At 42.2% G+C, this 280,600-nt stretch overlaps 2 protein-coding genes and 1 long non-coding RNA gene across 3 annotated transcripts; 1 reads left to right on the top strand and 2 right to left on the bottom strand.

The window, feature by feature from the left end:
- Positions 1–94,510: 94,510 nt before the first annotated feature.
- On the bottom strand, positions 94,511–109,355 carry LOC109889345 (synemin-like). The gene is made up of 4 exons (XM_020480707.2): positions 108,398–109,355; positions 105,876–106,000; positions 103,182–103,237; positions 94,511–102,040 (listed from the first exon to the last, which is right to left on the bottom strand). The coding sequence occupies exons 1-4, from the start codon at positions 109,187–109,189 to the stop codon at positions 99,921–99,923; spliced, it is 3,093 nt and encodes a 1,030-aa protein (XP_020336296.1). The 5' UTR covers positions 109,190–109,355; the 3' UTR covers positions 94,511–99,920.
- On the top strand, positions 108,575–116,394 carry LOC109889346 (uncharacterized). Its single transcript, XR_004209698.1, has 3 exons — positions 108,575–108,688; positions 110,323–110,549; positions 110,628–116,394. It is a non-coding gene; the product is annotated as an uncharacterized LOC109889346 (long non-coding RNA).
- Positions 116,395–118,193: 1,799 nt separating this feature from the next.
- Positions 118,194–266,384, bottom strand: LOC109889344 (insulin-like growth factor 1 receptor). Its single transcript, XM_020480706.2, has 21 exons — positions 265,308–266,384; positions 247,215–247,778; positions 156,138–156,444; positions 152,696–152,838; positions 152,057–152,201; positions 147,912–148,120; positions 145,885–146,011; positions 145,295–145,530; positions 143,436–143,603; positions 142,583–142,790; positions 137,348–137,619; positions 137,044–137,186; positions 136,755–136,920; positions 136,513–136,615; positions 136,217–136,287; positions 135,876–136,105; positions 135,115–135,219; positions 134,718–134,877; positions 134,337–134,466; positions 126,102–126,236; positions 118,194–119,184 (listed from the first exon to the last, which is right to left on the bottom strand). The coding sequence occupies exons 1-21, from the start codon at positions 265,399–265,401 to the stop codon at positions 118,650–118,652; spliced, it is 4,251 nt and encodes a 1,416-aa protein (XP_020336295.1). The 5' UTR covers positions 265,402–266,384; the 3' UTR covers positions 118,194–118,649.
- Positions 266,385–280,600: the final 14,216 nt, after the last annotated feature.

The following is a 280,600-nucleotide window of genomic DNA, read 5'->3' as shown; positions in this document are numbered from 1 at the left end:
ACCTTACTGGAGTGGGTTTTGGAGGCATCAAGAAAACAAGTAAATGATCTGGCACCATATTTCCATCAATGTGCACACTAAGCATGGGAAGGTTCATATAGTTGTGTTTTCATATTCATTTTTATTTATATTCATTTTATTTGAAATTCAGTTTAGTTTCAGTTAGTTTTCATACCTGATTTGTTTGTGTTTATTTAGTTTAGTTGTTTAAAAATATAGTTTTCAGTTTTAGTGTTGCGTGGGAGGCTAGGAGCCATTTGTGTTGTATAGTTTTTAAAATTATAATACATAAGGTGATGGGTCAGGTCAAAGGTTAGATTTACATTATAATGTCAATCTCAATATGACTTGGATTTAAAAGGAATCATGCGAGACTGGTGCAAAAAAATATATGTTAAAAGGAAACTCCCTCGCCAATGTTTACACCAATGAAATGCTTTTTAACTGTAGTGCATGTAAGAATTAAGCTAGATATTAGAGCTGGGAATTGCCAGGGACCTCACGATACGATATTATCACAATACTTAGGTCTCGAGGTGATATGTATTGCGATTTTCACAATTCTATATGTATTGCCATTTGATACTGCAATTTTATTCCAATTTGATGTTCCAGACATATTACTCACTATATATCTGCTGCAGAGACAAGAGAGAGCATGAGAACATTAGTTTTGATCAGTCATGGAAATATAAGTACTGAAAACATGTTGGCTCACTATTTAAGAAGAAGATGGAGAACAAGCTATAGAATGAAAAATTCCAGAGTTTTGGCGCAGGTACAGCCGACTAGCACTAGTTAATGCTACCTACAAATCCATACTTGGGATTCAAAGTATCAATATAATATAGTCCAAAATAATCTTGCAATATTTAACTGTATACATTTTTCCCCTCATCACTATTAGCTATAGCCACATTTTTCAAGTATGGGTAACTGTTAGCCAGACTAGATTCCAACCTTACGGTCATTTTTATATATTTTTAGTTTCTTTAACTAGGCAAGTAAGTTAAGAACCAATTATTATTTACAATGATGGCCTAGGAACAGTGGGTTAACTGCCTTGTTCAGGGGCAGAACAATCTTTCGGTTACTGGCCCAAAGCTCTATCCACTAGGCTACCTGCCGCCCCAATTGTTCTAAGTACATCTTACCCTATAAGGTAGTACATGGCTTCTGTTTTGATTAGGACACAGTAGAGCTGGTGCCAGTCATAAAACGTACCTCAATCCAGGAATACTACAAATGTACCCATTATCCAAAAAGCTACATTTTGGATTGTATGTTGCATTGAACAACAAAGAATAGTGAGCCAATCAGGCCCCTTGTTATTCAATGCAACATGCATTCCAAAATGGCTGCTGTGGCTGCTGCTACCTAGCATGAGGATGGCAAAGGCAGTTTAATTAAACAAATAGCAGTATTTCAATCTCCTCAATGTAGTTTTTGGGGATTATGGGAAACTTTGGACTACAGTGCTATTCCTGTATTAAAGTATGTTTCTGAGCCATATCTCATGTTGGCTCTGTCTTGTCCTAATCAAAACATCATGTTTTTATTTTATTTTAGTTCATTTTGGAGTCAAAGTTAATAGTTCCAGAATAGTTTTAGTTTTTCAAAAGGGTTGTTAATTATTGTATTTCAATTTACTAAATCGTTTTTTGATGATTAGTTTTCATTTTAGTTTCAGTTTTAGTTTACTATAATAACTTTGGTGCACTGTCTACACACTCTGTTATGACCTGGGTAACACTTTATCATAACTTTCATAAAGCATTATCAAGGATGAAATGTTCATATATGTGTATAAATGCATTATTTGTTATACATGCTTACAAATAATGAAATACTTATTCATTAACAGTTTATACATAATTTATTAATGATTACTCAGGAAAGTTAAAGTTTTTCCCTAGGGGTATCACATTCTAGCTATTGTATACGTTTATTCTATACCCCCATTAAAGATCAGGGAATAAGGTATACATTGCCCTTTTCATACTAATGTACATGGCATTTGTGTCAGAGCTTGTGTATGTTAGAGTAGAAAGGACCAGCACCTGTGGATGGAAATAGGGTGTATACAGACACAGAGTTACATCCCAGATCTCCAAACCACATTAGGTGTCTGAATAATGAATTCCTCAAATGAAGCTCTGTACTGTTAAAATCCCTCATTGGATTGTTCCTACGGTTCGACTATCATTGATTTTAGTGGGTTTATTTATCCCTCTCGTAGCTAGACTTCAGTCCTAGCAAAACCCAGACCGTCTACAAAAATAGTCCTGCCAGGGTGAGGCAGATTCTGTAGATCCATTCCACAAACACTTGTAAGCTCTGGAACCCTGTAACCTCAGCCTAATATACCCCTGAAACCCTTTCTGTATACCCCTGAAAAACCTCCCCATATACCACTGAAGACCTCAGCATATACCCAGTCACCTGTGATACGATTGATACGATTAGGAAAGTTATATTCCTATACATCACCACCTTGATAATAATGCATAATACTTTGACATCTCAGTAGAATGAGCCGTTGCTCACCACATGAATGCTCCTTGCCTGGGTAACACTCCTTCATATACAACCCTCCTCTTCCATGTGTCAAGATGGAGACGCTACTCATGACACCCCCACACATTGTGTAACACCAAGCCTATGTTGCTGTGTGTCTCACCTGTCTGAGTTTTTGCACAAATACCTTAACAGAACCAAAAAGGGTCTTCAGGTTTTTTCCTGCAAGGATTCTCTTTCTGTATCTCTTGTTTCCTCTCTTTATCTGACTCTCTCTCTTCTTTGTATCACGGCTTCTCTCTTGTTCTTCAAAGCCAGACCAGCTGGCTTTGGATGCTTTCCTTCTTGCCCCTGACAGGCCTGACTTCACACCCTCTGCCTCCTCTTGTCCCTTGGTCTTTCTGCCGGGAGGGAGTGGGGCGACAGCAGTTGGAAGGGTAGTACCCCAGATGGACGTAGACATGCTGGGCATGCGTTGTGTGACAGGGCTCTGGGGCTCTCTGGACGAGCCACAGCTGTCAGTCATGGGCACAGAAGGTGTTAGGTTTTTTCTCCTTGTGTTATTGTGATTAATATAAATGTGAAGATGGAGTGCAAACATCATGACTTATCAAGTTAAAAATGACTTTCCAGATAAATTGTTGTAGTGTATTTATGAGCGTATGCTTAAACTGACCCATAAACAAGATTTACTTTTAACGTTCGGTTCAGAAAGTCAGATCCTTCATCTTTACAACATGGCATTAGAAGCATGGTGCAATGCCTTCCAAGTATGAAAAATGTTTGTAAACAAAGTTACATTTGTATTAAAAACGACATATGCATTTTTTATGTATATTTTATTAGGGAGTCATACTGAGACCAATGTCTCTTTTACAGATGAGCCCTGAATGACATAAATTACAGAAAATACTCACTTCAAATATAAATGCGAGAAGAAAGAAAAACAAAAACATTCTTCAATAATAAGGTCCTCAATCAGCTTTCTGAATTGCCCAAGAGGCACCAGAGTACAGATGTAAGAACATTTTGAAGATTGTTCCACAAAAAACAAAAAGCTGGTTTACTTAACTCAATAGAGACCAAAGGAATTTCCAGAGTTAGCCATCCCTGAGACCAGTTGTGGTAACTCGTGTCTAAATGTTTAGTAAAGATGTTAGGTACAGTGGGACTTTTTGTAAAAGGGATTTGTAAAAGATAACATAGTAATGCATCAAGCTACGTGACAGCAAAGAGGGCCAACCAACTTTCTGGTAGAGAATGCAGTGATGAGTACTTCAAATGTCACCCATAATAAAGAGCTGTGCGCTATGATAAACTGCATCTAGTAGCTTTAATGAAGTGGCAGCTGCGTTCATATGGGTGATGTTGCCGTAGTCTAGGAGCGATAGGAACGTCTGTCCTATCAATATGCTTTTTAAAAGACAGCTTTCCATCTATCCAGATGCCCAGATATTTGTAAACAGGGACACGATCGATTTGATCACAATCCAAAGTACAGTGCATTCGGAAAGTATTCAGACCCCGTGACTCTTCCAACATTTTGTTACGTTACAGCTTTATTCTAAAATGTATGAAATATATTTTTCCTCATTAATCTACACATAATACCCCATAATGACAAAGCAAAAACTGTTTTTAGACATTTTTGCAAATGTATTAAAAAAAATACAGAAATACCGTATTTACGTACGTATTCAGACCCTTTGCTATGAGACTTGAAATTGAAAGATCCTAGCTGAGAATTAATCAATGATTCTAATGTTTTAGCTAGGCAAGAAGGTTTAGAAATTGGCCAATAATTATTTAGGTCACAAGGGTCACCACATTTGGGAATTATGTATCAATAACAAATAATATTTTACATGAATATTAAGTTGGACAAATACAAACGATAACAACCGGTTCCATCAGAGTACCAACTTTGCACCAGACTACAAAAAGCTCCAGAGACACTTTCCCTCCAATAAAAAAATATATTGAAGAAAATACTGGTATATGATATTGAAGAAAGAGATGGATGTTTACTTAGTAAATTAGGACTCTGCAAACAATTCCCTGTGTCTCACAGTTTTCCAAGACGTAGTCTGGCCATGCAGCTCTGAAATAACACTTATATATGGCTCATTAGAACAGCCCCTCTAAAAAGCCTTCAGTGCCCCTTTCCAATCTGTGACTGTCCAATCTCTGCTTCTCGATGGGGGTACTCTCTGAATACTTTTCAAACCCAGTCATGGGGCAGACAGTCAACAAACCACATACAATGCATTTGAAAAGTATTCAGACCCCTTGACTTTTTCCATATTTTGTTACGTTACAGCCTTATTCTAAAATGGATTAAATCGTTTTCCCCCCTCATCAATCTACACACAATAACCCCAAATTACAAAGCAAAAACAGGCTTTTAGAAATGTTTGCAAATGTATTTATTTTTTTATTCTGAAACATCACATTTACATAACTCCAAGCGGGCTGTTATGTGCCTTTTACTGAGGAGTGGCTTCTGTCTGGCCACTCTATTATAAAGGCCTGATTTTTTTAGGGCCCCTGTGTGGCGCAGGGGTCTAAGGCACTGCATATCAATGCAAGAGGTGTCACTACAATCCCTGGATCAAATTCAAGCTGCATCACATCTGGCTGTGATTGGGAGTCACATAGGGCGGTGCACAATTGGCCCAGTGTCATCTGGGTTTGACTGGGGTAGGCTGTCATTGTAAATAAGAATTTGTTCTTAACTGACTTGCCTAGTTAAATAAAGGTTAAATAAAACAAAACAAAATAAAAATTGTTGGAGTGCTGCAGAGATGGTTGTCCTTCTGGAAGGTTCTCCCATCTCCACAGAGGAACTCTGGAGCTCAGTCAGACTGACCATCAGGTTCTTGGTCACCTCCCTGACCAAGGCCCTTCTCTCCTGATTGTTCAGTTTGACTGGGCGGCCAGAAACATCTCAAGAACGATCAATGGAAACAGGATGCACCTGAGCTCACTTTGGAGTCTCATAGCAAAGGGTCTGAATACTTTAGTGAATAAGGTTTTTCAGTTTTTTAATTTTTATAAATTAGTAAACATTTCCCCCAAAAAATTATTAGGTATTGTGTGTAAATTGATGAGAAAAAATAAATAATTTAATACATTTTAGAATAAGGCTGTACCGTAACAAATGTGGAAAAAGTCAAGGGGTCTGAATATTTTCCAAATGTCTTGATTTGAATTTTTCAACAAACTATTATATATATTTGAACATAAAGCAACTTTAAGAACTTGTATATACAGTAATGTCTGAATGTAACAATACACAAATATGTTTTATTAAAGCCTCTATAAAAGACGGTGAAATCATCACTAACACTATTACATATCTACAGCATGTTATTTGCCGCAAAAATATTATTCAACAAAACACAGGTAGTAAGTCTTCAGGTGAAAGCACTGTTTATTTCTAATGGAATAAAGCAGTAAGTAAGTTGAATAAAGAAATATTACGTTGTCTCTGTGCAGACTCCAGCTATGTGTTAGATAACTCTGTGAAAGATCTAAAAATAACCAATGTCTCAGCCTGGATCAGTTCTCTCATTACCAACTGTAATTAACACTAACCAAGCCCAGCCAACTCAGAGTAGTGTAGAGCAGCACACAACTGTTATGTGGAGGTATGACATGCGTAATGAGAATGACTGATTACAATATGTCATCTTAGTTCCCTGAGGGAGAGGAACGAGACGTAGCACATAGACAGGGGAATACAAAACCATGACTCACGAGTCAGGCTGATCAAGATCATGTGGGTAGGCCAAGATACATGTCACTCATGAATGCAAAAGTCCTGCCTTCCAAATACCCAGTCCAAAATAAACTCCTATCCTCTGGTCAGTTGTACAACCGAATGCATTCAACTGAAATTTGTCTTCCGCATTTAACCCAACTCCTCTGAATCAGAGAGGTGCGGGGGTTGCCTTAAATCGACATCCATGTCTTTGGTGTCCAGGGAACATTGGGTTAACTGCCTTTCTCAGGGGCAGAACAACAGATTTTTACCTTGTTAGCTCAGGGATTTGATCCAGCAACCCGACCTAACGCTCTAACCACTAGACTACCTGCAGGCTAGACAGATTCCACCATGTTGCTTACACCCATCCAATCCTTTCAGATCCATGAAAACTGTTTAGGAGTGAGAGTTAGGGTCATGTACTATAGTTGAGGAGTCATAAGCCCTCACTACCTCTTTGGTGAATATCCTGGGTGCAGGGGAGAACCAAAAGGGAGCACAATGCATTTGTACGATCCACCTTTGGAGACAAAGCACAGGTATTTGTGTGCCTCTGTTGATTTATGTACAGGAGTGTATCATGTATGTTTTTTCTAGTGAAATAACTTTAACAGCGTACATAAAGGTTATTGTAATTAGTACCTGCATCTGTGCTTATCTCAGGAGTGACTGAGGTGGCATGTAAAGCATGTTGTTTTAATGATTAGATGATCTCCCCTGGGGATATCTAAACCCCTTGGGCTGTGGTTTTCGAGCCCATGCTGCTCTGTTCTTTACACTGCTCAATGTTTACGAGCTCCGAAGGGGTGAGGAGCCCGAAACAACTTACTGTCTGTTTGTTTTGGCCAGACCCTTTCTCTGATAGAAGTAAATAGTTCCTGGCAACAATATGAGCTCCTTAATTATCTCAAATTTTCAGACTTGTCTTCATTTACAAAATGTGCCAGCCATAGTACTGAGCTCATTAAAAATTGAACAAGGTTAGAAATGAAACCCTTCTTCCCATTATTCATTTTGGCCTTAATTTCAAGTATCATTTCATTTATCACTTAAAATGACTACCAAATAATTCACTCTGACATTTTGTGGTCAGGTAACATTAGCAGTATCTATGCAATAAGCACAGATTGAAAAGTCTGAATAGTGTGATGTTGTACTCTGAGCAAACAAGAGGTACTACCCATTATTGGGATTTTTTATAATATCTTTCTGAAGATAAATAAATACAACTAATTTAAAGTGCTAAAAATGTCTATGCTAAAATATAAAATCCTTTTTAATTTAGGAGCCTGCTCAGATAAGGTATTGGTGATCTCCTGTATCTCTCCGTTTGACAGTTTGGGATGACGACTTTGTTTGAGTTTCTTGTATGACTACCTGTGAGCTCCTCCCAGAGGGTGGAGGGTGGAGGGGGGGGGGGGGGGGGGGTAACCAGGCTCTGAAGTCGGTCTTTATCAGCTTTCTGGCAAAGTCAAGGCACAGTTTAGTGCATCTGTCAGATAGGGTGCACAAGCTGAGGGCAGAGACTGCCACAGTGTGCCCTGTACTGGAATGCGCAGTGTTCATTAAATAAATATGGACACATACCACGATGCACCTTGGTCCTCTCCTTCCAACAGCCGTTATAGAACTAACGACCACAACCGGACCAAGCAGCGACCAAGCAGAGGCTTCTGGACTCCTGGACATGGGAGAAGATTTTGGACGGTAGGGGACCCTGGGCACAGGCTGGGGAATATCGCCGCCCCAGGGAGGAGCTGGAGGCAGCTAAAGCCGACCGGTGGCGATATGAGGAGTTAGCACGGTAGCGCAACAGGGACGAGAGGCAGCCCCAAAAAATTATTGGGGGGGACACACGTGGGGGACACACGGGGAGTGTGGCTAAGTCAGCTCCTCGTATCGGCCGGGCTAGAGTGGGCATCGAGCCAGGAATAATGAAGCCGGCTCAGCGCATCTGGTCTCCAGTGCGTCTCATGGTGGCCCCAGTGCGGTCTGTTCCACCCCGCCGCACTTGCCGGGCTACAGGGAGTATCCAGCCAGGACAGGTTGTGCAGGCTCGGTGCTAGTGACCTCCAGTGCACCTGCACGCCTCCTGTGGCAGCCCCACGCAGCAGGCTGTCTCTCCGTCTCCCTCCAGGTGCTCCCTCCTGTCCAGCGCTTCCAGAGTATCGCTCCTGTCCAGCGCTTCCAGAGTATCGCTCCTGTCCAGCGCTTCCGGAGTCTCGCTCCTGTCCAGCGCTTCCGGAGTCTCGCTCCTGTCCAGCGCTCCGTGGCTGCCGGAGTCACCTGTCGGAGTCGTAGTTGTTTTTTGTTGTGTGTCTGTACCAGCCAGAACTGTTTCGGTCGTTCTCTTTGTTATTTTTGTGTTCATTAAATAAATATGGACACATACCATGCTGCACCTTGGTCCTCTCCTTCCAACAGCCGTTACAAACACAGTCTCTGATTGACAGTGCAACACCTCCACCACGGCAAGTGGTTCGCCATTTGGGAAAAAGGGTGTAGCCATCAGTGCCAAGTAACTCTTCAGGTATGTGGAGGGAAAACCAAGTCTCTGAGATTGCAGCAACATCTACGTGTTTTTTGTCACAATGGCTTGAAACTAATCAATCTTACTTACAAGAGATCTGGGGTTCGACATCGGGAAAGTTGATAACATAGCATGGTTGGATGGCCTGTTGTTCACGAGTTTGATTGTGATTTGTTATCAGACCTTCTAGATGAAGGTTGGGGTCTAGTAAGATCAAATCTTCTGCCAACGACAGTCCTATTCTTGCCCAAGATGTTCTTGCGCATCCCCTTTTTCTGATGAATTTCCATCAAAGCCATTGCTCCCCATCTTTGCTTCGGATCTTTCTCAGCTAAGGAGTGGATATACGAGCAGATTGTTTGAAACTCTTGAGGAATTCAATAGAGTACTTGAGGACAGGAGCCATTTCTGAATCATACACCCAACCTATTCCCATAATGCATTTTAAGAGAAGAGAAAGGCAGGATAGATGATTAAATAAAAAGTGACTTTATATTTAGTGTTACCTTATTAAAGATGTCGCTAGCTAGGTTTCCATCCAATTGGCGACAGATTTTAATGTGAATATTCTCAAATCTGCATAAATAAAAGATGCTCTTTTTCCCACCCAAAATGTTATTCCATCAAATTGACTGTTGTGAATAAAAGTCTGTGCGTGATGACATAGTGCACATAAAAATTACTTTTGTGGTTAAATTCCCATGTACCGAATTAAAAATACAAGTTAAATGGGTTTTCCATCGTATTTTCAACTCTACTGGTGGTTTTGTTACAAAACATGTGTTATATAGCAAATATGTCCGCTCTGGTATTGGCATGTACCCCAGCCATGCATCAATAATCATGTGACCAGAATAAGACCCTCAATATTTATTGGAAAGGAGCATCAACCGTGTCACCTTCCACTTTCACCACCTTGTGAAGTTCATTATAATTTATTTCATCTGCAGCCAAAAAACTGCATGCTTTACCAAGTTGTAGTGGGAGAACCAAACAGCATGTCATCGTGTGACTCCAATATAGACATTTTAGTAATTTAGCAGACACCCTTATCCATAGTTAAGTGCCTTGCTCAAAGACACATTGATTTTTCAGTCAGTGTCACACCCTGATCTGTTTCCTTTGTCTTGTGCTTGTCTCCACCCCCATCCAGGTGTCGCCCATTTTCCCCATTATCTGTTGCCAGTTTGCCTTGTCTCGTCAAGCCTACCAGCGTTTTTTCCCCTACTCCTGTTTCTCGTTAGTTCCTGTTTTCTAGTTTTTGACCATTCTGCCTGCCCTGACCCTGGACCTGCCTGCTGTTCTGTACCTTACGACTATGCCCTGGATTACTGACCTCTGCTTGCCCTTGACCAGTCGCTTGCCTGCCCCTGTTTTGTAAATAAACTTTTGTTATTTTGAACTGTCTGCATCTGGTTCTTATCCTGAGATCTGATAGTCAGCTTGGGGATTCAAACCAGCAACCATGCAGTTACTGGCCCAACGCTCTAACCGCTAGGCTACCTGCCGATGGTTATTACAGCAATATTTCTTGCATAATTCGTTTTACAGACACAAAAAGATCCCACCTTGTATAAAGTATTTTGTTTTGTCAACATTTGAAAAGTTTACCGACAAATCGTGACATTTTTTTATCCGACATGTACTTTACGCACATAAAAAGGTTGGATGAAAATCTAGTTGGTGAAAGAGTGTTCATTTGCAGACTCACCTTGGTATTGTTTACTAAATTTCACAGTCATTTCAAATACAAGGAATAAGTTGCGAGTTACATTTAATCAAAGTTTGTTTTTAGTTTTTTTCTGCATGAATTTAGTCATTAATAATGAAAGTGTCATGACATGTTTGAGAGTGGGATGCATCTCAGTTTATATCATACCAGACAAAATGTTTGACTCTTTGCATTGTGCTGACTGGACCTAAAAAGCCAATTTGGAAGCAGTTGCTTGTCATTTCCAGTGTCTCTGTGTCTGCCATTGCTTTAACGAATCAGCAGTTGCCATCACTTCACTTTCCCACCACCTTTAATGTAAGGACATGTTGACAAGAAGCAGGATCAATTATCTGCCTAATAGTATGTGAGCGAGACTTTTTTATTTTATTTGTTCGTTTCAGACCTCATCTTCTCCAGATGTTGGGGCTTCTAAAGCATATCCCTGTACTAATACTGCCACACTGACCAGGGAAATGCATCTGAGATGCTACATAAAAGAGCTGATATAGTATTGATTTGATAAAGAGTAAGTTTAACGTCTAAACTTATAATTATGCACATACAAGATATCTGCTCAACAGAAAAACATCTACTTCATCTTATTTAATCTGATGTGTTCATAAAATACAGGCATTGCTGTCTACACATCTAATAGTGTTGCTTTTGTTGTGAGTCATTTAAAAAAATGAATCTGTTCCCATCCTTTCACATCTAACATCTAAGATCAATTTACACTTGAATTCTCTAACACAATCTGTTCACCTCCCACTGATTGGGTGGCACCCAGATTAAACAACCTGTTTCCTCACATATTTAATGGAATAGATTCATAATAGAATAGAAAATTGTCCACAAAAAAGGTATTGTGGAAAATAACTGTAGGAAAATAACTGTAATATTCTAACAAATGCAGTACGTTACTACATTTCTATTTAATACATTGCATTCGTTCAATTTGAATAATGACTAGAATATCACATAGACCTGTGTTCATAGTATACACTAGATCAGTGGTTCCCAAACTTTTTATAGTCCTGTACCCCTTCAAACATTCAACCAGCTGCGTACCTCTAGCACCAGGGTCAGCACACTCTCAAATGTTGTTTTTTGCAATCATTGTAAGCCTGCCACACACACACTATACGATATATTTATTAAACATAAGAATGAGTGGTAGCAAGTTTTAAGTTCCTCGGCATACACATCACAGACAAACTGAATTGGTCCACTCACACAGACAGCATCGTGAAGAAGGCGCAGCAGCGCCTCTTCAACCTCAGGAGGCTGAAGAAATTCGGCTTGTCACCAAAAGCACTCACAAACTTCTACAGATGCACAATCGAGAGCATCCTGGCGGGCTGTATCACCGCCTGGTATGGCAACTGCACCGCCCTCAACCGTAAGGCTCTCCAGAGGGTAGTGAGGTCTGCACAACGCATCACCGGGGGCAAACTACCTGCCCTCCAGGACACCTACACCACCCGATGCTACAGGAAGGCCATAAAGATCATCAAGGACATCAACCACCCGAGCCACTGCCTGTTCACCCCGCTGTCATCCAGAAGGCGAGGTCAGTACAGGTGCATCAAAGCTGGGACCGAGAGACTGAAAAACAGCTTCTATCTCAAGGCCATCAGACTGTTAAACAGCCACCACTAACATTGAGTGGCTACTGCCAACACACTGTCAATGCCACTGACTCTACTCCAGCCACTTTAATCATGGGAATTGATGGGAAATGATGTAAATATATCACTAGCCACTTTAAACAATGCTACCTTATATAATGTTACTTACCCTACATTATTCATCTCATATGCATACGTAGATACTGTACTCTATATCATCGACTGCATCCTTATGTAATACATGTATCACTAGCCACTTTAACTATGCCACTTGGTTTACATACTCATCTCATATGTATATACTGTACTCGATATCATCTACTGTATCTTGCCTATGCTGCTCTGTACCATCACTCATTCATATATCCTTATGTACATATTCTTTATCCCCTTACACTGTGTATAAGACAGTAGTTTTTTTTGGAATTGTTAGTTAGATTACTTGTTCGTTATTACTGCATTGTCGGAACTAGAAGCACAAGCATTTCGCTACACTCGCATTAACATCTGCTAACCATGTGTATGTGACAAATACATTTGATTTGATTTGATTTGATTTTGATTTGAGTGTGAGCTTTTGTCACAACCTGGCTCATGGGAAGTGACAAAGAGCTCTTATGGGACCAGGGCACAAATAATAATATAATAATAATCAATAATTTTGCTCTGTATTTAACCATCTTACATCTTACATACCTTATTTGTTAATTGAAAATTGTGAATAACTCACCACAGGTTAAGGAGAAGAGTGTGCTTGAAAGGATGCACATAACTTGGGTTGTATTGGAGAGAGTCTTAGTCATAGATCATTTTCCGCACACAGTCTGTGACTGTATTTCATTTTCATGCTAGTGAGGGCCAAAAATCCACTCTCACATAGGTACGTGGTTGCAAAGGGCATCAGTGTCTAAACAGCGTGATTTGCCAAGGCAGGATACTCTGTGCGCAGCCCAATCCAGAAATCTAGCAGTGGCTTGTGATTAAATTCAATTTACACAGAACCGCTTGTTGCAATTTCGATGAGGCTCTCTTGTTCAGATATCGGTAAGTGGACTGGAGATGGGAAAGTACCTACGTAATTGCCACCCAACTCACTCAGGTGCTTCACTATATCACATTTGACATTGTCTGTAAGCTTGAGTTCAATTGCACACAAAAAAATATACAATGATGGAAAGACCTGTGTGTTATCCTTGTTGATGCAGACAGAGAAGAGTTCCAACTTCTTAATCATAGCCTCAGCTTTGTCCCGCACATTGAATATAGTTGTGGAGAGTCTCTGTAATCCTAGATTCAGATCATTCAGGCGAGAAAAATCATCACCCAGATAGGCCAGTCGTATGAGAAACTCATCATCATGCAAGTGGTCAAACAAGTGAAATTATGTTCAGTAAAGAACTTTAAGCTTGTGTTAATAACCTTGATAACCAGCGCACTATGGTTGCTGCCCATATCATTGCATAGTGCAGAAAATACACGAGAGTTCAGGGGCCTTGCTTTAACAAAGTTAACCATTTTCACTGTAGTGTCCAAAATGTCTTTAAAGCTGTCAGGCATTCCCTTGGCAGCAAGAGCCTCTCGGTGGATTCTGCAGTGTACCCAAGTGGCATCAGGAGCAACTGCTTTCACGCATGTTACCACTTCGCTATTTCTCCCTGTCATGGCTTTTGCGCCATGAGTACAGATACCAACACATCTTGACCACCAAAGTCCATTTGGTGTCACAAAGCTGTCCAGTACTTTAAAAATATCCTCTCCTGTTGTCCTGGTTTCCAGTGGTTTGTAGAAGAAGATGTCTTCCTTAATTGACCCCACATAAACGTAACGGACATATACCAGGAGCTGTGCCAGGCCTGCCACATCTGTTGACTCATCCAGCTGTAACACATAGAATTCACTGGCTTGTATGCAAAGCAGTAATTGTTTCAAAACATCTCCTGCCATGTCACTGCTGCGTCGAGAAACAGTGTTGTTTGATTTCTGGCTCTCACAGACCTGTAACTTCTTCTTTAAGAGGCTCCTCTGTCCTCCACTCGTTACCTGTATTAATGGCACCTGTTTGAACTTGTTATCAGTATAAAAGACACCTGTCCACAACCTCAAACAGTCACACTCCAAACTCCACTATGGCCAAGACCAAAGAGCTGTCAAAGGACACCAGAAACAAAATTGTAGACCTGCACCAGGCTGGGAAGACTGAATCTACAATAGGTAAGCAGCTTGGTTTGAAGAAATCAACTGTGGGAGCAATTATTAGGAAATGGAAGACATACAAGACCACTGATAATCTCCCTCGATCTGGGGCTCCACACAAGATCTCACCCCGTGGGGTCAAAATGATCACAAGAATGGTGAGCAAAATCCCAGAACCACACGGGGGGACCTAGTGAATGACCTGCAGAGAGCTGGGACCAAAGTAACAAAGCCTACCATCAGTAACACACTACGCCGCCAGGGACTCAAATCCTGCAGTGCCAGACGTGTCCCCCTGCTTAAGCCAGTACATGTCCAGGCCCGTCTGAAGTTTGCTAGAGAGCATTTGGATGATCCAGAAGAAGATTGGGAGAATGTCATATGGTCAGATGAAACCAAAATATAACTCTTTGGTAAAAACTCAACTCATCATGTTTGGAGGACAAAGAATGCTGAGTTGCATCCAAAGAACACCATACCTACTGTGAAGCATGGGGGTGAAAACATCATGCTTTGGTTTTTCTGCAAAGGCACCAGGACGACTGATCCGTGTAAAGGAAAGAATGAATGGGGCCATGTATCATGAGATTTGGAGTGAAAACCTCCTTCCATCAGCAAGGGCATTGAAGATGAAACGTGGCTGGGATCTCTCAGCATGACAATGATCCCAAACACACCGGCAACGAAGGAGTGGCTTCGTAAGAAGCATATCAAGGTCCTGGAGTGGGCTAGCCAGTCTCCAGATCTCAACCCCATAGAAAATCTTTGGAGGGAGTTGAAAGTCCGTGTTGCCCAGCAATAGCCCCAAAACATCACTGCTCTAGAGGAGATCTGCATGGAGGAATGGGCCAAAATACCAGCAACAGTGTGTGAAAACCTTGTGAAGACTTACAGAAAACGTTTGACCTCTGTCATTGCCAACAAAGGGTATATAACAAAGTATTGAGATAAACTTTTGTTATTGAGCAAATACTGATTTTCCACCATAATTTATTTTTGCAAATACTACATTCATTAAAAATCCTACAATGTGATTTTCTGGATTTTTTTTCTCATTTTGTCTGTCATAGTTGAAGTGTACCTATGATGAATATTACAGGCCTCTCTCATGTTTTTAAGTCGGAAACTTGCACAATTGGTGGCTGACTAAATACTTTTTTGCCCCACTGTAACACAATAGATCTGGTTTAGATAATACAATGAAAAAAAACATACGTTTTTTCTTTTTATTGTTGTATCATCATCTTTAAAATGAACAAGACAAAACAAACATTCAGGTAGGATGATGTGGACAATTTCAGTGAAAAACATAAGAGGGCAACAGTACTTGTGCAAAGTTTCAGAATGATAACTTCCAAAATCAGTGTGCTACATGACATATATCATGAAGTGACCCAAGTGGCCAAATTGGTGAAGTTATACATTTTGAATAGAATAACTATATACAAAATACCAAAATGGTATTCTGACACCCCCCCCCCCCCAAAGAAAATGGAGAAAAAACATGAAGAAAAAATATATACATTTACAAAATAACACTTTCAATATTTGGAAGACCCTCAGTCCTCTACACACAATATTATGCTGCTGATGCCAGGTACCATAGCACATCCATGCCCGCAGAAATACATTTGGGCAGATGAACACCACTTGTGGCAGGAGCTGGATGAACCAGCTTCAGTAGGGGATGGACACCTTGGCACTGGGGGCTCCCATTCGGAGTCAGTGTCACTGTGAAAGAAAATGTTCAGTTAGAATAGTTTCACATATGAGCCCTGTATCAACAGGTGTAATAAACATATATATATATGTATATATAGAATACAGGGAACATAAGGTTGAATATATTATTATAGACCTGCTAGATCTACTGTCTCATTTATATTATGACATTTCAGCTAGATCTACTGTCTCTATATTATGACAGACCAGCTAGATCTACTGTCTTTATTATATTACAACAGACCAGCTGTATCTACTGTCTCCATTTCACTTTGGCCATTGTTGTGGGCCTGCCCTCCCCTCAACAGCCTCAAATAGGCTATTTCATTTCATAAATAATATTTTATATTATTAATTTCAAACAACGGCATTAGCATGAGAAGAACTTACCAGTCCAAAACGATGTCCTCTCCGTTCAAAAAATATTCCTCCATTTGGGAATCGCTAAATGAATCGTTCCTCGATCAATTTCTTCTAAAATTGTGTGTACATCTGTATATCTAGACTTTCCCTGACTTAGTCGTCATACTGATTGATATATAAACAGCTGAATATATGCTTTACCAAAACAACGCTGTGCGCAACATGCGTTGCTCCTTCCGGTATGAAACTTCATTGGCGAATGACCTTCTTTATGGAGGAGTTTACTACATGGGTTGGTCTTCCAACACATAAACATTACATATTGCCGTTTACTTCAGCCCATTGGCTATCTACCCAGCTAGATTTCAAGACGATCAGTGGTCATTGGGTTAAAATACAGTCAATCAACGAAACAGCGGGCAAATCATTGGTGCACAATGATGTCATTACTTGTTTTCTTCAAATCGGTTTCTTTCAGTCAATATGTCCCGCGAAATGACCCATCAGGTTTGGTTGTGTTACACACAAACCAATTGATTGTAATGAAACCAAACATGACTGGAAAAGTCACGTTCTGTGTGTGTATTTACCTCAAGTGTGTCGTCGAAAATGGAATGAGACGGAATTCACGACACAAGCGGTTCACAAAATGTTTCGCGTTAGGCTATAAAAATGTATTTTATCAAACAATAGACCATTCATTGTGTAACAATGAGCATTGGGATTGCAACCAGAGGAAGATCGTCAAAGGTACACAATTTATTTTATTGCAGTTTGTGATTTTGTTCCGCCTGTGCTGGTTGAAATAGTTGTTTTTTATGGGGCTCTATCCTCAGATAATCGCATCGTATTCTTTCGCAGTAAATCCTTTTTTAAATCAGACAACACAGTTGGATTAGAATGATTCTAGGCTTTCGATACATGTGAGACACTTGTATTTTCATGAATGTTTAATATGACTATTTATGTAGCGATCACCGTATGTTGTCGAATTTCATCCCGCTACCGAGAGGTTAATGGTATCTGTTTCTTTTATACATGTCTTACTACTCGAAAGTTGTCTTAATTCTCGCTCAAAAAACTCCTGTGGCTTATTTTTCAAATTGCCATGTTTTGTTTCTAAATGTATGCGCAAGATTGATGGTTTCATCGAGTTGTGAGATAATACTTTTACACATATAACAAACTGGCTGAGGAAAGGCACTACTCCCAATATACGTGAACCCCAAATCAATGTAGTTCTCATCATATTTGTGCCTGTTCGGTAGTCCAATATCCCTGTCTGTTGTTCGGTGCTTTCCCGGGTAAGAGGGCAGTAGGTCTTCGGCTGCATCAGATTCACAACTGTCAGTTTCCATGCAAGCTGGGCTAACAACAAATGTAGAATTCCTGATGCTAGCATTGGATGTGCTCCTGGAAACAGAACAACTTGTGTCGTCGACAGGCTCAGGTGTAGTACCTAAAAGTTTTGAGAATGACACAAATATTAATTTCCACAAAGTTTGCTGCCTCAGTGTCTTTAGATATTTTTGTCAGATGTTTCTATGGAATACTGAAGTATAATTACAAGTGTCAAAGGCTTTTATTGACAATTACATGAAGTTGATGCAAAGAGTTAATATTTGCAGTATTGACCTGTCTTTTTCAAGATCTCTGCAATCTGCCCTTGCATGCTGTCAATTAACTTCAGGGCCACATTCTGACTGATGGCAACCTATTCTTGCATAATCAATGCTTGGAGTTTGTCAGAATTTGTGGGGTTTTGTTTGTCCACTCGTTCTCAATGGGATTAAGGTCTGGGGAGGTCTGGGGAGTTTCCTGGCCATGGACCCAAAATAATGTTTTGTTCCCCGAGCCAATTACTTTTGCCTTACTTTTGCGTTATGGCAATGTGCTCCATCATGCTGGAAAAGGCATTGTTCGTCACCAAACTGTTCCTGGATGGTTGGGAGAAGTTGCTCTCGGAGGATGTGTTGGTACCATTCTTTATTCATGGCTGTGTTCTTAGGCACAATTGTGAGTGAGCCCACTCTCTTGGCTGAGAAGCAACCCCACACATGAATGTTCTCAGGATGCTTTATTGTTGGCATGACACAGGACTGATGGTAGCGCTCACCTTGTCTTCTCCGGAAAAGCTTTTTTCCGTATGCCCCAAACAATCGGAAAGGGGATTCATCAGAGAAAATGTCTTTACCCCAGTCCTCAGCTGACCAATCCCTGTACCTTTTGCAGAATATCAGTCTGTCCCTGATGTTTTTCCTGGAGAGAAGTGACTTCTTTGCTGCCCTTCTTGACACCAGGCCGTCCTCCAAAAGTCTTCACCTCACTGTGCGTGCAGATGCACTCACATCTGCCTGCTGCCATTCCTGAGCAAGCTCTGTACTGGTGGTGCCTCGATCCCGCAGCTGAGTCAACTTTAGGAAACGTCCTATCGCTTGCTGGACTTTCTTGGGCACCCTGAAGCCTTCTTCACAACAATTGAATCGCTCTCCTTGAAGTTCTTGATGATCCGATAAATGGTTGATTTAGGCACAATCTTACTGGCAGCAATATCCTTGCCTGTGAAGCCCTTTTTGTGCAAAGCAATGATGACGGCGCGTGTTTCCTGGCAGGTAACCATGGTTGACAGAGGAAGAACAATGATTCCAAGCACCACCCTCCTTTTGAAGCTTCCAGTCTGTTATTCGAACTCAATCAGCATGACAGAGTGATCTCCAGGCTTGTCCTCGTCAACACTCACACCTGTGTTAAAACCTTTTGTGACTAGGGGGCAGTATTTTCATTTTTGGAAAAATATAGTAAACGGGATATTTTGTCAGGTCAATATGCTAGAATATGCATATAATTGACAGCTTAGGATAGAAAACACTCTAAAGTTTCCAAAACTGTAAAAAATATTGTCTGTGAGTATAACATAACTGATGTTGCAGGTGAAAGCCTTAGAAAAATCCAATCAGGAAGGGACTCTTATTTAGAAAGCTCTGCGTTCCTATGCGTCCCTATTGAGCAGTGAATGAGATATCAACCAGATTCCTTTTTCTATGGCTTCCCTAATGTGTCACAATACATAGTTTCAGGCTTTTATTTTGAAAAATGAGCCTGAACGTCAACATTGCGTCAGTGGTCGGCTGAAGTCTCTCAGAATGTTTGGTGCGTAAAGGACAAATGCGGCCATTGTTTCTCTCTATCCTACTAAGAAGCCACCAGTCCCGGTTGATATATTATCAAATAGATATTTGAAAAACACCTCGATTGATTATAAACACATTTGCCATGTTTCTGTCGACATTATGGAGCTAATTTTGAATATTTTTCAGCGTTTTCGTGACTGCAATTTCCGGGCAATTTCTCAGCCAAACGTGAAGAACAAACGGAGCTATTTCGCCAACAAAAATAATATTTTTGGAAAAAAGGAACATTGACTATCTAACTGGGAGTCTCGTGAGTGAAAACATCCGAAGCTCATCAAAGGTAAACGATTTAATTTGATTGCTTTTCTGATTTCCGTGACCAAGTTACCTGCTGCTAGCTGGACAAAATGCTATGCTAGGCTATCAATAAACTTACACAAAGGCTTGTCTAGCTTTGGCTGTAAAGCATATTTTGAAAATCTGAGATGACAGGGTGATTAACAAAAGGCTAAGCTGTGTCTCAATATATTTCACTTGTGATTTTCATGAATAGGAATATTTTCTAGGAATATTTATGTCCGTTGCGTTATGCTAATTAGGGTCAGTCGATGATTATGCTCCCTCATGCGGGATGGGGAGTCACTAGAGGTTTTAACAAGAGAATCACTGACATGATGTCAGCTGGTCCTTTTGTGGCTGAAATGCAGTGGAAATGTTCTTTTGCGGATTCAGTTAATTTGCATGGCAAAGAGGGACTTTTGCAATTCATTTGATCACTCTTCATAACATTCTGGAGTATATGCAAATTGCCACCATACAAACTGAGGCAGCAGACTTTGTGAAAATTAATATTTGTGTCATTCTCAAAACTTTTGGCCAAAACTTTAGAGTTAATATGTGTCTCTATGGATGCAGGCCTTACTTTTTTTTAACCATTTATCAATTTTCGAGCAAACGGAATGAGCAGCAGCTACATACAGACCGTTAGTGGAATTCCCGCGAGAGAGTAACAGTTCATGTGATTGGATGTTCATTATTTGACTAGGCTACATGTATTTGACATTATGTTGTTATTTCGCTGAACGCTAGATGGTATCGTTTTATTTTTGGCAGTGAAACGAGGCTACTCAGACAAGGAAAAAAACTCACCCAAATGTATAGCCTCCTTGGAAAATATAAATGCACTGTTTGAAAGTAAATGTTAAAAAATACAAAAGATATATGTTGTTATTATTTGGCGTACCCCCGATGGCATTGCGTGCACATACCCCAGTTTGGAAATACCTGCACTAGATAACATTTGTTCCATTCGCCGACTCTAAAGGTTGCCATAAAATTGAAGGTACACAATTTCAACAAAGTGTTATGACTCATAGCAAGCATAGACGATCCAACTCTTATCCATGAAAGATAATTTGGTATTCATGTCTTACAAATGCATGAGTAAAATCCTTAGCTAAATCTCCTTGGCAAGAGCAATCGAACAAATCGCAAGCATGTCCTCCGCCATAAAATGCCAGTGAAATGATCCAGCAATGCCAGGCTGTGTCTCTGGAATTCTACAGAAAAACACTGCCATCATATAAGCTTTCCTGTGTTTTGTTTCATGGTTTTTAGTTTTTCACTTTATTTGACTATTTTCTCATAGGTAAACAGGAGACAGACACAGGGGACTCATGCACTTTTCCTACAACAGGTAATGAATGTGCGTGTCAGGCCTGTGCATCACAGATTAAACATGCTTTGTTTAGGAATGATTTATAGCTTTGATGCCTGGGTGCACTTGGCTGTGAGGAGCTGAGGGTTTGATGGCGGTGAGGTTGGAGGGGGGGTTAGAGGGGGGGGGGCAGTGTCAGATTTGTCTTACAGGAAGACTGATCTGTACCTGCTCTGAGGATACCCACTACAACACACACCTCGGCCATTAATCACACGAAGCCTCAGAGTGCTGTGTGCTTTGTCTTCTCCTCCTCTCTTCGGTGCTGCATGCTGCCAGGAGACTGGGGTCTCACCAAGCCCTTCACAGCAGCTCCAGGGCATCAAAATACTTAGGCACAGAGGCCTCTGGGACTTACACAGTGCATAGTACTGTGTTCCCGGTGTAAAAGCAGGCAGATTTTAGGGGGCTGGGGTTTATTTAACCCAAAAAAGGAGAGCCCCTAACTCTTTGTACCCCCTCTATTCCAGCTCTCAGACCTTCTGTATAACTATGGCATGGAAATCTGCCAATGTTTGTCATGCTATGGAAAAAAGAATGAGAGCAAATGATCCCTGAGAAGTTACTCATCCTTAATTCAATCCAATCAATGCTGGACCTTATAGCCATATTTTGTTTTAATGTCTGGTACAGAGGGGCTTCCTCACTGTTTTGCTGTGACAAAGCATGGAGTCTCTCTGCCTCATATCCATCCTCCTTCAGAAAAGGTCTCCTAGATACACAAGATTAACATAATTCACTATCCTTGCAAAGAAAGAGCTGAGTCAGCTGGATGCACAGCTACTGTAAAAGCGTCTCGAATTATAAACCAAATACGGTTGGCCGCCGATACTCTTTTAGAAATTTGCAGGCATTCTGGTCCCGGTATCCAGAACTGCCTTTACAGTGTTGTATCCTGGGAGAACTCACAGGGTTAAACTGCCCCCAGATCTCTTCAGTTTTATCTGTGGTTGGAAGGGTGTCCTTGAAGCTGACATTCTACATAAAGGAGGCAGCCAGTGTTTGACTTTGATAGGCTTAGGGTTGTTTTTACATGATAGGCAGCTCTGTTTAATAACCACTTCCCAGCCAAGTTCAGGGGACCATTGTAATCCAGATACCTGCAGTAGTGATACTGCATTTGTGCAATCGGGTGACTCTTTTTCAAGTAGTGGCACTCAAGCAGTGTTTGTTTAAAAGCAAGTTGATATGTATGTCAGATAAAATGTCCAGGCATGTTGAGTGGAGGTGGGCTGGTCATAGTTTACATAGCTATACAACTTGTTATAGCTTCCTCCCCACAATCTGAGATACACTATACAAAGGTATGTGTACACCTCTTCAAATTAGTGGATTTGGATATTTCAGCCACACCCGTTGCTGACAGGTGTATAAAATCGAGCACACAGCCATGCAATCTCCATAGACAAACATTGGCAATAGAATGGCCTTACTGAAGAGCTCAGTGACATTCAATGTGGCACCGTCATAGGATGCCACCTTTCCAACAAATCAGTTTGTCAAATTTCTGCCCTGCTAGAGCTACTCCGGTCAACTTTAAGTGTTGTTATTGTGAAGTGGAAAGGTCTAGGAGCAACAGCGGCTCAGCCGCAAAGCGGTAGGCCACACAAGCTCACAGAACGTGAGTGCTGAGTGCTGAATCACAAAACGCTTAAAAATAGTCTGTCCTCGGTTGCAACAATCACTACAAAGTTCTAAACTGCCTCTGGAAGCAACGTCAGCACAATAACTGTTCGTCAGGAGCTTCATGAAATGGGTTTCCATGGCCAAGCAGCCGCAAACAAGCCTAAGATCACCAGGTGCAATGACAAGCATCGGCTGGAGTGGTGGACAACTTGCTGCCATTGGACTCTGGAGCAGTGGAAACACATTCTCTGGAGGGAGGAATCATGCGTCACCATCTGGCAGTCCGACAGACTAATCTTGGTGTGGCGGATGCCAGGAGAACGATACCTGCCCGAATGCATAGTACCAACTGTAAAATTTGGTGGAGGAGGTATATTGATCTGGGGCTGTTTTTCATGGTTCGGGCTAGGCCCCTTAGTTCCAGTGAAGATTAAATATTAATGCTACAGCGTACAATGACATTCTAGACTATTCTGTGATTACAACTTTGTGGCAACAGTTTGGGGAAGGTCCTTTCCTGTTTCAGCATTACAATACCCCCATGCACAAAGCGAGGTCCATACAGAAATGGTTTGTCGAGATCGGTGTGGAAGAACTTGACTGGCCTGCACAGAGCCCTGACCTCAACCCCATCAAACACCTTTGGGATGAATTGGAAGGCCAACTGAGAGCCAGGCCTAATCTCCCAACATCAGTGCCCGACCTCACTAATGCTATTGTGGCTGAATGGAAGCAAGTCCCCGCAGCAATGTTCCAACATATAGTGGAAAGCCTTCCCAGAAGAGTGGAGGCTGTTATAGCAGCAAAGGGTGGACCAACTCCATATTAATGCCCATGATTTTGGAATGCGATATTCGTTGAGCAGGTGTCCATATACTTTTGGTCATGTAGTGTATATTTTGAGATTATAGTTATATGTAACAATATCATTGTATAGTTTTAAAAGGAAAGAATGGTAATAATACTGGCAAAAATAGATTGCGAGGGTTACCCAAGGACTAGATCTATTGTACCCAGGAGCCTTCGTTCATCACATCCTGATTGTCCAGTCACGTTCGGAAAGGGCTATTGTTCCTGTTCCCAGCTCCAGAACAGTGACGGCAGACATAGACTTGAGGCAGCATGGAAAGGCTCCAAAAAAGGAGAACTGTGGAAAGCAGGATCGATGAAGAGGAAGAAAGAAATGAGTGTGCAGGAAGGAAGGCTCAGACAATGACAGGAAGCTCATAGAGCTAGCAGGTAACAGATAGCCTAGATACTGTAATAGCATTAGCTTTAAATTCTATATGAAACAGATCTAGGCTTTTAGTGTGTATTCAAAATTCAGCCTTCAAGTTGAAATACTACTTGATCAGTCACCATAAAATTCCATGATATCGTCAACATTTTAATATCAAAATATGTTTTCCTGGCAAATATTTAGAATTTTATTCATCATGCACCATGAGTGTTTATTGACAGCTAATAAATAGTTCATCTTTGGATGTAATAGTAGTAGCTCAGGAAGAGGAATAACGATATTTCAAAATGAATCTTAAGCACAGAAAGACATGCTTTCAGTGTGTAGGGCCAGATATGTTAAGTCTAATTCCATGCACTGTTTAACATTTACTTCATTCAGTCCAACATTGCGGTTTGTTTATCGAAACCTCCAGAGCAAACCATTTTAATGTGTGCCTAAGCAAATATTTGCAGCCCTATATAAAATGAAATTTAAAAAAGGGTTATCAGGGAGGCCAAATGGGGTTGTGTGAGAAATAACAACGTTGTTAGACCCTGTGTTAACCCGAAAAGAGATGGGCCTATCACAGGAACAGCTCAAGTGTTAACCCAAAGAGAGATGTGCCGCTTCCATGCTCATAGATCACACTGTGCCTTCCTTATTAAGATCTTTAATAATGTCTGGATTTCACTAACACTCCCCCTTATTCACTGATAGGGTCTGCACTGCAGGCATGCAAGCAGAGTGTCCATTTTTACACTACTCTGCCTTAATTCCCACTAGTATCCCTAAACAGATTGGAAGAGTACATTTTATGTTATAGATTTTTATTTATTTGATTTATTTCACCTTTATTTAACCAGGTAGGCTAGTTGAGAACAAGTTCTCATTTACAACTGCGACCTGGCCAAGATAAAGCATAGCAGTGTGAACAGACAACAACACAGAGTTACATATGGAGTAAACAATAAACAAGTCAATAACACAGTAGAACATTTTTAAAAAGAGTCTATATACATTGTGTGCAAAAGGCATGAGGAGGTAGGCAAATAATTACAAATGCAGATTAACACTGGAGTGATAAATGATATGATGGTCATGTGCAGGTAGAGATACTGGTGTGCAAAAGAGCAGAAAAGTAAATAAATAAAAACAGTATATGATTGAGGTAGGTAAATTGGGTGGGCTATTTACCGATGGACTATGTACAGCTGCAGCCATCGGTTAGCTGCTCAGATAGCAGATGTTTAAAGTTGGTGAGGAAGATAAGTCTCCAACTTCAGCTAATTTTGCAATTCGTTCCAGTCACAGGCAGCAGAGAACTGGAAGGAAAGGCAGCCAAATGAGGTGTTGGCTTTAGGGATGATCAGTGAGATACACCTGCTGGAGCGCGTGCTACGGGTGGGTGTTGCCATCGTGACCAGTGAACTGAGATAAGGCGGAGCTTTACCTAGCATGGACTTGTAGATGACCTGGAGCCAGTGGGTCTGGCGACGAATATGTAGCGAGGGCCAGCCGACTAGAGCATACAGGTCGCAGTGGTGGGTGGTATAAGGTGCTTTAGTAACAAAACGGATGGCACTGTGATAAGCTGCATCCAGTTTGCTGAGTAGAGTATCGGAAGCTATTTTGTAGATGACATCGCCGAAGTCGAGGGTCGGTAGGATAGTCAGTTTTACTAGGGTATGTTTGGCGGCGTGAGTGAAGGAGGCTTTGTTGCGGAATAGAAAGCCGATTCTAGATTTGATTTTAGATTGGAGATGTTTGATATGAGTCTGGAAGGAGAGTTTACAGTCTATCCAGACACCTAGGTACTTATAGATGTCCACATATTCTAGGTCGGAACCATCCAGGGTGGTGATGCTAGTCGGGCGTGCGGGTGCAGGCAGCGAACGGTTGAAAAGCATGCATTTGGTTTTACTAGCGTTTAAGAGCAATTGGAGGCCACGGAAGGAGTGTTGTATGGCATTAAAGCTCGTTTGGAGGTTAGATATCACAGTGTCCAAGGAAGGGCCAGAAGTATACAGAATGGTGTCGTCTGCATAAAGGTGGATCAGGGAATCATCAGGGTGCATCAGGTGCATCAGGGAATCGCCCGCAGGAAGAGCAACATCATTGATATATACAGAGAAAAGAGTTGGTCCGAGAATTGAACCCTGTGGCACCCCCATAGAGACTGCCAGAGGACCGGAAAACATGCCCTCCGATTTCACACACTGAACTCTGTCTGCAAAGTAGTTGGTGAACCAGGCAAGGCAGTCATTAGACAAACCGAGGCTACTGAGTCTGCCGATAAGAATATGGTGATTGACAGAGTCGAAAGCCTTGGCCAGGTCTATGAAGACGGCTGCACAGTACACTTTTATCGATGGCGGTTATGATAGCAGAGGTGCACCCGTGACCGGCTCGGAAACCAGATTGCACAGCGGAGAAGGTACGGTGGGATTCGAGATGGTCAGTGATCTGTTTGTTGACTTTCGAAGACCTTAGATAGGCAGGGCAGGATGGATATAGGCCTGTAACAGTTTGGGTCCAGGGTGTCTCCCCCTTTGAAGAGGGGGATGACTGCGGCAGCTTTCCAATCCTTGGGGATCTCAGACGATATGAAAGAGAGGTTGAACAGGCTGGTAATAGGGGTTGCGACAATGGCGGTGGATAGTTTCAGAAATAGAGGGTCCAGATTGTCAAGCCCAGCTGATTTGTACGGGTCCAGATTGTCAAGCCCAGCTGATTTGTACGGGTCCAGGTTTTGCAGCTCTTTCAGAACATCTGCTATCTGGATTTGGGTAAAGGAGAAGCTGGGGAGGCTTGGGTCGAGTAGCTGCGGGGGGGGGGCTGAGCTGTTGGCCGAGGTTGGAGAAGCCAGGAGGAAGGCATGGCCAGCCGTTGAGAAATGCTTGTTGAAGTTTTCGATTATCATGGATTTATCGGTGGTGACCGTGTTACCTAGCCTCAGTTCAGTGGGCAGCTAGGAGGAGGTGCTCTTGTTCTCCATGGACTTTACAGTGTCCCAGAACTTTTTGGAGTTAGAGCTATAGGATGCAAATTTCTGCTTGAAAAAGCTGGCCTTTGCTTTCCTGACTGACTGCGTGGTTCCTGACTTCCCTGAACAGTTGCATATCGCGGGGACTATTCGATGCTATTGCAGTCCGCCACAGGATGTTTTTGTGCTGGTCGAGGGCAGTCAGGTCTGGAGTGAACCAAGGGCTATATCTGTTCTTAGTTCTGCATTTTTTGAACGGAGCATGCTTATCTAAGATGGTGAGGAAGTTACTTTTAAAGAATAACCAGGCATCCTCAACTGACGGGATGAGGTCAATATCCTTTCAGGATTCCCGGGCCAGGTCGATTAGAAAGGCCTACTCGCAGAAGTGTTTTAGGGAGCGTTTGACAGTGATGAGGGGTGGTCATTTGACTGCGGACCCGTAGCCAATACAGGCAATGAGGCAGTGATCGCTGAGATCCTGGTTGAAGACAGCGGAGGTGTATTTGGAGGGCCAGTTGGTCAGGATAATGTCTATGAGGGTGCCCTTGTTTACAGATTTAGGGTTGTAACTGGTGGGTTCCTTGATGATTTGTGTGAGATTGAGGGCATCTAGCTTAGATTGTAGGACTGCCGGGGTGTTAAGTATATCCCAGTTTAGGTCACCTAACAGAACAAACTCTGAAGCTAGATGGGGGGCGATCAATTCATAAATGGTGTCTAGGGCACAGCTGGGTGCTGAGGGGGGACGGTAGCAGGTTTATTGAGAGACTTATTTCTGGAGAGAGTAATTTTTTTAATTAGTAGTTCGAACTGTTTGGGTATGGACCTGGAAAGTATGACATTACTTTGCAGGCTCTCTCTGCAGTAGACTGCAACTCCTCCCCCTTTGGCAGTTCTATCTTGACGGAAGATGTTATAGTTGGGTACGGAAAAAGGAAAAGGAAGGACTTACATTTAAGGGGAAGAATAGAGATGTCATGGTTCAGAGGTGTTCCAAACTGATAACCACCTCTCTCTGTGTGTTTGTCTGGCCCCATGCTTTCTATACGCTCTCCCTGAATCTGTCTAATTAGGATGTAAGGATCAGACACATACTATAGGGGAGAAAGACGAATGGTACATACCACTTCGAGAGAGCGAGAGAGAGACAGCAGGGCTGAGGTCTCTGCATCCTCAAACACAATAACCCTTAGCTTTAAGCACTGGCGTAGCACACTCCCTGCAGCCCCTGCAAGGTGGTGGGGGGGGGGGGGGGTCATCCCCCCAAATAGCATATGAACATATCATAAGACATGAAATAAATAAAAAATATTGCAGGAAATTAGCTAAAAAAAATGCAAACATTTCTGTAATCCTTATGGAAAAATGTGTAGAATAGCAGAAAATTTGCTCGGAGATTCTTGAAAGTCGGGAAAATCCTTGTCCGGATGGGAAACATTTGTTTAATAGTTTGGTTGCATTATTTGAACTTAAAATGTATATTAAGCAGATTTGTCTAAAATGAATCACGAATGAGCAGGGTCAGCTATACCATAATGACCTCTTAATCATATCCTCATTACATGTAGTGCAACAAGACCACTCATGGTCTGTGAAGTTCTCTACTTTTGATATATTTAAACAATATTGGAATCACCATGGTCACAAGGATAAACTGTCAACTCCACCTGCCTGGTAGATTAAAATAGAATATGAATTTTGGATCAAATATGTTACATTTAATTAGGTTTTAGAGTCATAAAGCAACTGAGAAAAATGCAATAATGTCAACTCTGTAAAACATGAACTCCGCCAGATTTTTTTAACGTCAACTCCATCAGAGTGCTGAAAGGTCTGATAGAATGGTTATATTTGTATTGAGAATTTTCAAATTAAGAATTTTCCCTATTTTACAAACTTTTGTATTAAACTATTATTTTTAGAGGGAAAAATTGGTCTGTTTTAAGTATTTGTTGTCAACTCCATCATGGAGTAAATATTTGTTCTCAATATTCAGAAAGAATATTTGAATCACTGTTCTGCAACATATGCTTTAACAGTTGAATTATTTGCTGTTCTAGACATAAGGGATAATGTTTGCTTTATAACGTTCGTCGTTAAGGGTAGACCAAGGCGCAGCGTGATTTGGGGTCATCATACTTTATTTAAATGTAAACCAGCAAAAAAATAAAAATAAACACAACTTACGAAAAGCTTCGTCGTGCAAAAATACATGCAACTAAACAAAGACCAGATCCCACAACTGAAGGTGGGAAAAAGGGCTGCCTAAGTATGATCCCCAATCAGAGACAACGATAGACAGCTGCCTCTGATTGGGAAACATACTAGGCCAAAAAAGAAAAAGACAACATAGATATACAAAAACTAGAGTACTCACCCTAGTCACACCCTGACCTAACCAAAATATAGAGAATGAACAGGGATCTCTAAGGTCAGGGCATGACAATAAATGTTGTTTTTGTCTTCCAAATCTATAAAAATGTGCCTAAAAAAAAATCGGCCCTGGAATATTTAATAGTGCTATAAAACCAAACAAAAAGAAGTTTGGAGATTATTTAGATACATATTTAAATAATCTAATGTTAGAATTAAACAATCAAGGCTTTTCAACATTTGTTGGGCAATAATTGTAAAAATGAAATGCCTTTTATGGTGTCGGACAGAGTTGACATGAATCCAGTTGCATATTCTGGATTTTTAAAAATGGGGTTGGGTTGGGGGGGCCTTGCACGGAACTCAACAGGCAGGCCAGGCGGACTTTGCGGGAGGGCCCCGAGAAACTGCGCTTCGCCACTGGCTTAAAGGAATGTTATGCTTTGACGTGATAACATTTTACACCACAAAAGCATTTCTAGAAGATATTCATATTTGCTACAGATGCTTTTTAGAGTTCAGAGAGTGCAAACCAATAGACATAATTTTTTCTCCCTGAAACGTCAAATAGTCCTTAATGTAGTAGCACATGCAATCAATGACAAGCTCTATTTTGACCACCATTAAGGGAACAGAGAGGATATTTAATTAATTCTGATCACATGGCAGGGACTTCTTCTTCTGTGAATTATTAATCATTATTTCATAAAAAATATTTAGCAATCAAAGATGAAATCAAATCTCATCAAATGTTATTTGTCATATACATGTGTTTAGCAGATGTTATTGCAGATCGAAATGCTTACAGATCAAGACTAAAATATTTAATTTGACGATTAGTGTTTGAACCACTGGCCCATAGATTAATTATCAATGCCTACAGACTAATCCATTGAAAATGGTTGCATTCTGTACATTTCCTGCAGTGATATATTTACTGGGTGTAGCCTAATGCCATTACTTCAATTACTAAAATAGAAGGCCCAGTTTTATGACATAATGCTGGGAATTCCCCACGATTTCCCATGCGCTTGACCGCCCACCTCCCATTGTTTGAGAGAGAAGGGGGTTTGAGGCCAGAGGAGCCAGCCCAGTGCCCCTGGCAGGCTGACGGATAGGCCTTCCATGCCCTCTGCTGCTCCGCCTTCACTGCGGACCCATTGTTCTGCCCGCTCAGGCAATGCTACAGGGAACACCTCACCATTGTGTCTGACAGATCTGCAACCTGATACCATGGCAGCAGGCGCCTGCTTCCATCCCAGCTGACTAGTGATGCAGAATGTCTGTCTGTCTGCCTGCCTGCCTGTCTGCCTGCCTGCCTGCCTGCCTGCCTGCCTGCCTGCCTGCCTGCCTGCCAGCCATCCAGCCAGCCAGCCAGCCAGCCATAGAGCAGAGGAGCCATGTGATTGAACAAGGGTGTATGTGCATTGGGTGGGGGTAGGGCTTAATATCAAGAATGCTAATATCGGAAGAGGGAAAGCGAAAGGGGATACCTGGTCAGTTGCAACTGAATGCATTCAACTGAAATGTGTCTTCCTCATTTAACCCAACCCCTCTGAATCGAGAGGTGTGGGGGTGTTAGATACAATGTATAGAAATACAATCTGATAGATGTGTATTTATTGTGCAATAAGCTGCTCACTATTTGCATATATACTCGGATATACACTCACTCATTACTGTATCAGCATACTTTAGGGGGGATGAATGTGTAGACAACCCACTATCACCAGGGGACCAGGGTCATGTGGGTCCAACCCTGTAGTGCTCTGTGAGGTGCAAGTCTACACAAGACAACTTGCCACATCTGGGAACACTGACACTGCCCTCTCTGTGACAACTGCTCTACCATGGGGGCAGGAATAGTTCTCTTACCCTGACTATCCAAGAAAAGCAGTAGTAAGACAGCCTGTGTATAGTACATCAAAGCAAATCCCTAACTGAGGGTGGCTCCATGTGTGTTTCACATAGGAATAGTCCTATTTTTATCTAACACACACAGATGATTAAAGAGTTCAATATGGCTAGGGGACTAATGACTCCATTGGGTTGGAGGGGAACTTAAGAGAGAAGACTCTATGAGTAGAGAGGGCCCCTGGAGAATACTAGCTGAAATAAGAATACACTTACACAAATGTGTACTAATCAAAAAGCCGCGCTCCTGGTTGTGCCAGCAGATGAGAGAGAGAGAGAGAGAGAGCGAGAGAGAGATGGGAGGCCTGATACTGATCATCTCAGGAGAAAACAGGGCAAAAACACAGGAGACAGGAGGAGTATCTCTATTATTATGTTTTAATAATATCAGCTTTCTAAATATAACAACTTTAGAATGTGATTTATATACTGTAGAATTTCTTGTAGTCATGGAGGCTGTGGTTACAGTTAGCGTTTCCTCTTCACACAGATAAATGGAGGGTGCACAGTCCCATGTGAGAGACAGGTGACAGAGTAACACATGGCTGTGGTGTCCCTTGCACAAAGTGCAGGGTTTATTGTCAGTCACTGTAGGGGATGGGATTAATGACCACAACCCAGTGGCAAAGTGTAATCACAGTAGATTAAGAAGAAGAAATCCTCCAGGCAGAAGACGGTAATGGCATCTCTGTTGCCAGGTCTATAAGGACTAAATATTACCCATGAGAGGGGAGGACTGAGGCTTCCAGGTAATATTACCACAGTGATACATTGAGATGGTGGTATGAATAACAAATGGTATTCATTGAAATGGTTGTTTTCATATAGAATCTCTAAATATTATCTAATATATTTATATTCTGTATAAAGTATTTATCTAATAAAAGTTTAATAGATATTTAGAGCTTTGCTGCCCCTTTTCTGGTAAGACGATAGTCAAGTGCAGCACAAATTTCAGGCTGAGGACTACATTGTGGGCTACACAAGAATACTTGTTTCAAAGAGATGTTTTCATTCCTGGTTACGCCATTGCATGCTATTGTAACTACAAATCCACTATAATGATTTTCTGCATGAGACCGAGAGTATGACAAGATAAACAATGGGGCAGATACTTGTTAGAATCAGCAGCATGATGTTCACCAGTTGGGATTAGGATGAGCAGCTCAGAACAAAGAAACGCTGAAAGTGATCACCATAAAGACGTATGATTAGCCTAGGTGGATAAGTCATTGTTCCTCTAATTCTGCCTCTGCTGCAGTCAGCAAAAACCTGAGCTGCACATTTCTAGCAACTTAGGCATTGATCCAAGTATAATAAATGTACCCAGGTAGCTGGGCTGCTATGTGGTGCAACCAAAGATGTTGTTCAAACCACACATTTTACTGGACCTAACACAAAATACACAGCACCACGGGGAGACTGGTAGATGGTGGGACTATCAGAAGAGACTGGTAGATGGTGAGACTATCAGAAGAGACTGGTAGATGGTGAGACTATGCAGAAGCACACTGAAGAAAATCAGAGATAACAGGGTCAATGGAAAATAAGTAATGGGAAAGGAAAGCGAGAAATAGAGGGTGAAACAGAAGAGGAGAGGATAGAGTGAAAGCCCCTCTCTGACTAGAGGGGCAGAAGGCATGCAGCGCTTGGCAGGAGTTGTGCTTCCAACAGCAGCTGCGGCCCCAGCTTTATATCTTAAGGTGGTGCCTATTCCACCCGCCATCCTATCTTCTGCTCTCACTCATGTTTTCAATCAGGGGGGACCATAAATTATTGTCAGCATTAATCACAGTTGTCCACTGGGGCACCGCCGAGGGGTCCCAGCCTGTCCAGGTGCATCCATTCACACTTTCCTGGCACCACTGACAGGGGCAGCGGACCTGGCCAGGCCAGGCTTGCATGTGGGCCAAGCCAACAGCTCCAACGTAGCTCCAAAGAGATGCTGCCTCTCCTCTCCCAGGACAGAGCTAAGGAAACTGATTTACCTATCTGCTCAGCATGGGATGACAAAACCAGAGCTTATTACATCAGCACTGGGAACGGGTCAACATATGAAATATGTTGGACTGACTGAATTCCATGTTATTAAAGCTCCTTCCGCCCCAAAAAGTGAATATGCTGTTTTGTTGAACTTGAGCCAAAGGGTTAGTTGAGCCGCCCCTTGTTTCTAGGAAACCATACACAAAATGAATCATGTGACCAAATATGTAGGAAGCGGTCATCATTTCATGGAGTCTGTCAAAGAAGAAACCACATGAAAAACGTGGTAAGCAAGTTAGGTCCAAAAAACAGATTTTCACAAAGTCAAATTAATGTATTGTGCTTGTATCTAAACCAAGTAGATAGTTTTGTACAACAGTTGGGGTCTCTATACGTTTCAATATGAGGTCATAAACCTAGGATGAAGGTGCATCCTTGTATCTGTGTGAGCTACTGTAATATAGACAAAATGTTTGCCTTGGGGTAAGTTGAGTCAATGGCCTTGGGGTAAGTTGAGCCAATGGCCTTGGGGTAAGTTGAGTCAATGGCCTTGGGGTAAGTTGAGTCAATGGCCACGGGGTAAGTTGAGCCAATGGCACGGAGTAAGTTGAGTCAATGGCCACGGGGTAAGTTGAGCCAATGGCCACGGGGTAAGTTGAGTCAATGGCCATGGGGTAAGTTGAGTCAATGGCCATGGGGTAAGTTGAGTCAATGGCCATGGGGTAAGTTGAGTCAATGGCCATGGGGTAAGTTGAGCCAATGGCCATGGGGTAAGTTGCACCAATGGTCACCATATACCCAATACAAATTATGATTACATTCTGTCAGTTTTATCCATAGAATGCATTGAATTGTTACAATGTGCCATGCATATGAACTCAAGGTAGTGCATTTTTATTGTTACAGAGCAGATATCATCAAGCCCCATGTTTACAAAATTAAAGCAAGCAGGGGCCCAGCCCCCCATGAGGTTTTTGAGAGAGTAGCCAATGAAGTGGGAGAAGGTGAGAAGTCCATTTGAGCAACAGCAAGGAATTAAAGAATTGACTGAATGACACTGAAGAGGTACATTGACAAAAATGAAAACGAAGATGTACCTGTTTGAAAGAGAGTCTGTGATAGAATATCAGAGGCATACAAGGTCTTATCTGAAGTCCTGGAGTATTCTGTATGTAGGTATACATTTAAGATACACAATATACCACACCCCCATTCCATGATTTGAACTTTGACCTACAGTACCAGCACCACCACCCACTTTCACAAGACACCATCACCTACTTACTCCAAGGTGGCTCAACTTACCCTGTCCCTCAGCTCAACATACCCCATAACCAGGGTATGGGGTAAGGTTGTTTCCACGTAATTTCAATAAAATGACATTGAACCAACGTGGAATAGACGTTGAATTGATGTCTGTGCCCAGTGGGATGTTTTCAAAACTGTTATGTTTACAGTTTAGGCTACCCTGGGGTGGCAGGGTAGCCTAGTGGTTAGAGTGTTGGACTAGCAACCGGAAGGTTGCAAGTTCAAATCCCCAAGTTGACAAGGTACAAATCTGTTGTTCTGCCCCTGAACAGGCAGTTAACCCGCTGTCATTGAAAATAAGAATTTGTTCTTAACTGACTTGCCTGGTTAAATAAAGGTAAAATAAAAAAACATGAATTCTCAATATTTCTGGGGATACACAACATCCTGAAATATATCGACTAGATTAACAGCACAGGAGGTGTGGCTGCCATTTTAAGGCTCCTAACCAACTCTGCTATTTTGTTAATTTTTTTGCGGTGTTTGTAATTTCCTTTTTTACTTATTTACTACATAATGTTGCTGCTACAGTCACTAATGACCGAGAAGAGCTTCTGGACATCAGAACAGTGATTACTCACCTCAAACTGGACAAAGATTTTTTCTTTAGTGAGTCCGACGTGAAGGATACTGTATACTGCTTTCTCGAGAACAAGCCCAAATTCCCCTCATTTGTGTGAAGAAAAGACGGAGAAAAAGGCGGCGGAGGTCGGGCTGCCTTCTGAGTATTCGTAGGCGAGTGAGTAAACCTCCACTACCATCCGTTCTATTGGCCAACATGCAATCATTGGAAAACGAAATGTATGATCTACGATTAAGACTATCCTACCAACGGGACATTAAAAACTGTAACATATTATGTTTCACTGAGTTGTGGCTGAACGACGACACGGATAATATAGAGCTGACTGGGTTTACTGTGCATCGGCAGGACAGAGAAGCTATGTCTAGTAAGACGAGAGGCGGGGGTGTGTGTCTATTGGTTAATAACAGCTGGTGCGCAATGTCTAATATTAAAGTCTGGAGGTATTGCTCGCCTAAGGTAGAGTACCTCATGATGAGCTGTAGACCACACTATCTACCAATAGAGTTCTCATGTATATTATTCGTAGCCATCTATTTACCACCACAAACCGATGCTGACACTGAGAATGCACTCAACGAGCTGTATAAGTCTATAAGCAAACAAGAAAATGCTCATCCAGAAGCGGTGCTCCTAGTGGCCGGGGACTTTAATGCAGGCAAACTTACATTTGTTTTACCTAATTTCTATGTGCAACCAGAGGGGAAAAAACTCTAGACAACCTTTACTCCACACACAGGGACACATACAAAGCTCTTCCCCACCCTCCAATTGGCAAATCTGAACATAATTATATCCTCCTGATTCCTGCTTACAAGCAAAAACTAAAGCAGGAAGTAACAGTGACTCGCTCAATACAGAAGTGGTCAGATGACGCGGATGCTCCGCCACAGGACTGTTTTGCTAGCACAGACTGGAATATGTTCCAGGATTCATCCTATGGCATTGAGGAGTATACCACCTCAGTCACCGCTTTCATCAATAAATGCATCGTTGTCCCCACAGTGACTCTACGTACATATCCCAACCAAAAGCCATGGATTACAGGCAACATCCACATCGAGCTAAAGGTTAGAGCTGCTGCTTTCAAGGAGCGGGACACTAATCTGGACGCTTATAATAAATCCCACTACACCCTTAGACGAATCATCAAACAGGCAAAGCATCAATACAGGATTAAGAATGAATCCTACTACACTGTCTCTAACACGAGCTGACCAGTGACGCGAGCCTACCAGACGAGCTAAATGCCTTTTATGGGACTAAACACCTGCCTCTGCAACTGGATCCTGGACTTCCTGACGGGCCACCCCCAGGTGGTGAGGGTGGGTGGAGCTCCCCAGGGGTGCGTGCTCAGTCCCCTCCTGTACTCCCTGTTCACCCACGACTGCATGGCCAGGCATGACTCCAACACCATCATTAAGTTTGCTGATGACACAGCAGTGGTAGGCCTGATCCCCGACAATGACGAGACAGCCTATAGGGAGGAAGTCAGACCTGGCCGGGTAGTGCCAGAATAACAACCTATCCCTCAACATAACCAAGACCAAGGAGATTATTGTGGACTACATTAAAAGGAGGACCGAGCACGCCCCCATTCTCATCGACATGGCTGTAGTGGAGCAGGTTGAGAGCTTCAAGTTCTTTGGTGTCCACATCAACAACAAACTAGAATGGTCCAAATACACCAAGACAGTTGTGAAGAGGGCATGACAAAGCCTATTCCCCCTCAGGAAACAGAAAAGATTTGGCATGGGTCCTGAGATCCTCAAAAGGTTCTACAGCTGCAACATTGCGAGCATCCTGACTAGTTGTATCACTGCCTGGTACGGCAATTGCTCGGCCTCTGACCGCAAGGCACTACAGAGGGTAGTGCGTACAGCCCAGTACATCACTGGGGCTAAGCTGCCTGCCATCCAGGACCTCTACACCAGGCGGTGTCAGAGGAAGGCCCTAAAAATTGTCAAAGACTCCAGCCACCCCAGTCATAGACTGTTTTCTCTACTACCGCATGGCAAGCAGTACCGGAGTGCCAAGTCTAGGACAAAAAGGCTTCTCAACAGTTTTTACCCCCAAGCCATAATACTCCTGAACAGGTAATCAAATGGCTACCCTTACTATTTGCATTGTGTGCCCCCCCAACCCCTCTTTTTACGCTGCTGCTACTCTCTGTTTATCATTTATGCATAGTCACTTTAACTATAGATTCATGTACATACTACCTCAATTGGGTCGACCAACCAGTGCTCCCGAGCATTGGCTAACCGGGCTATCTGCATTGTGTCCAACCCACCACCCGCCAACCCCTCTTTATGCTACTGCTACTCTCTGTTCATCATATGTGCATAGTCACTTTAACCATATCTACATGTACATACTACCTCAATCAACCTGACTAACCGGTGTCTGTATGTAGCCTCGCTACTTTTATAGCCTGTCTTTTTAATGTTGTTCTCTTTCTTTACCTACCTATTGTTCACCTAAAAAAACATGTTGCACTATTGGTTAGAGCCTGTAAGTAAGCATTTCACTGTAAGGTGAAACCTGTGGTATTCAGCGCACGTGACAAATAAACTTTGATTTGATTTGCTCCCAAGCCATATGACTGCTGAACAAATAATCAAATGGCCACCCGGACTATTTACATTGACCCCCCCTTTGTTTTTTCACTGCTGTTACGCAATGTTTATTATCTATGCATAGTCATCTTACCCATACCTACATGTACAAATTACCTCGACAAACCTGTACCCCTGCACATTGACTCGGTATCGGTACTCCCTGTATATAGCCTTGTTATTGTTACTTTTTGTTGTTGATTTACTTTAATTTATTTAGTAACTCTTTCTTGAACAGCATTGTTGGTTAATGGCTTGTAAGTAAGAATTTCACGGTAATACTTGCTGTATTCGGCACACGTGACAAATCAAATGTGATTTGATTTGATATGTAGGTATCTTTGTTAGAAACAGTACTATATTTCCCTTGACAGAGTGATGCTGAATGTAAAAAATGTCTCAACATACCCCACTCTCCCCTACGCATATGGGCCTCTTTGAGTGTCACATAACACCGAAAGAGAACTCCTTCCTGGAGTAATAAGGCAGACAGAGTGGGTTTTTCCCTTTCCTCTCTCCACAAAACTCATCTGGCTCCTTTGGCTGACTGCCCAGGTAATCGTAGCACGGACTGTATTTTTCACGACAGAGCTGTTATTTCACTGTGAAAACTCCTAGCATGGGGTGGCAACCCACCTCTGGCAAGACACTGCTGTCAGAGCAGATCATCGGAGAGCAGCCTTCCCTTTCAATTAGCCCTCATCTGTCTGAGAGGAGGGCCAGGAGCACCGGAGCACAGGCAGGCACCTAGCCCAGCCAAGGAACAGCAAGGAGAGCAGGTGGGAGGAGAGAGGAGGAGAGAGCGAAATAAGCCCCAAAACTCCAGATGGGGACTGAAATACCCTCCACTGCTGCGCGCTAAATCCCTCTGTACCAGAGAGGCCCTGCCGTCACAGTAAACACAGCCCAGCGCCATGGAAACTCAGCCATTTGGCCCTAAAACATGTGATGAGATATGGCACCAATGAGCCGTTTAATTCCCTGAATGACTGTATCTCCTCATGCGCTCCAAGTGACTGAGAGGGAGGACAGACCGAGACCATGAAGCAGGGCTGCAGTACTGTGAGGCGTTCCAATGAAAGCACCCATCTCACATGTTACCAATGGAGTGAGACAAGAAACCACAACATATATGGCACTAATCAGGGGACAAATGAGGGGGCTGTTCAGTAAGCTTGTAAAGGGATGTATACGGGGAAGGGGCTTCAGGGGGAACACACAAGGGACCAAGGATCTGGTCTAGAAAAATGGTTTCGACTGCTCCTATAGTCTTGCTTTGGTACTGCAGTTTAACTGATGCCCAGAAAGACAATTTCCATAGACTGACACATAGAGAAGTCAGATTTGAACAATTCTATTAAGACACTTCAGTCTTTAGTCTTTAATCTCCTTTGTTCACAAACCATCCATTGAATTGTTCAAATAATTGTCACTGAGGACAATTTTTTTACATCACGAAGATATTAACATTTAATATTCATCCAGTCTGGCATGTTTTTGGATGACGTGATGACTCGTTGCTCGCGCTTCTCCTTGTGCGCACTGAGTGCTAGTGAGCATGTGTTGTTGGTCCTATCCATGAATCGGTGTATGCAAACGCAAATAGATTACCTTGAAAAGAACAGGTCGGACATCTCCAGCTCTTTATACCTTAGTGGGAACACAGGGAAAGGGATGGGAAGGGTGGCATTCATACAGCTATGCCTGTAGGTTATTTATTACAAATGCCACATCCAAGTGGGATTACCACTGTTGCACCCCAGCCATCTCTCTCTCTTTCTCTCTCATTCTCAGCAGCCTGAGAGCCTCAGAGCCTGAGGGGAAGGGTGGTAAACATGGGCAGCTGCACCAGGCACTGCTGGGGACCTTGAGCAGGGACATGGAAGGGGGAAGTTCAGCAACAATTTCCCACTGGATGTTTACATTGATGTTTATATTACATTGACATTCAATCACAGTACTCGAAGGAGAACAAAGAAATATATTGCAGAATGAAAGACAAATGCTGCCCACATAGTTATCATCTTTCTCCTTGGAAATCATTTTCACAATATGCAAAGCCTCAAAAACCCATGGCATGTCTAATTCACACACCTTGATGGTTAAAGCCACCTGCAGAGAGTTTGAGGCGAATGTCTGGCTGTGCCTCCACTGCTGTGGTTGTGGGGGAATGTGAGGAGAAAAGCCAAGCTTCCACACTTCTCCCAGACTGTTAGGAGAGCCTGGGGTTTACTTGGAAGCTCAGCGTAATTCAATGCAGAACACCTACAGTCCATTCTTCCTGCTCCATTCCAGACTGTGTTAGATCTCACTGTGGCCAAATTGGCGGACTAAACCCAGACTATATTAAAAATCACAGGGATGCTTTGGTATGCTGCTCCAATTAGTTTTCTAAGCAGGTTAGTTTTTCTCCAGCAGAAAGCAGAAGCAGAGATGTTCCAGTGTAGTGGGCTCTGTGTGGTTGGAACCTCTACAGAGGACCATTGTAACATCTCTCAAACCAGCAGGCTGGCACCTAGAGAACACATTTCATATGGAGCAATATTTGGTCCAGAACTCAGAGATTGGACTGAGGTTTTAAACGTTTGAGACATTATTCTGTTGATTTAAAAGTATTCTCTGTTCCATGAATTCTTGAAGCTTTTGCATTTAAAGGTAATATTCTATGCAGATATGTGGGCCACAGGCAAAGGGAGACAACTTGATCATATTTGGGGACAGGGAAACCAAAAGGGCAAAAGGCACAGAATAACCCGTTATTACGAGTCTGTCCTCCATTGGCACAACTCCATTGTCCATTGCATCATTCCATTGTAGTTGTGGATCAGAGACATAGAGTCCCAGATCACATTCCAAGCATGCCCGACTCGGCCAAAATCCAACTAGTATCAGTGAGTCCATGTGCATCCTGTTGAATCCATATGTCACAGAGGACATCTCTCTTTATATTTCTCTCTTTGTTCCTCTGCCATTCACAAAACAGCCATAGAGCATTCAAGTTAAATTGACAAAATGTTTAATCACTTGCATGATGATATGGTTACCCGTTCATTCCTGGACCTTAATGAAAGGAGTTGTATAATAAACCTTCATCAGTAGAATATATTATGTGAGATGTATTCATTTATGTATTGTATTTTCTTTTTTCCATATATATGCTGCCTCATTTGGTCAGGTTATGGTTGTAAGTATCTTTAAATCTAGGAAATGTCCTGGCACCAAAATATCCTCACGTACCTTCAACAAACCTCATCACAGGCCCAAAAATGTTGTTATTCACACAACTCATGTATTGCCATAGCTGTATACCTTAGGTCCCTCAGAGGTGGACTGATTGCTTTGCAGTTTTTGAGAGAGGGAAGAAAAAAAGAAAAGAAAGAGAAGAAACCAAGAGAGCAGGAGAATAGGACAGGGTAGGACAGGACAGGGTAGGACAGGGCAGGATAGGACAGGGCAGGATAGGATAGGGCAAGACAGGAGTGCACATCCTCTATCCCCACTAGAGCTGCTGTGTTGGATGGGATTTCGGGTCCCTTTGGTGAGCACTAGCTGTTGTCAGCGGAGACAAACTGCAGCTCCTTGGGAGTGCCCCAGATCTGACAAACCTCTCCCCATCCATCAGTCAAGTCATCTGACTCAGTGAAGGAGTCTGTGCCCTGCTGGAGGTCACCCTAACCAGGAGACACACAAGCTGTTCTCTCTCCTCCAGGTGTTCATTAATGCACTTGTCCTTGATGCCTCCCTCCATGATACACAACACAAAGACACAAATACAATACAGGTAGCTACACCCCATCCTGCACTGCTCTAATTACACAAAAGAGGATATGCATCATGCAAAACACTAAAAGACTTGTAAATGTCAAACATAGCATATCCATGACACAGGCAGACATAGTTTGTTGTTGTAGTGTTTGTTCAGGCGTCCCGTCCAGCTCAGGCACCGACATGGCTGTGTATAGCCGGGAGTGTGAATCCTATGCAGTTGTAAAGATGGAGCAGCCCTTTGAAGATGAGGACATTGGGGACAGCTGATGGGAACGCCAGGCAGCACTGGGCTAGAGAATGGAGAGCCGGATATTAATCAAAGCTCCTCCACTATTAGCATATGGGGCTCATTATCATATGGAACCAGTCCCCCATATGGCTCTCTGCCTGATATTCTACTCCTCATCCTGGTATCACTCTCCCCACTCAGGCAGGCCAGAGCAGAGTGTGGGACGACCCCAGTCCATCTCACTGTGCTACTCTACAAAGGTCTGCCTGAGTAACTAAAGCACCGCAAAAGTTCCTGTTTCCATTAAGCTATTAAGCGACACAGTTAATTATCCAGGACCATGGAGGCAGGGGCTCTTTGCAGGCTGTGATGATGATATGCTTTGCCGGGCAGGGAATGGAGAGGGCCAGCCGGGGGAGCTGTGTTCAAGCCAGGCAATCTTTCAAAATAAAGGGGCAGGCAATTAGATGCAGCCATGCGACCAGAGATGACTAGTGTTATTTAAGATACTGGGTCGATGCTCTAATGGGGGTATTTAGGGCTGTTATGATAAAGATGTCAGGCCGACCTCCCTGCTGCTGCTGCTCTTACATGTGTTACCTCTGTATGCAGGGTCATACAGTACAAATACTGTAAGTGCGATGCTTGCAAGTGATCCATGGCCATCCACGTATGGATCTCTGACGAGACTGTAATGTCTTATTCAACATTTTGTTCAAAGACCTATTTCATAGACAAACAGGGAGGAGACTATTCAATGTGTTATTCTTTCAAAGGAAACATCAGTCAATAATAGCAAGGCAGAATTATTTATCTTTACTTAATTGCTTGGAAAGTGTTTCATTTTGGTTGTGGTGAGAATGGGTTTGATTGCTCAGGAATGGCTGACCTGGATTTGAGACTCTTTAAACAAGTGTGACAGGCCATTGCAGGATGGCAGACTGGAGAGAATTGTGTCCATTCAATGGAGAAAGAAAGTTTAAAAAATACTTGTGACCAGCTACAGTAGCTAGTGTAACGTCCAGTGGTCCTGCTTCTCCCAAACAGCTACCATGATTCATCACATCTGGCCTGGAGGAGGATTTACTGGTATTCTTTAATGGCTGAGGGAAGCTGTCCATCTGCGAACTAGCACAATCCCACAAAGGCTCTTTTCATGTGGCTACTGTCGAGAACACTGCTTGCGTCTGAATTGTTTCCATTCCCCACTTTGCCTCAGACTGCCCCACCCCCCCACTACTACCACCCTCAGATCAAAGCCCTAGTGTGGGGAAATGACCAGGAGCTACTGGTCCCCTCATACAAACGCTCCACTCGGCTCCTTTACATCATAATGTTAGCATATGCCATCCACATGGCTGGCATGGATCAAAACGCACACTGTAGTCGGCAGTTCGCACTGGCTATTGTTTGAAGCAGGTTCAAAGGAAGATAGTGTGGAGACAGAGTGCAATGTGGAAGCAACCCATTAATGTGTCTCCTCCTTTAAAAACGCTCTGTTATCTGCCAACTGTCCAGCCAACAACCTCCTCCCCTCTGAGAAAAATAAATATTATAAATGCGTTAGTATTTGGAAATTCAATATTTTCCTCTGTGCATTTCTGTGATTAATGTGTAATGTAAAAGAGGGTCACCTCCTTTGTTATAAATATCCCTATAGCCCTCTTGATAGAGGTTTGCCAATAATTTTGGGATCAGCAAATCCCACTTAACGAAATGAAGAAAAGCCATGGCGATTCCAACAAGGAAGGAGTGTTTATGTGCTCGGCTGAGCCTGAACAGGCACACTGCAGCCCACTCTGGAAAAAAGCCATACACTAATCAGGAGAGATTTGTGAGATCAGATCCAATTTGACTTGCCTAGTTAAATAAAGGTTACATTTTAAAATGTAAAAAAATTGAGAGATCTGTGAGACCACTATAAAATCTTTTTTACTATTGCAGAGTAAATACTTTTCCGGGACGTTTATGCATAATTATTTTACAGGAATAAAAGTAAAGGTGGGGGAGAACTTTCAGAAGGAAAAACCTTTTGATGTAAATGTATGTGGTCCTGGAATACATTTCAATACACTTTGTAATACTACACCCCCATAAAGCAGGTGGAAAACAATCCCAGGAGAGCATACAGCGGAGAGACAAGGGATAAAGACATACATACATAGTAAAGAAAGATATTTTTGTGTTTTGTGATCATGAACAGTCAGTAGTCTAAACTTTATGAAGTCAGATTCTCAACATGACCTGCAAGTGCATGCGAGTGGGTTAGTGTGTACCGATGAATGTGCATTTATCATATACTGAAATATCAGGTGCTCTGTATTTTTAACAATAAGGCAGAGCATATTGTATGATAAGATCATTTTAGGTCAGAGCCCTGATCTCATAGACTGGACGTAACATAGTAAATTTAAATCCGGGAAACTCAAATCAAATCCAATCAAATTGTATTAGTCACCTTAAGGTGAAATGTTTACTTACCAACAATGCAGTTTAAAAAAATATGAATAAGACTATGTAATAAAAGGAGCCAGTAATTAAAGAGCAGCAGTAAAACAACAATAGCGAGGCTATATACAGCGGGGTACCGGTACAGAAACAATGTGCGGGGGCACCGGCCAGTCGAGGCAATCGAGGCAATATGTACATGCAGGCAGAGTTATTAAAGTTACTATGGATAGATAATAACAGAGAGTAGCAGCGGCGTAAAAGAGGGGGTGAGCAATGCAAATAGTCTGGGTAGCCATTTGATTAGATGATCAGGAGTCCTATGGCTTTGGGGTAGAAGCTGTTCAGATGCCTCTTGGACCTAGACTTGATGCTCCGGTACTGCTTGCCATGCGGTAGCAGAGAGAACACTCTATCACTAGGGTGGATGGAGTTTTTGACCATTTTTAAGGCCATCCTCCGACACCGCCTGGCATAGTGGTACTGGTTGGCAGGAAGCTTGGCCCCAGTGATGTACGGTGCAATACGCACTACCCTCTGTAGTGCCTTGCGGTTTGAGGCCGTGCAATTGCCATACCAGGCAGTGATGCAACCAGGCAGAACGCTCTCGATGGTGCAGCTGTAGAACCATTTGAGGATCTGTGGACCCATGCCAATTTTTTTTCTGTCTCCTGAAGGCGAATAGGTTTTGTTGTTCCCTCTTCACGACTATCGGATGTGTTGTTCACGACTAGCGGATGTGTTGCTACCTACCCTTACCACCTGGGGGCGGCCCGTCAGGAAGTCCAGGATCCAGTGCAGAGGGAAGTGTTTAGTCCCAGGGTCCTTAGCTTATTGATGAGCTTTGAGGGCACTGTAGTGTTGAACGCTGAACTGTAGTCAATGAAAAGCATTCCCACATATTAGTATGCTAAGTGGTATGATATGTTACGTTTGGTATGGTTACATAAGACAGATGGTTACTTAAGGCAAAAACTAAGGTAGGGTGGTTGGTTGGGGTAAAATACGAACGTCTAGCAACCCAAAGGCTGTGAGTTCAAATCTCATCATGGACAACTTTAGCATTTTAGCTAATTAGCAACTTTTCATTTGCTTACTACTTTTTAGCCAGCTAGCTAATGTTAGCCACCTAGTTAGAATTCGTAATATATCATACATTTTGCTCATTCTTAAACTGTATGTTTTGCAAATTTGTAACATATTGTACGTTTTGAAAATTGGTAACATATCATGTGATTTTTTTATTTGTAACATATCATACGAATTGGGTGCTGGACAGCCACAAATTAAGTCACACCCTCCAAAACGTAACATATCATACTAAAGAGTATCTCGGATTTACGTACAGAATAATACGAAATTATCTGAGACCAGGTTGTGTGTGAGCCTGCATGTGACTCCCTGCATCATATTAACTAAGGAGTGGCAATGAAGGAGTTTAACAAAGAAAATAAGGATCAAAGTAAGGAACTTGTCTGTCGGCCCTGCATTAAAGACCAAAATTGGTTAAATAAAATTGTGATAAACAAAAAGGTAGACCAGTTTCATTTAAGGACCCAAAAATTGACAGCTGTGGCATATAGATATCAAAATAGTTGGGAAGATTTTCAATATACCGATTCCATTGAACATGGTTTATGAACTGATATGCAAAATGACGCCGCATTCAAAACGTATAATTTTTTTATTTAAATTATTATACAATATTATTGCAATCAATAGAATGTTATATATATGGGGGATACAACCTTCCCAGCTTGCAGATTTTGCTGCGAAGAGACAAGTCAACTTATTTTGGTACTGTCCATATGTAGCTTGTTTTTGGTCACAGGTCCAGGAATGACTGAAGAATTGCAACATTTACCTGAAGCTAACTCTGCAGATAGCACTACTGGGTGATTTGAAAAGTCATAGTCAATGATCAATAATATAATTGTCACACCCTGATCTGTTTCACTTGCCTTTGTGATTGTCTACACCCCCCTCCAGGTGTTGCCCATCTTCCCTATTATCCCCTGTGTATTTATACCTGTGTTCTCTGTTCGTCTGTTGCCGGTTAGTCTTGTTTGTCAACCAGTTTTGCCTCAGCTCCTGCTTTTCCCAGTCTCTCTTCTTCTCACCCTCCTGGTTTTGACCCTTACCTGTCCTGACTCTGAGCCCACCTGCCTGACATATCTGCCTGCCCCCGAGCCTGTGTGCCGACCAGTACCTTTGCCCCGCCTCTGGATCATTGACCTCTGCCTACCCTGACCCTGAGCCTGCCTGCCATCCGGTACCGTTGCCCCACCTCTGGTTTACTGACCCCTGCCTGCCTTGACCTGTCCATTGCCTGCCCCTGTTGGATTATTAAACCATTGTTAATTCGACGTTGTCTGCATCTGGGTCTGATAATAATAAAACATTTAGAAAAAAAATTTCTTTAATTTACAATCTGTAGAAATGATAAGAATGGAAAGATTCAGAACTTTTGTGAAGCCACAGCACAGTTGAAAAATATATGGCAAATAGAAATCCAATATAGATGGTGTTGAGAGATAGATGGGGGGTTGAATGGAGATGAAAGGTGGGGCTAATAACTCAAGGCTAACTCATGTAAAATGTACTGTGTCCGTAAAAAGTATATACTGTAGGTTCAAAAGTATTGTGAAACAGCAGATTTAAAAATATATGGCAAATAGAAATCTAACTGGATGGACATCAGAAATACAGTACCTACCTACTCATTCAAGTGTTTTTCTTTATTTTTGCTATTTTCTACATTGTAGAATAATAGAGAGGACATCAAAACTATGAAATAACACATATGAAATTATGTAGTAACCAAAAAAGTGTTAAACAAATCAAAATATATTTAATATTTGAGATTATTCAAAGAAGCCACACTTTGCCTTGATGACAGCTTTGCACACTCTTTGTATTCTCTCCACCAGCTTCATGAGGTAGTCACCTGGAATGCATTTCAATTAACAGGTGTGCCGTGTTAAAAGTTAATGAGTTTCAGCTAATCTGTTGTGTTGTGACAAGGTACTGTAGGAGCGGTAGAAGAAGAGAGCCTTATTTGGTAAAAGACCAAGTTCATATTTTGGCAAGAACAGCTCAAATAAGCAAAGAGAAACGACAGTCCATCATTACTTTAAGACATGAAGGTCAGACAGTTCTGAAAATTTCACGAACTTTGAAGTTTCTTCAAGTACAGTCGAAAAATCCATCAAGCATTATGATGAAACTGGCTCTCATGTGGACGGAAGACCCAGAGTTACCTACAGAGGAGTTCATTAGAGTTACCAGCCTCAGAAATTGCAGCTCAAATAAATGCTTCACAGAGTTCAATTAACAGACACATCTCAACAGGACTAAAGGACAGGACTAAAAACACACGAAACATAACTGTTGTAAAAATAGATTGTGTCCGTAAAATGTATATAGTATGTATAAACTGGACGTAGAAGCCTAAGTGTTGTTGTTCATTAGTTTACTCCAATTAGGGAAGTTGTTCATTAGTTTACTCCAATTAGGGAAGGGGAAGTAGGGTTAGTGGAAAAAACAAAGGAAAAAATATTTGAAGAATATACATTTGAAAAAGATATGTATGTATGTATGTATATAGGTATGTATGTATGTATATATATATATATATATATATATATATATACAGTCGTAGCCAAAAGTTTTGAGAATGACACAAATGTTAATTTCAACAAAGTTTGCTGCTTCAGTGTCTTTAGATATTTTTGTCAGATGTTACTATGGAATACTGAAGTATAATTACAAGCATTTCGTAAGTGTTAAAGGCTTTTATTGACAATTACATGAAGTTGATGTAAAGAGTTAATATTTGCAGTGTTGACCGGTCTTTTTCAAGACCTCTACAATCCGCCCTGGTATGCTGTCAATTAACTTCTGGGCCACATCCTGACTGATGGCAGCCCATTCTTGCATAATCAACACTTGGAGTTTGTCAGAATTTGTGGGTTTTTGTTTGTCCACCCACCTCTTGAGGATTGACCACAAGTTCTCAATGGGATTAAGGTCTGGGGAGTATCCTGGCCATGGACCCAAAATATCGATGTTTTGTTCCCCGAACCACTTAGTTATCCCTTTTTCCTAATGGCAAGGTGCTCCATCAATCGGAAAGGGGATTCATCAGAGAAAATGACTTCTGACATGATATCAGTAGACATGACATGATGTCAGCTGGTCCTTTTGTGGCGGGGCTGAAATGCAGTGGAAATGTTTTTGGGGGTTTCAGTTCATTTGCATGGCAAAGAGGGACTTTGCAATTAATTGCAATTCATCTGATCACTCTGATCACATTCTGGAGTATATGCAAATTGCCATCATACAAACTGAGGCAGCAGACTTCAATATTTGTGTCATTCTCAAAACTTTGGCCACGACTGTATATACAGTTAAAGTCAGAAGTTTACATACACCTTAGCCAAATACATTTAAACTCAGTTTTTCACAATTCCTGACATTTAATTCTACTAAAAAATTACCTGTCTTCGGTCAGTTCGGATCGCCACTTTATTTTAAGAATGTGAAATGTCAGAATAATAGTAGAGAGAATTATTTATTTCAGCTTTTATTGCTTTCATCACATTCCCAGTGGGTAAGAAGTTTACATAAACTCAATTAGTATTTGGTAGCATTGCCTTTAACTTCTTTAACTTGGGTCAAACATTTCGGGTAGCCTTCCACAAGCTTCCCACAATAAGTTGGGTGTATTGTGGCCATTCCTCCTGACAGAGCTGGTGTAACTGAGTCAGGTGTGTAGGCCTCCTTGCTCGCACACACTTTTTCAGTTCTCCCCACACATTTTCTATAGGGGTGAGGTCAGGGCTTTGTGATGGCTACTCCAATACCTTGACTTTGTGGTCGTTAAGGCATTTTCTCACAACTTTGAAAGTATGCTTGAGGTCAATGTCCATTTGGAAGACCCATTTGCGACCAAGATTTAACTTCTTGACTGATGTCTTGAGATGTTGCTTCAATATATCCACATAATTTCCCTTCCTCATGAAGCCATCTATTTTGTGAAGTCCTCCTGCAGCAAAGCACCCCCACAACATGATGCTGCCACCCCCGTGCTTCACAGTTGGGATGGTGTTCTTCGGCTTGCAAGCCTCTCCCTTTTCCTCCAAACATAACGATGGTCATTTGCTGTTGTCCTGGGATTGATTCAAACTTTTCGACACCAAAGTATGTTCATCTCTAGGAGACAGAACACCTCTCCTTCCTAAGCAGTATGACAGCTGCGTGGTCCCATCGTGTTTATACCTGCGTACTATTGTTTGTGCAGACAAACATGGTACCTTCAGGCGTTTGGAAATTGCTCCCAAGGATGAACCAGACTTGTGGAGGTCTACAATTTTTTCTTCTGAGGTCTTGGCTGATTTCTTTTGATTTTCCCATGATGTCACGCAAAGAGGACCTGAGTTTGAAGGTAGGCCTTGAAATATATCCACAGGTACACCTCCCATCGACTCAAATTATGTCAATTAGCCTATCAGAAGCTTTTAAAGCCATGACATTATTATCTGGAATTTTACAAGCTGTTTAAAGGCACAGTCAACTTAGTATATGTAAACTTCTGACCCACTGGAATTGTGATACAGTGAATTATAAGTGAAATAATCTGTCTGTAAACAATTGTTGGAAAAATTACTTGTGTCATGAACAAGGTAGATGTCCCAACTGACTTGCCAAAACTATAGTTTGTTAACAAGAAATTTGTGGAGTGGTTGAAAAACAAGTTTTAATGACTCCAACCTAAGTGTATGTAAACTTCCGACTTCAACTGTTTTTATGTGTATTTATACGTATGTATATGTATGAACAGTATATTCATATCAATGTGTGTATATACCAAAAAAATATGGGGGATTGGAAATGACGCAGGCAATTACATTGATGGAAGCTACAATCTATCTGCAGTATTGAAGCTGATCTACCCCCTAAAAACATTTTTCGAAAAAAAGATAGAAAGGAAGGATACCCATTTTAGGCCCCTGAACCTTTTCAACTAGAAGTTTAAAATGGCAGTATTCAGATTATACCAAATTTGTCAAAATCCTATAAATACCAATGTTAGGGGGATTACTCTCATCCCTTCCCTTTAGTCTGAATCTTCCTCTTTTGGGAAGGGGTGCTCGTTATCTTGCTGGCTGACTCATCAACTTCAGCACTCTGTCATTATCTTTCTCTCACTTTGGAAAAGTCTCTCACCGAAGCACTCCAGAAGAGAAGCATAGGCAAATGGGCTGGGGGCCCCTGTGAAACACTAACCAATCAGTCAACTGGGTTTGCCCTTCTGGAGCAACAAGCTCACATCACATCCAGTCATCAGTCATCTCTCCTGCCTCTGCTTGTCCTCTCGCCTGTTTTCACACCATTTCTCTCACTCCACATAGCTAACATGATGAGTTATTATGTTTTCCACCAACTAGATTCCCTTTGTTGTTTGCACTCACACTCCTTTCTCACTTTTCTGCCTGTGAGTTACTATCCCCTTCCTCGATTTTCCATCTCGATAGCTAGAGAATTAGCTACAAATGTCTGGCAAGGTGTCAGTCAGCAAACTTTGAAAACCTGGGGGGAAAAGGACTGGCTTTGAGAGTTTTGGTGGTAATTCTCCTTCAGTAGAACTCTGGCAATAATATTAATCTTGACATAAAAACCCACCTGTCCCATTAAAACACCTGAGGAGGGAGAGATGGGAGCTACATGTAGAGTGCCTGTTCTGATTTTAACAGGGCCAGTGCGCTTAAAATCTTTACACCTTCTCTGTAGGTAGTCTGTAGATACTGTAGCCTAGCGGTTAAAGCATTTGGCCAGCAACTGAAAGGTTGGGGGAAAAAATGGTTGATGTGCCATTGAGCATTGAATTGAACTGTAATTGGTCCAGGGTTGCTTTTAATAATGGCTGATCCTTGCTGTGACCCCACTCTCTGAGGAGGAGTTAGAATATGCAAAACACGTTTCCATTTCACGCGTGTAGAATACACACTTGTACATGACAAATATAAGCACCCCCCAAATTATTATACATTCATTCCTTTTCCCACTGTTAATCTCGTCAAAAGGCTGGCCAGTAGTCACTAATCAAGCACCTGTCTGTTCCTCTGCTCCTTCACTCACGCACTATTAAAAACATCTGGTTGTTTTTCCAGTCAATTACTGAAAGCCAATTACCTGTAAGTTATTATTTTTTAAAGTACAGTATGTTACCGTAAATTGCAAAGAAACTTTGGCTTAACAGTATGTTGCTGGAGAATTAACCCTTTGGGTCCCCAGGAACTGAATTAAGAAACACTGCCGTACAGTACAGGCTGCACAGACAGTAAGCCAGAAAACACAACAGACTTGAGCTAGAAACCTAGTGAGAAATACAAAACCACTTAGGTGAATATTGAGATGTGAGATGTCAAATCACATTGTGCTCCAGCGTCCTATAATTGATATATGCATTCAGCACAGCAGGAGGTGAAAGGAGATCCCTCTCACCTCACAGATAGATTAGCTCTGTCCAATTGAACAATATTCTATATTAAACAGCATTTACGTAAATTGATCACCATTCATGAAGATGAACACCTGTATAAATGATAAAACTTTCATCAAGAAAACATTGGAGTCAGGCCAATTGGGAGGTATAAATATTCCATGCTTGTCAGGGATTTCCTCCTCTTCTTCCGAAGAGGAGAGGCGAAAAGGATCAGAGGACCAATATGCGGCGTGGTAAGTGTCCATGGTTCTTTTAATACGTAAACGTACACATGAACAACTGATTACAAAAACAAGAAACGTGTGAAAACCTAAACAGTCCTATCTGGTGCAAAACACAGAGACAGGAACAATCACCCACAAACACACAGTGACACCCAGGCTACCTAAGTATGATTCTCAATCAGAGACAACTAATGACACCTGCCTCTGATTGAGAACCATACTAGGCCGAAACATAGAAATACCCAAATCATAGAAAAACAAACATAGACTGCCCACCCAACTCACGCCCTGACCATACTAACTAAATACAAAACACAGGAAATAAAGGTCAGAACGTGACAATGCTACTCACAAAGACAGCAACACCAGGATACCACAGAGTAAATAGGCATTTTAAGGTCATAGATTTAGCTGGTGGTAACTTGTGGAATAGACACTGGCTGGAATGTGGGTTTAACCAATCAGCATTCGGGATTAGAACCACCCATTGTATATTTAAGCAAGGCATGAGGAGGTGTGGTACAGTGCCTTGCAAAAGTATTCATCCCGCTTGCCATTTTTTTGTTGCATTACAACCTGTAATTTAAATTGATTTTTAATTTGGATTTAATGTAATGAACATACACAAAATAGTCCATTTGGTGAAAAAATTTTATTTCATTTTTTTATTTTTATGGAAGGTATTCACCCCCTTTGCTATGACATCCCTAAATAAGATCTGGTGCAACCAAGTACCATTCAGAAGTCACATAATTAGTTTCTTTGGGATAGGTGGGACGCTTTTTTATCCAATATCCTAGCTTCTGGGCCTGAGTAACAGGCTGTTTACTTTGGGCACCTCAGTCATCCAAACTTCCGAATACTGCCCCCTACCCAGAAGAGGTTAAATAAAGTCCACCTGGGTGCAATCTAAGTGTCACATGATCCATCACATGATCTCAGTATACATACACACCTGTTCTGAAAGGCCCCAGAGTCTGCAACACCACTAAGCAAGGGGCACCACCAAGCAAGCGACACCATGAAGACCAAGGAGCTCTCCAAATAGGTCAGGGAAAAAGATGTGGAGAAGTACAGATCAGGGTTGAGTTATTAAAAAATATCTGACTCTTTGAACAAACCTGCCAAGAGAGGGCCGCCCACCAAAACTCACGGACCAGGCAAGGAGGGCATTAATCAGAGAGGCAACAAAGAGACCAAAGATAACCCTGAAGGAGCTGCAAAGCTCCACAGCAGAGATTGGAGGGCTAAACTCGGCCTTGTCTCAGGATGGTAAGTTGGTGGTTAAAGATATCCCTCTAGTGGTGCGGGGGCTGTGCTTTGGCAAAGTTGGTGGGGTTATATCCTTCCTGTTTTGCCCTGTCCGGGGGTATCATCGGATGGGGCCACAGTGTCTCCCGACCTCTCCTGTCTCAGCCTTCAGTATTTATGCTGCAGTAGTTTATGTGTCGGGGGGCTAGGGTCAGTTTGTTATATCTGGAGTACTTCTCCTGTCTTATCCGGTGTCCTGTGTGGATTTAAGTATGCTCTCTCTAATTCTCTCTTTCTCTCTTTCTCTCTTTCTCTCGGAGGACCTGAGCCCTAGGACCATGCCTCAGGACTACCTGGCATGATGACTCCTTGCTGTCCCCAGTCCCCCTGGCCGTGCTGCTGCTCCAATTTCAACTGTTCTGCCTGCAGCTATGGAATCCTGACCTGTTCACAGGACGTGAAAAGAAAAGGACTGGCCACCCCTCATAGCCTGGTTCCTCTCTAGGTTTCTTCCTAGGTTTTGGCCTTTCTAGGGAGTTTTTCCTAGCCACCGTGCTTCTACACCTGCATTGCTTGCTGTTTGGGGTTTTAGGCTCGGTTTCTGTAGAGCACTTTGAGATATCAGCTGATGTACGAAGTGCTATATAAATACATTTCATTTTATTTGAAATTTTATTTGATTGGAGAATCTGTCTATTGGACCACTTTAAGACGTACACTCCACATAGCTGGGCTTTATGGAAGAGTGTCCAGAAAGAAAAAAAACACATTTGGTGTTCGCCAAAAGGCATGTGGGGGACTCCCCAAACATATGGAAGATGGTACTCTGGTCAGATGAGACTAGAATTGAGCTTTTGGGCCAAGGAAAATGCTATGTTTGGCGTAAACCCAACACCTCTCATCACCCTGAGAACACCATCCCCACAGTGAAGCATGATGGTGGCAGCATCATGCTGTGGGGATGTTTTTCATCGGTAGGGATTGAGAAACTGGTCAGAATTTAAGGAATGATGGATGGCGCTAAATACAGGGAAATTCTTGAGGGAAGCCTGTTTCAGTCTTCCATAGATTTGAGACTGGGATGGAGGTTTACATACCAGCAGGACAATGACCTTAAGCATACTGCTAAAGCAACACAAAGTGGTATAAGTGAACATTTAAATGTCTTGGAATGTCCTAGTCAAAGCACAGACCTCAACCCAAAGGAGAATCTGTGGTATAACTTAAAGATTGCTGTACGCAAGTGGAACCCATCTAACTTGAAGGAGCTGGAGCAGTTTTGCCTTGAAGAATGGGCAAAAATCTCACTGGCTAGATGTGCCAAGCTTACAAAGACATACCCCAAGAGACTTGCAGCTGTAATTGACTAGTCATAGTCTGCTCTCTCTGCTACTACACGGCAAGCGGTACAGGAGCGCCAAGGTTAGGTCCAAGAGGCTTTTTAAACGCTTCCACCCCCAAGCCATAAGACTCCTGAACATCTAGTCAAATGGCTACCCAGACTATTCGCATTGCCCCCTCCCCTCTCCACACCACGGCCACTCTCTGTTGTCATCTATGCATAGTCACTTTAATTAACTCTACCTACATGTACATACTACCTCAACTAACCGGTGCCCCCGTACATTGACTCTGTACAGGCACCCACCTGTATACATTGTTATTTTTTACTCTTGAAATACTTGTTACATTTATCTCTTATTCTTATCCACATGTTTTTAAACTGACCTCTCAGTTAGGGGCTCGTAAGTAAGCATTTCAATGTAAGGTCTATACACCTGTTGTATTCGCTGCATGTGACTAATAAAATTCAATTTGATATATATATATAAATATATACCGTACATTCACAAAGCGTTCCCCTTCTCTTTACCCACCTTTTGCTACGTTACAGCCTTATTCTGAAATGTATGAAATAAAAGAAATCCTCATCAATGCACACACAATAACCCATAATGACAAAGCGAAAACAGGTTTTTAGAAATTTGTGCAAATGTAATGAAAAGCAAAACTAAAATACCATATTTACATACCCTTTGCTATGAGACTCGAAATTTGGCTCCAGTGTCACAGCCTACTATGAGTGGTGGGTTGGAGTCAGGCGCAGAGAGCAGGGTTGGTAAATCGTAATTTATTCTCTGGCAAAAAACGGTCACGCCAACATACAGGGCGCATAAACAGACCAGCCCAAACACAGGACCAAACAGTCCGGAGAATACAAACGTGAAACCACAACCAACAGAGCAACAAAAAACAATCCCGCACAAAACTAGGGCTACTACTAATTAAACCAAAATACACACAGGTGAAAATAATAAGACAAAACCAACAGACAAACGACAAAAAGGGATCGGTAGCGGCTAGTAGGATGGTGACGACGACCGCCGAGCACCGCCCGAACAGGCAGGGGAGCCAACTTCAGCGGAAGTCGTGACATCCAGTGCATCCTGTTTCCATTAATCATCCTTGACATGTTTCTACAACCTGATTGGAGTCCACCTGCGGTAAATTCAATTGATTGGACATAATTTGGAAAGGCACACGTCTGTCTATACAAGGTCCCACATTTGACAGTGCTTGTCAGAGCCAAAACCAAGCCATGAGGTTTAAGGAATTGTTGGCAGACATCCGAGATAGGATTTTTGTTGAGGCACAGATCTGGGGAAGGTTACCAAAAAATGTCTGAAGCATTGAAGGTCCCCAAGAACACAGCGGCCTCCATCATTCTGAAAGGGAAGAAGTTTGGAACCACCAAGACTCTTCCTAGAGCTGGCCGCCCGGCCAAACTGAACAATCAGGGGAGAAGGGCCTTGGTGAGGGAGGCGACCAAGAACCTGATTGTCAGCCTGACAGAGCTCCTCTATGGAGATGAGAGAACCTTCAAGAAGGACAACCATCTCTGCAGGACTCCACCAATCAGGCCTTTATGGTAGAGTGGCCAGACAGAAGCCACTCCTCAGGCAAAGGCACATGACAGCCCACTTGGAGTTTGCCAAAAGGCACCTAAAGTGCTCTCAGACCATGAGAAACAAGATTCTCTGGTCTGATGAAACCAAGATTGAACACTTTGGCCTGAATGCCAAGCATCACATCTGGAGGAAACTTGGCACCATCCCTACGGTGAAGCATGGTGGTGGCAGCTGTGGGGTTGTTTTTTGGCGGCAGGGACTGAGAGACTATTCAGAATCGGGGGAACGGCACAAAGTAGAGAGAGATCCTTGATGAAAACCTGCTACCAAGTGCTCAGGACCTCAGAATTGATTGGGGCGAGGTTCACCTTCCAACAGGACAACGACCCTAAGCACACAGCCAAGACAACACAGGAGTCGCTTAGGGACAACTCTCTGAATGTCCTTCAGTGCCCAAGCCAGAGCACAGACCCAATCAAACATCTCTGGAGAGACCTGAAAATAGCTGTACAGCGATGCTCCCCATCCAACCTGACAGTGCTTGAGAGGATCTGCAGAGAAGAATGGGTGAAACTCCCCAAAACAGGTGTTCCAAGCTTGTAACATTATACCCAAGACTCGCTGCTGTAATCATTGCCAAAGTTGCTTCAACAAAGTACTGAATAAAGGGTCTGAATACTTATGTAACTGTGATATTTCATTTTTTATTGTTTTATAAACTGGCAAAAAAAAATTAAACCTGTTTTTGCTTTGTCATTATGGTGTATTGTGCGTAGATTTATGAGGGGGGTAAAAACAATTTAATACGTTTAAGAATAAGGCTGTAATGTAACAAAATGTGAAAAAAGTCAAAGGGTACTTTCCGAAAGCACCACACCATATACAGTACAAGTCAACAGTTTGGATACACCAACTCATCTCTTTCCAAGATGGCGTAGCAGTGCAGACGTGTTTGTCATTGTCCCATGTAAATTTAGTATTTTTTCGTTTTTTTTTGTATATATTTCAACTTCACCCAATGTGGTGCGGATCTGCTATTTTTTGACCTTATAGCTAGAACCTCCATCAGAAACTAGCCATCAGATGCTAACCAGCGAATTAGCTACTAGCTATTTAGTCATTGTTAGCCACTTCTAGCGGCCTTTACCTCTAGCTCAGACACCAGCAGCTTTTATCCTGGATAATACCCACCAGTCTGCACAGCGCGATATCAACCCTGAGCATATCGGAAGGCTTTTCTCCACCATTACTCCAGATTACTCCATTACTGACCATTAATCCAGATCATCACAGCTAGCTTGCTGCTACCGAGTGGCCCAGTCCTGAAGCTAGCCTTTGAGCTAGGCCCATCTTCCGGCCTGCTCAGTGGACCCTATGATCACTCGACTACACAGCTGATGCCTCCCGGACACTTCACTAACACGACTAGAAGCCACTACATCGCCGGATTCCTGCCGTAAACTCTGGACCTTTGCATCGGAACATCGCAACTAGTTAGCTGCAACCGAGTGGCTATAGTGGCTAACGCCCTTGTCCCGAAGCTAGCACCAGTTAGCCTCGAGTCAGGCGCATCTCCCAGCTACCAAACAAAATGACTCCCGCTACAATACCTCTTTTGCCAACTGGCCTGGACCCTTTGTCGACACTGAGCCCCGCAGATCCATCACGTCTGGTCCGCCAATGTAATCCCTTCCGATGTGCCCTCAACCGGCCTTTGTCGGACTTCGGCTTCTGCTAGCCCCAGCCTGCTAACTTTATGAACCCTGTGTCTCCCGCTTGCTAGCGTAGTAAAGACTTCATCTATTGTTGTTCACTGGACCCTATGATCACCTGGCTACATAGCTGATGCCTGCTGGACTGTTCATTAATCACGCTACTCCATTTAGTTTATTTTGTTTATCGGCCCCAGCCTTCGAACTCAAGCCCTGTGTGTAGTTAACTGACACTCTCTGCCCATTCATCGCCATTTTGCCTGTTGTTGTTGTCTTAGCTGATTAGCTGTAGCCGTCTTACCCATTGTTGTCTTAGCTAGCTCTCCCAATCAACACCTGTGATTGTTTTATGCCTCACTTTATGTCTCTCTCTAATGTCAATATGCCTTGTATACTGTTGATTATATTAGTTATCATTGTTTTATTTTACTGTGGAGTCCCTAGTCCCACTCAACATGCTCAGATACCTCTTTTGTCCCATCTCCCACACATGAGGTGACCTCACCTAGCATAACTAGTGCCTCCAGAGATGCAACCTCTCTTATCGTCACTCAATGCCTAGGTTTTACTCCATTGTACCCACACCGTACCATACCCCTGTCTGTACATTATGCCCGGAATCTATTCTACCACGCCCAGGAATCTGCTTCTTTCATTCTCTGTCCACAACGCAACAACCAGTTTTGATAGCCTTTAGCCGTACCCTCATCTTACTCCTCTGTTCCTCGGGTGATGTAGAGATAACCCAGGCCCTGTGTGTCCCCAGGCGCTCTCATTTGTTGACTTCTGTAACTGTAAAAGCCTTGGTTTCATGCACGTTAACATCAGAAGCCTCCTCCCTAAGTTTGTTTTACTCACTGCTTTAGCACACTCCGCCAACCCTGATGTCCTTGCCAAGTCTGAATCCTGGCTTAGGAAGGCCACCAAAAATTCTGACATTTCCATCCCCATCTGCAACATTTTCCGTCAAGATAGAACTGCCAAAGGGGGAGGAGTTGCAATCTACTGCAGAGATAGCCTGCAAAGTTCTGTCATACTTTCCAGGTCTATGCCCAAACAGTTCGAGCTTCTAATTTTAAAAATGAATCTCTCCAGAAACAAGTCTTTCACTGTTATAGACCCCCCTCAGCTCCCAGCTCTGCCCTGGACACCAAATGTGAATTGATTGCCCCCCATATATCTTCAGAGTTTGTTCTGTTAGGTGACCTAAACTGGGACATGCTTAACACCGTCCTACAATCTAAACTAGATACCCTCAATCTGACACAAATCATCAAGGAACCCACCAGGCACAACCCTAAATCCGTAAACATGGGCAACCTCATAGATATTATCCTGACCAACTTGCCCTCCAAATATACCTCTGCTGTGTTCAATTAGGATCTCAGCGATCACTGCCTCATTGCCTGTATCCGTTATGGGTCCATGGTCAAACGACCACCCCTCATCACTGTCAAACGCTCCCTAAAACACTTCTGCATGCAGGCCTTTCTAATCGACCTGGCCCGGGTATCCTCGAAGGATATTGACCTCATTATTGCCTGGTTTTCTATAAAAGTAATTTCCTCCCCATCTTAAATAAGCATGCCCCTTTCAAAAAATGTAGAACTAAGAACAGATATAGCCCTTGATTCACTTTTTTATTTTACCAGGCAAGTTAGTTAAGAACAAATTCTTATTTTCAATGACAGCCTAGGAACAGTAGGTTAACTGCCTGTTCAGGGGCAGAACAACAGTTTTGTACCTTGTCAGCTCGGGGGTTTTGAACTCGCAAACTTCCGGTTACTAGTCCAACGCTCTAACCAAATCAAATCAAATCAAATTTATTTATATAGCCCTTCGTACATCAGCTGATATCTCAAAGTGCTGTACAGAAACCCAGCCTAAAACCCCAAACAGCAAGCAATGCAGGTGGAGAAGCACGGTGGCTAGGAAAAACTCCCTAGAAAGGCCAATACCTAGGAAGAAACCTAGAGAGGAACCAGGCTATGTGGGGTGGCCAGTCCTCTTCTGGCTGTGCCGGGTGGAGATTATAACAGAACATGGTCAAGATGTTCAATGTTCATAAATGACCAGCATGGTCGAATAATAATAAGGCAGAACAGTTGAAACTAGAGCAGCAGCACAGTCAGGTGGAAGTTGAAACTGGAGCAGCAGCATGGCCAGGTAGACTGGGGACAGCAAGGAGTCATCATGTCAGGTAGTCCTGGGGCATGGTCCTAGGGCTCAGGTCAGTTGAAACTGGAACAGCAGCATGGCCAGGTGGACTGGGGACAGCAAGGAGTCATCATGTCAGGTAGTCCTGGGGCATGGTCCTAGGGCTCAGGTCCTCCGAGAGAGAGAAAGAAAGAGAGAAGGAGAGAATTAGAGAACGCACACTTAGATTCACACAGGACACCGAATAGGACAGGAGAAGTACTCCAGATATAACAAACTGACCCCAGCCCCCCGACACATAAACTACTGCAGCATAACCACTAGGCTACCCTGCCGCCGTTCAGACCTGACTGCCCTCGACCAGCACAAAAACATCCTGTGGCGTACTGCACTAGCATCGAATAGTCCCCACGATATGTAACTTTTCAGGAAAGTCAGGAACCAATACACACAGTCAGATAGGAATGCTAAGGCTAGCTTTTTCAAATAGAAATTTGCATCCTGTAGCTCTAACTCCAAAAAGTTCTGTGACACTGTAAAGTCCATGGAGAATAAGAGCACCTCCTCCCTGCTGCCCATTGCATTGAGGCTAGGAAACAGTGTCACCACCCATAAATGAATTTCAATAAGCATTTCACCAAGACTGGCCATGCTTTCCTCCTGGCTAGCTCAACCCCGGCTAACAGCTCCGCACCCCCCCGCAGCTACTTGCCCAAGCCTCCCCAGATTCTCCTTCACCCAAATCCAGATAGCAGATGTTCTGAAAGAGCTGCAAAACCCGTACAAATCAGCTTGGCTAGACAATCTGGACCCCCTCTTTCTAAAATGATCCGCAGCCATTGTTGCAAACCCTATAACTAGTCTGTTCAACCTCTCTCTTGTATCGTCCGAGATTCCTAAAGATTGGAAAGCTGCCGCGGTCATCCCCCTCTTCAAAAGGGGTGATACTCTAGACTGAAACTGTTACAGACCTATATCCATCCTGCCCTGCCTTTCTAAAGTCTTTGAAAGCCAAGTTAACAAACAGATCACAGACCATTTAGAATCCCACCGTACCTTCTCTGCTGTGCAATCCTTCTCTGCTGTGCAATTCCAAGCTGGGCACGGGTGCACCTCAGCCACGCTCAAGGTACTAAACGATATCAAAACCGCCATCAAAAAAAGACAGTACTGTGCAGCCATCTTCATCGACCTGGCCAAGGCTTTCAACTCTGTCAATCATCGTATTCTTATCGGCAGACTCAACAGACTTGGATTCTCAAAGACTGCCTCGCCTGGTTCACCAACTACTTCTCAGATAGAGTTTAGTGTGTCTTTGGACACTGTGTTAACAAACCTCCAGACGAGTTTCAATGCCATACAGCACTCCTTCCGTGGCCCCAAACTGCTCTTAAATTCAAGTAAAAGTAAATGCATGCTCTTCAACCAATCGCTGCCTGCACCCACCCGCCCGTCTAGCATCACTACTCTGGACGGTTCTGAATATGTGAACAACTACAAATACCTAGGTGTCTGGCTAGACTGTAAACTCTCCCTCCAGACTCATATTAAGCATCTCCAATCCAAAATTAAATTTAGAATTGGCTTCCTGTCAATTTATAACATTTTTGACATGCGTTTTTCTGGATTTTTTTGTTGTTATTCTGTCTCTCACTGTTCAAATAAACCTACCATTAAAATTATAGACTGATAATTTCTTTGTCAGTGGGCAAACATACAAAATCAGAAGGGGATCAAATACTTTTTTCCCCTCACTGTATATATATGTATATACAGTGGCAAGAAAAGGTATGTGAACCCTTTGGAATTAACTGGATTTCTGCATAAATTCGTCATAAAATTTGATCTGACCTTCATCTAAGTCACAACAATAGACAAACACAGTGTGCTTAAACTAATAACACATAAATTGTTGTATTCTTCATGTCTACATTGAATACATAATTTAAACATTCACAATGTAAGTTGGAAAAAGTATGTGAACCCCTAGGCTAATCACTTCTCCAAAAGCTAATTGGAGTCAGCAGTCAGCTAACCTGAAGTCCAATCAATGAGACGAGATTGGAGATGTTGGTTAGAGGTGACCTGCCCTATAAAAACACTCCCAAAATGTTATTTGGCTATTTATGAGAAGCATTGCCTGATGTGAACCATACCTAAAAAAAAATAGATTTCAGAAGACCTACGGTTAAGAATTGTTGACATGCATAAAGCTGGAAAGGGTTGCAAAAGTATCTCTAAAAGCCTTGATGTTCATCAGTCCACGGTAAGACAAAATGTCTATAAATGGAGAATGTTCTGCACTGTTGCTACTGTCCCTAGGAGTGGCCGTCCTGCAAAGATGACTGCAAGAGCACAATGCTGAATGCTCAATGAGGTTAAGAAGAATCCTAGACTGTCAGCTAAGGACTTACAGAAATCTATGGAACATGCTAACATCTTTGTTGACGAGTCTTCGATACACTAAATAAGAATGGTGTTAATGGTAGGACACCACTGAAGAAGCCACTGCTGTTAAAAAAAAACATTGATGCATGTCTGAAGTTCGCTAAAGCGCACCTGGATGTTCCACAGTGCTACTGGCAAAATATTCTGTGGACAGATTAAAAGAAAGTTGCGTTGTTTGGAAGGAACACACAAAAACTATGTGTGGAGAAAAAGGGCCCAGCACAACAACGTCAACCTCATCCCAACTGTAAGGTGTGCTGCCTCATGGCCTGGACAGCTTGCTATCATCAATGGAAAAATGAATTCCCCAAGTTTAGTCTTACATTCTCCTGCAAAATGTCTTTATCTGTCTGCCAATTTAAGCTCAACAGAAGTTGGATGATGCAACAGGACAACGACCCAAAACAGAAGAAAATACGCCTTCTGGAGTGGTTGAGTCAAAGACCTGACGTCAACCTGATTGAAATGCTGTGGCATGACCTCGAGAGCGGTTCACACCAGGCATCCAAAGAATATTGCTGAACTGAAACAGTTTGTAAAGAGGAATGGTCCAAAATTCCTCCTGACTGTTGTGCAGGTCTGATCTGCAACAACAGAAAACATTTGGTTATTGCTGCCAAAGAAGGGTCAACCAGTTATTAAATCTAAGGGTTCATATACTTTTTCCACCTGCACTGTTAGTGTAAACATTATGTTCAATAAAGACATGAAAATGTGTAATTGTTTGTGTTATTAGTTTAAGTGGACTGTGTTTGTTTATTGTTACTTAGATGAAGCTCAGATCAAATGTCATGACCAACTTATCCAGGTAATTCCAAAGGGTTCACATACTTTTTCTTGCCACTGTGTCTCGAGATGATACAACGGTCTGTCGACGTGTCAATTAGCCTCTGTGTTAGCTTCCATACAAATCAACACCTCCATGGTTGTTGGCACTCAAACTTCTTCAGATTGTTTAGGGATATGGAACAAAATGTTTCTAACTTTGTTATTTGGACTTGTATGACAGCACCTTGTCTTGAATTTCTCCAAAAAACTAAAACCTTAACAGAAAACCATACCACAGAATGGAGCATCCCTCTCTAGGGGCAAATATTATTTCCAGTATAGGAGACATGTCTCTTACAAGTGCTGATTAGGGCTTGTAACACACATGGCTTGGACAGCAGACTAACAAGGCCTGCTGTGTGAACATAAACTAGAGGACTGATGGATGGTCTGTGTGTCAGACTGTTGCTGTGTCATTCAGCTGAGGAGATTTCCCACTGTGTCCACACACATCCAGCTCTTCTCTCTTTCAGATCCCATCACACACTTCTCTCCATGGTCAAACCCAGACACACCACAGATGGTCAGACATATGCATAATGGAACATTGTGGCTCATAGATATTGATGCATGATACAATATTGACAGAATTCAACTGGTGCAGTTCGGGGGTTACATGTATGGTTCGTACAGTGGATGTAAATGTGAAGTCGCCTTAAGACTCCCTGGAGACTGGCTGACTTCTGGCAGTCCCAAAGACAGCCAGTCTACCTCACATCCAGTCTACCACACAGCCCCCTCCCATCCACTACACTCCAGACATCCACTAATGTGCCACGTGTCATTTGACGATGGGAGGGAAACAAAAGAGAATAAAGCAAACCGAACGAGCATCTTTCCAGGAAGGCCCCGAAGGGGTTCGGGTCCCTGAAAAACAAGGCAATTTTGAAGGTCGTTTAAAGAGCGTCAGCCTGTGCTGCTCAGTGTGGGGGCTGTGAGTGAGCGCAGGGGGAGAGGCTTGGGCCACACGGCGCTGAGGCGGGCATTCAGGAGCTCTCCCCGGTGCTCTTCATCAATCTCTCCCATCCGCCGAGAGCCTCCTCTGACCCACATAACAAGCAGCTGCAGGGGGGTGCCTTTACTCCATTATTGATACCACTGCGTTACGATCACCACTTGCCTCAACCAACACAGCAGAGGAGTCACAAAGGTCAGAGGACCACAGGCAGACATTTCGACTCTCACTGACATTCAGAGTGTATTTTAGTGTATTTTATTTTATTCCTCTTGTATTACTATTTTTAAACTCGGCATTATTGGGAAAGGCTCGTAAGCAAGTATTTAATGATAGTCTACACCAGTTGTATTCGGCGCATGTGAGAAATAACATTGGATTTGATTTAACAAAACGCCCTCTGAGATCACTTGTACCGTTTGTGGTTTCAGTACACACCAGGTACAGATATGGTTCTGTTGAACTTCATGGTTGACATTTTTTACAAAAAAAGGTTTTACTCAACTAATGATGGTGCAGATACATAGTTTAAGTAGTTAACACAAGGTCAAAACAACAGGAACTGTAAAAAATACAGTTGCTATTTGTGTCCAGTATCTTCAACAAAGTGAACTGATTGTGTATTGATGTACAAGAATAGTTGTGAGTACTCAAAAGAGCCTCTATCTAAGCACAGCGGAAAGTCTTATTTCCTTGGCAACAATGCCTGCAGCCATGCTTGTGAGAGATTGGAGGTCTATCATCTCAGATGTTGTTATATAAACTAAGTGAGGAGAAAAACCTACAAAAAAACTTGGGGAAATTATACAAATTTGGAAGAAAATAATATTAGTTATCACCTGGATAACTCCTACCCATTTGGACAACTCTGGTTAAACAAACAGGTGAAATGTGGCCGCAATATGATGTTTTGACACTGGACCTCTCAGTGGCATTAGCATAATAAACTGTGAATTCCTGCTCCCCCAGTGAGCGAACAAGCATCTCTCACATTTTCCTGTGGTTAACACCAGGTTGACAGAGGGCTGTGGTTGTAGCAGGGTGTTCCAGGGACACAGCGGGCTACTAGACCCCCTCTCTACCTGGAGCACTGACCTCTGCTAGACAGTTCAGGGGAGCCTCACAAAGCAGACACATTCCTGAGCACACTCCTGGAGCAGCATACTGTGCGTTTACTAAATAGACTGTATCTGAGCAAAGTTAAGCCTGGGTACGCTACATAGCCATCGCTCGCTGACAAAACTCCCCAATACATGTATCTCCCTGTCACAACACTGCTAAAACTGCAATTACAAAATAATTTACAAACTGTCAGCAAACAAAACATGCATGGTTATTGGTTTACTGCGCCATTGTCTAAACAAAGGCAGACAATATCACCTCCAAAGCTTTCTATAATCTTAGATTTTGACACTGAATAGGAGTGTGAGTGGAGGCTTTAGCTCTGAAACAATGGGATATTTGTTCTCGGCATATGCCTCAAATTTAGGCCAAGGTTTGAGAGGATAAACAGCAGTCTAAGCCATTCTAAGACTTGGCCATAGCATAGAACAATTAAAATGTTCCCAAATGCAGGCATGGAATGATGTTCTGCTGGATGGAAATACAGCTTATCTTATCATAACTGTATCATGCTATTGCTATGGACAGCCTCACTCCGATTCAAAGCTAGGGACGCCTGACTTACGGGGTTGGCTTTGTTTCTTCTTCTTAACTGCTGCATTTCTTGCACAAACACTTTGATTAAAGTACTGGGACACATTACTCCCTCTGCACATGAATAGTGGGCTTTATCTGAAGTGCAGCAGCTGTGAATACATTAGCATATGTTCTGTGAGTCAGAATAAGACACCTTTGTTAAAGTGTTAAACTACTTTACTGCCAAGAATGTGTTCCATCTTTTTCCGAAAAAGTAGTTTCAGTTCATTATAAATAATCATAAGATGGAGATAAACTCGGAGCAGAGCATTGTAAAAGCAATGAAATAGGACACAATATGAGAAAGTTGGAAATCTTTCCTTCTCTCTGGCAGACAGTACTATGTTGTTCCACTTGAACATTGTTTTTACCTCAAGGTTAGGAAAACAGTTGGCTCCTTAGATGAGTTTTTTTCAAAAAAATTTTTTACCTTGCTTCAAAGCCTTGGCTATCCAAGCAAAATGACGGTACAGTATCATGTAACAATACAAACACATAGTCTAAGCACTCAACACAAATACAACTTTAAATAATATGTTAAATGATATGTTAAACTATCCCTTTACTTGGAACGGTGACTTCAATGTTTAACACAGTACTCCAAGTTCTGTATTCTATTCCAAAAGCACATCTAAAGTTTCATGATTGGAGAAACCTTAGAGAATGTGGGTTGAGCCTTGCAGGGGATCATATGAAGTGCTGAGCAGTGAATGTTTGTGGGTAAACTAACACAGGAAGCAGGGACATCTGTATGACTGAAAGTGAGGTGTTAGTTTGTGGCTCTGTCAAACAACCGTGACTTCCTTGTCAAACATGAGTATATGAGTCATATATATATACATATAAGTCACTCTTATTGAAAATTATTAGACAAATTCCTAAAATATGTAAATTAGTGAAATTGTAAGATCTTACTGTCATGCTCCATTCCATTCCTTATGTTTTTACTTACAAACATAAGGGTTATGTTCATGTAATGGGTTATGCTCATGCTTGCATCGTTTCAAAATGACAAATGAATTTACAAACTGCATGCCACATGATGCCAGAATTGTGAAACAATTAAACAGAGAAATCTGAGGGTAAATCAAAAACAAATTACCCTCCTTGATGAGATGTAAACGGGTTCAAATCTGTAAATGGTGCATGGTAATTAGATTAATTAAAAAATAAAACTCTTAATGGCGTGTAAGGTCTTTTCATCTTTGAGTCAGACCAATAAAGAGAATGTTGTTGTGGAAGCTGTCTCCATTACGTGACTCACACTGCAAGTCTACAGGGATTTCTGTGTGCCGTTATGCACATACTGGGCACAGTGAGGTCATGTGGCTTGTCAGCTTGGTGTCTGTGTGGCAGAGAGCTCAGTGCACCACACCAGGTGGGGGGTGGCAAAGGGGCTGTTGAGAAGCAGAAAGAGTGGTTTGACAACATCACAAACACAGAGGTGCTGCCTTATACCTACAGTGCAGCCCAGGGGAAATCACCAGCAATCCCTATTCACTTCTCTATTCTCCACAAAGGTATAGCACAGGTTGGTTTAAGACACTAATAATCTCTTATTGAGTCACTCATTGAGCTAAGAACTGAATGCTACATGATGATCACACTGCCTTCAAATGCAACATTAGAAAAAGAATGTGTGTTTGTGTGGTATTGCAACCTTTAATCAGATGCTAGGAGTTTTCTGATTTCATTTGCAGCTGGGGGATGTGCAAGTCAACAAGGTTGCCATGAGCCCCTTGAACTGTGAACCAGAAGAGTAAGTGCTTGCAGGATATTGCAATGACAATGTCTAAAGGTGAGGATGAATTAATTACAATCAGAGAAAAACTATGGAACTTCTATAACTTTTCATATGAGCCTAATGAACACATTAATATATAAAAAAAAACTATTTTTTTCAATTTTTGCATAAAATTACATACCCAAATTTAACTGCCTGTAGCTCAGGCCCTGAAGCAAGGATATACATATTCTTGGTACCATTTGAAATTAAACAGTTTGACATTTGTGGAAATGTGAAAGGAATGTAGGAGAATATAACAGAATAGATCTGGTAAAAGATAATACAAGGAAAAAAACAACTGTTCATCTTTGAAATGAAAGATGCAGAAAATGATGCAGAAAAATGAACCCATGCTTTTGTCACTTCTAAGTTAGATTACTGCAATGCTCTACTTTCCGGCTACCCGGATAAAGCACTAAATATACTTCAGTTAGTGCTAAACACGGCTGCTAGGATCCTGACTAGAACCAAAAAAAATGATCATATTACTCCAGTGCTAGCCTCCCTACACTGGCTTCCTGTTAAGGCAAGGACTGATTTCAAGGTTTTACTGCTAACCTACAAATCATTACATGGGCTTGCTCCTACCTATCTTTCCGATTTGGTCCTGCCGTACATACCTACACGTACGCTACAGTCACAAGATGCAGGCCTCCTAATTGTCCCTCGATTTTGGTCTGCCTATCCATGTGAGAGACGCAGACTCTGTCTCAACCTTTAAGTCTTTATTGAAGACTCATCTCTTCAGTAGGTCCTATTATTGAGTGTAGTCTGGCCCAGGAGTGTGAAGGTGAACGGAAAGGCACTGGAGCAACAAACCGCCCTTGCTGTCTCTGCCTGGCCAGTTCTCCTCTCTCCACTGGGATTCTCTGCCTCTAACCCTATTACAGGGGCTGAGTCACTGGCTTACTGGTGCTCTTCCATGCCGTCCCTAGGAGGAGTGCGTCACTTGAGTGGGTTGAGTCACTGACGTGGTCTTCCTGTCTGAGTTGACGCCCCCCCTTGGGTTGTGCCGTGGCGGAGTTCTTTGTGGGCTATACTCGGCCTTGTCTCAGGATGGTAAGTTGGTGGTTAAAGATATCCCTCTAGTGGTGTGGGGGCTGTGCTTTGGCAAAGTGGATGGGGTAATATCCTGCCTGTTTGGCCCTGTCCGGGGGTAACATCGGATGGGGCCACAGTGTCTCCTGACCCCTCCTGTCTCAGCCTCCAGTATTTATGCTGCAGTAGTTTACGTGTCGGGGGGCTAGGGTCAGTCTGTTATATCTGGAATATATCTCCTGTCTTATCCGGTGTCCTGTGTGAATTTAAGTATGCTCTCTCTAATTCTCTCTTTCTTTCATTCTTTCTCTCTCTCGGAGGACCTGAACCCTAGGACCATGCCTCAGGACTACCTGGCATGATGACTCCTTGCTGTCCCCAGTCCACCTGGCCGTGCTGCTGCTCCAATTTCAACTGTTCTGCCTGCGGCTATGGAACCCTGACCTGTTCACCGGTCATGCTACCTGTCTCAGACCTGTTGTTTTCAACTCTCTAGAGACAGAAGCAGCGGTAGAGATTCTCTCAATGATCGGCTATGAAAAGCCAACTGACATTTACTCCTGAGGTGCTGACCTGTTGCACCCTCGACAACTACTGTGATTATTATTATTTGACCATGCTGGTCATTTATGAACATTTGAACATCTTGGCCATGTTCTGTTATAATCTCCACCCGGCACAGCCAGAAAAGGACTGGCCACCCCTCATAGCCTGGTTCCTCTCTAGGTTTCTTCCTAGGTTTTGGCCTTTCTAGGGAGTTTTTCCTAGCCACCATGCTTCTACACCTGCATTGCTTGCTGTTTGGGGTTTTAGGCTGGGTTTCTGTACAGCACTTTGAGATATCAGCTGTTGTAAGAAGGGCTATATAAATAATTTGATTTGATTTGATTTGAAGAGAAAGGCCATAATGTATTATTCCAGCCCAGGTGCAGTTTAGATTTTGGTCACTAGATGGCAGCAGTGTATGTGCAAAGTTGATCTGATCAAATGAACCATTGCATTTCTGTTCCAAATTTTGACTGCCCAAATGTGCCTAATCTGTTTATTAATAACGTTTCATGTTCAAAACTGTGCCCTCTCCTCAAACAATAGCGTGGCATTCTTTCACTGTAATAGCTACTGTAAATTGGACAGTGCAGTTAGATTAACAATAATTTAAACTTTCTGCCAACATCAGATATGTCTATGTCCTGGGAAATATTCTTGTTACTTACAACCTCATGCTAATCGCATTAGCCTACGTTTGCTCAACTGTCCCGCAGGGGACCCACCAATCCTGAAGAAGTTTTAAAATAATGAAACTGCAGTTCCCCTTTAGAATTCCCTATGATGCCCTGGAAAGACCCAGAGAGGCCAGAGACCACCCAGCATCTTCACACTAGACCTTGTTATGAATACAGCCTGGAGGCCAAACTCATTGTAGACTCACTGTAACATTGGCACTCACTGTGAAGCTACTAACGGTGGGATTTGAAGGTAAAGGGGGGAGCGAGAGATCTGGAATGGTGTTCGGCTGGGGGAAGAAATTCAGAGCACACATACAGATTTAGAAGTCTGTGTCGTGGCTTCACTCCTCCGTCACTGGGTTCTGCTTTGAAAACAACGCCCCTCTCTGTCTCTCTTTCTCTCTCTCGCTTCCCCTCTCTGTCTCCACTGGACACCAGCCTGACATACCAGACCTTGTTCGTTAGTGCTTATTTTGACCCGCCGCTAAATTAGGAATCCAGAGAGAGCAAACGGAGGGTGTCTGCCAAGGCAGAAGAAAAAGGGTCTGCTCAGGCCTGGGTTTGCTGAGGGCCAGTGCCAGCCCTGCCAGGTTCATTAAGACTCACTTGGGTTTCAGAAATAGAAGGCCAACAGGGACCCAAGCCAAACAGGACCCAGGACACCATGGCCAAATACTCACAGGATAAACAAACAAATAAACTGCTTTTCTTATGCACTGCCAGAGTCAACCGGCAGCAGCCACCCTAAGGAGCTGTAATAAGTTATCTGCAAACAAGGTGAGCAATGCCGCAGGTTTAAACCTGGTGACAGCGCGCACACTGCCAACCTGATAGAGAATTAATTAAAATACAGACTCTCTCTAGAGACCCATTTCTTAAAGCAGCCACAGAAACATAACTTCTTGTTAGTTTGGCATGGTTTTAAGGCAGAAATGGTCAGATGGATATTTATGAAAGGAAATGTACATTTCCTCATCTCTCATGCAGTTGGCATTATGTCTGATCTGTAATTATGGAATAGGACATGGATTTCTGTTTAGAAACATATTTCTAAAACGCCACCCTGGAGATCAGTATGCTGAAGCAGAATGCCAACTGCAGGTTGACGTTTATTTTCATGAATCTTGCCCTGGAGGCTGAACTGAGATGTGCCAGCTGCAAAGTAATATTTGCTATATCATAAAAATGTGCGTTTTGGTCTTAATTTAAGGTTAGAGTTAGACATTAGGGTTAGCAGTGTAGTTACTGTTAGGGTAAAGGTTAGTGTTAGTTATAAAATCAGATTGTATGACTTTATGGCTATGCCAGCTAGTGACCACTCTGCAGAACTGCCTCCAGGGCAAGATTCATGACAATGGATTTTATTTAACCTTTATTTAAGCAGGGAGTCATGCTGAGACCACAGTCTCTTCCTCAGTTGAACCCTGAATGAATACATCAATAAACAGCAATTACACTATACATATACAGTGCCCTCAGAAAGTATTCACACCCCTTGACTTTTTCCACATTTTGCTGTGTTACAGCCTGCATTTAATATTCATTACATTTAGATGTTTTGTCACTGGCTTACACAATACACCATAATGTCAGTGGAATAATGTTTTTCAATATTTTTACACATTCATTAAAAATGTGTTGTCTTGAGTCAATAAGTATTCAACAAGTTTGCTATGGCAAGCCTAAACAAGTGCAGGAGTAAATATTTGCTTAACAAGTCACATAATAAGTTTCATTCACTCAGTCTGTGTGTCATAATAGTGTTTAACATGATTTTTTAATGACTACCACATATCTGTACCCCACACATACAATTATTTGTAAGGTCCTTCAGTCGAGCAGGGATTTTCAAACACAGATTCAACCACAAAGACCATGGGTTTCCAATGCCTCACAAAGGGCACCTATTGGTAGATTGATTTTAAAAAAGAAGACATTGAATATCCCTTTGAACATGGCGAAGTTATTAATTACACTTTGGATGGTGTATCAATATACCCTGTCACTACAAAGATACAGGCATCCTTCATAACTCAGTTGCTGGAGAGGAAGGAAACAACTCAAGGATTTCACCATGAGGCCAATGGTTACTTCAAACAGTTACAGAGTTGAATGGCAGTGATAGGAGAAACCTGAGGAATACTTAATACTGCAATAAGCAATTAACCTTTTGTCCTGAATACCAAGTGTTATGTTTTGGGGCAAATCCAATACAACACATTACTGAGTACCACTCTTCATATTTTAAAGCATAGTGATGGTTGCATCATGTTATGGGTATGCTTGTAAACAATAAGGACTGGGGACTTTTTCAGGATAAAAAAATAAATGGAATGGAGCTAAGCACAGGCAAAATCCTAGAGGAAGCCTCATTTAGTCTGCTTTCCCCCAGATACTGGGAGATGAATTCACCTTTCAGCAGGACAATAACCTAAAACACAAGGCCAAATCTACACTGAAATTGCTTACCAAGAATACAGTTAATGTTCCTGAGTGGCTGAGTTACAGTTTTGACTTAAATCTACTTGAAAATCTATGGCAAGACCTGAAAATGGCTGTCTAGCAATGATCAACATCCAATTTGACAGAGCTTGAAGAATTTTGAAAATAATAGAGACTAATAGAGACCCAGAAAGACTCACAGCTGTAATCACTGCCAAATGTGCTTCCACAAAGTATTGACTCAGGGGTGGGAACACTTTTGTAAATGAGATATTTCTGTATTTCATTTTCAATAAATTTGCTATAATTTCTAAAAGCATGTTTTCACTTTGTCATGGGATATTATGTGTCGATAGGCACATTTAAAAAATATTTAATCCATTTTGAATTCAGGCTGTAACACAGCAAAATGTGGAATAAGTCAATAGACCGCTGCTCCCGAAGGCACTGCATCTCTTCGCTAGAGGCATCACTACAAACCCCGTTTTGATTCCAGGCTGTATCACAACTGGCCATGATTAGGAGTCCGATAGGGCGGTGCACAATTGGCCCAGCTTCGTCCGGGTTTGGCCAGGGTAGGCCGTCATTGTAAATAAGAATTTGTTCTTAACTGTTTTGCCTAGTTAAATAAAGGTTAAAAAACATTTTTAGAATACTTTCTGAAGGCACTGTATATACACATTAATTACACATACATGAAAGCAAACACAAAACACAAAACACAAAACACGAAAAGCAAAACACAATCATATGAAACAAACACATTCTTCAGTAAAAAGGCCCTCTAACATCTGCTTAAATTAGAGGCACCAACCTGCATGAACAGGGCGGTCTCAAGCCATTACCTGGCCTGTCTGACCTTCAGGACATCACGCTCAGACAGAACTTGATACAGTTTACATCCGAGGGGCTTGTCCAGTACAGACATTTAATGAACATCCATAGAAGTCAAATATTTTCTTCTTTAATAACCTTTAATAAGATTTTAATTACTGATAGAAATAGAGTTGACTTAGGTAAAGCAATGACGGGCGGCAGGGTAGCCTAGTGGTTAGAGCGTTGGACTAGTAACCGGAAGGTTGCAAGTTCAAACCCCCGAGCTGACAAGGTACAAAATCTGTCGTTCTGCCCCTGAACAGGCAGTTAACCCACAGTGCCTAGGCCGTCATTGAAAATAAGAATTTGTTCTTAACTGACTTGCCTAGTTAAATAAAGGTAAAATAAAAAAATAAAATAAAAAAGACTCAATCCCCAAGATAAAATAAACATTTCAATCCATAATCTATCAGTGTCTAAAGCCAGTAGGCTATATCCCTTCCAAATATTGTTGAATTATCACAACACACACCATATTCAAGGACGTCACAGTGAAAATGGAAGTTATGTCTGGTACTTTACTGACATCTATTGGATCATTAGAGAACTTATCCAGCTCTCCAATACAGTCTACGGTCCAGAAGCCCCTATCATCAGGGAAGGAATAGTGATAGCATGTCTAGATTATTACAGGAATTTGAGAAAGAGGATGGTCAATGATTTAATCTGTCTTGATACAGTCAACTCAGAATAAATTCAACACCTTGAGACTATTGTGACAGCATGGACTAAAACACGGACAGCAGGTAGAGTGTTGGGCTAGTAACTGAAAGGTCGCAAGTTTGAATCCCCCAAGCTGACAGGTTGAAAAACCTGTTGATGAGCACTTAACCCAAATTGCTCCAGAGTCGCCGTTGATAGTGGCAGGCCGTGACCCCATTCTTCGAGCCTGTCTCAGGGAAAGTGGGATATGCAAAAAAACACGTTTCCTATTAATACATGTGTAAAATAGGACAAATAAGCACCCACATTATTATTATAACACGTTATAAGAATGAAACTGTATACTGAAGCACCTATCTGAAGTGCCCTTATTATAAGTAACTTCTATTGCAAAGCTGGCAATCCAAACTCTGGTAATGTTAAAGTTGCAATGTGTAAATTTTTGGGTGACCTGACCAAATTCACATAGAAACTTGAGATATAGATCTGTCATTCTCATTGAAAGCAAGTCTAAGAAGTGGTAGATCTGTTCGATGTGCGCTATTTCTATGCTTCCCGTTTTTGTGTCTTTTAATTTTGGTTTTGTACACCAGCCTAAAACAGCTGAAAATAAAATATTTTTGGTTATCTAAATCTATTTTTGGTTTCAAATTAGTTTAGATGGTATAATGATTCACTACACTTGTTTGTTTTGTCACACAAATTGAAATTAGGCGAACTATTATAATTTTTGTCAACAAGAAATGGAGGAGCGATTTATGCATAGTGCACCTTTAAAACTCTAATATAGGCTTCCTGATATTGTGGCACTATTTTGTGTATTGTTCACTGCTTTAAAAGCAACCCTAATAAAATAACATATTAGTTTGAATTCAGTCGAGTTGCCTTTCTTTACATCATCAGACAGCAAAAGAAAAGGATTTGGCATAGCCCATGGAAAAATGTGCAAATATACAGACCCAAAGACACTGGGGAACGATAATGGATAGGGATTCCTCTAACTGGATTTCCACTTGGCTGGAGCAAGCTTTTATTAAATGTCTCAATTGGAAAATGATTACCCCGTCCCATGTGGAACCACAGCAAGGTGGTCTGTATATCCTTACACTCTGGGACAATTGACTATAAACCAATAAACCCACAAAGATCATTCACATGAGAAATTTATGGAGTAGTCAAAGGAGCAATTTCCTCCTTCCCTAGTGTCCTTCAATGAAATAAGGAATTTTATGAATCACATAATAAGAAAGCATATTATTTATATGCTGCAACTATGACAGTATGCATACTGTAAAGTTGGTTATCAAAACAGAGGGAAGATAAAATGAGGAAACTAGAAAAGCTATATTTTTCATAGGGGATTTAACAATAAGCAGACATGTCCCATGTAGCCATTTGATACAACCCCACTATTTTGTATCATGAGGCGAGGTCCTCAGAGCTAGCACCAAAACACAGGTTCTTTACATCAGGGAGGGGTGCATGGGAATGAAGCAACAACATGGCATGTAACAACGTATTGTTCTACTGAGTTACACAAACAATTATGTTTGTCTTCAGCTCCAGGCACTTCGTTTTTGTGTTGCGTACTTACGTTGGGTATAAATTAGGCTTAAGGACTATGTTGCAGTAAGAGGGGTTTTGACAAACTGATAGCAAGTTTTGGATTGCTCTTAGTCTGGAAGCTCCCCCTCTTGGGAGCTTCTCCACCACGACAAGGTGGTGCACGGATAATATTTTTTTAAAGTTGATTTGTCAGTGAGTGGACTGTGCCTGGCTGCCTTAGATTCCCTGAAGATCAAAGGTTGGGTCTAACCCGTCATTGGCTCAGCAACTTTCATGTCTGTATTTTGGCAGATTTTTAGATTGACACTTAAAAGTCCTGAAACACCAGACCATTAGAGTCTTGCCAAAACCCAATATGTTGTGGTTGTTTGTGGTATTTTGGAGTTGTTTGGAACACTGTATTTAAAACAATGAGGGACAGTCAATTGGCACACATTTTACAATCAGCACACGGTCCACATTTGGCTAATGGTTTATGGTCAAATGAGACCATGACTTTTTATATATTTCTGAAATGTAATACATGAAAAAGTCCTTTGGAGCAAGGATGTTTGGTACATATTTGAAATGTGTATGTATTGTTGAGAAATAATTAATAGAATTTTGGCCTTACCCAGGATAATGTTTCATCCGTAAGTACTACAAAGCAAGAATTTGTGTCATATGAAGCTTTACATGCTCTGTAATAAATAAAAATAATGTTGGTTTGGTGTTTGTGGTTTAAACGGCTCAAGAGTGGCAAATCCATAATTTGCTTTTGAACTTTATGGAGTTCAAAAAGAATACATAGGCCTACTATCGAAACGTATACTTTGACATAATCTATGTTGAGGAAGTGAAGGCCTACTGGTGAATACAATTAACACACCCGGCACAACAACAAAAATGTGCCCCGGCACATAGCCTCCTTCATCCAATTACAGAACACAGCCAATCAGCGCGTTCCTAAATTCAGTCTGGAGTTTGCGGTGTGATGGGAAGTTTCAAGTAATGGTGACTGCATAATTAGAGTGTGTCTGAAAGTGGTCGTTGTGAAACAAATGGGAGGACCAACACAAGAGGGTGTGTCAAAACCTAACAGTTAATTGGGCAGATTGGTTGCCACTCAATGCTGTTTTGTGTAGCTGCTTCCTGCTTACTTGTAGAGCTTATTTCAAAGTGCTATGTAAGCTACGCCCCAGTGGGCAGAGCTAGGCATGTTGGACTGGACATGTTTTCATATGGAGAAAAGCCTCTCAACCCAAAAATACTTTTTTACCGAAACTAAAATAAACACACAAAAGTATATACGTTTATACATGTAGATTTTTTCGTTAACGAGAACGGTAGAAGATAGAAGATGATCAGTATGAAGGACTAAAGAGAGCCTGACAGTGAGCCGACCAGAGAACTTGACTTTTCATGGGTCCACTATGGTTCTGTGTAGCCTAGTTACGCTAATATATTTGAGACCAGTGTATTTCAGGCTGGTCTCATAGGCTAGATGTAACATAGGAAATGTAAATCTGGGACACTGAAATTCGTATGATATGTTACATTTAGTATGGTTACATAAGACAGAAGGTTACAAACCCAAAAGTTGCGTGTTCGAATCTCATCATGGAAAACGTTAGCATTTGAGCAACTTTTCAACTACTTACATTTTTTTTGCTACTTTGCTACTACTTAGCATGTTAGCTAGCCCTTCCCCTAACCTTAACCTTAACCCTTTTAGCCAACCCTTTAACCTAACTCCAAAGCTTAACCCTAAACTCTAGCCTAGCTAAAGTTAGCCAGCTGGCTAAAAGTTGTGTAGCCACAACAAATTTGAATTCGTAACATATCATATGTTTTGCAAATTCATAACATTATTGTACATTTAGCAAATTTGTAACATATCATATGAATTGTAATTTGTAACATATCATGTGAAATTAATGATGGAAAACCACAAATTAATACAAACCATACAAAATGTAACATATACTAAATGGAGTGTCTTGGCTTTACGTACAAAATCATATGAAATGCTCTGAGACCAGGTTGCAACTGTCTTTGACTTAATAAGTAAAATATATTTGAGTAAGTAGTAAGTCCCAGATAGTTTGCAATAGAACATACCAGAGGGGGGCATCGTTTACTACCTAAATTATTGACATCATTAGGTTACCACCAGTGTTTGGAATACATTGAGTTTGTCGACAAAAACAGAACATGGGATGCCTTTTCACACAGAGATTTATTTGTCAAAGGTTTGTGGTGGATCTGTGTAAACTATGTGATTATATCGGAGACAGGTTTTTGGCAGTGAATGTCATCAACTATTATAGTATTTTTAAGTAGCAGCCAGGGAAACTAAATGTCCTCACTTAGATAGAATATTCCTATTTTCTGCCTGACTGTGGCACTCTTTACCTGAATTGTTAGGATTTTCTTGTGATCACAAAAAAACAACTCATTTTGCTCAAATACTGATAGAATGAAATGGTGTTTTCTTTGAAAAGATGGGCCTGGCTGAGAATAGAACATTCCGTTTTCTGCCTGAGTGTGACGCTGTTAACTGCAATTTTCTAGATTATTTTGTGACCAAAACAAAACTACTTATTTTACTCAACTAGAGATTGAAATAAACGCAGTGGCATATATTCATGGATGCCAAGGGAAGCCAGGCTTCCCCAAAAAATTGACCAAGAAAAAAAAATGTGTCTTTCATATGTGTTTCATAATTGTCTTTTCATTCAAGAGGCTGAATGTATCTCACCGGAGAAAGCATCCAAGCGAGCGAAACAGCACCCCTCTGTCTCTTTATGTGTAGACAATCTATCTGATGTTGTCTGTTCAAAAAATAATATTATATTGTTGCCTCCCGTAGCATTGAATGCAAGGGAAGTCAGCAAGCATTTGCGTGTCTGTGTCTTTGTGAGACAAAAAGTACATGAAAGGATGATCTCTACATGTGTGGTTCCCACCGTCAAGCATAGAGGAGGAGGTGTGATGGTGTGGGGGTGCTTTACTGGTGACACTTTTGGTGATTTATTTAGAATTCAAGGCACACTTAACCAGCATGGCTACCACAGCATTCTGCAGCGATACGCCATCCCATCTGGTTTGTGCTTCGTGGGACTATCATTTGTTTTTCAACAGGAAGATGACCAGAACAATGACCCAACACACCTCCAGGGTTTATTTTTTTATACAGTTTGTTTCTCGGTATTCCAGCAATTCAAATAAAGATGATTGCAAATTGGAAGTGTGACTTCTTTCCCCAATGTTTTCCTAAGGCTGAGGTTTTTTGTCAGTCATTGGTTATTCCATACCAAGGCTAGATGGGGCAGCAACACACACAACTGCAATGCAACTAATGCATTTCATTGGTACATGACTGTTCAGTCTATTGAATATTCCATCAATGAAAATATGGATTTCTTGGCTGAATAAAGGTTTTACTGAACCTTCGACAATTGACACAAACCTACACAATAAAGGAAGTTTGTCAAATAAAGTCATTGACAGGAAAAGTACTTTAATACATAAATTATAGTTATAGCCTCTCCCCTTAATTTGCTTAACTGGGGGAATATTTTTTACAATAGGTAGGGTGGGGCTCAACAGACAGAATGCATCCCAAAGGGTACCCTATTCCTATAACTTTTCCCTGTATAATGCACTACTTCGGAACAGAGCGCTATGAGCCCTGGTCAAAATTAGTGCACTGTGTATAGGGAATAGGGTGCCATTTGGGACATATTCCATCTGTTGATGAAGTCACCTGAAATCAATGGCTGCATGACAATTGTCCATCCTTTCCTCATTAATTGCCAAGCATTGGATAGGTGTAAGCATTGGCTTGAGCTACACTACATTACCATGTGGACATCTGCTCGTCGAACATCTCATTCCAAAATCATTGGCATTAATATTAAGTTGGACCCCCTTTGCTGCTATAACAGCCTCTACTCTTCTGGGAAGGCTTTCCATTAGACGTTGGAATATTGCTGCGGGGACTTGCTTCCATTCAGCCGCAAGAGCATTAGTGAGATCAGCCACTGATGTTGGGCGATTAGGCCTGGCTCGCAGTCAGCTTTCTAATTCATCCCAAAGGTGTTCGATGGGTTTGAGGTCAGGGCTCTGTGCAGGCCAGTCAAGTTCTTCCACACCGATCTCGACAAACCATTTCTGTATGGACCTCGCTTTGTGCACGGAGGCATTGTTATGCTGAAACAAGAAAGGGCCTTCCCAAAACTGTTGCCATAAAGTTGGAAGCACAAAAACATCTAGAATGTCATTGTATGCTGTAGCATTAAGATTTTCCTTCACTGGAACTAACGGGCCTAGCCCGAACCATGAAAAACAGCCGTAGACCATTATTCTTCCTCCACCAAACTTTACAGTTGGCACTACGCATTCGGGCAGGAGGCGCTCTCTTGGCATCCGCCAAACCCAGACTCATCTCTCCAGAGAACGCATTTTCTCTGCTCTAGAGTCCAATGGACACAAGCTTTACACCACTACAGCCAACGCTTGGCAATGCACATGATGATCTTAGGCTTTTGCGCAGCTGCTTGGCCATGGAAACCCATTTCATGAAGCTCCCGACAAACAATAATTGTGCTGACGTTGCTTCCAGAGGGAGTTTGTGTCACGTTCTGACCATAGTTCTTTTGTGTTTTCCTTGTTTTAGTGTTGGTCAGGACGTGAGCTGGGTGGGCATTCTATGTTGTGTGTCTGGTTTGTCTATTTCTATGTTTGGCCTGATATGGTTCTCAATCAGAGGCAGGTGTTAGTCATTGTCTCTGATTGGGAACCATATTTAGGTAGCCTGTTTTGTGTTGGGTTTTGTGGGTGATTGTTTCTTGTCTTTGTGTCTATGCACCAGATAAGACTGTGTTCGGTTTTCACATTTATTGTTTTGTAGTTAGTTCATGTTATGTGTCTCTTATTAAAGAACATGAACTCTAACCACGCTGCGTTTTGGTCCGCCTCTCCTTCCCAGGAAGAAAGCCGTTACAGTTTGGAACTCGGTAGTGAGTGTTACAACCGAGGACAGATGATTTTTACACGCTATGCGCTTCAGCACTCCGGTGATCCCATTCAGTGAGCTTGTGTGGCCTACCACACTGCAGCTGAGCCATTGTTGCTCCTAGACGTTTCCACTTCACAATAGCAGCACTTACAGTTGACCGGGGCAGCTCTAGCAGGGCAGAAATTTGACGAACTGATTTGTTAGAAAGGTGGCATCCTATGACGGTGCCATGCTGAAAGTCACTGAGCTCTTCAGTAAGGCCATTCTACTGCTAATGTTTGTCTATGGAGATTGCATGGCAGTGTGCTCGATTTTATACACCTGTCAGCAAAGGATGTTGCTGAAATAGCCGAATCCACTCATTTGAAGGGTTGTCCACATACTTTTGTATATATATATATAGTGTACTTTACACCATTGTTAAATCCCTGGGATGAGAAAAAATGTGCTGGTGCTGTATATATTTCTATGGGACACAAAAGATTGTAAATCAGCTCCAAGTAATTTTAACTTAGGACATCTGTTGCAAAGTATTCCCACACATAATAGAGATATACAGCTCATTCGGAAAGTATTCAGACCCCTTGACTTTTTCCACATTTTGTACGTTACATCCTTATTCTAAAATAGATTAAATAGTTCTTTTTCCTCATCAATCTACACACAATATCCCATAATGACAAAGCAAAAACAGGTTTTTGGATGTAAGGACATTCAGAGACTTGTCCCAAAGCCACTCCTGCGTTGTCTTGGCTGTGTGCTTAGAGTCGTTGGAAGGTTGAATCTGTTGGAAGGTTGAATCTTTGCCTCAGTTTGAAGTCTTGAGCGCTCTTTGGCAGGTTTTCACCAAGGATATCTCTGTACTTTGCTTCGGTCATCTTTCCCTTAATCCTGACTTGTCTCCCAGTCCCTGGCCACTGAAAAACATCCCAAAAGCATGATGCTGCCACCACCATGCTTCACCGTAGGGATGGTGCCAAGTTTCCTCCAGACGTGACGCTTGGCATTCAGGCCCACGAGTTCAATCTTGGTTACATCATTCTCATGGTCTGAGAGTCCTTTAGGTGCCTTGTGGCAAACTCCCAGCACTCCACCTGATTTATTAGTAAAAATAAAGAAAAACTCTGGAAGGAGTGGGTGTGTCAAGTTTTGACTGGTACTGAATATATTTCTGATTGGTGGAGTCCTGCAGAGATGGTTGTCCTTCTGGAAGGTTCTCCATTCTCCACAGAGGAACTCTGGAGCTCTGTCGGCGTGACCATCAGGTTCTTGGTCACCTCCCTGACCAAGGCCCTTCTCCCCAGATTGCTCAAGTTTGACCAGGCAGCCAGCTCTAGGAAGAGTCTAGGCGGTTCCAAACTTCTTTAATTTAAGAATGATGGAGGCCACTGGGTTCTTGGAGACCTTCAATGCTGCAGACATTTTTTTGTACCCTTCCCCATATCTGTGCCTCGACACAATCCTGTCTCGGAGCTCTACGGACAATTCCTTTGACCTCATGACTTGGTTTTTGCTCTGACAAGCACTGTCAACTGTGGGACCTTATAGAGACAGATGTGTGCCTTTCTAAATCATGTCCAATCAATTGAATTTACCACAAGTGGACTCGTAGAAACATCTCAAGGATGATCAATGGAAACTGGATGCGCCTGAGGTCATTTTCGAGTCTCATAGCAAAGGGTCTGAATATTTATGTAAAATAGGTATTTCAGTTTTTTATTTTTAATACATTTGCAAAAAAAAATGTAATACCTGATTTTGCTTTGCCATTATCGGGTATTGTGTGTAGATTGATGAGGGAAAAACACATTTGATCAATTCCATAATAAGACTGTAAAAAAGGAAAAGGGGATGCGGTCTGAATACTTTAAGAATACACAAAGGATGTGATCGTATGGAAACGTGAGCAAGGTTTGAAATGATTGTTTTAGAGAAATATTGGATCGGTTAGGGCTTCTTGCGCTCAATTGGCAGCCTACAAATGATTTGTAATTATGTTCCGGCCCACGGCTGAATCTTGTTGATGATCCCTGAGATCAATTGTAATGTTTCAGTTAGCTCAGACAATATGGTATTTTCTGCTCTAGTTTAGGCCTGTAGTGTCATGGAAAGTCTTCACATTAGAATTGAATTTAGTACCCTTAAAGTTGCAATTTTTTATGTCAACATCAAGCTTTCTCTCAGGCCTGTTGTCAAGTACAAAACTGGTGAGAGTGTGCGCAGCTGCAGGCCAGCTTTGGGTGGGGTTACTGCCCGTCCCACTCGTTCAGTGTCTGCTGGAGCAGTGGAGCAGGAGCATGGAGGACAACACATCCCCATACCCTGCATTAATGATTCATGATTCCCCTCAATGCTCTGACTGTAAGAGCTAACCCTTGTGTACTGAGGACATTTTTTGCACAAAACTGCTCCTAGAGGCTGGTGATTTTAATGCAGGAAAACTGAAATCTGTTTTATCTAATTTCTACCAGTACCTGTGCAACTAGAGGCAAAATAACTCAAGATCACCTTTAATCCACACACATACTGTACAAAGCTTTCTTTCGCCCTCCATTTCGCAAATCTGACCATAACTCTATCCTCCTGATTCCTGCTTCCAAGCAAAAATTCAAAAAGGAAGTGGTCAGACGAAGCGGATGCTAAGCTACAGGACTGTTACGCTAGCACAGACCGGAATATGTTCTCTTCCGATGGCATTGAGGAGTTTACCACATCAGTCACATCAGTCATCAGTCATCAGTTATTAATAAGTGCATCGACGACGTCCCCACATTTACCTTACATACATATCCCAACCAGAAGCCATGTATTACAGGCAACATCCACATTGAGCTAAGGGACAGAGCTGCCGCTTTCAAGGAGTGTGACGCTAACCCAGACACTTATAAGATATCCCACCCTCTGATGAACCATCAAATAGGGAAAGCATCAATACAGGACTAAGATCATATCCTACTACACCGGCTCTGACGCTCGTCAGATGTGGCAGGGCTTGCAAACTGCCACGGATTACAAAGGGTGTGTACTCAGAGCATGCACTGACCAACTGACAAGTGCCTACAATAACATGTTCAATCTGTCCCTGACAGTCTGTAATACCTATATGTTTCAAGCAGATCACCATCATCCCTGTGCCCAAGAATGCCAAGGTAACCTGACAAAATGACGAACGCCCCATAGCACTCACATCTGTAGCCATGAAATGCATTGAAAGTCTGGTCATGGCTCACATCAACACCATCTCAGACACCCTGGACCCACTCCAATTCACATACCGCCACAACAGAGCCACAGACGATACAATCTCCATTGCACTCTACACTGCCCTCTCCCACCTGGACAAGAGGAACAGCTACATGAGAATGCTGTTCATTGACTATAGCTCAGCGTTCAACACCATAGTGCCATCCAAGCTCATCACTAAGCTAAGGACCCTGGGACTGAACACCTCCCTCTGCAACTGGATCCTGGACTTCCTGGCGGGATGCCCCCAGGTGGTGAGGGAAGGCAACAACACATCCGCCACGCTGACCCTGAACATGGGGGCCCTTCAGGGGTGTGTGCTCCCCTCCTATACTCCCTGTTCACCCACGACTGCACAACTCACAGTTTATAGGGAGGAGGTCAGAGACCGGCAGTGTGGTGGCAGGACAACACCTCTCCCTCAACGTCAGCAAGACAAAGAAGCTGACCGTGATCTACAGGAAATGGGTCTGAGCATGACCCCATTCACTTCGACAGGGCTCTAGTGGAGTGGGTAGAGAGCTTCAAGTTCCTCGGTGTCCACATCACTAAGGATCTATCATGGTCCAAACACACAAACACAGTCGTGAAGAGGGCACAACAACACCTCTTCCCCCACAGTTGGCTAAAAAGATTTTGCATGGGCCCTCAGATCCTCAAAAAGTTATACAGCTGCAGAGCACTGCTTGGCATCCAACCGCAAGGCGCTACAGGCAACATTGTTTTAGCCACAAAACATGAATGCCTTCCCACCCTTCTACACTCAAGAAGATGTGTTGTTACAACCAGCATGGCATTGATAGGGTTTGGGAGCTCTCACAGGAGACATTGGCTCAGGGAAAGATAGAGGTTGAGCTTTGGATACCTTCAACACAAACACAACCACTACATGAACATCTGATACCCCTGTCTGGGAGTTGCATTGGCTTCAGTGTTATGGATTTGTCCAAACATAATTTGTGTAATTAATGAATGCCTAACATTTTCTGTACAAGTCAATATTAATTACAAGACATGGCTGATGCAAATGTGGTACCAATATATATAATTGAATATAATGATCATGGTAATTCTGAATATATACTCAGGTTGGAATAGTAGCATTAGTGTTTCAACTTGCAGAGAGGTAGAAAGTATTTGGGGGTGAGGTCATCCTTTTAAGGTTTTTATGACTGACAGTTTGTTTACGCGATTTGTGAAATTGGAAAAATGTGCAGACTCTCGCTGGTGTGTTAGCTTGCTAAATCTCTTTTGTTGGATGATGACTCTAAACTTGGCTGGCTTCTATAGCATCATAGTCAATAGGACTGTAGTGTTGTGACCAGTGTGAATGTACCCACAAAAGCCTTGAACAATGGAACAAGCTTTTACACCGTTTTGGGTCCAGGTGGAGATTTTCTATTTAACCCATTGAAGGTGGGAGTGTGATGAGCACAATATTAAATACTGATCATAGTCACAGTATTATAGAGTTTATTTTGCCACCTGTACCTTGACATTGGACGTTCACAGTTGAGGCAGCGATTATGGTTCTCATCACCCACTGACTGTTGCATTCCTATGGCTACATGTCATGTTTGGCTCTCATATCTAGGTGATGTAACAGTGAAAGAAAATGACAAAACGATTGTGTTATGTTCCAATGGGGCACCCTCAGCCTACCAAAGCACCATAGTCTAACAGAGCAGGCTTTCTGTATTCATTTTCCTATATTTTCACCTGAATAGTTACTTTGCTGGCTTTGTGAACACTATAATTTTCCCTGTTTAAAGCGCAAACCTTCATAGGACAACTTACGTCAGCATTGGTCTGGTAAACATTATTAAACAGAGGGCCATGTGGGCAGCTTGGCAGGTCATGGCAAAATCTCTAATTACATTATTACTCCGCTCTGTGGACAGTGAATTCAATTTCAGCTGCAGATGACATGCTGCCTCCTGCACCAGGAAGCATGTGAGGATGTCATCGGCTGCTGGATGAGGGGATACAGTGGCATTGTCCACAGGTCTGTCTATGTGGGCAGGAAGGCATTACACTGGCCTGGGCAGGACACACAAAGCTGCTCCTGTAGCCAACCATCCCAGCTGCCCTAAAAGGTTGTGCCGTTCCCTGGAATTTCTGATGCACAGCAGATGGGTGGAAAAGTCCCACTCCCATGTAGGCCAGCATCTATCAAGGCTGGTTTGAATAATCTGGCATCCATGGGAAAACTCAGAAAGAGATGGATTTAGTACTACCATCTACCGCCATCTATTCTACTGCAGTAACTATACACACTGATGTTTGATTTGTCGTAATTTATACCAGTATTTATGGGGTAAATAATAGACAATTACTGTCGACACCAATTCCCTGCTTTACTGTGCAATGTCCATGTAGAAGGATTGATTATCAATGGGGAATTTTCCTGCTGCAGTGGCGGTACTGTAGCGTGGTTTTGATACTGTATGTGTAAGATGCCTTCTGAGGAAGGCCACCTTCTGACAGTGGAGCTGAATTGAATTTAGACACCATTAGAGCTTCTGAATCCTGTGGGGGAGTTGAGGCCGTTACCATGCTAGATTGATGGAGTCAGACTATTGCCCTTGCTGATGATGATGCAAGTCTCCTCTCTGCTTCAGCAGAGATCCCCCACCTCACCGTAGTATTGTGAGGGAGGGTGTAGGACTATTTGTGAGGGAGGGTGTAAGGCCTATTGTACAGAGATTTAGAGCTGGTATTGTGTGCTGGTACTGAATGGCATAATATTAACCACCTACAGTACGTGCTGCTCATATCAACGACACGTACATATTCTTGTATTTTTAACAATATTTTAGAATAGGGGAATTTTGACCGTTATCTTGATGTTTTATTATATTTCTGTTCACATCCACACAGCCTCTATAAGGGACTGTCTCTGGAGTTTTTGCTGTTGCAGATGGATCACTGTGTTGCGACTACCAGGACTAACCTAATTTAGACATCCTGGTGTGGAGTTCTAGAGGAGTGTGGTTGTTCAGCAAGGTGCTGGAGTTATTTGGCAGTGTCAGTAAGTCTATTTATAATGTGGCTCTGAGTGCAACACACTCCTCAGTCTGCCCAGAGGAGAGACCAATAGAGACCTTCAACTAATGACAAAGTAAACAGTGCTTTGTATGCGAATTCCCTATTATAGTCTGCACTCACTGCATCAGACTTCAGAGGCACCAGTCCGCTAGACACAGCCAGGCCTAGCTCGACATTCCTCTTCAGGCCCCACGCTTGGCCCAGCATCAGGCAGTAGCTCCGACTAATACACTGGGCCAAGCTCTCAACACTGCAACAGGCCTACAGAAAGGGCCAGGCTGCTAATGTTCTGCTTTACTCTTTCTTAGTGTGAGAGGTGTGTGGGACTGCTGGAGGGTTAGGAGAGGTCAGGCCTGCTCTGTCTATAAGGACATGGTTGCTATAGCACAGACCCAAGGAAGGCTGGACAGAGCCACAGAGCACCTCCAAGGTAAGGGACATATGAAATCTGGACACAGGCTTAAGAGGGCACAAAACAGCAACACACACAACATTACTATATTAATATTGCACACATACTGCCCATATTATCTTAAGATGAGCTAGGGGCTGTTTGAATACTTCTGAGACCTGTCACTGACTAATGTTCCCCTCAGTCCTTAGTGTGATCTGTCTTATTTAATGTGGGTGCTTCTGGTACAGGCTCATGACGTCTGCACTCCCTGTTCACCCACGACTGCGTGACCATGCACGACCCAAACACCATCATTAAGTTTGCAGACGACACAACAGCGATAGGCCTGATCCCTGACAACGATGAGACAGCCTATAGGGAGGTGAGAGACCTGCCTGTGTGGTGCCAGGTCAACAACCTCTCCCTCAATGTGAACCACACAAAAGTGTTGATTGTGGACTACAGGAAAAGGAGGGTCGAGCACAACCCCATTAACATTGACGGGGCTGTAGTAGAGCGGGTCGAGAGCTTCATGTTCCTTGGTGTCCACATCAACAACAAACTATCATGGTCCATACACACCAAGACAGTCGTGAAGAGGGCACGACAACACCTATTCCCCCTCATTAGACAGAAAAGATGGGTCCTCAGATACTCAAAAAGTTCTACAGCTGCACCATTGAGAGTATCCTGACTGCATCACTGCCTGATATGGCAACTGCTTGGCATCTGACCACAAGGCCCTACAGAGGGTAATGCGTATGGCCCAGTGCATCACTGGGGCCAAGCTTCCTGCCATCCAGGACCTCTATACCAGGCTGTCAGAGGAATGCCCTAAAAATTGTCCAAGACTCCAGCCACCCTAGTCAATGACCATTCTCTCCGCTACTGCACGGCAAGCGGTACCAGAGTGCCAAGTTTAGGTCCAAAAAGGCTCCTTAACAGCTTCTACACCCAAGCCATAAGACTGCTAAACGCTTAATCAAATGGCTACCCCGACTATTTGCATTGACCCCCTTTTTTACACTGCTGCTACTGTTTGTCTATGCAGACACTTTACCTCCATGAACTCAGAAAAAAAAAAGTCCTCTCACTGTCAACTTTTATTTTCAGCAAACTTAACATGTGTAAATATTTGTATGAACATAAGATTCAACAACTGAGACCTACACTGACAAGTTCCACAGACATGTGACTAACAGAAATGGAATAATGTGTCCCTGAACAAAGGGGGTGTCAAATCAAAAGTAACTGTCAGGTGTGGCCACCAGCTGCATTAAGTACTGCAGTGCATCTCCTCCTCATGGACTGCACCATATTTGCCAGTTCTTGCTGTGAGATGTTACCCCACTCTTCCACCAAGGCTCCTGCAAGATCCCGGACAATTCTGGGGGGAATGGCTCTAACCCTTACCCTCTGATCCAACAGGTCCCAGACGTGCTCAATGGGATTGAGATCCGGGCTCTTCGCTGGCCATGGCAGAACACTGACATTCCTGTCTTGCAGGAAATCACGCACAGAACGAGCAGTATGGCTGGTGGCATTATCATGCTGGAGGGTCAGGATGTCATGCTGGAGGGTCAGGGTCAGGATGAGCCTGCAGGAAGGGTACCATATGAGGGAGGAGAATGTCTTCCCTGTAACACACAGCGTTGAGATTGCCTGCAATGACAACAAGCTCAGTCCGATGATGCTGTGATAACACCGCCCCAGACCATGACGGACCCTCCACCTCCAAATCGATCCCGCTCCAGAGTACAGGCCTCGGTGTAACGCTCATTCCTTCGACAATAAACGCGAATCCGACCATCACCCCTGGTGGGACAAAACCATGACTCGTCATTGAAGAGCACTTTTTGCCAGCCCTGTCTGGTCCAGCGACGGTGGGTTTGTGCCCATAAGCGATGTTGTTGCCGGTGATGTCTGGTGAGGACCTGCCCTACAACAGGCCTACAAGCCCTCAGTCCAGCCTCTCTCAGCCTATTGCGGACAGTCTGAGTACTGATGGAGGGATTGTGCGTTCCTGTTGTAACTCAGACAGTTGTTGTTGCCATCCTGTACCTGTACCGCAGGTGTGATGTTCGGATGTACCGGTCCTGTGCAGGTGTTGTTACACGTGGTCTGCAACTGTGAGGACGATCAGCTGTCCGTCCTGTCTCCCTGTAGTGCTGTCTTAGGCCTCTCACAGTACGGACATTGCAATTTATTGCCCAGGCCACATCTGCAGTCCTCATGCCTCCTTGAAGCATGCCTAAGGCGCGTTCACGCAGATGAGCAGAGACCCTGGGCATCTTTCTTTTGGTGTTTTTCCAGAGTCAGTAGAGTCAGTGTCCTAGGTTCATAACTGTGACCTTAATTGCCTGTAAGCTGTTTGTGTCTTAACGACCGTTTCTCAGGTGCATGTTCATTAATTGTTTATGGTTCATTGAACTAGCAAGGGAAACAGTATTTAAACTCTTTACAAGGAAGATCTGTGAAGTTATTGGATTTTTACAAATTATCTTTGAAAGACAGGGTCCTGAAAAAGGGGCATTTCTTTTTTTGCTGAGTTTATTACTTTGTCTAAGCACATTGACTCGGTACCGGCACATTGCCTTATTGTGTTACTTTATTTATGCAAATATTCTCTCACTTGAAAAAACAAATGGCAGCCTCCCGAGTGGTGCAGTGGTCTAAGGCAGTGCTAGCTGTGCCACTAGCGATCCTGTTTCCAATCCAGTGGTCTAAGGCAGTGCTAGCTGTGCCACTAGCGATCCTGTTTCCAATCCAGTGGTCTAAGGCAGTGCTAGCTGTGCTACTATAGATCCTGGTTCCAATCCAGTGGTCTAAGGCAGTGCTAGCTGTGCCACTAGCGATCCTGTTTCCAATCCAGTGGTCTAAGGCAGTGCTAGCTGTGCCACTAGAGATCCTGTTTCCAATCCAGTGGTCTAAGGCAGTGCTAGCTGTGCTACTAGATATCCTGGTTCCAATCCAGTGGTCTAAGGCAGTGCTAGCTGTGCTACTAGAGATCCTGGTTCCAATCCAGGTTCCGGCCGCCACCAGGAGACCCATGAGGCAGCGCAAAATTGGCCCAACTTCTCCCGGGTTAGGGGAGGGTTTGGCTGGCCAGGATGTCCTTGTCCCATTGTGTTCTAGCAACTTCTGTGGCGGGCAATGCACGCTGACACGGTCGCCAGGTGTACGGTGTTTCCTCCGACACATTGGGTTAAGAGGGCATTGTGTCAAGAAGCAGTGCAGCTTGGCTGGGTCATGTTTCGGAGGACGCACGGCTCTCGACCTTCACCTCTCCCAAGTCTGTACTGGAGTTGCAGCGATGGGACAAGACTAACTACCAATTGGATACCATGAAATTGATGAGAAAAACAGATTTAAAAAATGTAATATGCATTATTGGTTAAGGGCTTGTAAGTAAACAGTTCACAGTAAGGTCTACACTTGTTGCATTCAGCGCATGTGACAAATACAATTATTTGATTATTTGACAGTATATGAACAACCAGGAATTATCAGCTACAGAAATGTGCATGTAGTGGAGGGTTGGACAAACTACTTAACACAAGTGTATGCAGACAGAACCAACAAGCAAACAATACACACAGTATGTTGGTTATAGATCATAAGTGATTGTGATCCTCCATCTGTGAATACATATAGAGCTCCCTGAGCCCACAGGATGCAGTCACGCAACATTCAGGATGACTACCGTCACTGACTCCTCCTCCTTACAGGGAAGCAAGAGGTCAGTCTCGCATTCACACACCCCTATAGACCCAACACCACTGGTCTAACCCCATTAACAGCATGTGTTACGTTCCCCAGCAAGAAAACCAAATAATCTTTCAAACAGTTGGGGGAACCAATAAAGTAAGTCACAATCAAAACAGGTGGGTTTTTAGGAGAGGTTCTGAAAGACACTCATAGGGTTGTCCACTGAAAGTTGACTAGTAACAACAACTGGAACCTAAAAACACCCACCATGAACACCCACTAAAGTTGTCCAAGAAGAGGCAAACAGAAAAAAAACTTTCAAAAACTTAAAGACAGAAAGGAAACCAAAAAGTTAAGGCAAAACAAAAACAGGGAAGATCAGATAAAGGATGGTTTCTCTAGACATCACAATAGGGCACACCAACTAAAGGTGTTAACCCTACACATCTCTCAAGACAACTGAAGCACAGGGCCAGCCACTCTTAAATAGCACCTGGGCCAGCACATGTGAAACAAATTCCCACTAACGAGATGGCAACCAGCACAGGTGTAACACATACTGACTAACGAGGTGACACCAATCGGCATGCCCTATGTGCTAACGAGCTATACATGCTAAAGTACAACCTCAAAACATAAATGGAAAAACCAAAACCTGTCACACATGTCTTCCAGGTATTTATAGCATCACACACTCTGTTCTGCCGCTCTGAGAAGTTTGACGTTCTCAACTGGAATGTACTATGTTAGAGGTGTTGTAGAGATCCAGAGGGAGTCACTGCCCCATGAAGAGAGATACTTTTTGTGACCTGAGTCTGACACCCTGCAGCTGATTGGAGGGGTGGTGATGACACAGGTTAACACTGGCAACATACACCCCATTCACTTCTGTTGCCCAACACTGATTTAAGGTGGTTTGAGGATCTCTGGGCAATATTCTGTAAATTAGGTAGTAGGGCAGACACAGTTATATTTAATACTTTGCAATCAATTCTGTATTACTGTTCAGTTGGATAGACTATATTTTCAGCTTGGGAAAAATGTGTATGTTGTGTTTAAGTGGGGTTCTCTCTCTCTCACCCACGTATAGAATATTGACCTTTCTTATTGCCAAGCTATTTGAGAGGGCTCTGCTAAAGGCCAGGAGTCACAGGGATTGGCACCCTAACATGAATACACCACTGAGAGTATGCTCACTTATTTATTTACACACACACACACACACACACACACACACACACACACACACACACACACACACACACACACACACACACACACACACACACACACACACACACAGAGAGAGTCCCTGTCATTGTGAGAGCAACTATTTCTACCAAGGTCTCTAAGACTCAGTGGAGAGTAACATGCGCTAATCCAGGCTCAGCCAGTCAATCTCTGGTGTAAAATGTCATACAGATTGACATTGTGCCGCTTTTTCTTTGGATACAGCCAGACAGAGAGATGGGCCTGGTGAGGGTGGATGGAGAGTAGAACCTTTCTGACTGCTGTCAATTAAAGGACCACTGACCTCAATTAGGATGGCAAGCCATTACGTCCTTCTAAGCCAAAAGTGACATTCCTAAATATGTCTCTGTATATGGATGGAATGTGAGAAGTACTGTATATGATGACATTCATTCAGTTAGCAAACAAGTGACAAAAAGTTGTGTTACAAGTTCCTTGGCAACACCATTGTCATTATATTCCAATTAGGTTTGATTTATAAAAGACACAGTTAATGCTTATAGCAAATACCCACCATCAATATTTATGTACAAAGTATGATGCACATACACATTGACGCACTTTCTTCGTCCTGGCCTTGCGACCTCAGTCTCTCCGTCCTCAGAAAGACATTGAAATAGCCTAGTTCAGGGGGATTTCAGAGTACCAGTAAAAACATGCCTGTAAATGAAGGAGCCTCGTTGCTATGTTGCTTTGTTATTGTATCCAAGTGCGAAGGGGGTCCAAGTATCCCAGAGTGAATCAGAGCTCTCACACTCTGCTGCTCGTCGTCAGGACGGGACTTATAACCTTTCTGAAGTACCCCTGACAGATAATGTGCAGCGATATCATGTTCTTCCTCCAGTAAATCAAGACAACAGCTGCTCTATGGAGCCATGATGTTCAATTTAGGATTCTGGGTCGAAGACAATTTGACAGAAGGGAAAAATACATAAAAGCTGGCAGTGAGAGTTGTTCTTATCCTAAACCTTTTCCTCTATAGGGGCTACCAAGGAAACCTGACTCCAACATGACATGTTGATGAAAGGGGAAAGCAATGGCTTATACCCACACACTTGTAGTTTTCCTCCATCTTGTATTTCTTCCATTAAATAATGCAGCAGGGACAACGGATAAAAACATGAATCTGTAAAAATTTCCCTGAGTCCTTTACTCGGACTCTTCCATTGCTAGGTAGGAAACATTGAGCACTCACATTCCTTGCTTTCACAAAGTTCTGTTGACATCCTGTGATTTATCTTGATTGTGGAAACGTTGAATAATCTTTGTTGTTGCTTCATCAAAATTGTGTGTGACAACAACAACATAGTGTTTTGGGTACATGGCTCCTGTACATTCAGCAAATATGCTCTGACAACATAAATAAACAAATAGACGTGGTCATGGTATTCTTATTTGAATTGGTTGAAGCCAAGTAATTCTGGAATGGAAGATGCCCATCACTGCTACTTGTGTTAGCAGTGATGAGCCAGTAAACCAGTATAACCCGAGCAGATAGTTATTAATGTTTGCTTCTAGAAATACCCTGCGACGAGCCGGTCTGTGCTGGTCAGTGTCTACTAACTGGGGTGAGTGAGACAGACTAGTGTTAACTGAACCCTGTTTACAGGAGTTATTTCTGGATGGAAAGAGCTCTCTACAGAACTGGACAGGAAGTGTTTTGTTACCCCTCAGCTGTCTGAGTGTAGCTTTAACTTTTCATATCGTTTGTTGAACTGTATTTTTTTTCCAGGGTACCCAATGTTGCTGGGAGACGGCGGGAAGGCAGCCTGAAAACAAGGCCTCCTATCGGTGCAGTAGTACCTTCCTATAGCAAGGCAGGAGGAAATGCCAAAATGTCTGACTCCTAACATACCATCAGAGCTGAGCTGGATGAATGGGCTTGGGCCCACTAAGAAAATAGATACCCTCCGTTTGTAGCAAGTAGACATTAGATACACTTGAAGTGGACCAAGAAGACCCCTGACAATCATCTCTGTTTTCATAGTCCATTTTCTGAGAAATTGGTGTCAGGCTGTTGTTAAGACCACGCAGACAGAACTCTTCAGAATGAAGTGGCAGAGGGATCTATTGCTCAGAGAAGAGCTGCAGCAGATCACCATCTGTCTCTTCCATTCCTCTCTTTGTATACAATGAAGAGATTCCATGTTATGTTTTCTGTACTTAACTGTACCAATGTTGTTGATTTTGTCAAATAAATGACCCGAGGCTTATTAATAAAGACACAAACTCAGTAAAACACACTCGAGAAGTAATTTAATTGTTTTTGCAATATGAACTGATATTTAAACAATGGTTGAAAATATTCTGACAATTCACCCATCTTCCATAAAAGAAGAATAATGTAGGCTAATTCATGAAGCACTTATTTTCAATAAATGAATTACACCAATCAGTCAAGAGAGTAGCACACCCCTTTTTAAACATAAAGAATGGAGGCATAAAAGGCTCTTGGGCACCGCAGTATGTTTAAATCAAATCAAATTATATTGGTCACATGCACATAGTTAGCAGATGTAATTGCAAGTGTAACGAAATGCAACACAGCACATTGGCTAGTTTGGAGATTTAATTTAACCTACAATGTTTTGTATCAAAAAGATAGCCTTTTTGACAATGTTCTTAAGCCCAAAATTAACCTACAATATATGTGTATTGATCAAAAAGTGTTTATGTTATTTTCACACAATAAAGAGATTTTAAAGCACTGTGAAAGGCCACCTGTTTCCTAATGTATCTGGGCATTTAAGTGCAAGTGCACCCCAAAAATCTGAAAGGGCACAAAGTATGTGAGGGTGTTTTTATTTTTTCAGCTTCATCAAGAGCCATAATCATTATTCTTAATTCTATTTAAAAATAATAATAATAATAATTCAGCATATCTAAGCGTATGCCTAGAGCTGTCTGTATCCTCCTGACTGATTCTTTTTTTAACTAAACTTAATATGCTTCTCTGAAAAAATCTGGGTAAAAGCTTGAAAGGAATGTGAGTCTTATTCTGTACATTTAGTTATTGTTTGATTTTCTAAAGTCTACCAACCTTGCCAACAGGCATGCCAGTTAAGATAGTTAGACAAGCTAGCTACTCTAACTTGATTGATAGCCTGAAATGTCTTCTTAGTAGCTAGTTAGGAGGTTGGAAACCTATCTGGGCTAGCTAAAGCTAAAGGGCTAGCTAGCTAAAGCTAAAGGGCTAGCTAGCTAAAGCCAACTTCCTAAACTTCCTGTGCCCCCTGAGTGCAACAAACTATTATCAGTTATAAATCTTTCAACTCCAAAGTGCTCTACTTGACCTAATTTGCATTTAGCTTAGTCACAATAGCATTTGTAAAGCAATGATATTGTAATTCCATGCTCTTTATAATCTGTTATAGCAAGACAGTGCCAAGGAAGCATAATGTGAATGACCTGTGTTCAGTGTTTCTGCACTGTTGCATAGAACTCTAAAGCACCCTATTGAGAAAAAAGAAAGGTGCTCGTGGGTTGAAGCCATATTGGGGGTATTTTTTATTTTGCACACGTAGTCACACACACAAACACACACACACACACATGCAAACACATACAAACAGGCAGTGATACTAAGATGGCACTCTGTTCCTAAAATAGCCATAGTTGTGCACACACAAACATGCTGTCTAGACCGGACACGCATGTGCTTCCATGTGTGCCATCGCACACATGTTGATTTTGTACATCCACACGAGACACGATCCAAGACACGCAGGATGAAATATAAAAACGAACTCTGAACCAAATATATTAATTTGGGGCAGGTTGAAAAAAAAATTAAACACTCATGGGCATTTAGCTAGCTAGCTTACTGTTGCTAGCTAATTTGTCCTGGGATATAAACATTGGGTTGTTATTTCACGTGAAATGCACAAGGTTCTTATTTTCTGGACCTTTGTAGAATTTTGACCAATTTGAGTCACACAAAAGTGTGTGTTCTCTACTCCGACATTTAATCCACAGACAAAACAGGAAACCTAGTTAGGTTCTAGTAATCTCTCCTCCTTCAGTTGTAGTAGTAGTAGTAGTAGTATTCTTCTTAATGCGTTTGAGCCAATCAGTTGTGTTGTGACAAGGTAGGGTGGGTATACAGAAGATAGCCCTATTTGGTAAAAGACCAAGTCCATATTATGGCAAGAACAGCTCAAATAAGCAAAGAGAAATGACAGTCCATCATTACTTTAAGACATGAAGGTCAGTCAATATGGAACATTTCAATAATTTTTTACGTTTCTTCAAGTGCAGTCGCAAAAACCATCAAGCGCTATGTTGAAGCTGGCTCTCATGAGGACGACCACAAGAAAGGAAGACCCAGAGTTACCTCTGCTGCAGAGGATAAGTTCATTAGAGTTAACTGCACCTCAAATTGCAGCCCAAATAAATGCTTCACAGAGTTCAAGTAACAGACTCATCTCAACATCAACTGTTTGGAGGAGACTGTGTGAATTGGGCCTTTGTGGTTGAATCGCTGCAAAGAAACCACTACTAAAGGACACCAATAATAAGAAGACTTGCTTGGGCCAAGAAACACGAGCAATGGACATTATACCAGTGGAAATCTGTCAAAATTTGAGATAATTGGTTCCAACCGCCATGTTTTCGTGATACTCAGAGTATGTGAATGGATGATCTCCCCATGTGGGGTTCCCACCGTGAAGCATGGTGGAGGTGTGAGGATGCTTTGCTGGTGACACTGTCTATGATTTATTTCAAATTCAAGGCACAATGAACCAGCATGGCTACCACAGCATTCTGCAGTGAATCACCATCCCATCTGGCTTGCGCTTAGTGGGACTATTATTTATATGACAATGATCCAACACACCTCCAGTCTGTGTAAGGGCTATTTGACCAAGAAGGAGAATGATGGAGTGCTGCATCAGATGACCTGTCCTCCACAATCACCTGACCTCAACTGAGATCGTTTGGGATGAGTTTTTCCTTCAAAGTGAAGGAAAAGCAGCCAACAAGTGCTCAGCATGAGGGAACTCCTTCAAGACTGTTGGAAAAGCATTCCTCATGAAGCTGATTGAGAGAATGCCAAGAGTGTGCAAAGTTGTCATCAATGCAAAGGGTGACTATTTGAAGAATCTCAAATATAAAATATTTGTATTTGTTTAACACTTTTTTGGTTACTACATGATTCCATATGTGTTATTTCATAGTTTTCACATATTCACTATTATTCTACAATGTAGAAAAAAGTTTAAAAAATAAAGAAAAACCCTTGAATGAGTAGGTGTGTCCAAACCTTTGACTGGTACTGTATGAGCACATTTACTTTGCAACGCTCGAGCACACAATGCAAGCAGTGTGATCAGCATGTACAGTAAGGTCTAGATTCAATCAGATCAAGCATTAACCGATAGCAGACACTCTCACAAAGAGGATGTTTTGGAGGTGTTGGAAGTGGTGTTGGAGGTGGTACTGCATTGGAGTGGTAAAATCAGTGAGCAGCTGCTCTTGCAATCATTGTCTCGAAGCCACACCCCCACTTGCGTTAAGAAGTTTAGAATGAGAAAGTGTAGGCTATATAGAAATAATTGGCAATGTTCACTTTAGGTATAATGCCGGGAGCCATTTGTGGATTTGACAGCTCTAATGCAGTTCCACTTCTGACACCTTCAAAACAACCGCTATGTGGATGTCGGCTAAAGCGGATCTGATTGACTAGATCCCTGACTCACCTCTAAGCCAAGGTGAATCCTGACACTGGTCACCAACACAACATTGCTCAAGCCAAGGGAATTCATATGTACTGTGGTTTACTGAAATTACACTGAACAAAAATAGAAATGCAACATGTAAAGTGTTTTATATTTTATGAGCTTAAATGAAAGCTCCCATAAATGTTCCATACTCACAAAAAGCTTACTCCTCTCAAATGTTGTGAACAAATTTGTTTACATCCCTGTTAATCCTAGTCTCAACTGTACCGCGCAGATGGCAGACAGAGTGTATGGCGTCGTGTGGGCGAGCGGTTTGCTGATATCCATGTTGTGAGGAGGGTTATGGTATGGGCAGATATAAGCTATGGACAATGAATACAATTGCATTTTATTGATGGTAATTTGAAAGCACAGATATACAGTGAAGAGATTCTGAGGCCCATTGTCTTGCCATTCATCCGCCGCCATCACCTCAGCAGGTTTCAGCATGATAGTGCACGGCCCCATGTCGCAAGGATCTGTACACAATTTCTGGAAGCAGAAAATGGTCCAGTTCTTCCATGGACTGCATACTCACCAGACATGTCACCCAATGAGCATGTTTGGGATGCTCCGGATCGACGCGTACGATAGCGCGTTCCAGTTCCCACCAATATCCAGCAACTTCGCACAGCCATTGAAGAGGAGTGGGACAACATTCAGAACATGTGTCACAATGATTGAGACAAATGGTGGTCACACCAGATACTGACTGGTTTTCTGATCCACGCCCCTACCTTTTTTTAAGGTATATGTGACCAACAGATGCATATCTGTATCCCCAGTCATGTGAAATCCATAGATTTATTTAAATTGACTGATTTCCTTATATGAACTGTAACTCAGTAAAATCTTTAAAATTGTTGCATGTTGTGTTTATTTTTGTTCAGTGTAGATGTACAGGTCTTACCTCAGACATTAACCATATGCTTATCTCCAGCTTCTCTCTCTCTAGTTGTCTGTCTCTCCTTTCCTTAAGTTCACTCCACCTTGTTTACAGTATGTCTGTCTTGCTACCAGTGTCTCTACAAGCAGAGAAAAACACCTCTCTTTGGAATTCAAGATTGTTGGATTTCTTCTTGTTCCCTCTAAAGCCATTTACAGGTTAAAATATCATGGTGAGGGAACCAGAAGGATAAACTATAAAAACCCTTTTGAGGGTACAAAGTTTTGAAACTTAATAGTAATGTCAAACGTGTAGAAAACGTTTAGTGGTTTTGCTAAGTGGTGATCAGAATCACTCGATTACACCCCATCTGATTTAGAATTGCATTTGATTTTTTTCTTTTTTTCTTTCCAATTCAAATTATTAATAGTGAGTAGATTTCATTTGACAAGACATGATACACATACTTTTGTCCCCAATCATAAACACATTCAAATATAGCCATCATTAGCATTAACAAGCATTAACAATTAATAAGCATTAACAACCTTATTAACAACAGGAACTCCCTCAGTAACAAACCACTAGCTTTAAATGTGGTTAAAAATAACATGGCATTACAGGAAAGAATAGGTATAATGTTTTTTTTCTAGATACATACTGTAAATGTTGAACATCTTTTAAGACTGCAACATTAACCATAACAATGGAGGATATATTAGCATTGTTCCATATTTGGTTATAGTATCTCAGGCAAAAAGACAGCCCTATTCTGTGGTACAGGTTAGTACAAAAATATAGCAGGAAATGAATATAACATATTCTTAAAAAGAAGCAGAGAGACATTTGAAAATGGGGAACAAATGCTATTAAAACCTTTCATATATATATATGCAGTGGCTATAATTTGTACTCTTATCACAATTGTAGGCATAGCAATTTATGAATCACATCGAATAACATCACCTTACAGTTCGTTGCAACTGAATGACTGGTGTGTGACTTAATATGGGGAGTATTATAATAAAAATATCTAATTTGAATCAGAACTCATCTTCATTAGATTCAAGATAGACTGTGGCAACTCTTTTCTTATGAGTGACCTTCAGTGGGGGATCCTGTCCTTGGCCATTATTTACATCCATCTGGAAGGGGAATGACTTCTCTGATGGCCCCAGCTTGATGTGCTTCTCAGTGACATCAGTTGAGGACTCGACTCCCTGTCCCTCACTGCTAGTCACCCAGCACATCTCCTTTGTGTCCAGGGTGTATCCTCCCTCTGCTCCAAGGTTGGAGGAGCATAGAGCCGCCATGATCTGCTCCTCAGATACATCATCCCCCTGCTCCCCCAGCTGCCCAGAGTCCTCTAGAATTGTTGAGCTCTTGAGCTCTGCCACAATAGTCGTGGTTCCGTTGTTAGAGGACTGGTGTACTTTTTTTCTGTCCACAGATATGTTCTGAGGACTATCACTGCCACGTCTTGTGAGGAGAGCCAACTCTTCTTTCAGGCTCCCTGACACTGTTCCTTGGAGCTGCTCTAGGGCTCCCCTCAGCTGCTCTTTGGGGTGTAAAGTTTCCTCTCTCAGATATCCAAGCATCGACTCCTGCACTGTGGGGGAGACACGGATGGTCTCCTCTTCAATGATGCACTCTGAGTAACTATTTTGGGCCAAGGAGTGGTCATCTTTCATGTACTGGCTGTCCGATGCAGGTCTGTAACTATCGCTTTCCTCAACAAAAATTCTGTTCTTTGAGACTTCCCCCTCCTGGTAGTACCTTTCATCTGAAAAGTCGTCGACCATTCGTCCACCACTGGAGGGTCGTTCACCATGTCCATATGATGCTATACCACCACCCTCCTCAGGCTCTGACAGATTTCCATCAGGTGTGGAGACAAAATACTCTTGAGAGTCTTGGTTTTGGCTGTAGTATGGAGATTCACTATCTCTGAAGTCTTCCTGGACCTTCACAGATCCACCATTACTGCCATAGTTTGCTGCTGTTATGGAGGTTTTCATTACTTCAGCACCACTCTCATGGTATATGGTGCCGTGAGGGTCATTCTCTAGTTCTTCAATCTGAAAGAACATTGAAGAGGGCTCGGAGAACTTGGGTGTGGACTTCTCCTCAACCTCGTACTCCTCGTCACTGTAACCCTCCACTGGTTCCTCAATGATCTCCACATTGACAGTCTTGTTTCCCATGTCCTCTCCTCCATGCAGCCCAAGGCTGAGCAGATTCTGAATCATGTTTCCTGTTGCAGTGCCCTTGATATCCTCCAGTGACACGTGTTTCACTTCCTTGCTGAGAAGTTCCTCCAGTGCAAAGTCCTCTGACATATCCAGCTCCTCCTGCACCTTGGACTCCAGGATAATCTGTGTCTTTGTTGACCCGTCCTCCTTCTCCGTTTTCTCCACATGGTAAGTGATCTTGGAGTCTGCAGATGAGCTGCAGACCTTTCGATCCAAACCAGCAGGTTTCATGACCTTCTCAATGAGTTCCTCCATAGACACAGAGTCTAGGACCATCTTATCACTTGTCGTGGTTGCTGTAATGCTGCCATCTTTGGCATGCATCTTGACATTCTGAAGACCAAATGCATCTCCTCTCACCTCTCTTTCAACGTGCCTCTCTGCTTTCTTTTTGCTGTCCTCCTCTGTGTTTCTGCTAAGACTCATCATTGGTGGTGACACTATTCTTACTGAATTGGGGTCAGCAGTGGGTGAGGCAATGGGACTGGATGTGTTTGCTGTGCCTCGAGAATGGTCAAGAGAATCCTTAGCTGAGTGTTGTGACACCTCTTTGATTCTCACACTCCTGTCCTCCACAACTTTCTTCTGAGCATCTATATTTTTCCTGACCGTACTCTGGGCCACAGGTTTAACGGTAGTGGAGGAAGAGCTTGAGGATGCAGACTGGGATTTAGTGAATGAGACCATGTCCCTTCTGGTGGTAGGACTCTGATTCCTGTTGTAGCTGCTTCCTTTGACTGAGATAGGTATGACCCTGGAAGGACTGGTGCGACCATACTGAGATGGAACAGGTGATCTTCTCAAGCTTGAGGTTGGCTCCATGTATTTCACATCCAGATGTTTCCTTACATCCTGTCTGGTTGATGTGAAAACTCTTGGTTTGTACTGTTGTGGAGGTATCATCTTAATATCTGAGGTGGAGAGTGAAGCACCAAATGAATGTTGTTATAAATTGGGAAATGTCTATCACTGAATATACACTGAGTGTATAAAACATTATGGGCACCTTCCTAATATTACATTGCATCCCCCCTTTTGCCCTCAGAACTGCCTCAATTCATCAGGGCATTGACTCTACAAGGTGCCAAAAGTGTTCAACCGGGATGCAGGCCAATGTTGACGCCAATGCTTTCCACAGTTGTGTGAAATTGACTGGATGTCCTTTGGGTGGTGGACCATTCTTGATACACACAGGAAAAACCAGTGAAAAGTGTGAAAACCCCAGCAAGCGTTGCAGTTCTTGAAACAAACCGGTGCGCCTAGTTTCTACTATCATACCCATTTTCAAAGGCACTTAAATATTTGTCTTGCCCATTCACCCTCAATGGCACACATACACAATCCATATTTAAATTGCCTCAAGGCTTTGACATCTTTCTTTAACCTGTCTCCTCCCCTTTATCTACACTGATTGAAGTGGATTTAACAAGTGCCATCAATAAGGGATCATAGCTTTCCCCTGGATTCAGCTGGTCAGTCTATGTCATGGAAAGAGAAGGTGTCCATAATGTTGTGTACACTCAGTGTATATACAGGTAACTGACAAAATCATGGAAATATGAGGAATACAAAGTATATTGAAAGCAAATGCTTCCACACAGATGTGGTTCCTCAGTTAATTAAGCAATTAACATCCCATCATGCTTAGGGTCATGTTTAAAAACTGCAGGGCAGGCCATTATTTTGGCTACCATAGCTATGCCCCTATAGGATGGCAATTCCCCCCATCCACAGGGCACGAGTGGTCACTGAATGGTTTGATAAGCGTGAAAACTATATAAACCATATGGCATGGCCATCTCAGTCACCAGATATCAACCCAATTTAACACTGTTCTGGGTCGTGGTGGCCCAAAGTCCTATGTTGATGTTTGCTTTATTTTGGAAATTCCCTGTATATACAGTAAGTTTGTAGAATTGAGTAAAACAAATAAATACTACCAAAAGGATGTAAGCAATAGAAAAAATGTCTAAAGTAAATTTACTCTCAAATGTATAGTAACACAAAGGTCCCGGCTGAAAGTATGACTTATTTGAAAGTTATGTACAATACCTATGACTCTTCCTCTTGACTGCAGATGCTGCTGATGATCTCCTTCAATAAGCGCCCTATAGAGAAACAAAAACAAAATGTCATTAAAACCAAGGGTACATACATGGCATTGGATTTGATTTTATATTCTTAGGGCAATATTGCTTCTTCAAAATTAAGCAATGGTTTGTTTTCACACAAATACAAAATCACCTCACAGGAGGATGCTGATCTTTCTGCCCTGCCATTTCAAACCTCAAATAAAACACAGAGGTAGGCTACCAAACGATGAACACAACCCATGGATCTGGCCATATACAGAAAAGAGCAGAGGTCAACAACAACACTTTACCACAACAGACCAAAAGACATCTAACAACAAACATATTGTACCAGTAAAGTTGAACAGCTCACCTACCTCTGCAAAGTAATGGCTCCACAAAATAAGAGTTGGAAAACAAACGCTATGAGACTCTCCCGAAAGGCTGACCTAAAAATAACAGCTACAATGTGCTGCTGTCTGCTCTCTACTATTCTAATGTGAACACAGGCACGCACACCTAGTTGACAGACCAGCTTTCCCGCTAACTCTTCAAAGAAGACATAAAGAGCCTAGGGAGACAAGGGAATATTATGTAAATAATATCCTTTATATAGGCCACAGACCAGATGACACAAAGAGAGACCCTGGAAGAGACCAAAAAGAGACTAGTGTTTGTATTAGATTTCTGAATTAAGCAATAATATGTGAGAAGCCATGGGTTTTAACATGACATTTTTATCATGGCTGTGATGTGGTCATAGCAATGAGGCGAAGCATGGTAAAGACATGGATATCAGACATGGTAAAAGGCTAAGGCACTACATCTCAGTGCTTGAGACGTCACTACAGACACCCTGGTTCAATTCCAGGCTGTATCACATCTGGCCGTGATTGGGAGTCCCATAGGGAGGAGCACAATTGGCTGAACGTTGTCCGAGTTTGGCTGGTATAGGCAGTCATTGTAAATAAGATGTTCTTAACTGACTTAACTAGTTAAATAAAGGTTACATTTAAAATAAATAAAATAAAGCAGGATAACAAGTGTGAAGCAAGTAAGTATTGACATGGCTATTTAATCTTAAATGCCATTGCTTGATATAACTATGTGCATGTATTGTACTAGTGTTTTGAGACTAAACTAGCCTCTGTTATGATAATATTGAAGTGTTCTTGAAGTGGTCCAATGTGAATTGTAGTGACATGGTATTAGTCTGCCATTGCCATATCAGGGCTCAACAACACAAATCACAAATACTTTTTTTCTAACAGAGATATAAATAGCAAATATTTCCTGTTCACCTAAGACCAAACTGTTTAGGTCTTGGCTGTTTACAAATGAGCAAAATATCCCTACAGATATCACTGTCAAGAACGTCGTCAGGGACATAACCGGACCAAGGTGGAGCGTGGTGAGCGTACATTTCTTTTTATTTGTTAAATGTCACCAACAAAAACAAGAAACAACAAAAACAAACGTGAAGCTTACTAGGGCTATACAGGCCACTAACAAAGACAACTACCCACAACTAAGGTGGAAAAACAGGCTGCCTAAGTATGATTCCCAATCAGAGACAACGATAGATAGCTGTCCCTGATTGAGAACCATACCCTGCAAAAATATAGAAACAGAAAACATAGAAATAAAGAAACTAGAATGCCCACCCTAGTCACACCCTGGCCTAACCAAAATAGAGAATAAAAGCCTCTCTATGGCCAGGGCGTGACAATCACACTGTCACGTTCGCTGGAATAATTATCGGACCAAGCTGCAGAGTGATCTGGGATCCACATCTTTATTTAGTGAAACACACAAAACAATAAAGAATAACGAAATGTGACGACAATGACATACAACTACCCATAAACAATATCCCACAAAACACAGGTGGAAAAAGCTACCTAAATATGATCCCCAATTAGAGACAACGATTACCAGCTGCCTCTAATTGGGAATCATACAAAATCACCAACATAGAAAACAAAACTAGAACCCCACATAGAAATAATAAACTAGACTAACCCCCCAGTCACACCCTGACCTACTCCACCATAGAAAATAAGGACTCTCTATGGTCAGGACATGACACACTGTAGATAACATCAGGAGTTAATATTAGAGAAGGCTGTCTGGAGGAATGCTAAGTGCCCCTGCCAAATGGGAGGGCAGCAGAGCAGTTGCTTTGCAGCTACAGTGAAGGGTGAAATCACTATAAATACATTTCAAGTCCAACAACACTGCAGCATTGAAGGGTCAGTGTTTGGCCTAACATGACAGAATCAAATCAAATTTCTGGTTCGACAGGCAAAACCGATGTATACTATACTGTAAAGTCTGCTTTGTAATTCTATGGTACTTTTAAGCCACAATAATAAACTGACTGTAATTACAAAAGCACTACACCACAATTCTCTCAGCATTTCCTCAGAATCAGCATTTTCAGCCACCTCCACTGATTTACTATGGTAAAAAGGAGCACTACACAAGCTCTAACCATGAGGCAGAATAATGTAACATGACATTTTTAACTGTGCTTGGATCATGTGGGAAGTAAGGTTGTCAGTACTATGTCTTGGTAATTACTGTTGGTTGCATAACAGCAATCTCTGCTAAAAATCTCTATAGTGGCCACTATAGAACTCAGAAAGGACCAGCAGTACAGAAGAAGACATACCTGTAGTAAGCCACCTCCATGCCCAGATCAATCTTGACCTGCAGTAGCTGCTGGTGGTCTCTGACCTTTTCTGCCATGGTGTTGGCCAACATTTCCCGCTCCCGCTCCAACTGATCAATAATCACCTGCAAAGAGACCATGGAATGGAATTGTGAGCATGTGCATAGTCTTCTATCCGGTCATACATTTTTCTCAAATACTGTTATGAGACTATAATTATAGGGTTGGTCTATATGGATTACACATTAATGTATTTATTACATTGCTCATTACTTATTGCAATATCAGATGTAGGGAATTCAGATGAGCGGTGGTACCCTGAATTACGAATATAAACCCATCTTTCAGGCCACAATTTACTGTCCAGATTGGACCCTCTAATGTACCCATATGATCATTAATTGTACTACGTGTCAGTTTCAGTAAGGTATTTTGGTTCACCATCTAACCCTCTCGATTCTCCCTCAGTAGGTAACAGATCCAATTCTATTGAGTGTGTACAGGTGAATGTGGCACTGCTGTTTGTGTTGTGCACCTGTTTTAAAGGCCCTTGAGACACCTTTCCTAGTCACCTCTCATTTAAAGGATAAGCAGGATGGACTGGCTGAATCATGGGTGATCCCTCAAACGCATCAGACTAAACAGCTAGGTAAACAACTGTCCCTTTATGTCTAGTCTGATGTTTCACCTGCGGGCTCCCCAACTGGCAGCCCACAGGTGAAATTTGTCCCGTGGTTTTATTTGGTGTTCTGAGCTAAAAAAATTATAAAAAAACAAAAAAAACATTTGTTGTTGGAAATGAAAAAACACCAGGAAATCCGTTCCAAGTGATTTTAGTTTTGGGATTTTTTTCTCTCACGTATTTACATGCATAATAAAGAGACGTCATCTTATACAAATATAAGCAAGGTTTCAAATGATTATGTTTTAGTCAAATATTATATCTGTTTGGGCTTCTTGCGGTCAATTTGCAGTCTACAAATTATTGGTAATTATGTTCCGGCCCCCTGACCATCCACTCAAAAAGAAACAGTCCCTGACTGAATCTAGTTGATGATCCCTGACATATGCATCCCACTGAATGAGTGTCAGGTTCAATTTCAAACCCATTTCCAGGAATTTTAATATTATTTTGAACAATTAAACATCACTTAAGAGTTTATGACAACATTATGCATGATGTACCTTGAAATTATTTTGGAAATGTGCATGGGAGTAAAATGCTTGATCTGCTTGGTAGGGCTCCATCGTTAGTAGGATACTGAGGATTAGTCTCTGTGACAGCTAATTGGTTTAAGTGGCTGGTACAGCTAACAGCCGTAATATGTTTGGCCATTCAATCCTTTTAGTCTGGCCTGAAACACTGAACTGGTGCAGAATGCATGTTTCTCTGTAGTTATGAGGGAAGTTTGGGCCTTCCACCACCCTGGGGTTGCCATTTTAATGGCACAGGCCTATAAATCAAAGCTGCTGAGATTATTTTCAAGATTTATTGGCTTCAAAACCATCGACCAAGTGTTGATATCATCTATAAGAGGCTGATACCAATGGATGGTTTGTAGGCAGTGGGTGTGATACAAGCAAATGTCACTCCTCACTGTGGTCCCAACAGGCCTGTCAGGGAACAGGTGCTGGTTGATAGTTTATATGGAGTAGTTGTGCTCATTTAGAATCGCAAAGTAGTACAAGGCCCCTCCAAGTAGGAAAGCGATACTTCACAAGGAGGTGAGGCTCATGTATCAATTTCTCAGTTCCTGCAGTAACCTTTGCTCCCATTTTAATTCCTGTGGGCCAATGTGATTGAAGTACATGCACAAATATATGCACATTTTGTGTCGTTTAAACATGACTTTGAAGCATACCGTGAACATTATCATTGAAGAAATATCTGATCAATAAAGTCATATAGTGAAACTTCAGAGCAGTATAATTTATTATAAGAAGGTAAAGGATCCATCTCACTCATCATAATAATTATGCATCATAGTATAAAATATGATGAGAAATAACTGGAAAAAACGAACAAAAAAAAACAGCATTTCCTCAGAATCAGCATTTTCAGCCACCTCCACTGATTTACTATGGTAAAAAGGAGCACTACACAAGCTCTAACCATGAGGCAGAATAATGTAACATGACATTTTTAACTGTGCTTGGATCATGTGGGAAGTAAGGTTGTCAGTACTATGTCTTGGTAATTACTGTTGGTTGCATAACAGCAATCTCTGCTATCTCATGTTTGAGATTGCAGCAATTGAATTTACTATGGAGTAACAATACAGCTCTTTCTCCTAAAATAGTGGGTGTGGCACCTAGGAGGAGGAGTCAGTCATCGCTAATGGAAAGGCTGTGCGATCTGTGCGCAGCACCAATCATGTTGTAGAAATGCATGCATTACATAATCCATGAACAGAACCAAAAATAACACACATTTCTGCATTGTTATGACTTTTGTATATATACTGTCAAAAGACAGACACTGAATGGTGTCTAAACATTGGATGCAAACCCCATTTGCTGACCTGATACTGGGTGATGTCCCCGTGGAAGTTCTCCTGCATGTATATGAGCTGTTCCTCCAGGTGTATTTGAATTTGACCTTGCTTTTCAGCCTCTTTACGTAATTTGTCAAACTCTGAGGCATACTGCATCTTTTCCCTTTGGAGATCATCCAGCCTCGTCTGGTCCGCGTTGATCGATTCCTCCATATCTTCGACCTTCCTTCGATACACCTCTAAGGTGTCAGTCCATCCTTCGGACAGGCTGAGGGCATAATGTTGCATCTCTTCCATCGAGACCGCTGGAGGACCATGGTAGGTTTGGGTAACAATAGGTCGTGAATGCACCTGGCTCCGGAGCTTGGTCATTTCTTGTCTGTGTGCATCCTCAATGAATTTGTACTCGTTCTCAAGCTGCAACAGACGTTCCTCAAGTTCCCCATTGGTCTGTTGAGCTTTATGAAGCTGCTTCTCGCAACCTTTTAGCTCTCCACCTATGTCTTTGCATACTACCTGCTCCTCACAACACATCAACTGTAACATCTGAAACTCTTGCCAAAGCTTCTCTCGTTCAGTCTCGGCTCGGGACTTTTCAAAAGATAGTTGCCCCGCCATTCTTCTCAGGTCCCGCATTTCGGCCATACATTGGTTGTCCCATTCCACTGTCTTCTCTTGTCTTATCTTGTTTATTTCAGTTATGAGGATTGCGTTGTCATGCTCCAATTGCATTGTTCTTGACAGGTACTGGCCCAGTCTGTTGTTGAGCTCCTGTAATTGATGTTTTTCGGCTTCAACGCTTCTCCTGAATTGTAACATCTTGTCATTTACAAATGTTACTGCTTCGCTTCTTTATATTTCAGTACAGAGAAAATGTTATTCTGGTCTTATTTGCGAGTGCGTCTGGGAGCAGAGCTGTGATGCAACTCAGCATGAGGGCTTGACTTGTTAGGTGCAGAAGGTGGGCGGAGGCTTAATCAAGGCTTCCAGCGGCTCGTTATCCTGGCAGATGTTAGTGGGTTGAAATTCTTATTTGCTTTTCCTATGTTGGGCTATAGCTCTACCAAGTGGAGAGAAATGTACGATGCAACCGCACACCCGTTCCAACAGAGACAGTTGACTACACCCTACAAATAAAATCAAATCAAAATGTAACCATTTTTTGAAAACAAACTGTTCTTGATTACACTTCACAGATATAAATGTTATTCATTGGTAGGATTCTAATTTCTTCACGTACAGAATATGTCTGACTCATCTGCCTGCTTAAAATGGAGAGTATCAGTCGCTGGTAATGGACGCAGATGAAGTCTCCGTGGTATTATTAACTGGTCTGCGTTACTTTTAAAGTTTTATTTCGAAGTTATATTAGGCTGTTGTATGTTGTATTGACAGCTAAGCAAATGTAAGCTTCTGCTATGTAGGCTATTGTTTGGCTACTGGAATGGAAAGCGCTGGTGTTCCCCTTTGTACAGTTCTGTTTTTATTTTTGATCAGGGTTCGGACCTTTCAGAGAGTACTTGGTAAATCCTAGTTGGCAGGCAGCTCAGGTAATGTAACATGTTGGATATCTCAATTGAATGTTTACATTTCATTCAATACATTTAATTATTGTGCAAACTGCATATACCATGTCGAGCATTTGCAATAGGGTTTGGAGATGGTTGGACTGGGAGAGAACATTAATATCTACATTAAAGAGGTACCAGTGAGCTACATCAAATCACCGCATGTTATAGTTGGCATGTGGGAAACTGTTAACCCAAAGATAAATATGCATACCATGATGGGAGGGGGGGGGGGTTGGAACAAGAGTGCAATCCCCTTCGAACAGTCAAATAACTAAAATATGTTTAGCTTCTTTACCTGTGTCTATACTACTTTTCAGCCCCATTACTGTACAGTAATCACATGTAACGGTTGACCTACTGACTTTTCTCTGTGATTCCCAGTTTGCCATACACCTTGGAATAGCCCCGGGCTCTAGAGGCATCTCTCTGGAGCAGACAGGCAAGAACCATGGTTACAGAGATAGAGATGTGTGTGCCTTTTGTCCTGTTAATCATTGCTGCATTGAGGGAGGATCAGATAGACTAGACTCAATCATAGACATGAGGTCCCCCTCCAAGGACCTCAAACAAATGGGTCTGGAGGTCATCTACTCAAGGGCCTCAGGAAGGTAGGGTTCCATATATCCCAGACATACTGTACATCAATAGTAAAGACAATGATTTGTAAGGCATTCCCTCTTATCCAGGTACCTGTGTGATTTTGTGTATTACTGCTCTCTGCACCATGGCCATGGGAGGGCAGCCTTCATCCATGTGCCAGCCTCAGGCAGCCTGGCCACTCCTGAAAGACTGGTACCACTGCTGCAGACTGTCATTCAGGCCATGCTCAACCAGCTGGAGGCCCTACAAACAGCCAAAGACCACATGACAACTGTCTCCAAGACTCCCGAAGACCCAACCATGGCTACCTCAGGCTTAGTGCACACGTGAGATCATCCATGACTGGTTAGATCATCCCACTCGTATTGTTACTATTCATACTGTAACAATGTGTTGTAAACAGTAAGTCATTCTGCTAAATATACAAGTATGGAATATAGTCACGTATGTTGAGATGTGGATAATGTATAACTCATAAGCAATCAGTCATGACAGCAAGTCATCATTCTCATTCACTTTTTTATTCAAATTTTAAGAAAAAAATACAAGAAATTCTCATAGATATACATTAAGAGAATGGCATGTCAAAAATACACCATCTCAATTATACGTGTGAAAAACCAGGAGGCCTCAGATACAGAACTTGCAAAAAGATAGTCTAGCCAAGCTGTTTAACCAAATCTATTTGCCAATCATTGAAATGACACAGAGATTCAGATTTTGTGAAAGTATAGGTAAATAAAAACGAAGTAAAATCTTCTCAGTAGATCAAGGCCCCTTTTTGAAGTTGTCGGAATGCAAAGCAGAACAACAGTGCCTGAAAAATTATACTGATAAACCTCAAGCTCATTATTGCGATTTGATTGCATGGATGCATCTTCTATAAACCTGAGGTTTGCATATAGGACATTCTGAAGAAAATACAATTACAATTATATTAATAATAATTGAAATGAAACCTTTTCAGTCAATCTTATCTCCGTGTTTGCAAATTGGCAATGCAAAAAGAAACCATCTCTCTACTGTAAACAACTCTTCTTAAAACTCTAGTCATGCTATTTACTCTCTGCCATGACTACCCGTAATCTACTGAACATGTCTGTCCTATTTATGTCCATGTATCTACTTGAGTTGTGGTTATAATAGGTATGTAACCCTCTGGTAACTAAGGAACACAGCCAGCATTCCAAGAAAACAAATAATCACTTCGCAACAGGCCAACCCTTTAACCAATTTTGATAACTGAAAAAAAGAAGAAATACATATCACATATTTCTATCTTTGATCATTACAGACACCAACACTTGAAAGACTACATCTAAATGTGAAACACTCCCATCCATTATACTGTACTCAACAACAGTAGCACAGGGCCCTTGTTAAAACGGTGATCTGAATTATTTCTTAAAAATCTGGTAGTATATATATATATATAGCCATTTGTTTCTGCCAATTCATCCAACCAAGTCTCTTTTGCTGCACCCCCCCCCCCCCGCTTGACTTTACAGCCTAAAAAAAGTACAACTTCAGAATATTGAACACGTAAGATTTCCAGGTTTTGTTGACCTGTGAACCCAAAAACCTTTCACCATTCTGCTCCATAAATCAGAATCATGTTTATATGCCCTCAACTCCACTTGTCTTTTGCTCTACAAAATCAGAGCTTCACCTTTCTATGAACCTTCATGACAAAGACCTTTGATGAGAATTTGAGGTCTAAATCCAACCATGCCATCTCAACTACACTTCCATTGATATTGGCCCAGTCTTAGAGGATTTACACCCACAGATTGAGACACCCTTTTTGAAGCAGCGCCATTATCAGCAGCAGTAGAATAGAGAAAGCAGGGGGTGCAGTCTTAAGACTAATCACAATGAGGAGGATCATGAAGATTACAATGAAGGGACATTAACATCAACTACCTCAACATCTGAGTCTATTCAGAGGTTAAGTCTATTCCAAGCCAATTGGAACAGTTTAAAAAATCTTAACAGGGGACAAAAAAAATACAATATTTGAATGTGGGAGCTTTGTAGGTGCTATTTAGAAAAGTTAGTCATTGGGAGCAGGTGGATAGGATGGAGAGATTAGATGATTAAGGAGTACAGAGGAACCAACAGTGTCCTGTCTGTCAGATGCATGAGGAGGTGGAGCAGCAGCAGACGGCTGTAGATGTTCTTTCTACAGTTGGTCTGCTTTGAGACATCCCTCCCAGGACAGAGTATGTGGTGTCTTAACCTCTGTTTGCCTTCATGTACCACAATGACTCCATATTGACCTAATATCTCTCGAACGCCAGTTATTTCCACACTCAACTGCTCCCAGCAACATAAGGGACAAAGCTTATTTTCATAGTTGTAGCACTGACTTTGAGAACTTGTGGGGCTATTGAGTGTAGGAGTATGTGAGTATGGTTTATGTTGTCTTCACTAAGAGGGTTTCACAGAAATAAGTGCCATCAGTTTTACTTTAGGGGAAATCAGTACTTTACATAGGATATTAGCAATGACCAGTTTTACAAGAAGAAATGTGTAAGCTGTAACCAGAAGCCAGTGTTGGCAAACATTCTACAGGAGTTGTTTCAATGTCAGTAGTGGTTTAGTTATCCAGAATTCAGGCTAAAGCCAAACATCCTCTGATCTACCTTGTTTTCCAATATACAGTACATTACAATAGCAAAGGATTTCTGTCTTGCAAAATGTCTTCAATGATTAAAGATGATAAATGCAATGTTTCCCATTTTTTGTTTTTAAAAAATAGCTTGACTCCAACATACTGATTTGTTTGAAATCTACCTAAATACATAGATACAATTGAAAATAAAGAAGTTATCGTTCAGCTTCACCCTTCTTGGCAGCTGTATGATCTGAGGATTTCTTGTTGTGAAACCCTTGTTTGCGGAGGTGAGATGGGATTTCTGCAGGGTGTAGCTACATATGAGGAGACCGAGGTCCAGACCTCAGTAATTAATTTGAATTTAAAAAAGGAACTCTCAACTTACTGTTGAGAGTTAGAATAATAGAATACATAAGGTGCAATTTTGAAACTTGGCTGTGCATCAGCAGTCTCTCTTGTGTATATGTCACTGACAGTCACTCAATCAGCCCATGTCAGAAAACATTGTAGATTGGTAAATTACTCTAGTTAGCTATCTAGACTTGTAGTAATCATGGACAAATTACTGACCGGGAACGCAGGTCATGTGCCCAGGTGCCCAGACCTCCAAGGGGCCTCCATTGATTTAGTTAGTTACTCTCACTCAGATATCATATTAACATGGCATAAGTCATGTGTAGAATTGCAGGAAATGAACTATAAAACTGCAACAACAAAAAAGTTATGTTTAGCAAATGTATTTGTTCACCTTTTGTTAATAAAATACTTTTTCTGCTACACAACTCTGTACATTTTCAATTATAGTTTTTCATCTAATTGTATAACTATTAGGCTATGTATTTGTAGAACAACTGAGGTGAATGAAGCTACAGCAACCAATATGACAATGGTTGTTTTTGCTGTTCTCCAAATAGCATTTGGCAGTTTTTAAATTGTATAGAAATGCTGTAAATGAGATTCTACTTTATTAAAATGCATTGGCTACGGCCCTGGATGTCTGAGTTAGCTGTGTCCTTCTCTCTACCAATACATACTGTACTGTGACTTTATGTAGTCTACTGTAAACACTTCCTATCACAATAGTCATTTGATGTTATTCTAAGTTAGCATTATTAGGTAACCAGGTTAGCATGTTAGCGCTCAAACCATGAGAGTCGGACTTAAGCCATTTCCTGAGAAATACAGGCCAGTCAATGTCTTTTATTAAATCAAACCTGTAACATAATCTGTACCACATACATTAAAAATCCTCATACTTTCTCATACTACCAACATACTTTATTTTCTATTTAAAATCTTTGGACCAGCAGAAAATTTTGTTGATACAGCAATCGTTAAGCATACGGGACTAAATAGAATTAGAACCACACGAGCTACATCCCATCTCCACTCCAACCTAGGTGTGTGTGTGGTGTGTATTGATAATGAGGTCTACCCGGATCCAGAGGACTGTGAGGTTACCTTATACGGACTAATGAGAAAAGGTGAGATGTACTTTTGTTTTCATACACATACATATACTTTAAAAGAGTGAGGTAGATATATACTTGAAGGGAAAAAAAGAAAAACATCCCCAGTCATGACACCAAAGAAAATACATATAAAGAAATCCAACTTTATACTGAATCATGGGGCCTTTATACAGTGATTTAAACTGATATCACAAAAGGAAAATTAAAAAATAAATAACAATCCTACAGAGAACCTTCAAAGAAGGAAACAATAATCACCAAGCAACACTTTTTCAAAAGGAGAAGTGCTTCAAAAACATTTTTCATACCGACACCCCCACTAAGACCTATTCCATTCATGACATTGAAATGTGACCACTTCCCTGGACTTTAACCCATCCTTATTTGGTTTACAGATGCCATGTTTAAGGAGAAGAACAACAGAAACTGTTTTCACTTTCATCACAAGAAAATGAGTATGACAACAGAAATGAATCGAATGATAAAGGAGAATAAGCAGTAATGCTGTGTTTGAAATCTAAGACACAAAAAGAGAACCATGATTATGGATGAGTCTTCTTTGAGGGGATGGTGAGTGGTTGGGATAATTAAGGCAAACAAGACAACCCAATTAGCCCTATTAATTGAGAGGCAGGAAAATGGATGGGTTAAAACACCAGATGCAGTAGAAAAAAAGAAAATCCCGTGGAACTAATCCTGACTTCAAAAGGAGGCACTGGGGGAGGCAGGTATACTGTACATTTCAGTGTGGGGCTGGAGGGGAGGGGAGAGGGCACTATTGGACTCGACAGAGAGGTGAAACAAGCAGAGGACAGTAATGAGAATGTATGGAGAAAGCAAAACCTTTACTTCGACCTGAGATTGAGTTGCACCTAGGGGGGAATAACTAGGCGCAGTGCTAGACAACTGGTACAAGAAGGGTGACAAATGTACACGCTCACACATGGAGCTAAGGTGTCCATTCAAACTAATAATAATAATAATAATAATATAGAAATCTACAAAAAAAGAATGCAAAGGAAAACATGTTCATAAAAAAGTTAAAGGCAATGGAGAATATGTGGTGATACAGACAACCTTCTGGGGTAAAGAAGAGAGAAAAGTCATTTTATATCTAAATTATCATTTTCTTTGCTTGGAGAAGTATGATGCATAAGAAATGGACTGTAGTGGAGATCATAAACTATTAAACCTGAAGGATTCCTTTTATATATATATATAGGATTCCTTATATATATATATATATATATATATATATAGGATTCCTTATATATATATATATATATATATATATATATATATATATATATATATAAAAAACATCTACAAAAGAAAAAGAATAAAATAGCAGCTTCATTCTGTACAGGTGAACATCTGAACAGTACAAAAGTTATAAAAGTGACAAACCAATGATGTGTGTGAAAATGATCCTAAGGTCTAACATACAACTGTAAGACCTTTATATAAATGTTTGAATTGTACAGAGAGACTAATGACAAGTCTAAAAAAGATCTGCTGCGTACAATGCCTCGCATGCTTTTAGCAGACGTATGTATAGTCACAAGGTGAAGTTCTGTTGAGTCTTTTAGTTCTCCTTGTATCAGAACTGATCCAATACCTTCCACTTCAGGTTTGTTTCTGTATGTGTTGCATTTTTGGCGCCAAGTATTTTTCGCTCAATGTCTCTGTTGGTGATGTTGGTGTTTTCATCTCTCAGATGACACATACAATAGAAGAGGAATCCAATAAGGGCTCTGATGTAACTCGGAAAAAACCCCAAGAGAAAACAGGCAAATTCCTTTTACAATTTGATTGTAATTGTGAAGTAGAAAACAAAATAAACAGCAATTTGTTTTTTTTAGGATGCTTGATTATGTCTCCATGTCAAATCAATAGGACAAATGAAGAGCAAGAAGGAGAAAACTACTAACTTTGATTTGACAAAAAATGTGTCCAATTCACAATTGCCCTCCCTCTATGATATCTACCCACTCCTGAAATCATTCCAGTAATATTTACAGGAAAACCAATTATCCTAGTCCAGAACACATCAATGTCTGAAATGTGGGAGAAGTATACCGATGAAAATAGGTTTTTAAGAGGAGCTATATCTTGCTGTCGAGAGAATCATGTGTTGGTATAGAAATACAGTGCATTTGGAATGTGTTCAGACCCCTTGTCTTTTTCCACATTTTGTTACGTTACAGCCTGATTCTAAAATGGATTAAAGAAAATCCTCATCAATCTACACACAATACCCCATAATAACGAAGCAAAAACAGGTTTAGACATTTTAGCAAATCTATAAAAAATGAAAAAATGTAATTACATTTACATAAGTATTCAGATCCTTTACTCAGTACTTTGTTGAAGCACCTTTGGCAGCAATTACAGCCTCAATTCTTCTTGGGTATGATGCTAAAAGCTTGGCACAAATGTATTTGAGGAGTTTCTCCCATTCTTCTCTGCAGATCCTCTCAAGCTCTGTCAGGTTGGATGGGGAGCGTCGCTGCACAGGTATTTTCAGGTTTCTCCAGAGATGTTCGGTTGGGTTCAAGTCCGGGCTCTGGCTGGGCCACTCAAGGACATTCAGAGACTTGTTCCGAAGCCACTCCTGAGTTGTCTTGGCTGCGTGCTTAGACTTGTCCCGAGCAGGTTTTCATCAAGGATCTCGCTGTGCTTTGTTCCGTTCATCTTTGCCTTGACCCTGACTAGTCTCCCTGCTGCTGAAAAACATCCCAACAGCATGATGCTGCCATCACCATGCTTCACCACAGGGATGGTACCAGGTTTCCTCCAGATGTGACCCTTGGCATTCAGGCCAAAGAGTTCAATCTTGGTTCATCAGACCACAGAATCGTTATTCTCATGGTTTGAGAGTCCTTTAGGTGCCTTTTAGCAAACTCCAGGCGAGCTGTCATGTGCCTTTTACTAAGGAGTGGCTTCCGTCTGGCCACTCAACCATAAATGTCTGATGGAGTGCTGCAGAGATGGTTGTCTCCCATCTCCACAGAGGAACTTTGGAGCTCTGTCAGAGTGACCATCCGGTCCTTGGTCACCTCCTCCGATTGCTCAGTTTGGCCGGGCAGCCAGCTCTAGGAAGAGTCTTGGTGGTGCCAAACGTCTTCCATTTAAGAATGATGGAGGCCACTGTGTTCTTGGGGACCTTCAATGCTGCATAATTATTTTGGTACCCTTCCTCAGATCTGTGCCTCGACACAACCCTGTCATGGAACTGTACGGACAATTCCTTCGATCTCAGGGCTTGGTTTTTGCTCTGACGTGCACTGTCAACTGTGGGACCTTATATAGACAGGTGTGTGCATTTCCAAATCACATTCAATCAATTGAATTTACCACTCGTGGACTCCAATCAAGAAACATCTCAAGGATGATCAATGGAAACAGTATGCATCTCATAACAAAGGGCAGGAATACTTGCAAAATCTATTTTTGCTTTGTCATTATAGGGTAAAAATATCTTAGAAAAGGCTGTAACGTAAAAAAAAATGAAAAAGTCAAGGGGTCTTAATACTTTCTGAAGGCAGTATAAACACACTCAGATATACACATTATTCTCTCAGAAATTATCTAAATGGGCTCGTCTGTTGGATTTTCTAGCAGATATGCTTCAAATTCTTTAAAAAAAAGTTATTGTCTCTCACTTACAATACCTGTCAGTCAGGGAATATTTGATGATGTCCTTCTTTAATGATGTTTTTAAAGTAACAAATACTAAACAAGAAGTAAACACTAGAGCTTCCCAGTGTTGTTGTTCGTTCTGAGCCACCATACTCCAAACGCTTTAGCAGGTTTCTGTGCTGTTTCTCAGTCTTGGTATTCAATAATAAGTCTTGATAATATTATTTAAAAATGAAAGACTCCTACTGCAGTAGAGTAGTATAATGTGTCAGTTATTCACTCATCCATCACCCCATTATAACTAAAACAGGGGAGAAGTTTATGTTACCCTGTGTGAGAAGAGGAGTGGGGTGATCTGGCTGAGGGGGAGGAGGGGATCAGCAGGCTGAAGACTGGGGCAGTGGCAGCGCCCGCTCATTCTTGCGCCCCCCGTTCATGTGAGCGTAGTTCTGTGTGTCCTCAAAGTTGGGCCGCAGCACCACCACTGGCCCGTTGGCCGATATCTGTCCTGAGTGCTTGTCCAAGGCCAGGCCTGGGGAGGCCGAGACAGAGGCAGCCGGGACTGAGGTGGAGGGAGAGCCAGGTCCCTTCAGGGTATTAGAAGGGCATTGCATTGGGGATAACTGCTGGGGAGGAGGGGGTGCTGAGCCCCCTGTGGCCCCCATGGGTCCCTGGGAGGGTAGAGGAACAGCAGTGGGGGGTCTGCTGGGTGCAGGGTCCAGTGGCACGTTCTCCATGTTCTCCACCTCCATGTCCAGCTCCTCAGTGTCTGGGGGCTTGTTCTCCTCGCTGAAGAAGAAGCTCATCTCACTGAACGGAGGCTCCAGCTCCTCCTTGAGGCTGTTGATGATCTCCAGGAAGGAAGGACGCATCTTGGGGTTGTACTGCCAGCACATCCGCATCAGCTCAAACCTAAGGGCACAAACACATTACCTAATTTATTATACATAATATGAAGGATTCAACTAAAATATGATCCAATAAATCTATCATTGCATCTTCTCACCATAAGGTGGCAGAGTGCACCAAGATAGAGCCAATGAAAATGTTTCTGATACTCACTGAAACAAACAACTTCCAGAGGTTTCTATACAAACAGCTACTGCCAACTATGCATAGAACGTCAGTAAGAATCTACCATCATATATCATACTACAGCATGTGTACAAATAGACAGTAAATCATACATGAGCATACTGTGCTAGGCTAGTGACAGAACACAGAAAACATCAAAACAACACCATGAAAAGAGAATCATTAAAGTTTGGTGTGGTGCTCGACCACACACCACATATTACATTATACACAAACAAGCTAAGAATACCTTCTACAGCCTACTGACATAAATCACTTAGTCATCTCCCTCTCTCCCAGCAGCCACCTCTCTATGTCCGATCCCACAACAGCCTGTACTGCTGGGTATCTCAGCCTCTCCGCACCAAAGCTTTCTGGGTAGTTCTCTCTGAATAAGACACTTAACTTCAAACTAAGTTTCAGCCAGCAGGAGGGAGGGTTGGTCATGGCTTGTTCTTTAGCCTCTCAGTGAGTGAGTCTCTTAAAGTTGCCTTTCAGATGGCTAAACTAAACCCCGGCTGCAAGACCTCCCATGAAAATGGTCGTAATGCTTGGAGCTGGGCCCATGTACCAGAGTAACCTGTCTGCTTGACGTTGGCACGCTGAAAATTCTTCCTGGACAATCTGTCGCTGTGTATAACTTTCGCTGATGTGAAATTAGAAAATAAGCTACAATAAATCATGTCAGCACCCAGCTCCTCATCACACACAAACACATTTTACTTTTCACATCATTTCACTCACATCACGATATGTAAATGTTGCATCGTTCACAACATTATAAATACCAATGCAATCCTCTACCAGAGTAGAGATCGAGAGAGCTACAAAAGAGAGCAACCTATGCTATGACAGACCATTAATAAACAGGAATCTGCAGCTGCAGGCCTGACCAGTAACATGTTCCACAATATCACCACTCAGAAAATCAGTTCTTTTCATGCAGCTTTCTAACATTGGACCAAAGGTCTAGTCATATTTCACCATAGAACAGTATCTTAGATATTGCCATAATTCTATCTATACTTAACTAAAATATGAACAAAACATGCAACAATTTCAAAGATTATACTGAGTTACAGTTCATACATAAAAATCTGTCATTTAAAATAAATTCATTAGGCCCAAATCTATATATTTCACATGACTGTGATTTCACGCGTATTTCACATGTGGTCAAATATACCTAAAAGAAAAGCTAGGAGCATGGATCAGAAAACCAGTCAGTATCTGGTGTGACCACCATTTGCCTCATGCAGTGTGATACATCTCCTTCGCATAAAGTTGATCAGGCTGTTGATTGTGGCCTGTGGAATGTTGTTCCAGTCCTTTTCAATGGCTGTGCGAAGTTGCTGGATATTGGCGGGAAGTGGAACATGCTGTCGTACACATTGATCCAGAGAATCCCAAACGATCTCAATGTCTGGTGAATATACAGGCCATGGAAGAACTGGGACATTTTCAGGTTCCAGGATTTGTGTACAGATCCTTGCGACATGGGGCTGTGCATTATCATGCTGAAACATGAGGCAATGGCGGTGGATGAATTGCATTCAAATTGCCATAGATAAAATGTAATTGTGTTCGCTGTCCGTAGCTTATGTCTGCCCATACAATAACCCCACCGCCACCATGGGGCACTCTGTTTACAAAGTTGATATCAGCAAACTGCTCGCTAACACGACACCATACATGCTGTCTGCCATCTGCTTGGTAGAGTGGAAAGCGGTATTCATCCGTGAAGAGTACACTTCTCCAGCGTGCCAGTGGCCATCGAAGGTGAGCATTTGCCCACTGAAATCGGTTACGACATCGAACTGAAGTCAGGTCAAAACCCTATTGAGGATGACAAGCACGCAGATGAGCTTCCCTGAGTAGGTTTCTGACAATTCTTTGGTTGTGCAAACCCACAATTTCATCAGCTATCCGGGTGACTGGTCTAAGGTAAAGAAGCCAGATGTGGAGCTCCTGAGCTGGCATGGTTACATGTGGTCTGTGGTTGCAAAATTCTTTAAAAATATGTTGGAGGCAGCTTATGGTAGAGAAATTAGCATTCAATTCTCTGGCAACAGCTCTGGTGGACATTCCTGCAGTCAGCATGCCAATTACACGCTCCCTCAAAACTTGAGACATCTTTGGCATTGTGTTGTATGACAAAACACATTTTAGAGTGGCCTTTAATTGTCCCCAGAACAAGGTGCACCTGTGTAATGATCATGTCTTTGAATCAGCTTCTTGATATGCCACACCTGTCAGGTGGAATAATTATCTTTGCTAAGGATAAATGATCACCAACATGGACTGTAAACAAATTAGTGCACAAAATTGGAGAGAAATAAGCTTTTTGTGTGTATGGAAAATTTTTGGGATCTTTGATTTCAGCTCATGAAACATGGGAACAACAGTTTTGTTCAGTATAGTATAGCATATGTGTATTTACATTTTCACTCATCCCCATAATAATTCTGATTTTACGCTGCTGTTACACGATGTTTATTATCTATGCATTATCTATGTCACTTTACCCCTACCTACATGTACATATGACCTCAATTACCTCGACTAACCTGTATAAAGCCTTGTTATTGTTATTTTATTGTTGCTCATTTATTTTATTAACTTTAGTTTGTTTATCTAGTAAATATCTTTCTTAACTCTTATCTTTCTTTTCCATTGTTGGTTAAGGGCTTGTAAGGAAGCATTTCACAATAGTTTTTTTTTTATTTGAGTGATTTGATACCCATACAGTTGAAGTCGGAAATTTACATACACCTTTGCCAAATACATTTAAACTCAGTTTTTCACAATTGCTGACATTTAATCCTAGTAAGAAATCCCTGTCTTAGGTCAGTTCAGATCACCTTTTTATTTTAAGAATTTGAAATGTCAGAATAATAGTAGAGAGAATGATTTATTTCAGCTTTCATTTCTTTCATCACATTCCCAGTGGGTCAGAAGTTTACATACACTCAGTATTTGATAGAATTAACTTTACATTTTTTTACTTGGGTCAAACGGTTTGGGTAGCCTTCCACAAGATTCCCACAATAAGTTGGGTGAATTTTGGCCCATTCCTCCTGACAGAGCTGGAGTAACTGAGTCAGGTTTGTAGGCCTCCTTGCTCCCACACGTTTTTTCAGTTCTGCCCACAAATTGTCTGTAGGATTGAGGTCAGGGCTTTGTGATGGCCACTCCAATACCTTGACTTTGTTGTCCTTAAGCCATTTTCCCACAACTTTGGAAGTTTGCTTGGGGTCATTGTCCATTTGGAAGACCAATTTGTGACCAAGCTTTAACTTCCTGACTGATGTCTTGAGATGTTGCTTCATAGTATCCACAGAATTTCCCTCCCTCATGACGCAATCTATTTTGTGAAGTGCACCAGTACCTCCTGCAGCAAAGCACCCCCACGAAATGATGCTGCCACCCCCGTGCTTCACGGTTGGGATGGTGTTCAGACCAGAGTACATTTCTCCAAAAAGTACAATCTTTGTCCCCATGTGCAGTTGCAAACCGTAGTCTGGCTTTTTTATGGCAGTTTTGGAGCAGTGGCTTCTTCCTTGCTGAGCGGCCTTTCAGGTTATATCGATATAGGACTCGTTTTACTGTGGATATAGATACTTTTTTTACCTGTTTCCTCCAGCATCTTCACAAGGTCCTTTGCTGATGTTCTGGGATTGATTTGCACTTTTCGCACCAAAGTACGTACAAAGTACGTTCATCTCCTTCCTGAGCGATATGACGGCTGCATGGTCCCATGGTGTTTATACTTGCGTACTATTGTTTGTTCAGATGAACATGGTACCTTCAGGCGTTTGGAAATTGCTTCCAAGGATGAACCAGACTTGTGGAGGTCTACAATTTTTTTCCTGAGGTTTTGGCTGACTTCTTTTGATTTTCCCATGATGTCAAGCAAAGGGGCTGTCACGCCCTGACCTTAGAGATAATTTTTATGTCTCTATTTTGGTTTGGTCAGGGCGTGAGTTGGGGTGGGCATTCTATGTTTTGTGTTTCTATGATTTTCTATTTCTATGTTTTGGCAGGGTATTGTTCTCAATCAGGGGCAGCTGTCTATAGCTGTCTCTGATTGGGAACCATACTTAAGTACCCTTTTTCCCACCTGTGCTTGTGGGAAGTTAACTTTGTTTGATGGCACTTAGCCTTAAGCTTCACGGTCAACTTTGTGTATGTAAACTTCTGACCCAATTGTAATTGTGATACATTGAATTATATGTGAAATAATCTGTCTGTAAACACTTTATGTCATGCACAAAGTAGAAAAACTATATTTTGTTAACAAGAAATTTGTGGAGTGGTTGAAAAACAAGTTTTAATGACTCCAACCAAAGTGTATGTAAACTTCCAACTTCAACTGTATATGGTAAAGATGGGAACACTTTTCAAATATGACTCATACTTTTTAAAATGATGTTATCGTTGTCTTCTTCTCTTCTCTCTCGTTGTCTTCTCTCTCAATCCCCCTCTTTCTTCAGCCTGACTACAGCATTGTTCTGCAGCCCTTGTTGGCTCCTGGCTCTGCAGGTCTCCGTACTGTAACTCTCCACTAACTCACTACAGGAGAAGCTACCAGCAGCGGCAACCTTTCCAGTACAAACCCTCCCCCACCCCACACTCTCCCTCCCCTGCCTAACACAATTCACACACTCTTGCAATCAGGACACCACTCTGAGGCTGCCATAGAAACCCAAGGTTTGTGTCTGCATAACACCAGCCCCTCTCTCCCCTCTCTGTAAGGTGAGGGAAAGAGGGAATGCCTTCGCATTGAGATGAGAGGCAGAGAGGAGAAATGCATGTACACAGCAGAGCTGCCTGACAGCTAGGGAGGCTGTTCCATTCCACTTTTCCAGACAAGACCAAAACCAAGATCGACAGACAGACAGTATCTCTCTAAGAACAGATATATTGTCCGGACCTCTGGCAGTCTCTATGGAGGTGCCACAGGGTTCAATTCTCGGGCTGACTATTTTCTCTGTATATATCAATAATGTCGCTCTTGCTGCTGGTGATTCTCTGATCCACCTCTACGCAGACGACACCATTCTGTATACATCTGGCCCTTCTTTGGACACGGTGCTAACAAACCTCCAAACGAGCTCCAATGCCATAGAACACTCCTACTGTGACCTCCAACTGCTTTTAAATGCTAGTAAAACTAAGTGCATACTCTTCAACCGATTGCTGCCTGCACACTCCCGCCCGACGAGCATCACTACTCTGGACGGTTCTGACGTAGAATATGTGGACAACTACAAATACCTCGGTGTCTGGTTGGACTGTAAACTCTTCTTCCAGACTCACATTAAGTATCTCCAATCTAAAATTAAATCTAGAATCGGTTTCCTATTTCGCAACAATGCCTCCTTCACTCATGCTGCCAAACATACCCTCGTAAAACTGACGATCCTACTGATCATTTACAAAATAGCCTCCAACACTCCACTCAGCAAACTGGATGTCACAGTGCCATCCGTTTTGTCACCAAAGCCCCATATACTACCCACCATTGCGACCGATATGCTCTTGTTGGCTGGCCCTCACTACATATTCGTCGCCAAACCCACTGGCTCCAGGTCATCTATAAGTCTTTGCTAGGTAAAGCCCCCCTTATCTCAGCTCACTGGTCACCATAGCAACACCCAACCTTACCACGCGCTCCAGCAGGTATATTTCACTGGTCATCTCCAAAGCCAACCTTCCCTTTGGCCGCCTTTCCTTCCAGTTCTCTGCTGCCAATGACTGGAACAAATTGCATAAATCACTGAAGCTGGAGTCATATATCTCCCTCTCTAACTTTAAGCATCAGCTGTCAGAGCAGCTTACTGATCACTGTACCTGTACACAGCCCATCTGTAAACAGCCCATCCAACTACCTCAGCCCTATATTGCTCTTTTTCTCCCCCCCCCCCCCCCCCAGTATTTCTACTTGGACATCATCATCTGCACATCTATCACTCCAGTGTTAATGCTAAATTGTAATTACTTCACCACTATGGCCTATTTATTCCCTTACCTTACCTACTTATCTACTCTTCTACATTTTCACACACTGTTTATACATTTTTCTATTGTGTTATTGACTGTACGTTTGTTTATGTGTAACTCTGTGTTGTTGTTTTTGTCACACTGCTTTGCTTTATCTTGGCCAGGTCGCCGTTGTTGATGAGAAAATGAGAACTTGTAAATGAGAACTTGTTCTCAACTGGCCTACCTGGTTAAATAAAGGGGGGAAAAAATATATATTAAAATATAATCGGGAATGAGCGGCATCTTTCACACACGGGCTGTGGCATCCCTTCTATGGACCTCGGCTTACTGCTGAGGAGGGAGCTCCCGTAACACCAGCTGAGCATGTGGGCCATGATGTCACTGTGCTCCATTTAACCTGTGATGTAAATGTCACCAGTCAGGCCTTCGCTTGGCTCCCCACTGGCATATGGCTCTCATGATATAGTATGCACATTTGTCCCCTCAACTCTAAATAGTAGCTGCAAGGGAAATATTGGCAGATTTAGCAAGGGAACCTTTATTCAATTGAACCTTTATTTAACAATGACAGTGAGCTGGTACTAGAGGACAATATCTTCAGAAAATGCACCTAAGGAATAAGCCTAACAGTGGTACAGACAATAGGAAAAACACCACATATTGAAAGATGTGGCTAAGACTGAAATTCTCCTGCGTCTGACTCAGTCCCAGAGCAAGAGTGACATTGAAAGAAAGAGCAGGGGACTCACAGCATGTCAGGACAGTTGTCAGGCTTGTCCAGGAGTCCTCCCTCCATGACGAAACGCAGCACCTGCTCGTTGGACATGCCCTGATACGGCTGCTCAGACAAGGTAGAAATCTCCCACAGCACCACCCCAAATGACCTGCAGGGGGAGACAGAGAGGAGACAGGTATGTTAGAAACAACACAAATTTAAAATGTCAAGTTTTATTAGTTGTATATATAGGATAGACATGGTATACATCGTCCAGTGAAATGCTTACTTGCAGGCTCCTTCTTGACAATGCAACAACAATACCAAATAATACAAGATAAGAATACGAACATAAAGTAAATGGCTCAGTAGAATATATACATATTTGTAAAGTATAATACAGGAAAGCACAATTTATTGTCCAATATTTACCCATTTTGGGGATGGGGGGGAAAGTGTTTAAATTGTGCAGTATTTAGCAATAATAATAAAAGTCTGGTAGCAGCACATGTGATGAGCGTACGTACATGCATGTGTCTGTGTGGGAGTTTGCATGAGTGAGTGCATGTGAGCTAAGCTAAGGTGCGGAGAGTCAGTGCAGGTGGTCAGTCCAGTTCAAGTGTGGCTGGGGTGTGTGGGGTCCTTGATGATGCTGCGGGCCTTCCTCGGGCACAGCTTCAAGTAGATGTCCTGGATGGGTGGGAGCATGGTCCCAGTGATGTACTGGGCCATCTTTACCACCCGCTGGAGGGCCTTGCGGTCATAGACCGAGCAATTCCCATACCAGGCTGTGATGCAACCGGTCAGGACGCTCTCGATTGTGCAGTGGTAGTATTTGGAGAGGACCAGGGCTAGTATGCTGAATTTCTTTAGCCGCCCTTAGGAAGTAGACACGCTGTTCTTATTTTAATTGTTTTATTTAAACATTAGTTATCTGTTGCACCCTCTTGACAAGAGTGGTGGTGTTGTTGGTCCATCTCAAGTCCTCGGTGATGTGGACGCCGAGGAACTTAAAACTGCTGACTCTCTCTACAGCAGTCCAATTGATGTAGATCATGGTATGTTCCCTCTGCTTCATGAATTCAACAATCAACATATTTTATTTTGCTGTTGTTGAGGTAGAAGTTGTTGTCCTGGCAGCACAATGCCAGTTCACTTATCTCCTTCCTATAGGCGAACTCGTCATTGTTGGTTATCAGGCCTACAACTCTGGTGTTACCAGAAAACTTGATGGAGTTGGAGTCGTGCAAAGCCATGCAGTTGTGGGTGAACAGGGAGTATAGCAGAGGGCTGAGGACACACCCCTGGGGGTCCCCTGTGTTAAGAGCCAGTGTGGAGGAGGTGTTGTTTCCAATCCACACAGCCTGTGCAGACCACCGTCAGGAAGTCCAGGATCCAGTTGCAGACAGTGGTTTCCAGTCCCAGGGCTCTGAGCTTGGTGTCGACCTTGGAGGGAAGAATAGTGTTGAATGCTGAACTCTAGTCAATGAACAGCATTTTCACATACTGTAGGTGTTCCTCTTGTCCAGGCCTAGTGAAAAGTGATGGAAATGGCATCTTCCATCATCAGCAGCATACTGTAGTAGGACCATGCAGTGTAATACAGGCAAAACCATCCATACACAGGGCCCGGCAGGGCATGTAAATAACCTCTGGCAGCGCTTTACAAGGATGTTGCTGCATTGTGTAATGTTGAGTAGGACTGTTCTCTAACAGTGGGAAGCAAATTGTGCAAAGAACAGAAGAAACGTTTATTCATAAATTCATGCTACATATATAAATCAAATAAGGACAAATGTAAATGTTTGTGTAATTTTGCCTTATCCATATTTTATCCATACAATGAGCCTGTATACTACCCAGAGACCACTAAGGAACTGCAACAGAAAACAAAACTTACACCTAAGCTTGACACAAAATAACTACGAGTTCATCATTGCCAATGATTATTTGTTAGCTCTCTTAATCCATATTTCCCCCACTGTTGTGGGATCTAAAGGCGGCTAAAAGCTCCACTCTGTTGATCGACGTGCGTGCATGCACGTGGGTGGAGTCATTTTTTGGGCAGCAGACTGTTTTCGTTGCGTTTCTCCCAGAGAGAAAGTCCACCTTGTGTAGTGTAAATCCACTAGGGGCTTGGGGAGCCAGAGAAGCTTACCAAGCAAGAGGGACCGAGGAACTCTTTTTGACTAGCTAGCGACGACCTTTGAACTTCCAGATCCGGTGTTATATGCCTGTTTACAAATGCTAGCTACATGTCAGGCTAGTCTGGTGTTCTATGTTTTATGACACACTTTTTTAGCCACAGAAGCAAACATGTCTCTTTGTAACGAGTGCATTGAGAGTCAGGAAGCAAGTACAGGGTGTGTGTTTTTAATAAATAAACAAAACAATAAACACGAAACACAAACAACAAACCTGAACAAACAAACCATGAAACAGAGTCAATAACACCTGAGGAAAGAACCAAGGGGAGTGACAGATGTAGGGAAGATAATCAAGGAGGTGATGGAGTCCAAGTGAGTGTCATGAGGCGCTGGTGCGCTTGACGATGGTGACAGGTGAGGCCGGAGAGGGAGTATACGTGACACTCTTATTTAATTGAAATTGCTAGAGCTTGAACTGCTACTATTACTAAGGAGGTGAAGAACACAAAGACTGAGAAAATGTGTCCACTGAACACTACAAGAGGGAACGATGGAGAATGCACGTCTCTTGTCCAACATTGACGAAGAAAGACATGCCGGTTGCCAGATTTTACGACTTGCTTCAGTGGCTTGCCCTTCACATCTCGCACGAGAAAACTCACAGCTTGCCCGTAAGTGCTGCAGAAAGGCTGTCTGTGACCATTTGGTTTTTGCCGAGTGGCAGCACACAGCAAAGAGGACACCAGCTTCCTGGACCCAAGAAACATGTCAGCAGAATGGCTATAGACATGTTCAACAACCTCAAGGAGTACTTCCTCACACCAGCAGGTCAAGTGTCGTTCCAAGATGCTGCTATTACACTACAGTAAATGTTGGTGTGGTTTGGAAAACATAAGCACACATACATTCTCTTCTTCTGGTTGATGACTGTTTGTTTCATGTTGTGAGCTACGCAATTTGATTTTGCTGTTTGGATTTAGGAGTTCTTATTCACACTTTACAAATCACAATAAAGAGTACTATCACGTCATCCTTGTTCTTGTTTTACCTAACCTTGTGTTATGTGAAGTGGCCTTTCAATGAGAACTTTCCTGCTATGGTAAATGGGTGAGAAAGGCCATCCAGCTGGAGATAAAAGGTCTAGGCCATCCAGACATTAACCTCATCTACATAACACAAGTTTGTACATGGTCTTGTGTAGTGGCCTTTCAATGGAGACCTTCCTGCTTTGGTACATGGGTGTGTCCAAATGTGGACAACAAGGACAGACCCCCGCCCCCAAGACATTAACCTCATCTACATAGCTCATGTACAACGCAGTGCAAGTTTACTGAGTGAATGATTCAAAACTGTACAAATAACCAGACAAATACATTTGTAAGCCTTTTAGATATGCATTTACTATCACAAGAGGAAAATAGTGCAATGTAAAACAATGCAATATACAGGTGAAAAGTGTGATGAAAGAAAAAAAACTAAGTAAACACCTGTAACATGTGAATGAGGAAATACAGTGCAATCAGAAAATATTCAGACCCCTTCCTTATTCCTTACCCTTATTCTAAAATTGATTACATTTCATTTTTCCCTCATCAATCTACACACAATACCCCACAATGACAAAGCGAAAACAGGTTTTTAGACATTTTTGCAAATGTATAAAAAAAAAAAAAACTGAAATACCTTATTTACATAAGTATTCAGACCCTTTGCTATGAGACTTGAAATTGAGTTCAGGAACATCCTGTTTCCATTGATCATCCTTGAGATGTTTCTTTAACTTGATTGGTGTCCACCTGTGGTAAATTCAATTGATTGGAAATGATTTGGAAAGGCACACACCTGTCTATATAAGGTCCCACAGTTGACAGTGCATGTCAGAGCAAAAACCAAGCGATGAGGTCGAAGGAATTGTCCGTAGAGTGCCGAGACAGGATTGTGTCGAGGCACAGATCTGGGGAAGAGTACAAAAACATTTCTGCAGCATTGAAGGTCCCCAAGAACACAGTTGGCTCCATCATTCTTAAATGGATGAAGTTTGGAACCACCAAGACTCTTCCTAGAGCGTGGGGAAGTGGGGAATCGGGATTGTCACTCTGACAGAGCTCCAGAGTTCCTCTGTGGAGATGGGAGAACTTTCCAGAAGGACAACCATCTATGCAGCACTCCACCAATCAGGCCTTTATGGTGGAATGGCCAGACGGAAGCCACTCCTCAGTAAAAAGGCACATGACAGCTCACTTGGAGTTTACCATAAGGCACCTAAAGGACTCTCAGACCATGAGAAACAAGATTCTCTGGTCTGATGAAACTATGATCGAAGTCTTTGAATGCCAAGCGTCACGTCTGGAGGAAACCTGGCACCATCCCTATGGTGAAGATATGCTGGTGCAGCATCATGCTGTAGTCAGGATCAAGGGAAAGATGAACAGAGCAAAGTACAGAGAGATCCTTGATGAAAACCTGTTCCAGAGCGCTCAGGACCTTAGACTGGGGCGAAGGTTCACCTTCCAACAGGACAATGTAGGAGTGGCTTCGGAAACAAGTCTCTGAATGTCCTTAAGTGGCCCAGCCAGAGGTCAGACTTGAACCCGATCAAACATATCTGGAGAGACCTGAAAATAGCTGTGCAGCGACGCTCCCCATCCAACCTGACAGAGCTTGAGAGGATCTGCAGAGAAGAATGGGAGAATCTCCCCAAATACAGGTGTGCCCTGCTTGTAGCGTCATACGCAAGAAGACTCAAGGCTGTAATCACTTCTAAAGATGCTTAAACAAAGTACTGAGTAAAGGGTCTGAATACTTATGTAAATGTGATATCATTATTTTTCACAAATTTGCAAAAATGTATAAAAACCTGTTTTTGCTTTGTCATTATGAGGTATTGTGTGTAGATTGATGAGGGGGGGGGGGGATTATGTAATCCATTTTAGAATAAGGCTGTAACATAACAAAATGTGGAAAAAGCAAAGGGGTCTGAACACTTCCGAAAGCACTGCAAGTAAAAGAAACATGCACCAAAAAAATCTAGGAAATGACCCACGGCCTTAACGTATGAATAAGAAAAAAAAACACAACAACATATTTTTGGGGGTGAGACAAATGGGAGACTGATCAGCAGGAATAGACCATCCATGATACCATGACGTTGTAGACGGCCTTTGCTGGACACCGCTGCTGTTTCTGTAACTCCTGTTGCAGTTTCTTTAAGTCATCCACCCGCTGCATAATGTCAGTGTCCAAAGGATCCTCCGTTGCCTTCCTATTCCGGCCATTGGATCTGTGTCGGGGAGATGGGGTAGAGGTTGATGGAGGTACAGGGAAGAGAAAAGGGTGCGCCTGGACGGTGGGTTGGGTGTTGGTGAGAAGGCATGATGAACCACCTGTAGATGGGCCCTCAGGGCTCAGCTCCGTCTCTGGACTGTCCAAAACACCACTCCCTCCAACACCAACAAGAAGATGGCGAATGTATTAGAATAGAATGTAAGCAATCTTAAAACATCTCCATTGGCTCCTTTGAGTTAAAATGTTTACCCCAAATAACTGATTTCATCAACATCTCAATCTACTTAACACAACACACGGTCTGTTTTCTGATGTTTGAACTAGCCTGCTATTCATTATGATAACACAGGCACGGAATATTTCCCACTCACAATTTCTCCCATCCAGAAAATAACTGATTTCACATGTTCTAACTATGTCTGCTAAACATAAGGTCACAAACACACACACTGACTATACAAAAGGACTCGGTTGCATGACGAGTACATACCGTTTCTGGCATATTTGTGTCTGTGTCTGACGATGTCTCCCGTGAACACGAAGCCAATCCAGTTGTCTGAAAATCGGTAGGGGACACACCAGAGGCAGCCCCACTCCTCGTCTCCTTCACCCTTTTCAGATTGTGAACATACCGGTCCCAAATCTTTCTCCATGAAAGAGTGCAAAACTCACCTCACACTTCCCCCTCAGTCTTTGCAAGGAATAGTATGTCGGGTCTCAATTTCCAGGTAGGAAAAAACTGTGTTGAATGCTGGAGCGCATTACAAGAGCCTTTTGTGATGAAAAACAACATTTCTCCATCGGCCCTGTTTGTGCATTATGTGTAGACAGCATCATTGTGACTTTGTCAGTCAGCTTGTTCTCAATAAATCAAAATCATTGTTAAGTGTTCCTGTATCAATATGGACTTTTAAAAACCCACACATAATTCCACCTATAGTAATTTGATGAACAGGACATTCATTTGAATATAGGTTTCTCTGGAGGCGTAAGAACAAGTTATCCTTACCACCAGAGGTTTGGATGGGGACCTGTATCAGCGATTGTGACCAGACAGACAGATCATCTGCAGAGATATAGCTCCCCATGTACTAAGTTTGTACTTTTCTATATCACGTATCAAATGACTGTGCACAAAAGGAGAATGACTTGATAGAACTGCAATTACAGAACTCAGACTTTTCTCTGTAGATTCAGAGTGTATTTGAATCCAGAATACTCTGGAGACATAATATTAAGTTCTACATATCAGAGGGTGAAGGGTGACCTGTATTAGTGATTTTGACCAGATAAATATATCACCTGCAAAGATGGAGCACCTTATATACTCACCTATGGTTATTACTGTTTATAATTAAGTATGACTGTGTACAGAATCAAAATGACCGTACATATATGCTTAGTTGCAGTCAAAACAACTCATATAAAGTCTGTCAGTGGTAGGAATACTTGATAGAACTAGAGTAAAGGAATCACCTACCCTCCGAATGTACACATAGTGCTGTATTGGTGTGTATTCTCCGAATAATAGTTATTCTCCAGGAAATGTTACATAAATAGCAGAAATCCTATACTATATGTTATATGTGCAACTTGTTATGGTACTTTGGTTGCTATAACATTTGGTTTAACGTGACATTGAGGATTTGGGCATGCTTTTTGAAGCATCCTGCCATAGGCCTTACCATAGCCTTACCACTCCCATTGTTTCACTAGCAGCGATGCAAATGCTATCTGTGAGGTAAATAAATAAATAAAACTATGCCATATTTTTGTTCATTGTCTCTCAGGATCAATGGATGAATCAAATTAAGAATACTTCAAATTTTGGTGTACCAACCCTTAAATGGGAGTCGATTTGACCAAATATGACAAAATTTGTATTTACTTAAAAATTCTAAGAACTAAATTATACTTCAACCAAATTATGGTAAATCAGCTTTTTAGTACAAATGTGGATTGTACTTCTAAAAAAAAGCTGCATATCATTTAAGGGAAAATATATATATTTTAGTTTTACAGAATATTAGAATAACAAGAATAACAATCTGTTTTGACTATTTTGTTAAATTTCAGATACACATTATTTACATGACTAATAATGTTTTAATAAGAAATATGTTGATATTTTGCTATGATTGTTGCTTTTGGTAATCCATGTAAAAGATGTTGGTAGTATGAGGGTTAAAAAAGCATTTTATTACATTGACTTGTATCTAATTGGCTGAAACAAGAGCGTGTTGAAATATACTTTTTTTTAGATAAACAAGAAAAGACACCTACTGGTAATTTCATAGGAGCCCAGAATAAGTTCCCACAATGCTTGTTTTCATCTGCGTGACTTCAAAGACGAAGATAGGGAATGGGACGTGGAGGTGAATTTCTGTTGGCACTCTAAACCATCATTTGTAAACATCTGCAGGAGTTTAAGTGTGCTTGTAGGGACAGACCCGTGGGACACTTTCGATTGGGAAACAAAAACTAAGGAGCTAGGAAAGAGCTATAGTTCTCTAAAGCAACCCATTCCAGAGAGAGAACTGGAAGGAGCGTTGATCTGCTGTTCTAAACTCACTCTATGTTCCTGAAAGCACAGAGGAACTGGACTAAACAGGAACTACTTTTCACTGCCAAAATGTACTGTACCTACTAACTATAATAGCATCCAGATGAATTCCTAACTTCCTTAGGACATGGACTGTGTGTGTGAAGTGATAGGCCTGTTTTCCCCATGCTAGTCCCGGAGAGAGCATGCAATATTCTAGCACACATACAGCTAGTGTACTGCGCAGGTCTATGTATGCGCGTGTGTGTATGAGTCAGAGGCGAGGAGCTCTTACCAGACATCAGAGTTTGTGGTGAACACTCCGTCTTTCAGCGACTCTGGGGACATCCAGCGGACTGGCAGAAGGCCCTTCCCTCCTTTCCGATAGTAATCCGTCTCGTAGATGTCTCGCGTCATGCCAAAGTCTGAGAAGAAGAGAAGAGAATTTTGAGTGGCCACTAAATATCCCACTAATGTGAGGGAGTGGATGCTCATGAGGCCTAATCCATTCCTCACCTCTCCTTCTCTTCTGTCCATTTACATCTGCAAGCTATTCCTCTCCCTCAAGCACTCAGTGATCTCAAAATACTTACTTTGGAGTACAGCAGAGCAGAGGGAGTTTAGCATTAAACAAACAGGGGGAAGTAGAAGTAATACTGTATTTTAAGGCACTCACCCCCGATCTTGACGGTGAAGTCCTCCGCCACCATGCAGTTCCTGGCAGCCAGGTCTCTGTGGACGAACTTGTTGGCGTTGAGGTATGCCATGCCGTCCGCAATCTCCCCTGCCATCTGGATCATCTTCTTCAGCGGGGGCAGAACCTGGCTGGACGTGTTCTGTGGCAAAGAGGCAGAGACGTGAGCACAAGCAGGCCATTCAGTCTATCCCTCCAACCTCCTTCTCCCTGCTGTCTGCAGCACTGAACCATGGCCAGGGCACACCACACAATGTGAGAGACCAACTGACGGAGGAGTGTGTGTGTGCCGTATTAATAGATGATTAATGCACTGACACACAGACTTGAGTTCTGTGAGAGACTATGTTATAAAGAGCAGGAGGGGTAATGTACATACCTCTTTACGGAGCGAGCGCAGGTGACTCTTCAGGTCTCCACGGGTCATCAGCTCCATTATCACCAAGGTGGGCTGTCCCTGAGAGACCACGCCCAGCAGACGCACCTACACCAATCACAACACAGCACCGAGAGGGTATCAGGGTAGATGAGCACAAACAATTCTCATTGGTGTAGTATTCCTTCTGAAACTTTTGGGAAAGAAACAGATATCTAAGTGCTAATATTCACTAAGTGACTGAAGTGATGTGGAATGTTCTTGCTTTTGAAACTACTCTGGCTCCTTTTAACTAAAACGACTGTGGAGCTTTGAGGAAAGCAGAAAAAAAACTCCTCCTTGCCTCTAAATTATTCAAAATGAGCTTAATAATTAAGTGTTCGGCTTTTAATCACCCAGACATGCTAAAAGGTTGTAACAGAGTTTTTCCAAGGGGGAAATCCTTAACATTTCCGTTTATCTGAATTAATGAGGATTCGGCTGTGATAGAGCACAAAGGTCTCGATCACACAGTTACAGCTGGCCTCAGGTTATACTGGAATTATACTGCAGCTCCCTGTGCCCTGGGTAGTTTGCCCTGGCTTTGACCTCTGACCTTATCAACCAGCCAGGTGTCTCCGACCCTATGCAGCGGTCTCTGCCTGGGGCCCTTTGTTTCTAACCTTGAAATTGTGAACCTTGTGAAATTGAAGCAATAATCTCATCACTCAAAGCTAGTGTTTCTGAGCCAATGTCCCTGATGTTAACTGTTTTGTCTCTCTCACCACGTGGTGACAGTTGAACTCCTTCATGACGGAAGCCTCATTGAGGAACTCTATCCTCTCCCTCATGCTGGCTGACTCGTTGACCGTCTTGATGGCCACGCGCGTCTCTGGGTCGTCTTTAACCACGCCCTTAGCGAGGCCCTCGTACACCATGCCAAAGGAACCCTGGCCCAACTCCTTGTGCATGGTGATCTTTTCCCTGGCCACCTCCCACTCATCTGGAACATACACTGAACACAGGAGTAGAGGACAGTCAGAGACAGACACAAAACACCATCACCCGAGGAGAGTCGGATATTTTGCATTTATAATGACACTGTAGGTGTTCAGATGGATCTTACTCTCAGCAGCACTGAAGTACTCAGGGTTGACAGAAGCATAGAGGACACCATTCCCCAGCCTGTCACTGTTCCTGTGGACACAAACCCATCTGTGTGAGCCAGTGGAGGCAGCTTCGGCAACAGATAAATGGGATCGTTCATTCAGCAGAAAAGCCGACAATCTTATGAACTGCCTAAGGCAGGAAAATGATCACAATAGCACTATTATATTATTCAACTGATTAATATTGCACTAGTCAAACATTTTGTTAAAGAGACACAGTTGTTTGTTATAGTGATCATTCAGCTCCTCTTACCTTTTTTTGTTGATAAAAAAGAGTGCAGTAATGAGGCTGGCGATAAGAATTATCACTATGATGGGGATGATGATGACCAGATAGAACGTGATGTCGTAGTCCCCTGCAACAAGATGATAACAGAACAACTATTCAAATCTGACCAATGAGAAAAGGAGGATTTAACAGAAATATAATTTCTGGGCATGAAAATCATCCATATAAAAGGCATTTTAATGAGGAAAAGCATGTGTTCTCCATACGTGTGCGTGGGGTTACGTAGAAGGACACTGGCTCAGTCCAGGACCCATTTCCTGCCAGGGAGGTGGCGCGCACGCGGGCAGAGTAGTTCCCAGAGCCTAGGTTGGTCAGACGAGCTCCTTTGTGCACTCTGTAGTGCTGGCGTGACACACACTCATGTTTCTCAGGCTGGAAAACACACACACACACACACACACAGACAAAGTGTCAACCTGATGTCTGATGGCCACAGTGGGTTGAGGGGTTGAGGTCCTGCAGAACTCCCAGGGGCCCTGGCCCATACAGACTCACCTCGGTGCCTTGGCGAAACTTAATCTCATACATTAGGATGAGACCGTTGGGGTTGACAGGCTCCGGCCACCTCAGCAGCACCGACCCCTCCACCTTCTCATCCCTCTCCTGATTCACCGTGCCTGGCATGTCATCCGCTTTGTCTGATGGGCAGAGACACAGACACTAAATATCAGATGGCTTCCTACACATAAGACATTTCCAAAAAGGAACAATAACGCTATGCAGATGGCCATGGTCAAGGTGTTGTTGTTGAAGCATTTGTGTCTAGTGTTGTCTGTGTCTGTGTGTGTGACTGCCTCACCTGCAGGTTTGGTCCTGGAGAAGACGAAGGCTCCAGCGCTGCAGCGACGGACCTCCTGGTTACAGGCGTGGATGTCGATGCGGTAAACAGTGAAGGGCTGTAGGTTGGGGATCTCTATAAACTCTGTCTTGCTCCGGTCCTCCATGAAGGGGAACTCCCTCTCGGGGGATTCTCCGTCTGTCCCATTACCCTCCAGGCCTGTGGTGTTGCCACCCCGCGCCAAGGTGCTGTTAGCCACCCCAAATAGATCCCTACGCCGCCGGTCTGGGGGCCTGAAGGACAAAGGGGGTTGCATAAAGAAATTCTAGAGAGAGAGACCCACTGAAGCAGAAAAGGCACATGTGTGGCAAAGGATAAGCGACAAAGGTTGAGGAGAAGAAGGAGTGAAGAAGATGTGTGGGCTTTCAGCTTCTCTGGAAGGGAGCTGAGGCAGAGAGGAGAGAGGGGAATATCAAGTCAGCTAGCCATACAGTAATATAGTGGCTCTCAACTGGTTTTGCCTCGGGATCCAAATTGAACGAGGTTGTCTCCGTCGCGACCTAATATTCATATTGCGAAATATAAAAATGGAAAACTATTTTTAATGCTATATTTTATAGTAAATGTAGCAATTATATGACAAGGGAACAACATTCCCACCTCTTTCATTGTCAATAATGAAATCATTCCCATGTTCTTGATGAAGAATGTCAATAAACAATAAGTTGGTTTGAGAGCACAAAATCAACCAAAATAGTGCTGCTAATAGCTCTATATTGAAAATTCTGTGATAGAATTTTTAAAATCTAAGATTAAAATAAATGATTAGGTTCATTATCATTTCTACACACTTCTTGCTGTTTTTTTTATTAAATGTATATTTTTACTCTGCGACCCAAAACCTCCCGGGCGCAACCCACCAGTTGAGAATCGCTGCAGTAATATATTCTGGAACGCCATACTGTACATACAGTATACTGTAGCCTTCATACCGAGCCCACATGATGTCATTGACACGAGTCACACTGAGCAAAAGCATCCCCTTCAACCTCACTGGACAGGGCAGGGTCCTCTACAGGAATAGAATATGGGAATAAGAAGTAGTAATAAGTACTATCAAGCAGTAAAATGACAATTTCTAGTGGGATACAACTTAACTGAGAGTAGAATACATTATGTTGAAGTAGCCTGGTTGTATTTGTTGTTGCAGTGTGTCTGTCCAGCTGCAGTGGTCTGCTCCCTGTGGAGCTGTGTGGTGTGATGAGGTCAGAGAGGTGGGACAGAGGTGCAGAGAGAGCACACATCCACACACTGTCAGCACCCTGCCTGTCTACTCTGTTAGCCAGGACAAATTCACTTTTCAAGGGAAAGTTATGGGAGAATAATGACCACCTGTTTGAAGCATAGAGAGGCGTTTTTTTGCATTATACTAAAATAAGGCAAATAAAGCAATAAACACGAAATCAAATGGTACATTCTGTCAAAAAGAGCAAACAAGATAACCTGCAACAGGACTGCAGCCCTCTTTCATGGAGATTGTTGTAAACACAATGATGAGGATGACGGTGTGAGCCACAGAAGCTGGAGAGCCGGCCGGCTGCAAGTGGATCCTGGCTGGAGCCACTGACAACATGCAGGCAGTGGTAGCAGTAGCAGATCACCAGACACTACTAGGTGGGGCCACTGGGACTCCACAACACACGGAGCGCTGTGCCGATACCGAGGGGAGCAGACCTTACCTAGAGTCACCTTTAGGAGACGTGTAACGACTGGCTCTCTCTGGGTCTCTGAAAGAATTCAACAGTCAGCCACAGGCGGCTGGTGGCACCTTAATTGGGGAGGACGAGCTCATAGTAATGGCTGAAACAGAATAAATAGAATGGTATTGAACTAATCAAACACATGATTCCCATGTGTTTGAAACCATTCCGATCTGTCCATTCCAGCCACAATTATGAGCTGTCCTCCCCTCAGCAGCCTCCTGTGCAGTCAGACCACAGTGCAGTCAACTGAGGTAAGGAAAATACAGGACTGTCTGACAGTGGTGGGATGTGCTGTGTATATGTTGGCTTAAACAACAATGAATCCAGAACATATTTAGATTCATAGGGTGTTTACAGTACACATGAACAAGACAAAGTAAATATGTAAAGAGTCTTTAAGGAGAGATAAATTCATTAGTGAATAAAAGTGACTGTGATGGATGAGTGTGTCTGAAAGGACTGTGATCTCCTGAGTATCTCTCTCTAACTCCACCTAACAGTACAGGCCAGCAGGGTTCACTCAGGACTACAAGAGAATGTGGTTTCTGCTTTATTTTACATTCCAACATCTAGACCTTCAAAAATACTGTACAAAGCCAATGTTCTCTCAGAACTATTCCACAAAAAAAAGACTAATATGAGCGGGTGACAAAAGACCTTGAGACTGACCGGGCACCCACTGGGAAAAAGTATTTATGGTGAGTGGAAAAACACACAGGCACAGACAGGCACACAGATCTGTGGGAAGAAAACAGAAGCCATCGCACACCTCTGTCAACATTCCATCCTGAACGTTTTAACTGCTCCAGCTAAGTCCACGGTGCACAGCACTCCAAAACGATCAGTTACGATTAACAATACACAACAGCACTGAGGACTGGCAGAGCTTTAATGAACATCTTGTATAAGAGACAAGTGCATGGAAGGGAGCACGAGACAGCCTGCCATTGAAGACTGGGTCGCCCCAAGATGAATGAGAGGGGTGATGGGTAGACGCCCCCTTGTGCCAATTTGCCCAGGAGAGGGGACAGATGGCTGGGTTGCCAGAGAGCTACAAGGCAGAGCAGAGTAAAGCAGACCTGTCCTCAAATGAACTTTAGACAGAGGACTGATACTGAAGCGTGACCTTCTAACCAGGCGCTGCTGACTGCAGCTGGTGTACTCCCTCCCCAGCTCCCCTCCTAAAAAAATACCTCCCTCTTTCTCACCTTTACGCTGTACGAGGGATCCTAAGAGAGACATGACTGCACTCTCTGTCTGGAGCCAGAACAGCGTGATTTAGCAGTACTCTTTTACCACAGCAGCTGAACATAGCAGCCTCTCATGCCAGTGAAAAGAGAGGCCAGAGAAAGGACACTTTTTTCTACTTAGTGATCATATACAATATGAAAGCACAGCTGTGATGGCGAGTGCTCTCTGAAGGACATACAGGGTGATAACCAGATGGTAAGGGCAGTGCCAACTGCCATCAACAGGATAAACACAGGAACCTTTGCGGTACTTCTCAATGTCCTTCTGTGTGTCCTTGGACAAGGACATTGAGAAGTACACCATGAGTTAGGTGATGTCATGGTTGCAACAACCCAATCAGCTGATGTCCACTCTGTGAATCTGAAAGGTTGTCACCCATCCCTGTCCCCGGATTACTCTTGTCTACTTCTCCAGCCAGTCAGTCTGTCTTGCTGAATGGTGTTCACTGGTCTGGCCAGCTTTAAGGGGATCTTCCCTTTCTCTCCTCATTCATTTGAATTCCAGATGGCTTCTCTGTACATTTCCTGGCAGCAGGTCACTCCGAACCATGCCGCGGACAAAGAGAGCATGTGAGGGAAGGAGGAGGGAGAGCAGCAAGGAGGGCGACAGAATGGAAAACATTTCCTCTCTCTCTGTTTCTGTTTCCCCCCTCCCTTTCGCCTTCTCTGTTAACCCTGGACTTCTGAGAAAAAAAATTGCACTCATTCAGAGGCACTTCCCTAGAGTGTTTTGTGATAATGCTGGCTCTGTTGTGGTGGAGTACCTGTGCATACACAAGCATAGTCCTTAGCGGCAGGCCAGAGACCTGGCACTCCTCGGTTTCCTAGACAACTATAACAAATCAACAAGAGAGTGAAAGAAAACAATTAGTAACAATAATGCCCTACCAAGCAAAAAGGCAGTAACTGCTCACTTGGACGAAAATTTGTTAGTCATTTTTGCTACATTAAATACATGCTTAATCATGTGGACAAGTATCCTGCCTCTATTGTGTTTTGGAGAAAATGGGGGTCATGTTAGCAGTAACTGCACTCGGTTACTGTGAAACCAAGGTTAATAAAAGCCCTTTTTCTCAGTTCCACAATATGAGCAGTTACTGCCTTTTTGCTTGGTAGGGCAGAATAGTGGTCTTGTTTTATTGTTTGTTTTAATACTGTGAAAGAGAGCATCACAGAGGCGAAGGAAAGGGCATCATAACATTACATAAATGCATGAGCTCAGTCCAGCAGGTGATGAAGAGCATACTGTACTAAGCAGGCTGGCGTCAGGGCAAGATATAAACACTGGAATGTATCAAGCACCAGAGAAGTCTATGGAGGTTAACAAGTGCATTAGAATTTGTTTTCCATTCAATTTGTTTTGCGATGAAATGGTACTAATTCAGTGAATACTCAAACCTGTACCCTGAATACACTGAGTATACAAACGCAGTATCGCTCATGCACTCATTCACCTCACACACACAGACACACACAGGGCCTGATCTGCCATCTGGTATGGAGAAACAAGTGGCCTGAGTTTACCCTGAAAAATGATCAATTTCAAAACACAGTGAGTACATCTGTGTGTGTATGACATAGAGTGAATGTGTGTGTGGGAAGGGGTTGGAGTCTTTGAAACTGTAAAGCATCCGTAGCCACGAGAAGGTAAAATTATAACACAACACAGATGTCGTTCCCCATTCTGGCAAACAAAAGGCTAACGGGCTGAAAGGGTGCAGCCAGCCCAGCGAGCAGAGCGCAGCGCAGGCCCTTCAGACTCATTAATCAGATCCCTCTCCCTGGGTTTGTTTGTGCTGCCTAAATTACAGCCTGCTAGGCCTTAATATCCGCCGCTGCTGCCGTCGTCATGGCGATGGAAAAGCCACAAGTGCCGTAAGCAGGCATTGAATTCCCCATGTTTCTCCCCGTCAGGCAGGGTCCTCTGACACAGCTACAGCCCAGCAGCCCTACACTCTCCCTCCCTCCAAACCCTCATGATGTTTAGATCCTGTCAGTCCCAGTCTCAGGGCTGGGTAATTACAGCCTCACTGCCTCCTGATCCTGGATCTCTCTCTGGGCTATTAAAGCAAACAGGGCCCAGACTGTGAGCTCAGCTCTTTGATAATAATCGACAAAGTCTCAGAGAAGGGTTTGGTCCAAAAGCTGTAATCAAATGGGGGAGGTTATAGCCAGCGCTTTACTACCACACTGTTGAATGATCTCTCACCATAGAGAAAGACTGCCTGCTGCCTGGCACCTACCTGGGGGTGAAGATGGAGTTGTGCAGGAAGTTCTCAAAGACTTTGCGGTAGGATGCGTCATCTATCTCTGCTTTCAGGTCCTCCTTGGTCTTGGGGCAGGGGCAGCAGGGGCCCTTGTCCCCCCCAGACAGGTCAGGCTTGGTGGGCTTAGTGTCGTCCTCCATGTCTGCCAACCCCGTGGCTGAGATTCTAATGGGGATCTTCAGCTCTTTTGTTGAGAGTTGGAGGGGAACAGGACCCGTTAGCAAATGACAGCATTCACCAAAGAAAGCAAAAATGAAAAGGGATTAGGTGGTGTTGTGAGGGAAATATTATGTTTGTGTATCAAATCAATGCTACTTTTCTAATAACTAATTAGCTGGGTTAATGCAGGTAACTGACTGATCGTGTATGGAGGAATCCTCACTATCACTGATAAGCAACTTGGCAGTACACCCAGAATATTGCTATGAGAACAACCAAGGTATCTCAGTTTTAAGGTCTCAACTTGGAGAGAGAAAGCCTTGTGAGGTATTGGTCAGTCACATGTGCGAGCCACCAGTAATGATGAATTAATAATGCTAAATCATGCATATATAACTTGTCTGTGTATAGCGGTATATAAGACAACTGCTGGGAATGATCCAGCGGAGTTTCTGATAGACCTGTACGTTGTGCAGAATGTGTTGTAAAGCTCTCCAGCTTGCTGATAATAAAGAGTGATTCATTTAAGATTGACTTCAGGTGTCCCTGGTGTTGAGTGTACAGAGCATTATAATACTAGAGGAGGAGAGATACCGACAGTTGGACTCCATAATGCACAAAGATGAAAAGTAGACAAGGGAAGAGAAAGAGGAGGAGTTGGAATGCTGACCTTTGGAGCAGTAGTTGTGTTGGTACAGCTCCTTGTCTTCAGCTTGCTGCTGCCAGCGGATCAGGTAAAAAGTGAGATTGCCGTTAGGGTTGAGGGGAGGTGACCATTTCACCACCAGCTTGGAGGACGAGTTGGAATACGCCCGGGTATCCATTGGCATAGACGGCTCTGTGACAAAAACACACAAATGTTGAAATGCTATGAGTGGTGTTTACTACACTGAACCAAAATATAAACACAACATGCAACAATTACAAACATTTTACTGACTTACAGTTCATATAAGGAAATCAGTCAATTGAGATGAAATCATTAGGCCCTAATCTATGGATTTCACACGACTGGGAATACAGATATGCATCTGTTGGTTACCTTAAAATACGCTATGGCTGTGTCTCAGAAAACCAGTCAGTATCTGGTGTGACCACCATTTGCATCATGCAGTGCATCTCCTTCACATAAAGTTGATCAGGCTGTTGATTGTAGCCTGTGGAATGTTGTCCCACTCCTCTTCAATGGCTGTGCGAAGTTGCTGGATATTGGCAGGAACTGGAACACGCTGTCGTACACGTCGATCCGGAGCATCCTAAATATGCTCAATGGGTGACATGTCTGGTGAGTATCCAGGCCATGGAAGATCTGGGAGATTTTCAGCTTGCGGAATGGGGCGTGTATTATCATGCTGAAACATAAGGTGATGGTGGCGGATGAATGGCAAGACAATGCCTCAGGATCTGGTCACGGTATCTCTGTGCATTCAAATTGCCAACGATAAAATGCAATTGTGTTTGTTGTTCATAGCTTATACCTGCCAATACCATAACACAACTCCACCGCTACCATGGGACACTCTGTTCACAACATTGAAATCAGCAAACCGCTCGCCCACACGACGCCATACACGCTGTCTGCCATCTGCCCAGTACAGTGTAAACAGGGATTCATTGGTGAAGAGCACACGTCTCCAGTGTGCCAGTGACTATCAAAGGTGAGATTTTGCCCACTGAAGTCAGTTACGACGCTGAACTGCATTCAAGTCAAGACCCTGGTGAGGACAATGAGCACGCAGAAGAGCTTCCCAGAGATGGTTTTTGACCGTTTGTGCAGAAATTCTTTGGTTGTGCAAACCCACAGTTTCATCAGCTGTCCGTGTGACTGGTCTCAGGCGATCCCGCAGGTGAAGAAGCCGGATGTGGAGGTCCTGAGCTGGGGTGGTTACACGTGGTCTGTGGTTGTGAGGCCGGTTGGATGCACTGCCAAATTCTCAAAAACAACGTTGGAGGTGGCTTATGGTAGTGAAATGAACACTAAATTCATTGGCAACAGCTCTGGTGGACATTCCTGCAGTCAGCATGCCAATTGCGTGCTCCTTCAAAACTTGCGACATCTGTGACATTGTGTTGTGTGACAAAACTGAACATTTAGAGTGTCCTTTTATTGTCCACAGCACAAGGTGCACCTGTGTAATTATCATGCTGTTTAATCAGCTTCTTGATATGCCACACCTGTCAGTTGGATGGATTATCTTGGCAAAGAAATGTTCACAAACAGGGATATAAACAAAATTGTGCACAACATTTGAAAGAAATAAGCTTTTCGTGCATATTATAGAATATTTCTGGGAGCGTTTATTTGACATGTTGTGTTTATATATATTTTTGTTCAGTGTATAAAGTTTTAAATGTGTTGTTTTCATGAAGCTTAAAATAAGAGTGATACATTTCCTTATTGAAAGTTCTGATAAGAAGTGTTTCAGTTTATCTTGGGTGAAAACATGTTCATGGCTGAGGCGACCTGATGCTGTGTACAGTAGCTGTACTGTAGTCTGGTCTGTGTACAGCAGCTGTACAGTGTCTTACCTGAAGGGCTGGTGCGTATATAGACCACGTCACTCTTGGCTCCAGGGATGTGTTTGTCCTCCACCACCAGGGTGATGGCCTTGACAAAGATGGCGTACTGGGTCCAGGGCTTCAGTGGGGACAGCAGCACACCAGGGTCTATCTCTTTGTCTTGCGGTAGGTCCACGTCAACCATGTTCCAACTGTTGGAGCCACACCCATCCTGGCCATCAAACTCTGTGATGTTCTGGTGCGGTCTGGATTGCATGGTTAAGACACCTTATGTCAATTTAGTACAGCAACTCTGAATCCACAAACACAGCAGATAATGTCCTGTCTACAAGTATAAGTATTTGGGGCAGCAGGTAGCCTAGTGGTTAGTGCGTTGGGCCAGTAACCGAAAGGTTGCTAAATCGAATTCCCGAGCTGACAAGGTAAAAATCTGTTGTTCTGAACAAGGCAGTTAACCTACTGTTCCTAGGCCGTCATTGTGAATAAGAATTTGTTCTTAACTGACTTGCCTAGTTAAATAAAGGTTCAATAAAACATATAAAAAATAAAGGCTCTACGCAGTACAATAGGGAATGGTATATCTCCATGAGAATACTTACGCTTCCTTGTAGTAGACGATGAAGCTGATGAGGTCTCTGTAGTCTGGTGGTCGGTAGCGCTCCCAAGTCAGCTTGATCCGGTTACTCATCGTGCTGTTGGACTTGAACTTCAGGATATGACTCTCACCTACAAACACAAACCACACCTTAGATCAGTAGTTCCCTAACTGGTGTGTGGTAGTCCCCCCGCCCCTGCCAAAAAGGAATTCAGTCCGGCTTTCAACTTACTCTTGAAAGTTGTAGTTAATTGTAGAATGCATAAGATGCTATTTCCCTCATTAAAATGCAAATCAATTTATAATATTTTTGACATGCGTTTTTCTGGATTTTTTTGTTGTTACTCTGTCTCTCACTGTTCACATAAACCTACCATTAACATTTTTGACTGATAATTTATTTGTCAATGGGCAAACGTACAAAATCAGCAGGGGATCAAATACTTTTTTCCCTCACTGTATATATTTTGTAAATATACAGTACCAGTCATAAGTTTGGACACACCTACTCATTCAAGGGTTTTTCTTTACATTAAAACTATGAAATAACACATATGGAATCATGTAGTGACAAAAAGTGTTAAACAAATCCAAATATATTTTATTTTTGAGATTCTTCAAAGCCACCCCTTGCCTTGATGACAGCTTTGCACAATCTTGGCATTCTCTCAACCAGCTTCATGAGGTAGTCACCTGGAATGCATTTCAATTAACAGTTGTGCCTTGTTAAAAGTTAATTTGGGGAATTTCCTTCCTTAAAGCGTTTGAGCTAATCAGTTATGTTGTGACAAGGTAGGGGTGGTATACAGAAGATAGCCATATCTGGTAAAAGACCAAGTCCATATTATGGCAAGAATAGCTCAAATAAGCAATGTGAAACAGTCCAGCATTGCTTTAAGATATGAAGGTCAGTCAATACGGAAAATGTCAGTGCTGTCTCAAAAACCATCAAGCACTGTGATGAAACTGGCTCTCATGAGGACCGCCACAGGAATGGAAGACCCAGAGATTATTTCACTTAGAATTCACTGTATCACAATTCCAGTGGGTCAGAAGTTTACATACACTAAGTTGACTGTGCCTTTAGACAGCTTGGAAAATTCCAGAAAATGATGTCATGGCTTTAGAAACTTCTGATAGGCTAATTGACATCATTTGAGTCAATTGGAGGTGTCCCTGTGGATGTATTTCAAGGCCTACCTTCAAACTCAGTGCCTCTTTGCTTGACATCATGGGAAAATCAAAAGATATCAGCTAAGACCTCAGAAAAAAATTATAGACCTCCACATGTCTGGTTCATCCTTGGGAGCAATTTCCAAACACCTGAAGATACCACGTTCATCTGTACAAACAATAGTACGCAAGTATAAACACCATGGGATGTCGCAACTGTCATACCGCTCAGGAAGGAGACGCATTCTGTCTTCTAGAGATGAACGAACTTTGGTGCGAAAAGTGCAAATCAATCCCAGAACAGCAGCAAAAGACCTTGTGAAGATGCGGGAGGAAACAAGTACAAAAGTATCTATCCACAGTAAAACGAGTCCTATATCGCTCAGCAAGGTAGAAGTCACTGCTCCAAAACTGCCATAAAAACAACGGTTTGCAAATAAATTCATTAAAAATCCTACAATGTGATTTTCTGGATTTTTTTTCTCTCATTTTGTCTGTCATAGTTGAAGTGTACCTATGAGGAAAATTACAGGCCATAATCGGTATCGGCATTGAAAAATCATAATCGTCGAACTCTAATACACACTATATATATTTTACAGACACAATCTATTTTACAATAGTTATATTTTGTTTGTTTCTAGTCCTGTCCTTCCTCTACCCTCAACCTCTCCCATCGGTTTCTGATGTCCATCCAGTTTGATTTCTATTTGCCATATATTTTTAATTGTGTTGTTTCACAAAAGTTCTGAACCCCTGTCTTATATAATCTTCTCACAACACATACAGAAAACTTAGTTGTGATAACAGTGTTGCATTAGATTAAGGCTTCTTATTAAATCACATAGGTGTACTCACAGCTTGCTCTGTCTCCATTGTTGCGGAAATCGCCCTCCTCAAACTTCTCAGTGATGTCCGTCTTCTCCCACATATTGTGGATCTCAGACATGCAGAGTTTGGGGTTGAAGCGGAAGGACAGCCTCCCAGCCCTGATGGTCAGGTTGTGTTGGGTCCAGTCCCACAGGTACTGCAGGCGCTGGTTGTCAATGGCAGAAAAAGCATACATCCTGAGGGGAGACAACAGACAGGTGTTAACTTACTATCACACCTCACAGCTGTGCTGGCATAGATGGGACCAAACCACTTTTTAAATCAGTCAATTTATTTACTTTAAGCACACAATAGAGCACTGAGAATAAAGTCGTCCAAATGTTGTAGAGTGGTTGGCCTAGTTTTCCATCTGTTGGATATGTAAAGTGTTAAGAGGAGAAGACGTCAGAGCGGATTGTGTTTCAGTGTGCGTGGGTGTGTCTGTCTAACACTGAGCTGTGCACACAGAGAGGGCCAGAGATGAAACAGAGCGACTCAGAGCCTCTCAGCTACATGGAATACCTTGGGAACGAGCGGAATGCCAGCCCTTCTCTAGAGCATTGCTCGCACTGTAACTCTAGCCTGGGAGGGATGACAACAAGAGACCTGAGAGGCTTTCCCACGACCCTCCTGGTCATCTCCAGAAACACTCTCCCTATCTCTGACAGAGGATAGGACCCTGGTGATGTCATGCTACAGCCAGAATAGGCTGGTACACCTGGGTTTCCATTCAGATAGAGCCCTCTGGGCACAAACTGGTTGAATCAACGTTGTTTCAATGTAATTTGTCAGCGTATTGTGACGTGGAATCTACGTGGAAAACAAAACAATGTGATTTTTTTTAAAGTAATCAACTGCTGTGTTTACGGTGAAATTTAAACCACAGGATTATGCCATCATGGTAACCAAGTTTCAACATAGACGATGTCAGACCTTCATTGTTATATGTACTACAAATTAATAATTGATATGTTGGATTCACATCTCCATTTCAACCAAAAATATAAGTTAAAGAATAAGACTAAATAAAATAAAATGTTATTTAAAGTGCATTTGAAGTTTTATTTTATTTTATTTAGTCCTATTGTTTAACTGAGAAGACATGAATCTAACATATCTATTACTAATTTATCGACAACTGGAATTGCTTTTTAATAACCAAATCTCTATTTTTGATGTAAATGGCATGTTATAGAAGGGTCCAGAGTCCAAACACTTGTTTTCCATCTTCTCCTTGTTTTTGAGAAACTTACCCGAACCAGCGATTCACTTCCTCATCCTCGTTGTGCGTTGCTCTGAAAAAACATGAACAAATGCTCCAAAAATACCCAAATACATCCTTTTAGAAACAGAAACGCTCTAAGTATAGTGATGCGGGACTTTAGATGAAATTGTGTCATTCCGAACTTTATCCTCAACGTTATATTACATTTTGTGCGACTCAAGCTGTTTCCCCTATCCAGCTGTTCCATTCTCTGTGTAGGCTGCTGCTAGAATTGACAGAGGTATCGCTCGAGTCACAACAAAATGGAATATAAGTTGCGGATAAAGTTTGGAATGACGCAATTTAATGTGTACAACATTTAAAGACCTGCATCACTATACTGAGAGCCTTTCTGTTTGTTCATGTTTTTCAGAGCCCTCGTACTGCACAATGAGGATGAGGAAGTGAATCACTGGTTGGGCTAAGTTTCTCAAAAACAAGTGAAATAGCGTGGGAAAAAATGTCTGGACCCTTCTATAACATCCCATTTACATACATTTTTTTTATTCTAAATTTAAATTCTCCTTTAAAGCTAGACTAAATCAGTGGCACATATGGAACTATCCAAGCAGAAGATAGATCTCCTTCTAATGTTGATATCTTATTGCATTGACAACTAAACCCAATTCAATATCACTTTTGATATAGAATATATATATAGCCTATTAACTTGCCGAAAATGTAACAAATTATAGGTACGAGTCTTCACCAAAAATAACAGTTAAATAATAGGATTAAGTCAGTGGCTCAGCTGGAACTATCCAAGCAGTAGATACAGTGCCTTGCGAAAGTATTCGGCCCCCTTGAACTTTGCGACCTTTTGCCACATTTCAGGCTTCAAACATAAAGATATAAAACTGTATTTTTGTGAAGAATCAACAACAAGTGGGACACAATCATGAAGTGGAACGACATTTATTGGATACTTTTTTAACAAATCAAAAACTGAAAAATGGGGCGTGCAAAATTATTCAGCAAAATTATTTACTTTCAGTGCAGCAAACTCTCTCCAGAAGTTCAGTGAGGATCTCTGAATGATCCAATGTTGACCTAAATGACTAATGATGATAAATACAATCCACCTGTGTGTAATCAAGTCTCCGTATAAATGCACCTGCACTGTGAGAGTCTCAGAGGTCCGTTAAAAGCGCAGAGAGCATCATGAAGAACAAGGAACACACCAGGCAGGTCCGAGATACTGTTGTGAAGAAGTTTAAAGCCGGATTTGGATACAAAAAGATTTCCCAAGCTTTAAACATCCCAAGGAGCACTGTGCAAGCGATAATATTGAAATGGAAGGAGTATCAGACCACTGCAGACCACCTGATGGAGTCTGCAAAAGACCTGAGACTGGGACGGAGATTTGTCTTCCAACAAGACAATGATCCAAAACATAAAGCAAAATCTACAATGGAATGGTTCAAAAATAAACATATCCAGGTGTTAGAATGGCCAAGTCAAAGTCCAGACCTGAATCCAATCGAGAATCTGTGGAAAGAACTGAAAACTGCTGTTCACAAATGCTCTCCATCCAACCTCACTGAGCTCGAGCTGTTTTGCAAGGAGGAATGGGAAAAAATGTCAGTCTCTCGATGTGCAAAACTGATAGAGACATACCCCAAGCGACTTACAGCTGTAATCGCAGCAAAAGGTGGCGCTACAAAGTATTAACTTAAGGGGGCTGAATAATTTTGCACGCCCAATTTATCAGTTTTTGATTTGTTAAAAAAGTTTGAAATATCCAAAAAATGTCGTTCCACTTCATGATTGTGTCCCACTTGTTGTTGATTCTTCACAAAAAAATACAGTTTTATATCTTTATGTTTGAAGCCTGAAATGTGGCAAAAGGTCGCAAAGTTCAAGGGGGCCGAATAATTTCGCAAGGCACTGTATGCCTCTTTTAAACGTTGATATTTGGTTGTGTTGTCAATCAAATACAATATTACTTTTGTAATACAGTAAATAGCTTAAAGTTATCTTAAAAACGAATGCAACATTCAACCTTAAAATGAGTAAAACTTCAACGGCCACATTTTGAAGTTGCTGTAACTATACCTTATGTAATCATATAAAGTGACCACGTGCATGTTCAAGATAGCATGCACAATCGCTGTCATATTCTGCACAGGATCGTGAATAGCATTGATCACTTGCACCATGTGCTTTTAATTTAACTTCAACTGTAATCCAGTTCTTTGATTCTGCTATTAGATGAAGCACAGTGATATTCATCTGTTGTATAAATAAACTAAATATCTGACATTGTATTCCCATTGGAACTTTTCTGTGCTTTTAAATGGTTGGAAGCACAGTGATAGACATTTGGGTGACAACTGAATCAAAACTCTGGCTTTGTTTTTTGATTGGAATTTGGTTGTGTTTTTAGATGGTTGAAAGCACAGTGATAACACATTGGAACTTCAACAAACTTTTGGCTGCCTTTTTGAGTGAATATACTGTAGGTTGTAATCTCATTGATCAACTTCTCAACCAAATAATACCCAATTATCCACATTGAAATAACATGGTGTGCCCAGTGGGATAGTTCATCCACCTTTTCATTATATAACTTGGAGAGGTGCCTTGTTATGGTGCTTTTGTGTGAATTCCTTTGTACTGTAAATGTTATGGCTGGTAGCCTCTACTCATAAATAAATCATGAGTGAAGCATTCAAAACCTGCTGGGATACATTTGACATGAGATAGATTCCAAAAATCCATTTAAATCATCCATGTGTCAATTTTCCTGTTCAAAAATATGGCTGAAGCCCGCTGATATTGGAGTGACAACATCTTTCCTCTCTAGGCTGTGGTTCAAGGCTGACACGTCCCCAAACACATCTCAGACTCAGAGAGCAGCCTGCCGTACCCTTCCATGAGCTCCTCCCCGTTGATGTAGCGCAGGCTCTTGAGGAAGGAGAGCGATCCTAGTGTGTGGGAATGTCGGATCCTCACATAGCCTGTTACTGTCTGGATCAGCCCCATGAAGCTCTCCAGCTCTGAGGCAATGTTATCTGGGGAGAGGAGAGAGTCAGCAAACACTAGTCAGACACAACAGCCAGTGTGTAAGAACCACAGCTCTGAATACATCAAATCCCACAAGCAACTGTACTGCTATACTGTATGACTATACTGTATGACTATACTATATGACTATACTATATACACTATACTGTATGACATATACTATATACTATACTGTATGACTATACTATATGACTATACTCAATGGTCTAGAGGAGAATAACCCTGGCTCCAGCAAATCCAGAGTTGTACAAACATTTTCATATCTAAAGATAAGCTGTAAGTCACTCTGTCAAGTTGAGCAAATAAATAGCATAATAGCATAATGTGATAATTGGTTTGGGGCACAGAGAAGGCAGCTGATGTAATGTTGACTCTGTGGCCCACACTAGCTCTCCCAGTGGCCCCGTGCTCGGTGTTCCCCTCCCAGTCTCTGGGGAGACAGACAGACTGAGTGGTCCTGGTTACTGGTACTGGTACTCACTGCCACGGCGGATGTTGATTTGCAGGTTGCCTTTGATGACTGTGCAGCCCATTAGAGACTGAGCAGCATCCACGGAGTCGATGGTCTTGGAGTCGCAGATCTTATCACACAAGCCATCACAGGCACTGCAGAACATACTGTGACTGAGGGAGAGAAAGGAGGGGGAGAGAAGAGGGAAAACATTCAAGAAATGACCTTAACTAAATACAACTTTAAAAAAAAAGACAATTTCCAAGAAACGTAATTAAGACGCCTCACCCCAACTCACCTTAAAAATCCCAAACTTCCAGAAGTAAAAATGAGTCTAATTTTAGCTTTCTAAAATACAAGGACACTTTCTTTGTGAACTATGTATTTTTTACGAGTCCTCATATGAACCCATGGTTTCATGAGAAAATTACTCACTAAACAGTCCTAAAGACAAAACAAGACTGATAAGGTAAAAAAAGTTGTCGTTTTTCGTCATGAATCTTGTTCTGTAGGCAGCTCTGCAGTGGTCATTAGCTGGCACAGCCACAATGTCATCAAATCTTAAATAAACCTAACACTAACCTTAACCTTAACTTTAAACACACTGTTAACCCTAATGCCTAACCCTAACCTTAAATTAAGACCAAAAAAACACATTTTTGTTTTCATGGATTTTTACAATATAACCAATTTTGATTTCGCTCAGTGCTGCCTCCGGGTCAAGACTCATGACTAGGCCTGTGGCGGTCAAAAAATTTAGTCAGCTGGTGATTGTCAAGCAAATAACTGTTGGTCTCACTGTAATTGACAGTGAATTAACATAAACACATTTAGCATCTCCTGGCTTCCACAAATTTTATTTTACCTTTATTTAACTAGGCAAGTCAGTTAAGAACAAATTCTTATTTTCAATGACGGTCTAGGAACAGTGGGTTAACTGCCTGTTCAGGGGCAGAACAACAGATTTGTACCTTGTCAGCTCGGGGGTTTGAACTTACTAGTCCAACTCTCTAACCACTAGGCTACCCTGCCGCCCCATATAGCCTACAAGCCACTGATATCAAATATAATATTTGTGCGCTCATGTGGCTATTCTGTGTTGAGTGGTTAACAAAGAAATAGGTACTCCTATATGCTTAATTTAGAGATATTAATGTAACTTTAGTTGTTCTACAAACGTTGGGCTGTTTTTTGTAAGGCTGCATGATGAGATTCTAATGATGAGTTGAAAAAAGTTGCTTGAAAGGCATGAGCTCTGCTTAGTTTTTGCGCAGGCTGTACACACTCCACTCTCATTCACAATTTGACAAGCACTTGATAATGCCTCGAATTTCACGGCGGTATCCCCTTTGTGGCCGTAATACACCCTAAAAAAATCTATGCCTTTTGAGGCCCGGAGTGCTGCCTAGTGCCCTTCTCCCTGAGTGCTGCGTAGTGCCCTTCTCCCCGAGTGCTGCGCAATCCAAAGCACCTCTCACTCACATGGCTCTCGTCACGTGATTGGTGCTTTCTCACAGGCTACAAGTGAAGACAGACACATCAGGGACGGAACTGTGCGCGTCCTTAACCAATTCCAAGGTGCATATTGAAGATATTGAAGAACTGTCCACATTTACTTTTCGTCAGCCAACAAGATGGGTAGGCCTAACGAACAGCAAAAGTACTAGCCTATGTCAATCCACTATCCCCCATAGTACAAAAGTCAACCTTTTTCATTCTGTGCAAGAAATAAATATTCCAAACATAGTCTGGGACAGTTAATACATCCACTAGCATTTTTTTTTTTAAATAATATGGCTGACGAAACAGAACAGAACGTTTAGCTTAAAATTTTGATAAACTACGAGGCTATTTCTTCATATTATAAGCGCAGCAATACGCACATGGCAGTAGGCCATAAACGCAAGTGTTCCATTAGTGCGAAAACACCATTATCAAAAGATACCGCAAATGCGATTATGCATGTAATGCATTTATTATTAAGGTGCATTTTTATGGTGAAAATGATCTTCTCCAAACTTGAAACTCACGCACTGCTTATGTGTGCCAGTTAGGCTAGAAACCCTTTGTAAAGCAGATTAAGGTGATTAATTTTGTCCACTTTAGTAATCAATTTTTGATTACCTTTGCATTGATGTCAGAGTGATTACAGGGACAATAGAGTGCTGAGTACCAGGCAGTTAGCAAGTTTGGTAGGCTACTAATGACCATCAGCAGCATCAGAGCCTGGAGAAACAAATTACCGGGACTAAACAGTCACGTGGAAATTGACTGCCTTCATGACTCGTGACCGCCGGTGTGGCGGTAATAACGTCACCGCAACAGCCCTACTCAATATGATGAAACCTGCAACAAAGACTCAGCATGGAATGTTTGGAGAATGAAAAATCTAAATACGGATTAAGTTACCCTGAGACATTAACAAAGATATTCTCTTATTCAAACTTAATGATGTCAAACGGGGAAATGTCAAACAATGGAAATGTTCTGAGTTACAGCGCTGCTATGATAAATCCCTCCTGAACGTATTCAAGCAATGTTCAGAAAGTCCCTTCTGTATCTGATGTTTACATTTATGCTTGCTACAGTATGACTACACCCTACGGGCCCGGACCTAATTTACGGAAATTCCCCAATGGATTAGTCTTGTGTACTGAGTACTGAGGTGAGCATCTTCCTCTGATTCAGAATTACCTGGAAAGTCCACAGGCTTCAATCATTCATGACGGAACATTACATTCTGCCCGAAGCATGTTTAGCTCTGAAGCTTCTCCTTGGAGAGGTAGCCTAGCGGTTAGAGCAGGGGTGTCAAACTCATTCCACGGAGGGCCGAGTGTCTGCAGGTTTTTTGTTTTTTCCTTTCAATTAAAACCTAGACATTCAGGTGAGGGGAGTTCCTTACTAATTAGTGACCTTAATTCATCAATCAAGTACAAGGGTGGAGCGAAAACCTTGAGACCCTCGGCCCTCTGTGGAATGAGTTTGACACGTGGGTTAAATCATTGGGCCAGTAACTGAAAGATTTCTGGTTTGAATACCCGAGCCAACAAGGTGAACAAATCTGTCGATATTCCCTTCAGTAAGGCACTAAACCATCATTTGCTCCAGGGGCGCCATACTACTATGGCTGACCCTGTACAACAACACATTTCACTGCACCTATCTGGTGTATGTGACAATAAAACACATATTTTTGTTTTTAAGAATGTTATCTCTTAAAGGACCAGACGTAGGAGGTGTTGAGATAGAGGTGAATTATTCAGAAGACATCTGTATGCAGATTCGTAATGCAACAAAACACACACTGCCAGAAAGTCACCCCACAATCAATATGTCAGAGGACTGTTTACAGTAACAATGACTGGAGTGAAATCATGATAGTACTCAATATAATACTGTAGACAACCCATAACCAGGACCATGCCTGATACTGGGGAGCCCTTGAGGTGAAGTGTGATCTCTACTGTCTTACTTATTGCTCTCATTGCGTGTGAAGCCTGATGGACACTCAGGCATGCACTCCCCTCCATGGATGACAAAGTGAAAGTCACCGGCCAGGTGCACATGTTCACACAGGTCCATGGTAATGCAGCGCCAGCCCTCAAACTTGTAAGTGTCTGGGGGGCAGTCCTGCACGCAGCGGCCCTCGTGGTAGTAGTGCAGGCAGGCTGCGCAGGCCATGTCGTCGTCCGGCTCCGTACAGCTTCCCAGGCACTGGGCATGGCAACACTCACCACCGTCCGTACATGCCCGCCGCTCACACTTCTTCTCTGGGCACACTGGGCAAAACAGACAGAGAGAAACAGGTTAGTGGGTCAGAGTAAACAGTCACCATATTACTGTAGGTCTGGATGACAGGATCAGAGTAAACAGTCACCATATTACTGTAGGTCTGGATGACAGGGTCAGAGTAAACAGTCACCATATTACTGTAGGTCTGGATGACAGGATCAGAGTAAACAGTCACCATATTACTGTAGGTCTGGATGACAGGATCAGAGTAAACAGTCACCATATTACTGTAGGTCTGGATGACAGGGTCAGAGTAAACAGTCACCATAGTACTGTAAGTCTGGATGACAGGGCCTGAGTAAACAGTCACCATAGTCTGAGTAAACAGTCACTATATTACTGTAGGTCTGGATGACAGGGTCTGAGTAAACAGTCACCATATTACTGTAGGTCTGGACGACAGGGTCTGAGTAGACAGTCACCATATCACTGTAGGTCAGGATGACAGGGTCTGAGTAAACAGTCAGCATATTACTGTAGGTCTGGATGGCAGGGTCTGAGTAGACAGTCACCATATTACTGTAGGTCTGGATGACAGGGCCTGAGTAAACAGTCACCATAGTCTGAGTAGACAGTCACCATATTACTGTAGGTCTGGATGACAGGGCCTGAGTAAACAGTCACCATATTACTGTAGGTCTGGATGACAGGGTCAGAGTAAACAGTCAGCATATTACTGTAGGTCTGGATGACAGGGTTTGAGTAAACAGTCAGCATATCACTCTAGGTCTGGATGACAGGGTCAGAGTAAACAGTCACCATATAGCTCTAGGTCTGGATGACAGGGTCAGAGTAAACAGTCACCATATCACTCTAGGTCTGGATGACAGGGTCTGAGTAAACAGTCACCATATAGCTCTAGGTCTGGATGACAGGGTCAGAGTAAACAGTCACCATATCACTCTAGGTCTGGATGACAGGGTCTGAGTAAACAGTCACCATATAGCTCTAGGTCTGGATGACAGGGTCTGAGTAAACAGTCACCATATAGCTCTAGGTCTGGATGACAGGGTCTGAGTAAACAGTCACCATATAGCTCTAGGTCTGGATGACAGGGTCAGAGAGGAAACACTAATGGAGCTAACAGATAAAGCACCGATCACAGTAATTAGCTTATATACAGTGTCAAATTACAATAAATTCAAAGGTTTTTATACTGGAATACATTTATGAGCTTCTTTCCCTGGAGAGGATAAAGGGTTAAATGTGTTAACTATTATTAGACCTACATCAAGTTCTGAGGACAGGAGTGAGGATGGGTGGCATGATGAGACTCTGATTAAGCTGGACGGTGTGTGTGTGTGTGTGCATGCCTAGCCTGTACTGTGCTCGTTGGAGGTCGAGGAGAGGCAGGCTTTAGGATTAGTGGGCTGTAAAATGGTAATCGCTGAGCAGAGCTGGGGAGCTGGAGAACGCTCTCAGAGAGGAAGTGGTGTGCCGTCAAGGCGTTGAATGTTTGCGCAGGGCCCCACTCTGCTCTATGCCAGCCTTGTTAGTAAACTGCAGAGCTGGCCCCACTACAGATAAATATTATTGCTGTTTGGGACTATTAAGGGAATTCTAGGGAGGGTGAAGAGAGAGGGGGGAGAAGTAAAGCAGTTGTATCGCCAGTAGATGGATTGCCGTTGACTCCAGGAGCAGAGGAGGGCTCCAATCAGACTGAGCTTCTCTGATACTACATCTACATGGCAGTTGGGGAGCAGACCTGGACCAGGTCCCATTGACGGGAACCTGCCGACCGATGGACAGTGCACCCATACCAGATTACAGTGCACCCCTTTATTCAAGTGTAGATTTTATTAAAGCAGCTACCACCCAAGACAAGAGCAAAAAACTGCAGCAAAGACAACCCCTCAGCTGATAGATCACTTTCTGTCAATTCATTGAGAAACAACATTTCATTGGTTTACCAATACTGTGCAAAAAAACTGGACAGAAATGATGTCACTTACAGAAATCAGAACTCCTGATTAGCTTCCAAGACATATGAACTTCCTTTAAGATCGTGAGAAAATCAACAGCAAGACAATTATGTGGAGAACACTGGCATGTTTCAAATTAAGATTTTAGCTTCACGAATAACAATTGTCAGTGTTTACTGAGGATAGCAAAGGGACTAAACCACACAGAAATGTGGTATCAATAACGCCAGCATTACCTCTGGTTGAGAAATGCACTGACTTTGGTTACAATGGTGGGAAAGACAGGCTTCAAACAGTTCATTTGGAGTTGCTGCCCTATGAACTCTATACATTCAATGTGCCTGTAATCAGCTCTGACCATCCACCCAGGTATTAAGCCTATGCTGTTAGATGTTTAGACCTAAGTGCTATTAACCCATAGTTATTCTGTGTATTATAATCCTTATGTATTATTTGGTGATGTTGTCCCTGGCAGGGGAAGAGGAGGTGAGGTGATTCTGTCTAGTGAGGAAACTCAGTAGTTATTTATAATGTATCAAGTGCCACCTGAGTTTGGACAGGAAAGGCAAAAATACTTTATCAGGGGCCCCAGGTATGCATGAGGGAAGGTGAGGCAGCATGTCCCCATGGTAACTGAATGACAGGAGCTCTAATCTGGAGGCCAAGGGAAGTCTACTACACAGAGACAGGCCTGGGTGTGGGCCCAAGTGAATGGATGTGGAGGAGCTCTTGGTGATCTAGTGCTTTTTTACAAATGATTATCCCTGTCTGAAGAGGATCTAACTCCAACTGAGAATGCCACCGAGCGACACGATGACACTCCTGGTTCCTAGGCAACGGCCTCTTGGTGCCGAGCCCTGCAGGCTGGGGGGGGGGGGGGGGGGGGCAACCACACACACACGACACGGCTCCATCATTCTGTCTGTTCATTAGCCTCCGCACTAATAAGAAAATCCACCCATTGTGTGTTTATTGGGGTAATTAATCTGCATACTGACATATAGAATGATTATTGTATTAGGTCAGAGGAGGCCGGTGGGAGGACCTATCGGAGGATGGGCTCATTGTAATGGCTGGAATGGAATAAATGGAATGGTATCAAACATATCAAAAATATGGAAACTACATTTAACTCTATTCCATGGATTCCATTCCAGCCATTACAACGAGCCCGTCCTCCTATAGCTCCTCCCACCAGCCTCCTCCATATTAGGTGTATACTGGGTGTGGTGCAGAGAAAGAACTAGAAAATGAAAGAGAGAGAGTGTGTGTGTAGTAGGAGTGTTTCTTCGATATGTGTGTTTGCTTGTGTAAGATGTGTCTGGTGTCAGAAGATCAGCGGTGCTTTATGAACCAGGGGAGAGAGGGAGTGGGGCTGCTAAACTAATCTAAACATGAATATTTCATGCTGTTTTAGCAAACATCTGTGTAAGTGAAGAAGAATGTGACAATGCACTACAGCAATGTTGCAAAGCAAACACATCATACTCCCACAGTACCAACTAGCCTAGTGCTTCTCTTCTTCACAAGGGAGGAGACTCATCATTCCCACTCTTAACCATTTCTCAAATAGTTGAGATTCTTTCTCACATTTGGTCAAATCACAAGCTGAACATACAAGAGGTGAAATTAGTCATCAAACATTCCATTAGAGTTCTGTAACCAACAGAAAATGCAAGGTTTTTTTTCAATAGAAAAATAAAAATCTGCTATTTGGTCAAAAGAACACAGCATGATCCTTCTTAATTCTGCTGATATCTTTAGCCAAGACTTGGGCTAATCACTCTATTTATTGCCATCCATTATTACTAATCCATTCATCACCTATAACACACAGGATTGATTGAAAACCTTTTCTAAACCATAACACAGGATTGGTGTGTTGGAATGAGTATGGGTGGTAAATGAGAACTGCACTTCCTTAAATAGCCATATGGCCCTTTTATGAGCTATATATAGATGGACAGTTCCTTGTTCCAATTCCAACTCTCTAACCAGGCTCTAGCTCAATGCTCCATAAATACCTAGCCATTCTGGACCTAGCCCATGAAGACAAAAGCATTAATTTAACTAGCCTATCCAATACCAACACATACTAGGCATTGATCTAGAAGTTGAATCCCATGATGGAGGTGAGAAGAGAGAGAGAAAAGCAGAGAGAGGGAGAAAAAAACTGGAAGCCATTCATTTTTTGGAATTCCACCAAAAGGGGGCAGCCCAGACAAGCTCAAAGGGGCCTCGTTAGGAGAGGTTCCGCATCATTTGAACAGATCCCTCAATGAAGATAAATTCCAAACATGTATACCTTTCGCTGGGAAGAAGAAGGGGTAGCTGCTGCCTCACAATCCATATAAGTCAAGACAATTTCCCTGTGTGACCAAACAAAATGTGGTATCAAGTATACAATCCTATATTTATAAACGCTCCAAGTGCAGCCAGCCTATTTCCACGCTGCTCTGCTCTACACACAGCTATGCATGGCATCGTGGGTTTCCACTGCTTCAGAGGAAAGGGAAGGGACCACCAGATTACCTAACAAGAAATGCACGACTGATCAGAGTGTATTTCTGATCAGTTTAGTTAGTTAGGCCCAATAGTCCTTATCAGGAAGTAATGGTCTATATTGCAAAGTATTGTATCTATAGGCAATTTATGTATATCAATGAATTGAGGATAAAATGTAAATAGATACAGTGTAAATAGTGCACTTACTGTTATCTTTAAATTAGTAACTCAAGAGTTGATTATGATACTGGAATAATCAATGCCAAACACTGGGCTCTGATAAGATTGTATGGCCCCATTAAGAAAGCTAAGATAGCAGTATGTTGTGGTTGTGCCCAGTCATGTGTGACTGTCAGCAGAGGAGAGAGGCTTCGTACAGCTGACAACACACTCCTGCTGCAGAGATCCAGAGGGTTGGGGAGTGGGTGTAGGGGTTATGTACCACACTCTCATTTCTGCACAATCTCTCCCTCCTAGAGAAAACTGACAGGTCAGACGCCATAGACACTGCAGCTGCCCAGCCTGCCCCTGCTGCAGGCAGCAAAATTACTGCAATGTAAGGAGCGGCACGGTCCATCTCCTCTGTAGTAAACAACACAATGAACACAGAGATAGCGACAGAGTCGGCTCCCCACAGAGACAATCACACATTCCTGTACCCTCAATAAACAGAGAATGAACGAAGAGCTACTGTCACAACAGTGCTGTAACAGACTGGAAAACCTACATGCTGTTTAAAAGCCCATTGACCCACTTGGATGTTTTTCCTGTGACATGTTGTTTGCCTGTCGTCTGAAGTCAGTGGAGTATACAAAGAATATCTATCAGTTTAGTAATCAAGGAGTAGAATGTAAATCCCTTTGTCCTCTTCACCAACATACAATAACACACTTCAGGACACTATGAAGAAATATAAAAGCTTGTTATGACTTGACTCAAATACTGTATATCATAAATCCAGGATATATTGTAGTGGGCTATGGATGTAGAAGAAGAATTAGAATGCTTGTTTTGCTGCAGGAATGTGACTGCAGAGCCAGGATGCCAATAAGTGATCTGAGACAAACGGAGGTTTGCTGACACGCAGCATCTGCATCAGAGAGAGAGCGTCAGATCCCTGCATCGAGAGGACTCGCCTTGCTTGGCTGGTGGGGGACATGCGATGGGGAGCTGTTGTGAATCTGCGATCTTGGACTTAGTAGCCTATGGGAACATCATGTGTCCCCCCCACATGCCAACGCCCCCTCCCCTCTCTCTCTTTCTCACCCTGTCTGTCTGTCTGTCACAATATGCTCTGCTCCGTTCTGATCTGAAAAGGGGAGGTTTCAATTGATGCCTGTTTTTCTACCACATGATGCTTCGTTGATCGGGAGAACAACATTTCTCCGTTTGACATTTATAATCCTAATATTTTATCACAGAGTTTCAGTTTTTCTTAAAAGACTGATCCTTGCAGAGAGCATTATGCACCACAATCCTCCTCTGGGTTATTTGAATGCGTGGCATGTCGCTCTAGCCAAGGTGCTTGCGTCGGCTACTACAGTGTTTACATCTGGGGAGACTAGTGACGCATTTGCAGCCCACACGCAACGATGCTGCAGTGGAATAGTAGCCTATTCTATGTGCATACCTCTACTGCTGTATTTGCTATCTCACAAAGTCATAAGGTGAAGGTAAAATAATCGAACTGGATACAGATTCAAAGGAATGTAATTTAAAGCCATGAAGATGGCAAAATGTGAGGTGATCATATATCTTTTCGATTTTTATTTCAACTGATCTATGCTTTTCAAGGCCTAATTTAGATTACCTCTAGAAACAGAAATAAAAAATATTTAAAAAAAAAAATATATATATATATACTGTAGTAATAACAAAAATAACTGTTATTATTATACACATTGGATTATTATTAGTATAAGTATTATTTAACATATTTTTCTAATCATAAATATCCAATTTACCAGTGTCATGAATAGGATGTAGGACAGACTGTTTGGAAATAAGTCATTATTAAAGGGGGAGGAGTTTGAGGGGTGTAACTGGGAGAGATTTCTTGTGGACCAATAGCAGGCTTGCAGGGGCGGTTCTGGATGATTGACATGTTATTGAGTCTGGAGTAGAGATGGTAAACAAGTCCTCTCTGGTGAGGGGAGTGGGAGGGGGAGCTGTAACCATGGTGATTAAACATGCCCTTTTCAGCATGCAGTGTCTTTATTCCTTCAGGAAAAGCCTGAAAATATGTTGTTTGATACGATACAATACAATACTACTCTCCTAAACCCAATAGGCCAGTCCTCTTTGTTGTAGAGGATGTTATTTTGTTTTCGCTGGAACAAAACCAAGATCTTTGTATTTCATCTGACCTGGAAACAGACCTACATCTGTGGCAAATCAAATGTACCATATGTTCGATCAGATTGGTTATCTCCTTCCTTGCCCTATTAACATAGATTCATTAATGGTTCAAGTAATCTGCACAAGCATCCATTTATTGCATTTTTCAGCCTGCACACCAAGGCCATCTATGAAGGTTGAAAATAGTGAGCTCAATGCTGGCCCCAGCAGTCAGGTACGGTAGCCCCTCATTTTGTATACAGTCAAATCTCTGCGTCTCAGATTACCAGCAGAGCCAAGAGCAGGAGCAGCAGTCTGCATCTGACTGGCTGTGTAGCTCCCCCCGACCCCCAGCTCCCTGGCCTCCATCAGGCCACATCCTCATCCGGCAACCCGATTCTCCCCTGGAGCCCCCATCGGATCACTCTAGACACTTGTTTAAACCACATCAGCACAGAGAGCCAGGGAGAGGATGCTTCCTACACTAGCACAGCCGAAAGACAAACCGCACCACCAATCCAATACTACTGTTGCTGTTATATTATTTGAGTTCACCTTTATTTAACCTATTACAGCAAAGAGTTTAAGGACGATTTTAAATGGGACAATTTAATCCGATGTTTTGTACACTTAGAGACACAACATCCCCTGCACATTTATGGAGTTACTGTACATGTTTTGCTTTAAACAGTATTTTTCATGGTCAAACTCTGTACAATCTACAATCATTCCAGATCTATTTTTCTCATGCAGACAGCTGCTGACTGGGAGACTAGGCTGGTAAGCCTGAAAAATGTATCTTCAGTGTTTTGCACAAATAGGTGTATGTGAACTCATTCCTCCCAGCCCAGTGTGTTTGGGTCTCTTCCACTCCCATGCACACTAAAGACCAGCACTGTGTTTTTCACTGAGGTATGTGCTGGTCTGTCTGTTCAGGCATGCATGGCATTTCCCATCACCCGCGTTCAGTCACAACAACACACACCCTTCCTTCCACCCTCAGGCCTCAACCCACTGCAGCTGCTGTTGTTATTGATGTTGTTGTTGTGTTGTTCATATGTACTTACACATACAGAAAAAGTATTTAGTCAGCCACCAATTGTGCAAGTTCTCCCACTTAAAAAGATGAGAGAGGCCTGTAATTTTCATCATAGGTACACTTCAACTATGATAGACAAAATGAGAAAAGAAATCCAGAAAATCACATTGTACAGTATATACAGGGAGTCTTTCTTGTCATAATCGACAGATAGTGAAAAAAAATTAATATCTGACCCGGAACCTTTCTGGACCTTAAATGTATTGTCTAATCATAGTGGTTGTGTGAGGTCGTGGGCTTCACAGATGAAACAGCCCAGTCTCCCAGCCCAGTCTCCCTGCCCAGTCTCTTATCCCAGTCTCCCTGCCCAGTCTCTTATCCATGTCTCCCAGCCCAGTCTCCCAGCCCAGTCTCCCTGCCCAGTCTCTTATCCCAGTCACTTATCCCAGTCTCCCTGCCCAGTCTCTTATCCCAGTCTCTTATCCCAGTCTCCCTGCCCAGTCTCCCTGCCCAGTCTCCCTGCCCAGTCTCCCTGCCCAGTCTCTTATCCCAGTCTCCCTGCCCAGTCTCTTATCCCAGTCTCTTATCCCAGTCTCCCAGCCCAGCCCAGTCTCCCAGCCCAGTCTCCCTGCCCAGTCTCCCAGCCCAGTCTCCCTGCCTAGTCTCCCTGCCCAGTCTCCCTGCCCAGTCTCTTATCCCAGTCTCTTATCCCAGTCTCTTATCCCAGTCTCCCAGCCCAGCCCAGTCTCCCAGCCCAGTCTCCCTGCCCAGTCTCCCAGCCCAGTCTCCCAGCCCAGTCTCCCAGCCCAGTCTCCCTGCCCAGTCTCCCAGCCCAGTCTCCCTGCCCAGTCTCCCATCCCAGTCTCCCAGCCCAGTCTCCCAGCCCAGTCTCTTATCCCAGTCTCTTATCTCAGTCTCTTATCCCAGTCTCCCAGCCCAGTCTCTTATCCCAGTCTCCCAGCCCAGCCCAGTCTCCCAGCCCAGTCTCCCTGCCCAGTCTCCCTGCCCAGTCTCCCAGCCCAGTCTCCCAGCCCAGTCTCCCAGCCCAGTCTCCCAGCCCAGTCTCCCTGCCCAGTCTCCCTGCCCAGTCTCCCTGCCCAGTCTCCCATCCCAGTCTCCCATCCCAGTCTCCCAGCCCAGTCTCCCAGCCCAGTCTCCCAGCCCAGTCTCCCAGCCCAGTCTCTCAGCCCAGTCTCCCTGCCCAGTCTCCCAGCCCAGTCTCCCAGCCCAGTCTCCCAGCCCAGTCTCTCAGCTCATCCCCAGATACACACAGAGGACGCATCTGGATCTTATTTTTAGGCCAAACAGTGGCTTCAGCAGTCTCCCTTATTAATTCAGAAAACTCTCCAAGTTCATCTAAGGAGTCCTCACAGTGGTTCTGGCTGTCTTGAATTGGCGTGTTTGTGAAAAACTGTTTGTGTTCGCTGGCATGGAACACTCTCCTTTTGGTCTTGTTTTCTCGTCTGTCACCTCCCAGTGTGACTAACATGCCCACTATGACATTGCTCAAATTCACAACAGTACAACATTTGATCTCCACTCTGCTCCACTGTAGACCACTTTTAAATCAAGTAGTTTTATTGAGATGCCGTTTTGTGAACTTCCTTTCTAGACAGCCAGCAAAGTGTATCATGAAATAAACTATGGGGGAATATAGTGCATACTGCATTTCTGTGGTAAACCCATTCACAAAAGAATGTAAAGCCATGTTAAGACTGTCAACAAGAGCAAATCAAATTACTGTCCGTTTTTTTTCTGGTCAGGCATGATGATGATGACATTATTGGTAGAACACAAACATGGGAAGCATTCCGGCACTCAAGGTTTTATCTGGCAGGGCCAAAGCAGCCATGCCTTCTCCATGGCTTAAACCCACATTAGTATGGGAAAAGGCAAACTCGGAGAGAAACCAGGCTTTTTTTCACAGATTCAGAGGTGTTTCCTCTCACTGTAAGTGGCTTCTAAAAATACCTGCGTTCCCAGATCTGCTTCATTAAATGCACTGTGTTTCCTGGCAGCCCTGAGTTGGCTGGCTGACTGGCTGGCTGGCTGGCTAGTTGGCTGGCTGGCTAGTTAGCTGGCTGACTGGTTGGGGGTAGAACCACCAGCCACAGCCTCCCTCCAGATATGCCAGCAGTGAAGAGTCCAACCATCACACCTCTAAGCGCTACAGCCACACACTATGTACTTGTACTATTTCCCCATTTCCAAAAGAGAAGAAACAACTAAGCCCATGATTTCTGGCCACGAGTCTGCATGTTCACCTAAGACATGCCGCCCCATACTTCTACTCGACACATTCTATAGCATATCCCATATTTTATTCAGATGCATAAGACTCTCGTCACAACAATATCACTACACATGGCCTTTGTCCACTACTACATTTTGACTGAAGGAGGGATGAGTGACGCACTTCAGTGTGGCTCTGCACCTCCCTATCCCCAGACTGCAGGAGTCAGAGACTAGGAGCATTATAGGGGAACATTACATCACAACAAAAGCTAATACTAAAACAGGCCAACACCTTGGCTGCAAACCGGTCCTTTTTTCATTAACTGGATTATTACACTGCCTGTAAGTACGCTGTCTGCACGGAACAGAGACTGAGAGTCCACAAGCACAGAGCCAATCAGAGTCTCTGGATTGTGGTGGTTCTGATGCTGCCAAGCCCTATTTTTGTGGATAGCCATCTGCAGCTTTGCGGCAGGCTTCAGTACGATTGGCACACAGCACACACACTTCATCCTGGCACTGCGGCCTGCACACACTCTCTCTGCTGGCACAACATCTGGATTTAAAACGACACATCTGTATTTTACATTTACTTCAAGGAGGCCCTAATCCTGATTAAGCATACAAACATTTACCCTCATTTCAAAAGTGTATGAAGCTGTGTTCATATTAGGGCTATCCCCGACTAAAAAAAATCTTGGTCCCTCTAGTAATTTTTGTCTTCATTTTTTCAGCAAACAGTGCGCTTAAAGCATCAGACTAGCTCAGTGCATATACTGTAGTTGATTTGATTATAACACATAGGATGTGTTTATATGGAAAAAGACATTAAAAACATTTATTTCAATCGATTAGTTGAAAGAATAGACAAGTCTTGGTCCCCAAAAAATGTAAACGTGTTTTTTTCCATATATAGATGTGTTTTAAATTTTTTAATTTTTTTATTTCACCTTTATTTAACCAGGTAGGCTAGTTGAGAACAAGTTCTCATTTGCAACTGCGACCTGGCCAAGATAAAGCATAGCAGTGTGAGCATACAACAAAGAGTTACACATGGAGTAAACAATTAACAAGTCAATAACACAGTAGAAAACAAAGGGGGGGTCTATATACAATGTGTGCAAAAGGCATGAGGAGGTAGGCAAATAATTACAATTTTGCAGATTAACACTGGAGTGATAAAAGATCAGATGGTCATGTACAGGTAGAGATATTGGTGTGCAGAAGAGCAGAAAAGTAAATAAATAAAAACAGTATGGGGATGAGGTAGGTGAAAAGGGTGGGCTATTTACCAATAGACTATGTACAGCTGCAGCGATCGGTTAGCTGCTCAGATAGCTGATGTTTGAAGTTGGTGAGGGAGATAAAAGTCTCCAACTTCAGCGATTTTTGCAATTCGTTCCAGTCACAGGCAGCAGAGTACTGGAACGAAAGGCGGCCAAATGAGGTGTTGGCTTTAGGGATGATCAGTGAGATACACCTGCTGGAGCGCCTGCTACGGATGGGTGTTGCCATCGTGACCAGTGAGCTGAGATAAGGCGGAGCTTTACCTAGCATAGACTTGTAGATGACCTGGAGCCAGTGGGTCTGGCGACGAATATGTAGCGAGGGCCAGCCGACTAGAGCATACAAGTCGCAGTGGTGGGTGGTATAAGGTGCTTTAGTGACAAAACGGATGGCACTGTGATAGACTGCATCCAGTTTGCTGAGTAGAGTGTTGGAAGCCATTTTGTAGATGACATCGCCGAAGTCGAGGATCGGTAGGATAGTCAGTTTTACTAGGGTAAGCTTGGCGGCTTGAGTGAAGGAGGCTTTGTTGCGGAATAGAAAGCCGACTCTTGATTTGATTTTCGATTGGAGATGTTTGATATGAGTCTGGAAGGAGAGTTTGCAGTCTAGCCAGACACCTAGGTACTTATAGACGTCCACATATTCTAGGTCGGAACCATCCAGGGTGGTGATGCTAGTCGGGCATGCGGGTGCAGGCAGCGACCGGTTGAAAAGCATGCATTTGGTTTTACTAGCGTTTAAGAGCAGTTGGAGGCCACGGAAGGAGTGTTGTATGGCATTGAAGCTTGTTTGGAGGTTAGATAGCACAGTGTCCAAAGACGGGCCGAAAGTATATAGAATGGTGTCGTCTGCGTAGAGGTGGATCAGGGAATCGCCCGCAGCAAGAGCAACATCATTGATATACACAGAGAAAAGAGTCGGCCCGAGAATTGAACCCTGTGGCACCCCCATAGAGACTGCCAGAGGACCGGACAGCATGCCCTCCGATTTGACACACTGAACTCTGTCTGCAAAGTAATTGGTGAACCAGGCAAGGCAGTCATCCGAAAAACCGAGGCTACTGAGTCTGCCGATAAGAATATGGTGATTGACAGAGTCGAAAGCCTTGGCAAGGTCGATGAAGACGGCTGCACAGTACTGTCTTTTATCGATGGCGGTTATGATGTCGTTTAGTACCTTGAGTGTGGCTGAGGTGCACCCATGACCGGCTCGGAAACCAGATTGCACAGCGGAGAAGGTACGGTGGGATTCGAGATGGTCAGTGACCTGTTTGTTGACTTGGCTTTCGAAGACCTTAGATAGGCAGGGCAGGATGGATATAGGTCTGTAACAGTTTGGGTCCAGGGTGTCTCCCCCTTTGAAGAGGGGGATGACTGCGGCAGCTTTCCAATCCTTGGGGATCTCAGACGAGATGAAAGAGAGGTTGAACAGGCTGGTAATAGGGGTTGCGACAATGGTGGCAGATAGTTTCAGAAATAGAGGGTCCAGATTGTCAAGCCCAGCTGATTTGTACGGGTCCAGGTTTTGCAGCTCTTTCAGAACATCTGCTATCTGGATTTGGGTAAAGGAGAACCTGGAGAGGCTTGGGCGAGGAGCTGCGGGGGGGGCGGAGCTGTTGGCAGAGGTTGAAGTAGCCAGGCGGAAGGCATGGCCAGCCGTTGAGAAATGCTTATTGAAGTTTTCGATAATCATGGATTTATCAGTGGTGACCGTGTTACCTAGCCTCAGTGCAGTGGGCAGCTGGGAGGAGGTGCTCTTGTTCTCCATGGACTTCACAGTGTCCCAGAACTTTTTGGAGTTGGAGCTACAGGATGCAAACTTCTGCCTGAAGAAGCTGGCCTTAGCTTTCCTGACTGACTGCGTGTAATCAAATCAACTACAGTATATGCACTGAGCTTGTCTGATGCTTAAGTGCACTGTTTGATGAAAAAAATTAAGAAACACAAATGACTAGAGGGAGTCTGACCGTAACTGATGTGATTGTGCTGGGCTCTCCTCCCTGCTGCAGTGATCACCACAGAAGATCAACGGTTTATCACGCTGTACGCGTTGTTGAAGCTGCAACGTAATTATAGCCATTTCTTTTTTCTTTTTACCCCTTTTTTCTCCCCAATTGGTAGTAGTTACTGTCTTGTCTCATCGCTGCAACTCCCATACGGACGCGGGAGAGGCGAAGGTCGAGAGCCATGCGTCCTCCGAAACACAACCCAATCTAGCCACACTGCTTCTTGACACAATGCACATCCAACCTGGAAGCCAGCCGCACCAATGTGTCGGAGGAAACACCATACACCTGGTCAGCGTGCACTGTGCCCGGCCCGCCACAGGAGTCGCTAGTGCGCGATGAGACAAGGATATCCCTGCTGGCCAAACCCTCCCTAACCCAGACGACGCTGGGCCAATTGTGCGTTGCCCCATGGACCTCCCAGTCACGGCCGGCTGCGACAGAATCTCTGGTGGCACAGCTAGCACTGCGATGCAGTGCCTTAGACCACTGCGCCACCCGGGAGGCCGATGTTATAGCCATTTCTGACTGAAAAGTTCTGTTACCAAAATCCCTAATTTGTTTAGGAAAAACATTCCTTATTCCCTCAACCCTTGCTCTCTTTATGTGTGACCAATAGGGCCTAATCTATAGCATATAATAATCACATCAATAAATAGGTTATAACAAACTCTGAACACAGCAACACATGGGACAGCAAAATGGATGTCGAAACGGAGGAATGTTTACTGGTTGCTTAGGAGGGAAAGGGGAAGTCAGATATGTGGGATACATTTGACTAGTTGTGGAAAATACTGGAGATCAAGAAAAATAGGATAAGGCGCTAGAGCTGCGTGCATATTTGTGCCAAACAGGTGCTGCTAGATTACAATATAATATATCAGACCGTTTGGAATAATGTAAACACTAAATAAATGATAAGCATACCAGAAAGTCTATTGTAACGTTTTTTTTTTTTTTGTAAAGCCTACATTATAGCAAAGACTAAAAACACAAAAAATTTACTATTTATTTCTTGTTTACGCAATTATTCAAGTTTCACTTTGTTATTTTATTTTAAAACTAAAATCCTTGATAGAATTTCAAATCATGAATGACTCGTATGCTGTGTGATAACTTAAACTAATTGAATGATTTATTTATACAGTAGCCTATTTAAGTATTGAAATATAGGCCTAAGTAAGTTACGGTATTAAGACTAAACCGGATGCACTATTTTTTCGACAATTTGGAACAGTTTGTGAATGTTGTGGTTGCATGAGGCTTGGTGCTCAAGGAATCAGTAAGCTATTAAAAAAACACTCAAACAGGCAACAGAAGCAGGATCTCATTTCTGTATATATACTGTATATGCATGATTTATAAAGCCAGACACATTTAACAGTTAGGATATTGATTATAGACATAATTAAGTTGGGGTTTCCTCTTTCCTCACTTTTCTTAGACAATTAATGAAAAGGCTGTTTTGTCGTCTCCTAACTCAGCTGCTGCCTTCCCCGCATTTGCTAGTTAACTTTGCTATTATGCACATGGTCAAGGAAAAGACGCTAATTCAACAGTACACTGATGTGTTTCAGAACCGTGGACAGCAACTGCTATCCGATGCGGGAGAAAGCGCATTTGTTATCAAATAATATAATTTTTACCTAAATTGTATATGGTTAAATTACTGTAATATAGCCATATACAATTTCAGTAGCACATGTCTTAGAGTAATGGACTGTGCCATCCCCACAGTCTCCACAATGGATCAGTCCACTCAGACAGGTGTGACTCAGACAGGTCTTGTACACCATGACATTTCTTTTTTTTGCTACTACTCAACTAAAGAAATCTCAGTCGACTAACAGCCTATCGACCAAACAATCGACCAGTCGACTAAAATGGGTCAGCTCTAGCTCATATTCACTCTGGGCTCCCTCATCTGGATAAAATGGGAGTGCTTTACCTAAACTGATAAGGTAATTAGTGAATTGCTAATCAGACAGCTGATGGATATAAAATCCTAAAATTGTTTACTTGTTTTCCTACTTCACCAGGACCCCGGTGTCCTAACAATTAATTTGAATGTCCTGTCAAGGTAGGAAAACAAAAACCTTTTTTTTTTTTTTTTTAAGTCTGGACTTTTTTCATGTCCAAATTTGTTAAAATGCTATTTTTAGCTTAAGGGTTAGGTTTAGGGTTTGGGGGTTAAGGTTAGGGCTAGGGTTAGGTTAAAAGGTAGGGATATGTTTAGGAAAAATATCATTTTTAATGGTCAAACATTTTTACTCCCCAAAAAGTACAGAAATTACATGAAAATAAAGCTGTGTGTGTGTTATAACCCAAATGACAGTACTGTTGTCTTGAGCCACTCTTTAACAGAGGTTGTCAGGGGCGATATGTGTGACTACACAGTCTAGGTTGCAGCCCCTCAGACTCTCTGCAGTTTCTTCTCTTTCCTCTCTCTCTCCCTCCCATTTTCTATTTACTCCCTCTCTCTCGTACGAGCGTGGCCAGGCAGCTGGCACACCCAGACCAGCCTGTGGCGAGAGACATTTTGTTTTGCTGCCCATTTCACTGGCTTTCTTGGTTTCATTTTGTTATGGGGATGCCAGCATGCATCTGCCACCTCTCCGGCTGGCATTCCGATCTTCAAGAGAACGCTGGTGGCCACTTAAGATCTGACATCTGGCAGGGAGCCCTGTTTTCCCAGTGTCATTTCATGTTCATATTCTGTTTCTCAGGGACTTATATAGGGGAGGTGTGTGGCTGTTTTTCTTTTAATAAGGGCAAGCCCAGGGTCAACAAGTACAGTTGTGCCTGGTCTTGACATCTGTCCAGATCTGGCAGAAAGACTATTCCAGCAGTCTGCTCAACTTCACTGAGGACTTTGTTTGGGTTTTAGGCCTTAAGTGTAATGGCCTGCTAAGGTTCTACGCAGCCTGACTGTATCAATAGGTAGGACATGATAACATACACCAAGTATTCAACACAAAGTACCATTAGCTTAATTTCACATGAAAGAGACTTTCACATCACAGGAATATCAAGGGTTCAATGCTTGTTTTGTTCATTTCATACCTGCCTATCTATATTAATGCCCAGGGCTCCCTGGCCATTCATGGACACTTGAACAACAAACATACAGAGCAGCAAAAGGTCTTTAATACTCAATTATTACCATGTTGACACACTGATAACATTATAGAGGTGTAATCATATTAGAAGATATACTCCTTTTGTATAGGTTACACAGGAAAGATTTAAGAGTATTATAGCCTCCCCTGTTTTCAATTTGATCATGTTGTATCAAAGGGGCACATCAGAATACAAACAGTACAGACGAGATATTAGCACACTTCTTTATGCTCCTTTGTTAAAGAGGACAATAAAAACAGCCGGTATGGGTTACGGTGAGCATTAAAAGGCTTTGATTACACGAAGAAGCTATTACATTGCCGTAAACAATGAACTCATAATTGCTTGTCCTCATTAAGCATTGGGTAACAACAGAACCAAATAAGGCTCTACAGTTACACATATGCAGTAGAGTATAAAAAATGTCACTGTTTACAGTCTCTGAACAAATTGGGGGTTACGTCACCTAAGTTTCTCTCCCAGACTGAGTAAACACAGTCGTAGCTTTGCAGTAGAGCTGAAGTTAATCTAAGGTATTATACCACACCTTTTGCACTCCTGGCTTCAGATATAAGGTTGAGGGAACAATATAAAGGGCTAAAAGTAAAAAGGGATGTGTGTAGCCTCTGCTCCTATCTAATTCATGGAGAGGGTTGCTGGGAAAAACCCAAGTCCTGTTGTTAGTCAGTAAGAGGCAAACTGTGAGGTCCCCTGGCTGGCACACGTAGTCTGACACAGGGATCACGGGACTGAGGATAAGGGCCAGGGCCAGAGAAAGCCTGGCCTAGTCAGCCCTCCAACAGTACAAGCAGACAGCTGATATGGATGGAGCAGGACAGCTGACAGCCCTTAAACAGTCTGCAGCCCACACTTCCTATTGGCTGTCAGTGACATCATCATTTTATTCCCCCTTTTCAGTCTCCCCCCCCCCAGCAGCTCATATGGCCACCCTAGTGAGAGAGGAGAAATAAGAACAAGGGAAAGAACAAGAGAGAAAAAGGAGAGACAAAGAGAAGTTGTAGGCACTGGTATGAGCATCAGAACTACAAAAGCCCATCATGTAGAAAGGCTTAACTAAACCGTTTTCTCTCTCCGTGCTTCCCCTTGTTTTGATACTGTGCCTCTTGGTGGAGCTGGCTGGTGGTTGAGCTGTGCGAGGCCAGCATTCGTGCGTTGGTGTGGAAAGTGCACGCTCTGTGTGTGTGACACTCACAGGATGTGGCATGTGCGCAGGGCTGCAGAGCCCACCCCCAGTGATCGCCCTCTGCCACATCACACTCAGTTAACATTAATGTCCATAGTCAGTGTGGGCTCCCAAGAGTCAGTGTGTGGTCAGCTTGGACAGGGCAGGAGCGGGCGCGCGCACGCACACAAACACAGCGCTCCTCAATCTAACAACTGGCCAGTACTCCCCAGCTGAATGTAGATGTGTTATGGTGTGTTAACTTGCTTCAACACCAGCTGAGTTACACAGAAATATAGTTAACCCAAGAATGAGACAGAGAAAAAGAGACACAGAGAGACTGTGCGATATAACAGTGGGGTTTAGGTGTCTCTGAATCACAAGGATTGATCTCTGTACCAGACAGGTGTCTCTTGTCTGGTGGGGCAGGGAGGGAGAGACAGAGATATGGAGGGATGGATAGGGGGAAGGGGAGGAGTGACTCAGCCAGTCTACTAGGCAGCTCTGCTCTGTTCTGTTCTGAGGCCTGGCCCAACAACCCACATCCCCCCGTGACAGATTAGCCCTTAGTCGGATTAAGGAGGAGTCAACTTTAGCTCCACGTAGGAGAGGTGAAATGTCGTCAGAGCACTGCAGGAGAAGTCAAAGGGGCTGCACTGCAGTGAGGAGTGCAGCACAGCGGGGGGCTCAGCGAGTAGGCCGCTGGGCCAGGGGCAGACGGCCAAAGTTCTGCTCCCACTCCACAGGCACACCAAGGCACGACACAGGCAACAGTCAGTCAGTTAGTCAGTCAGTCCCTAACCTCTACTGAGCGAGGAGGAGGAGCAGGGGGCAAAAACAAGAGTCCGAGCCACAGGAAGTGCTTAGCCCCCACCACGTCAAACATTAGACTTCCAGAAATGATTGAAACGGAATACCCACGCTCTCTCCCCCAAACAAACAATGGAGCCATTGTGGAATGTTGTGGCACACTCACAGGCAGGGGAGACATAAAGACACAGTTTGAAAAAGGCTCTCCCCTCTCCAAACCCTCTCCCTCTCAGATGGGACATTGACGAGGCCAGGCAATGCCCCAGCCCACTCTGGGGCCCCTGCTCTGAAAAATATGCCCTTTGTCTTCTTGTCGCCAGAGACCTCACACAGCTCAACAGCCATGCAGGCCCAGGTTCAGCAGAACTACCGCTGCCAACCAGCGGGGGGCTGTGGGGTTGGACTACACCAGATTAGACTTGAGGAGAAAAACAAGCTGCTGCTGCCACTTTGTACTGTTCTACGACAGGGGAATGAGAAGCAGAGTAATGTTACCCACATGATTACATGTGAACAACCGAAACAAAAACGTAGGAAGCAACTGTTTCCTAATCATGGGGATTATTACCAATACCAGACCCCTAGATCCAGCCCGCAATATTATAATAAGATAAGATTCATGGTGTTTTTAGTTACAGAATACTTGTATATGGTCCCTAGAGTATTTCATCTTAATCTGTTGATGAAAATAAAACAAAATATTTGTTTTCCATACATGATCCCAAAGTGAAAAATGACTCCCAGGTTCTCCAGTCACACTCAAGGTCACAGTCAGTCACTACCAGCCAATCACGTTACACGATCAGACACAATAACAAACTAACAATTCCTCATTGAGTCAACTCAATGGGCTTGTCTGAGATGGAACAATTGTTGGCCACATCAGACTTCTTCTCATTCAAACAATACAGTCTATGGCTTACCTCATTCTGCCTGTGGGGCTTTCCCTAACACATTGCTAACTTCTATTTTCCCTTCAATCAAAAGGAGGATATTTTGTTCCACTCAAATGCCAGTGTGAACCTGAAAAAGGAGGCTCCTGCACCTGACCTGGCCTTTCAGCACAAGTCCCAAACCTAGCCTACCACAACCAAGTAACTAATACCCTTTACAGACAGATTTTACGGTAATTTGCCTGTTTTTTTAACCCAATTCATACAGTCCCATTTTTACCACATTCTTGCTGGGATAAGCCTTTTATATCTCCAGTGCACATGGCGGCAAGTTTAGGAGTATAAGTAGACGTGGGCCGATGTGGGTGGACTTCTATTTTAATAAATCCATTGAATATACACCATCAAAGAAATCTATTATGAATTTGTTTTAGGCAGGTTCTAAGAAACATTATAAGACTAATAAAATGTATTTTGAAAGGAATAGAATGGCATATTTTGGGTTTAATGATCTGTGTAGCCTATAGGCTACATGGCTGTGGTATGCACAGGACATCCACAGTTATTTAGTTCATTAAACAGACAAGACACACTTAGGCTACCCTGATCACAGTCAACACACATATTTAATATTAGGGTAAGAATATAACATGAACAAATATATAATTAAAAAAATTAAAGTTTTTAAATACCACATAACTTGCGCCACGGCAACGTTTAGAACCACTGTCATATAAAAAAGAGATATTTTGAAACAGAGGCCAAGGCAAGACTATGCTGTTCTTTATCCAGGTTTCATCTCTTTCCTACCCTCACTCCACTTTGTTAGGGAGCAGGCGTAGGGTCTTACATTGACAGTTTCTTTATCATGATGCCCATAGAGAATAGGCCTAGTAGCAATCTATATTTTGAACAGCATGTGAGTCTCGTATTCATATTTTACAACCTCCACAGGCTTTTGGAGTTTGAGTAAAATAATAGGCCTGCACTTGATTTAGGCTACATTATTACATGCTAAATGTTTCTGATCAGTGATAGATGAGCAAACGAATAGATGAGCGATACCACCTCCACTTATCTGCCCAACCAGAGAATTAACCAAATATACAGGCAGAGATTCAATTAAACAAAATCACATTGATTGGTGAAACAAACCACAATAATTGATTAAGACAAGTCACAGGCTTTTTGTCAGGAGTAGGCCTAAGCTACTAAGCGACTGCGAGTGAAGAGCAACATAATCCACTTGTTAAGCTACATAATATGCTGGCAAAATGTTCTGATCAGGCCTCCCGGGTGGCGCAGTGGTCTAAGGCTGTGCCACCAGACACTCTGGGTTCGAGCCCAGGCTCTGTCGCAGCCGGCCGCGACCGGGAGGCCCATGAGGCAGCACACAATTGGCCTAGCGTCATCTGGGTTAGGGAGGGATTGGCCAGCAGGGATGTCCTTGTCTCATCGTGCACTAGTGACCCCTGTGGCGGGCCAGACGCAGTGCATGCTGACAAGGTCGCTAGGTGTACGGTGTTTCCTCTGACACATTGGTGCGGCTGGCTTCCAGGTTGGATGTGCGCTGTGTTAAGAAGCAGTGCGGCTTGGTTGGGTTGTGTTTTGGAGGACGCATGTCTCTCGACCTTCGCCTCTCCCGAGTCCGTGTGGGAGTTGTAGCAATGAGACAAGACAGTAACTACCAGCAATTGGATACCACCAAAAAGGGGGTACCATTTTTTAAAATGTAAATGTCCTGATCAGTGCTAATAAATAAGCCAACCAGACAAGAGGATCGTGAGCAGCACTCACCTCAATTTTTATTTCCACAGCCTAATTGTAGCCCAACCAATATCCAAAGGGAAAATCAATTAAAAGAAAAATCTGATATTAACTGATTTATCAAGGTGAGTCTCTACGCTTGTCTCAAAGCAGTGTGAAACGGTGCTGATATAGTTGACCACGCGGGCAGGCTTTTGTTTCAAATGCATTATAACAATTGGATGACTTTGGGAGTTTCAGTAAGCAACAATTTGATGAATTCAATTGCATTAGCCTACTTGATTCCAATATTTTCGTCATTCGGTGATGTTTATTCCCACAGTTATTCTTTATGGATCCATCCAGTTGTGGTTAAGAAAACAGTCCATATGGTGGGCTATGAGAAGAGATTGGTAAAGTGACGTGGCTCGCAAAGTTTAGAACTGCCCGGAGGATAGTAGTAATGGGCGCTGCCTAGCAACCATCAAGAGCTTAAGAGTGTAGTGTGCAGTGCTTGACTTGGACAGGAGCTCAAGTTGATTCATCAAAAGTCGTTTTCTCTCGCTTGTCAGTTGAGACAGATTTTGTACCAAGTGATATTTCCCCAATGTGTTAAACATTGCCCTGGTTTTGCATTGCTGCTAGTCACATATTAGAAATATATGACTGTTTAACAATGGTATAACAGTGTAGAGACTGGGTGAGATGTCAAATCCCACCTGCTAGATCAATTAGTTAGGTCCTCTAACTAACATGTTTCCTTCTAACCTAACAGGCTGTGAGTGCTGGATGGCTGAGCTGGGTTGCTGACAGGGAGCAGATAGCTGCCTGGCTCAGAGAGGAAGTGGGAGCACGCTGCTCAATCTATGATCCATCAATCACACAGAGAGAGAGGGAGAGAAGAGATGGAGAGAGGGAGCAAAAACAGGAAACTAGAGACCATATCCTTTAACTAGCACTCAAAAGAAACCCCTCAAAGAGCTGGCTAGGACTTCAGATTTTTCCGGTCAAATTTCCAAGCATTGGTTTCACTTGTGGTGATTTGATTAGAACCACTGGTGCTGTGACCCCTCAGAGAAGAGTTCCCTCTGTCCTGCAGCCTGATGTGGTACCTGCTTCTAGGCTATATCCAGCTACTGCCCAGCCACCACTACACTGTACTGGGCTTCCAGACAAGTAGGGGTTTGCAGCACTTTGTTTTCAGGAAAGTATGGGTTTGGGGAAAGGTTGGGAAGGGGAGGGGTGGGATTGATTGTCTGTGTATTCTACAGTGTGGGAGAGAGAGGGGGAACAGGAACACAACCCAGCTGAAGGTTAGGTTAGCACCAGACAGCCTGCAGATCAAAGGCACATTCCAACCTCCCTCTGTAGCTCCAGCCCTATTCTGCCTGCAGGAGGACATTCTTACTGACTACATGCAACACAAGGCACACCTGAAGCATTTTATTACCCACCCGCCTACCTTCTCTGGAGGGAACTTAGACAGACCAAATAAAACCTTACAACCTGTGAGCTCACACACCTCAGCAGTTGGTGTTTTGATTAATATGGCTTTAACTTTGAATGAGACAATCTCTAAAACAGTGTGCAGAGCATGGTAATGGCGCCAGGGTCTGTTGTTTGTCTCCATGGCCTCAGTGTAAGGTCAGGCTAAAGAGAGGAAGGGCAGCCTCTGTTGAGTAAGTGCAGGTGGTGAGTAGAAAACAACACTGGGAACGTCCTACTCATGTCCTGGGCCGGCCGGCAACATGTCCTCCTTTCTACTGTGCCACTCCGTGTCAGCTCTGATTACTGGCCATTACTGTCTAATGGCACCTGCACTGTCTTTGGGGGGGGGGGGGGGGGATCACCACGACAACTCACAGGCCCTGGAAAAACACAACCTTGTTCACCTCTGAGTTACCAGCATTCATGGAAAGCTTGCCAAGTCTCAGGTAAATCTAACTCTGCTAAGGCACTACAGTATATCCTCCAGTTCATCCACAGTGTATCAAGCATTAGCCTACCCTTCCATGTTCACACTATGCCTTCTCATTTCTCAATGAGCTAGGTAGTTTCCTTTTTACGGGGTGTGATTTTACGTAAGGAAAGAACAAATGCTAAAATGTTCAGAGACGGAACAAAAGGGAGATAAATACAAATGTGTGTCAGGATGGGACAGGCTGAATCAAAATGTCTCCCCCAGACGTCTCTTCACCTGAACAAAATGGCCTTCTGCCGTCATAAAAGCCCCTGTCTGCGTATTTAACAGAAGAACTGAGTTATCTGGAAATAAAAATAGGGAGTGGTGGTGGGGGGTGGTGAATGTTGACCCATTTCCCATGAGAGGCTGCATGCCTCTCCGACTTCTCGGGACGGAGTGGTAGCCATGTCAGCATTGTTGGCGGTTTAAGGATGGATGCAAGTCAACTAGTAATGGGAGCATGGATCGATAAGTCGTGATCTGAACACCATGTCAGAGGGAGCCAGGCTTCCCAAATATCAGACCAATAAAAATATATTAGTCTGTGTTTTCATAATTTTCCTTCAATTTGCTGAATCTCTCTCACTGGAAAAATGATCAGATCGAGGGGAACAGACCCATCTGTCTCAGTATGTATAGACCATGTATCTGATGCTGTCTGGAACAAAATAGCATGACATGTTGCCGCTGTAGCATTTGATTGATTGATGCCATCAAGCATTTGGCCTCCCTTGATAAAAAAAGAGAGAATAATTAGCCAATCAGCATTGAGCTGAGCTCAACAGTGGGTCGTCCTGGCGAGCAAAACAACCCCCTCAGGGAGGCCAGTTTGGATTTGTCTTCACACCAATCAAATCACATCAAAAGCAAAACATCATTGTCAGAATGATCTGGTCTGCTTGTGTTTTTGTCCCGCTGTAGCTAGCTAGCTAAATCTGCCCTTTCCTAAGCCATGGATAGAGATGGGGATTTTGACTTTTTTATTTTTTATTCTCCGTACAGACCAATGATTACAATGGAGATTCTAATCGAACCATACATCCATATATTGTGCCACTGGCCTGAGACGATCGAAGTTCAATATGTAGCCTAGATTATACACATGGGAAACTGTTGAGAGTGAAAAACACAGCAGCGTTGCAGTTCTTGACACACTCAAACCAGTGCACCTGGCACATACTACCTACCATACCCTGTTCAAAGGCACTTAAAACTTTTGGCTTGCCCATTCACCCTCTGAATGGCACAAATACACAATTCATGTCTCAATTGTCTCAAGGCTTAAAAATCCTTCCTTAACCTGTCTCCTCCCCTTCATTTACACTGATTGAAGGGGATTTAACAGGATCATAACTTTCACCTGGATTCACCTGGTCAGTCTATGTCATGGATGTTTTGTACACTCAGTGAATATAGCTTAGTTGATTTAATGATGTTGAAATGGTGATGGAATAGTGGAAACAGTGCTCCTGTTTTCTTTGTGCTGACTTGCGGTAACTTGCGGTAACTCTCGGTGGATCAAAATCTGTGGTTGTTTTGTTGGAAATGTAACTGTAGGTCATGTAACTGTTTGTTACATGCTATATTTGCTTTGTGGACTTGAACGGACAGATGTTCCTCCCCGGTTTTGTGATGAAACAAACGTATGTGTAGTTGACTTTATTCTGCAGTAGCAGCTGTGACTGTTGTCTGTTTGTTGTCTCAGCCTTATTGTATATCACGCTGGTGTATGAATGAATGGGTTATAGAGCAAACAATGCAATTATCACAACATAGGTTGTAATATGTATTTTTTACTGGCTTGGCTTCCACAGTGGTTTTACCCACACACCGCAAAATATAATTTTATTTAACTAGGCAAGTCAGTTTAGAACAAATTCTTATTTACAATGATTCCCTACTCCGGCCAAACCCGGGCGATGCTGGGCCAAATGTGCGACGCCCTACGGGACTCCCAATCTCAGCCGGATGTGATACAGCGTGGATTCGAACCAGGTACTTCAGTGACCCCGAGATGCAGTGCTATAGAGTGCTGCGCCACTCAGGACCCCCCATATCCTGCCTCCACAAAGGAGAACAGAGATTTCACCTCGCTGTGACGTTACACTGGCAATGTATAAGAACAATGTGACTAACAATGTTCCCTCAGATTGGGACATTGAGAGCACTTCCAGTGTTCACAGTTTTCCTTGTTCCTTCTATGTCTTCAGGAGACACTGATATTGATGTCATTCTACTGGGGAAACTGTTGAAAAGAAGCAGGCACCAATCAATTGTAATAATACATGCAGATTTTTACTCCACTTGTGGGTAAACTGAAGATACTGGAGATATATATGCAAAAAGATAAATTAATCTTCAGATGGTGATGTATGGGGGGGGACATGATAGGAGAGAACGGGCTTTGAACAGGCTGAGCCCGACCGTCAACACCTCACACACAAACATGCACAAACAGATACATAAAACCATTCCTGCAAGTCATTGAGGTGTTCACAATGTGAATTAGAGAATTGAAAATGGAGAGCGCTGGAGTGGGCCATTCTTCCTTCAACACCTCAGACGGAGGCAGCTCGGGGCGGAAGGGAAGCTCAGTCCAAACTAGGCCTTTTGTTACACTGCTCTGTGCCTCGGAAAAGGCAGGAACAAAACACAAACGCATATAAAGCCTGCGGAGTAGAGAAGCAGAGTGTGTGGGCCGAGCCCAGACTCCTACTCAGCCAGTGAATATACACAAACACACAGAACTTCCCCACTAGCGCCTCGCTGAGCCGCGTCAGGCACACCACCTGACCAACTCCACCTCCCCCTCTCTTTTCCTACCTCCTTCCCACCCTCATTCATAAAATGGCCGCTTCACATCTCCAGCGGCTGGCATGGGATGTATGGATGAAGGGTCATCAGCAGTGGCGGAACGGGAGGGAGAGAGGAAGTGCTGTTTGTATTTTTCTTCGCTCTGTTGGTCTGTATGTTTGATTCCACACATGCTTTTTTCATTACGCACGATGTAAAGATTTCTCCCACCGGTAGTCAGTCTCTTCTCTATGCATATGCCAGTCCTAGCCCCCTTCCCTTCCCCACCAAAACAAACCTGATACCCCAACGGCCTGGGAGGGAAACTGAAGCTCTGTCTCCAGCAAGGAAAAAGGGGGCAGTAGAAGGGGTAAGAGTGGGGACAGGAGCGGGGGTAGGAGTGGGAGCGGGTGGCTCCTCCTCAGAGGCCAGCGAGAGGGGGCAGGGACATTCTCACGTTCCAGCTCAGGAACACAACATTCATGTGACTGCCATTTTACTACATCACACACTGAGCCCTGGGGCAAGGAAACATATAACCTACTGTTACTGTATGATGCTCTGCTGTTTCTCTCTACAGAAACAGTTAGTTTTTTACTTTTTATTTTATAAACAAACTCAATATACTTTAGAATGACTAAAACCAAATCAAACTGTGTAGAAATGATAATGGACCTACATTTATTCTGTTTCTTGATTCTATGGGAGGGCCGCACTGAAAATTCCGGCAAAAATTGATAGAGGACTATTTTCTGCACATTTTGACGGCGAGGAAATATAGCCAATTTTCAGTGCGGCCCTCCATACATCCTTGAAGACCGAACACCAGAGGCAACATTTGTTTGACACCCCTGATCTAGATCCAGTGAGAGATTGCATCTGAAAAGAGAAAACAGACAAGGCAAGGAGCACCAATGTACTGTGTCCCTGAGCAGCTCATTCGCTACTGCCACACAGCCTTATAAATTGATCAATCAGAAGGAGAGGGAGTGGGACGGTACCAGGGTTGAGTTCCAGGGGAGATGACTGAGACAGCAGCACCAAAACAGTTCAGACAAAGCCACAGGGCGCAGGCAGACATCCTGCATCAGCCAGTGAGTGTATAGGCATGTGCGTGCGTGTGTATATGAGGTGAATGAGTACATGAGCAGTACTGCGTCTCCTCCTCCTTTCCGCCACACTGCAGTGTCTTCTGCTGTAAGCAGATAAAATTAAAACTCGCTCAAGCAAGAGGCTTGGCTATACCCCCTCCCCCACCACCACCCTCCACTCCCGTTCTCCTCCCTCCTGCTACTGCAGCCCCCTTGTCAGACAGTGTGTGTCTGTGGGGGGGGGGGGGGGGGGGGCTCTATGGCAGGACAGGACACAACATGTGTGCCACACAAAGGGGTATGTGTTTACGGAACATAAGGGGACACACAGAGAGTTAGTGACTGACAAGGGCCAGTCCTAAGATGCATGAGGACAAAAACAAACCCTGCTGCCACCTGCTGTCACCCCTCATATCATCACTACTCTCTAATGAGCCAATATGGATACCAACCCCTGTATGACCCATTACTTCATAATGGAATAGTCTCCTTTTGAACAGGATAATACACAGTTGAAGTCGGAATTATATATACACCTTAGCCAAATACATTTCAACTCTGTTTTTCACAATTCCTGACATTTAATCCTAGTAAAAATTCCCTGTCTTAGGTCAGTTAGGATCACCACTTTATTTTAAGTATGTGAAATGTCAGAATAATAGTAGAGAGAATTATTTATTTCAGCTTTTATTTCTTTCATCACATTCCCAGTAGGTCAGAAGTTTACATACACTCAGTATTTGGTAGCAATGCCTTTGTTGTTTAACTTGGGTCAAATATTTGGGGTAGCCTTCCACAAGATTCCCACAATAAATTGTGTGAATTTTGGCCCATTCCTCCTGACAGAGCTGGTGTAACTGAGTCAGGTTTGTAGGCCTCCTTGGCTCGCACACGCTTTTTCAGTTCTGCCCACAAATTGTCTGTAGGATTGAGGTCAGGGCTTTGTGACGGCCACTCCAATACCTTGACTTTGTTGTCCTTAAGAAATTTTGCCATAACTTTGGAAGTATGCTTGGGGTCATTGTCCATTTGGAAGACCCATTTGCGACCAAGATTTAACTTCCTGACTGACGTCTTGAGATGTTTCTTCAATATATCCACCATTTTTCTTTACTGTGCGTTTGTTTATGTGTAACTCTGTGTTGTTTGATCTTGTGACACATTGTCACGCCCTGACCTTAGTTATCTATGTTTTCTTTATTATTTTGGTTAGGTCAGGGTGTGACGAGGGACGTATGCTTGACTTGTCTAGGGTTTTTGTATATCTAGATTTTTTGTAAGTCTAGGTAATTGTATGTCTGCGGTGGCCTGAATTGGTTCCCAATCAGAGGCAGCTGTTTATCGTTGTCTCTGATTGGGGATCCTATTTAGGTTGCCATTTTCCCTTTTGGGTTCTTGTCTATGTGTAGTTGCCTGTCAGCATTTGTTTATATAGCGTCACGTTTTTTTTATTTTTAGTTTGTTCAGTGTTCATTCGTATAATGAAAGAGAATGTACGCATCCCACACTGCAACTTGATCTCCTCCTTATGACGACCGTGACACACAGCTTTTCTTTACCTTGGCCAGGTCGCAGTTGTAAATGAGAACTTGTTCTCAGCTGGCCTACCTGGTTAAATAAAGATGAAATAAAATAAGAAAACATGCCAAGCAGTCATTTGAAAGAGTAACAAAATTTCAGCGAGACAACTCAAAGGCAAAATCCATTAAAGCCAAGATAATGGAATTAATTGCCCTTAACAATCAATCGTTCTGTCGTTGGTGATGTTGGCTTTCGCGACTGGTCGAGCACCGGTTAACAAGTGCGCTATTTTTCCGATGTTTCCCTCCTGGGTGTTACACAATAATAGAGTCACTGCTATTAGCTTCACGACATACATACTATGGAACACCGTTTGGGTCTTTGAGTGTCAAAAAAGATACAGTAGCATTGTAAAAGCTGTACTAAAAAAAGTCTGCAAACAAGCAAACACCCCGGCCACGAACGACGTGTTAACAATACCGCATTAGTAATAAAGCATAATTTGTTCGACCGCAACTTCTGGGGTAGCTAGCTTTAGCTTCATCCCTAGCTAGCATCAATACAACCAGCTTGAAAACAATGACTGCAGTCATTTTCCTTATTCTTAGCAATGATTTAGAAATTGTTATTAGTAAGTATTAGCTAGTTTGCCACTTCTTATTCGCCTATTGAAATTGAACTTCAGTTCATGAAAATAAATCGCTAGCCAGCTACTTAACCCTGTTGCCCAAAGCTAACGTTATAAGTAGCCAGCTAGCTTCATCTGGCTAGTGAGGCTTGACCCGGGTTATGTGTTGTGAAGCTAGCCACAATAATGCACTTTGAGGTTTGACTTCAAAATAAAAGTATCTCATTGAAAGTGATGCAAATTAATACAAAATAGCAGAATCATGCCATACTTTTATTTTGAAGGCAAACCTCAAATTCCATTGTGCCTAATCCTTATTGTAGCTAGCTTCACATAGATAGGTCCGACCACCATTAATCAAATAAGAAGTTTCTTATCAATTAGGGTTATTTTAGATGATGACCCCCAGCTATATAGTTAGCTAGCTAACTATAGCTACTGAAACAGATGTCATGTTGACTTGTATCTTTTTTGACACGCAAAAACCCAAACGGCGTTCCATAGAAATCATAGTTGAGAATTAAACAAATGAACAACGAAACAGCACAGCAAGTAAGTGAAATAAATAGTTTTCAAAATAACCTTTTGGTCAGTGTGGTGTGTGTGTGTGTGTGTGTGTGTGTGTGTAACCGTTATTTAACTAGGCAAGTCAGTTAAGAACAAATTCTTATTTACAATGATGGCCCGGACAACGATGGGCCAATTGTGCGCTGCTCTATGGGACTCCCAATCAAAGCCCAATGTGATATAGCCTGTACTCAAACCAGGGACTGTAGTGACGCCTCTTGCACTGAGATGCAGTGCCTTAGAGTGCTGCGTCCATGTGTGTGTTTTAACTATTTAACTGTATTAGAATGCTTAAAAGACAGCAACACTTTTTCAAAATCGGTTATCAGTATCATTTTTGGGGGCAAGGTAAATGGGCTATTGGAAGGACAATATACCTTCACCAACACCTCTTTGTATTTTGATACTTTGTGGATGGGGGCTCCAGAGTGGATGGGGGCTCCCGCAGTGCAAAATGCGTTGCTACAGATGCAGGTTCGATACCCATGCCGGCCGCCACCGGGAGACCCATGAGGTGGCTTTTGGTTTTAATTTAGAATCCTCAAAACCTCTATATGTAATTACGGAGAGTCACGTCATATTTTATACTGTAGGCCTACCATAGGCCTAAATATACTGTAGGCCTACCATAGGTGACATGAGTCTCACTAGTGTTGAGAAATATGCTGTTAAAAGTGTTGCAGGTCTCATTTATTTAAAGAGCATATTGAAGTTAGAAGCAATAGGATTTGAAGCAAAAGCCTACAACGATTTTAACGTTTCGTGCTGGTCTGAGACAAGCATGGAGACTAGTTTTGTTAAATCAATGAGATTTTTATTTGCACTTAATCTCCGTTTGGGTATTGATTAAACTAGAATAAACAAATGAGGGTGCAGAAATGTTATGCTCATAGTTAGCTCATAACCTTTATTTAACTAGGCAAGTAAGTTAAGAGCAGTTTGGGGCCACGGAAGGAGTGTTGTATGGCATTGAAGCTCATCTGGAGGTTTGTTAACACAGTGTCCAAAGAAGGGCCAGAAGTATACAGAATGGAGTCTTCTGCGTCGAGGTGGATCAGAGAATCACCAGCAGCAAGAGCGACATATTTGATGTATACAGAGAAAAGAGTCGGTCCAAGAATTTAACCCTGTGGCACCCCCATAGAGACTGCCAGAGGTCCGGACAACTGGCCCTCCGATTTGACATACTGAACTCTATCTGAGAAGTAGTTGGTGAACCAGGCGAGGCAGTCATTTTAGAAACCATGGCTGTTGAGTCTGCCGATACGAATGCTGTGATTGACAGAGTCGAAAGCCTTGGCCAGGTTGATGAAGACGGCTGCACAGTACTGTCTTTTATCGATAGCGGTTATGATATTGCATAGCGGAGAAGGTACGGTGGGATTCAAAATGGTCGGTGATCTGTTTGTTAACTTGGCTTTCGAAGACTTTAGAAAGGCAGGGTAGGATAGAAACTGTTTGTAACTGTTTGGGTCTAGAGTGTCTCCCCCTTGAAGAGGGTGATGACCGCGGCAGCTTTCCAAACTTTAGGGATCTCAGACAATACGAAAGAGTGGTTGAACAGGCTAGTAATAGGGGTTGCAACAATTGCGGAGGATCATTTTAGAAAGAGAGGGTCCAGATTGTCTAGCCCAGCTGATTTGTAGGGGTCCAGATTTTGCAGCTCTTTCAGAACATCAGCTATCTGTATTTGGGTGAAGGAGAAATGGGGGAGGCTTGGGCAAGTTGCTGTGGGGAGTGCAGAGCTGTTGACCGGGTTAGTGGTAGCATGGCCAGCCGTAGAAAAATACTTATTGTTGGAAAAGCATTCCAGGACTAGCTGGTTGAGAGAATGCCAAGAGCGTATAAAGCTGTCATCAAGGCAAAGGGTGGCTAATTTGAAGAATCTCAAACATAAAATATACAGGTATTTACATTTTTTAAAAACACTTTTTTGGTTACTACATGATCCATGTGTTATTTCATAGTTGTGATATCTTCACTATTACTCTACAATGTATAACATAGTACAAATAAATAAAAACCCTTGAATGAGAAGGTGTGTCCAAACTTTTGACTGGTACTGTATGTAAATTAGATATTTCATTCTCAATAAATTAGCAACATTTCTAAAAACATGTTCTCTTCATCATTATGGAGTATTGTGTTTAGATGGGTTTAGTATTGTTGGGCACTCTCGAGTGGCGCAGCGGTCTAAGGCACTGCATCTCAGTGCTAGAGGCGTCACTACAGATTCTGGTTCGATCCCGGGTTCTATTACCACCGACCGTGATCGTGAGACCCATAGGGTGGCGCACAATTGGCACTGCGTTGTCCGGATTTGGCTGGGGTAGGCCATCATTGTAAAATAAGAATTTGTTCTTAACTGACTTGCATAGTTAAATACATTTTGAATTCACTCTGTAACACAACAAAATGTGGAATAAGTCAAGGGGTATGAATACATTCTGAAGGCACTGTATGTACTGTACTGTGTTACACACATGTTTAAAAAGCCAGTATTTTCAGTTGTTGAGTTATTGAGCTACAACCAGGATATTAAATTTCCCTTCCTCAACCCACTACCCACGCAGGATACCGGCAGCCCACCCACCCACCGCCTGCCTGCCTGTCTCTCAGCCCTGGCCCAGCTCCACTCAAACTTTCCACAGTTGGGCAAGGGCTCTGTGGCGGTCGGTGCGTTTAGCACGCAGCCTGCGTCAGCCACACCACAGCCTGGGGACCAGAGGCTGCCACAGGGGCGGAGCCAGGAGACAACAGCCTGACTCCAGAGGGCAGGCTAAGGCATCAGCATGGCGACGTCACACATATCTGAGGGGCCGACACGGGAGAAGGGCCGGTCTAACACACAAGCCCTGCTGCATAGTGTGGTTACTGCAGCCAGGCTATTTATATGTGTCTCTTCTTCAGAGAAGGAAGCTGGACCTATTGAATCCAGATGTGAGAGGACAGACAGAAGGCACAAGACAGAACCAGAGCTGGAGGAGACAGACTGAGCCAGAGTGGCAGCCTACGGTGTCTGAACAAGGAACATCAAATTGATCAGAAATACAGTGTAGACAGTGTTAATGTTGTAAATGACTGTTGTAGCTGGAAACAGCTTATTTTCTATGGAATATCTACACAGGGGTACAGAGGCAACCATCACTCCTGAGTTCCAATGGCACGTTGTGTTAGCTAATCCAAGTTTATCATTTTAAAAGGCTAATTGATCATTAGAAAACCCTTTTGCAATTTTGTTAGCACAGCTGAAAACTGTTGTCCTGATTAAAGAAGCAATAAAACTGGCCTTCTTTAGACTAGTTGAGTATCTGGAGCATCAGCATTTGTGAGTTTAATTACAGGCTCAAAATGGCCAGAAACAAAGAATTTTCTTCTTGCCGTGGTTATCTGTCCAGGACACAATGTGCCGGCTCTGCGCTCCAGACCTCCAGTGATGATCCATAGCCCGGAGCCTCCAGTGACGATCCACGGTACGGTTCCTCCGGCGACGATCCACGGTCCGGAGCTTCTGGCGACGATCCACGGTCCGGAGCTTCTGGCGACGATCTACAGTCCGGAGCTCCCCGGCGACGATCCACGGTCCAGTTTCTCCGGTGACGATCCACGGTCCGGAGTCTCTAGCGAGGATCCACGATCCGGAGCTTCCGGCGATGATCCCCGCACCAGAGTCGCCACCTGAGCTGGCGGATTCGCAAGCGGAGCGGGGTCGACGTCCCGCACCGGAGCCGCCACCGAGGCTGGATGCCCACCCGGACCCTCCCCTATAGAGTCAGATTTTGCGGCCAGAGTCCGCACCTTTGGGGGGGGTACTGTCATGCCCTGACCTTAGAGATCCTTTTATTTCTCTATTTGGTTAGGTCAGGGTGTGACTAGGGTGGACATTCTAGTTTTTCGTTTCTAGGCAGAGGCAGCAGTCTATCGTTGTCTCTGATTGGGGATCATATTTAGGCATCCTTTTTCCACCTGTTGTGTGTGGGATCTTGTTTTTGTATTGTAGCCTTTTTGCACTACAAAGCTGCATGTTTGTTTTGTTACCCTTTATTGTTTTGTTGCTGGCTCACATTAATAAAACTGGATGAACACCTTCCACGCTGCAACTTGGTCCAATTCTTCGATCGTTACACTCGTTCAAGGAGTGAATGGCAGTCGATTGGGCGCTAGCTCAAAAACTTAACATTAGCACGAATTTCATCAACAAGAAATACAACATTACAAATCTTTTCCGATATGTGAGATAATTAACTTGCGATCTGTAGTATCGTATAGCTTAGGAATTGTGACATTCCCTACTTTCGAGGAAAATAGGCACGTTTTTCGACATATACACTGACTTTGAGAAGGGATTGCGTGATGATTAACTTAGCAACCATGTGACGCAGCATGACAACGTGAACACGATTATACGTGGGGGGCGTTATAAATTCCTTCATTCATTGGATTTCTACCTCCTTTCTATAATATCTATGGCAACTGCACCATGCAATGCACCCTGGACTAAAGAGATAGACAAATAGGAACTATATGCTAGACCCTCCGTTAAATTACACATTTCTCTAGGTAGGAATACCGCAAAAAAATATGACCAATGGCTTAATCGAGAGAAGACATCCTCCCGATTTATGAAATCGACCAGTATTGAAATCTGAAATGTATGATAGACGTTTTCGTGATCTAAAAGTAGTATTCCTATTAACTTCCAGTGTATTGAGAGAGACTTTATCACAGTGCTACGTCATACCTGACGGGTTTCTGCCTACTTGAACGCCAATAACGCAGATACACATCAAAACATTAAATTACCCAGGGAATCGATAGAACATCACTCAAAATCAACATAACATTAAAAATGGGTAAACCTTTTTTAAATATTTCATTGGCCCTGGTCAAGCTGCATTGGAGATTTTAAGAATTAGTCAGGGTAAAGTGTGTGCTCATCTGAAGAGCTTAGCCCAGCGTAGTTCTCCACGCCCCTGCAGGACCACAACACTTGAATGACAATGAGTACTTGTGAGACATGGCTAAATGTATTGTGACCCCTGATGATGAATTGCCAGTGGCCAACCTACCAATGACACATCATCAATCCCTGGACACAGCTCGCAGGGGGTTGGAAGGGCCACATAGGCCAGGAGAGGGTCTCTCTCTCTCTCACACACACACACACACACACACACACACACACACACACACACACACACACACACACACACACACACACACACACACAGGACACGTGATGTCCAGTCAAGAGAGCGGTTTTCAGACTGTGGACAATGGAGAATCTGGTCAACCAGTAATCCAGTCACCTCTGGCTCTATAATCATAGTACAGTACTCCCATGCATTTTCAGATGTGGACAGAAAAATATTCAGTTTAAGTATACTCAGCTCAGTATTCTCAGAAATTACATACTGAACTTTTGATCCAGTGTTGCATCAGATTTGCACCAGCCTGCATTGTGAAAGCAGACACAAGCACGCACACACAAACTAGTGTGGTTGTGGCATCTCAGTCACTATGAGGTCTGAACAGGAGCCATTGTGGATTGAGATCCCAGCCACACTCTAGCCCACTCTCTCCTCTGATATACCCAGAGATGAACAACGACGTCAGCCTGCAAGCGGCCCGTGTGACGTCAACAGATGTGTGCTTTGACCAGGAGCCTGAAGGACTTGGTTTCAACAAGAGGGAAAAAAACTGTCTGGATGTCATGTTGAAAATGTGGCCCACCATAAGAGAAAGTGAGATCAGCTTTGATTAGAGTAGCAAAATAAAGCAGCAGTATTTCAGTGCAAGCATAGAAACACTTGCGTCTAGTTGACCTGTGGGTGCTGACTTATACTTACAGAGAAGAGATTAGGATGGCAGAGTGTATAGTAATAAACACACAAAAAAATAAACAGGGGGAGATACAATGTACATCAAAGTCAAGTCAAATTGGAAAAACGGGTCTCTACAAATGAAATCATGTAACTGACTTCTTTAAGTCAACATTCCTTATTAAAACAGCAACCATGTACTCCAGCTCTGTCCAGTAAGGGATAACAGAATGGCAGGGTTAATATTGTATTACGTTAACTAATAAATGGCATCCTGTTGCCGCTCAATTGAGTTGTCTAGATATGACTGGATGAATGAAACAAGGGGAGTAGCTCTGGGTTGCGAGAAGGGGGTTAGCGAAAGAGAGAAAAAAAAACACATAAACATACACCTCGGAGTGCATTCCATCCCTCCCTCTGCAGACTCCCTGTGCCTCAGTCTGGGACTCCTCCCCTAGGGCCACCCGGCATGAGCAGGGTCTGACATTCCACAGGGATACTTGCAACACCACACAACAGCATACCCAGCTAACAATTCTAGGTAGAAGGAACGTTTTTGTAATGTTTCACGTAATGTTCCCCTAATGTTTGAGTGTCCAGTTTTCCGTTAGTTAGGGGAACATTCTATGTTAGCAAAAACTTTCTGAGAACCTTTTTTAGCATGTTTTGGCATTAGAGTCCCCTTAATGTGAAACAGAACATAGCCAGAACGTGGTTACCATCAGAACATACAATATATATATATTTTTGACACGTTTCATGGGAACATTGCAAGAACATTTATGTGTATCAGTCGTCAGGACATTGCATGATGGAACCAAAGAAACGTTCTCTACCCAAAAATATTTTATTACACATCACGCCTTGTTACTGTTGCCGAGCCAATCAAGGCCCTGATTGGTGAACCACTGATCCATTTATAGCTCTTTGTCTGTTGGCAAGGTTAGAGATACTGAATCACTATGATCAATACATGTTTTTCTTGAGTGTACTTTTAACAGAGCTGAGATTACTTCAAAGAGCATTCACCCTATTGCTTACAGCCTTACACCTATTAAGTTGTTTCAAATCTATACAAGTGCCTATGGAGGAGGGGGTAGATTTTCTTCTGTACAGGACAGGGCCAAACTATTCTGGCCCTGGGCTCGAGACCTGCTGAGGGAATCACCCTACTCTGAAATTCTTACCAAAATATATGTTACTGACATTATTTGACCACAGTTACAACACACCTATCTGATTTAATTAAAAATGTGTTTTTCATTAAAAGATGGGAATATGTAGGATTTCGAGACTTTGGGAATATACATTTCTATCTGACATTTTGTTTAAAAAAAAAAGAGTTATTCACATAGAGTTGCTCTTTAGGAGGTCCCTCACGTGAGATGTGTCAGATTTGTAAAAAAAAAAAGTTGATTTACAATGAAAAAGAATAATCAAAGTTCTATCAGCACAAACACCTTTGAACTTGGTTCTATCTGCAATCCAATCACAGAATGCTGGGTTGTGAATAATTGTGTGTAATGTGATGTACTTTTTGAGTCATAAAAGAGGAAGACATTTAAAAAAATGTTCTGAGATCTGGGACTTGAAAAATGCTCATTATCCATACATTTAGCATAGAACCTTATAGTCCCAAGTCCTTGATTATTCATATCATAGGTTATTGTCCTCTTTTGCAATTACTTTGATTTGTTTCACCACTTTTTCAGAAGAACGGCCATCACTTAAACTCTTTATGGTAAATACAAATAAATACAGGTCCCTTAGATCATGTTTAAGGTTCTACAGTATATCAGGGATGGGCAACTCCAGTCCGTGGTGGCTGGAGTGGTGCCACACTTTTTGTCCATCCTTAGCAAACACAGCTGATTAAAGGAATTGCATTCTAAACTGAAGATCATGATTAGTTGATTATTGGAGTCAGGTGTGTTAACTGGATCTAGGGGAAAAAGTGGGACACCAATCAGGCCCCCGAGGACTGGAGTTGCCCATCCTTGTTCTATATCAATATGAAAACCTACATGGAAGGAGTATTTCACAAAAATTGAAATTGTATTGATAAGTAGCAAGTAGTTTACTGACTTTGAGTGTCAGAGGCCAGATTTATCAGTTCTCATCCAGTGCTAAGCTTCAGCAATGTTGCTAGTTTTCCTTTGATATTGTGTACTTGTAATTTCAGTGAACTTTCCCTTTAACAAATGTGTTTTGAACAAGAAATAATATATTTGATGATGTAATTAGAAATAAGGAAGGGTATTCTCTTTATTTAATAATTGAATGTCTGTACTTTTCTATTGAAATTTAAATAATTATAACATTCTGTGCCAGATAGAACCTGAGGGCTGAACCCAGATGGACATTTCAGAACCATAAGGCTCTATCTGCACAACCCTAAAACACATGTTGATAGTCTGCAATTTAGGTGCCTTTAAAGGTGAGGACCTTAATAATGGTTGATAAAAAATATTCACTACAAAACAGTTATGAGATCTGGGCTGTGAAAACTTTGATGCTCAATATCTCAGAACTATGGTTTGCGCAGATTGAACCATACAGTCCCAAGGTCACGATTTCCCCCTTAGCATGAATTATGACTAAATTTCCACTTTCAACATGAATTCAGTATTTATTAATTCTATACAGCTGAACATCTCAAATATAACTCTACCGTATTTTTTAAATCTACTCCCCATATACCATGTAGGAAAAAAGTACACTACATGACCAAAAGTATGTGGACACCAGATTGTCGAACATCTCATTCCAAAATCATGGGCATTAATATGGAGTCCACTCTTCTGGGAAGGCTTTCTACTAGATGTTGGAACATTACTGTGGGGACTTGCTTCCATTCAGCCACAAGAGCATTAGTGATATCAGGCACTGATGTTGGGCGATTAGGCCTGGCTTGCAGTCGGCGTTCCAATTCACCCAAAAGGTGTTCGACGGGGTTGAGGTCAGTGCTCTGTGCAAACCAGTCAAGTTCTTGCACACTAATCTCAACAAACCATTTATGTATGGACTTCCTTTTGTGCACGGGGGCATTGTCATGCTGAAACAGGAAAGGGCCTTCCCTAAGCTGTTAATACAAAGTTGGAAGCACAGACTCGTCTAGAATGTCACTGTATGCTATAGCGTTAACATTTCCCTTCACTGGAACTAAGGGGCCTTAGCCCGAACCATGAAAAACAGCCCCAGACCATTATTTCTCCTCCAACAAACTTTACAATTGGCACTATGCATTTGGGCAGGTAGCGTTCTCCTGGCATCTGCCAAACCAAGATTCGTCTGTCGAACTGCCAGATGGTGAAACGTGATTCATCACTCCAGAAAACACGTTTCCACTGCTCCAGAGTCCAATTTCTGCGAGCTTTACACCACTCCAGCCGACGCTTGGCATTGCGCATGGTGATTTTAGGCTTGTGTGCGGCTGCTCGGCCATTAAAACCCATTTCATGAAGCTCCTGACGAACAGTTATTGTGTTGACGTTGTTTCCAGAGGCAGTTTGGAACTCGGTAGTGATTGTTGCAACTAAGGAAAGACCATTTTTACGCATTACGAGTCCCGTTCTGTGAACTTGTGTGGCCTACCACTTTGCAGCTGAGCCGTTGTTGTTCCTAGACGTTTCCACTTCACAATAACAGCACTTACATTTGACCAAGGCAGCTCTAGCAGGGAAGAACTTTTACAAACTGACTTGTTAGAAAGTTGGCATCATATGACGCTGCTACGTTGAAAGTCACTGAGCTCTTCCGTAAGGCCAATCTACTGTCAATGTTTGTGGTTAAAATAGCCAAATCCACTAATTTGAAGGGGTGTCCACATACACTATATATACAAAAGTACCATTGACAAACTACTTTTAATTAGATCAGATATGTGTGTTGTAACTGTTGCCAAATAATGACATTAAGATACAAGAGAGTAGTGGAATTGATATTCCTTATAGTGGATATCAAACCCAAACCACCTACACCAATGTCAAACACCCTAACCACTGTGCTAATAAGGAATATCAATAAGCATGTGCTTATTGGGTCAGTATAGTTAGGACCTGTCCAGAAGAAACCCTAACCCCTCCTCTCTAGGCACTTATGTACACTGAACAAAAATATAAACACAACATGTAAAGTGTTGGTCCCATGTTTACACTCAAGATAAACATTTACTGATCATAGTGATTCAGGAGTATCATTAAAACAGGTTAACATGCCCCACCAACATTAGACAACTCTACTGAAAGCCCTTAAAATAGCTGAAATAAGTAAATCAAATCAATGAGAATAGTCAGATTAACCGACACCTGACGAAGACATGGTGGTGTAGCGGGAAGATTGGACTACTGTGAACCAAGAGATTGGAGAGTTCAATGTCCAGGAGAGGACATGTTGAATAATAATTACTGTATGAAAGAACAAGGACAATGTAATCGTCAAATATGTAACTCGAAAACACTGATTGGCTCGGCAACAGTAAGGGTATAGGTAATGAAACACTTTGAGGAGGGAGAATGTTTCTTTGGGACCATCAGGCAATGTATTGAAAACTGATACACGGAAATGTTCCTGCAAGCTTCCCATGAAACGTGTCTAGATCATTAATATCTTATGTTTTAAGAACATGGCAACCATGTTCTATGTAAGTTCTAATTGACATTAAGGGAATGGTCTCTTGGAAACATTCCTTGCACATCACGGGAACATTCCTATGAAAACATTAATGACCTAATGAGACTCATAAGGGAACGTTCTCTAAAGTTGTGGTAACATTTGTTGTTAGCTGGGCAGACACAATGGCAGGAATGGGGCAGTCCCAGCACAACCAATAACACTCAATCACAACAGGATGCATGGCCTCAATACAAAGACCTTCCCACAAACAATGCCATGTCATAATATATCTTTAAAAAAAGGGTTTTGAAGCCTTTCCCAAATGTTTTGATTTGTGATATATATTATGTTCCTGTGCTGGTGAGCTGGTGAGGCTCCATATGGTCAAGGTTACAGACCTCCCCACCCATCATCCAGACCACGTTACCATCAAAACATGGGAGCAGCGTTTGAACTGAGCCTTGTGACCAATGGGGAGTGGAGGAGGCCTAATGGGTTTAAGTGAGTGTCCAGACTGCCCACTGCTCTCCTAAACCCTGTTTGACCAGCTGTCTGTTGTCTAAAGACGGCTAGAGAGTGCCTCACTCACGCACTGACTTAAGGGAGTGCTCTGAAAGGCTAAACACACTCCCGCGCAGCGGCCACTCCTCCCATTTACGCCACCAACCGCCAACCTCTCCTCCAACAGAAAAAAGGCAATATTGACTTCCTTCGTTATGGACTTTCAGGATCAGCCGCCATCTTTACCGCCCACAGCCTCCTGTAGAGGGTGGGTGGGTGTGTAGCAGACGGTGACTGATGTACAGATCGGACTGCAGCTACACACACACGTCTGTCTCTCAGTGTATGACACAAACATGTACTTCGCAGCTCTGCAGTAGCCATGTCTTTAGTCTCCTGCTGTTCAAACGGTCATTTATGGCATTGCTATGGTGTAAGAGACATAATCCACCAGAGGAAAGTGAGTATGACAGAGCAGCCATTTCCCTCCACACCAGCTTATAACAGCTACAGAGCTACTGTGATCCAAACAATGTGGAGGGGAGAAGGAAAACAACAACAGTGTGATGGAGCCTGTTTGTCAGCTGTACAGTACAGTACAGTCATGGCCAAAAGTTGAGAATGACACAAATATTCATTTTCAGTGTGCTGCCTCAGTTTGTATGATGGCAATTTGCATATACTCCAGAATGTTATGAAGAGTGATCAGATGAATTGCAATTAATTGCAAAGTCCCTCTTTGCCATGCAAATTAACTGAATCCCCCCCAAAACATTTCCACTGCATTTCAGCCCTGCCACAAAAGGACCAGCTGACATCATGTCAGTGATTCTCTCGTTAACACAGTTGTGAGTGTTGATGAGGACAAGGCTGGAGATCACTCTGTCATGCTGATTGACTTCGAATAACAGACTGGAAGCTTCAAAAGGAGGGTGGTGCTTGGAATCATTGTTCTTCCTCTGTCAATCATGGTTACCTGCAAGGAGACACGTGCCGTCATCATTGTTTTGTACAAAAAGGGCTTCACAGGCAAGGATATTGCTGCCAGTAAGATTGCACCTAAATCAACCATCTATTGGATCATCAAGAACTTCAAGGAGAGCGGTTCAATTGTTGGGAAGAAGGCTTCAGGGCGCCCAAGAAAGTCCAGCAAGCGCCAGGACAGTCTCCTAAAGTTGATTCAGCTGCGGCATCGGGGCACCACCAGTACAGAGCTTGCTCAGGAATGGCAGCAGGCAGGTGTGAGTGCATCTGCACGCACAGTGAGGTGAAGACTTTTGGAGGATGGCCTGGTGTCAAGAAGGGCAGCAAAGAAGCCACTTCTCTCCAGGAAAAACATCAAGAACAGACTGATATTCTGCAAAAGGTACAGGGATTGGACTGCTGAGGACTGGGGTAAAGTCATTTTCTCTGATGAATCCCCTTTCCGATTGGTTGGGGCATCCGGAAAAAAGCTTGTCCGGAGAAGACAAGGTGAGCGCTGCCATCAGTCCTGTGTCATGCCAACAGTAAAGCATCCCAAGACCATTCACATGTGGGGTTGCTTCTCAGCCAAGGGAGTGGGCTCGCTCACAATTTTGCCTAAGAACACAGCCATGAATAAAAAAATGGTACCAACACATCCTCCGAGAAAAACTTATCCCAACCATCCAGGAACATTGACTGCCACCCCAGTGGCAACACCATGCCATGGGGGTGGCAGCATCATGTTGTGGGGGTACTTTGTTGTGGGAGGGACTGGTGCACTTCACAAATAGATGGCATCATGAGGGAGAAAATTATGTGGATATATTGAAGCAACGTCTCAAGACATCAGTCTGGAAGTTAAAGCTTGGTCGCAATTGGGTGTTCCAAATAGACAATGACCCCAAGCATACTTCCAAAGTTGTGGCAAAATGGCTTAAGGACAACAAAGTCAAGGTATTGGAGTGGCCGTCACAAAGCCCTGACCTCAATCCTATGATACTTATTTTCCACCATAATTTGGAAATAAATTCATAAAAAATCCTACAATGTGATTTTCTGGATTTTCTTTTCTCATTTTGTCTGTCATAGTTGAAGTGTACCTATGATGAAAATTACAGGCCTCTCATCTTTTTAAGTGGGAGAACTTGCACAATTGGTGGCTGACTAAATACCTTTTTGCCCCACTGTATATCCTTTTTTTTTAATCAATCTACACACAATACCCATAATGGCAAGAGTCTTTGTTATGAGACTCGAAATTGAGCTCAGGTGCATCCTGTTTACATTGATCATCCTTGAGATGTTTCTACAACTTCATTGGAGTCCACCTATGGTAAATTCAATTGATTGGACATGATCTGGAAAGGCACACACTTGTCTATATAAGGTCCCACAGTTGACAGTGCATGTCAGAGCAAAAACCAAGCTATGAGGTCAATGGAAACGTCTGTGATCTGGGGAAGGGTACCAAAACATTTCTGCAGCATGAAGGTCCCCAAGAACACAGTGGTCTCCATCATTCTTAAATTAAAGAAGTTTGGAACCACCAAGACTCTTCATTGAGTTGGCCACCAGGCCAAACTGAGGAATCGGGGGAGAAGGGTCTTTCTCAGGGAAGTGACCAAGAACCCAATGGTCACTGACAGAGCTCCAGAGTTCCTCTGTGGAGATGGGAGAACCTTCCAGAAGGACAAGCATCTCCGCAGCACTCCACTAATCAGGTCTTTATGGTAGCGTGGCAAGACAGAAGCCACTCCTCAGTAAAAGGCACATGACAGCCCGCTTGGAGTTTGCCAAAAGGCACCTAAAGGACTCTCAGACCATGAGAAACAAGATTATCTGGTCTGATGAAACCAAGATTGAACACTTTGCCCTGAATGCCAAGTGTCATGTCTGTAGGAAACCTGGCACCATAAAGCACGGTGGTGGCAGCATCATGCTGTGGGGATGTTTTTCAGCGGCAGGGACTGGGAGACTAGTCAGGATCAAGGGAAAGATGAATGGAGCAAAGTACAGAGATCCTTGATGAAAACCTGGTCCAGAGCACTCAGGAACACAGACTGGGACGAAGGTTCACCTTCCAACAGGACAACGACCCTAAGCACACAGCCAAGACAATGCAGGAGTGGCTTCGGGACAAGTCTCTGAATGTCCTTGAGTGGCCCAGCCAGAGCCTTGAACCCGATCTAACATCTCTGTAGAGACCTGAAAATAACTGTGCAGCGATGCTCCCCATCCACCCTGACAGAGCTTTAGAGAATCTGCAGAGAAGCATGGGAGAAACACCCCAAATAAAGATGTGCCAAGCTTGTAGCATCCTACCCAAGAAGACTCGAGGCTGTAATTGCTGCCAAAGGTGATTCAACAAAGTACTGAATCAAGGGTCTGAATACTTATGTTAATGTGATACTTAAGTTAGTTTTTTGTGTGCAAAAAAATCAAAAAAATCTATTTGGGGGTATTATGTGTAGATTGAATTTTTTAAATCAATTTTAAAATAAGTCTGTAACATAACAAAATGTGGAAAAATTCAAGGGGCCTGAATACTTTCCGAATGCACTGTATGTGTATTAAGGTAGTAAAAAGTTAAGTATTTGGTCCCATATTCATAGCATGCAATGACTACATCAAGCTTGTGACTCCAGAAATTCATTGGATGCATTTGTTGTTTGTTTTGGTTGTGTTTCAGATTATTTTGTGCCCATTAGAAATTAATGGTAAATAATGTAGTGTCATTTAGGACTAACTTATTGTAAATAAGAACAGAATATGTTTCTAAACACTTTTACATGAATGTGGATGCTACCATGATTACAAATAATCCTGCAATTTTTGGGAGGGTATGATATTTGCGTCTAACTTTCTCACTCATCATTATTCACAATTAATTCAGGATTATCTGTAATCATGGTACCATCCACATTAATGTTGTATGTAGTGATTGCGTGCTATAAATATGGGACCATATACATAGACCATATACATATACTACTTTAATAGAATACTTTTTGGCAAAGAGGCCCTTTATCTATTTCCCCAAAGTCAGATTAACTCGTGGATACCATTTTTTATGTCTCTGTGTGCAGTTTGAAGGAAGTTGCTAACTTACGCTTGCGCAATTGCTAACCAGCATTAGCTAAGTAATTGGAAGTCTACGGTATATGCTAGCATGCAAGCAGATACCCATAGACTTCCAGTCATTGCGCAAACGCTAGTTAGCATTGGTTCATGAAACTAGCTCTAACTTCCTTCATACTGGACACAGAGACATAAAAATGTTATCCACAAGTTTATTCGAGTCTGGGGGAGTAGATGAAGGCCATCATTACCAAAATCCCGAAGTATCCCTTTAATACAAATATAAGTGAGTTTGTCCCAATACTTTTGGTCCCCTAAAATGGATGGACTATGTACAAAATGTTCTGTAATTTCTAAAGAATTCACCCGATATGGATTCAAAAATACCCTAAAATTAAAGCCAATATTCTGCCCTTTAACATCATAGTCATTATATCATTTGAAATCCAAAGTGCTGGAGTACAGAGCCAAAACAACAACAATGTGTCACTGTCACAATACTTCTGGAGCTCACTTTAACTGACAACATGTTCTTTTCCTCAGCCAACAAGATGAGTAACAAACAGCAAAATCACTAGCCTATGTCAATCTACTATCCCATAGCAGAAAATTTACCTATTCTATTGGTCAGCTTGTCGAGAAAGAAATTGCCTATTCCAAACAGACTCTGAGACAGTTGTGGGAAGCTAGATACCAAATTCCAAATCAAATCAAATGTTAGTGAAACAGTGAAATGCTTACTTACAAGCCTTTAACCAACCATGTAGTTTTAAGAAAAATAAGTGTTAAGTAAAAAATATATAAGTAAAAAAATCACAAATAACAAATCATTAAAGAGCAGCAGTAAAATAACAATAGTGAGTCTATATACAGGGGGGTACCGGTACAGAGTCAATGTGCGGGGGCAACGGTTAGTCAAGGTAATTGAGGTAATATATACATGTAGGTAGAGTTAAAGTGACTATGCATAGATAATAAACAGAGAGTATCAGCACCGTAAAAGAGAGGGGTGGGGGGGGCAATGCAAATAGTCTGGGTAGCCATTTGATTAGATGTTCAGGAGTCTTATGGCTTGTGGGTAGAACCTATTTAGAAGCCTGTTGGACCTAGACTTGGCACTCCGGTACCGCTTGCCGTGCGGTAGGAGAGAGAACAGTCTGTGACTAGGGTGGCTGGAGTCTTTGACCATTTTTAGGGGCTTCCTCTGACAGCTCGTGATGTACTGGGCCATACGCACTACCCTCTGTAGTGTCGTGGGGTCGAGGCCGAGCAGTTGCATACCAGGCAGTGATGCAATCAGTTAGGACGCTCTCGATGGTGCAGCTGTAGAACCATTTGAGGTTCTGAGGTCCCATGCCAAATCTTTTCAGTCTACTGAGGGGAAATAGGCTTTGTCGTGCCCTCTTCAAAAAGGTCTTGGTGTGTTTGGACCATGATAGTTTGTTGGTGATGTGGACACCAAGGAACTTGAAGCTCTCAACCTGCTCCTCTACAGCCCCGTCGATGAGAATGGCGGTGTGCTTGGTCTTCCTTTTCCTGTAGTCCACAATCATCTCCTTTATCTTGATCACGTTGAGGGAGAGGTTGTTGTCCTGGAACCACATGGCCAGGTCTCTGACCTCGTCCCTATAGGCTGCGGGAAAACACAGCTGTCAGACGCACACCGCACATGTGAGCGGTTTCATGTGACAGAGATGAAAATATCCGTTAGACATTTAGAAAGAGGGGAGATCTAATATGCAACTATTAGCATGGGTTGCCAATATGACTAGGATTGTGCCTTTGGCTACAGGACAATGAAAGAAAGTTGATATAAAATAATTGCCCCCACGGATATGGGGTGATTTTGGCTACTTTGAAGATTGTTTAGATATTCCTCATAATATGTAGTAAAACGTTCAGGTTTCAATCAATTAAGTATATTTTTTCAAAATGCATACTGCCTCCAGCTCATTGCAAAGTGGTTTGTGACGTGCTGATGAAGCCTGACTTCCGTGGTCTTTGCATTTGCTGTTTGAGATGCTGTTTCAGCAGATTTTCCACTCAAATGCTCTCTATCTGTATGCTGTACAAGTGTGATAAATAAGATACATAATGAATATACTGTACACATGCGCCAATTCAATTCCACTAAATATGCAAATTTGCCCATAGACTGATAAGCATGACCAGTCAAATGTATTTATATCAATTGCTATTTCCATCAATGAATAGGCTAAAAGCATTATTTCGCAATGGGATTTTTTTCTTCTTCTCCCGGCCAGGGGCCAATTGTATTTGTCGGCCTTTAAAAAAATGTAGCGCCCAAAAGCTGGTTATTGCCGGCTAACGGAAACACTGGTGTGTGTGTGTGTGTGTGTGCACGCACATTATTTCCAGGCATTACTCAAACCATTCAGTTACACCCAGTCCTGATGGGAAACATTCCCTGTGCTCCCTCTGTCTCCTCCTCGAAATGCAACTCATAATAGAACATGGCAGGGTGGCACTTAACCCCACTTTGTAAGAGGGACACATGGCTCTCTCTCTCTATGCCTCATTCTCTGTCCCTCCTCAGCTCGATGCTGTTTCTGTAAGGTGTGTCCCTACACCCCTCCTCCCAGTCGCCTGACTCCTAGAGTTCTCAGATCGCTGCAGCCGTCAGGGAGGCCCAGAAGAGTGAGTGTTCTGTTTACCAAGCTCACATAGGGGGCAGAGCAGAGAGCTTCCATCATACATTCCCTAAACTGCCAGCCTGCCTGCCAGGCTACCTCCACAGGGCGCAAGTTAAGAAGTGGTTATGAGAGGAAATTAACTGGTAACCTGTCTGATTGGCTGGCTCTCTAGACAGCTGTCCAGCAGAGTTCCTCTGTCACAAGGCTCTAGGCTCTCTACCCATTCATCTACATATACAGGTATGTGTCACATACATATACAAGTATGTGATTAATAGCCATGAGAGAGCTGAGACTTGGGCTTTGTGGGAATACCTCCATGTTCTGTTGAAAAAAATATCATTTTGGCACCTTTCTCCAGAGGGTACCTCTAATCCATTTAGTGAATTAAACAGGGGTAATGGTTCCAAGTCATCCATCCCACTTATCCTCCGATCACAAGCAGAACAGGAAAAAAAAGGTACTGTAGACTCGTGAGGGACTTCAAAAAGGTTCCACCAGTCTGGGGTTGGCCGGTATCCAGATGTTCATACCATTCCTGTACCAAACCCGGGTATGCAGTATTACCGGCAGTGCACCCGAGGGGCGCTATTATAAAAAGTTTGCATTTATTTTTACACACAAAACAAATTTAACCAGCAAGGGCCTCGTTTATCAACCATGCATAACCCATGCATAACATTTCTCACAAAATTCTGCCGTATGTGAAGATTCTAGGATTTGCGTGTGCAACATATTATTGGGATTTATCAAACTGTCGCACACAACAAACATCCACATGTTTTCATTGATAAATCTGCGCTTGTGAACGAGCGTACAACCCTGCCCTCCATTCACCTTTTATGAAAGGAAAAAGGTGCTCACTTGCTGTATGATGTGGAGATGTTGGAACTGGGCCACGACAGTTTCAAAAGCACAATGGCAAATGTTATGACATTTCTGTAGAGGTGTGGGCAGAATGTTGTTTTCATCTTTTGCAGTGACTTTTTAAATAGAAAATGCATGCCGCCTGTAGCGAGTGCCAAAAATTGGCCACGCATTTTGCAAGACTGATTGTCTATTGAACAATTCAAAAATAAATGTTGCATACAGCCCGCACTTACAAAAAAAATGTCAAGACAAATTGTTCAATATTTTGTTTATCAATACATTATTGTGATTACAATATTCTGCCTTGGTATAGGCTCTGAGATTAAATAGGATATTATGCTGCGCTCCCATCGCACAGGAATACTGTAGCCTACCCATACTGCCATAGGCTACCAGTCTATTTACTTTCAAGCATGTTTGGCATTTGAATGAGTGATGGATAAATGGTAGCATAATATTTGTTGTGTAGCAGGAATAAACCAGTCATATCAAAAAAGGAGAGACATGCCCTGCAATATGCTTATAATTTAGGCCTATATAATGAAAGGGAAAAAAAATAATTTTAGGAGACATGCTGCTATGCAATCCTCTTACCAACAGCAAATGTATCTGTTTTATCATTATCATAATTCCTGTGCACATCAAACACCTCCATTTCCCAAAAAATAACAATATTTGCTTGCAATACAGTTGATAAACCACTAGAAGTTGTGCGTACACATGATCTGAGATTTGCGTGGAGATACTCATACTTTCACGTCGAGTTCAAAATGGATAGATACCAACCTTTGCGGAAAAACTGGCGCAGGCAGGGTTTGGAGTGACGCGCCTTTGATAAATGACTCTAAAGGGATCTTGATCAAGGAGGGGATTGATTGTCTTGTAAACAAGAAGATTGATCTTGCAATCTAGCCACTTAGCTAGCAAGTTGGCAAACCAAATGCATAACTGGAGCCCTGAGCTGAAGATAAGTTAACTATCTAAGAAAAATAAATTATAAGCAGTAGTATAGCACACACCCCCACAACCGAGCTTTAGGGGGCACCCAACCCCCTCCCCCTAAAGAAAAATAGAAATACCCTGGTATACGGTATGCCGCCAAAGCTTACGACAGTCTAAACATTTGTCAATATTTTTGGAATTCAATTGCAACCGTTCCATGAGTGCATTCCAAGCCATTACTCAAAACCTCTGAAGAAACAGACACCACCTAACAGCAGGGTTCGATAGATGGGACCGAGGGCTGTTGAGGAGGTGGATAAATCTATCTTTAACTTTATTTACAATAAAGGGTGTAGAGAGGGTCTTGTGAGATTGGGAACAGGTGCAATATGGCACTGAGCCAATGGGAGAGTGAGGAGTAGCAGGCCATGTAGCCAGCTCTTCTTTCTCCCGGGTTAGAATGACACACAGATGGTGGGCAGGCTATGAGTTACAGCACCAGCACACCAATGCTCCTCCAAACCAGATCAGCTTCCTTAAAACAGCATAAACTTGCCAACTCATGACACCACCTGCATGACAGCTTAGCATAGCCCTTAACTCTTCACCCTGATTCCCCATCACCTCCAATGCATTGAGAGAAACAATGGAAATCCCAAATACCATTCGGTATCCGCTAATCACGATTAACAGTTTTAAAAAACATAAGAAGGGCGGAATTTGCTATAAATACCTTGATTGTTGGGGTCTAAGAGGCTAAGTGCGGCATGATAGAGTAGCTGTGTTCTGACGCCCTGGTGTGAGCTGAATAGGGAGTGATGTTTTGGGAGGCTAATTTCCCATCATACATTCTTTACTTGAGCTGTGTTCCCGTGACTGTTTAAACTAATCTAATGCACGTCATGCTACGGCATCGTCATGGTGACAGGACAGAACCAGAACTAGGCCCTCTGGTTCTTCAACAACACACTGCTAGCCAATTAGGAACTCCACATCCCCAATGCTCTTTTTTATTAGAGACTACAAAGAAAATTCCAGATGATACCCTCTCAGAACTCCAAATTTTCCATTTGCACCCTCTGGACAAAATGACACAAGGAAAAACATTAAGTCATAGCTTAAATGTGCCGGCTTACATTGTTTAATTGTACTTATCCAGTGAAATGAGGGTAGGAAAGATGGGCAGAGGAGTGCCAGCTGTCTGTCTGGATTGAGGGTGGATTGAGGAACAGGGTCTTGGGAGGACAGAGGTTGTGTCCTCATTTTCCCTATGTAATTACATAAAGCGCCACATACACACACTCACACACACACACAAACCCACTGTGCCCTCTGTAACAATAGAAGAGTAACAACAACAGCAGCAGCCATGACGTGAGAGAGACAAAGTATCCTTTACGTAATACTGTCCAGATCAAGGCTTTTTATCCTGGGTAAGCAGGCCAGCAGTGCCCACAGGGTGAGGAGAGGTCTCCCTGCTCTGCTCTGCAGCTGTTCTACTAAAGATGAGCAGACCAGGGGGAGCCGAGGGAAAAGAATGAGGGGGCAAGTAAATAAAGAATAAATAGGGCAGGTGAAGAGAGAGGCTATCAGTTTTTGGACCAGATGGAGCTGTCCCAGAGTTCATCAGACAAGTCATGAGAAAACAATAGACATTCCTGGAATCATTCTCTCTGTGAGAGAATTATTATTATTACTACATGTTTTACTTTTCTATTATTTCTCTATTTTCTTTCTCTGAATTGTCGGGAAGGGCCAGTAAATAAGATTTTTACTGTGAGTCTACACCTGTTGTTTACGAAGCATGTGACGAATAACATTGGATTTGAGTTGAAGCCAATGAAATGAGCGCCCACAGCAGTGGCCTACAAAAGCAATAACAGTGAGGAGCTAGCCGTCTCCTATTGTGCTGTTATGTAAGCTGTAACTAAGTCGTACCGTACGCTGCTTTGAAAAAATAACAAGAAACAAACTGCCATAAGCTAGACATGACATCACCTGGCGATGAATAACGACAAAGCCATGACAATCAAGTAGGGGCACTCTGAGAGCCTGGGTCAATACCAACCAACACCACATACCCATCCCAACTAAGAATCAGACTTTTGTTTGACTTTGGTTTGAAGTGCCTCATCCCTCATCGCTTTGTCTCTCTCAGATCCAGGCACCATTGTCTGTCTCGTCTCCTTATCTCTGGCCCAGACAGAAGAATCCCCAGAATGCAGCAGGAATGCCCACAATTTAGGCCATGCCTGGGTCAACTGACCCCTTAGGTGAGTCTCTCTGAGGAAGATCAAGGATCCTCCAACAGGAGATAGCAGGTTAGAGAAGAATAACCCAAGCTCATATCCTATTCTCCATGCCAGTATTCTTTTCAAGAAACATATACTGTTGGGTTTCAGTAACCTTTATGAGTGTCTGTTTGATCATGGTCAATCGCCAGAAATAGTGTCTATCATAAGTATTCTCCCCTGTTGGAATTCTTTTTTTAAAGTGTTACAAAGTGGGATTAAAATCTATTTAATTGTAATTTTTTGTCAACAATCTAAAACACTCTTAAGTCAAATTAAAGATTAGTGACGAATATAACCAAAATGTTTTTTTGTTTTTACCTTTATTTAACTAGGCAAGTCAGGCAAGTCAGAACAGTGGGTTAACTGCCTTGTTCAGGGGCAGAACGACATATTTTTACCTTGTCAGTTTAGGGATTCGATCTTGCAACCTTTCGGTTACAAGTCCAATGCTCTAACCAATGCCCCAATATACCTTGTATTCACCCCCCTGGGTCAATACATGTTAGAAGAACCTTTACAACTGTGAGCCGTCTTGGGTAAGTCTCTAAGAGCTTTACAGACATGGATTGTGCAATATTTGCCCATTATTCTTTTAAAAATTCTTCAAGCTCTGTCAAGGTGTTGGGAATCATGGCTAGAAAGCAGTCTTTAAGTCTGACATTGATTTTCAAGCTGATTTAAGTCAAAACTGTAACTTGGCAACTCCAGTGTAGATTTGGCCTGTTGTTGTAGGTTATTGTCCTGCTGAAAGGTAAATTCCTCTCTCAGTGTCTGGTGTAAAGCAGATTTAGCCTGTGCTTAGCTCCTTCCCATTTCTTTTTATCCAGAACAACTCCCCAGTCTTTGCCTATGTCAAGCATAAGCATACCATGATGTAGCCACCACCATGACTTGCCTCAGACATAAGGCTTTGCATTTAGGTCCTAAGGTGTATTCCTTTGCTGTGTTTCTTCTTCTTCTCAGTACTACTTTAGTGCCTTGTTGCATACAGGATGCATGTCTTAGAATATTTTTTATTTGTATTCCTCTTTTCACTCTTTCATTCAGTCATTATTGTGGAATCACTACAATGTTGTTGATCCATCCTCAGTTTTCACAGCCATTGAACGCTGTAGATGACAGAGCATTATTACCTAGAGTTTATACAAGGCATTGTGTACTTCCCTCCCAGAGGAAAAAATGCCAGAAGAGCCAGAGCAAAATGAAATCATGGGAGAGGCTTTTCTTTTCAATAACGTCTGTGAGCTCGCTTGTTTATTCCTGGTTGAGACATTTGCTTCTATGGGTTTAACAGAGCGGCACACTCTCGAAAACTCAATTAACAGATTTATAGCCCTTCAGCCTCAACTCACACATGGCCTGGGAGAGAGAGAGGGCAACCGTGCTGCCCAGATGGACACGGACTAGCCTTGGATTATACAACAATAGGCTCATTTACGTCTTGGAACCAATTCAACAATGATAGCAGCAGTGAAATATTCAATATTCAGATTTAATAAAATGGCAATGGTGCTACTTTGCCAAATGTCAACCAACGTAACAACAAGACTACAAAATAATTACTTCTCCATTCCAATGTACATTTCAAGAAACCAATGTGAGGTCATCTGGGGCCTTTTGTCTGGGGCCTCCAATGGGAGAGCCAAGTGTCAAACTGCGTGGAGCAGAATAAGTCCAGAATAAGTGCATTCTCCCCATGTTGACTCCAAACTAAACAAACAGCTCATTAATCCCCAGTTGTAAGAGGCCATTAGCACAGAGAGCTGCTTCATTTCTCTTGAGTAACATAGCCTAGCTTTAGCTTACAACACTCACAGTCAGGATGAGTCCTCAAGACTGAGGCCACACTTCAAATATGTTAGAGTTGATCAAAGAGGAGAGGACAGGAAGAAGGGAAGATTAGGCAGGGTAAACGAAAGGAGAGAAAGAAAGGCTCAAGCAGAGGGGATTGAAGTGACGATGTGTCTTCCCTCTGAGGGGGTAGTCCAGTCATCATGCCATCGCTCTTTTCTGCTGCTTATACCAGTGAGGTGACACCACCATTCTCAGGACTTTAATCCGAATGAGAATGCCTTTGCTCTCAAAGGATGCCCGCAGCCCAAGAGGGAGATGGATGCCAAGCAATTAAATGGAAACTCACTGGTTCAACAGTCACGGTCTGGAACCGTTTTAATAAGCTGGAAACTATTTCTAAAATGGTTGACGGTTCTGATGCCGACCCGAGACAAAGGGCTTCATTGTAAAGGCAGAGTGTGTATTTTTCTTCACGGATCAAGTTCACTGCCAAGAGGCTAGGAACAGGCGACAGACCCCAGAGCTGTCGTCTGTTGTTTTTTCATAACCCCTGCCCCCACCACCTAAAAGGAGACCGACAAGACCTCCTCCATTGAGTGCTGCCAGAGAATACCACACTATAAGCATCCCTACCTTGGCCTATTGCCAATATTTTAATCAATCTATGATAACCCTAATCTTCCCCCAGTCAAAGGGGATGTAATTAGATGGGAAAGTTCAACTCAGTAAAACCACCAGATTCCTGTAATGGGTGTGTCCGTTTACACACAAAAAAATAACAAAGAGAGAAAATGTCAAAGACGGATGCACTTCTTCTCAGCACAATGCCCTCACTACAATTACAGATGGCAAACAGTGAGGAGACAGAGCTGCTCTTCTCTCCCACAGCATCTAGGCTATGTCTCACAGCTATAATCAACAATGGGCTGAGGTACATCAGCAACGGTCATCAAAATAGTTCAAGGTTAAACATTTGAAAACAAATTTGAATAAATGGACAAAGATACTACAAACATTTAGAATAAAAAAAAAAAATCTGATACCGACTGAATTATAGCACATAAAACATTGTACTGACACAGACGAATAACGAATGCAGTTCAGGCATTTGTGGGAATCCAGATGTTCCATTTATTGTAAAATGTAAAAATGTTTCTTATATGCACTCAAACATAAAATGTCTTCGTATGTCAGGTATTTTTTGAATACTTTGGGATAAAATAAAGACAATTATATGTGCTTCATTTGCATATACACTGGATGTATTTGCATACATGACTAAATTAATATAAAGGGGTGGAACAAAACCTGCTCTGTCTAGGGCCAGGGCTAGGGCCAGGGTAGGTCTAGGGTTAGGTCTAATGCTAGGGCCAGGTATAGGGCTAGGGCCAGGGCTAGGTCTAGGGCCAGGTCTAGGGCTAGGGCCAGGGCTAGGCCAACTTATGGCACCTGCACTGTCTAAACTGCCTCATTCATTATTCATTACTGTTGTCACTTTCACTTTCATAATTCCACAAGTGTGTCAAGAGAAAGAAACTAACGCAATTTAAAACCAAACACTTCGCTCTTGATTATACCTACCGATACATACTTTAAATTGTTTGCGAGATAAGACATAATATGCCTTTATTCAGAGTGTTCCTTTTCGGAACATGCTTAATTTCAGCATATCTAAATTGTAAACATTTTAACTGTATTAAATCATTACTTTTTTCAGTTGCACAAAAGAACAACATCCACCAAAATAAAGCTATCTTTCTTCTCTTTTTTGTGAAGTTGGTATAGAGACGGTGTGTTAAATCCCTGACGAAGTGTTAGTGTTTTTATAGATGCAAAGAAAGCCATTAGCTATTTTTCCATTACGCCTAACAAACTTGTCTAGTGATTTTTTTGTCAACATTTAAAACGTTTGCAAAGAAAATAGATGTGTCAGTTACCTGCTACAGTGCATTTCCATTGAACTGTCATGGGATTAAAACACCTGGACATAATGACATCACACCCCAAAAAATGTATCAATTGGTGACAGCCTGTATGCCCTTCCACCTTCTGTGTCACGCCCTGATCTGTTTCACCTGTCTTTGTGATTGTCTCCACCCACCTCCAGGTGTCACCCATTTTCCCCATTACTCCCAGGATATTTATTAATGTGTTTTCTGTCTGTTGCCAGTTCGTCTTGTCAAGTCAACCAGCGTGTTTTTCCGTGCTCCTGCTTTTTACTTGTCTCGGTTTTTCTAGACCTCCTGGTTTTGACCTTTTGCCTGCCCTGACTCTGAGCCCAATTGCCTGTCCTTTCAGCCTGCCCTGACCTTGAGCCTGCCTGCCTCATGTACCGTTTGGAACTCTGACCTGGTTAATGAACTTTTGCCTGTCCTCAACCTGCCCCTTGTTGTTTAATAAATATCAGAGACTCAAACCATCTGCCTCCTGTGTCTGCATCTGGGTCTCGCTCTCTGTCATTGTAATCTGTTTCAATTCTCAGGTAGCTCGCAAAATCCACCATGGATAGAATGCAAGAATTGACTAATATTTGCCATATTCTAAAAATGCTCATGTACCAACAACGTATCACCACAGGCCGTGCCATGGGGAAACTTGCACTCCTGTAGATCTGAAATTCGTGAAAGTCAGGACAATTCTTGTCCTGCAGAAACATTATTTTCGAGTTGAAAATAGATTTAGAAGCAATAGGCATTTAGAATTGCATGTGGAGTGGAGCTTTATAGTTAGGCCTCTATGATGGTATCACGTGCACCGCAAACCTTAAATTATTCTGCTGTCTTCATTTATTCCAAAAACACTTTCCATATTTTGTTGCAATAAAGAAAGTTTGAGAAATTAAATCCAACCCTGTTGAACAGATATTTAAGAAAATCTTTAGAACATTTTTCCTTACGCTGCCATTTCCATTACACATGTCGCAATGTCGCGACATTGCTTTTGTTGAATAAACCTGGGTCAATGGAAACCTGCCTAATGTATTCAATTGAGCCCATTTCAGCCATTACTGGAGTGTGTTTGACAGGTCATTACAAATGTTTCCACAGTCGTTACGTTAAAGGGAAAAAAACAAATGGCACAATCAAGAGTGGGAAAGAGTCACCAGACTAGAATGAAAGCAATCAATCCAGCAAGATTGAAGTGGCTGAAAAGGAAAGATCCTATAGGGGGGCGGGGCATGCGTGTTGCTAATTACATGTAAGCCTACTTTGAAAGAAAATGATTCTATCAAACAGAAGTGTTTTGGGCCTTCTGATATTAAGTTCCATCTCCTGTGAGTTTCTCAGCAGCCTTAGTTGGTGATTAGTAAAGGCCCATATACAGTATCAACCCTGAGAACCAACACTGGGACCAGAGATCTTAGTGTTGTGTGTGACCCAGGCCAGAAACTTCTGAGCCCAGTGGGGAGATCGAGACAGACAGAGAGAGACTACTTTCTCCCACTCTGTCTCTCTCTCTCTACTTTCTCTCTCTTTCCCTTCCTCCCTCCGTCCAAAGTTTTGCCTGTCCATCCACCTCCCCAGTAGCAGAGTTCTCCGGCAGGACATGACCTGCCCAGCTCCCACTCACTCCATAAATCACAGGCCGAGTCTCCACTGTGCAGTTGAAAAAAAAGAGGCCGCAGCGCTGCCTTTCTGTGCTGTACTCCAAGAGGCTGCTTCCTCCCACTGCGCTGGCCTGTGAGGAGCCAAGATTCAAAACACATACTTTTGTGCAGCACTTTTCATCACCTGCAGGCACAAAGTGACGTACAGTGCACAGAGGTGTCTGTCTCCATGGCAGTGTGGGGAGTGCGTTCTCCGGAGCACGAACTTACACGCTAAGAAATAGCAAACGCCTTTGATATTTACATACACTTCAATGCAAAATCACAATGGGCTCGTGTGTTCTGCTGTGCAGCTTGAAGAGAAACAACCAAGAGGAGATCACTTAAAACACTTTTAATGTATCAAGCTTGGTAGAGGGAGGTTGTACTCCCCCATAGCCTAGGAGCAGTTCACTCACACCGTATGGAGCATGACTCTTTACACTATTAATACAAATCTACACAAACAAAAGACCCTAATACAAATCTTAAAACTACCAAGCACTTAAGCGGAGAACATTAATAAAGAACAATTGCCTAGCTTGAAGTGAAACCAACTAGGAAAAACTGAATTCCAAGAGAGCTCAAAATCAAGTCTTACTGTAATCCTTGATTTAAGTGGCAAAGGAAGCACTGAGTGGAAAAAGGTCAAGAGTCAAAAGCATCCCTGGTGGTCTGAAATACTTACACAACTACACCAACACTTACTGCTTTCAGTTAATTCAAACATTGGCCGGTGTATCACTTCAAGAGCATTCCATGTCACTCCGATACCATTACCAGTAGGGCAAGGGAGTCTTTATTACCATGAAGCCTTCCTGAGGGATTACGGGCTAATATAATACACTGTTAAAGTAGAATAACTCAAAGCATCATCATTGTGTAGTAAAACCATGATAAGTAATGCACCTAAGCTGAGATGTTTGGTGTTTGGAGGGTGTTTGAATGTAAACTCAATGGAAGTGCTATGATACACTGAATGGATTTCGAAACAGAATGGAAGTATTCTGAGCCACCCAAAGTGGTTCTTCATTCTGAATCATTGTGTTTTTAAGAGTGTTGTGAAAACACTTTTTGGTGTTTCAGTGCATGTAAAAGGTAGCACACATGTTTTGGCAGACTGTCTCTCATATAAACATAACATAAATATTGATTGATTATAAATATTAATTGCATTTTCAGACAATATTTGAATTAACATTTTAAAAAAGATACTGGGAAAGTAATACTTTTCCTAGGGTAGATTTTGGCACTAGTTACAGGCTACAGTTGCCAGGCAACTTTGTGAGATTATAAATAATGTTATTTAGGGCTATGTAAGTTATAGAAGAGGTGACATGTATAAAGTAAGCCTTCATCACTGGTATGCATGTGAGAAGGTGGATGTGAACCCAGGTCTCTTGCTTGTCAAAACACTGCCTTCGGGAGACCGCATGCCTCCAAGTCGAAACAGTTCAGTAGTTTGTGCATATATTCTGAGGACATTTTGTAATATTTTTGTGAGGTTTTTTTTTAGCTGTTCGGGCATACAACATTTTTTCTGGATGCAATCTGAAGTTCGAAGCTGAAGTCTACGAGTCTTCGCCGGTGAGTGGTCAACAGTAGGGATTATTCAATAAAGTCTTTATTGTCATTGAACAAGAGACGAGTCATTTTCATGCACATTTTTTCATTGAAAAATACTGCACCAAACATCTTAGTTAGATGTAAAATTGCGCAATTAAGATGTCCTCCACAAAAAGGTCAAAATTAATGAGAAATGTATTGAGTTATTTTAGATTAATTCTAAGATTATTGCACTTTTCTCTAGTTTTTAAGTCTTTTAATGGAGTATGCAAGCACACTCGTTTGGTTCGCTTAGCCAACTTCAGCTAGCCACCAGGCGAATTGAAGCATTCTAGCGCCTTTAGTCCACTCAGCCAGTCTTCAGGAGTAAACTGTTGTGCTGAACAACCCTTGTTACACTGATCACATAGGGCCTGATTCAGACTTGACATAAGTAGACTTTACATGAACTGAAGAAAAATGGACTACAGACATAATTAGTCCACGTTAAATCAAATTATCTCAAGTTTGAATAGGGCCTAGGGAGAATGTTTTTTTGCGTAAAATTCTACCTTCATTTTTTCATACCTTCATATCAGAAGACAAATGTTTAGTTTAAAGACAAAATGTGAACTTCAAACATGTGCTTTTGTACTGTTCAGAATTCCCCCAGTCTGAGGCATAGAGTACATTCGTGCCATTTAGCAAACTTTATGGTCAAGTATTAAAAACAGGCAAGTTTGCGAGCAACTCCACTGTATTCAGGTTCTTCACGAACTCAGACACCCGAGAGCACACCAAACGCTCAGATGAAACTCTCCAAAACAATCCAAGAAATGATGAGTCAATGAAAACTTGAGTACACAATGTTATTACGTTGAAGGAAACAGAAAAGGAATTCGCTCGATAAGAACATTTGTTTTGTGTAGCATTTCAGACATTTTGATTCATTGATCCGTTTTCTTGATGCTACATGTTGTTAATTGACATGCCATTTTTGCACCTTTCGTGCACTTGTTTTATATGCAAATTAAGGCCTGCTTTTGAGTTAAAACTAGTAGGCAAACAAGTCAGTAGTATTAAGTTGTATCTACTGATGATGTATCCACCACATGCTATATGCTACACTATATAGCCACTGCCATTTTAGCCTTCTCTAGTTTTGGCCTACCACTCGCTGTTATTATTGCATCCCACTTTTGACATTCATATTGTTATCTTGTTGTAATATTTGCATAGCTTAAATCAAGTATTAGCTTTTTGCATATTGCTATTGATATGTTTAATAATAATAATTCATATTAATATAGTATTTGACCTAATTATGTATTAATGTACTATCATTATTGCTTGTTATTATTTGCTATTTCTGTCTTCCTGCTGAAAAACATACATGTTACCCACCGGCTGGCAAATCCTACCCAAAGCCAATTAAGACCAGGATCAGACTACAGCCAACTGAACTGTCGATCATATCATCTAACTCAACTGTATAGTGATTCAATTCAATCGGAACAATTTCTCTTTATCAAGGCATGTCAAGAAAGAACCATTTCTTATTTACAATGATGGCCTACCAGGGAACAGTGGGTTAACTGACTTGTTCAGGAATTAGCATAATGGATGATAGGTAGATAACTCTTCAGCCCAGGGCTCAATGCTTTCTTTTACAGGTTTTGTATGAGTGCCACTTCTGACATTAGCGGTCATTGTCTATTTTTTTTCCATGAATGTGAAATATGCCACATTCTGATCTTGAAGGATATGATAAATACCTTGCAGATCTTTGAAATGCCTTTATCAATATAAAAATGTTTAAGACCTTTTAATGTTTTGTCATGTGATAATTTGTTACTAAAAGATAAAGCACTTAAAGCTCCAATCGTGTCTTGAAAATGTTATTTTGTACTCATTAATTACTATCCTGGACAAACGTATTAATTTATATTTTAACATTTTTTTGTGGGGCTTTTGAGTATAATACTGTCCATTTGACCTTTTAGAATTACTGAGGCATTTATAAACACCATATAAGAGCAGGGAATATACAATAAGGGAGAGACTCCCATTTACAGTATTTGGAAACTCCAGAAGAGATCTAATTCTGCACTATATAGAAGTCAAAACAACATAAGTGTGCACAACCTTTTCTGGGTTAGGGCTCCCAGTCTCTGGCAAGGTGTTGCACAACTTTTGATTATGGTTTGTTACAACACACCATGTCATGTTTCAGAAGACTTCAGGGTAAATGTTTAAGTACACCTTAAATCTGTCCCAATACCTTCACAACCATGTGTTTTCAATACTCCAGCAAAATTAAGGTTGTGTCTCCTTTAATGTGATGGCAGCTCAGTTGCAACTAGTTTTAGTGTTACAAAGCACTTCAGTTTTTAGTGTACCAATGGTAACACTGACTAACTCAGGGAGCGGGACAGAGTCCAGCATGTCTGACTATGTTCCAGTCATGCAAACATAGTGCCTCGCCATCTGACTCCTCCTGGCTGACTGAACCTTCTCCTTCTTACAGTAGCCCATCTGACATACTAGGAATCCAATGTGGATGGTTCATGAAAAGTGTTAAACATTTATTCCGGGAGGAGGGGACACATAATGTCCTAGTGCGGTATGTATCTTTCCATCTTAGCTGTGCTCTCTGAAGTGTAGATGAACTCTCAACACAAAGACACTCAGGCTGCATTTACACAGGCAGCCCAATTGTGATCTTTTGCCCAATTTTTGTCAAAAGAGCTGATATGATTGGTCATTACACCCATTAGTGGAAAAAAGATCAGAATTGGGCTGCCTGTGTAATCGCAGCCTCAGACACTCACACAAGCCACATGAGCAGATTATAGTGAGTTCAGGGTCAGTGCTAGAGCAGACGCCCAGTGAGTGGGCTTGTGCGGCATACAGACACAGACGACCCTGAACATGGCCTTTTCTCTGTCAGACTGAAGTAGAGATGTCACAATCAACCCTGATCAATACAATAAGACTGTTAATTAAGTGATAATGCCCGAGAAGCCAGCGTTTAGAGGTTATATTAGCACGTGTGTTGTTAGGCCAGAGACAAAGTCGAGTAATTATTTACATATTTTTGTAAAAAAAATGTATTTTAATGAATTTATTCATACTATTTCATCCTTCCACAAGATATAGTCCGGACAAAAATCTATACCGGCTGGCAACGTTCTTATCCCTTGCTTGCTTGCTAGCCAACTACAGCTAACTTAGTCACTTCAAAAAGTGCAGTCAGAATAACAACAAAGTAGCTGCATTTGTTTAAGCTGTTTACTAGTGACATTTATTTGGACACATCCATAACGAGCTAATGAGGCGCGATTTCGCCAGGCATATAAAATGTGCTCACTCGTCAGGACACAGTTCTTCAGAAGAGCTAGCCAACAACACAGCTAAAACAATAACTTCAAACTGAAGATGGAAAGACTGCAAACTAGATGCACTGTTTCGTCTGACCTTTTTTTAATTGACATTTCTTTACAAACATCCATAAAAATGATACTGATTCATGATTTCAACTGGATGAGAAATGCTGCCTGCCTGTCTGTCTCGTCCCGACTCCAGACACGTTCATTACTATGGGACAGATGGAGATGGAATTTGAATATTGAAACCATTTTTCAAATGTCGGAGACAGACAGCTAGGTGTATACAAATATCCGCTGTTGAAAACTACATGTTAATCTAAAAGAAATGTGAGATAATGCTATTTGTGGTGGAGATAAAGTTTATAAATTGCTTGGCTGGGCTGATGAGACAGTGGATTGCACAGTCAGATGGAACAGAGTAAATAGGCATTTTAACGTCATAGATTTAGCCAGTGGTGACTTGTCGAAAAGACACCGGCTGGAATGCGATTTTAACCAACCAGGATTCAGTATAAATGGCTAACAACTACTGCTATTCCTCCCCCACAGACTATCCACATGGACTCTTTGCCCATCCACAGGTCTCTGCCCACTCAGACACAACCTACACTGCTGCTAAAATGATTATTGATTTGATTTATTACTCCATTAAACTGCTGTCCATTGATTTTAAAAAACATATAGATGGTTAAGAAGCTAAGATTTAAAGTTGGCTTTTTCTACAGAAACAGATTGCGCCTTTCTTTAAGCAGTAGGAAGCAGATTATTCAGTTAACCTTTTAATCTGTTATTGATTATGGTGATATTATTTATCAAAGTGCAGCTGCTACTACTCTTAAACCTTTGGATGCCATCTAACATAGTGTCCTTTATTTTGTTACTGGCAACAGTTTTGACACTCAGCGGTGTATCCTGTATCAAAAAGTTGGCTGCACTTTGCTAAAGACCCATAGATCTCTACATTACTACCTTTTTGTTTACAAGCCCCTACTTCATAAACTTCCATCTTATCTAAATTTGCTGTTGAAGTATAGACACCTAAAGTTCCTAACCCGTTCACAGGGTTGGTTAACGCTTGAGGTTCCTAGGGTCTACACAGAGTTAGGTAAATCTGCTTTTAGTTTTAAAGCACCGTATTGCTGGAACAAAATGTAAAATACATTCCTGTCTGGGCAATTTAAAATATTGATTGGGGATTTGTGGATGAATGTAACTGTTTTTCTGGGTAATTTGTGGTGTTTTATTTGTGCTTACCATGACTTTATTTTTTTTAAATGTGTGTGTGTGTATATATATATATATATATTTGTTTTCTTTTTTTGTGTGTTTAATATGTATTTTATATTGTATGATACAGGGTGCATTTGGAAAAGAGACCTAGGTCTTAATATGTCTTCTCTGTCAAAATAATAAATACAATTATTGATTGAAATTAGCATTAGTATTTATCTATTATCCTGCTACTGGTCACGAGTACTCCTATTTACATGTATATATTACCATTAGTATATTACCATACGTGTTTATATATTCCTGCTACCAGTCACTTTTAGTGTTTACATGTACAGTGCCTTCAGAATGTATTCATACCCCTTGACTCATTTCAAATGTTGTTGTGTTACAGCCTGAATTCAAAATGGATTAATGACACAGTAAAAACATTTGACATTTTGGTACATTTTTGATGATGAAATATATTCACACCTCTCAGTTAACACATTAGAATCACCTTTGGCAGCGATTACAACCATGAGTCTTGTACAATATTTGTACATTATTATTTTTTAAATTCTTTAAGTTCTGTCAAGTTGGTTGTTGATCATTGCTAGACAGCCATTTAAGTCTTGCCATAGATTTTCAAGCCGATTTAGGTAAAAACTGTAACTTGGCCACTCAGGAACATTCAACTTCGCCTTGGTAAGCAACTTCAGTGTATATTTGGCCTTGTGTTTTAGGTTATTGACCAGCTTTAAGGGGAATTTGTCTCCCAGTGTCTGTTGGAAAGCACATAGAACCAGGTTTTTCTCTAGGATTTTGCTTGTGCTTAGCTCTATTCTTTATTTATTTTTATTTGTAAAAACTCCCTAGTCCTTGCCCATGACAAGCATTCCCATAATATGATGCAGTCACCACCATGCTTGAAAATATGTATTTGTATTCAGGACATAAAGTTGATTTGTTTGCCACATTGTTTGCAGTTTAAAATTTAGTACCTTATTGCAAACAGAATGCATGTTTTGGGGGGATTTTTTTTTGTACAGGCTTACTTATTTTCACTCTGTCATTTAAGTTAGTTCTATGGAGTAACAATGTTGTTGATCCATCCTCAGCGTTCTCCTATCACTTGTTAAGTACATTTTTACTCCTGAACTTCTCTATACGTGCCAGAACAAAGGGGTTGAATACAAACTGACTCAAGACATTTCAGTTTAAAATATTCTACTAATTTCTAAGCAATTCTAAAAACATAATTCCACTTTGACATCATGGGACATTGTGTGTAGGCCAGTGACACACCACAATTTAATCCATTTTAAATTCAGGCTGTAACACAACATTTGAAAAATGTCAAGGGGTGTGACTACTGAAGGCACTGTATTTCCTACGACTAGTCACTTGTTATGTATAAACCCACCACAACCACTCCAGTACCCCTGCACATTTATTTTTTGACCTTTATTTAACTAGGCAAGTCAGTTGAGAACAAATTCTTATTTTCAATGATGGCCGAGGAACAGTGGGTTAACTGCCTTGTTCAGGAGCAGAATGACCATTTTTGCCTTGTCAGCTCAAGGATTCGATCTTGCAACCGACCAACGCTCTAAACACTAGGCCACCTGCCACCCCACTGAGGAACGTGCTGGCACTTACCTCTATATACTTGCATTCTTGTGTCTCTAACTCACATCGTAGTTCTTGTGTGGTTTATATTTAGAATTATACGTTATTATAGTATCTATATTATTAGTATTATTATTATTTTCATTGCATTGTTATGAAAGAAATCTCAAGGTAAGAACTTCACTGTACTGTTTTACACCTGTACACCACAGGAGGCTGCTGAGGGGAGGACCGCTCATAACAATGAACGGAATGGCAAACACCTGGAAACCATGTGTTTGATGTATTTGATACCATGCCAATTATCCCGCTCCAGTCATTACCACAAGCCTGTTCTCCATAATTAAGTTGCCACCAACCTCCTGTGCAACTTTGTAAAACTTTAAAAACCTCTACATACTCCCCCTTTCAACCCGTATCACTGCTTGGGTTCAAGCCTGAACTATCCATGCTACTCTGTACTGAGTATAACCAACACAACTGGCTGAGGACAACATCAAAAACACACACAAAAAGCACTCCAGACTCTAACTAACCCCAATTCCTAGCTTCTCTGTTGGTTAGAGGGGGAGGAGAGAGACAGGGAGTGAGATGCAGCAGACAATACATTAGCACCAATAGGGGCCTCAGTCCTCAGCCCTGGCTGGGAAACCTGTGAACTTTAGCACTGGCTGCACCTGCCGCTCTTCCACCCGGTCAGCAAGTGCTGTGCTGAGGAATCCTGTGGTATGGCACTAATGTCAGCACTGTCTTCCACGGCGACGGCAGAGTGGGGGGGATAAATGTCAGGTAGCGAGACGTCCTCTCTCCTCTGTTCAGCCCCTAGCGAGGCTCCAGCCAGTCCGTTTGCCTGGCTGTAACGAGATCATGTTACATCAACATTTACTGTGCTGCACACTAGATAAAGCCAAGGACCACCAGGATCTACAGAACACATTGCTATACAAGGTCAGCAATAAAGATACAGTACCAGTCAAAAGTTTGGACACACCTACTCCTTCTCTTTATTTTTTACTATTTTCTACATTGTAGAATAATAGTGAAGACATCAAAAATACACATATGTAATCATGTAGTAACCCCCCCCAAAAAAAAGTGTTCAACAAATCAAAATATGTTTTATATTTGAGATTCTTCAAAGTAGCCGCCCTTTGCCTTGATGACAGCTTTGAACACTCTTGGCATTGTCTCATCCAGCTTCATGAAAAATGCATTTCAATTAACAGGTGTACCTTGTTAGAAGTTAATTTGTGGAATTTCTTTCCCTCATAATGCATTTGAGCCAATCAGTTGTGTTGTGACAAGGTAGGGGGGTATACAGAAGATAGCCCCACTTGGTAAAAGACCAACTCCATATTATGACAACAGCTCAAATAAGCAAAGAGAAACGACAGTCCATCATTACTTTAAGACATGAAGCTCTGTCAATGCGGAAAACTTTAAGAACTTTCAAAGTTTCTTCAAGTGCAGTCGCAAAAACCATCCAGCGCTATTATGAAACTGGCTCTCATGAGGACCACCTCAAGAAAGGAAGACCCATAGTTACCTCTGCTGCAGAGGGTAAGTTCATTAGAGTTACCAGCCTCAGAAATTGCAGCCCAAATAAATGCTTCAGAGGTCAAGTAACAGACACATCTCAACATCAACTGTTCACGGTTGAATTGCTGCAAAGAAACCACTACTAAAGGAAACCAATAAGAAGAAGAGACATGCTTGGTTCAATAAACACGAGCGATGGACATTAGACTGGTGGAAATCTGTCCTCTGGTCTGATGAGTCCAAATTTGAGGTTTTTGGTTCCAACCGCCATGTCTTTGTGAGACACAGAGTAGGTAAACGGATGATCTTCGCATGTGTTTCCCACTGTGAAGAATGGAGGAGGTGTGATGTGTGGGGTGCTTTGCTGGTGACACGGTCAGTGATTTATTTAGAATTCAAGGCACACTTAACCAGCATGGCTACCACAGCATTCTGCAGTGATACGCCATCCCATCTGGTTTGCGCTTAGTCGGACTATCATTTGTTTTTCAACAGGACAATAACCCAACATACCTCCTGGCTGTTAAAGGGCTATTTGACCAAGAAGGAGAGTGATGGAGTGCAGCATCAGATAACCTGGCCTCCACAATCACCCGACCTCAACCCAGTTGGGGTGGTTTGGGATGAGTTGGACCGCAGAGGGAAGGAAAAGCAGCCAACAAGTTCCCACATATGCTGAGCACTCCTTCAAGACTGTTGCAAAAGCATTCCAGGTGAAGCTGGTTGAGAGAATGCCAAGCGTGTGCAAAGCTGTCATCAAGGCAAAGAGAGGTTGGCTACTTTGAAGAATATAAAATATATACATTTTAAAACACTTTTTTGGTTACTACATGATTCCATATGTGTTATTTCATAGTTTATGTCTTCACTATTTATTCTACAATGTAGAAAATAGTCAAATAAAGACAAATGAGTAGGTGTGTCCAAACCTTTGACTGGTACTGTACGTAATATAATCCTCCCACTGCCAGCCAATGAAACTCAATGTCCTCTCATATCAGTTTTATTTGATCAAGCATCTTGTCAGCCAGTGGTAATCAAACAGAGGAAAGCAGAGTTATTGGACTGACAGACAGCCTGGTTTATGGTTTATTTCAGTTCCATCTATACTGCATGGTCTCGTTCTCTCACACAGCCCAGTGATATTCACAGTCCCTGTGGGACAGCCCACAGTTAAAAACATATTGGATTCCATTTTCTGCCCATGTATAAAACACAAAGCAGAGCAATGGAAGCAGAGAGTGAATGAATCCACAGTTAACGAGAACAGATGAAAACACATTGGAAAGGGGGGTCAACTAAGTGCTTAATCTAATAATCAACATCGACTACAATTGGCCATTTGTGTGGCACAATGCAGACCCTCTTCGGTGCTGGGGACATGATTCACCCTTAATGACTCTGATATAAACAAAATTAGCCAGTCTTTTGAAAAATTAGCAAATGAGAAAAATGGAGCGAAAGAGAGAAAATAACTCCACACGCATAAATATGACCTAGAGGAAACAGCATTCCATGGTGCGGATGAATGACTTCGTATGCAGAGTGAAAAACATCAGAGTAGCAATGCTGCAATCCCCTTGAACAAAAGCCACTTTGTGTTCCTGCATGCTACAGGCATGCTACACACACACACTTCCTATCACACCACGCCTCCAAACCCCAGCTAGCTGGAGGACACACATCTGGAGCTGGGCTTTGGGCTTTGACGTTTAAGGGCGTATTTGTCTAAACACATGCATCCAGTATGTAGGCCTAGAGTTATTCGCAGACAGCCACTCTCAAGCTGGTAACAGACGAAAGGTCTGTCAGCTCTCAACTGCACCAGGCCGGAGAGAACACAATGTGGTTCTGAACAAAATAATTGTGTAAAGCAACTAGTGATGCACCGATATGACATTTTTGTCCGATACTGATATGCAATACTTTCCTTGCCAATAAAACCCCAATACCGATAACCGATATTTAACATTTTTGCAGCCTTTTAAGCATTCTAGTACAGTTACATAGTTCACACACACACGTGAACGCAGCGGTCAAGAGGCGTAACAGTCCCTGGTTCACATCCAGGCTGTATCACATCCAGCTGTGATTGGGAGTCCCATAGGGCGGCGCACAATTGGCCCAGCGTCGTCCGGGCCGTCATTGTAAATAAGAATTTGTTCTTAACTGACTTGCCTAGTTAAACAAAGGTTACACACACACACACCCAAAAGTGATTTTGTTGGCATTTACGTATGTTCCCATTACCAGTAAAACATAATCAAAACCTATTTCTTTCACTTACATGCTGTGCTATTTCGTTGTTCATTTGTTCAGTCGTTTCATCCTCAACCAGGATTTCTACGGAATGCCGTTTGGGTCTATGGTGTGTCAAAAAAACAAAAAAACACTATTTGGCGTGTCAAATAAGCTTGTTGACCAATCAGGACCTGAATATGACTGCACATCACATAGTAATTTAACACGTTCATACATTTATGTAGTTATTACACATTGATTACACTATCACTGTCTCACGCACCTACAGTGCTGGTCATAAAAAAAGATAGCTAGCTGATGGATGTAAGCAATGTTCTTTCCCAAAAACACAGCAAAATGACATAATGTGTCAGTAGCTATAGTTAGCCAGCTAGGTGTCATCATCTAAAATAACCCTAATTTATAAGACAGTTATTATTTGATGAAGCTAGCTGCCTGATTATAACGTTAGCTTTGGGCAACAGGGTTAAGTAGGTGGCTAGCTATTTATTTTCAAGAACTGAAGTTCAATTTCAATAGGTGGCAACAAGTGGCAACATTGCTAATACTTACTCACAGGGATTCCGAAATCATTGCTAAGAATAATGAAAATGACTGCAGTTTCTACTGGTCATTGTTTTCAGGCTGGTTGTATTGGTGCTAGCTAGGTACCAAGGTTAGCTAGCTACCCCAGAAGTTGCGGTCAAACAAATTATGCTTTATTACCAACGCGGTATTGTAAACACATCGTTCGTGTCCAGGGTTTTCTTGTTTGCAGACTTTTTTTGTGCAGCTTTGATTCTGCTACTGTATCTTTTTTGACATGCAAAGACCCATACGGCGTTCCATAGTATGCATGTCGTGAAGCTAATAGCAGTGACGCTATTATTGTGTAACTCCAGTAGGGCAACATCTGAAAAGTAGCCCACTTGGTAGTGTGTACCAGTGCTCGACCAGTCGGCGAAAGCCAACATCACCCACGACAGAGAACGATTGATTGTCAAGGGAGATGAATTCCATTATCTTGGCTTTAATGGATTTCGCCTTGAGTTGTCTCACTGAAATGTTCTTTCAAATGACTGCTCGACTTGTTGACTGCTCGACTTGTTGACTGCTCGATCCACACAGCAGACATTGTGTGGGCTAGGTTAGAAATGCTGTGTTGCGGGCCTCCCGGATGGCGCAGTGGTCTAAGGCACCAGAGACTCTGGGTTCGAGCCCAGGCTGTCGCAGCCGGCCGCGACTGGGAGGTCCATGGTGTGACGCACAATTGGCCTAGCGTTGTCCGGGTTAGGTCGGTAGGGATATCCTTGTCTCATCACGCACTAGTGATTCCTGTGGCGGGCCAGGCACTATGCATGCTGACCAGGTCGCTAGGTGTACGGTGTTTCCTCCGACACATTGGTGCGGCTGGCTTCCGGGTTGGATGCGCGCTGTGTTAAGCAGTGCCGCTTGGTTGGGTTGTGTTTCAGGGAGGACGCATGGCTCTCGACCTTAGTCTCTCCTGAGCCCATACAAAGTTGTTGCGATGATACAAGACAGTAACTACTAACAATTGGATACCACGAAATTGGGGAGAAAAACTATTTATTTTTTACTTACCACGCGGCGTTTTGGTCCATGCCTTCCGACGAGAGACTTAACCGGTCTGGTACATGACGTAATGACGCCATGTACAATTTTGCGTGCAACACGTAGCGCAAAATTGTACATGGCGTCATTACGTCATGTACCAGAACTGTTCTGGTCGGAAGGCATGGACCAAAACGCAGCGTGGTAAGGTATTCATGATTCTTTATTACTCAAACACTCAAACAAAATAACAAAGTGAAAAAACGAAACAGTTCTGTCAGGTGCAGACACTAAACAGAAAATAACTACCCACAAAACACAGGTGGGAAAAAAGGCTGCCTAAATATGATTCCCAATCAGAGACAACCTAAGACAGCTGCCCCTGATTGGGAACCACACTCGGCCAAAATAGAGAATAAAAGCATCTATGGCCAGGGCATAACACCTACGTTATATAGGTTTGCACAGTGGCTTTGACATCGGTTTTTAACATCGGCGTTAAACTAGATTCCGATGTTCCGATGATTCCGATGTTAAACTAGATTCCGATGTTCACCGATATACTGTGCATCCCTAAAGCAACCTTATGTAACATATATTTTCATAATTGTTTTTAAATTCTTCAGAAACATCTTAACTACCCTCAGTGCCAGTATCAACAGCAGATACAGTACATGGACAGATAGACAGACAGAGCAGTAGTTTGGTTGGGTAGACAGACAGAGCAGTTACATAACTGTAACAGCTAAAACCACCAGCCTGAGATTCCAGGGGCTTTCCTCAACCGGAGCATCAGTATTATTAACACATGTGGATGGAGGGAAAAACTAAACAAAACAGCAAGATAAACCATATATCACCTAGTGAAGAGGGTGGAATGTAAAAACAAGCCTTTTAACACGTTAGTACATGCCTGGCCAAGAAACAGCGCTAACTGCAGTACATGAGAAAAACTGGACTGGAGAGATGGGAGATGGGACTACACAGCAGAGGAGATATGATGCCATGTATCATGACGGAAAAGACCATTCTAACTCATGTATCCACAATAATTCATGTTTGTGCAGTCAATGTTACAATTATATCCAAAGGACCCAGGCAAGTATAACAAAACCCCTCCAAAAACATTGTTTAGCAACAAGAGGCAGCCTTGTGTAAATGAGTGTAAGTAATGTGGCCTAATAAAAGATGAATGAGAATCAGAGGTGTTTACATGAACGCTGTGGGCTAGCGCTGTCATGTTTATCAGAAGACCAGAGAGAGGTGGACCCTAAAACACACTCAAGTGCAAACAAGCCTGGCTCGGCTGGTCATGTCTCAGTAATTGATGCACTAATGGGAGGGATAGGGGGGTTGGGGATGGCTGGGGAGAGAGTAACGGAGGCTGAGACTTCAAAGGCCTGTTGGACACTTATCAACAAACGTGCTCTCCTCAGACACAAGAGGACGGGCAGATGAAAGGAAGACTAATGCACCTTCGCTCCCACAGCTCCACTCTACTATGCTCTTGCAGCACTGGGCCTGGGGATGGGAACCAGATAACGACATGAAATAGGGAAACAGGCCAGACAGTGTGGGGGGTTCAGTAGGACATCCGAACAGATACCCAATAGACAACTCCATCTTGGAATGGTAGAGAGATGGCCACACATGGCATGAACAGTGTCCATCTCCATGATGTCACTTACAAATAGCCTGTTTTCCAACTATTTACCAGTAGTGATACCAGGGGTGACCTTCGGATACTTTGTGGAAATATGGAACATGTAACAGGAAAAAGAGAGACTATCCCCTGGTGTCACCTTATATTAACCCTTACCCCCTCTTTAACCCTAAACTACAGCCTTAAAATGACAATAAGGAACACTAAATTAGTGTATAGCCGGCTGGATGAATGAGGATAGTGAGGTTCCCTAGGTGACGTGGCCTCTCCCTCGCCTCCTAACAGGCTGCGATAGAGCTGCTGTTGTTGCTGCTCCAGAGATGGTCTATATTTAACTGACACAGTAACGGCCCACCGGCCGTCCTTCCGTCTGCTGATGAAACTGGAGTGCAGTTGTGCTGAACCTCCTCAGCCCCCGACCTTACTACAGTAATGCCACAAGGGGTGAGGATGGGGGTGAGAACGGGGGTGAGGATATGGCACATAAATACACCCCAGACATAAACATATATCAAATAACATAACATCCTCCAAAAATGAAGAGCACTTACACCTCCAACAAGATCAGCCTGAAATTATATTGAAACAAACTGCAGCACTGTCTAACTCCTCTTTAAGGAGTCAGCATGCTTCAGTTCGGCTGGCAGCTACCCAAAGTTGGCTTGGCGAACCGAAAAAGTGTGCTTGCATGCTCCCTTAAAAGACCTTCGCATGAAAAATGAGAAGAGAAATGGCAATACTACCGTTTGTCCATTTTGAGATGCTGTAGTCTGTATACCCTTCCTCCAAATAATCAGAATGAATCTAAGATAGCAACAAAAAAAATATTTATTGAGTTAAGGAGATCTTAGTCATGAAATTTTGGTGCATTATTTCTCAATGAAAAAATTTACATGAAATCGAGTCGTCTCTCGTTGAATGAGAACAAAGACTTTACTGACGAATCCCTACTGTTGACCAATCACCCACGAAGGGGCGTAGACTTCAGCTACTGACTTCGGCTTGCCTCAAGAAAAAATGTTGTGTGCCCAAAGACACCTACAGAGTTCTCTGAACAGGAGCAACACAGAGCATTGAAGATCACATATTTCATCCTTGGCCACCCTGGTGCTAGCAAAGCGCCAACTGGTTATAGGCCTCATGGTCTGTCGGAGTAGCCCTGTGGGGCGTCTGGCCAAGAGGCAGCGGGCCTGCCAGGACCAGGAGAGACAGACAGGCCAAGACTGAGGGCCAGCAGCAGCAGACCACAGGAGCCCCAGACACCTGAGCATATTACCCAGGGTGCTAACAACTGCTCAGGGATTACACTCAAACAGACCGGGGGACAGAGGAAAAGGAAGCACTCTCCTTCTCCTCCCAGATGGTGTCAAGATCATCCTTCGAACACCAACAAATCGCAGACAGAGCACACACGAATTACAATGCTAAGATAGACAGAAGCTAGATTTGATTTGAAGCTAGAACCTAAAGGACTCTGGAGGCTAGCTACCTATAAATGTTGAGTGAGCCCTATCTATATCAACAAGGTATTCTGTTCTCTCTTCACATTGAAGAGAGTGAAGAGGCATTTCAATGAGCTGAGTAACTCCATAAGATTTCCTTTGTAATTTTATGACACCGTTTCATCTCAGTGTGTACAAGCTAGCATAAGAATAAACGTTGGTGCTGCTGTCACGTTGCAGCCTGTTGTCACACACACACACACACACAACCACACACTCCTTCATGTGGCTTTTCTTTAACTCTTAAGAAGTGACAGAGCAAGTTGTTACACTAACCTCTGTTATTTCAAAGAAGTTCCTTCCCACTTCATTCTGAAAGAGATAAGTCATAAAAGTACGTACATTTGTTCTATCGATGAAGACCAGCTACAGCAATTTTTAAAAACTTGATTTTACCTTTATTTACCTAGGCAAGTCAGTTAAAAACAAATTCTCATTTACAATGACGGCCTACTGTCATTGAAGAGCATTATTTAAATTTCCCCACACTCCTAAAGTGTCCGTTAACTGCTCCTTTACCGAATTGCTTCATGATATGAACTCATGATGGCATTGACCAGTGATATCTGTTACTCTATCTTATCACACACCCAGCTGTAAAGAGTAACAAAAACCCTAGCTAAAATAATAAGCAAAATTAGAAAAGACATTAGAAAGGATAGAGAGCGATCAACATTGTTCTGGAACTGAGACATCATTGGGGTCTCATCCTTCGTCTACCTACCAGCTGATATCTCCTCACTACCCAAAGGGACTGGGTCAGGGCCCAGATCCATGTAGCTCCACTGGGCATCTCAGGATGGACCCACCTGCTTTTCAGTTATCACACATTCCACATCCACACACTGTCCCTTCAGTGTGTCTGTCATAAGCTTCTGCCTTCACATTTATGCAATGTGAGGGGCCTCATACATGAACAGAAAAGACATACATTGTAACGATCTTCGTCTTCATCGGATGAGGAGTAGGAAGGATCGGACCAAAACGCAGCGTGGTAAGTGTCCATGATTATTTCTTATAACAGAACACGAAAATACCAAATAACAAAGTGAACATAAGAAATGAAAATCGAAACAGTCCTGAAAGGTGAAAACACAAAACAGGAAACAACTACCCACAAACAGCAGGTGGGAAAAGGCTACCTAAGTATGGTTCTCAATCAGAGACAACGATAGACAGCTGCCTCTGATTGGGAACCATACCAGGCCAAACACATAGAAAAGAAAACATAGAAAAACAACATAGAATGCCCACCCCAACTCACGCCCCGACCAAACCAAAATAGAGACATAAAAAAGGAACTAAGGTCAGGGCGTGACACACATAAACAAACACACACACCATAAAGGGAGCAGTGGAAGATGCCAGCAGAGAGACGTATCTGATCCTGTTGCCCCTGAAACTAGCTATTCAACCATGGCAGAAAAATATTCCTTCTCTGCGGTATGTCAAATACAATGACTTGCAAAAGTATTTCTACACAATTTATTGTGTTACAAAGTGGGACAAATTTATTTAATTGTCATTTTTTTCAACAATCTACACAAAATACTCTGTAATGTCAAAGTGGAAGCATTCCATTTTTTTTTTGATGATTAGAAATTAAATAACAAAAAAATAGTCGTTGCGTAAGTATTCATCTCCATGAGTCAATACATGTTAGAAACAACTTGGGCATTGATTAGAGCTGTGAGTCGTCTTGGGTTAATCTCTAAGAGCTTTACACACCTGGATTGTGCAATATTTTCCCTTTATTATTTTTTAAATTCTTCAAACTCTGTCAAGATGTTGGGGATCATGGCTAGACAGCAATTTTCTAATCTTGCCAAAGATTTTCAAGCAAATTTAAGTGAAACCTGTAACTTGGCCACTCAGGAACATTCTATGTCTTTTTGATAAGAAACTCCTGTGTAGATTTGGCCTTGTGTTGTCGGTTATTGTCCTTCTGCAAGGTGAATTCCTCTCCCAATCTCTGGGGTAAAGCAGACTGAAGCAGGTTTTCCTCTAGGATTTTGACTGTGCATCCCATTTCTTTTTATCCTGAAAAACTCCCCAGTATATTTTCTGATGTCAAGCATACCCATACCAGGATGCAGTCACCAGCATGCTTGAAAATAAAGAGGCAGGTACTCAGTGATGTGTTGTGCTGGATTTGCAACCAAACATAAGGCCTTGCATTTAGGCCAAAAAGTGTATTCCTTTACTGTGTTTTATGCAGTATTACTTTAGTGTGCAAGTTTTGTATTCCGTATATTTGTATTCTTCTTTTCACTGTCATTTAGGTCATTATTGTGGAGTCACTACAATATTGTTGATCCATCCTCAGTTTTCTACCATCGCAGACATTGAACTCTGTAGCTGTTTTAAATTCACAAATTTGCCTCATGGTAACATTACTGAGCAGTTTCATTCGTCTCCTACAGTTCAGTTCAGAAGGACTTTTGTATCTTTGCTGTACCTGAGTTGTTTAATATATAATCCATAGCATAATAATTAAAGAGATATTCAATGTTTGATTTGTTATTGTTACCCATCTACCAATCACTGCCCTTCTTTATGAGGCTTTCGAAAATCTTCCTGGTCTTAGTAGTTAAATCTGTGCTTAAAATTCAATACTTGACTGTAGGACCTTACAGATGTTGTATGTATGACTCCTATTATTTTACACAGAGTGAGTTCATGTAACTTATTATGTGATTTTGCTAAGCCAAACTTTACTCCTGAACCAATTTCGGCTTGCCTAAACAAAGGGGATGAATACTTATGGAACGACTATATTCCCCCCCCAAAAAAATATTCCACTTTGACATTACATAGTATTTTATGTAGATTGTTCACCAAAAATTACAATTAAAGCTATTTTAATCCCACTTTGTAAGACAAAATGTGAAGAAATCCAAGCGGTCTGAATTCTTTTGCAAGGCACCAACATTGCACACACCCTCAATTCTTCAGGAGAGATTTGTCGGCATGAGATATTATTTTTCTAACTGTGGAATTAACTTGGGCTTTAAGAGTTTACTTGCGGGCATGACGCATTATCTCCCTGGCAATGCCAAGCCTGCCCAGCAGTGAGTAGTGGCCACAGCGGGCAGAGAGCTCAGGCAGGCAGTCCCAGCAGGGTGGAGAGGAACAGAGCAGGGTGGCATGGCACGGCTACTCCTTTCACCTCTGTATGGAGCAGCTAGCAAGTAGCAATGCTAACAGGCGGAGACGAGATAGGCCTCATCCTTCCTGCCATTACAATAGGATTGAGCGGAATCTACCACGGAGCGGAGGCCCCATGGCGCTGAGAGAGGAAGTTATAGTATTCACACAGATTTATGAATGAGTGTTGAGAGCGCCGGATGAGTCACAGCTGCCGCGCGGAGCGGCCAGAAGGCAGCATGCAGCCCATCAGAACAGGCACTGAGTGGCTCGCACACACTGTGTGTGTGTGTGTGTGTGTGTGTGTGTGTGTGTGTGTGTGTGTGTGTGTGTGTGTGTGTGTGTGTGTGTGTGTGTGTGTGTGTGTGTGTGTGTGTGTGTGTGTGTGTGTGTGTGTGTGTGCGTGCGTGCGTGCGTGCGTGTGTGTGTGTGTGTGTGTCCGGAGTGGCAGCATAAGCTACACTGTCCAGCTTTTTAATATCTTTAGAAGGGCATTGAGGACAGTATTTTGATAAAAAAAGTATTCACATTTGACAAATAAACGGCAGGTAAACAAAACATTTAAAATGACAACTTGAAAGACATTACTGTTCAAAATGCTTTGTAGTAAACTTGTTGTTGACACAACCATGGCTGGCATGTAAGTGGTAGGGACTTACTAGTAGGGACTTCACGATTGTCCCAATACTTTGGTGCTGATGCAATATCTATTGCGATTCGATACTGTGCTTTTATCTGCGATCCAATGGTCCAAACAGTATGTCTGCTGCAGAGAGATGAGAGAGCCATGAGAAAACAAGTTTTGATCAGTCATGGAAATAAAAGTGCTGAAAAGAAATTGGCTCCCTATTTAAAAAGGAAATGAAGAACAATCTATGAAGGAAGAATACTGAAGTTTTGGTGCAGGTACAGGTACAGCCAACTAGCGCAAACATAATATTGCGATATTGTCAAAACGATACAAGACATCATCAAAACTAATAACCCGACCCGTTACTCTATTGATTTCTTCCCTCATCACTACAAACAGTGAATGCAGTGAAACAGTATATAATATGTTTGTTTTTTAAATGCTTTTGGGGAAAACTCAAAACATACTAAACAGTGAGGGGAAATAATTCCTGTCCGACCAATCACACTCGGCACTCAACCTCTATGGCTAGAAAAAGTCTAAAGGAAAACTATAAAACCAATTGTGAATAAAAACTATTTCTAACCAAATAGATTTTTCCCTTGCTTTCCGAGGTGTCAGGTTCTTGGGGCCGACTGAAGAGCGGCTCTGTAACAGCTAAACATATTAAGATCTCCTGCTCACATTTCTCAAGAATGACATTTATGAATGTGACCTAGATGAGAGAAAACGTGTCAGAGGCCAGAAGAGGGGTGAGGGGTGAGAGGGAGGGAAGAGCTGCATGGAATGTACTCACAGACACACACACACACACACACAGAGCCACTCTAGGGCAACAAAACGTTGTACTTGTGCCTGCACAAGTCCTAAACATTAATAAGCACTCTATAACATATTTGTGTTCATACAGATACAAGTTGTAGTGTCTCACTGTCGTCAAGTTGACGGTGTTGATTTTATTGTCTACAGGGGGCAGTAGTGAGGGGAGAGGAGAACCTCGGTCCACTGATAAAGCAGCTCTCTATGCTACCATATAACCCTATTTACAGCCTGTTGTCAGTTTGCTTGCCCCCGACCACTCTTTAAAAAGACAGTCTGAGAAAACAAATAGAGGGAGGGGCTTGTCTACCTTCTCTATGTATTTATTTTCAATGGCACCATGTAGTAGCAACAGGAATCAACCGTGCTAAGTCCTCTGGGAAAATAATAAAGACAAGGGCGTAGTGGCAGACACAGCAGTAGTAGACCCAGGGTTAACTGAACAGGAGGACTGTGTCTCACATGTTGATTAATACCCCCCTTCTCACACCTATCGGGGATAGATTCCATATGGGGAACCTCTCTTGTAATGCTTTGTTGTACTGCTCTCAGATAAACTGGTGGGTAGGGCCTTGAGGCACAACACAAACATGGCGGTTAGGCTAGCTAGCTAATGTGTGTAGTGCAGACCCAGTTTCCCAAGGCTTTTCCCTCTTTCACTGTCGTGACCCATTGAGAATGCTGCAGGGCTGAGGGCAGTGGAGAATAAGATGATGGATTTGATTATGCCGTCTTTACTGTGGGGGAGGAGGGAGTAGAGAGAGAGGGAGTGTTCACGGTGTGAGGTTGATCAACAGAGTGGCATGGCTCTGTCGTCACTGTGGCACACTGCCTGAGCAGAGCCAGGCAGGCTTGGCGCAGGGAGATGGATCCAGGCAGTGAGTCACCAGCAGCAATACCGTACCCCCAGGATAGCACAGGCCTCTTGGAGGCCAGGGCAGGCGAGGCTGCTGAAACTGGAGCCCTTCCTGCTTTCCGTCCCTCACCACGGCCCTTTGATAAGCCTCAGAGAAGCCATTAAAAATTGAAAAGCCTTCCCTGCATGTCGAGGCAAAGGTCTGGGATTACGTTGGTTAAACAAAAACAAGACAACCGATCGCATAACACAGTCCACCTAACGCTGTGCACACACACAAACACATTCCCAGCGCCTGTCTCTGCCACCCCCATCATCATCCATACTTCCATTCAGTGATCTCTTGGTTTTTCACAAACATTCTTTATCCACCATACCACATGGCCTCTTTACATACAGGCTGTTCTGTGTGTTTCCCCTCTTTATCCTCTCAGAGCTGCAATGACTTACCCAGCAGGAATTCCTAACTTATATACTCACTTAAAGAGACAGTCACAAGCCCCTTTCCCAACTCCTGTCCAGTACACACTCTAGGTCTGCTGTAGAGGTAGGTTAAATGTATCAGATCCCACAAACTAAACATTTAATTTAAAATCCTTAACCACAATGACACCCACAGTCTGTCCTCTGTACCATAGGCCTAGTTCAGGTCAGAGCACACAGAGCAGTGATATCAAGTGTGTCTCTGGCATCCAGGGAGTAAATAGATTAAGTCTCCCAGAGCAGGAGAGAGCAGAGAGCAATGGTGCCAACTGCCAAGGCTCCTAATGATGTTCCTCTGCTGGTCGGCTGGGTTCTGTAGGGGTTCAGGGCTGGGACATGCTGTCAGCCCTGTGTGACCAGTCACTCCCAGTGTTGGGGGTTACCTGTTACAAAAGTGACACGTAATGTAATCGGATGATTTTTTATGAGTAACTAGTAATTTATTGCATTACTTTTGAAAACTGGGTAATATAATTATAGTTACTTTGTTAAGTAACACGTGTGCTACTTTCAGAATCATATCTCTACCGGGTGCATGTTTCCAGGATCCAATCTCGACTTGCTTCCTCATTTAGTTCTCAAGCGAGAGGAGAAAGAGTGTTTGGAGAAATGTCATGACAGCTGCTGTCCATAAAAATGTATAGAGGGCGCACATCTGATCTTTGCCATTGATCACTTCTTTGATAGCAAAGCCCGCATAGAGGGCTTTCCCGTATAGTGGCAAGTATGCCATCTATACATCTTTATGGGTCCGTGTACGTGCGGTCTAACCAGAACTGGAGGCTCGAGAGAAAGATTTTGAAATATATATATATATAACACATATGGAATCACGTAGTAACCAAAAAAGTGTTAAACAAATCAAAATATATTTTATATTTGAGATTCTTCAAAGTAGCCAACCTTTGCATTGATGACAGCTTTGCACACTCTTGGCAAAAACCATCAAGCGCTATGATGAAACTGGCTCTCATGAGGACCGCCACAGGAAATGAAGACCCAGAGTTACCTCTGCTGCAGAGGATAAGTTCATTAGAGTTACAAGCCTCAGATTGAACAGAGTTCAAGTAACAGACACATCTCAACATCAACTGTTCAGAGGAGACTGCTTAAATCAGGCCTTCATGGTCAAATTGCTACAAATAAACCACCACTAAAGGACACCAATAAGAAGAAGATACTTGCTTGGGCCAAGAAACACTAGAAATGGACATTAGACTGGTGGAAAACTATGCCTTTGTCTGATGAGTCTAAATTTGAGATTTTTGGTTCCAACCGCCGTGTCTTTGTGAGACGCAGAGTAGGTGAATGGATGATCTCCGCATGTGTGGTTCCCACCGTGAAGCATGGAGGAGGAGGTGTGATGGTGCTTTGTTGGTGACACTGTCTGTGATTTATTTAGAATTCAAGGCACACTTAACCAGCATGGCTACCACAGCATTCTGCCATGATACGCCATCCCATCTGGTTTGCGCTTAGTGGGACTATCATTTGTTTCTCAACAGGACATGACCCAAAACACATGTCCAGGCTGTGTAAGGGCTATTTGACCAAGAAGGAGAGTGATGGAGTGCTGCATCAGATGACCTGGCCTCCACAATCAGCCGACCTCAACCCAATTGAGATGGTTTGGGATGAGTTGAACTGCAGAGCAAAGGAAAAGCAGCCATCAAATACTCAGCATATGTGGGAACTCCTTCAAGACTGTTGGAAAAGCATTCCTCATGAAGCTGGTTGAGAGAATGCCAAGAGTGTGCAAAGCTGTCATCAAGGCAAAGGGTGGCTACTTTGAAGAATCTAAAATATTATATATTTTGATTTTTTAACACTTTTTTGGTTAATACTTTTGACTGGTACAGTATGTCTAATTATGCAGCCCATATGATTGTGCAGCACTTCTTGACTAGCACAGGAAAGCAGCACCACAGATGGAAAGAGAAACTAGTGATCAAACCTGAGTTAGTAAGTAGCCTATCGTTGATAGAGTGTGCATGGCACGCCTCACTCCCTCAGACAGTCAAGGTTTGAGATTTATTTCATGAAAGTAATGCAAAGTAATATAAGGCATTGCTTTCCATGCAAAGTGATTTTGTAAATTAACGCATTACTTTGGTTAAATGTGTAATATATAAATTTTTCAACACTAGTCAGTAGGGGAGGCAGGTAGCCTGGTTGGTAGGAGCGTTGGGCCAGTAACCGAAAGGTTTTTGGATCGAATCCCTGAGCTGACAAGGTAAAAATATTTTGTTCTGCCCCTGAGCAAGGCAGCTAACCAACTGTTCCCCGGGCGCCGCTGACATGGATTCTGATTAAAGCAACCCCCGCACCTCTCTGATTCAGAGATGCGGAAGACATTTCAGTTGAATGCATTCAGATGTACAATTGTATAGGAATTTCCCTTTCCAACCTTGACCCTAACACTGACACAACACTAGTTGAGTTAATACCACAGTTACTCTTACAGACCCACCCTCATATCAACTCACACAAAGACCCTTTATTAACGCAAGTGCTAAAAAGTTGACACCGTTTTTATTTTACTACTATGTAGACTGAGGAAAACACAAAACCAGTCTTGCAAGGTGCTGACTAACGGGGCATAGTAAAAACGTGTAGACACACATGCATGGATCATTTATCACTAATCACAAACCAGCTGCCTCGGACAGTTGACACATTTGGAGCAAAGTAAAAGATACAAACCAACAGGGTGTTATCAGGTGTTATATGAAAGTCAAGCGCCAGATGTAAGAAACCAGACACCAGAGTTTCATTGAAGCTGAGCATATTGTAAGTAAATATTCAAACACGTTCAAGGGAAAAGTTAGCTATGTGAGGTCAGATGAGGATGAGTGTCTGTTACTCTGTTAAGGAGTATTTATACCCTATGGAGACGGAAGTATGGGGGCGTAGCGCAGTGTTGCAATGTAGTTTTTCGTCACAAAAAGGGGTGGCTACTTGTAGTACGTGCCCCTGAAAAAAATCAGCTGCCATTTGATTTTTTTCCTCTGTGACCAGTCACTCCAACCTTGACCCTAACACTGACACAACAACACTAGTTGAGTTAATACCACAGTCACTCCAACCTTGACCCTAACACTGACACAACAACACTAGTTGAGTTAATACCACAGTCACTCCAACCTTGACCCTAACACTGACACAACAACACTAGTTGAGTTAATACCACAGTCACTCAACCTTGACCCTAACACTGACACAACAACACTAGTTGAGTTAATACCACAGTCACTCCAACCTTGACCCTAACACTGACACAACAACACTAGTTGAGTTAATACCACAGTCACTCCAACCTTGACCCTAACACTGACACAACAACACTAGTTGAGTTAATACCACAGTCACTCCAACCTTGACCCTAACACTGACACAACAACACTAGTTGAGTTAATACCACAGTCACTCCAGCCTTGACCCTAACACTGACACAACAACACTAGTTGAGTTAATACCACAGTCACTCCAACCTTGACCCTAACACTGACACAACAACACTAGTTGAGTTAATACCACTGTCACTCCAACCGTGACCCTAACACTGACACAACAACACTAGTTGAGTTAATACCACAGTCACTCCAACCTTGACCCTAACACTGACACAACAACACTAGTTGAGTTAATACCACAGTCACTCCAACCTTGACCCTAACACTGTCACAACAACACTAGTTGAGTTAATACCACAGTCACTCCAACCTTGACCCTAACACAACAACACTAGTTGAGTTAATACCACAGTCACTCCAACCTTGACCCTAACACTGACACAACAACACTAGTTGAGTTAATACCACAGTCACTCCAACCTTGACCCTAACACTGACACAACAACACTAGTTGAGTTAATACCACAGTCACTCCAACCTTGACCCTAACACTGACACAACAACACTAGTTGAGTTAATACCACAGTTACTCCCCAAGACCCAACCTCATATCAACTCACACAAAGACCCTTTATCAACCTTCTCATCAAACGAGGAAAGGCAAGTGCCTAGTTTTACTACTACGTAGACTGAGGAAAACACACAACCAGTCTTGCAAGATGCAGACTAACTAACGGGGCATAGTAGAAACATGTAGACACACAGATTATTTATCACAAATCACAAACCAGCTGCCTTGGACAGTTGACACATTTGGAAAAAGTGAAAGATACAAACCAATAGGGTGTTATCAGGTGCTATAACCTAGGTAGTTTGAGCCCTGAATGCTGATTGGCTGACAGCCTTGGTATATGAGACCGTATACCACGGGTATGAAAATACATGTATTTTTACTGCTCTAATTACGTTGGTAACCAGTTTATAATAGCAACAAGGCACCTAGAGGGTTTGTGGTATATTGTCAATATACCACGGCTAAGGGCTGTGTCCAGGCACTCCGCGTTGCGTCATGGTTATGAATAGTCCTTAGCCCGTGGTATATTGGCCATATACCACACCTCCGCGGGCATTATTGCATAATAATATGTAAGTCAAGGGCAGTGTGGTTAAGAAACCAGACAACAGAGTTTCATTGGAGCTGAGCAATTTTTAAGTAATTATTCAAACACAAATATGTTAGATATGTGAGGTCAGACGAGGAGTGTCTTGTTACTGTTACTCAGTAGTTTTCTCCAGAGCTGTGTGGTGTGACCTGCCCTTATAGAGCAACGCTGGTTGGGACTAGGGCTGTGGCGGTCACAAAATTTGATCCGCCGGTGATTGTCAAGCAACTGTCGGTCTCACGGTAATTGGCAGTTAATTAACATAAACACATGTAGCATCTCCTGGCTTCCACTGATGCAGACCTTTGGAACATTTACATTTTTAAAAGTATAATAAATCCATGTACACCTTCACCTTCACAATAAATCCATTATGTATTTTAGACAGGTCTAAAGAAGCATGATATGAAGAAAATGTATTCTATTTCAGCAGAAAATAATAGCATACTCTGGAGTTAGTTCCTGATGTGGCTATGCTAAATGGCTGTGGGCTACACTTAATTTAGCAGACAAGATTTTCTTAAAATTCTGTGGCATTATTTTATTTTATAGTATGAAGAATACAATATGTTTTGATTGTTAATACATTGTATAGCTGCATGATGAGATTCTAATGATGATTTGAAAAAAGTAACTTGAAAGGTATGAGCTCTGTCATGTTTTTTGCAAAGACTGTACACATTGAATTTCATGGCGGCATCCCCTCTGTGGCCGTAATGCACCCTAAAAAAAAATCCATGCCTTTTGCGGCCCGGAGTGCTGTGTTGTGCACTTCTCCCTGAGTGCTGCACAATCTGAAGCGCCTCTCACTCACATGGCTCTCCGTCACATGATCGGGTCTATCTCACAGGCTACAAGTGAAGACAGACACATCGGGGACAAAACTGTGCGCGTCCTTATCCAATTCCGAGGTGCATATTGAAGATATTGGAAGAACTGTCCACATTTACTTTTCGTCAGCCAACAAGATAAGTAGGCCTAATGAACAGCAAAAGTACTAGCCTATGTCAATCTACTATCCCCCATAGTACAAAAGTCAACCTATTTTATCCTGTGTGGGAAATAAATATCCCAAACATAGTCTGGGACAGTTGTGCGGTGCAATAAATCCAAAATGAATACAACCACTGGCATAAAATAAAAAATAAAAAAAATGTTTTATTCAATGTGGCTGACGCAACAGATCAGAATGTTTAGCTTAAAATATTGATAACTATTTGGCTATTTCTTCACATTATAAGCTCAGCAAAATTTGTTATGATTTTGAATGGAGTGTAGCATCCCACCTGGCCAACATCCAGTGAAATTGCAAAGTGCGAAATTCAAAAATACTAAATTCAAATATTTAACATTCTTGAAAATATATGTGTTATACATCACAATAAAGCTTAACTTCTTGTTAATCCAGCCGCCGTGTCCGATTTCAAAAAGGCTTTACGGCAAAAGCAAACCATGCAATTATCTGAGGACAGCTCCCCGCATACAAACACATGAAAATCCTATTTCAAGAAGGCAGGTGCGACACAAAAGTCTGAAATAGCGATATAAAAAATGCCTTACCTTTGATGATCTTCTTCTGTTGGCACTCCAAAAGGTCCCAGTTACATCGCAAATGGTCCTTTTGTTCGATATTGTCCTTCTTTATATCCATAAAAACTCAGTTTAGCTGGCGCGCTTCAGTCAATAATCCACCCATTTTCCCTCCATCAAGATGCATACAAAATTAATCCCAAACGTTACTAATAAACTTTTCCACACGAGTCAAACAGCATTTATAATCAAACCTTAGGTATCCTAATACGCAAATAAACGATAAAAGTTAAGACGGAGAATCGTTATTGTCTTTACCGGAGGAAAATATCAAATAACACGATTTCTTCCAGTCGCTTGGAAACACTGTAGCCAAAATGTGAGCCACCTAGAAAAACTACAATTCCTGTGACATTTTTCCAAAAACCAGCCTGAAACTCTTTCTAAAGACTGTTGACATCTAGTGGAAGCCCTAGGAACTGCAATCTGGGAGGACTTGGCCTTATAATTAAAGTAATAGCCATTGAAAAAAGTGGTAAGCTGAATTTTTTTGGGGGGGTGGTTTGTCCTCGGGGGTTTCGCCTGCCATATCAGTTCTGTTATACTCACAGACATTATTTGAACAGTTTTAGAAACTTTAGAGTGTTTTCTATCCAAATCTACCATATGCATATCCTAGCTTCTGGGCCTGAGCAACAGGCCGTTTACTTTGGGCAAGCTTTTCATCCGGATGTCAAAATACTGCCCCCTAGCAAATGAAGGACGCTTTTCCTGTGGTTCATTTTCATGCCAGCTAGGTAGGCTATACTCCTGTTGTAAAGATAAACAATGTGCTTAATATTAGGAAAGTTTAGAAATAAATATAGTAGGCCTAGTCTATAGAAAGCTTATGGGATCCTCCTCTTTTTAGTAGAGGCATTCACTCTGTTTTATCACGCAATTGCATAGCCTATAGAAATGTTGCGTAACATGAACTCATGGGCTCTCGTGAAGTGTTTTATTAGATTTCCGATTACATTTTCATTGTTGTCAGAGTGATTAGAGGGACACTAGAGTGCTGAGTACCAGGCAGTTAGCAAGTTTGGTAGGCTACTAATGACCATCAGCAGCATCAGAGTTTGGAGAAGCCTAATTACTGTGATTAAACGGTCATGTAGAATTTGACTGCCTTCATGACTCATGACCGCCGGTGTGGCGGTAATACGGTCACCGCAACAGCTCTAGTTGGGACAGCCTGCCTACCTGCCTGTATGATGCCTGTCTCTCTCCCGTTGGCTGGCTTTGCTCCCTTCTCCTCTGGGGGAGGAAGACATGCTTGTCTGAAACAGAGCGACCTGAGGGGCCCATTTGAAGCAGGCCAGAGAGCACGCTCAGTCACAAGACCCAAAAACACACACCGACAACACGCAGTGTCACAGGGCCATGGCCAGCCAAACCACTCAACTGCACTGTATGGTGGCTGGAGTGTGTAAACAGTCAAGAGATATTGCACAGTCAAAGCTGTTAACAGCCTCTGATAAGGCTGGCGGAAGAGAGAAGGGAAATTACTGGTAAAACTATCAAGAAGGGCAATAAAAGAAGACGTCTGGACCAAACCTGATGAAGGGAAGGAGGGAGGGAAGGAGGGAAAGGGGGAACATTGGAGGAGGAGGGCGCTGGGCTGTGTTATGCCTCCTCCGGGGTGTTAGTGAGAACCTGCCATTGTGCTTGTGCACTTGACATTTCTGTGACATTTTTCCCTCAACCCCCTCCTCATATAAGCCCTCCGTTAGCGCCTCGCCACACACCGCAGCCTGCTACTAAAGAGAACTCCGTAATCTCCACAGCCCAGCTCTGCCTTATCCCAGACAAAGAGCCAAATACCAGCCAGGTAACCCTATCCTATCCTACCCACGCCCAGCCATAGAGCCAGGAATTAACCTGTCATGTGTTGCTATTTTCATGCGCATCTCTGAGGCTATCTGTTCCTTTTAATCTAACATTATGAAGGTTGGTGTTGTTTAAATCTGTACACAGCGTGTATATACAAGCAGGCAAGGCAAGTATAGAGTAAAGGCCTGTTTGACCTGACAAACAATAGTGCTCCAAAAAACATCCGCCGGAGGCTAAACTAGTCCTACTAGCAAAAAGCATCTCCTAGTCACGTACTGTAATTAAAGAGAGGCATTCAGAGTAGAGGACTGGTCTGGATTGACTAGGAAACCACTGCACTGCATGCCCTTGAAGAAACATCTGTACTGGAGAAAAACAAGGCAATTATGCAGAGTGGAGTATCTACCCTTCAGTGAGGGCCAGAGAAAGTCTCATCTCTGCTAGACTCAGAGACTTGACCATTATATGGGTGAGACTTGAGCCTACAAATCTAGCAGTATAACCACTAAACCACAATCACACACCCTCTAAATAAGCCATTCTATCGTGATATCACAACACGGTCTATCTCTGATAGCCTTTACCTTCAGAGTTGAGACCACAAAGCTCAGAGGATTTATCCTGCTTTAAGGTGGGAAAATGGATCTGAGAGAGCAAATCAAAAATGCCCTTTGTCTACTTTCTGTTACAAATCTTATGAAAAACAAAGATGTTGGCCATTGGTTCCAACCAATATCAGGTAAAGCACAAACAAATCTTTGTACATCAGGGATGTTCGTTCCGCATAGCCCACCGCTCAAAAACTGGTTGCATCAACGTTGTTTCCATGTTATTTCAGCCAAAAACGAAATCTGATGATGCTGAATCAACATGTAAAGCTGATTGGATTTGCAAAAAGTCATCAACGTAAGGGAATTTTGTATTTTCTGTTGACATCTCCAGCAAACGTAAATCAAAGTTAGATGTTGAAATGATGTCTGTGTCCAGTGGATGGTCACTTAAGTACAGTTGAAGTGGATCGTTTACATACACCTTAGCCAAATACATTTAAACTCAATTTTTCACAATTCTTTACATTTAATCCTAGTAAAAATTCCCTGTCTTAGGTCAGTTAGGATCACCACTTTATTTTATGAATGTGAAATGTCAGAATAATAACCATCTATTTTGTGAAGTGCACCAGTCCCTCCTGCAGCAAAGCACCCCCACAACATCATGCTGCCATGTTGTTGGTGGTGTTCTTTGGCTTGCAAGCCTCCTCCTTTTTCCTCCAAACATAACAATGGTCATTATGGCCAAACAGTTCTATTTTTGTTTCATCAGACCAGAGGATATTTCTCAAAAAAAGTATGATTTTTGTCCCCATGTACAGTTGCAAACCATAGTCTGTCTTTTTGATGGCGGTTTTGGAGCAGTGGCTTCTTCCTTGCTGAGTGGCCTTACAGGTTATGTCGATATAGGACTCGTTCTACTATGGATATAGATACTTTTGTACCGGTTTCCTCCAGCATCTTCACATGGTCCTTTGCTGTTGTTCTGTGATTGATTTGCACTTTTCACACCAAAGTACGTTCAACTCTAGGAGACAGAATGCGTCTCCTTCCTGAGCGGTATGACAGCTGAGTGGTCCCATGGTGTTTATACTTGCGCACAATTGTTTGTACAGATGAATGTGGTACCTTCAGGTGTTTGGAAATGAATCCCAAGGATGAACCAGACTTGTGGAGGTCTACAATTTATTTCTGAGGTCTTGGCTGATTTCTTTTGATTTTGCCATGATATCAAGCAAAGAGGAACTGAATTTGATGGTAGGCCTTGAAATACATCCACAGGTACACCTCCAATTGACTCAAATTGTGTTAGTTAGCCTATCAGAAGCTTCTAAAGCCATGACAAAATTTTCTGGAATTTTCCAAGCTGTTTAAAAGCACAGTCAACTTAGTGTATGTAAACTTCTGACCCGCTGGAATTGTGATACAGTGAATTATAAGTGAAATAATCTGTCTGTAAACAATTGTTGGAAAAATGACTTGTGTCATGCACAAAGTAGATGTCCTAACCGACTTGCCAAAACTATAGTTTGTTAACAAGAAATGTGTGGATTGGTTGAAAAACAAGTTTAAATGACTCCAACCTAAGTGTATGTAAACTTCCGACTTCAACTGTTTGTCCATCACGGCCAGTCACGACTGTCTATACTGTAACATACAGTTAGCTACACCAGAGGCCCAACAAATACCTTCAACATCCTGAATAATTTAATTCTGCATTCAAAGAACAATAATCACAACAATAAAGACAATTCCTTGTTTATAGAAACATAAATGGTCACTAAGGAAGTCGCTAGAGGTTGATTTCCTCTATTTGTTTTCTGGGTATGAAGGGAAGGGGAGATGTTTAGAACTACCAGTTATCCATGGGAGTTGTAGACAGGTCTTCAAAAGGCCAGGGCTGAAGGGACATTTTCCCACCATTATTCCATGTTGATGAGTGGAAATGGGAGCAGACAGGCAGGCAGGAGGAGTAGCAGCCTAGAAGCCCTGTTTTCCTCCCAACCTTTTGGGAGTCAAGGTCGACCTCATCTTCTTCACCTGGCAAATTTATCTGAACCCCTTTGATTTGGACCTGTGAGATTCTGCAGACACTGTCCACACAGAGCCTCTAAACAGGCTTTGAACAGGCGCCGTCTCACTCAAGCTCTCACTAATAGTCTAGACAAAACAAAAAAATACGTTATGGTGGGAGTCTGTTTGGTCAATGCTGTCACCCTCTCACCCACACATCAACATCAACAACAACACCCACTATGCCTAATTTCTACAACATAACAACATAACAACTTTTTCCACTATGCCTTGCCCTTAAAGATGGAATCCGCATTAGGGTAAACAGCACCACTGTTCGCCCAGTGTCTTTGTTATTGTTGTGTTGATGAAAAGAAAGAAGAGGAGCATTGCAGCGCATATTTTGCTGTCCTATCGTGTGTGCAATGATGACTGTTTGTTGTTTGTAGAAACATCTTTCTTGTTGCAATATCCCAAACAGGCGTGTCAGTTTCACCAATTAAGGAGTCCAGTCCTAAATAAGTAAATTGTTAGCTGTTAAAGTCTTACAACCAGACATTAATTATATTTATTTACTAAATTCAAATATTATATCTGTGAGTAATAGACAGATATACATCTTAATAATATAACTATAAAGAGGCTACCTGAAACGTATCCTTCATTTTTCATAGCCTTTAAATGCTTAGTATTAGTGTAGTGTGGTGTGTCATAACTTATTCATCACATCAGGTAAGATATAGTAAATATTGACCTGATATGGTCCAGACAGGAAGAGCAAAAGTAACCTCAACTCGACATGTATTTAATACCAAGAGCTGTATAATGCACCCATCCTTAGTTCTGTCAGCAAATAGGTTGATCTAAAGAAAAGGCCTCCATAATAAATAGAGAGGAAAGGTTTTTACTGGACAGGGGACAATCCTTCTCTCTGCTGAATATGAAAACCCTGCATAGATTCATGGGATTTGTTCACTGGGGAAGAAATGCACAATTTGAGAATGTTTGCGAGACTGGAACCCACCTACCGATGTCAGAGACCTATGCAAGACTTGCATCACAAGTGGGATAGACAAATATCCCAGGTATTTGGAAAATAATCTACCTTAAAATCTTAAAATAATATTTTTTTTAAATCTCATTTTCTGCAGGTGTAAACAAAGATCGTAAAAAAAATAGCTAGCAATAAACAGGAGCTCTGTGAACAGGCTGTCCTCTGTGACCCTGACTGGGTCTCTGCTGCCCACACTGTAAAGAGAAAAGCTCAGAGCTCCTTACCTTTCTGGCAGTGGTTGGATGTCCAGCAGCGAGAGTTAAAGTTGCCGTTAAAGCTGGTCTTGATGCACTGAGCGTTGTCCTCTGTGATGCCTGGACACACATCACCACACTCCTTGGATTGCTTGTTCCCCGCAATGAAGTTGTTGAACTCTGCGTCCATGATGAGAGACCAGTCCACAGAGTCCAGGTAGCAGAGCTCCGGGTTCTTCTCGATCCGGATGGCCCCTCGCGTGATGTTCCTCAGGTTGTACAGGCCGATGTCCTTCAGACTGGTCATCTCAAAGATAACCAGGGCATAGTTGTAGAAGAGGTTGCGTCCGTGAATGACGTTGAGGTTGGGGAAGAGCGTGCTGAGGCTGTCCAGGCCGGAGACCCGGAACAGGAGCAGGTAGTCGGTGATGACGGTCAGCTTGGGGAAGCTGAGGGAGCGGAAGAGCTCCTGGTTGAGGTTGTTGGTCTTGTCTCCGATGAGGAGTATCTGCAGGAAGCCCTCCACCACCGTGCAGTTCTCCAGACGCTTGAACTCACTGATGTCATTACGTATGTCAATACTTGGACCACAGACTGGAGAGAGAAAGAGAAAGAAAAATCACACATGACATAATTATTACACATCTTAGTTTATCATTTTAAAACACAGTATTTGTTTTTCCTTTATTCAATGTACCAAAATAAAATGTACCATTTAATTTGATTTTAGAATGTATTTATCAATTTGTCTGCATACCTATTCATTGTGTCATTCTGTTTACCATGTCTATCATGTAAATCCAATTTCAAGTATTTTCAGGTAGTGACCTGGCTTAAAGGTTCACTGTCAGCCAGTCCCAGACATACTGTAAGATGACAGCACCAAAATAACAAGCACAGCAGCCATTAATAGGATGTAATCTAATCTTCTTGAGATCATCTCTGAAAATATCTGGACTTGAAAGTGCTTAAAACAGGATGTCTTATGTTATGTTGTTCTCTTCATGTACAAAAGTTTATTTTTGCTTTTGTTTTATGGATATAACTATTCATTTTACTGTGACAAAAGGGAGAGACAAACAGACAGGGTCATCTGAGGTGAGTGTGCTCTTCATTCTGAGCAGGCGTAGGAAGTTCTCTCTCAATGACAAGGGTCAATATTTTGAGATTCTATTGCTATATATTTTGGTAAGATCTGGGATCCAAGGTTCCTCTCCTTTACCGGGATAACCCGTGTTTAAAAAGATCCCATCCATCTTAGCTCAGCACACAAAAAGCAACACACGAAACCAAAGTCCCCGAAGTTGACTGTCTCTCTCATACACACACACTCATACACACAGACACCTTGATCTATTATTCATTAATGACAATCATCTCTGCTTTTGTGTCTGTCAATTACTCCAAGTGGGAATGGATACAAGCATACATAATGGGATATCACCACTGAAAGACTGCTATGATAACAAACCAAATAAAACCCAGTCCCTGTTTATCTAAGTGTTTCATGGATAACACTAAATGTACTGTCAGAATGTAAACTAAACTATATGTCCCACATCTACCTGTATTGGCTGTTGCTTGGCCCCTGTCTCCCTATAAACCCAAGATAATCCTTTCACTGTAAAACTGGGAGCAGGCCATCTCCTCTGGGTGTATTGATACGTACAGTATGTAATGATGTAATAATGATTTCTTCTAACAGTCCATTCACACCAGGGAAGCAGAGCTACATTGTAACCATGACATACCATGGAATGTGTTCAGATTCTCAGGACTGTAGTACAAAGGCAAAACAAAACAAGCAGTATTAACATATGCACGTTCACAGTAGGAGGGAGACCTGCTACACTCATTACCAACTCCCTGTCCAAGGCAGGTATTGGTCAAGGCAGGTATTGGTCAAGGCAGGTATTGGTCAAGGCAGGTATTGGTCAAGGCAGTAATGTGTGATATAAAAATGTTAAACACTACAAAAAAAACATAGAAAACCTGACAGATCTACAAGTGGTTTGAAATGCTACTTGGAAGGTGAAGTAATCAGTAGGAGAAATGTCTTGACATATGAGCTCCTTTGGCTAAACCTGTAATGTTCTTACAGAGGCTTAGGACACCCTCTCAATGAGTGTCAGCGTCACAGGGCCTGTGCAGTGACAAATAGTCCTGCTTTAAACCGCCCGGCCCTGATCCATGTCAACACACCATTTAATTGACGCTATGTTTTCTGCTAATTTCCACAAAGTTGAACAATGAGCTAAACTGTATCTAACCTCACATGAATGACCATAACAAAAGCTTCCCAGTTGAATCATGTTGATCTACTGCTACTTAGATTTGAATTTGATTGAAATTGAATGGAAGCCAAAAGATGCCATCTCTACTTTCATATGAATGACATCCATAGAACACATACTGCACCACAGGCCAAACATTTACTCTCAAAAATTATTTCTAGCAGTAGGCTAGCCTAAAAGAGATTCAACTTCAGTAATGACAAAATATCCTGCTTGAAGTTCCTTTTTCAATCTATCCTGCCAAAAATAGTGAGCACATTGTTTATCAGGATGAATGGACTTTATTTTCTCCTGTCAGTGTGGTAGACTTTTTTCAAATTTAGAACGGAAATGATTACTCCCGTTGAAAATAGTATTTGCTTTCTCCTATCGACACTAAAGCTCTGGGGATCCACTTCTGAGCCACCAAGCTGCGTGTCCTCTTTGTTTCATTGAGAATTTCCCTGCTCCTCGACCAGCCAGAGAGAGGGGAGGAGGGGTGGAGCAACTCAAACACAAAGACTAATTTGTTTGTTAAGTAAAGAGAAACTCTTGGCCTCACTTCCTGTTGGAGGCATTAATAGAATCAGGGGGAGTCTGGTGGGGAAGAGACAGGAGCAGGGGCAGTGGTGGATATTGTGGCAACGGAGGAGATAGGGTTTCTGCCAGGCAAGACTATCTGAGGCCTTGCTCTTGATGTAAAACCCGTCGGCGATAAAAGGAGAAGGTGAATTAAATTATTTTGGAACGCTATTGTGGCAATTACATCTGCATTCCTTGCTCTTTGGGGTATTAGGCTCAGTTTCTGTATAAGCACTTTGTGAAAACCGCTGATGTAAAAACGGCTTTATAAATACATCTGATTGATTGATTGACAAAAGACCACACTTGCAGAATGTCTAATAGTATTAGTAAACCTGTGACAATCCTCCACTTGAACATGTCGCGACATCTCTGTTCTCAAACCAACATAACACCACATCCTCTTCTCCCACATAATGCCAACAAATGGGGAAAGAGAGAGCAGGAGAAAGAGACTCCTACTCCGTCCTTTCTCACACACTTGTTATAGTCATTAACTGTGTTAAGCACCAGGAATTCCAATCATTTCCTTGGAAAAGGCTTGAGTAGATCTGCTTCAAAGGTAAGCCATCGCAGATCTGTGCATCCTGCTAAGCCTGATCCATATGTTGTGATGGGCTATCACTTAATAAGCAATAAAGGTGAATTAAGGTGCATTACACTGACATCCCTTTTGACTGTATTTTATATCTAAAACAATCTTCATATTTGTCCAAATTCATTTGAACAGAGAGTCTGGGGGAAATTAATAAAATGCCAACCATGAAAGGAGTCATGTCCTATTGTTGTGTAACAGCTGTCTCTGGCCACTGTCCTCACAGTGGGATAAGCACACATAGAATAAAGTGCTTCTTCCTGTCCCTTTGTACTGTTCACACTGCTGAGTAAACACACGTATCTCCAACGTGTAATGGAATCCAGCGGCTCATGGTTATGATTGATAACCTTGCCCTGACCTTACATAGGAATGTCTTCCACACACAGTCATACACACACAAACAAACACACACACAGGTGACCCTGTGAAAGAGTGAAATCAAGACATGGCCATTGCGCAGCATATTGCTATCCTCAAACAAAGTAAAAATCCAAGTGTAGTAAACCACTTGACTATCACAATATATCAGCCGCAATCTTTTAACAGATAAAAAAATGCACATTCTGTGTTAACTGAACTTTCACGGTTAAGCTGCGTCCCATAACAGGAGAGGAAGTCAGTCCCAACTCAAGATCAGTATCTGTTAATCAGAGGTTATTGAAACCATTTAAAAGACCGTTATGAGACCATTCTCAGAATGGGATTAATTGTATATTTTCCCACTGTAAACTCCAGAAAAGTTGTTAAGAGGAGGAAGTATTTTCATGGCTCTGAAATGTAATGTGTTGGGAAAAAAACACTGGGGCTGGACCTTGTTGAATTTACTCACCCACAAGTTTCTGTCCATCAGAACACATTATGCTATCCTGTACACTTTTCAGTTCTAGTCTATTTTTTACATAGTTTGTTTTTCTCAGATATGCAGACTAGAGGTCGACCGATTAATTGGAATGGCCGATTAATTAGGGCCGATTTCAAGTTTTCAGAACAATCGGTAATGGCCGATTACATTGCACTCCACGAGGAGACTGCGTGGCAGGCTGACTACCTGTTATGCGAGTGCAGCAAGGAGTCAAGATAAGTTGCTAGCTAGCATTAAACTTATCTTATAAAAAACAATCAATCTTAACATAATCACTAGTTAACTACACATGGTTGATGGTATTACTAGATTATCTAGCTTGTCCTTGTTGCATATAATCGATGCAGTGCCTGTTAATTTATCATCGAATCACAGCCTACTTCGCACAGCCTACTGCCTGGCTCGTTGCGAACTGAGTGAAGACCATTTCTTCCTAACAAAGACCGTAATTAATTTGCCAGAATTGTACATAATTATGACATAACATTGAAGGTTGTGCAATGTAATAGCAATATTTAGACTTAGGGATGACACCCATTCGATAAAATTCGGAACAGTTCCGAATAAACGTTAAGTTTTCGAAATGATAGTTTCCGGATTTGACCATATTAATAACCTAAGGCTCATATTTCTGTGTGTTATTATATTATAATTAAGTATATGATTTGATAGAGCAGTCTGACTGAGCGGTGGTAGGCAGCAGCAGGCTCGTAAGCATTCATTCAAACAGCACTTTCCTGCATTTGCCAACAGCTCTTCGCTGTGCTTCAAGCATTGCGCTGTTTATGACTTCAAGCCTATCAACTCCCGAGATTAGGCTGGCAATACTATAGTGCCTATAAGAACATCCAATAGTCAAAGTTATATGAAATACAAATGGTATAGAGAGAAACAAATATATATATAAAAATCGTCCGATTAATCGGTATCGGCTTTTTTTGGTCCTCCAATAATCAGCATCGGTATCGGCGTTGAAAAATCATTATCGGTCGACCTCTAATGCAGACAAATGTGAGAGCCTGATGAGCAGTTGCAAATGCAGTGGACCAGGTCACCTCCATTCCCCCGAGTTTAATGTAAGATGGCAGCGCTGAGGAGGGCACGAGTCTTGCCGGTTCCTGCTCAACCTTGGTTTGTTTTTTTATACTGTGCTCAGATGTTTATTCTATTCTGAGCCATGTACTTTATGGTCGTATTCTTATCTTTTCTTATTTCTTATTGCTGTTGCATTGCCGAGAAGGAACCTGCAAGTAAGGATTTAATTGGACGGTGTATACCAGGTGTATCCTGTACATACGACTAATAAAACTTTAAACTTGTCCCTCACACCTGACACCTCAACTTGACTTAATCCCCCACATGCTGGAAGTCATCTGACCAGTGGACTGGTGGGCCACTTCCCCTGCATGGTCCTCACTTCAAAAGCACAGGTTCAGATATCAGACCCAGACTAGTAACACAAAACTGTCACCCCCTTACACACACTCCAAACCCTTACCTCGGCCCGACTGCAGCATGGCAGAGAAGGGGTAAACACACACATACCTGCCGTCTTTTAAATATAGTTTATAGTCATGTTTAATGGGTTTGCACAATCAGGTCACATTCCAATACCACTTAAGTTTAGCAGTTGAGCTATTGAGGCTGAAACATTACCTCCCCAGCCATTTGAAACGACATCCACAGTATGTTGCAGCTTATTTATATGGTTTGTCCATATCAAGTGTTACAAATCAAAGAGCTACACATTACCAAAGAGAGGATGTTCCCCCAGAACAATCATAAAAATTATGAAAGTCACTGTTTCAATATGGATCTGGCCACAGTCTCTTGATCTGCAGCCTGTCACTGTGCAATCTATTAGAAGAGATAACATTTGCAATCATACTGCAAATTGCACAATACTCCATGGGCTATTAAACCCGTGGGCCACAGTACATGATCATGTATGCGTCTGGCCAGAGATTGCATATGAGCAAATACTCTTGACAGCCCACTTTAAATAAGTGTTTAATTAAGCATTGTAAACCTCAGCTGGCGGCCTGGAGAGGCTGTAGGAGAGGATTTGACTGCACTCTCATAAACTAGCACAGTGACACGCTTTCCCATCCCTGCCTGCACAGTCCCTGTCAGGCTGCCTACCATGCTGTGTGACCTGCAGTGAGAGAGCAGAGCTGAGCACAAGGCACACACACACACACACAGGCATGCAAACTGCGCTGACTCCCTCGCTGGGGGTGAGACACGAAATTTCGGCATCATTGCCCCCTTAGCGGAACCAGGGCTGAGGGATGGGCAGAGGCACAGTGGGAAAGACCGAGCACTTCCAGTCACGAGATAGAGTGGGAGTCTTATAGGAATGTGCATCTCTCCTTTCATGAATGATTTGATATGCATCTAGATACATGGGCTCTGATACGATACAGGAACAATACCTTTTAGTCTGAAACGATTCAGTGTACGATTCGGTTTGATTAGGGGAACGAATTGATGCGATTCGGTTCAATTCGATGCACACAATTTTTTTGAATGAACACATTACTTTCCATTTTAAATTAATATCTGCTGCTGATGGAAGCTCAGGACTTGGGCCTCTCTGAGCTGGATCGTTCTGAGATTACTTTTCTAAGCTGTGTGTGTGTGTGTGTGTGTGTGTGTGTGTGTGTGTGTGTGTGTGTGTGTGTGTGTGTGTGTGTGTGTGTGTGTGTGTGTGTGTGTGTGTGTGTGTGTGTGTGTGTGTGTGTGTGTGTGTGAGTGTCTGTGTGAGTGTCTGTGTGTGTGTGTCAATGTCAATGGTGTGTGTAGGCACCTGAGCTGAGCCATAGGTCAGACTGAGCATCTACCACCCCACTATCAGATACCACCCGACTTTCATCTGAAATCATCTTCACACAATGATTAACTTGTCATTTTTGCAGATACATTTTTTTTCTAGATAGTACTATGTCAACATTTACAATTACACCGAACCTAAACCGGCCGCGCACGTGCTCCATCTTGCGCAAATTCGTTTTGTCCCCCCACATCAAACACGATCATGACACGCAGGTCATGTATATAACCAGTTATATTAATTTGGGGACAGGTCGAAAAGCATTAAATATTTATGGCAATTTAGCTAACTAACTTGTTCTATTTATCTAGCCTGCTGTTGATAGCTAATTTGTCCTAGGATATAAACCGTGAGTTGTTATTTTATCTGAAATGCACCAGGTCCTCTACTCTGACAATTAATCCACAAATAAAATGGTAAACCAAATATTTTCTAGTCATCTCTCCTCCTTCCAGGCTTTTTCTTCTTTGGACTTATATGGCGATTGGCATCTAACTTTCATAGTTACCATGACTACTGACCGAACTCAGTTAATCTTTCAATCACCCACGGGGGAATAACCAATGAGGAGATGGCACGTAGGTATCTGCTTCAGCAGATTCAGGTATCTGCGGTCAGCATGTTAGAAATTAGTAGGACAGGACTATCGCGTGTGGTTTATATTGTTTTTGGGGGAGGGGATTTATTCATCCTAAAAATAAATATCAGGTAACTTACTGCATTTCAACACAAAAATTGCTGTTTTATAACACAATTCTATACATTTTGGGCTCCAGAGTGGAGCATCGGTCTAAGGCACTGCATCTCAGTGCTAGAGGCGTCACTATAGACTATAGACTGGAATCGAACCAGGCTTTATCACAACCGGCGGTGATTGGGAGTCCCATAGGGCAGCGCACAAATTCTTATTTACAATGATGGCCTACCCCAGCCAAACCCTAACCCAGATGACGCTGGGCCAATTGTGCACTGCCTTATGGGGCATAGTGAAGACATCAAAACCATGAAATAACACATATGTAATCATGTAATGACCGAAAAAGTGTTAAACAATTAAAACATGTTTTATATTTGAGATTCTTCAAAGTAGAGAATGTCAAGCGTGTGCAAAGCTGTCATCGTGGCAAAGGGTGGCTACTTGAAGAATCTACAATATAAAATATATTTTGATTTGTTTAACACTTTTTTTGGTTAATACATGATTCCATATGTGTTATTTCATAGTTTTGATGTCTTCACTGTTATTCTACAATGTAGAAAATAGTAAAAATAAAGAAAAACCCTTGAATGAGTAGGTGTATCCAAACTTTTGACTGGTAGCGTACATTAAATTACTCTTGAACGTTGTAATAGTAGAACGTACAAGGTGACATTTTTAAATTGAGTAGTACATCAGTATTCCTCTTGTCATGTCAGTCATTGTATACCGCAGAGAGCTATTTATAACTAGTCAGAAATGTCCAGATCAACTAGCTCATGTCAGCTAACATTTTTTAGCTAGGCTTTTTAGCCCATAGATTTTGTAGTAATGTTCGAATTACTTAAATATCACATGAATCCACATTTAACATGGCAAAATACATAGAATTTCAAGAAAATTTCTTTTAAACCTGCAACATTTTCTATGTACCCCATGACAACATGTGCATAATTGCAGGAAATAAGCATTAAACCTGCAACATTTTCTTTCTGCCAACAAAAGGTGAACAATTTATGTCATGAACAGTGCTTGCGCCCATATGGCACAAGCTCGCGCAGCGGGGGCGTGGGATGTTCCCCAATGCTGGAAGGGGGGTGTGAGTGAAAACTTTGGAACCCCTGGGCTACTGAACTGAAGGAGAGGACGCATCAATTCAGTCACAAAATTGATTTATTTTCGGAATAATGATTCGGTTTTCTTTCCGATGCATGCTTATTTTGGATCAGTTTGGGGTCCCGCAAACCGAATGCATTTGCATCTTAAACATTTGAACCGGGGACTGATGCGTATTGGTTAATCATTACATCCCTAGTCTTACTGTCTCACCCATGAGACAGAGAGAGAGGATGCATTCAGGTCTGAGTCACTAGCCCAAGCCCTAGTCACGAGGACCACTGCATCACAGTCCTCTGTACCACTCAGCCAAAGGTAGAGAGGGAGCGTGGATGTCAAGTGCAGAGGAACATCTAACCCCATTCTGTGTAACCTTGGTGACAACTAATGCCATTCTACTTTCCAGGAGGAATGGGTCCTGTCGTAACTATGCAATAGAAATGCCAGTGTGTCTGTGTTAAACAAGAGCCAGCAGTCACAGGACATGAACAAACAGTGGAAGCTGAGTCTAACAATACGCACACAGTGAGATCTGTCTTCATTCAAGGCCATCCAGTTGAGGATAGCGTCATTACTCTAAATTGTGATTTTAGCCCTGAATCCCACACTTCACTTAAACCTTTACTTGAGCTCCAGCAAGGAAGCAGCTGAGTAAAATGATGTGTCATGCTAGCCAAAAGGAGTACCTCAAATAGTGTGTGTGTCAGAGTGTGGCTGGGGCTCGATAGGAGCATCTGTCTGCTGCCAGGCCAGGCTGTCCAGAGACCGCCCGTGTGAACAGCAAAGACCAATAAAACAGTTCACAAACTCTCTACTCTTTCAATCAACAAAACCATGTCTGTTTCCCTAGTGGGAGTATTTTTGCACATTCTATTTCCAAACACCAACTTTCTCCTCTCTCTAACTCTCTCTCACACCTTTTCTGCCTCTCTCTCTCTCTCTCTCTCTCTCTCTCTCTCTCTCTCTCTCTCTCTCACTCGCTCTCTCACTCGCTCTCTCTCTCTCTCTCTCCCTCTCAATGTATCATTGAGCCTTGTTTGCTGTATACTTGGAAGCAATGGCATGGAAAGTTTACTGTGGTGAGAGTTAAAAGCGAGCTTAATTACATTTTATTAGCGTGGACAGATTATTAAAATGCATAGGGTAGAAAGTATACAAGACTTGATGGAGCATGGCCATTAATTTGCTATGCCCGGAATAATTGTATATTCTATGCATAAAATAAAGCCCTTGATTAAATTTTGCTGATTTTTTAAAACCTTTGGGAAATGGGCAATATCATAGTAAAATACATGTATATTCTGTACCCTGTATTAGAGGTCGACCGATTAATCGGAATGGCCGATTAATTAGGGCCGATTTCAAGTTTTCATAACAATCGGAAATCTGTATTTTTGGGCGCCGATTTGGCGATATAAAAAAAAAAAATGTATACCTTTATTTAACTTAAGTCAGTTAAGAACACATTCTTATTTTCAATGACGGCCTAGGAAAGGTGGGTTAACTGCCTCGTTCAGTGGCAGAACTGAACGGGGGATCCAATCTTGTCAGCTCGGGGGATCCATTCTTGCAACCTTACAGTTAGTCCAACGCAATAATGACCTGCCTCTCTCTCGTTGCACTCCACAAGGAGACTGCCTGTTACGCGAATGCAGTAAGCCAAGGTAAGTTGCTAACTAGCATTAAACTTATCTTATAAAAACAATCAATCATAATTACTAGTTAACTACACATGGTTGATGATATTACTAGATATTATCTAGCGTGTCCTGTGTTGCATATAATTTGACTAAGCATACAAGCATACAAGTATCTAAGTATCTGACTGAGCGGTGGTAGGCAGAAGCAGGCGCTTAAACATGAATTCAAACAGCACTTTCATGCATTTTGCCAGCAGCTCTTCCTTGTGCGCCAAGCATTGCGCTGTTTATGACTTAAAGCCTATCAACTCCCGAGATGAGGCTGGTGTAACCGAAGTGAAATGGCTAGCTAGTTAGCGCACGCTAATAGCGTTTCAAACGTCACTCGCTCTGAGCCTTCTAGTAGTTGTTCCCCTTGCTCTGCATGAGCAATGCTGCTTCGATGGTGGCTGTTGTCGTTGTGTTGCTGGTTCGAGCCCAGGGAGGAGCGAGGAGAGGGACGGAAGCTATACTGTTACACTGGCAATACTAAAGTGCCTATAAGAACATCTAATAGTCAAAGTTAATGAAATACAAATGGTATAGAGGGAAATAGTCATATAACTCTTATAATAACTACAACCTAAAACTTCTTACCTGGTAATATTGAAGACTCATGTTAAAAGGAACCACCAGCTTTCATATGTTCTCTTGTTCTGAGCAAGAAAGCTTTCTTACATAGCACATATTGCACTTTTACTTTCCAATACTTTGTTTTTGCATTATTTAAACCAAATTGAACATGTTTCATTATTTACTTGAGGCTAAATTGATTTTATTGATGTATTATATGAAGTTAAAATAAGTGTTCATTCAGTATTGTTGTAATTGTCATTATAACAAATAAATAAATAAAAAATTGGCCGATTAATCGGTATTGGCTTTTTTGGTCCTCCAATAATCGGTATCGGCATTGAAAAATCATAATCAGTCGACCTCTACCCTGTGTATTGTAAAAACAGATTTTTTTATTTTATTTTACCTTTATTTTACTAGGCAAGTCAGATAAGAACAAATTCTTATTTTCAATGACGGCCTAGGAACAGTGGGTTAACTGCCTGTTCAAGGGCAGAACGACAGATTTTGTACCTTGTCAGCTCGGGGATTTGAACTTGCAACCTTTCGGTTACTAGTCCAATGCTCTAACCACTAGGCTACACTGCCGCCCCAGTTAACTAATTGGCCGGCATCAACAATAATTTAGGGTAAAAAAAATTTTTTCCCTGAAATGAAAGTGACCAAGGTTTGTTGCTCTAAGTGAAATGGTAAACATGGACTTGTTTACCATTATCTTGGCTGTATTGGTCTGACACCTGAAAGTTCTGAACTTGTCTCCAGTCCTCCTACACATGATGGTGAGCTATATGTTGAGAAACTCCACCCATGGCTTGAGGGACTGAAGTCCAATGGAATCCCAAAGTTCAAGAGTAAAAAAATGTCATGCCCCTACAGAGGCGGTGGGACTCTGCCGTGCTCAGCAGGATGCTGAGAAATGCCTCACTCTGTGATTCACAGTGGCGAGGACACTGGCCTGACCACACTGGACAATAGCTCTCAATTGTTTGTTGTTTGAGTCCTCCTCCTTTTTTAATGCTAATTGAGGTTGTTCCCTGTTTCCTTTCCATGTCACAATCATCTGCAATATCCCACATCCCCTTCCTTTCCTCGTAGCACAAAACACAGCCGTTCTCATCAATTACATCCAAAGGGCTACACACACTAGCTAGTAACTATACAAAATCAACCAGACATCACATAGATAAACAAGCACCCCTCCTAAAGAAGCCAACTGTCAGTTTAATTTCTGATAGATACCCATACTCACTTATAACGTAAATGCAACCACCAAAGTATTACAGATATAGGCCTCTATCAAAAATAAACAGCCGACAACCAATAAATAGCAACTAACAGACAGTAGCAATAAAGACTGTACTTACGTATAATCTGTGAGTTGTAATGTCATTGTTTAACTAATAAACAAATGGCACCCCCTTATTGAGTAATTCTGAACATTAGTTTCTGAAGGGCCTTAATGTATTGATTTTAGGGGTGTAACGGTTCACCAAACCCACAGTTCAGTAGGTATTGTGATTTGGGGTCACAGTTCAGTTCGGTTCTGGTACAGGGGGAAATTAAATGCCAACAGTTACTGTAGTTTTACTTGTTTGTTTTTGTTGTTGATGGGTGGTCACTGTTAAGTAGCTCTCTGTAGACCTGAGGGTCCATCCATCTGTGGTATGCGCAACTCAGGATGCATTGGCCAATTCATTGACAACTTCGGCTTTAACCTGCTTATATAGAGCAGGTACTACATGCTTGCTAAAATGGGTCCGAGAGGACAATGTTTGTAACGTGGCTCGAGCACTTTCACGAGGTGCTGAAACCCCTTATTCTTCTCAACCACCGAGAATGGGCGCATATCCACAGCTATAAACATACATATTGCTCTTGTAATTTCTTTGTCCCGGGTCAGAATCAGCTGCGAAGGGCTGCTTGAGTGCAGAGGGGAGACGTAGTTGTGTTGTTTTTTTGCGTTTCCATCTTGCTCCACAGGTAGGAAAATTAGAGTGATGTCGGTGTAAATGCATCAACATGTTTGAGGTGTTGGCAGCTGTATAGGTTATTCACGTTGAGCAGTGGCGACGTACTCTCTGTCCAACGCTATTAAATCTACTGGGAAGACAAAATGTTCCCAAACTGGAGATTTAAACAAAGATAGAGAATCCTCCTGGTTCATCGACCCCACCACTCACCATCGTACAGAACTAGTTCCCGGCTGCGCCTCACAAAAGGACAGTATGAAATACACCAATTAAGATTTGAATTTTGATAACAACGTGCGCATAGGCTCTAGTTGTTTTAACGGAATAGCCTGAATTTTTGTCAGCTCAGATTTACTCAAGGCACACAACACAGCATAAGCATAGCCTATAGGCCTAGTGTTTTTAGTTTTTATATGAACAAAAATATAAACACAACATGTAGTGTTGGTGCCATGTTTCATGAGCGGAAATAAAAGATCCCAGACATGGTGTGCACAAATTTGTTTTCATCCCTGTTGGTGAACCTTTCTCCTTTGCCAAGATAATCCATCCACCTAACAGGTGTGGCATATCAAGAAGTTGAATAAACAGCATTATCATTACACAGGTGCACCTTGTGCTGGGACAATAAAAGGCCACTCTAAAATGTGCAGTTTTGTCACACAACACAATGCCACAGATGTCTCAAGTTTTGAGAAAGTGTGCAATTGACATGCTTACTGTAGGAATGTCCACCAGAGCTGTTGCCAGATAATTTCATGTAAATTTCTCTATAATAAGCCCCCTCAGTGTCGTTTTAGAGAATTTGTCAGTACGTCCAACCGGCCTCACAACCGCAGACCACGTGTATAGTATTGTGTGGGCGAGCGGGTTGCTGATGTCAACATTGTGAACAGAGTGCCCCATGGTGGCGGTGGGATTATGGTATAGGCAGGCATAAGTTACAGAAAATGAACACAATTACATTTTATCAATGGCAATTTCAATGCACCAAAATACAGTGACGAGATCCGTAGGCCAATTGTCATGCTATTCATCCACCACCATCACCTCATATTTATGCATGATAATGCACGGCCCCATGTCGCAAGGATCTGTACATAATTCATGGAAGCTGAAAATGTCCCAGTTCTTCCAAGGACTGCATACTCACCAGACATGTCACCCATTGAGCATGTTTGGGATGCTCTGGATTGACAGCATGTTCCAGTTTCCTTCCATAACCAGCCATTGAAGAGGAGTGGGACAACATTCTACAGGCCACAATCAACAGCCTAATCAACTCTATGCGAAAGAGATGTGTTGCGCCGCATGAGGCAAATGGTGGTCACACCAGATACTGACTGGTTTTCTGATCCACGCCCCTACTTTTTTTTAAGGTATCTGTGACCAACAGATGCATATTTGTATTTCCAGTCATGTGAAATCTATACATTAGGGACTAATTCATTTTTTTCAGTTGACTGATTTCCTTATATGAACTGTAACTAAGTAAAATCTTTGAAATTGTTGCATGCGTATATTTTTGTTCAGTATATTTTTTATGCATTCATTCGGGTTCCCAGTGCGGACTGAACTGACTCCCCGTGTTCGGTACGAATATGTGTACCTTTACACCCCTAATCCATTTTGCAGGAGACATGATTCCGTCACTGTTGGGTCACTTTGCCACCACACGGTGTTTAGCCTTAGCGACTCCACTAAGTTGCTTAACAGCAGTCAAACTCAAACATGATCAAAGTGAGCTGTTACAGTAGCCTAAATGTTATTAATGGTCACAAACTGGGCATATACTCAATTCAGAGGGGACACAGTCCTCAGAAGTGCATTGAGCCTCATTAGACTTTTCCCATTCTGATAACACATGACTGGATTACATTTGTTATATTTTCAATTTAGTTAGACACCTCCACCTGTCTTTACTGGTGTAAACGAATGAGACAAGAAAATTGGATACTGCGCAAACCTTGCAAAGCTTGCTCCGAAACCTTTTTACATTTGACCCTTTATTCACTCTCCAAAAACACCTGACCCTTCTTGAAGGCTGGCTGGAAACTGTGCTCCAAATGATGATGTCAGAAGCTATAGCAAAGCCCAGTTGTCTTCTCCACTAACTAATAAGCCATTGCCTTTTCATAGCCTTCTCAAAACATGATGAAGCACACTATTAACATAACTCAGCACAATTGGAAGATGCTATGACAGGTTGCAGGAACCAGGTTCCCAGGTTCCCTGAGCTGTTGAGGGTAACCACTAGAGCAAGCAATAGTTAATGGCTGGCAGGTAGCCTAGCGGTTAATAGTGTTGGGCCAGTAACTGAAAGGTTGCTGGTTTGAATCCACGAGCCGACTAGGTGAATAATCTGTCAATGTGCCCTTGCGCAAGGCACTTAACCCTAATTGCTCCTGTAAGTCGCTCTAGATACGAGTATCTGCTAAATGACTAAAATGTCAAATAATTGCAAGACAGATGAGGTACAGGAAATGTAAAGAATAACGCTGATCTGACAACAGCAACAGTCCTCAAAACATTGATATTTTTATGCTATGGAAAATAATCCACATCTTTACTAGCTGCTCAGTCCTTCAAAGTCATTGTGGTGCACTTGTGTGAACTATGTATAAATTCTTTAAAGAAAATTGTTGAGAACTGTCTATTTCCTTGACATAGAACATGCATGTGGATAAGACTGGAGGCATTGTCAATAGAAATAGGACTGAGTAGCAGCTCAATTGTACATTTAATTTAGTAGAGAAGGTCTGCATTTCATACGCATTCCACCACTTGTTTGCCTACTCAAGGCATATAAACAATCATTTTGGATACTTGGGTATCCAATGACTTTATCCTTGTTTCTGAAAAGGCCTACTGAACCCCTTTTAAGAGGTTGCATACACTGCAAAAAAATCTTTATAGTAGTTTCAACTAATTATTATTAAGTAATTGGTTCCACAGCCTGTTTTAGTTTACTCAACTTCTCGGTCAAAGTGTTACCTGAACTTAACATTTTTAGGCTAAAACTTAGCACAAACTTGAGAAAACTTAGGCAAAAATTACGTGTTTGCTGAACTTGTCTCATATGTTCATTCAACTAGAAAAAAATATTATTTGGGCATTTTCACACAAAAAAGTAGTGCTTTTGACATACAATATTTTCAACGTACATATTTACATTGTGCATGTTCATATTCGGTAATTATTACTCAACATGTTTGCGATTTGAACTCACTACCTTTTGTTTCACAGCATTCCGACCTTTCTTCTACACCACCATGTCTGTGTCAATTAGCAGTTAATATGACTATTCTCTCATCATTGATTTGATTGACTTATTTATGAAATGTGTTTTTTTCCCTGTATAGTTGTCTAATGTTGTTGGGGAATATTACTTTGTTTTAATGTTACTCTTTAATAATACTTTTACTTGAGTGTACTTTTAACAGAGCTGAGATTTACTTTGAAGTGCAAAGTATAGCAATACAGATTAAATCAGTCATTGACACAGAATTGGTGGCATAGCAGGAAGATCGGTGTGCCGTGAACCAAGAGATTATGAGCTAAAATCCCAGGCGAGGAGATGTTGAAAATAATTATTGTATACATGCACAATGTCATCATGTATGTCAAAGTGTGTCAAATATGTATGTTGAAAACATTGCATGCCAAAAGCACTGTGTGTGTGTAACCTGTTCCACAGCATTTTTTTGTGAAGATGCCCAAATAATAATTTCTAGTTGAGTAAGCATATGAGACAAGTTGAGAAAGCATATGAGACAAGTTGAGCAAACACATAACTTTAAATCGACAACATTTTCTCAAGTTGGAGCTAAATTTGGGCCAACAAAAAAATGTTACATTCAGGTAAGACTGATTCAAAAGTTGAGTAAACTAAAAAACAGCTGTGGATCCAGTTAGGGTTCTACAGGGAACCAAAAGGGGTTATTCAAAGGGTTATTCTATTGGGTCAGCCAAAGAACCCTTTTTGGTTCTAGATAGCACCTTTTTCTTCTAAGACTGTCCCTTTATTTGAAAGCACTGAAGTGGATAAAGAGACACACTAGTCCATTGTATAGGCTATTGTAAACTGGAGAAAAACTAGGCTTATTTCATTTAACACAGTCCTCCCGGATGTGACATCAGGTCCTATATGCATTTTTTTGTAGCTAAAATAAAAGGACAAAAGCTAAGATAACCCAATAGGACAGTATTTACCTATTCTTGGCGCGTGCATGTGCATACACATAATGACATTGGTGGACTCGGAAACCGCGCGCTACCACCACCGCTACGAATGCAAAATGGCCACATGGTCAAAGTAGTAGGCTAACCTTCATCCATGGATTCATCCTCGTTCGTTTGCGGGAAAGCATCATTATAAAGGCTCACATTTTTACGGGTGTAGGCCTAATTCATTGCTAAAATATATGAGCCTGTAAAATTGAATCAAAATCAAAAACATATAGGCTAATATGTTTGTGGGCTACTGTAGAAAAATCAACAATCTCAAAGCCTAATGTGATATATGTTTACATTGTGCAATGTGACCATATTTTCAGCTATTTCCATAGCTAAATCAAGCTAGATACGGCATTATTTTTTTAAATCATCAATTTGCTTTTGCTATTCAGCCTACTCCCAAATTAATTAATCTCTGAACTGACGTGAGCCTGGCGATGAAGCCTACAATAACATGTAGCCTAGCATGTAGGCCTATGTATCTCTTTACAGTCATGTGGACCAAAACAAGATACTACTACTGTAGTCAGACCACAAATACAGCTGTAACTAAATAATAATAACATAAAATAGCTACAATGTTAAACCATTGCCATAAAACATTGTTGCATTGTAACGGCTCGCATGAATGAGGATAACCCCGAAGAAACCTGACAAGGTATACCGTATTATTTTGAGTAGGACATCACAATGGCACTTACTTTCTCCATTTGCCGTCCATAGGTAGATAGTGGAGACAGATAGCGTCAGACCCCAAAACAAGGTCAAAGTATTCCTCTCTGTCCCAGATCTCATTCCTGATCAATTAATTATTCACCTCTCTAAAAAGCAAATAACTTAATTCCAAAATAGTGGAAAAGGGAGATGATGCCACCGAGTTCACAAAAAGTAAAAAAGAAAAAAAAAACGTGGTCCAGCAAATGGGCTACACTGTTTGACAGGTAGATACAAATTCGTGTTCAGAGTATAGCCTACTATTTTTCCAAGTTTTGTGTTTTGGTGGATTTATATATAGCCTAGGCCTATATATTTTTTAAAAACAAATATATATATATATATATATATATATATATATATATAATATTAAATCAATTAAAACAATTCGTTATTCTTGCCAACGACACAATGATTTAAGGATTGCTGGCAAGACATTCGTGCCACTGATTTCACTCGACAGATGATGGTAATCCGCATCCTCAGTCTCCATTTCTTGAAACCCCAGTAATTGTGCGCAGGAGTTTTTATGACTCGCAATCGAACAACGTTCACTTGTAGTAGACCAAAGGGAATTCCAATCTTCTATCATTCATTTCCGTCTGAGTGATGAGAATTAGAAGGAGAATCTACGGCCAGTTCCACAGGGTGGTGGCTGAGATGGGAAATGAATGAGAACGTAACTCCGTTCAATGAGCCTTTCCAACAGGGCGCAATCCAAAATATCCTCCACAACAGAAATTGTTTCACCAATCTCACCCCCCTTTTCTCCCGCCCCCTGCACTGTCTGTTTTCGCCGTTAACGCAGTCAATCGTCTCCTTTGCGGCTGAAAAAAATACTTATGCCACGCAACAGTAGACTATCAAGTTTAAGAGCTTCGGTTGGGGTGTAGTATGGTATATTTGCACCAGACTCAAGCTTCCGTTATGTCCTGTGAGCCATTTATGGGTGATGATGTGTATTTTTTTGTTTTCCCGTATAGCTCCAGTAAGCAGCAATCCTATCACTTGCCCTCGTTGTCGGTCTCCAGTCCGTAGAATCACTGCTGTAAACAAGAGTAAGCTCTGCTCACACAGAAACACATAGCACTAAGCATACGGCAAGTCCCGGAGAAAAGCTGGAATGGAGCAAGCAGCCAATGACATGGATAACCAATGTTAAGGTAATTTTAAATGTAATTTAGCCTATTAAAAAAGATGCATCCCTCCAAAACAAGTTTAACAAAAGGTTATAAATCGTTTGTAAACGGTTAATTATAGCTCCCGTTGTATAGGCTACATTTATAAATCTGTAATAAACATTTGTGAGATTGTTATTTCTGAATTTGTCCAATTGTGTGTTGATATATGACCAGGCTACTGTTATTCATTATTAGGCTACTTTTATTATTGCCCGTGCAGTCATGGGCAAGCACCATAACAAACACACAGTTTCAACCAATGTGTTATAACTGTGTATTACATTTACATTACATTTATAATATCTTAACTAGTAATTAAGAGTTTATAATCTACATACAGCTAAACCCTTTATAACCGTTAAATCACGTAGCCAACGGTGTTGCCTTAAATTAAGCTATTTGGTATGATTGGTGGTCACTAGGTTATAACGTTCCATATTCGTCTATAGGGTAATAAAAGCAAAGTAAATATACATTATTCTGCCTACAGGCTATATCTACTTTCCATATATTATTTTGTGTAGTAGCCTAATAAGTGCGATATATGGAAGAAGAGCTAATTTATTTGTTATTCCCTGGGAGTGGTGAATTATATAACAGTTGCCTAAACGTTATTTGAAATGTAAAAACACTTTAGAATCCAGCTCCCTCTGAATTCAAAATAGGTAGCCTAAATCCTATGTCCGGGATAAACATTTAGCAAGCAAATAATTACAATCACAGTAGGCTACAACATTTTATTATTGGATGCATTGTGTTTACAATGCAAAACAATTTGTTATATTAGATTATTGGTAGGCCTATAAATTTACACCGAACATATAAATAGCCTAGCCTATGCTAGTCTATTTTCCGCAGTGCCCGTTTGATTCTTTCGGGATATGTTGGTTGTACATGGATGGAAATGTAGGTTTATATAGCCTACCTTTATGTTTGGAATTAAATGTATATGATTATTGATTCTAGTCTTATAATAGACTGCCGTATGTGTTGTATAGCCTATAGTGACCATTTTCAAATAGATAATCTTACCCAGTTCCACATTTTTGATGTGCACGTACAGTACTTTGCCTGACACACGATAGCCCAAAGGGAGTAGTAAAATCCGACATGGAGTATCATTCAAATGCACGGATTGGACTCAATATTAGCGTTCATTCATCTGTGTTCTCTCTCTCGCTTGTTTTGTATTGATAGCGCGCAATGGGCAGGGCTCAAATAATTAATGTTAATTCTGCAAAAGTAACATTATAATTTGAATAGGATACAAATAATAAAACAGGTCACAAATTCTTATTTTTAACTTGTGGTGTTAGCTTATAGATACGTCATGACGTGCTTTTTGTTTCAAAATTCAAAAGGCCCTTGCACTTCTGAGCCATCTATGTTGCAGGTGCATGCTTTTTGATTCACAACGTTTCACTTGTTTGCATTTGTTTCATAACGTATTTAATTTTTCAGCATATTTTGATACTTACAAAATATTAGTACATATTTTTTATAGCATATTTGTTCAGCAATAATAAATAAATAATGTGGAGAAACAGGGCCGGACTAACACCCTCCAGGTTGTTGAAAAAGGTGCCGTTTTATCATGTTATTCTAAACATTTTGTCAAGAAGCTATGAGAAAATGTTGCAGTTTTAAAGCTAATTTCCTGCAATTCTACATTTTTTTGCCATGATGCTGAGAGAGAATGTTGCAGTTTTATAGCTAATTCCCTGCAATTCATTACATGTTGCTATCATAAGCTATCTGGGTGGCCCCAAACCTCCAATAATGTTTTGATATGTAATCAATTAGAGTTACTACTCATTTATTTTTATGAAGGCATTCTCATTAGAATGTGTGTCTGTCAGAATACATTTGAACAGACAGCATGTATTTTATGTTAATAAATTCATATTTCATAAACAATTACTTAATTACACCTAAGCAGTATATACATCAGTGCCCTCTCAAAAACCGTTGGTGCATGATGCCACTGCTCAGGTGTAATTCAGTAATTGTTTATGATATATGAATTTAACAATTGTATAAACATAAAATACATACTGTCTGTTCAAATGTATTGTGACAGACATACACTGTTGAAGTCGGAAGTTTACATACACTTAGTCTGGAGTCATTAAAACTTGTTTTTCAACCATTCCACAAATGTCTTGTTTAACAAACTATAGTTTTGGCAAATTGGTTAGGACATCTACTTTGTGCATGACACAAGTAATTTTTCAAACAATTGCTTACAGACAGATTATTTCACTGATAATTCACTGTGTCACAATTCCAGTGGGTCAGAAGTTTACATGCACTTAATTGACTATGCCTTTAAACAGCTTAGAAAATTCCAGAAAATGATGTAATGGATTTAGAAGCTTCTGATAGGATAATTGACATAATTTGAGTCAATTGGAGGTGTACCTGTGGATTTATTTCAAGGCCTACTTTCAATCTCAGTGCCTCGTTGCCTGACATCATGGGAAATTCAAAAGCAATCAGCCAAGAGCTCAGAAAAAAAACTGTATACCTTCACAAGTCTGGTTCATCCTTGGGAGCAATTTCCAAAAGCCGGAAGGTACCACGTTCATCTGTATAAACAATAGTATGCAAGTATAAACACCATGGGACCATGCAGCCATCATACCGCTCAGGAAGGAGATGCGTTCTGTCTCCTAGAGATTAAGGTACTTTGGTGCAAAAAGTGCAAATCAATCACAGAACAGCAAAGAACCTTGTGAAGATGCTGGAGGAAACAGGTACAAAAGTATTTATATCCACAGTAAAAGCGAGTCCTATATCGACATAACCTGTAAGGCCACTCAGCAAGGAAGAAGCCACCGCCATAAAAAAGACAGACTACGGTTTGCAACTGCACATGGGGACAAAGATCGTACTTTCGGATAAGTGTCCTCTGGTCTGATGAAACAAACATAGAACTGTTTGGCTATAATGACCATCGTTATGTTAGGAGGAAAAAGGGGGATGCTTGCAAGCCAAAGAACACCACCCCAACCGTGATTTCACGGGGGTGGCAGCATCATGTTTTTTTTTTTTATCCCCGGATTCCCACCGCAAACGGAACATTTTCAGCTGGATCTTCACAACTAGCTAACTAGCTAACCGCAACCCCGGATGATTACTCCTGGCTAGCGTTTCCACCCACTTAGCTTGAAGCTAGCCCGGCCAGAGCTCCTGTGCTACCACCGAAGCATACTCCTGGGCTACAATATCCGGACCCACGACCGGTCTATCGATGTCACCGCATGAAGAGGAATAAACAGACTCCCCCAAAGGCTAACTTTCTAGCCCTTGCAATCTCCTTGCTTGCTAATTCGGCCTGCTAACTGCTAGCTTGTTTAGCCCCGGTCCGCTAACTGCTACCTTGTTTAGCCCCGGCCTACTAACTGTTAGCTTGTTAGCACAGGCCTGCTAACCATCTGAATCGCCGCGTCCCAAACACTCACTGGACCCATATTTACTTTCTATTTCTTTCCGATTTTTTATTTGTTTATACCTTCCGGTAACCTGCCTCACCCAATGTGATACGGAATCGCTATTATTTTTTATTTTTAGAACACACTCAAGAACCTCAAGAAGCTAACCAGCTAACTAGCTACAAGCTATTTAGTCATTGTTAGCCACTGCTAGCGGCTTTTACCTTTTACCTTCTGCACAGCCAGTTTTTTTTTTTACCTGGATAACACTCGCCAGTCCAGCTTCCCTGCCCCATCCACTGCTGCCCCCTGGACACTGATCACTTGGCTACATAGCTGATGCATGCTGGACTGTCCATTAATCACGGTACTCCATTCTGCTTGTTTATGTTTTATCTGTCGCCCCAGCCGCACTCAGGCTCTGTGTGTAGTTAATCCGACCCTCCCTGCCTAGTCAACGCCATTTTACCTGCTGTTGTTGTGCTAGCTGATTAGCTGTTGTTGTCTCACCTACTGTTTTAGCTACTGTTTTAGCTAGCTCTCCCAATTCAATACCTGTGATTACTGTATGCCTCGCTGTATGTCTCTCTCAAATGTCAATATGCCTTAGTTAGTATCATTGTTTTAGTTTACAATGGAGCCCCTAGTTCCACTCTTCATACCCCTGATGCCTCCTTTGTCCCACCTCCCACACATGCGGTGACCTCACCCATTACAACCAGCATGTCCAGAGATACAACCTCTCTCATCATCACCCAGTGCCTGGGCTTACCTCCGCTGTACCCGCACCCCACCATACCCCTGTCTGCGCATTATGCCCTGAATATATTCTACCATGCCCAGAAATCTGCTCCTTTTATTCTCTGTCCCCAACGCTCTAGGCGACCAGTTTCCATAGCCTTTAGCCGCACCCTCATACTACTCCTCCTCTGTTCCGCGGGTAATGTGGAGGTAAACCCAGGTCCTGCATGTCCCCAGGCACCCTCATTTGTTGACTTCTGTGATCGAAAAAGCCTTGGTTTCATGCATGTCAACATCAGAAGCCTCCTCCCTAAGTTTGTTTTACTCACTGCTTTAGCACACTCTGCTAACCCTGATGTCCTTGCCATGTCTGAATCCTGGCTCAGGAAGGCCACCAAAAATTCTGAGATTTCCATACCCAACTATAACATCTTCCGTCAAGATAGAACTGCCAAGGGGGGAGGAGTTGCAGTCTACTGCAGAGATAGCCTGCAAAGTAATGTCATACTTCCCAGGTCCATACCCAAACAGTTCGAACTACTAATTTTGAAAATTACTCTCTCCAGAAATAAGTCTCTCACTGTTGCCGCCTGCTACCGACCCCCTCAGCTCCCAGCTGTGCCCTGGACACCATTTGCGAATTGATCGCCCCCCATCTAGCTTCAGAGTTTGTTCTGTTAGGTGACCTAAACTGGGATATGCTTAACACCCCGGCAGTCCTACAATCTAAGCTAGATGCCCTCAATCTCACACAAATCATCAAGGAACCCACCAGGTACAACACTAAATCTGTAAACAAGGGCACCCTCATAGACGTCATCCTGACCAACTGGCCCTCCAAATACACCTCCGCTGTCTTCAACCAGGATCTCAGCGATCACTGCCTCATTGCCTGTATCCGCTACGGAGCCGCAGTCAAACGACCACCCCTCATCAATGTCAAACGCTCCCTAAAACACTTCTGTGAGCAGGCCTTTCTAATCGACCTGGCCCGGGTATCCTGGAAGGACATTGACCTCATCCCATCAGTTGAGGATGCCTGGTCATTCTTTAAAAGTAACTTCCTCACGATTTTAGATAAGCATGCTCCGTTCAAAAAATGCATAACTAAGAACAGATATAGCCCTTTGTTCACTCCAGACCTGACTGCCCTCGACCAGCACAAAAACATCCTGTGGCGGACTGCAATAGCATCGAATAGTCCCCGCGATATGCAACTGTTCAGGGAAGTCAGGAACCAATACACGCAGTCAGTCAGGAAAGCTAAGGCCAGCTTTTTCAGGCAGAAGTTTGCATCCTGTAGCTCCAACTCCAAAAAGTCCTGGGATACCGTGAAGTCCATGGAGAACAAGAGCACCTCCTCCCAGCTGCCCACTGCTAGGTGGGCTAGGTAACACGGTCACCACCGATAAATCCATGATTATAGAAAACTTCAACAAGCATTTCTCAACGGCTGGCCATGCCTTCCGCCTGGCTACTCCAACCTCGGACAACATCTCCCCCCCCCCCGCAGCTACTCGCCCAAGCCTCTCCAGGTTCTCCTTTACCCAAATCCAGATAGCAGATGTTCTGAAAGAGCTGCAAAACCTGGACCCGTACAAATCAGCTGGGCTTGACAATCTGGACCCTCTATTTCTGGAACTATCCGCCGCCATTGTCGCAACCCCTATTACCAGCCTGTTCAACCTCTCTTTCATATCGTCTGAGATCCCCAAGGATTGGAAAGCTGCCGCAGTCATCCCCCTCTTCAAAGGGGGAGACACCCTGGACCCAAACTGTTACAGACCTATATCCATCCTGCCCTGCCTATCTAAGGTCTTCGAAAGCCAAGTCAACAAACAGGTCACTGACCATCTCGAATCCCACCGTACCTTCTCCGCTGTGCAATCTGGTTTCCGAGCCGGTCACGGGTGCACCTCAGCCACGCTCAAGGTACTAAACGATATCATAACCGCCATCGATAAAAGACAGTACTGTGCAGCCGTCTTCATCGACCTTGCCAAGGCTTTCGACTCTGTCAATCACCATATTCTTATCGGCAGACTCAGTAGCCTCGGGTTTTCGGATGACTGCCTTGCCTGGTTCACCAATTACTTTGCAGACAGAGTTCAGTGTGTCAAATCGGAGGGCATGCTGTCCGGTCCTCTGGAAGTCTCTATGCCACAGGGTTCAATCCTCGGGCCGACTCTTTTCTGTATATATCAATGATGTTGCTCTTGCTGCGGGCGATTCCCTGATCCACCTCTACGCAGACGACACCATTCTATATACTTCCGGCCCGTCCTTGGACACTGTGCTATCTAACCTCCAAACAAGCTTCAATGCCATACAACACTCCTTCCGTGGCCTCCAACTGCTCTTAAACGCTAGTAAAACCAAATGCATGCTTTTCAATCGTTCGCTGCCTGCACCCGCGCGCCTAACCAGCATCACCACCCTGGATGGTTCCGACCTTGAATATGTGGACATCTATAAGTACCTAGGTGTCTGGCTAGACTGTAAACTCTCCTTCCAGACTCATATCAAACATCTCCAATCGAAAATCAAATCAAGAGTTGGCTTTCTATTCCACAACAAAGCCTCCTTCACTCACGCCGCCAAACTTACCCTAGTAAAACTGACTATCCTACCGATCCTCGACTTCGGCGATGTCATCTACAAAATTGCTTCCAAGACTCTACTCAGCAAACCGGATGCAGTTTATCACAGTGCCATCCGTTTTGTCACTAAAGCACCTTATACCACCCACCACTGCGACTTGTATGCTCTAGTCGGCTGGCCCTCGCTACATATTCGTCGCCAGACCCACTGGCTCCAGGTCATCTACAAGTCCATGCTAGGTAAAGCTTCGCCTTATCTCAGTTCACTGGTCACGATGGCAACACCCATCCGTAGCACGCGCTCCAGCAGGTGTATCTAACTGATCATCCCTAAAGCCAACACCTCATTTGGCCGCCTTTCGTTCCAGTTCTCTGCTGCCTGTGACTGGAACGAATTGCAAAAATCGCTGAAGTTGGAGACTTTTATCTCCCTCACCAACTTCAAACATCTGCTATCTGAGCAGCTAACCGATCGCTGCAGCTGTACATAGTCTATCGGTAAATAGCCCACCCATTTTTACCTACCTCATCCCCATACTGTTTTTATTTATTTACTTTTCTGCTCTTTTGCACACCAATATCTCTACCTGTACATGACCATCTGATCATTTATCACTCCAGTGTTAATATGCAAAATTTTTATTATTTGCCTACCTCCTCATGCCTTTTGCACACAATGTATATAGACTCCCCTTTTTTTCTACTGTGTTATTGACTTGTTAATTGTTTACTCCATGTGTAACTCTGTGTTGTCTGTTCACACTGCTATGCTTTATCTTGGCCAGGTCGCAGTTGCAAATGAGAACTTGTTCTCAACTAGCCTACCTGATTAAATAAAGGTGAAATGAAAAATATATAAAAAATTATTTTAAAAATGTTGTGGGGTGCTTTGCTGCAGGAGGGACTGGTGCACTTCACAAAACAGATGGCAGCATGAGGAAGAAAAATTATGTGGATACATTAAAACAAAATCTCAAGACATCAGTTGGATGTTAAGGCTTGGTAGCAAATGGGTCCTCCAAATAGACAATGACCCCAAGCATACTCCCAAAGTTGTGGCAAAATAGCTTAAGGACAACAAAGTCAAGGTATTGGAGTGGCCATCACAAAGCCCTGACCTCAATCTCGTAGAAAATGTGGGCAGATCTGAATAAGCATGTGCGAGCAAGGAAGCCTACAAACCTGACTCGGTTACACCAGCTCTGTCAGGAGGAATGGGCCAAAATTCACCCAACTTATTGTGGGAAGCTTGTGGAAGGCTACACGAAACGTTCAACAATTTAAAGGCAATGGTTCCAAATACTAATTGAGTGTATGTAAACTTCTGACCCACTGGGAATGTGATGAAAGAAATAAAAGCTGAAATAAATCATTCTCTCTAGTATTATTCTGACATTTCACATTTTTTAAATAAAGTGGTGATCCTAACTGACCTAAGACAGGGAATTCTTTACTAGGATTAAATGTCAGGAATTGCGAAAAACTTAATTTAAATGTATTTGGCTAAGGTGTATGTAAACTTCCAACTTCAACTTTATATATATTTAAAGATGCCTCTAAACCAAAAGAATAACACAGCGAATGAGACACAGAATGAAAGCAATTTTACTGGCACTCTTGTGCCCCTATTATACCACCACTACTGATGTTACTGTCAACTACTGCTCCTATAAACATTTGCAAACCATTCATTTCAGTATTGTTTTGCCATATGTCTAGATCACTTCCATGCCATGCAATCAAGGAGCTATGTCCATGCACAATTTTTATAACTGGCGCCCTCTGTTGCTTCAAAGATATTATTGATGCACCACTGAGGACAATGCACCTTCATGCTAGGGTATTTTAAACTGTGTTGGGTACATGACTGTGTTGCTCTGTCAAATCTTTTTCAGAGTCTGTTCTGTCTGAAACCCTGTTGTAATTGCAAGTATTATTGCAAGCCAATAGACCAAATGGTCAATCAGTCAAAAATCTAGGCTACTCTCGCTTTGTTCTTTTGATCCTAACTAGAACCTGTGAAAAGGTGTATAGAAGCTTTGTAGCATGGCCCAAACACTTCGATTTGGAGGATTTTTGAGGCTGCAATAATCTTTACAAATAGGTAGAAGTAGTTTTTGAAGGAAAATATTCCAAGGTCATATTAGTTAATTAAAGGTTAAACAGTAGTTCTGGTTGTAATGACTGAAAATATAAATACTTTATTTTATGTTGGTAATTTGTTTGCGTGTCTGCAGAACCTTTGTATCAGAAAATCAATCTGTATCAAAGAGATTAAGCCTTTCACTGAGAAATATTACAAAAAACAAGCAGAGGATATCTGGCCACCCAGACTGCAGATATGATGAGTCATCCCTGCATAATTATCCCTGGTCTCCAGTGATTGACCTGCCTGTCCACTTGCATTTGTTAAATCCTTGTAAACAGTTTCTCATAAAGAGTGGCGGCATGGCCTACCTACCTTGACCACCACTTGTTTGATTTCATTCTGCCCTAGCACTCAAGTGGAAATAAGTGTTTACCACCAGCGTGTCACATATGCTAATGAGTGGCTGTTTTTTCTTCACAGCAGTCATGCAGGAGAAAATACATTTTAGGAAGATAGGATTGGGAGAGAAAACAAATTACAGTTCTGAAATCATAATCCCCCAAAAAATCTGGAGCATGTTAATGGATAATTGTCACTGAATCCATACTTGCCAACAGTAACTTAAACACTATGCCTAACTACATTATGTACCTTTAGTATTCTGAATGCATATTTAAAGTAATTTAGGCCAATTTGATTTAAGCACCTCTCAGTAGTTGGTATTCAGACCCGTATGCTGCAGTGGTGGTCGGTGACATTTAAGATGGGGATGACGATTATTTTGTTTATAAGCATGGCCATATTTCTATTAAGCCATATTGGATGACTATCATTCATATTCCATTCACCCATCTCATTAGGCTCTATGATACCCGGATTTTCCTTATACCCATCATGAGGTTGCTACAACCTAGCCTATGAATGAAAGTTTGCAACATAGGTGCACAGGTTGAGAGAAAAATTTTAGTAATCAATGTGACAGACAGTGACACATTCAATACCAACTGGCACACTCTTGCGTGCATCTAACGGATCTAGAGTGTAGTCATTAGTCCACCAGTTGCAAACAAGAGTTTCTATTGGTCAAATTCAGGCATGTTTATCCCCATTGTGGTCTGTTTGCTTACGTTTAAGACGCGTTTTTCAACAGAATCGGCAGAATGAATACACCCCTGATCACACGCAAACACAGTTCACTTTCATAGCAGCCTCATACAAACAGTATGATCATTTTGCTTGCTGTATAATTCCTTCTCACATCTACGCACTCTCCTCCTCTTTTCCCTTTGCGTGTGGACTTTAGTGCACAGCACATCAGCTGTCTGTGACTAGGCGAAAAAACCTTTCTAAGCCAAACTTTCATATCATAACTGCTAACCGCTATACACAGCCTACATCATTGTCACCATATTAGCTAACGTCATAGTCAACATAGCTACTTGAACTTTCACATTAGTAAACCCACTGCAATCACGGTACAATGTACAGTCAGCAAGAAGTTTAGCAGTTACACCGATGGGTCCCGGTTGCAATACATTTATAAAACTAAAAGCTGACCTTGACTTGGAAGAGTTCGAGTGTTGGATAGCCATAGCCAGATAACTAACACAGCATCCCTTTCTGCTTGAGCTGGGTGTTTGAGTAGGCTAAACAAGCTAGCTGCATTCAGTGAAAGTCAAGTGAAAAAAATAGAATGAAATATAGCTAGTGCTCTCTCTTGCTCTCTCTCTCTCTTGCATCTCCTTCATTTTTAAATAAATACATTTGTTCCTAACTGTTCAACTATTGTCTTTTTCACTCTTTGAGTCAACTATATTTTATACACTGCAGTGCTAGCCAGCTGTAGCTTATGCTTTCAGTACTAGATTCATTCTTTAATCCTTTGATTGGGTGGACAACATGCCAGTTTACGCTGCAAGAGCTCTGATAGATTGGAGGACGTCCTCCGGAAGTTGTCATAATTACTGTGTAAGTCTAAATGTGAATCAATTCTCAATTGCAGTGGTACGGTTCTAGAAACATAAATCCCTCTACTTTAATATCACATCAAAATCATTTCAGAAATGCTAAATACACACTTACTCTACATTTTTTAAACCAGTGTTAACATAGTTGCAGTCAACAATTTTTCAGTGACAACAATTTTGTGGCATCCGTCTTCCGTTTACACACAGGTGTTCGATGACACAGATAGCTAAGTAGAACAGGTAGTCCACTCTGTCTTCCATCTGTTTTCCGTAAGCAACCGCTGTAACATGGAATAATGGCCATTTGGGAAACCTTAACCCTCTAAAGGTATAAATGTCACCTTTTTTTATTATTATTATTTCTCGTTGATATGAAAGATAAGGTCCTTATGCTTGCAAAACTGTAAGCGATCCGTGTTAATGTTCCAACCAAGCGTCGCGGCTCTATTTGCTTTTCGATTAACAAAGTCAGATTAAAGCTGCAATATTTAACTTTTTGGGCTACCCTACCAAATTCACATAGAAATGTGTGCCATTCTCATTGAAGTCTAAGAAGCAGTAGATCGGTTCTATGTGCCCTATTTCTATGCTTCCCTTTCTTAAGTTTAGTTTTTGCATCTTTTACTTTTGGTTTTCTAAGATAACGGTTAATAAAAAGACACTGGGGGGGTTATTAAATATAAAATCTGTGATTTGTTCCCCCTGCGCAGAACCCAAAATTATATTTTATATTTTCCCGAAATCTGTTTTTCGCTGTTTTTTCACTCTCCAAATTACAATTGTTCATAGAGAAACAACAACATTGGAAGTTCTGAGTCCATGCCAATGCTTAAATCACACCAGAAGAAAAACGTTTTTTTAGGTCTGGAAGAAAACTAACGCATTTTTTAAAAGATCTGTAATTCCCCTTCAATTGCGTATCTAGCAAGTGAGGATTGTGCAGTCTGATGTTCTGGTCTAGCCATGGTTCTGTACTGCTGCTGCTCATTTCATGGCAAAGTTTGCAAATGATAAATACAAGGTACTGGAAAAAATAGAATACTATGAAATAAAAATAGAATACTATGAAATATCGGAGATACCAGGCCTGGTTTTCATAGCTGATTTTGAAAAGGCTTTTGATAAAGTACGACTGGAGTTTATATATAAATGCCTAGAATATTTCAGTTTTGGTAAATCTCTTATAGAATGGGTTAAAGTTGTTTATAGTAACCCTAGGTGTAAAATAGTAAATAATGGCTACATCTCAGAAAGTTTTAAACTCTCTAGAGGAGTAAAACAAGGTTGTCCACTATCGGCATATCAATTTATTATTGCCATTGAAATGTTAGCTGTTAAGATTAGATCAAACAATAATATGAAGGGATTAGAAATCCGTGGCTTAAAAACGAAGGTGTCATTATACGCTGATGATTCATGTTTTATTTTAAAACCACAATTATAGTCTCTCCATGAAATAATAGAGAATCTAGATACTTTTGCTATTCTCACTGGATTAAAACCAAATTATGATAAATGTACTATATTGGATCACAAAAAATTACATTTTAAATTACCATGTAGTTTACCAATAAAATGGTCTGACAGAGATGTGGACATACTCGGTATAAAAATCCAAATATAAAGAAATGATCTCACTCCAATACATTTTTATAGAAAGTTAGCAAAATTAGATAAGATCTTGCTACCATGGAAAGGCAAATACCTGTCTATTTGTGGAAAAATCACCCTGATTTACTCTTTAGTCATATCACAGTTTACCTATTTGCTTATAGTTATGCATACACCTCGTGACATGCTTTTTAAATTATATGAACATAAAATATTCCGTTTTATTTGGAACGGCAAGCCAGATAAAATTAAAATTAAAAAAGGAACTTGTATGTCGGCCCTGTATTAAAGAACATAAATGGTTAAAAAAAGTGTGATAAATAAAAACATATACCAATTTCATTTAAGGACCAAAAAACTGACAGCTGTGCCATATAAATTGCAAAATAGTTGGGAAGAGATTTTCGATGTTCCATGGCACATGGTTTATGAATTGATACGCAAAACAACGCCGGATGCAAAAAGTCGAATTTTTCAATTTAAATTACTATACAAAATTCTTGCAACTAATAGAATGTTATATATATGGGGTATACAATCTTCCCAGCTCTGCAGATTCTGCTGTGAGGAGGCAGAGTCATTAGATCATTTATTTTGGTATTGTAGCTCATTTTTGGTCACAGGTCCAGGAATGGCTGAAGAATTGCAACATTTGCCTAGAACTAACGCTGCAGATAGCAATACTGGGTGATTTGAAAAGCCATAGTCAATCAATCAATAATATAATAATTATTTTAGCAAAAAAATATATTTTTAATTTACAATCTGTAGAAGCTATGAGAAAAGAAAGGTTCAATTCGTTTGTGAAGCATCACAGCACAGTTGAAAAATATATGGCAAATAGAAATCCAAAATGGATGATGTTGAGAGATAGATGGGAGAGGTTGAATGGAGCTGAAGGGTGGGACTAATAGCAAGGTAAAACATGTAGAACATACGGGGTCTGTAAAATGTATATAGGTTCAGAACATTTGTGAAATAGCACAGTTACAAATATAAATCAAACTGGATGGACATCAGAAATAGAGGAAGGACTAAAAACAAACAAAAAATAACTATTGTAAAATAGACTTTGTCTGTAAAATGTGTATAAGATGTATAAATTGAAGGTAAAAGCCAAAGTGTTTATTAGTTTACTCCAATTGGGGGATCGATGGTAGGGTTTGCAGGGAATAATAATAAAGGTATATTCTTTTAAAAAGTATGTATGTCTATATAGGTATGTGTATGTATATATGTGTATATGTATGCATGCGTGTATGGATATATACATTTACCCCAAAAAATATGGGGGAAATAAAATAAATAATAAAATAAAATAAAATAATAATAAATACTAATTCTATACAGTACATTTGGAAAGTATTCAGACCCCTTGACTTTCTCCACATTTTGTTACGTTACAGCCTTATTCTAAAATGTATTAAATATTTTTTTCCTCACCAATCTACACACAATACCCCATAATGACCAAGCTAAAACAGGTTGAACATTTTCTTTGCAATTTTTGTTTTGTTTTTTAAACAGAAATACCTTATTTACATAAGTATTCAGACCCTTTGCTATGAGACTCGAAATTGAGCTCAGGTGCATCCTGTTTCCATTGATCATCCTTGAGATGTTTCTACAACTTGATTGGAGTCCACCTGTGGTAAAT

This window comes from Oncorhynchus kisutch, linkage group LG4 (assembly GCF_002021735.2).
Source record: "Oncorhynchus kisutch isolate 150728-3 linkage group LG4, Okis_V2, whole genome shotgun sequence".
In the NCBI taxonomy this organism is placed as follows: Eukaryota; Metazoa; Chordata; class Actinopteri; order Salmoniformes; family Salmonidae; genus Oncorhynchus; species Oncorhynchus kisutch.
Note: the sequence above shows the minus strand (reverse complement) of the source record. Positions and strands in the feature narration are given on the sequence as shown.

Excerpts from the sequence above, each read along its gene's own strand:
- LOC109889345 (XM_020480707.2), bottom strand. The coding sequence starts at position 109,189 with ATGTTACAATTCAGGAGAAGCGTTGAAGCCGAAAAACATCAATTACAG. Across the intron at positions 106,001-108,397 it reads GGGACATCACCCAGTATCAG|GTGATTATTGATCAGTTGGA; the intron begins GTCAGCAAATGG and ends GTCTCTTTGCAG. Across the intron at positions 102,041-103,181 it reads GTCAAGAGGAAGAGTCATAG|ATATTAAGATGATACCTCCA; the intron begins GTATTGTACATA and ends TCTCCACCTCAG.
- LOC109889344 (XM_020480706.2), bottom strand. The coding sequence starts at position 265,401 with ATGAGATCTGGGACAGAGAGGAATACTTTGACCTTGTTTTGGGGTCTG. Across the intron at positions 136,921-137,043 it reads AGTTTCGCCAAGGCACCGAG|CCTGAGAAACATGAGTGTGT; the intron begins GTGAGTCTGTAT and ends TGTGTTTTCCAG. Across the intron at positions 136,106-136,216 it reads GTACTTCAGTGCTGCTGAGA|TGTATGTTCCAGATGAGTGG; the intron begins GTAAGATCCATC and ends TCCTGTGTTCAG.